The sequence below is a fragment of the Natator depressus genome, chromosome 7 (genome assembly GCF_965152275.1).
Source record: "Natator depressus isolate rNatDep1 chromosome 7, rNatDep2.hap1, whole genome shotgun sequence".
Lineage (NCBI taxonomy): Eukaryota > Metazoa > Chordata > Testudines > Cheloniidae > Natator > Natator depressus.
This window is the reverse complement of record NC_134240.1, coordinates 64,435,017-64,683,754: the sequence shown is the minus strand read 5'-3', so window position 1 is coordinate 64,683,754 and position 248,738 is coordinate 64,435,017. Positions and strand designations below refer to the sequence as shown.

Genomic DNA, 248,738 nt, shown 5'->3' with positions numbered 1-248,738 from the left:
CATGGAAGATTCTTTTAGTACTGTACTGTGTTGCTATGTATAAAGATTTTTTAAAGATGTAATTTTGGTGGGCCTTGTATTGGAGCAAGTGACTGCTTCAATTTTTTGTAAATATACATAATAAAACATTTAACAAAAACTTTTCTCTGTTCTGCTCTGTTCTAAGCATGCTTTAATGGTCTTCACTAAATTAAATCTATTAGTTGCTTATCCTGACAAGAGGAAAAAGGAAGAAAGGAAAAGTAGAAATTTTAGGTCTGCTTGCTGATGCATTGGTTGTTACGTTCAAATGAATTTGGGAGCAAATTACTGATGATGACCTGGTCTCTTTCTCCTTCATTTATTTAAAGTAATTCAGGCATCTTAGCCCTGGTCTACACTACAAGGTTAGGTCAAATTTAGCCGCTTTAGGTCAATTTTATAAGCAGTGCGTCTACACAACCAACCCTGTTCCGTCGACATAAAGGACTCTTAAAATTGACTGCTGTACTCCTCCCCGGCGAGGGGAGTAGTGCCAAAATCGACCTTGCTGGGTCCAATTTGGGGTAGTGCAGACACAGCATTGTACAATTCGACGGAATTGGCCTCCAGGAGCTATCCCAGAGTGCTCCTGCTCTGGACAGCACTTTCTTTGCACTAGCCAGGTACACAGGAAAATCCCCGGGAACTTTTGAATTTCATTTCTTGTTTAGTCATATGGCAAGCTCAGCAGCACAGGTGACCATGCAGTCCCCCCAGAGTCGCAAATGAGCTCCAGCATGGACCGAACGGGAGACGCTGGATCTGATTGCTGTATGGGGAGAAGAATCTGTGCAGGCAGAACTCGGATCAAAAAGAAGAAATGCTAATATATATATTATGCCAAAATAGCACAGGGCATGGTGGAGAGAGGTTACACCAGGGGAACACAGCAGTGCTGTGTGAAAGTTAAGGAGGTCAGGCAAGCATACCAAAAGACAAACGGTCACTCCGGGTCAGAACCCCATACATGCTGCTTCTGTGATCAGCTGCATGGCATTCCAGCGGGGGACCCTACCACTACCCCACCACTGTCCGTGGACATCTGCAAGGGGGAAGTCTCACGCAACACGGAGGAGGATTTTGTGGATGAGGAAGAGGAGGAGCATGAGCAGCAGGCAAGCGGTGAATCCATTCTCCCCGGCAGCCAGGACCTTTTCATCACCCTGGAGCCAAAACCCTCCCAAGGCGGGTTCCCGGACCCTGAAGCCAGAGAAGTCACCTCTGGTGAGTGCACATTTGTAACTACAGTACAGGGGTTAAAAGCAATTGTGTTTAATGTTTGATTTGCCCTGAAGAATTGGGATGCATTTGTGGCCAGCACAGCTACTGGAAAAGTCTGTTAACGTGTCTGGGGATGGAGCGGGAATCCTCCAGGGACATCTCCAAGAAGCGCTCCTGGAGGTACTCTGAAAGCCTTTGCAGAAGGTTTCTGGGGAGGGCTGCCTTATTTTGTGCTCCACGGTAGGACACTTTACCACGCCAAGCCAGTAGCAAGAAGTCTGGAATCATTGCAGCACAAAGCATGGCAGCGAATGGTCCTGGGTTTTGGTCGCATTCATGCAATATTTCTGTGTTAGCCTCAGGAGAGTGATATCATTCATGGTCACCTGGTTGAAATAGGGGAATTTTTGAAAGGGAACAGTAAAAGAGCCCCGTTCATGCTGGGCTGCTTGCACTTGGCTAAAAGGGATCATCCCGGAGAATAGCCACGCAATGGGGTTGGGGGAGATGTGTGCTGCACATCCACCCCAAAACAGCAGCCCCTCCTTTTAAATGGCAAACCCAACCGGCATTGCTTGCTGTGGGAAAAGAGGGTGCTGCAGTTTGAAACCATTCCCACATGTTATGAAGGCATAAGAAGCTAACCCCGCGGACCCTTTGGCTTACCATGGCTGCCAGGAAACTGAATTCTGTTGCCCAGCCGTTTGTGATGTGTCACCATACCAGCAGGCACTCAATATAAAAGGCAAAACGTGACCTTGTACCTAAAGCACATGTGCTGTCTGCTGTGAATTGCTTGATTCACTGTGAAAAAGTGTTTTGTTCTCAGAAATGTATCTTAAATTTAACTCTCCCTTTTTATCCCCCCTGCAGGTGCAAATGTTTCTATGTTCCCTGTATCATCTCCGTCCCTGAGGTTATCGCAGATTAGAAGGCGAAGAAAATGCACTCACGGTGACATGTTTTCCGAGCTCATGCAGTCCTCCCGCACTGATAGGGTACAGCTGAATGCATGGAGGCGTTCAGGGGCAGAGGCCAGGAAAGCATTCAGTGAGCGTGATGAGAATATGCAGGAGGTGATGCTGCGGTTAATGGGGGAGCAAACGGACATGATCAGGCATCTGGTGGAGCTGCAGGAAAGGCAACAAGAGCACAGAGTGCTGCTGCATCCACTGTGTAACCGCCTGCCCTCCTCGCCAAGTTCCATATCCTCCTCACCCCGATGCCCAAGAACGTAAGGGGGGGAGGCTCCAGGCCCGCAGCTAGCCATTCCACTCCAGAGGATGGCCCAAGCAACAGAAGGCTGTCATTAAAACAGCTTTGATTTTAGTGTGGCCACAATAAGCAATGTGGCCTTGTCCTTCCCTCCTCCCCCACCCCACCTGGGCTACCTTGTAAGTGATCTCCCTTTATTTAAAAAAAAAAAAAAATGCATGCATTCAAAACAGGGCAGCTCTCATCTTGGTATTCATGCGCTTCAGGGTGGGGAAAGCAACTCACAAAGTTCCAGGAAAGTGGCCTTACGCATGCAAAAGTTCCGCAGTCACTGGGAATCATCCCATACCCACAACACTATGCAATCCCACCAGTCTCTGTGCTTGTTTGCCAGGCCCAGAATTGGCGTTCCACTGTATCAACCTGCCCTACTGCTGCCAGGATGTCCCAATTGCCACATCTCGTGCGTTCAGGAACGTCAGTCTCCATGTCCTCTTCACAATCATCCTCGTGCTGGCATCTCCTAGCCAGGTTCTGCCGGATAATGCACCAGCTGTTTACAATGCTCACAACAGCAGTGCTGAGCTGGCTTCTGCATGGGTAACCCAGGATAAAAGGCCTGAAATGATTGTCTGCCATTGCTTTCACGGAGGGAGGGAGGGGAGACTGAGGACATGTACCCAAAACCACCCATGGCAATGTTTTTGCCCTATCAGGCATTGGGAGCTTAACCCAGAATTCCAATGGGCAGTGGAGACTGCAGGGACTCTGGGATAGCTACCTACAGTGCACCACTCTGTGAGTCAATGCTAGCCACAGTATTGAGGACGCACTCCACCGATTTAATGCGCTTAGTGGGTACATACACAATTGACTGTATAAAATTGCTTTCTAAAGATCGACTTATCATAGAATCATAGAATATCAGGGTTGGAAGGGACCCCAGAAGGTCATCTAGTCCAACCCCCTGCTCGAAGCAGGACCAATTCCCAGTTAAATCATCCCAGCCAGGGCTTTGTCAAGCCTGACCTTAAAAACCTCTAAGGAAGGAGATTCTACCACCTCCCTAGGTAACGCATTCCAGTGTTTCACCACCCTCTTAGTGAAAAAGTTTTTCCTAATATCCAATCTAAACCTCCCCCATTGCAACTTGAGACCATTACTCCTCGTTCTGTCATCTGCTACCATTGAGAACAGTCTAGAGCCATCCTCTTTGGAACCCCCTTTCAGGTAGTTGAAAGCAGCTATCAAATCCCCCCTCATTCTTCTCTTCTGCAGACTAAACAATCCCAGCTCCCTCAGCCTCTCTTCATAAGTCATGTGCTCTAGACCCCTAATCATTTTTGTTGCCCTTCGCTGGACTCTCTCCAATTTATCCACATCCTTCTTGTAGTGTGGGGCCCAAAACTGGACACAGTACTCCAGATGAGGCCTCACCAGTGTCGAATAGAGGGGAACGATCACGTCCCTCGATCTGCTGGCTATGCCCCTACTTATACATCCCAAAATGCCATTGGCCTTCTTGGCAAGAAGGGCACACTGTTGACTCATATCCACCTTCTCGTCCACTGTCACCCCTAGGTCCTTTTCTGCAGAACTGCTGCCTAGCCATTCGGTCCCTAGTCTGTAGCGGTGCATTGGATTCTTCCATCCTAAGTGCAGGACCCTGCACTTATCCTTATTGAACCTCATCAGATTTCTTTTGGCCCAATCCTCCAATTTGTCTAGGTCCTTCTGTATCCTATCCCTCCCCTCCAGCGTATCTACCACTCCTCCCAGTTTAGTATCATCCGCAAATTTGCTGAGAGTGCAATCCACACCATCCTCCAGATCATTTATGAAGATATTGAACAAAACCGGCCCCAGGACCGACCCCTGGGGCACACCACTTGACACCGGCTGCCAACTAGACATGGAACCATTGATCACTACCCGTTGAGCCCGACAATCTAGCCAGCTTTCTACCCACCTTATAGTGCATTCATCCAGCCCATACTTCCTTAACTTGCTGACAAGAATACTGTGGGAGACCGTGTCAAAAGCTTTGCTAAAGTCAAGAAACAATACATCCACTGCTTTCCCTTCATCCACAGAACCAGTAATCTCATCATAAAAGGCGATTAGATTAGTCAGGCATGACCTTCCCTTGGTGAACCCATGCTGACTGTTCCTGATCACTTTCCTCTCATGTAAGTGCTTCAGGATTGATTCTTTGAGGACCTGCTCCATGATTTTTCCAGGGACTGAGGTGAGGCTGACTGGCCTGTAGTTCCCAGGATCCTCCTCCTTCCCTTTTTTAAAGATTGGCACTACATTAGCCTTTTTCCAGTCATCCGGGACTTCCCCCGTTCGCCACGAGTTTTCAAAGATAATGGCCAAGGGCTCTGCAATCACAGCCGCCAATTCCTTCAGCACTCTCGGATGCAACTCGTCCGGCCCCATGGACTTGTGCACGTCCAGCTTTTCTAAATAGTCCCTAACCACCTCTATCTCCACAGAGGGCTGGCCATCTCTTCCCCATTCTGTGATGCCCAGCGCAGCAATTTGGGAGCTGACCTTGTTAGTGAAAACAGAGGCAAAAAAAGCATTGAGTACATTAGCTTTTTCCACATCCTCTGTCACTAGGTTGCCTCCCTCATTCAGTAAGGGGCCCACACTTTCCTTGGCTTTCTTCTTGTTGCCAACATACCTGAAGAAACCCTTCTTGTTACTCTTGACATCTCTTGCTAGCTGCAGCTCCAGGTGCGATTTGGCCCTCCTGATATCTTTCCTACATGCCCGAGCAATATTTTTATACTCTTCCCTGGTCATATGTCCAACCTTCCACTTCTTGTAAGCTTCTTTTTTATGTTTAAGATCCGCTAGGATTTCACCATTAAGCCAAGCTGGTCGCCTGCCATATTTACTATTCTTTCGACTCATCGGGATGGTTTGTCCCTGTAACCTCAACAGGGATTCCTTGAAATACAGCCAGCTCTCCTGGACTCCTTTCCCCTTCATGTTAGTCCCCCAGGGGATCCTGGCCATCTGTTCCCTGAGGGAGTTGAAGTCTGCTTTCCTGAAGTCCAGGGTCCGTATCCTGCTGCTTACCTTTCTTCCCTGCGTCAGGATCCTGAACTCAACCAAATCATATTCACTGCCTCCCAGATTCCCATCCACTTTTGCTTCCCCCACTAATTCTACCCGGTTTGTGAGCAGCAGGTCAAGAAAAGCGCCCCCCCAGTTGGCTCCCCTAGCACTTGCGCCAGGAAATTGTCCCCTACGCTTTCCAAAAACTTCCTGGATTGTCTATGCACCGCTGTATTGCTCTCCCAGCAGATATCAGGAAAATTAAAGTCACCCATGAGAATCAGGACATGCGATCTAGTAGCTTCTGTGAGTTGCCGGAAGAAAGCCTCATCCACCTCATCCCCCTGGTCCGGTGGTCTATAGCAGACTCCCACCACTACATCACTCTTGTTGCACACACTTCTAAACTTAATCCAGAGACACTCAGGTTTTTCCACAGTTTCGTACCGGAGCTCTGAGCAGTCATACTGCTCCCTTACATACAGTGCTACTCCCCCACCTTTTCTGCCCTGCCTGTCCTTCCTGAACAGTTTATAACCATCCATGACTGTACTCCAGTCATGTGAGTTATCCCACCAAGTCTCTGTTATTCCAATCACGTCATAGTTCCTTGACATCACCAGGACCTCCAGTTCTCCCTGCTTGTTTCCAAGGCTTTGTGCATTTGTATATAAGCACTTGAGATAACCTGTTGATCGCCCCTCATTCCCAGTATGAGGCAGGAGCCCTCCCCTCACAGACATTCCTGCCTGTGCTTCCTCCTGGTATCCCGCTTTCCCACTTACCTCAGGGCTTTGGTCTCCTTCCCCCGGTGAACCTAGTTTAAAGCCCTCCTCACTAGGTTAGCCAGCCTGCTGGCAAAGATGCTCTTCCCTCTCTTCGTAAGATGGAGCCCGTCTCTGCCCAGCACTCCTCCTTCATGGAACACCATCCCATGGTCAAAGAATCCAAAGCCTTCTCTCCGACACCACCTGCGTAGCCATTCGTTGACTTCCACGATTCGACGGTCCCTACCCAGGCCTTTTCCTTCCATGGGGAGGATGGACGAGAAGACCACTTGCGCCTCCAACTCCTTTATCCTTCTTCCCAGAGCCACGTAGTCCGCAGTGATCCGCTCAAGGTCATTCTTGGCAGTATCATTGGTGCCCACGTGGAGAAGCAGGAAGGGCTAGCGATCCGAGGGCTTGATGAGTCTCGGCAGTCTCTCCGTCACATCGTGAATCTTAGCCCCTGGCAAGCAGCAGACTTCTCGGTTTTCCCGGTCAGGGCGGCAGATAGATGACTCAGTCCCCCGGAGGAGAGAGTCCCCGACCACCACCACCCGCCTTCTCCTCTTGGGAGTGGTGGTCGTGGAACCCCCAACCTCAGGACATCGCATCTCATGCCTTCCAGCCAGCGGAGTCTCCTTCTGCTTTCTCCCCCCAGACATATCACCTGGTCCACTCTCCGCAATGGTACCTGTGGAGAGAACATGAAAGCGGTTGGTTACCTGTGTCTGTGTTACTGGAACCCGGACATTCCGCTTACCTCTTCTGGAGGTCACATGTTGCCAAGCTTCTTCACTGGCCTCTTGGCTCCTCTGTGCAACCTGCTCTATATCTTTAGAGCTTTGTGCCCCTAGAAGCCTATCCTGTGTTTTGTCCAGAAAATCCTCAGTTTCTCGTATACAACGCAGGGTCGTTATCTGTTGTTCCAGACCTTCAATCTTCTCTTCCAATATGGAGACCAGCTTGCACTTTGTACAGACAAAGCCGCTTCTGTCCTGTGGAAGAAAGACAAACATGGCACATCCAGTGCAGGTCACAACAGCTGAACCCCCCCCTTCCATATCACCTACCTACTTGTATAAAATTGACCTAATTTTGTAGTGTAGACATATCCTTAGAATTATCTCATATTTTTTTAATCTGTTTCCAATAACTGGAAACGGATCATTTTGAAGACTTAACACAATGTTTCAATACTAGAAAAATACTTGCATCGACAAAAAATTAGTTGATGTTGAATATGTAGTGCTCCATACATTGAACACATGAATGGACTCATTCAACTTACTGTACTATACATACAGTATGATGGGGGCTAATTTAGCTACAACTAATGAGGAAAAAGATCTTGGAGTCATCGTGGAAAGTTCTCTGAAGACGACCACATAGGGTGCAGCGGCAGTCAAAAAAGCAAACAGGATGTTAGGAATCATTAAAAAAGGGATAGAGAATAAGATAGACAATATCTTATTGCCCTTATATAAATCCATGGTATGCCCACATCTTGAATACGGCATACAGATGTGGCCTCCTCATCTCAGAAAAGATATACTGGCATTAGAAAAGGTTCAGAGAAGAGCAACTAAAATGATTAGGGGTTTGGAAGGGTCCCATATGAGGAGAGATTAAAGAGGCTAGGACTTTTCAGCTTGGAAAAGAGGAGACTAAGGGCGTATGTGATAGAGGTCTATAAAATCATGAGTGTTGTGGAGAAAGTGAATAAGGAAAAGTTATTTACTTGTTTCCATCATATAAGAACTAGGGGCCACCAAATGAACTTAATGGGCAGCAGGTTTAAAACAAAACTAAGTTCTTTACACAGTGCACAGTCAACCTGTGGAACTCCTTGCCTGAGGAGGTTGTGAAGGCTAGGACTACAACAGGGTTTAAAAGAGAGCTGGATAAATTCATGGAGGTTACGTCCATTAATGGCTATTAGCCAGGATGGGTAAGGAATGGTGTCCCTAGCCTCTGTTTGTCAGAGGGTGGAGATGGATGGCAGGAGAGAGATCACTTGATCAGTACCTGTTAGGTTCACTCCCTATGGCATTGGCCACTGTCAGCAGACAGGACACTGGGCTGGAGGGACCTTTGGTCTGGCCCAGTGTGGCCGCTCTTCTGTTCTTATGACTCCTTGCAATTGATTCATGGCTGGAAAAAATGTGTTGGCGCTGCAGGCATTTCCGCAGCTCCTCTTCCACGTCCAATCACATCGCATTTTTGCATGGTGCCCCTGAACAAAGCTCTCTCTGTGATACCTTGCAAGCACGCTCCGTGGGAATTCATGTCTGCAATGCAAAACTTGTCAGTTCCTGAATACTAAAGAGAAACTAACCCTGCAAAAGCCGCCTCAAGTAATCTGGCTTTAGACAGTGATCAAAGTGGATCTGTAGTGCAAGATCCAGATGTTTCCTGCTCTGTAAAGCAGATACAAACTGAGTTAAACACAAATTTGTATTGACTGCCCCTCCTAACCAGACTGTGTACTTGACAATCTGTTCAACCAAAAAATATTGAATATTGATATAAATAAAAATAGCAAAGGGAAATCCAAAATATTAAACTTGCTAATCAATCTTATACTAGGTTTCTAGCTTGTCAAGTAAACAAAATAAAGCTAATGGTATTGGCTTTGCTCCTAGGCAGTTATTTTTTAATGGTCAATTCAATAAAACCAAACTAAATTTCAAAATACTTCACGAGATTCTGATTCGACTCAATCCATATTTCTCACTTCATTTTTTTTAAACCAAGTTGATGTTGCAGGATCTTTCTTTTCAACTTACATGAGACCCATCTGGTTGCAGCTAATAAGGAATTGTTTCAAATGCTGACTTAATTGTCCAGTGAAAGTCCCAACAATGGGACCCATCTGATCATTAAGTTAAATGTTCAAAAATTATTTCCTTTTGTGATTATGGTTTTAGAAGTTCCTGGTTAACAAATAATCCAGAACATAACATTTCAGATTGCAAAAGTATCATTGCAATCGATGGTATTTGTGATACCCCAGAATTGGTTATGTGCTGATTAAGTAAGGACACCTGCGAAAACAGTGCTCCAATACTATAGCTTCCACCCCGGAGCCGGGGGGCTCATTAGATATACAGCCTTGCAGAATCTTGTTCACCAGAGATGCATAGGAAGCTTTCCTGTGTGTGTATGACCAATGCATCCAGCTTCTGCAGAGTACAAGCACTTAAGGTCTATGATTACAAAAGAATCTCAAATATGATACAAGTAACCAATGCTGCCATTGAGAGCAACTGCAGCTGTTGTTCTGTCAGGGAACAGGGAACTCTCCTGCCTCTGTATTGCCAACCTCAAGCATTAAAAATCATGAGACTGTCTTTAAAATCCGTTTTTTTTTTTAAATGGGTTTCTTATGTTTGCCTTTAGCCTTTAGGGTTCATGTTTTCAAAAAAAAAAAAAAATTCTCCACAACCATAACTAGAATATTTTCTTGGTGGGTTTTTGAAAGCGGAGTCCCACGTAATGACCGGTCTCCAGGAGTTGGGACATTAAGGAAAACACCAAATATTGCAAGACCTGTAGTAAAACTGTGACACTTTGGACCCATGTGGGCCTCTGCCTTTGCTGTGCAACTAAGTAAATGGAGAAGCAGCTGCAATGGTCCCCTTCTGGCACTTCTGGACTCTTCCCTACTCTGGGCCAGTTTACAGGGGCACTGAAGACTAGCAGTTGCCCTGGGCTGCACATTTTCTGGGTCAGGTTTCTCTCCCATCATTTACCTTTGGCCTAAAACTCAAAATTTTGAAAACTGGGTTTTTTGACGAAAAGTTTCTGCACCAAGTGTCTGTTCTGCAGAAATGTTCTTTATTTTTTTATCGTAAAACATTTTGGTCAAACCAAATTGTTCATTTTGGAAACCCTGCTACACTGCTTCATGGGGACTGTAGCTGAGTTATTTCATGTCCACATTGCCTTGTGGGCTGGGGTCCCCATCCAGACTACATCTTCCATGAAGCCTGTCACTTCCAGTCTTCCCCAAATCCGTGCCCTCTGTGCTGCAAGTGGGAGATGTAATCTGACCAGGCAGCCCGGCCTAAAGAGGAGAATGGGAGCATGAAGCACTGTAATTTCCAAATCAATGTTTCATTGAAAAATTAGACAAAAATAATATTCATTTTAATTTAAAGTTTGGGGAGGCGGGGAGGGAAAACATTTCCCAACCTGCTCTACTGTAGAGGCCTGTCCCGGAGTACCTCTCCTCTGCCGTCCTGCCCCGTTCTCCCACAGCCAGTCCCAGACTGTCCCCACCCGTCTGCCTCCCTAGGGAAAGAAACCTGCTTTCTTTATCACCTACACAGTTGAGGACAAAGACCCCAGCTGCTCCAGGGACTCTTCCTTAGATATGGCTTTAGGTAGAGCAGAATCACTGGGCCCTCTGTGGCTGGAAAAGTGGGCTGCACACAGCAGAGAGATAAGGCAGCTGATGAGAAGATTGGGGTCTGAAGAGATGTGAAGATGCTCAGGCCTCACTTGCAGGGGCTGCAGGGTGACTGAGTGGAGGGGGTGATGGGACAAGTAAAGTGGAGGAGCTGAGCAGAGTGATGTAGGCATGGAGAGTCGAGGGCTTGCTGTGAGGTGTGCTGCTATGACATCTGTGCAAATGGGTTGAAGGAGTGGACTAAGAATATGCAGAGGGATGTGACTAAATCTCCTGTGTGTGTGGTTGTATGGGTGGAGTGTGCAGGGTTGCAGGTGTTTGGTGTTAAGGGTTGGCCTGGTGAGTGTTCCTGACAGTCTTGCAAGCCTGTATTATGTTACTCTCTTTAATAATGTATGTACCCCAGATAGTTCTGACAGATGTGTATATAAACCTGATAAGATTATCACGGTTACAGAAGAGGCTCATAACTTAAACCAGTGGAATAAGACTTCATAATCTTTATTCTTGACAAATACGCTTTAACTGTCTGTTCCCTGAGTTGTGCTTTTAATACAAAAAATATTTAGGGTGAAAATATTGTGCAAAGAAAAAGGAACTTGTGTGCCACAATAAACTACTGAAGAGAGAGCCAAACTTTCCGGGGAAGGTGCTATGTAATAAGTATAATCTTTAAAACATAACACTTTTTTTCTGGAAATTGTTTCACAAATGTATCATTCACATTTTGCAAATGGAAAAACCAAAGCACATAAGAGACTTTTCTGAGATGTCAGTGAGTTGACAAAGCTGGGAATAAACCTAGAGCTAAGTCGTCTTGCCTACATTAAGTTAAAGAAAGCTAATGTAATATGATACGATCTTCCTCATAATTAATACAAAATCAATTTAACAAACAGATACTGTATTATAATGTGCAACTGCAAATTAAAATACAGCAAAGTATTTCCTGATTTTTCCAGGTATTACTTACAATTCCCAAGCACCCATCAACCTTTTAGACTAAGTTAAGGGAGCAAGACCGTATGCTTTTTCCATGAGTTTAAAAGCTGACTGTGAAGCAATGTACTTATGATCAGGGACATCCTCAGAACCTACAGCAGGTGAGCTATAGTTCTGTATAGGATTTGCATGTAAGTTGTAATGAAATGACCTGACATGTACTTGATAAATAATAATTTCCATCTTCAAAGCACTTAGCCTTCATATAAGACTTTAGTCTTATATATTCAACTCCTGGTCAGTGTAGCCAGTAGGTAAAGTTGTAGAGAGAAAACCCAACCTGCTCAATTCCTGCAGTACAATCCGAATCAAAGGACTGGAAGCAGAGATGAGCTGTGCTTGCTGGTGTGGGGTGCGGGAGGGGGTTCAGACTGAGCGCAGCTGGCTTTAGCAATGTCGTTGAATATGCTCATTCTGTGTGAGCATGCTCATTACAAGCGAACAGCAAATTGCGGGGGAGGGGGAACATGACCCCGTATGCCCCTCACCTACCCACACATCGCCTCTGATGGGAAGCGACCTTGAGATGTCTTTAAGGCAGTCCTCTGCACTCAAGGCAGGACTAAGTATTATCTAGACCAAGGGTGGGCAAACTTTTAGGCCTGAGGGCCACATCGGGGTTCTGAAACTGTATGGAGGGCTGGGTAGGGAAGGCTGTGCCTCCCCAAACAGCCTGGGCCCTGCCCCCTATCCGCCCCCTCCCACTTCCTACCCCCGAACTGCACCCTCAGAACTCCTGACCCATCCAACCCCCCCCTTCTCCTTGTCCCCTGACCGCCCCCTCCCAGGACCCCCTGCCCCTAACAGCCGCCCTGGGACCCCACCCCCTATCCTGTCCCCTGACTGCCCCGCCCCCTATCCACACCCCCACCTCCTGATAGGCCCCCCGGAACTCCCACGCCTATCCACCCCCCCCCCCCAACTTCCGCCCCATCATAGAATCATAGACTTTAAGGTCAGAAGGGACCATTATGATTGTCTAGTCCGACCTCCTGCACAACGCAGGCCACAGAATCTCACCCACCCACTCCTGTAACAAACCCCTAACCTATGTCTGAGCTATTGAAGTCCTCAAATCGTGGTTTAAAGACTTCAAGGTGCAGAGAATCCTCCAGCAAGTGACCCGTGCCGCACGCTGCAGAGGAAGGCAAAAAACCACCAGGGCCTCTGCCAATCTGCCCTGGAGGAAAATTCCTTCCTGACCCCAAATATGACAATCAGCTAAAGCCTGAGTATGTGGGCATAACTCACCAGCCAGACACCCAGGAAAGAATTCTCTGTAGTAACTCAGATCCCACCTCATCTAACATCCCATCACAGGCCATTGGGCATATTTACTGCTAATAGTCAAAGATCAATTAATTGCCAAAATTAGGCTATCCCATCATACCATCCCCTCCATAAACTTATTAAGCTTAGTTTTGAAGCCAGATATGTCTTTTGCCCCCACTGCTCCCCTTGGAAGGCTGTTCCAAAACTTCACTCCTCTGTTGGTTAGAAACCTTAATCTAATTTCAAGTCTAAACTTCCTGGTGGCCAGTTTATATCCATTTGTTCTTGTGTCCACATTGGTACTGAGCTTAAATAATTGCTCCCCCTCCCCTGGTATTTATCCCTCTGATACATTTATAGAGAGCAATCCTATCTCCCCTCAACCTTCTTTTCGTTAGGCTATACAAGCCAAGTTCTTTGAGTCTCCTTTCATAAGACAGGTTTTCCATTCCTCGGATCATCCTAAGCCCTTCTCTGTACCTGTTCCAGTTTGAGTTCATCCTTCTTAAACATGGGAGATCAGAACTGCACACAATATTCCAGATGAGGTCTCTCAATCGCCCCCTGTCCCCTGACTGCCCTCCGGGACCCACTCCCCCTCCCCCTCTGCCCCCCCCCCCGCCCCCTTACCATGCTGCTCAGAGCACCAGGACTGGCTGCCGCGCTGCCCGGCAGGAGCTTGCAGTCCCACCGCCCAGAGCGCTGGCAACACGGTGAGCTAAGGCTGCAGGGAAAGGGGGACAGCAGGGGTGGGGCTGGGGCTTAGCCTCCCCGGCCAGGAGCTCAAGGGCCAGCCAGGACGATCCCGCGGGCCGGATGTGGCCCACAGGCCGAAGTTTGCCCACCTCTGATCTAGACCATCCCTGACAGATGTTTGTCTAACCTGCTCTTAAAAATCTTCAATGATGGAGATTCCACAGCTTCCCTAGGCAATTTATTCCAGTGCTTAACCACCCTGACAGGAAGTTTTTCCTAATGTCCAACCTAAACCATCCTTGCTGCAATTTAAGCCCATTGCTTCTTGTCCTATCCTCAGAGGTTAAGGTGAACCATTTTTCTCCCTCCTCCTTTTATGTACTTGAAAACTGTTATCATGTCCCTCTCAGTCTTCTCTTTTCCAGACTAAACAAACCCAATATTTTCAATCATCCCTCATAGGTCATGTTTTCTAGACCTTTAATCATTTTTGTTGCTCTTCTCTGGACTTTCTCCAGATTGTCCACATCTTTCCTGAAATGTGGCACCCAGAACTGGACACAATATTCCAGATGAGGCCTAATCAGCGCGGAGTAGAGCAGAAGAATTATTTCGTGTCTTGCTTACAACACTCCTACTAATTCATCCCAGAATGACGTTTGGTTTTTTTTTATTGCAACAGTTACACTGTTGACTCATATTTAGCTTGTGATCCACGATAACCCCCTCCTCCCCGGCCCAGATCTCTTTCCACAGTACTCCTTCCTAAGCAGTCATTTCCCATTTTGTATGTGTGCATCTGATTGTTCTTTCCTAAGTGGGCTACTTTGCATTTGTACAATGCATGAATAGAATCAATTAGAACCATTAGCCGTCTGAGCAAATATGCAGAAAGCTATTATATAACCTACAAATATGTAGGCGTGTTCTTCAGCTGTGACCACAGCACTGATTTTGCCACTTTAGGGATTAATCTTGAAGAATACACATTTAAAATTAGAGGGGTAAATTGAAAGAATAAGACATTGTCCTTCAGTTTTAAAGAACTGCGGTACTCCATTGTGGGAGTGCTCATGAAAACAAGCAAAGGTCTCCTGCACCTGATTGACCTTGTATGGTAATACAAACTGATCTAAAGAAAGTTTTGCCATATATCCTCATGAACCCAAGAAAAGCATTCCTCCAATGATTGCTCTCCATTTAGTACAACAAGTAGGTTAGATACTCAATTACCACTAGAGGGCAGCATTCAGTTTTTAGAAGAAAGAGATTGAGATAGTTATCATTTGTTATATAGGAGGAATTGTCGTGTGTATGATGCTTTGATTGCATTTGCAATGTCGAAGCAGAAGCACATCCATGAGAAGAAAAATAACAAGGTAAAATTATTCACATTACAAAGAATATTAAGATGATGGGAGCACTTTGGGGAAAACCCAAATCACGAAGTGTCGAGTCTCCAGCTCCAGTGAGTCTTGAAGAAACAATATGCTTGTTCCTTCTGGCCAGAAAATCGGCACTGATTTTATGGCCGACTGGGTGGGAGCAAGGGTGAGCAAAGAGATGGCTCCAAGACTGAAGGGATGTGGTCATTCCCCAGGATCCATAGTGGATTATACTTTGCAAGGGGGAGACCAATTTCCAAGGAAATAAGAGACTGTGTGTAGAGTACCCCTGCTTGCCCCCCAACCCCCAGCTAATCGAAAGTAACAAACTAGCTTATTCTTAGTAGCAAGCACTTAAATAATTGCTCCAAGAGCTTTGCCAAAGCATGAGGTTTTGCCACCCAGCCGAGTAACCATCATGATATTTGAGCTGCTTCCGTAACATAAAGGTAATTTATTAGAAGAGCCATGGATGTTTAAAGACAATGTTGCTGTGACTGACTGTTTGGACTGAAAATAATATGAAGCAGGTAGTCTTCTGTGAGTGCAGACAACTGAAAACACAGAGAAGTAAATAAGAGATTAATTCTGCTTGATTGCCTTAAAGCTAACACAAGTTCAATGAATGCTCGCAAGTCAGTTAATTCCTTTCAAGCACTTATTTCACAGTGCTCTTTTGAAGAAGGACCCATGTTGACTGATCATGGCCAGGGATACTATTGACCTTAACCTCAGAATGATTCAGATCTCGTCTCATGTTAAACACCACAAGCTGTTCAGATGCCTGTGTTATGTCTGACCTCTTTTTGAGAATAGACTTAACAGAGTTAGGCCATTACCTCGTGAACACAACTTGTCAAACTTGTAAATGGAGATTTTGAACAGAGTCTGTATAGTTTGAAGTAGAGAAATGTGATGAGGTGATAGGAAAAGCAGCTCGAGATAAAGGCTTTTCATAAACTGGAACTGTTTAAGATGTTGAAATCCCCATATGTAATGCACTAAATTTACACAATGCTTAACAAACAGGGTGAGAGATGTTTCCCAAAGAGTTTACAGTCTATGGGCCCAAGCCTGCAAGGTGTTGAGCATCCACTATTCCCACTGCACTCAATGGCAGCTGAGGGTGCGCCACATCTCAGGACTGGCCTCCAAACTCAACCAGACAAATACAAGGAGACACTAGATGACAGGCTAGCAGCAGAGAGATGGAGAGATTATTAAGATAAAACTGATCATGAGAAGTGAGATGTGGGGGAGAATAAAGGGGAGGGTTGGCACAAGAATAAGATGTTTTTTCTAGGTGGAGGGGGCAGGGTTGCTGAGGGAACTACATTGTGAGGGTAGAAAAGAAGTAGTAAAGTGAAAAGTAGGGCTGTCAATTAATTGCAGTTAATGCAACACAAATTAACAATTAAAAAGTCAAGATTAATCACAGTTTTAATCACTCTGTTGTTAATAGAATACCAATTTAAATTTATTGTAAATATTTTTTGATGTTTTTCTACATTTTCAAATATATTGATTTCAATTATAACACAGAATACAAAGTGTACAGTGCTCACTTTATATTACAACTGTGCTATGCGAATGCCTGTTCTCACTTTCAGGTGACATTGTAATAAGAAGTGGGCAGCATTGTCTCCCATAAATGTAAACAAACTTGTTTGACGTAGTGATTGGCTGAACAAGAGGTAGGACTGAGTGAACTTGAAGGTTTGAAAGTTTTACATTGATTTGTTGTTGAGCGCAGTTATCTTAAAAAAAAAATGGTAAATTGGATTTTCACGATAGAGATTTGAATGAGGTGAATTGAAAAATAGTATTTCTTTTGTTTATCTTTTCTACAGTGCAAATATTTGTAATAAAAATAATGTAAAGTGAGCACTGTACACTTTGTATTCTGTGTTGTAATTGAAATCAGTAGATTTGAAAATGTAAAAAAAATCCAAAAATATTGATAATACATTTAAATTGGTAGTCTATTATTGTTTAACAGTGAGACTAAAACTGCAATTAATCATGACTATTTTTTTAAATCTCGCAATTAATTGCGATTATTTTTTTTAATCGTTTGACAGCCCTAGTGAAAAGACTGGGAAGACTGTAAGAAGCAAGGGATGGGTGTTGAATTAAAGCAGACTTGAAGTTTGCAATATCTCAAAGCAATGTACAAATATGAATGAACTCAGCCTCATGCCATGCCTGAGAGAGAGGTAAGTAAAAGTATGATAACACATTCTTTCCAGGCAGGTAGCCTTAGGCATGAATATTAGTGATTTCCCCAAGGAGTCTGTGATGGGGTGTACAAACCCCACAATGGGCAACAAGGGGCTAAGGGATTATTTTGGGCTCAGCCAGCTCCCCACCACCACACACACACCTGCAGCAAATGCTCCATGTGCTGGAGGAATTAAAAGACAGGGAATTAGCTCATTTGGGTGGCAGAGCTGGAGGTGAGCAGACCTCTGCAGGGCAGGGCAGGGCAGGGGAGGGGAGGGGAGGGGGAAGCCTAAAGGCTCTGACACAGCTGCCCAAAGGCCCTCGGAGACACACCCCAGAGGCAACCAGAGAGGGAAGTATCCTGTGGACCTTGAACATTGGTAACTTCCTCTTACTTATTGTGGTTTGGATTTTCCCACCGGGGAAGGCCTTGGATTAAGCGTTGGCCCGGGGAGGGCAGCCTTAAGCAGCCTTGGTTGCCAGACTACTGGTAGCCCAAAGGGCCCTGGGTCGGAGCCCAGTAGAGTGAGAGGGCCCGGACTCCCCTCCCCACAACCCCCTTGGCAGTCAGGTGTTGCAGCTGTTCCACTCGGCCATGCTCCCCAACCAAACCCCGAGCGAGGAGCATTACAGAGTCCCAGTGAGGCAGTGGCATAGCTGGGAATGGAACACAGGCATCTGATACCTAGGACCCTGCTCTTATCATTTGACCACTCTCACTGGTACTTAATATTCTGAGACTATGGTCTGATCACTGGTTCTTAAAAACACAAATGCTGTGACAAGGTGGCAATCAATGTCATTTGCTATAGGGCAAGGGGGTCAGCTGTCCATACCCTCCCCCAACCTGGCTTTGCCCCCCCCCCCGACTTGTCATAGGTCAACATGCTCCATTATAGCTTCCACTTTTTGCCCCCAGCCCAGATTTTGGACGCAGTCAATAGGAAAGCAATAATTGCCTAGTTCTTCTCATTGGTGATGCTGTTGGGGTCAGAGAACGTTCTATGTGCTGACACAACTGGGCCTCCCCCAGAATTTTTCTGAAACAATGCCTCTGGTGGCGATGCAACAATATTGGTGAAGAACAGAGTTGAATTGTTTGCGTCGGTCATCAAATAAATGATTTGTCTGTAATCTTTATTCAACCAGCTGTACGAAAACCAAAACAAAAAATGATTTGCTATGTTTGACGGTCTGTAGTGCAGGGCAAAACCTGCTGCTTCTGTTGGATTTTAGCACAGTCCACATTTCCACCTGCTAAATGAGAGGCTGGGGGATAATGTAGACAACTGTGAGGGTGACTCAGAAGCAGCCTGGTAGTGTTGACGCACACAGACAAATGATGAGCAATCTTGGAAAATCCTTACTGCAAGGAACCTTTATCTTAATGTAAATCTTGCTGCTGGGGCAGCATATAGAAATGCCATCATGAATTAGAACAAGGTAAGCTGGAATTTATCTCCCATTAAGTAAAAAGGCCTAACTGGAACATTTCATATTAGGATTAGATCAAGAATCCATTAAAAAAATGAGAAGAAAACTATTCCTTATAGAAGTCAAAAATTAGGTCTAATCTTTTGTTTCTGATATATGTCGGCAAGTCATAACGCCAAGTGCTGTGAACCCGTCAGAGCTTATAAAGTGAGCAGGCCTCAGGAGTTTCAATATTTGCATACCAGATCTCTGGGAGCACACAGGTGCTGCTGGAATTGATTCAATAGGTGCACTCTTCTCTTTTATTTACCCCACATGGTATTAGGTGTCTCTGCTGGATTTGCTATCTTCTGGCTGAGATATTACAATGAGACCCTGACCTCTAATAGTCATGAAAGACCCCTCTAATACTTATCCTAAGGATAGGTTTGTTGAAACCCAAGTCAAATTCTAGTACTTGTGAATACATTATTCCGGCCTAAGACCTCCTCTGTGGTATACATTGAACATAGTCTTCATTTCCTACACTAAACTGTTGATTATTAGTCAGTCAACTTGCAATTTCATCCAGAATCTCATGATATCTGATGATTTTTCTTACAGCCCCGGGCTCTGGAATCATGTGATTACATGAGACTCTCAGCTGCTGCTTTCTTAAAAAGCTTCTAGCCCTCATGGTTGCAGAGAAAAGCTTGAAACATGAACAGAATGCACTGTAAAGACTGAGAAAGAAGAAGGTAAAAAAAAAATACATACATATTACTTACCAAAATGATTTTTAAGCTTCTTGTGATTTGAGGTGCTGATCCATGATTTTTTTAACACAATACTGTTGCTTATTCTCTGAGTGTCCAAAAATGTGCTAGGTACCATGCAGAATAATATAAATGTGTGGTCCCTGCCTTGAGAGAACTTACATTCTAAAGTTTAAACAAAACACAATGCAACAGTGGGGAGCAAACAAAGTGAGGAGAGAGCTAGGCTGTGCAGAAGCTTAGGTAAGTCATGCTCATGCCTTGAAGGTTAAGGGTGCGTATTTCACAATCTTGCAAAAATATTTTTGCATTTTAAAACACACTTTTGACCTGGTTTGTTTCTACACCAATATATTTGGTCAGCAATAAAGAACTGATGAGATTGGAGGAGGGAGTGAAAGTGAGAGCAGAGAGGATGCAGGGAGGTGAGGTTATGGTATGTGGAGAGAGGAGGCAAGGTGGAGGGGGACAGAAATAAAATTGCTTAGGACCAGAAGAACAAAGATGATGACATGGCGAGGTGAGAGGGGGTGTGTGTGTGTGTGTGTGTGTTTAAAAACAGTTGGCATTAGAGACAATTGCAGATTGGTGGCGGTACTCAGTCAGGTCCTGGAATGGAAGCAGTGATGTCAAGATGATGAGGCAAAAAATGTCAAGGGCCCTTGAATGGATGCTGTTGCTGGCTGTGACAACCTCTAGGAGTCTGGTTGGGCAGTGTTGCTTTTTCAGCTAATCTCTTCTACCCCAGCAGTGGCTGTAAAAGTAGGAAACTGTTCAGCAACCTTCAGGTGCTCACCTGATTAGATACAGGTATTTTATTCTCTTTTTACAAAATAAGGATCTTTTGTTAACTGTGCCTTCCGCTTTTTTGTGGAGGTGTTTCTATTAGTTGTTGCATCTTTTATTAGTGATGGCTAGTTTATCCATGTACATGCTTTTAAAAAGTCATATTGATTGTATAGTTTTCACCAAGCTGTAAATAAAGACAAGGAAATGAAATGCTAAAAGCTTTATAAATTCAACTTCAGGATTGCACAGTTAAGCTCACTGAATGCCAGGAAACACAAAAATTAAGCAGAAATGAGTTTAAAAAATATGCTAGTGTCCTGCTTTGATATTCTCATTCTTTTGCTAGCTGCTGTCTGAGAAACGTGGTGTAGCAGCATGAACTGACCTATATCTTTAAACTATTGTTACATCTGTAATAGTAATGTCTTCATTTCTCAAAGTAGTTCATCCTGCAGGCCAGTTGGAAAAGCTGTGCAACCACTGGTAGTTCATGGACTTGGATTAAGAACCTTTTACCTGGGTAAACTTAGCAGCATTTCTATCGTAATAAAATCTTCAGTGTTCTCTGACCTTTTACAGTCGAATGCGTTAGGGCAAGTCTGGTCGTGCAGGCTGATTTTCTCTCTTTGGATCCATAGAACACTACAGTTCAGGTAAGATGGCTTGTCTCTAAAGGGAGTACTAGGTATGGTGCCCTTGTCACGCAAAGGTGCACTGGGGTGGAGAAAAAGGCACCCTACCTTGCATCCCCCCCCCCACTTTCCAGTGCAAATGCTTTTGGCTTGTGTGTTTTTTATCTGGACATCCTTTAGGGTTGTATCGCCCCACAGCCCCCCTCCCCCTCCCCCCCCACCCCCCCGCCGCTTCCATTAGCCATACTTAAAGAGATTTGCTGCTTACACAAATGTTGCTTTTTGTTTGTTTATGGGAAGCCCTTAATGCTTTCATTTTAAGGAGCGGGATATATTTGTTCTACTCCTTCTGTCTGAATCTGCTGCTACTCATCTTGTGTGATTTTTTTTATATTTAGTTTCTTCTCCCTGTCCTCATTCCTCATATAGACATTCCACCCTCCGGGCCTGCAGTGACTGTCACTGGTGGTCACAATGCTTCCCTGTAACAGGCTACGTAAACCATATTGTGCCACTGACTTGCTTTAACTCAGCTGTGCAAGGTTACTCTGAACCCTTCCCCTGAGGGCAACTAAACCACTGAAGGAAAAAACACTTCACTGGCACATCTAGATGTGGAAATTTATTGCCATCAAAATTACAACTCTGGACTTGAGTGACTTCTGGAGAAATAACGATTACACAGAGAAGCGAGTTTGTACTTTGTGCGTCAACTTTTTGTGTTGCTTTTCTCTTCATTGATGATTGTATCTCATTCTTACCAAAATGCACACATTTTCTTCCCTACTTGTCAGTGCTCTTCCCCTTTAACTGATTCTACAGTTCTTTCACATACTGAACTCTGATGTCAATAGGAGCTAAGCACAATAGGAAGGAAGAGTAGTCTGGTGCTTAGGGCACTAGCTTAGGACTTGGGAGACCAAGCTTCAGGTCCCTGCTCTTGCCAGAGACTTCCTGTATGAGCCTGAGAATGTCACTTAGCCTCTTTGTGCCTCAGTTCCCCATCTGTCAAATGGTGATCATAGTACTTCTTCATAGGGTTAGTGTAAAGATTATGGAGTGCTCCCATATTTTGCAATTGGCATCAAGTGAGTACGTAAGATAAATGAGATGTAGGATTGATAAGAGCATATCCTTTTTTATTTAGATTCTTATATCATGTCCATCATCATGGGCTGAGCAGCTTCCAGAAGTGCATAAATGATGCGACTAGCATTTGTCCTGTGCGGTTCTTCTTTTTACCCCTCCCCAAGAAAGAGGCCTAGGGCCTGACCCTGCTCCTGTTGAAGTCATTTGCAAGACTCCATCGATGTCAGGGGGACTAGGTCAGGGCCAAAGCTGGCAGTGGAGCTCTTTGCTATAATCATGTATTAGAGAAAAGGTGTCATGGAGGATGTGACGGGAAAAAATCTCTGCTTGTATGAATGGTTTGTGAGTGTGTGGCTTTGCTACTGAGATGGATTGATTCTTTCATAGACCTATCCCTAGGACTCTTGGAGACTTCATCATTCAGTTGTGTTGTGCATCATTTTTATTACAAAGCTGGGGCTTGATCTAAAGCCCGGTGTCAATGACAGGGCTCTCACTGACTTGCGGGAGGTGAAAGATTGGGGAGAATTGTTAACATCAGTACTAATTTATTTATCTGGCTTTCACCATCATTTGTAAAAATCATACAAAATCAAGATACTATTTTATAAATACAAAGAGCAAAACAAAAGTATGATTTCAGAATCCTGAAACAACTCAATATACAGCAAAGTAATTGCTGCCTTAAAATTCATGAGTTTGCATCCACATTTCATGAAACAAGTGCTTCTGTAAATCTGCATATTTTTCATCCCTAATTTTTCCCCACACCTACGTGTCTTAATACTCAACAGTAAAGATTATATGCTCTATCAAAGCAGCCTCCCTATCTCTCGCTGTATATTTCTTTTAAAACATATGCTCCATCCATTTTTTTAAAATGGTAGAATAAAATTCATAAACTGATAGATAATGTGCTACAGGCCTGGTCCAAAGTCTATCAGAACCACTGACAGGACTGCCATTGACTTCAAGGGGCTTTGGATCTAGCCCAACATCCTTCCACTGTCCCACATGTTCAGTGACTTGGAGTCAGGGGGATAAATTCTGCGGCTACGCGGGAGAGCAGGGGGACTAGTTACAGGGCGTAAAATTGAAAGCACGTGGCTAAGTCTTTGCAGGAGCGATACTTCAAATGTGAAAAGGAATTGAGGAAAAAATAATAAACTATCTCTGTCTTCAGCACTCCTTAGACTTAAATCTAATTTGAATACACATATTGCTATGGCAACCAAAAAAAAGAGCCTTTTCATAAAGTAAAATGAAGCATGGCAGGTCAACAAATATAATTTTTTTTTTTAAGGAATTTTTTTTTTAAATGTCAGGGCATGCTATTTAAAGAGTTCCCTGTAAGAAAAATGTCAATATATATATAAAAAAATTCAAGTAGGCCATGTCCTTAGTCACTAGTTTATAATATAGACTTAATTACCTTGTGTTTTGGCAATAAATATATACTAGGATGTTAACGCAATTAAAAAGTGAAGTTCAAATGCTTTTATTTTTACTTGCTGCCCAACTTTTGAACCTTCTTAAGATCTAGCCTCAAACAAACAGTATGTCCTGTTCTGAATATGACCTGTGGGTGCTCCATACATGTATTGGGTTCTGTTCTTCCCTAGATATATGGATATCTTTCAGCATCTTAATTAATTATGCTGGTATATTCACTTGAGCATATAAATTACTAAGAGGAAAACATGCTGCCAAGGGACTTGGTTTGCACATCAGCTAAATCTTTTTATCGATAGACTGTTAGGCTATTTTCATCTGCCTTGTAGATTTAAATCTTCCATCTGATCTCTAGCATTTAAGCAGAATCTATTAAACATGGGAGACAGAATCTTATTTCAGAACATATGCTGCTGAGCAGGCGCACACAGGAAAAGTAGTGGTTGCGGAGCAAAAAGTCTGCATATCAGCAATTACCTTGAGGACTGATTTTGCTCCCAGTAATTTCAATAGGAGCAAGATTGGGCCTTGAATCATTAGATTCAAATTTCTGCAAAGCTTTATGTATATACTTAACTTTGCAAACTATTATTAGTCTCATTGAAGTCAAGGGACTGCTGGTAGTGCGTCTAGTTAAGCACATACATGACGTACCTAAGACTTTGTAAGATCAGAGCCTGACACTTCTATCCTGCAAACTGACAATTTTTAATATGGTGTTTAATGCGTCATCCCAGAGCATTTTGCAGGACAAGAGCTTAAAAATTACTTTACAATAATGTTGACCATTGACCCCCCCTGAACCTGATCACAGAGCATTTATAATTTTGGGTAAAATATAATTTAATTTATTTGCTAAACATGCATATAGGAATATTAATGAAAGTTACAAAGTTGTAACAGCAAATAGGAGACAGGCTGTTTTATCAGTATGAGGACTTGTGGGAGTGGTCGTGCTAAAAGGTTGAATTTTAGCTAAAACTTGCAGGCCCAAGAAAATAACCGCAGATCATAAATTCTGCACTCTCATTTGGACAGACAAACAACTACAAACAGTACAGTACACCGCAGAATTCTTCAAAAACAAAACAGGGTGTGGTTTTTTGGAGTGGGCTTTAGGAATCTGGTTACTAAGCACTTAAACATCGGAATGATTAAGAAATAACTGATATTAATTATTAGAGGCGTGGCTGTGGACCCCAGAATGTCACTTATGGATGATGGGCAGGTATAATCTGTTATGGTCACGGAAGATGATTAAATATGGTTGTGTAGCTAACTGGTTACATAAAGCTGGGGATGTAAAAGATGAGGTTTGTTGAGTCCCTGAGATGGTTTAAACTGAATCAGGACCTTGCTTCTGATACGCTCCAATTACTTTTCCTTTCATCTTTGTTTCCAGTGGTCTCCAGAAAGTTGTAAGTATGCACAATGCAAGGTTGTGTGTATGCATAATGCAGGAAAACACTTTACTGTACTGATCTTATACTTAGGTATATTATAATTGAAATCCTAGAATAAACATATTTGCCTATATTAACTAAAGATCATAAAGTTTCCGTGTGTGCTTCACCAAACTCCGTCTTCTCAATTTACTTTAAGTAGCAGCCTGTAAAAGAACCTGTCATTTGTGACAAATGCATGTTGTACTCCAATAAATAATCACATAATTAATAATCAGGCTACAATAATCTCTGTGTTAAATCCCCCCCCCCTTGTATTTTCAAAGGCACAAATGGTAATTAGGGGTCTTGCAATAATTTTCAAACTGTAAATTGTGTCTTTGAAAATCTCTCCCAAAGCCCTTCACAATTTCTTTTTAATTGTGATCCCTTAACCCTTTATTTCACATCCAGCGACCACAGTTTGAGGAGCTTCATAAATACCTAGATAGAAACATTAGTGTAACCTTTTATTTTTCTTTCGGAAAAAGGAAAACATGAAAAAAGCCAACCCAAGAAAATCATTGTTCCAGAGCACCACAAATTGCTCCAGGTTGTTAGAGAGACAAGAAAACCACGATTATTATCCCCTTTTTATTAAGGGAGCCTGACACTTCCTATTATAAGATCTTGTTTTCAGATGCTTATGACTGTCAAATTCTAACCATTTGGCTGAAATTTTACATACTGGGTATCTGCATCAGCTCTTTCCTTTTTTGGCCAGGGGGAGGAGGACGGGGGATTTCAGCCAAAATGATCCAGCTGTTTCCAAGAACGAGTATGTTTTGTCCATGTTAAAAGAATTCTGCTGATCTTTTCTTTGAGAAGCTCTAGTGCCCCAATGCTTTGAAGCAGGGACCTGAATTTGGCAGATGTGGAATGGCCTTTCTGTCAGGGACACACCTCTGTTGTCCCTGTGAAAATACAACCACATTGTAGTTTGCACGTGCTCAGTTGGGACTTGCTAGAGCTTTGCAGTTTAATTCCGCAGAGTGTCCATTCACACTGGGCCTGTTCCAGCCTGGGGCTTAGCAGGATTTTCCCTGCATTTATTTAGGTCAGACTGGGCACCAGAACTGAGAGCAATGAGCCTGTCTTTCCTGTGCTCTTAATGATCCCCTGCTGGGTCCAGGCAGCATGGAGGAGGAAGCAGAGGGGACAAGAGCCAAGACAGGGGAGACTGGAACTGGCACGGGGAGAGAAGGATTGGGAGTTGGTGGCAGAAGAGATTGGGACTGGTTGGGCGAGGGGATTGAGTCAGGTATGTGGAGGCGGGCTGGGAGCCCTTCTTCCCCCCTCCCCTCCAATTCCTCACATCCAAATGATGACCTGTAAAACTAATCATGGGATGAACACAAGGAGGCCACTGAAGAAATATCCCTGGAAAGCTTGGATCTCTTTGAGACTGAGCACCCTTATGCTGGCCAGGTAGAAGGCAAGCCCAATTCCTGCCCTGTAGCAACCAGCCCTGCACATGTAAATTTTATTATTTGCTTAATGGTATGCTGTTTGTTTTAATTTGTTGTTCTTATGCTGTACTGCCTTCTGTTCCAGTTGCCCCAATGCTGCAGACACTGTAGATGGATGTGAACTAGACACCTGTTCGAGTCCATGGTCTCTGCCTTCCTCCTTCCATTGATCCATGCTGTCTGTTTGCGTCCCCTCTCTTCCCCGTACACCTTTCCAAAATGGTGGCTGCTCCAGCAGGGCAATCATGGACTAAACTCCTTGCTGCCAACTGTTTTCAGGCACAGGCCCATGTGCCTGCATGCTTCCCTTTCCCCTTCCCTCACCGTTCCTGCCCAGAAACACCACCACCCTGACCCCACTCCAAATCCTGGTTCACCACCTCAGAATGGTGGTTGGCAGCATGGTGTAGCCACGGCCTCTACGCTCCCCTTCCCTCAGTAGATTCGAATAAGGAAAACATTCTTTTGTACAAAAGGTTAGTGAGACAGCGGTTATGGGAAAAGAAGTGTGGTTGGTGTTCTCACTGCACACATGGAGACATGGAAATTGCATGACTGTAAAAGAATACAACTTCCCTGTAAATGCCCTGTAGTATGCACACTTAAAAACTGGTAACAGGGAATGCTCCAGGCCATCATTACAGACCCTTATCTATTTCTCTTTGCACTTTCAACATGGCTGAGGGGGAGATAAAGCAAAATATAAGGTTGAGAAGTAGCTCAGTTTTTGTTTGGAGGTTATGAGGACAAGCTGTGTGGCTTTTGGCACCGGTGTAGCTAGTAACTCCCTTCCACTCCTGCTGAACTTATGTAAGGACTATCTTGAGGGATAATTTGACAGTGTGTCTTGCTGGTCCATGCTTTGCCTTGTTGAATAACGCCATTCTTTGCCTCCTAGTCACCAGCCTCAGTATAACAGAACAGTCTAACAGGGATGCAGAGGGGATTACTATCCACCTTGTCCGCAGATTCACCCCACAAACCCCTCTGACACCTTATGAGCACCTCCAAGGCACAGTAAAACTGCAAAGCCAGACGGGGAACATAATTCCCAGCACCATCCCCCCTGGCTTCCAAGGTATGATGGCAAAGCCACACAACACAGACTGCACAGACAAAAACCCCAGTGTATACACCACTTACCATCTGCGAGAGTCCCCCAAGACTGGGAAGAATCTCAGGAAGGTAAAGGCAGAAATGCATGTACAAAAATGCTGTCACAGCCTTCCTAGAACATAAACAATATCTGCTTGTAATTTTTTTAATACCCCCCTACAGCTACGACATCTGCACTGGCCAGATCCTCAAGGACAGGGCCCTTCAATGGCGGAGTGGCTGGCTATCCTGACGGGTAGAAAATGGAAAACTTGGACGAAATGTTCATGGAAATCATTAAAGTCCAGCCTGCCCCCTCAAAAAAAACCAAAACAAAACAACAACTCAAAATATAGAGAAGTGGAGGCAATATCTGACAGAGGGAATTTGAGAAGGAGCTTTCCATGGAGCTGCTTGCAATGGCAAAGGACAGCATGGCCATTGCCTGGGAAAGCATTGCCATGGCCAAAGACAGTTTGGAAAAAGACAGGGAAATGCAGAGGCAACTCCTGGAGCCAGTACAAAGCCAAAATGCCTTTTTGCAACACATGGTGCTATTAGGGCTATAGGCAATGCGGTACTGCAAACCAGTCCCCAGCAATGTTTCGCAGTCCCTGCGCAATATAGACTACTGCAAACAACAGCAACTCCTCCCTGTGGAAACCCCTGCTCCCAGAAGTCATTCTCCTCCCAGACTCCAGCTCTGGAGCAATCTCCACACTATTAATGTCCCTGGTGTTCCCAGGGGCAAACAGTCCTTTCTCTGCTAATTAAATAGAGCTGAATTCCATGGACCCTTCCAGACCATCCAGCATTTATGTCTGTAAGTCTGCTACAGTGGATGACAAAGCCTTGGAGCGCTGTAGAGAAATACCCCTTTCTGTTTATGAATTCTGAGCCCTGATGCGGGAAGCAAATAAGAGGCACATGGTCTTATCAGTTGCCCCAATACAGTTTGGGAACCCCATGTGTGCAAAGCCATCAGTAATCTCCTGAGCATTATCCAGCTTTTTTACCCAGTGCAACAGTACCTTTTCCATGGTAGCACACATCTGCATGACAATGGTCCCAATAGTCAATTGCCCCATGCCAAGTTGATTTGCTACAGATGGCAGCATTCAGGGGTGGCTAGCTTCCAGATGGCAATTGCAACCCACTTGTCCATGGGTATGGGACACCACATGTTGGTACTCTGCCACTGTGGCTCAGGGTCAGTTAAGCACAATCTCCAAAAAGGTTATCTTTCCCATCCTGAAATTCTCTTGCCACTGCTGGTCATTCCAGGACTGCAGAACAAGCCTTTCCCACCAGTTGGTGCTGGTTTCCCAAGCCCAGAAACAGCTCTGCATGCTGTGACGCTGCTTCAGGACCTGGTCTTCCACTACCAGTTGCTCAGTTTGTTCCTCTTCTTCCTTGCCCATGTCCTAGTTCCACCGAAGACCCTCCTGCTGCTGGAGGAACTGCTGCTGCCGCCATGTCATCTGCTTGGTGGTGCTGCAGGTGAAGTCTCAACCCAAATTCATCTGGCTTCGAGTACAAAAACACAACCCAAGTAGCCTATGGGTATCCGAGGTTGTCAGCACAGTGGTGCAGAGCATTGCTGGGTCCAGGCTGGCCAACAGCAATTTGAAAATGGTGCTACCTTGCCCATACAGGATATACAGCATGGAGATAGATGAATCATGGGATTTTTAAAAAATTTGAACTAGTCTGTCTTCTACTATCCACAGTGCACAGCAAGAAAATCCCAGAATGCACACTGCTCAGCAGTCAAGCAAAGGAGTATGGGATACTGCCAAGAACGCCATGCCCTCAGTTCACAGCAAATTACAGCCGTGTGTACACAGAGATTCACGTTGATGGCCGCACCCCATCCTGTGTGAATGCTCTTATTGCTGCTTTCATAATGAGCGTTATCTGATGCACAGCAAAAAGCTGTGGATTAACCCCCTCCTCCCTTGTTGATAAACCCCGGACTGGGACAAGAGAGAAGGGGTTGCTTCTGGCTCGGGGCAATCAGCTAACAGGGAAGGCGTGGTGTGGGGTAGGATTTAAAGGTGTGAGATAGCCCTGTCTAATTAACACCTGCTAAGCAAGACAAAGCAATTGTACTTCTCAACATGCTAATCTGATCAGGCTAAATCCTGGTCTTCCCCCTGTAACATGCTGCTGGGGACAAACAGATTTCTGAGCCACTGTGTTACCTCTCAGCCTCAGCAAGACTGAGGGCATGGCTACACTTGCAGATGTAGAGCGCTTTGAATTAAACCAGCCTTTGCAGAGGGCAGTAGGGAAAGCCCTGCAGTCTGTTCACACTGACAGCTACAAGCGCACTGGTGTGGCCACATTATCAGCTCTTGCCACGGCCACAGAGAGCAGTGCATTGTGGTAGCTATACCAGCATGCAAGTGGCTGCAACATGCTTTTCAAATGTGGGGATGGGGTGGAGTGTGACAGGGAGTGTGTTGTGTGTGTGGGGGAGAGAGAGTGGGTTTTTGGGGGGGCTGAGAGCATGTCAGCATGCTGTCTTGTAAGTTCAGACAGCAGCAGACTCCCCCCTCGCCCCCGCCTCTCTCTCGCTCACAAAGCATTCCACAGTAATGGTTGCTTTGTCTTGGAGCAGATAAGCATGCCGGCTGTCAGACACGGAGCTTTCAAAGGGCATATCCGCTGTCCTGCAGTGATTCCAAAACAATGAGAAGAGTGGCCACTTGACTTAAGGGGATTATGGGATGTTTCTGGAAGCTGATCAGAGAGCAATAATGCAACACCTCGTTCACACTGATGCCTGGGCGTTTCAGCCACTACGCAACAAGCGTTAATCTTCTTGCCAAGGTGGAATCCAAGCGCTCTATGTGCCTTGACTGTGTGGACGGGTAGTGAGTTAGGGCGCCCGGGGCTGCTTGAATGTGCTCTAACTCGCAAGTGTAGCCAAGCCCTGAGTTTTGCTGGCAATTAGACTGTGTATCCACTCCCTCCACACCAGTCTGTCTTCCTCCCCCAGCAAACGCCTCAAGGCTCCTTCTGCCAAAACCTGGCCTAGCAGGTAGCAATCAGTGAACTCCAGCCCCTGAGCTCCTCAGAGATGTTTCTCTAGAATGCACAGCCTCTATCACTGTACATTCACAGAAGAGATTAAGGCTATGTCTACACAGCACACCTTACAACGGCGCAGCTGTGTATATGCCAGAACCAGTAGCAATTTAACATCCCAAATTCCTACTGACGTCACTCAGGTAACACAAGTGGAATAACTACAGTCTCCAGTTAAATCCTAATTCTAATACTCCATAATTGCATATTTGGTGCCTTTGGTTCGAACTTTCTTGAACCAATGTACCCAAACTGAAAATCCAAAGCACCCATTATCATTTTCTTCTATCCCAGATCCACCCTTTAATCTCTCCCTCCTCCTAGTTATCTCCATCCCTTCCACTGCCAGGCAGATTCTCCCACCCTTTCCGGTAAATGCTTCCCCTGTCTCCAACAGGCCTTTCCATTTTAGCCATTTATCTCTCTCCCTTTCCCCACAGCCCAGGTACAAACTACCTGATTGCCTGGTCCTCTCCTTCTGTCTATAGCCCTGATCTAAACTCCTATGAAGTCAGCGGAAAGACCCACTTGGATCAGACCCTATATCCCCTGTACTCTTGTGCTTTCTGTCCTTTTTTCTCTCTTCCTATTCCAGATCTCACACCCATCCATTTCTTACTCCCCTTGCCACATCACAAAGTTGAAGAATCTGTTGAAATCTTGGCCTCACAGAAGTCAATGGCAAAACTCCCATTGACTTCAATAGCTCCAGGATTTCATCCTAGGTTTAACTGCAGTCCTTATGCCTTTCTGCTGTAGCCAGGAGTAGGTGTGATTTCCGTGCAGTTAGTGGTGACTGGTAATCAATGTAAATGAGCAGCCTGGAGGCTTATCCTATTGGGATCCCCCTGCCCCCCACCCCTCCCCCAGCCTAAGGGGAGGATCCACAGGACCTGGAAACCAAATGATTCCGGGGGGCAACAAATAAAATAACAGGAACAGAAGTGTGGTCAAAGGGTCAAACGAAGGGAACCCATTGGGGACACCGAACAGAGAACCCCAGACAGTGCTCCTCAAAGGCGTCACGGGAGTCAGTGGATGCTGCCCAGAGGAACTCTGCCCGGATGCGTGAACGGATGGAAGATCGGAAATAGGCCTCACAGTCACAGGAGTCTCCATCGGCCAACCTCCTCTCCCTGGTTTTATAGATGGCCATTATGTAAGGCATACACACAAGCACTAATTGAAGAGACGAGTAGATGATCCTTGGAATGACAAGACACCATGGAGTTCACTTAAGTGTGGACAGAATACCAGATTCAATCCAATGGGCTGGGAACCCTCCATCTTCAACAACAGCATCATTATCATGGCAAATCCCAAAGGTATGTAGCCTCCTTGCAGATTAAGTGCCACCCAGATTGGTGGGCCAAGATACTGGCATTCCCCTTCTAAGGTGAAACAATCCTGGCAAATTTGGTCTTCCAGTAACCCTAAGTATGGCAGATTCTATAAATTGCAAAAAGAAAAACATCAGGAAATTAATCACCTACAAATATTGACAGAGTAATGTTAAAGGTCTGATTGACATTCACAAAAAGTTTCAGAGTAACAGCCGTGTTAGTCTGTATTCGCAAAAAGAAAAGGAGTACTTGTGGCACCTTAGAGACTAACCAATTTATTTGAGCATAAGCTTTCGTGAGCTACAGCTCACTTCATCAGATGCATACTGTGGAAAGTACAGAAGATCTTTTTATACACACAAACCATGAAAAAATGGGTGTTTACCACTTCAAAAGGTTTTCTCTCCCCCCACCCCACTCTCCTGCTGGTAATAGCTTATCTAAAGTGATCACTCTCCTTACAATGTGTATGATAATCAAGTTGGGCCATTTCCAGCACAAATCCAGGTTTTCTCCCCACCCCCCCATAAACCCACTCTCCTGTTGGTAATAGCTTATCTAAAGTGATTTAGATAAGATATAAATCTGAGATCATGACCTCCTTTGCATCCGATGAAGTGAAAGCTTATGCTCAAATAAATTTGTTAGTCTCTAAGGTGCTACAAGTACTCCTTTTCTTTTTGCGAATACAGACTAACACAGCTGCTACTCTGAAACCTGACCTCCTTTGGCAATTAGAGATTCTACAGCGTGTTCGTAAGAGCAGACATGTTAGCCATGGTCAAAGTCTAACTTTTATACAAATGGATCAAGTAACTTTTTACTGTATGAATATCACTTAGAGAATTTGAGTAACAAATTTAAGACGAAACCATCACAAGATAATGTCTTAGCTCCGTCTACTGTTCCTAATGAAAGGGAGATAGAAGCATGGGAGTGGTAAAACCTTTTTAAAATGCCATTTGACTACAACTATAGCCTTACAGCCCTTTAAAAGAAATCTGTCATCAAAATGTAACTGAGCTTACAATATGGGTGCCTCACCTTACTAACTTAAATTGTATTATGAATTGTTTTTAGGGTCAGGCCCTAGGTATGCAAGGATTAAGGAAGGATATATTTTGTAGGCTGGCATCATTACAGGGACAGAGTTAAGGTTGTTTTGCTTTTATAGCAGGGGGTAGCCGTGTTAGTCTGTATCTACAAAAACAACAAGGAGTCCAGTGGCATCTTAAAGACTAACAGATTTATTTGGGCGTAAGCTTTCGTGGGTAAAAAACCCACTTCCACTTCCTTGTTGTTTTTGTTTTTATACGGATGGAAATTTGCAGTTTGTGTGTTAATGAATGCAGTTATTAGGTTTGGTGTCAGAATTGCATGTTTAACCTTATTGGGCAACTTCCCATAGCTTTTAATTTTGTTTTCTTTTAAATAATATGTGTAATTGCACATGTTTGGAGTAGCACTTCACAACCTTAATTGTTAGCAAACAAAGATTTTTATTTGGGGATTAACACCATTATCAGGGATGATTCAAGATGTTGAAGTATAAACAAGGAAGTAAACAAAATCAACCATGTGCATTTCCATTTGCTAAGCATAGATATGTTTGCTAAGAATGAAAACTAAACCAGAAAAGGAAAAACATTTAATTTTCAAACTCCTAAATGTAGATTACAAACAATGGCGCAAACATGAATGGAAACTATTTAAAAGCACATGGATGTCCTTTTAAATACTGCAAGATTACATTGTCACTTTTAAGTCAAGACAAATGTCACAATCTCTGATTCCATTTCTATCTGCATTAATTCAAGTATAGCAAAGGGCAATACAAGTTATACCGTTTTTATATAACAAGACAATACTCCCATTTGCTAAACTACATAAAATGTCATGGCATGCTGTCAGGGGCACTACACTGGGGAAGGTGCTGTCTTTCAGATAAAATATAAATCTGAGGTTGTGACCACTTATGGTCATTCGAGATCCCATGACATGTTTTACCAGCTTTTTGCAAAGTATCAGAGAGGTAGCCCTGTTAGTCTGGATCTGTAAAAGCGGCAAAGAGTCCTGTGGCACCTTATAGACTAACAGACTTATTGGAGCATAAGTTTTCCTGGGTGAATACCCACTTCATCAGATGCAGTGGGTATTACCCATAAAAGCTTATGCTCCAATACGTCTGTTAGTCTTTTATGTGCCACAGGACTCTTTGCTGCTTTTGCAAAGTAAGGTACTACTAGTTCAAGTGATGGTATCAGAATCTAGTCCTAAATAACTAATAATATTCTGCCTGACTTCCACTGGAGATGTTATTATTTCTTCACCTTTTGGGCTAAAGTACTGTGTACTATTGCTGTTACACAGCTGCTATGTTTCATCCGACAGCAAGCAGCATTTTATGGAAGACTGAAGTGATCCCTATAGATACATCTACAGTGCAAACCCCTCCCCCAGCAGTGAATCTCAGAGTCCAGGTCAACTGGGCTCATATTACAGGACTTAAAATAGCAGTGTAGGTGTTCCTGCTCGGGCTGTGAGACTCACCTCCCTCTCCAGGTTTCAGAGCCCAAGCAGAAATGTTTACACTTCTATTTTTAGCCCTGTAGCCCGATTCCAAGTCTGTTGACCTGGGCTCTGAGACTTGCTGCCACAGGTTGGTTTTTTTTTTCCCTGCAGTGTGGATGTTACTGATAACAACATTGGGTTGAAAGATAATATGTAAATGTAAGGTATTAATTAGAGCTGGTTGAAAATTTTGTGATGGAAAGCTTTTCCATTTGAAAATGCAGATTCATCTACATCTAAATGCTCCCCAGGAATGTCATAAATGCAATGAAATTTCATTTTGGAAAAAAATATATCGGTGAGGTCAGAACAAGACCTTTAGAGCTTCAGTTTGAAACAACTTTTTGTTTTAATTATTTTACATGATAAGCTATAATATAAAATTAATAAAATAAAATAAAAATAAAATAATTGAACAATGTTATCAAAACAGAATGTTTTGATTGACCAAACATTAACTTTTTATAGAAAATTTTGGTTTGCAGGAAGGTCACAGGAAGCTTGGCCCTTTAAGAGAAGCCAGGCTCAGCTTACCAGCTAGCCCCCCGCTGATGGCGATATGTAGGACCCTACCAAATTCGCGGCCATGAAAAATGCGTCATGGACTGTGAAATCTGGTCCCCCACCATGAAATCTGGTCTCTTGTGTGCTTTTACCCTATACTATACAGATTTCACGGGGGAGATCAGTGTTTCTCAAATTGGGGGTCCTGACCCAAGAGGGAATTGCAGGGGGGAGGGTTGCAAGGTTATTTTAGGGATTTGAGATATTGTCACCCTTACTTCTGCGTTGCCTTCAGAGCTGGGTAGCTGGAGAAAGGCAGCTGGTGGCTGGGCGCCCAGCTCTGAAGGCAGCGCCCTGCCAGCAGCAGCACAGAAGTAAGGGTGGCAATATCATACCATGACAGCCTTACTGCTGCACAGCTCTGAAGGAACAGTACTGCAGCCACCCCTACAATAACTTTGTGACCCCCCCCCCACAACTCCTTTTTGGGTCCGGACCCCTACAATTACAACACTGTGAAATTTCAGATTTAAATAGCTGAAATCATGAAATTTATGATTTTTAAAATCCTGTGACCATGAAATTAACTGAAATGGACCCTGAATTTGGTAGGGCCCTAGTCAGTGGTGAGTTGGAGCTGGTTCGCACCTGTTTGCTGGAACTGGTTGTTAAATTTAGAAGCCCTTTTAGAACCGGTTGTTCTACGAGCACCCATGGAGTCGGCGCCTAAGGCGCCACTTTTGATGTGATCAGTGGGGGGAGCAGCGGCTCCCCCTGCTCCCCCCCAGCTACGCTCCCCCACCCCTAGGAGCCAGAGGGCCCTGCCGGATGCTTCCTGGGAGCTGCCCCAGGTAAGCACAGCCGGGACTCCCCACTTCGCCCCCCCGGCAGGTCCCTTTGGCTCTTAGGAGTGGGGTGGGCCACGAGACCCTCCTGCCCAGTTCTGGGGCAGTCAGGGGACAGGGGAATGGGGTGGATGGGGCAGGGGTCCTGTGGGAGGCGTCAAGGAACGCAGGGGGCTGGATGGGGCAGTGACCCCCTCATGGGGCGAGGGTGGGCAGTGACCCCCTCGTGGGGCGAGGAGGGAACCGGTTGTTAAGATTTTGGCAGCTCATCACTGGCCCTAGTGATATGGCAACTTAATGATGAACAGTAATCCAACCGCTGGGAATCAAGAAGGACTATTTACATAATAAAGTGGAGAATTCAATCTAGAGGAAAAGAAATTGCAGAGAAGGAAGGACTCTTTTGCCGGTTGGAAAACCCACAAAGACCAGGGTCAGAGTCCTGTGGGGAAGGCCTTGAGGTAGGGCCAATAAAAGCACTTTTGTGGAGCCTGAGAGGGGTGGAAGACTACTTAGTTCAGAGATGAAGGGGGAAGCCAGAGGCCTGAGAACCAAAAGGAGGCTGTGTTAAGCACAGGCTGCACGTAAGCAGTACAAGTGAGCTTAGAGATAGGAAGTGGCCGAGGGAAACAGCACCACATCTGAAGAAGCAGACCTAGCTGCTTAATCAGGGACCCTGGGATTGAACTCAGAGCAGCTGGTGGACCTGGGTTCCCCTACCAGCCCCTGAGGAAGGAGAATGCAAGCCCAACTGCAGGAGCAGACAAGGCTCCTGTGGGGAGCCCCTGAGAGATGGCCAGTAAGAACACTGCAGTAGAGCCCGAGGAGGGTGGAAGAGTTAGTTGGAAGTTTCACTGGGACCTTTTCTTACCTGGGAACTTTATATCACTTGGCCAGACGGCCAGGCTACAGAAGACATGGTGGAGGGAGATGGCCTGCAGGAGGTGCCAGAGGCAAGGGCCCCTTGCACCATTGCACGCTGACAGAAGGGGGCGCGATGGGTGATGAGTATGCTATCTTACAAGGAAACATCAACAATCTTTGGTTTTATTCTGACTTGGAGCAACAACAAATCCTGTAATCACAGTATTTCTTTCACAATAGACATTCCAGTTCCTGCACTTCTCAGTATTAATAGTGTCACCAAATAGGCTAATAAATTGGGTCAGTTGTGCCTATGACCAGGTGTGACATAGCCTTTCCAGTAGATGGCAGTGGCATATCCACACAATCTCATACATTGTCCTGTGAGTGCCTGAATCAGCTTTGCTCTGTCATTCATTTTTGAAATGTATTCACTGCAAGATGTAGGACTACACTCCTTTTTCTTTTTCAAATCAAATCCTTTCTTTCATCTTTGGCTCAAGTATATGGACAGTTTATGTCACTGTATCGTTTTACTTTGGTATTGCTCCCCATCTTCTGTCTGCATCCTTTTTTTTTGTAGGGTGTGGGAGGGGGGAAGAGGAGGGAATGAATTGGAAGAATTTTTTCTCCACCCAAATGTAATCTTTCTGATTCCTTTTCGATGAAGGACCAAACAAAAAGCAAGAATTATACTGTAATGAAGGGGTGGGCATGTGCGCACCATGACTCTCTACTATGTAGAGTAAGAACTGGTCAGCTGCTAATGGAGTTTCTTCTTTACTGTAAGGGGGAGCTTAGCCTGTTGGAGCAGTTTGCTCTGTCACTCTCAAGTTCTGAGTGGCCAAGGCATACTGTAATATACCAGCTGGCCATGGGGATCTGTCCAGATGATATTAACTAATACACATTACAAAAAAAATTATTTATATGTTTGTATTTAGCTCCAGCGTGGGGAAAAACAATAAAATATGAGGGCCCTCCCACCCCAATCTCTCAGGCAGGGAGACAGAATTCCCTGCTTCTGAAGAAGTGGGTCTTTTACCCACGAAAGCTTATGCCCAAAGAAATCTGTTAGTCTTTAAGGTGCCACCGGGCTCCTTGTTGTTTTTGTGGATACACGCTAACACGGCTACTTCCTGATACTTCCTGCTTATGTAAGCCATGCCTGCTACCCCATCCCTGGGCAAGGGGATGAAGAGAGAACCCACCCTCCCTTCAGCTGACTGCTTTTCCCCTCTCCCCCCATGAGAGGAGATCCCAGGGGTGCGGGGGGTGCATTGTGGGTCTGTGGAGCAGATCCTCTCTCCCTGGTGATAGATTTCAGAGTAGCAGCTGTGTTAGTCTGTATCCGCAGAAAGAAAAGGAGTACTTGTGGCACTTCAACGACTAACAAATTTATCTGAGCATAAGCATTCATGAGCTACAGCTCACTTCATCGGATGCAATCAGTGGAAAATACTTAGGCTTGATTCAGAGTAACAGCCGTGTTAGTCTGTATTCGCAAAAAGAAAAGGAGTACTTGCGGCACCTTAGAGACTAACCAATTTATTTGAGCATGAGCTTTCGTGGGCTACAGCTCACTTCATCGGATGCATACTGCGGAAACTGCAGAAGACATTATATACACAGAGACCATGAAACAATTCCTCCTCCCATCCCACTCTAGAGAGTGGTCACTTTGGATGGGCTATTACCAGCAGGAGAGTGAGTTTGTGTGTGTGTGGGGGGGGGGGGGAGGAGGGTGAGAAAACCTAGATTTGTGCTGGAAATGGCCCAACTTGATTATCATACACATTGTAAGGAGAGTGATCACTTTAGATAAGCTATTACCAGCAGGAGAGTGGGGTGGGGGGAGGTGTTGTTTCATGGTCTCTGTGTATATAATGTCTTCTCCAGTTTCCACAGTATGCATCCGATGAAGTGAGCTGTAGCTCACAAAAGCTTATGCTCAAATAAATTGGTTAGTCTCTAAGGTGCCACACGTACTCCTTTTCTTTTTATTTAGGCTTGAATCTCCCTGGTGAGGTGGTCTCCCGTCTCTCAGGAGCTGGTCTCCCAGCCAGAGGGGAGGTGTCTAGTTCCCCTTCCTCAGGAACCGATGCCCCAGCCAGAGAGGAGGAAAGGGGGGAAGAGCTCAATGTCTCCCGTCCCCGAGGCTGGTGAACTCTCTCAGCAGGGAGGAGCGAGGCTCCCCAGCATCTGGGCTCCTGGCGGTGGGGAAGGAGAGGAGTCAGGAGCAGGACTCCTCCCTTTCCCCGGCGCTAGGTGCCCCGCCCCGGGGAGAGGCAGAAGCTGCCGCCGGAGCCCCGCCTCCTCTGCCCGTACATGGCCTGGCGGGGAGCCCCTGATTGACAGCCGGGTGGAGGCCGCGGAGCGGAGGCGAGAACAGCCGCTGCCGCCGGGCTATGGCGGAGGAGGCTGCGGGGAGCAGAGGGGGGGAAACTTAGCCGGGGAGCCCAGCATAGGGCTGGGAGGAGCGCAGCAGGGAGCAGCAGCCGCCGCTGAGGAGCGGGTGCTGGCCTGGCCGGCCTCAGTCTCCCTGGCGCTGGGCGGGCCCCGGGGGCGCGTTCTCCTGCGGCGGCGGGGGCGGCGAGGAGCATGAGCTGGGGGGAGCGGGGAGAGGCATGGTTGCAGCCTTGCCGTGGGGCGGCCAGCGGCCCCGCGCAACCAACATGGCTGCGGGTGCGAGGAGGCGCTCGGCGCTGAAGCTGCCTAGCCCCCGGCAGTCCCCTCCTTGCCCCGCGGCCCCCGGCCTGTAGCCAGGGGGAGGGGAAGTGGTTCGAGCCGCGGCTCGGGACTAGGGGGTGGCAACTGCAAGGGGAGCGGCCGCCTTTATCCCCAGCGCCTGCCCCAGGCGGTGTCTGCCCGGCGGGGAGGCGGCCGCGGGTAAGTTGGGCGGCCGGGCGGCGCTGCGGGTGTCAGCTGTAGCGGGGGGAAGAAGAGCCACAGCCTCTGCCTGAGCCCGGATCTGTCCCGGGGGAGAGGAGCCTGCAGCCTCTGTCCGGCGCTCAGCCCCCGGAGCAGTCAGAGGCCGGGGGGACGCGGAGCTGCCCGGGGGGTGTCCGCTGGGGCAGGAAGGGGGAGGCGCCGCCGCAGCATCTCCCCGGGCGCACCGAGCCGCGGGTGGCTTTGCCCGCCTGCGGTGCGGGGGGAGGGCAGCCCGGTGCTCCTCGGGGGGAGGGCAAAGTTTGGCGGCTGGCTGCCCTGCCTCGCCCGCAGCGGCCATGGAGCCCAAGCACAAGGAGCTGCTCGCTCAGTGCCGCCAGAGCCTGGCCCACTCCATGACCGAGGTGGACAAAGTGATCGAGCTGCTGGAGGCTGCTGGCACCTTGAGCCCCCGCGACCTGCTCGAGCTGCAGGAAGCCGCCGGAGGGGGAACGGGGGTCGCCAGCAAGGCCGACCTGCTCATCCAGCTGCTGCTGGCCAAGGATCGGGATCATTTCCAAGACCTGCGGGTGGCCCTGGAGAAAACGCAGCCTCACCTGCTCTCGATCCTCTACCTGAACGGGGTGGCGGGGGCGCCGCCCGGGGAGACTGCCGGTGAGTGTCCCGTGGTGGGGGAGAGGGACCGGCACCGGGGAGCGGTTGCTGCCTCGCTGCACTTCCGCGGGGCGAGGGAGCGGAGCTTCCAGCCTGTGTTGTGTGCCGGACGGTGCCCAGGTGTACTCTTCGGGGCCAGGGGGTAAGGGACTCGCTGCCTGGGTGCCTTTTGGGGTGGGGGTGTTTTCTGGATGCCCTCTTAGGGCTGGGGGGGGGGGGTTGCTACCAAGATGACAATTGTTTTTTTTGGCTGGGGATAGGCGAATGGTTTGGGTGGAAACCAGTCTCTGTCTTTCACCATCCTGACTTTCTTAAGGCAGGAGGAAGAACGTTCAGGATGAGATTTAGGCAGATGCTCAGTATTGGCTTAGTTCTACCACCCCTTTAAGTCAATAAGTAATAATCCTGTGGTGCTCTTCATCCGGAGACCTCGGAGTTCTTATTCCCGTTTTACAGATAGGGAAATAGGGAGGTCAAGTGACTTGCCCAGCAGGTCAGTGGCAGAGCAGGAAATCAAACCCAAGTCTCCTGAAGCCCAGCCCAATTCTTGGCCACAAGGCCACACTGCTAATATTAAGAAATGGGAGAAGAAGAAGGTCTGCAAGGAGCACTTTTGGAGAGACCACTCTTAATTAAATGGTGAAAACACCTAAACCTGCATACTTAAAGGTGGTTAGGATCAATGGGAGCTAAGTGCCTAAATACCTTTGAGTGTCTGGGTCCTAGTCTTTTATTGCTTATATTTTCTTCAGGCTTTAGGTTTGAGGGTTTATTTTGGTCTGTCTTTTTGCTCCCAACCTTTTCCCCCATCTTTAGGAAGATGTGCTGCTGCTTATTCCCAAGTAACAGTAACAGCATTAGCATTTACAGTACCTTGCATTAGCTTCCCAAAGCAGTTATATAATTATTTCATTCATGCTTTCATTATTACTATTCCTGTTTCTGGAAACCTGGGATCAGTGAAGACTAAGCTGTTTCCATAGTGTTGTTTTGTACACTGTCTGTTGTTTGTAAACTCCACTGAAGTTAATGTTGTTAAACAGTTAAAGTTTTGTGACTAGTTGCAGCTGTGAAATTGTTTCTGTTGCAGATTGACTGAACTATGTTGGCCTAATAAAACATGCAGGTTTTTTTGTATTTACCTGTTTGAACAGAATGGCAAATGTTTTAACTAGTGGTCCTCTTTGAATACAGATTAGTTTGGGTCTATGTTATAGTAACTTGTATTTGTTGGGAGAGAGGAGAGAGAAAACTAGTTTTATTGTTCAGCTAGGTGGAGATGAGAATTTTGAGAGTAAACTTCCTAGTTTATCAAAAAGAAAAGGAGTACTTGTGGCACCTTAGAGACTAACCAATTTATTTGAGCATAGGCTTTCATGAGCTACAGCTCACTTCATCGGATGCATACTGTGGAAAGTATAGAAGATCTTTTTATACACACAAACCATGAAAAAATGGGTGTTTACTGCTACAAAAGGTTTTCTCTCCCCCCACCCCACTCTCCTGCTGGTAATAGCTTATCTGAAGTGATCACTCTCCTTACAATGTGTATGATAATCAAGGTGGGCCATTTCCAGCACAAATCCAGGGTTTAACAAGAACGTCGGGGCGGGGGGGACGACAAGGGGAAATAGGTTACCTTGCATAATGACTTAGCCACTCCCAGTCTCTATTCAAGCCTAAGTTAATTGTATCCAATTTGCAAATGAATTCCAATTCAACAGTCTCACTGGAGTCTGGTTTTGAAGTTTTTTTGTTGTAATATCGCAACTTCCTTGTCTGTAATCACGTGACCAGAGAGATTGAAGTGTTCTCCGACTCGTTTATGAATGTTATAATTCTTGATATCTGATTTGTGTCCATTTATTCTTTTACGTAGAGACTGTCCAGTTTGACCAATGTACATGGCAGAGGGGCATTGCTGGCACATGATGGCATATATCACATTGGTGGATGTGCAGGTGAACAAGCCTCTGGTAGTGTGGCTGATGTTATTAGGCCCTGTGATGGTGTCCCCTGAATAGATATGTGTGCACAGTTGGCAACGGGCTTTGTTGCAAGGATAAGTTCCTGGGTTAGTGGTTCTGTTGCGTGGTATGTGGTTGCTGGTGAGTATTTGCTTCAGGTTGGGGGGCTGTTATCAAAGCCACCAACAAAACCCAATTAGGACTATATCAGAGATTATTTAAAAAAAAAAAAAAAAAAAAAGAAAAAAGAAAAGAAAAGGAGAAAAAAAGAGATGAAGTTAGCACTGTTGAGGCCTTATGAATGCAGCTGTTCCTCCAAATTAACAGTACTACAGTTTATCTAAATTTCACGGCTGTATTGTAGATTGGCTTTAAAGAATATGCATTTGTTAGAGTAATGTGCTGGGACAGTTTTATAATGGCTGCTGTTAACATTTGACAATAAGGAAAAAGCTTTTTTTACATCAGAGGTGGATTTTGCCAGGGTGACTTACCTGTTTACAGTGAGGAAACTATCCGTGGGAGGTGCTTCCTGGCTCATGTAAACCGTATAATTTTCTTAGGAAAATTGAAGCAAACTGTCTTCAAATCAGCTTTTTAAACTTGCCTGTTTCACCTGGAAAATATTTATGGATGTGCTTTTATAATATACACAGTCACACTTTATAATATGCACCGCACTTTTATTTTTAATTCCGTCAGCCATAAGAGTTTATGATAAACATAGAAAATGTGATTTCTTTTTTTAACATCACTGTATATTATGTCTCCTCTAATGAATGTATATCATTGTTCACAGGAACAATGGACCTCAGGACTTATAATGTTGTGTGGTCTGACATCAGTGGGAGTTGAGGGCACGCAGTGCTTTGCAGAAAAGGACCCATAATATTTTATATGATTAATACTCAATATGGTCTTGTTTGGAAGCTACATTTACTGAACTGATGGTACTGGACTATTGGAATTCCTTAGACTTAAAAACAGAATTTTAAAATGGAGTGGATATATCCACTCTGTGTGATGATACTCTGTTTAATAAACTGAAAGTAAGATATAGGAAGTGTCAGTACTGAGATCCCAAGGGAGGAGGCATTTGAAATTAATGGGCAAAATTAATTAGTTTCTTTCTACGTGAACTCATGAGGCTAATGTTAGTAAGAATATACCCCTGGTACACCTAGTATGTAAAGTTAGATTTTCAGGTTGACAGACACTTTTCAAAACATTTTAGTTTTTGACAGTGAAGGATTATACCTTTTTTGAATTAAAATTTTCATCTAATTGAAACTGACATTTTTACAAGTTAGTACAGAAGAGATTATTAAAGTGACTTTAACAGAGACAGTTGTAGTGTGTGTTAAAAGATTAAGGTCCTGATCCTGGAGTGTGCTTGACTGCGCATGCCTGAAGAGTTTTATTGGAGTCAGTGGAACTAACTCATGCATAAAGTTAAGCGCTTAGAAACATTTTTGCAGGATCAGGACCTAAATTTTCACTTGCATACTGAATATATTACAGAAAAGGAGTTAATCTTTAATGGCGGCCACCTGGAAGGGGCATGTTTGGTCCCATGTTTAAAATTTTAATATGATCCTTATTTTATATTAAGTTGGAAATGAATCTGCTTCACACTTCGCAATTTACATAGCTGACTTTTTGCACTTCTGCTGCTGTGGACAATGAAAGTAGACTAGTCAGTTTCATTTTCTTGTTCTTATGTAGTTTGAGTTGCTGCACTGTTTGGGTAGCAAATACTGAAGGAGGCATGGTTTATATCTGAACAAAAGTATACAAAATTTAAGAAGTAATTAGTGAAAACAGTTCTATTAATCCATTTTGTAAAATGCTCATATTTAAAAATAAGGTAAAAACTAATTACTGGGCCTAAGCTAAGTGTTCATTTAATTTTAATCTAAGGCATCTTCCTGAATTAGTTTTTGAAGTTACTATTTAGAGTTTGGTTAATGAAGGAATTTAGGACAAGCTCAATTAAATTATAGGCTTGTTTGGCAGAGGCAAGATTTATCTGCAGTATATATCTTGAATGCTTGTTGGAGGTTAAAGTAATATGCAGCAGACTGCTTACTTTTAACAAATTTGGGGGGGTCTGTTCTTTTTCTTTGTGAGGAGAGTGTCTTAAGCAAGTAAGGCAATCAATATTGATAGAAGTTCTAGACATATCTGTCCCACTCAGGGCCGGATTAACCTTTTGTGGGCCCCCATGAAGGCAATGGAGCATGGCATGGGGAGGTCAGTCCCCAGAGTAAGGGGCTAGCCAGGGACAATGGGGCATGGCATGGCAGGGGCGGCTCCGCTCCATCCACCCAGTACAAGGGTACTGTTTACAAACAGAGAGTTGACAGACGCGTTGCGGCCCATCTGGCCCTGTGCTGCCAGCATGCCCCTTCCCCTTGGGGATGGAGGTCCCATGCCACACCACACAGCTGCCCCCCACCCCCACCCTACACTAATGCCCCTCCCCAACACCCTGTGGCCATAGCCCTCTGGACCTGCTATGCCCAGTGCCCCCCGCAAGACCCCCTTCACAAATGCACAGCACCCTGCACTGCACTACCCCTGCCCAGCGTCCCCCTGCCCACAACCCCACCAGAACAGCCCAGCACCTCACACAGAACCCCCACTCCCTGGTGCCCCAACACATACATCTTCCCTGCCCCCTCACAGCCCACTCCCCCATGCCATGCCTCCTTGTCACACTCACCAGCCCTGCTGGGAGGTGACTGTGTCTTTCAGCCTGAGCTAGCAGTGCAGCCAGGGCTGGTCCCGGGGGCGAGACGGGGGGGAATCGCTCCGGCCCCTCCGGAGTGGCGCGATCTGCCAGGCCAGGGTCTGCCCCAGCCAGGCTCCCTCAGGACCCACTTGCCTGGAGGGGCCCAGCTAAGGCCCCCACACTGTCCATCCTCCCAACTGGCCATGACTGTCCAGGCTTCTGCACCAGTCCCAGACGGCTCAGCTCCGGGGAGACAGGTGGGGCCCCACAGGTGGTGGGAAGCAGAGACTGCCCAGAGCGGGAGGTGCACTGGGTCCAGCCAGGGCCAGAGAGGAGCTGGCGGGTGGGGCCAGGGGGTGGAGAAGAGCCCTGGACCTGGCTGTGGGCAGGCCGAGAGGAGCAAGTGGTGGGCTGGGGGGAGCCAGCAGGCTGGTGGGATCTTGGGGCGCAGTGCAAATGGAGCAGGCTGGGGCCACTTCTGAGCATGGGCCCAGTACCATGGCGCCACTGGCACCATTGTAAACCTGGCACTGGTCTCACTTGCCCGGTGTCAGTGAGATTCCCAATCTATTGGTGTATTGCAGTGGCTTTCAACATTTTTTCATTTGTGAAACCCTAAAATATTTCAAATGGAGGTGTGGACACCTTTGGAAATCTTAGGCATGGTCTGTGGACCTCCAGAGGTCCACAGATGGAAAACCACCATTCTATGGTAACGACGGCCTTTTGTGGTCCCCTTAGACATAGGCTGCAGACCAGTAAACAGCTGTTTTGAATGCTTTAGGGAGAGATTGGGAGTTCTAGTAATTGCTAAAGGACTTTTAACATGGATCATGATGTATTTGCTTTACAAGGAGCTTGCTTTTCTTTATAGCATTTTTCCTAGCTCAGCAGCTATTAAGATTTGAATACATGTTGCACATGTACATCTTACATTGTGAATGATGATTGGTCATTCACATTTTTTTAAAAGTCCCCTGTGCATATTATTTTAAATTTAGTATTGTGATATTGTGTTATATTAGGACATGGTTTTAATTTTAGAGCATTGTGCATGACAACGTTAATAAACTAACTGCAAACTGACAAGAAATAATATTCTGACAAAGCAAAATCAACACAAACTCAGTGCTACATGTTTTATTTTGCTTAGTGATAGTACAGGCACCATATAGTTCTTATGGTATCTCCCTTTAGAAATTCATTTAAGATAATAAAGGAAGAAAATTATAGTATTAAGATATGCTAATAAATTATTTCAATTAATACTTCTAAATTATATTATAAATTTTAATGTACCTCCCAAGACTGGAGAGGATAATTAAAAGATCTGGGCAGATGGATCCTTGCTATACAAATTATTTACATTAACTTTTTGAAAATATCCATGTGAAAATCAGGTTTTTTTTTTCATTTTAAAACCAAACTGAACTTTGAGTGCTAATTCTTTCTTTTAAGCTATTTATCAGTTGTTCTGCCTATATTTTTGCACATTTTTATCTGCCTCTATGAACTTATGAGTTTTAATTAACTAGCTGACTTGGCAAGGTACTTTTAATCATTTAGTAGTTGCATATCTTAATAGTATAGATTTCTCCCTTTTAATGGTGTATTAAATGGCTTAATAAGTGGAAGACTACTTGCATGCTTAAGTATCTTAGTGAATTGGGGCAATATTAATGTTGCAATGTTAATGTTGTGAAATCAGATAAACTTCAAACAGTTTATTTAACAATATTCTTGGATATGTTACACATCCATATGTATTTTATGTTAGCAAACAGTATATGAAAGTTTGAGTCTAACAAGCAAAACAGAAATAAAAACACTACAAATAATGTAGCTGCTAAGTTAGCACTGAGGGAGAAAGGATACCTTGTGAAACTTCTTGGCTTTGGAGTGCTTATATATAAATGCCAGTTTTTTGTGCTTCATTTCCATGGTTTTCTAGGTGGGAAAAGGAAACAGTCCGGATCTATTTAGGTTGCTCAGCTTGTAAGTTCTTTGCTGCTGAGTTAATGGGCTTGTAGAGTTAAAAGGTGCCCTAATCTCCATATTCCAGAGCTAAAACAGCTTGCTGAACTTAAAAGCCCCAGTACACCTGGCTTTAAAGCTGTTAAGCTTGCCACGTTCACAGTTTCCTTTTCCTTTAACAGCTGGACTGGTAAATTCTTGTAACCAAACAACTGCTTTAGGTGGTGAAGTGTGTATGCATCTATCTTTATCTTTGCAGCTAATAACATATGGAAGTTTTTAGTACACACTTTCAGTACTGTGTTTCATACTACTGATTGAGGCCTGTACGTAACAAGTCTTGAGACCAGCAAGCGCTGAAAGCCAGTGGGACTAGTTGTGTAAGTAAAGTTACACATGTGCTTAATGACAGGATGTACTTAAGTGTTTTCAGGACTGGGGTGAAATTCAACCATTCACTCATTTGTGAGTTTCTCTAAGGTGATAGGGGATAATTTTGTAAACCTAATTCAAAAAACAACTGAAGAGAGTTGCTCAAAGTTGAATTATTAAATTTTTTTAACCATCTTTGGGCAGAGACCAAGTGTTACCTCCAATTCAACAGGTAAAATTTAGAAATCTATAAGTGTACAAAAAATGGAGGTAAAATGGAAACTTCTTGTTTTAGCTTTAGAGGGACATTGTCAACTTAATGCAGTCAGTTTAAAAAATGAGTAAATAACTTCTCACGTGAGCCACCCAGTGATCTTTTTGTGGATTACTGTAATTTTTTTTAATGTCTTTTCGCTCTCTTGCTGCTTTGTGAATAGAGTTAGTGAGCAGAGGGGCTGGGAGCCACTTCTCCAGAGGGTAGTGGTAAACGGGAGGACAGAGTAGCTCTGAAGTGATTGACTCCTTCCCCAAAGGGATGCTGGAGATAGAGACCCCCAAGTCAGCGTTCTTTATCCAGAAGGAGAGTGGGGAGCAGAGAGCCAGAGGAACCAGTGAATGGGTAAGTAAATATGTGGGTGGAAGATTTGAGAGGGAGTGACTGAGAGAGAGATTTGGGAGGATAGGCAAAGGAAGTGGTGGAGGACATACTGTAGGGGAAGGAGGAGGAAGAGATAAGATGGGTGGACTGAGAGAGAAGGAAAGAAGCATCAGATGATGAAAACATGCACTGTGACAATGAAGAGAGGTAGAGAAGTGAAGAGATAAATTTGAGAAGTATATGTTGCAATTAAATACAGTTGAGTGTAACAATAAACAGTGCATAATGTTTTTATTCCCTGGAAATGGAAGGAGTGGGATATGTGGGGCAGCACAGGTATTTTTCCATCTAGTTAGTAGGTATCAGATAAACTTCGCAAACCCTATTGCAGAATTCTTTAAACTACGTAGCTCAGAAGTCATGCAGTTACTCCTACAGTTGCTTAGGCAGCATTCAGAAAAGACTGCTTTGTGGTGGGCACTGAGAGCCTTTGCTCTTTTGGGTGGTGAGTGAGACTGGTCAGGTATTTCCCAGCCAGCTTGGTAGCAACCTTCTGGTTTCTTGCTGTTCTCAAATTCTGAATGCCTGCTCAGATTACACAGATATTTTGAGAGAAGCAAGAAGTATGTCCAAAAGGGATATCCCCAAAGAAATATAAAGTTGTAGCTGCTTGGAAGTGGTCTCCCAAGCTCAAAGAAGGAAATTTGCTACTTAGTAGTTTACAAATACCTAGGGAACTACTAAGTAAAAATACAGTTAATAAGTTTAATAAGATTGTTGAAAGCTTCTTTTCAGCTGGGCATTTGCTGTGATGCTTATCCAGCAGTGACCATCCTAGAATGCATAGTGAAAATTCACTGTTTCTAAAAGGAATGCTCCAAATCAGTAAGGGAAATGAATCACCCGTGGAACCATTTGTGGTGGTTGTGTTGCAAGTAAGGATTGCCTTCCTCGGTTTTCAGTCAGTAATGTAGATATTAGAACGTCTTCACTCCTCTGGGTTACATTGTGTTTTCATGTGAATTTATTAAAGGCTGCAGTGGCCCCTCCTGCAGACGGACCTAGACTCTGGCAGGCGACTCTCATTCCAGAGGTATCAGACTATAGTTCCAGCCCCTTCCCGGTCTTCTGGACTTAGTGGAGAACAGTATGGGGTCAGAACAAGCCCCTGGGAGTAGTGGCTATACAAGGGATGTCAGCAGACTGGGTTCTGCAGTTTGAAGTCTGAGTATTCTTTTCTCTCCGCTGTCTGCTCTGACCTCTTCCAGCTACTATCCAGCCTAAAGCTCCCTTCCCCTCCAGTTTCTTTCTTCCCTTTACAGCCATTAATCTTCCTACTCCCTTGCTCCTATTTTCATCTTTCCCCTCACTCTATTTTTGCTTCTTGATGTTGTTATGACATACTTAAAAATCCCCAACTTACCCAAAAGCTAACTAGACGTGGCAGTAATCCTGAGCATTTGCTTGTATGTTGTATCCCTCTTTCCCCTTCCTTCTTACACCTGTTATACTGTAAGCGCTTGGGGACATGGATTTTGTCTCTTCCTATATGTCCACACAGTGCCTATCGCATTTTGGCCGCTAAAGTAAAATAGTAATCTGTTGCCAAGCTTTTCTTTAAATGCTCTCTTGATAATTACTGTGCATGCTTTATTATGAATCTTCTCTTTGTACAGATTTTCTGCAGTATTGATGATAAAACCTATGGGGATTACTCATGTTAAAAATAGTTATGAAAGCTTCAATAATAAACTAAGATGGAGCATTATTTTAGGCTGCTCTGGGATTTTCCATGATGACTAATCGTAATCATTTGGAAGCATGAGCTGTGACCCACTTTTCAAAATCAAAATACAGCTGGCAGGTTGGGGGGGGGGGGGTTTGTTTTGGTAAATGCCCTTGATAATAGGCCTGAATCTTTCTGATGCAGGGGAGAAGTAGTCAGCAAGTTTTGTGCTGATTGAGCTTCTCCATCTGAGGTAATACAATGCTCTTCCTCTCCCTCTCTCACTTTTCTTCCTTCCCACCTGCCTCCTCCCAAGCCCTCTCATGTAACTGCAAGTGAGAGTTTGGCTCCTGAAAACCACAGCTTTTTGGAAGCTAGAGCTATTTGTGCAAAGGCCTGGTGTATCTAAACTGTTCCTAAGCCAAATGACAGCTATACACTGATCCCTGGTCCCACCCTAGGGTGGTATTAGTTACTGCTAACCCTTCTCAGCATCAACTTCATGATGGGAATTACCACAAGCTAGGGATGGTTTACAATATTGTGGCCATGGTCATACCCTGTGCTGGGAGAAAAGGAACATTTTCAGAATTGGAAAGAAGTTGGCAATAGGCTGCAGAGCCAGCAGCATCTCTTATTCCTGCAACCCTTCTCCCATACAGAGGTGCTGCTTTTTGCAGAGGGGCCTATCAAGTGGAGGGGCCAATAATTGGGGTGGAAGTTCTTGCAGGCTTTGTCTCTTGTAAAGGAATGTTTAAGATACAGCAGGCAAAGGATGAAGTATTACATTGGAAAGGACCTTTCCATTTCCAGTTGATGAGTGAGGGCAAGAACAGACCCTATACATTTAAATTATATAGTATTTTAAGAAGTTAATGAAATGGACCCAGGCTTGACTTCTGCTGTAACTCACTCATGTGTAGCATAATTGGCTTCCTCTAGATAATTATGATTGTTTTAGAAAATCTTGACTTGTTTTTAAAAAGTCAGCTGATAAGGAGCTGACTTTGAAATGAGACTTTATGGTCTAATTCAGCAGGCTTTCCATGCATGTAACTAGGCCTGTAGCTAGGGAAACAAAGCAGGGGAGAATGTAAAGACAATACAGATTTCTGTTGGCAGGGCAGCAGAGGGAGAGGTTCCGGGGTCCTACTCCGGCAAATTTTGACATACCTGCTGTAAATTCCCACTTGTTAGATTTATAGAAAGAGATTTCTCTTGTAGGTAAGATGACAAAAACAGAAAATCCCCAAATGGGCCTTCTGAAGCCATATTCTAACTGGCTCTTTCATAGTTAGCCAGTTGAGAATGTTCACCATATTTATTAGTCTATTTTTTTAATACAAACTTAATATAAAAACCTTAACTGAACCACCATGAGTTGCTAATCTGAATAACCATATGAATGAGATACTCTAACCCCCCCTGCCTGTCCACTCTCTCCTGTTCGCTAGCCTGGCTTATTGGCTCATCTAAAACTTAACCCCTTATCCTGCAGACACTTATGCATGTACTTAACCTCACTCATGTCAGTAGTTCCAATTTATTCATGTGCACAAGTGTTTTCAGGATCAGGTTGCTGCTTTTAACCATCTTAATTTAAATGAAACTAACACAGACGCAGTTTTCTTAATTTGTCAATTTTTTAAAACTTTCCCTTTATTTTTTTTAGTAGTTTACGTTTAACACCATACTGTACTGTATTTGCTGCTGCTTTTTTTCTTTTTTCTTTTTCTTTTTTTTTGTCTCTGATGCTGCCTGATTGCATACTTCCCATTCCAAATGAGGTGTGTGGTTGGTGGGTCGCTTCATAACTGTGAAGTTCTACTGTAGTTCTCAAAATATGCTAGGCACTTTCTGAACACAGCGGAAGACCCAGGCCCTACCCAAAAGGGTGTACAATCTAAATAGTAGTAAAAATTTAGTTGGCATTCTAGAATCATTGGTAAACTATGTTCTATTAAAATATCAATGCACTAAAATCCCAGAGCCCTGCAATGTCTGTTTTCCACTTACGGTTTTGTTTTTGTCAGTAAAGATGTTGTCACTGCGCATAAATGCTACCATATACAAATGTTTGCTTACTATATATATGATCACCACACTTTAACAATCCAAACTGAAAATTACTATTCCCTTGCTGCTTCTGTTCTCTTAAGTCAACTTTCCTTCCATGTCTGCCTATCACTTACCTGTGTCTGTTTTCCTATGTACAGCTTTCTTTCTCTCATTTTTATTTCACCAAGAGGAAAACTGAAAGATTTAGAGAAAATGGAAGTCCTTAAGAACAAGTAGTTATGAAAAACCTGAATGCACCATCTGCCTTTGCACTCTCTTGGGGTTCTGGTCTTTTGGCCTTATTTTTGTGATTCCACGTCCCCTTTGCCGCTTGCATCTTCTCACAGAAAGAGGGGCATGGTCATATGTCAGTGACTTCTCTAAATGGAGCTTATTGGGATGCTCACAGATTTTCTTTAGTTAGTTTTTTTTTTTTTTTCCTTCTTTCTCCCCTAGTCAGGTAAAAGCCTCTCTTCTATGTTGTTTTTGACCTGTTAACCTTTTTGTTTGAATCGCTTTGTATTTTTCAGTGACTCTTCGAGAAAGACCAGGCCTAACTGTTAATTAGTCTATACTGGGTGGGGGGAATCGATCTAAGTTATGCAACATCAGCGACGTGAATAACGTAGCTGAAGTCGACGTACTTAGATCTACTTACCGCTGTGTTTTCACTGCGGTAGGTGGACTGCTGACACTCCCATGTCGACTCTTCTCAGTCTGGTACTCCACCAGAGTCGACGGGGGAGTGCTCAGCGGTTGATTTATCTAAATCGATCCCAGCTGGATCGATCACTCTGGAGGTAAGTGTAGACACACCCTAAGATCCTACAGAGCGGAATGCTGTGCCTTAGAGGTTAAGGTTCCTTCCCCACTCTGAACTCTAGGGTAGAGATGTGGGGACCTGCATGAAAACCCCCCAAGCTTATTTTTACCAGCTTAGGTTAAAACTTCCCCAAGGTACAAACTATTTTACCTTTTGCCCCTGGACTTTATTGCTGCCACCACCAAGCGTCTAACAAATATATAACAGGGAAAGAGCCCGCTTGGAAACGTCTTTTCCCCCCAAATCTTCCCAAACCCTTCACCCCGTTTCCTGGGGAAGGCTTGATAAAAATCCTCACCAATTTGCATAGGTGAACACAGACCCAAACCCTTGGATCTTAAGAACAATGAAGAAGCAATCAGGTTCTTAAAAGAAGAATTTTAATTGAAGAAAAAGTAAAAGAATCACCTCTGTAAAATCAGGATGGTAAATACCTTACAGGGTAATCAGATTCAAAACATAGAAAATCCCTCTAGGCAAAACCTTAAGTTACAAAAAGACACAAAAACTGGAATACATTCCATCCAGCACAGCTTATTTTATCAGCCATTTAAACAAAACAGAATCTAATGCATATCTAGCTAGATTGCTTATTAGCCCTTTACAGGAATTCTGACCTGCATTCCTGCTCTGGTCCCGGCAAAAGCAACACACAGACAGAGAGAACCCTTTGTTTCTCCCCCCCTCCAGCTTTGAAAGTATCTTGTCTCCTCATTGGTCATTTTGGTAAAGTGCCAGCGAGGTTATCCTAGCTTCTTAACCCTTTACAGGTGAAAGGGTTTTTTCCTCTGGCCAGGAGGGATTTAAAGGTGGTTAGCCTTCCCTTTATATTTATGACAGAGGTGATGTGCAAAGGTCTGTGTGTGGTGGTGTGGAAAATTGGGCTGTATATCCTTTTTTTTTTTTTTTTTTTTTTTCTTTCTTGCTGCTTACTTTGGGAGTTAAAGAAGGGCTGAAGTTTTTATTGTTGTAAAGCCACTTGTTTACCTTAAAATATCAGGAATGTCCAGGCTGGTCTTCCCTCCTGGGCATTTTCAGGGAGGACTATGATGTGGTTTGGGAGCTTGCTCAACTCTTAATTGAAGAAGCAGGGCGTTTCATTTTTAACAAACAGATTAGCTCTTCCAACTGCTTATAGGGCATTTGATTTAGATAGGAGTGGTTAAAATACAAAAACAAACCCAAAGCTTTTTATTGTCTGAATGAAAAAGGAAAAATAATTTCCCTCTCAATTGATCAACTGCTTGATGCTGACTGGGTCACAGTCCAGTTCTCCAATCACCAGAGTAAACAGGGTAGACAAGACAAGAATTTTGTGTGTTTCGTTCATTTTTTTTTGTTTTGATTTGTTTTTTGAATTGCTCTTCTCGTTAGGAGGAGAGAGACACATACAAAGGAAAACACCTTTAGACTTTTTTACCTTTTCTGATTCTTTTTAAGAGCTATGGTCTTTTATTTTTAAAGAAATAGTCGTGATTTTTTGTGTGTGTGTGTGTGTATAAATAAGAAAATACTTTTGGCAATGACTGAAGATAGCATTCCCTACCTGTTTTTGTTCCTTTACTATTGTGCTACAATTTCTTTGTTGCTATGTCTGTGCACAAGCATCCTTGATGTTGGCTGAGACGTACATATTTCTGAGACGAGTGTTTGTGGCAGAGGGGGGATGGATACCCAAAATAAAGTATGTCTGGCCAAAATTATTGCTGGTTTGGGGATTTGGGTATTCACTTTTTTTTTTTTTTTTTGGGCAAAGAAACAGAATTCCAGAAATTAAGGGTCTGGGACTGTTCTTTCAGCCCTTAATTCGGCAAAAATCACAATAATATCCATGAGAAGTTGGCTTGAGTTTGTAATATAGGAGTGAGCCCCAAGTTATGTGTTGTGGTTTATTTTCCAAATTTCTGGTCTTGAAAATATCTAGGCCAGTGTTTTAAAGATGTATGGCATTATCTCACAATCCACGCTTATTCTTCTATTGTTTCACGAACCTCACTTGACTTTTTGGGATCTCTACAGCAGTCTGGAGTACTTTGTTCTGCGGTATAGATTAAAATGACACAGACACAACAGTGTTTTGACTGAGAGGGAGAATGTTGGTTGATAATAGTAGGAAGCAGTGTCACATTTTCAGGTTAAAGATGATTTTCCCCTAAATCCATGTGGCTTAAAATGCTTTGTTCCTTTTGTTTTTTTGTTTTTTGTTCAACTGCGGACCTTCATTGGCCTTTTGTATTCTTTAGAGCATAGCAGGGTATTGAAGATACTGATAGGTACTTAATATGAAACTCAGTAATTACATATTGAGAAACTATCATTAGGCAAACAAGTTTATCAGTAGTTCTTTTGTATTGAGTATTGTTAGGATGAAATTTAAAATATGAATCCATCTTTCTGTGGTGGCTCTTTCCTCCTGTAAATTTAAGTGAGAAAGCTTTGTGCAAATGACTTATGCAATGTTCCACTTGCCAGATGGCTCTCCCCTTCCCTTCTTTTCCCAGGTGTTAAGTGCCAGTTTAGCATAGATCCAGAAGTACACTCCCCAGATATTGTGAAAAGAGCAAGGATGTTGAAAAATAAGATTATAGCATAAAATTGGTTTCAACTCATATAAGGATCCTTATTTACTTCTTTACTAGGATGCCAGTAAGGCAGAGTTGTGAAGACCATTATTTAAATGTTACCTGGCTATATTGAGCGCATTGTATGCTATTTCATAAGGAGATTCGTTATATAGGAATGGGTGTATCATTCAGTGCGTGGGAGAGTTAAATTCTCTTCATTTTCCTGGAAGTCTGTAACACAAGGCTACAGTGTTTACATTTTTTTTTTAAACTGAATATATGTTTGGATTTCTCATGGACATGTGAGCTCACATCTGAGGCTTGAAGTAGCTGATGTAGTGGATCTCTGAATCCACCTCATTAAATGTGTGGTTTTATATATTTAAAAAAAAAAAAAAAGTTTGGCAGTAAGAGACTCAAAGTAATCTGCCCTTACGCTGAAAGTGAGATTTTAATTTACTTATTCCTTCTTTTTTGGGGGGGAATGGATTATTTTTATACACTGTAGAAACAACTTTAATCAAATCATTGAAAAATATCCCATGAAGTTTACTTAAACATGTACACACAAGAGATAGAATTAAAAAAGAAAAGCCAAATGTTGCATGGGAACAAATAGCCAATTCCCCATTCTGCATGGGAGTAGCAGAGCAGTAGAAACCTGAGGATCACTGAAAAAAGAGCTGTCATGTTATCTATGATGTCTAATACCTAGCTAGCCTTCATAATATAGTACAGTGTGATTTAAGATCATATTTGATAACTCATGAAATGAAATGCTGTCATCGCTCAAGATTATTCAGTGTTTTAGTTTGAGTAGAAAAATTAGTATAATTCACAAATCTAGAACAATAAGTGGAGAACCCTCAGATATTGCTGTTTTTATGCTCTCTTTATTGGCCAGTGATATGCATTTACTGCGATTTACATCTCTTTAAAACAGTAGTCAGTTTGGCACAGTGTTTTGAGAGTGCATATGCTTCTCTGGTGTTTGAGCACATAGTAGGGCTAGTCAAAAATTTTCTGACATTTACTTTCATCAGAAAATTGGGCTTTTGACTACTTAACTTGAAAAACATTTATAAGTATTTTTGGAAAAGCAGTAATGTTCTGTGAATCAGAAAACTGGAAAGCCAATTTTTTTTCTGCTGGGGAATTTCAATGAAAATTTATTTGTAATCAGATTTTTGTGGGGAGAGGGGATGTAGACAACAGTCCATTTTCCAGCTAGCTCTAGTAGATGCACATTCTCATCTTGTGCTTATGTAGTGAGAGTTTATGGCCCAAATTTCCAAAAGTGCAAACACCTGACTTGGGCATGAATCTGCTTCATAAGAGCAGTAAGACTAGATCTTCTCATTCAGGAAATGGCATTTTAATCATTCTGTCCTAATTAAGGATGACAATGGAAAAGCAGCAGTCTACATGAGATGAATTAATGTAACATGTAACATCTGATGAAGTGGGTTTTAGCCCATGAAAGTTTATGCTCAGATAAATTTGTTAGTCTCTAAGGTGCCACAAGTACTCGTTCTTTTTGCTGGTACAGACTAACACGGCTACCACTCTGAAACCTGTCATAATGTAACGTGGTTTCATTTGGATGCCATACTACCATATTGTGTTATTTCAGAATCGCTTCCTTACAAAATGTCCCGTTTTTATATCTCCTGTTCGTTAAATTTTATCTTTCATACCAGTCTTAAATATTTGACAATATTTCTGAAAAATCATGAACTGGGATTACTTAGTTTCTCTTTCAGTTCACCAGCCAAAATCTGACTTTTTAAGGTTCAGTGTCCCTTGCTGGTGTGACTAGCACATAAGCTGTGCAGAGAGGATATCTCCATGCAAGCTCTCTAATGCTAGCAGCAATATCTTGTTTTGCAGAAGAAATGACGTTTTGATTTTGGCAAATTTAAAAAAAAATAATCTTGATTGATGTGGCTGCAAGGAGGACCCTGCAGCAAAAGTTTTTGATTCTCCTAGCATTGCTGAGGGTATGCCACATCCTCGGCTAGCAAGCTTCTGGCAAAGTAGCTGCAAAGTCATCATTGAGGTAGCTTTCAGAACTGCATAGAAACATTTGTTTGCTCACAAAAAAGTCTTTTTTCCATCTTTCATGCACATCTCTCTGTGGGCAATGGGTAGCTGAAATTACAGTTTTAAACAGGTTTCAGAGCAGTTGAAAAAAATGTGAAGGTTTTGTTGTGTGGTGGCTTTTGTTTTTGAGGGGTCAGTGGCGAAAACTCCCACAAATGAATAATATGAACTGTGCAAACAGGTATAGTGCGTAAAGGAAGGTTAATTTTGAACCTTAACAGAGTCTGTTTGAGTGAGTGTATCTAGCAAGAGAGCTACATGGGAATGGGATCAACACCAGAAGATGGCCATTTGATGACTGCCATTTGGCATCAATCCCCTGCAAGTTTGTTGATCTCAGAGGAGAATGAGAAAACTGGGTACTTGTTGCAGTGACTAGAGTTCAGTAGCTAGATATGAAAAAGAGCCTAGGAGTTCACAAAGCCCAGCCTCATATAGTTTTGTGTATTAGGGTTTTCTTCACTCAGCTTCTGTATTTACTCAAAACCCAAGGTGATCAAAGAAAGCCAAAGTTGCACTGTTGGCCTCCCTCTAGTCCAGGATGTCATGTTTTGTCGACTTATGCATTTGAATGCTTCCTGCAGCCTGAAAACTGCATGATGGTCTAATGTACTGAACTCAAGTTTTGTATCATACATCTAGATCCAACCTTAAGATTGTCAGCTTGGCCAGTGGAGAGATGGTAAAGAAAGCCAGGGGCAGGGAGGGGTTAGGAGAAAAGTATGTGTATTCCACACTATAGGGGAGTGCTCCCACACTAAAATGTATTATAACATTTTCGCCCTGCTACAAGCATGTAAATAACTTACATGAATAATTCCTTAGTAGTTTACTTTCCTGTATTATTATGAGACTGGGTCACAAATAGAGTCAAGGCAACATTTTTTGGTTGCATTTTTGGCGAATTTACTATTCAGTTTTATGGTGACCAAAACGATTGAATTTGAGTCAAATTCTGCAAATAGCTTTGGCCAAATAAAATATTAGGAATTTTTTTTTCAAAAAAGTCAAAATGGTGGGGTTGAACATTTTCTAAATTAAATCAATAGAAAATGTTTCATTTAAAAATGAAATGTTGATTCAAATTGACACTTAATTTTGAAAATGTTGAATTGACCTGGCTGAATTTTTTTGTTTCATTTTGTTGAGGAAAAAACAAAAAAACTGAGTTTTTGTTTGGCTCTTTTGTTCAGCCACTGAACCAAAAAAATAAATTATTCACTCAGCTGTAGTCACAAATACTTTTTAGAATGGATGCTTCAGCCATTCTGACCTTGGAAGTCAGTGATGAAATCTTGTCAGTTGTTTTAATCCTATCTAATATCAGGCGTTGGGTAATTCCAATATTTCTAACTAGGAATCTTATTTTAATATTAAAGATTTCTGGTATTCCCTTTCCAGGATCCGATTCAGGAAAGCATTTTAATGCATACTTAACTTTAAGTACTGTATGTTTTTAAGTCCGATTTGAACTCAATAGGATTTAATTACGTACTTAAATTAAGCACCCTTTTTCTGAAAGGGTTCTCAATCACTTTGTTCTGCTTTTCTCTCTATTTTCACAATGTCAAGATGACTTTTTCAAGTAGCAGTGAGCTTGTTGTGCAGATGTCATCTTAGCTTCCCTGATTTAAATTTCCATAAAGGTATAATGCTTCAAACTTGCCGAAGAGTTCTTCCTTAGGTGAACTCTCGGGGTCCTTGGTGGCAGGAGACTTCTTTTGTAGCTTCTTGCGTTAATTTAAAAAAAATATGGAATGGAGTTTTGGTTTTGTAACCCAAAAATGTGATTTAAAATTTCTTGTTTGTTCTGGACAAAAACTTTTTTTTATAAAAAAAACTTTTTTAATAAAAAAGCACCCTCTTCCCTTTATCCTCCCAAAACTTAGCATTAAGGACCAAAGCAGAGTCTCCAGGTACCTAAGTCTTATGTTGCTTAGTAGATTAAAGTATTTACTAGGCACTTACTTTATATGGCACCCTTTATATAAGCACCCCAGAGTGCTTTACAATAACAGTAAAATAAGTACAGAGGAAAAACTGAATTAAACATGTAAAAAATGGACTTCAGTTTAAAAACTACAGAACCTGCACTTCTGTACTTGATAAGTAATCTTGCAAAGCGGGGAGCAGAGAAATTTAAAAGGTACATGAGGAAACATTTGTAGGGCAGGTCATTGTTTCACTCTATCTTTACGATATTTAGTTAACAATATGTGTAAAGCTCCTAGTTTAGGTCAACAAACATATTAATAGTACAGGTAAATGCGTAGTAGACGTTTACTTTCAAAAGTCTAATGACGTGTGGGATCGAAGGTATAAACATGATACAAGTGTGAAAGATGTAGCTGTTCTTGCATTATTTTGGATAAATAGGTCTGCATGCATCTGTAACCTTTTTTAAAAGGCATTTATTTGTTTTGAACATTCAGAGATGCCTAAGGAAATAGAGCATGTATTAAGAAACACTAATGCCAAGGTTGTTTACGGGTCATGGGATAGAGTTATTGAGCTGTGGGCTATGTGTAAAATGTCTTTGAACCAGCAATGGATGTAATTTCACTTGCTGATTGTCACACATGTATTGTGAAATTGTAACAAAACATTTTTCTAACTAGGATTATCCAGCCAAGTAATGGTTGAATGCTTAAATATCTTTAGCATCGCTCTTTTGACGAGGGATTTCTGATTGTGGAAAAAGAAATTCTGTTTTTGAGCATGTAAGGAACATGACTGATATAGGCGGATTAACCCTGTCTCCCCCAGCTTTTTTTTATAAGGGATCTCAAATAGCTTGACATAAGTATATAGGGCTAGAATCATGGGAGATACATACTTGTATCTTTTTTGAAGATAAAATTGTCTGAGCTGTTTATTGAAATTACTAACTGTTTAATAGCGGTTTTAGAAATTTTCCCAACTTACTTAAACTCTCATTTTAAAAACAAGATTTATATCTTAAAACTCTGATAACAAAATTTGGGAGAAACCAGCACAAATACTTAGAAACTTGACAACTTGTTTCAGGGGGATTTCGTTAAGTATGGGTGAACTGCTGCTTTGGCCAAAATAATAAAATTGTTCCTAAACGTTTGCTCATGTCAGGAGTGGTGCTTAAAGGATAACATTTTTCATGTTCTGAAATTTTATACAGGTGTGTTCACCTTGTACCAGTACACCTTCCCATTTCTGGCCAGAAATTACACCACAGTGCCAATGTAGTCTATCTGGTGGTTATCCTGAGGTTTTCAACTCATTCGAGCATCCTCAAGCGTTGCATTATAGTTGGAGTGTAAGGTGTGTTGAACTAAATACGTCCTATAAAAATTGGTCAAGGTACAAACATGTATACACACACGCATAATATTATATGTATATATCTATGTATGCAAACCAACTATTGACAATACCCAATATTATCATTTATCACAAGTAACATATCAAGTGTCCTCGTTTAAATGTTATTACTACTTTAACAGTCTTAAGAGGTTGTGACTCTGGCTGAGTCAGAGTTAAATGTGCTGCATTATTTTCATTCAGACATGGGAATGAAAAGGTTTTCTTAAAAATGTATGTGTACATATATCAACGGTGATCATTTCTTTGCACAACCAAAAGCTATCATTAGGTGGAAAAGTTTACTGTCCCACTTTCCAAAGATTGTCAAAATTGTAAGATAACAGCAACTCTTCTAAAATGCATTTATCTAGACTAAAAAGCATGTGCACATGAGATGATGAAGCAAATGTTGTGGATGTGAAACAGGCCAGAATTTACCTTTGTAAAGCATGTATGGGTTAGCATGTTGCATTTCTTTATTCTGATGTATAGTTTTGTGTCATTGTTTTTAAATTCAATAGGTGTTTTTGTTTAAAAAGGGGTCTAATGTGAAAGGATTTTAAAGATACAGAAAATAAGCTAAAATCAGAAAGTTTTGAAGGGCTGTTGCCAAATAATCTGAACCTTCCTAATGAATTTCTCCAAAAACAATCCAGAGCAAATATTAATCACAAAAGTCTTTAGCCACTGCTAGTGGGATACTGCTGTCGGACTTGGTCATAAAAACTTTTGTCAAACTCCTTCTGTATCCTATGCTGCGAGAGAGATGAGTTAAAATTAATTGTATGAAACAGAGGTGGTGCTTATAGCAATATCTTAATTAGAAAGTAAAATCTACTTTACAGAAAAAGTTTTATGTCTGAAAAATCTGGGTCCTAGTTTAGTGATTACAGGGCAAAACAAAACATTTTGATCTTCATTTTTCAGAAGTTAGAAATTAATTTTATAAAAAAAAATGCACTTGACATTGCATCTTATTTCCCTTTTCATCTTGCTAGCAGCTTCTGTCATCTTGCAAACCTATCATTGTCATTCAATTTTCTCCTTTCTGATAATTAAAGTTACATTTCTGTGATTGCAGTTAAATTTCAAAGGTTTGAATGTGGGGGAAGATACTGTGCTGTTGAGTTTTGGTTCTCAATTCTTAACTAGGCAAAACTCTGATGTTGGTGAAACTGCCTGAGTAAAGCCTATAGAATTGGGCTCATAGTGTTTTACTTACTTTTTAAAAGAATATCTGCAGTTTAATAATATTATCTTTCATTTTTACCAAAAAGCTTCACAAGTCCTGAATCTGTATATGCATGTGTTAACCTGGCTGTGATTAAATAGTGTTTTTAGAAGCAGTGGCATGATAACTTGATTATTGATGTATAAAGGGATCATTCCTTCCCTATTTAAGAAATTCAGGATATATAGTGTACTTAGGAATGATTGCCTGCTTATGTATTTTTTAATTTTTTGGAACTTGCACAAATTCCATCTAATGTAAGTGTGGTAGTGGTCGGGTGTGGGAGAAGGACATGGGTACTTCGTATCTTAGTTCATTTATCTTTTTTAAAAATTGCTGTGTTTGCAAAACTGACCAGCATTTTTAGTCCCTTAAGTCAAATGCTTTGGGTGAAATGCAGACATGGTTTTAGTTCTTAGTACAGTGAAGTACTAAGTCAAACTTTGTAGAACACTGATGTGTTTAAATAATATACCCTCACCCCTGAAAAATACCTTCACCTGCAAAGAGAATTCCTTACTATGTAATGAACCCTTTTAAAGCTCCAATTCAGCAAAGTACTTAAGTATGTGCCCAACTTTTAAAGGCATAAGTAGTTCTTTTGACTTCAGTAGGACTACTCATGTGCTTAAAATTGGGCATATGCCTAAGCAACTTGTTAAATCAGTTATTAAAATTGACAACTGAAAAAAAAATTAACTTTACACCATTTTTGCTATGTCTTTTCACTGCAGCTTGCACGTTGAAAATAGACCCTTCGAGTTTTATGGCCTGATGTTTGGATGGTAAGCGCTACAGGCAAATGGTTTTAAATTCAGACGTTTTCATTGCATTAAGAAAATTCTGAAAACATATTTCTCCAATTACAGGTTTTGTGAAAAGTTTAGTTAAACAAAACCCCAACGTTTTGGGCCTCAATCGTTGAACCCTTTCCCCTTTGAAAAGCACTGCTTGAAAGTTAGAAAAGGTGCTTGTTTTCCTTAAATTAGTGCAGATGAGTTTCACTACATTGATTTTTGTTTATAAAATGAACACTTTTCTACGTTTGAGGTAGCAGACCTGTGGAAAATTTGCATGTGAAGACTGAATCATGATGCGCACATACAAGGGAGCCAAATTAAGGTTACCCAGGTATTAGCTACTTGGGAAGAGCAATTGCAGGAGGAGTCCTGCTTAGCCCCTAGAGCTGTGGGATGGAACATGATCAGTCACTGTGTGGACATAGTTCACGCACAGTACAGTTGGCATGGAGGAGCTGTGTAGGGATGGAGCATAGCCAATTCAGATTAAATCTTTGGGGGAAATTAGCTGCCAAACTCAAGTTCCTGACCATTTTCAAAATAAGATTTTTTTTCAGGGGTTTATAAATAGTCCAGATTTTGAGCGAATTCTCAGGGGGTTGATGAAAAACAAATCCCAGACATTAATGTGACTCCTGGGCCAAATTTCAGTTCCCTCTTTCAAAGCAGGGGAGTGCTAGAGTTTCTTGATGAAATGGTTGAAATACATTATTTTGCCCATGTTATAATTTTTTTTTTCCATGACCTCATTCTCCAAAATGGCTGAACCATTTTTGCTGCTACATTCCAAAAATTTCAGCCACAGGCAGACATGGTATGGAAAAATTTCATCCCAAACAGTTAAAGTTTGGCTAAGTTGTTATAACTAACTGAAAACAGGATCTTATTATGAGAAGTGTAGGGCAACCTTAAATTTAGGCAGAACTATTGGCTCCACCTATAATTAAAAAATGTGTGAAATATTTAAAAGCATGTTGTTGTGATCTATTAATAAATTTTTAAAAATGCAGATGCTTGCTCATTAAAATTAGACTATCTGATCAGTGCTTAACTCTTTTTTCTTCTCATCTTGAGTTTAATATGTAAATATTACAGCTGTATAGCAGCAAGATGTTTGTAATACTGGAGTTATAGCTGACAAATGACAGTTTATATTTTAAATTTCTTCTGTATAATCAACTTGGCTATTCTTTTCTCTGCACATTGAGAACTTCAGTTAATGGGCGGGGGGGGGGGGAAGCCCACTTCAACTCTTACACACTAATTAGGGGGAAAATATGTTTCAAATTTATTAAAGCATTTAAAGTTATCACGGACCTGAAAATATTCTTGATTGTAGGTAAACTATAGTTAAATGCTCTCACTGAAAGGAAATGGGTAAAACTATCATTTATTTCAAAATAAATAATATAAACTTAAATGGGTACAAAATCTTATGATAAGGTTGATATTATATAGGCCACCCTCACTTCATTTTAAAAGTTATTGAAAACAAAAAAAAATAGCATTATGTACATGCATAAGCCCGTAATATTTATAACAGTTTTTAAAAAGTCAGAAGTCAGAGGGAATACTGCTGTAATTTATTCTTTAAAAAATCCCTATATAAATGGTGTGGTTGAAAGCTACTTTAAATCTTGATGAGAGGAAAATAGGAAAGAGTAGGGTCATTCTTCACACCTAAGAACTGGAATATATTACATTTTCTAATGTATTAAAATAGCACAATATTTAGATTTTAGAATTTTATGTTGTAAAACATGCAAACATCCTTAACTTCTAACCTTTAACATACGTCTTATTTTTTTAATGCAGTGTAACACATCTGTGGCAATCACTGCCATGTGGAGGCAAGGAGTTATATATATTCCACAAAGATTTAGTATGCATAGAATAACACCCCCCTCCCTCCCCCCCACCATTCTATTAGGCAAAATTAGGGAGCCTTTCTCCAATTCCTCTTCTTGCTTCAGGCTTTAAACTGATTACTAGCTGGGCAAAAACAAATTACTTCCATGTTTCGGTATTACACAACTGGCCACAGGTCACCTGTTCCATGAAGCATTTGGTACTCCGTCCTCCTGTATGGAATCCTACTATCAGATTAGATCAGTGATTTGTTTCATGAAGGCAGATCCTCTGTTCCTAATGTTATCTGTCAGGATGCTGTGACTGGTGTATAGAAGCTCTAATTGATTGGCACTTGGTTTGCCTAGTCGCTATATGGTGAATGATTCTAATAACTCGCTGCAGGGGTACTAGCAGCAAATTGAGAACTAGGGCATCTAAAATGAGCTGTGCACCCTCATCACCTGTGAATCAGGAACTTTCCCCCTCTTGCGATTAAAAGACTGTCACACTTTTGAAAATCTTAGTGTTTGGTTCCGTCCAATTTCTTTGCTTCATGTCTCGTCCTACTATTGAGTATGCTTCCAAAGCTGCCTTAATAAATGATGGTTGAAAGGGGAAACTCAGCTGGTTTAAATAGGCAGTGGTGATGTTGCTGTGTTGGTCTCAGGAGATGAGAGACAAGGTGCATGAGGTAATAACTTTTATTGGACCAACTTCTGTTGGTGAGAGAGACAAGCTTTTGAGCTACACAGAGCTCTACTTCAGGACTAGGAAGGGTACTAAGGCCTTATCTACACTACACAGTTCTGTCGACAAGAGCGAACTCTCGTCGACCGAACATTGGAGATGTACAAACTGAAGTGCTCCTCCTGCTAATGTAACTCCCCTGCTATCCTGACATAATAAAACCACCTCAACAAGCAGTATAGAGCTTTTAGCGACTTGGTTAGAGCAATGCAGCATCAGTCTAGATGCTGTGCTTGGTTATGTTGCCGTAATTGGCCTCCAGGAAGTTTCCCACAATGCCCATCCTGTCTGCTCTGGTCAGCAGTTTGAACTCTGCTCTCCTAAAGGTAAACAGATATGCACTCCTCTGCCATTTAAAGGCCTGGGAATTTTTGAAATTCCTTTTCCTGTTTGCTTGGCATGCATAGTTCACACAACCTCTTCCCAGCTGACTACACCGGCTTTTCGCACCAGACGCTCTCCACGTGGAGCACACGGGAGCTGTTGGATCTTCTGAGTCTATGGGGAGAGGAGGCTGTGTAGTCGCTGCTTGGCTCTAGCGATAGCAACTTTGATATATATGGGCTGATTGCTAGGAGAAAGGGTAGGAGAGGAACACACAGCAGTGCTGCATCAAGATCAAGGAGTTGAGGGAGGCAGGCATACCAGAAGGCAAGAGATGCCAACAGTCGCTTTGATGCGGCGCCGAAGTCATGCTGCTTCTATGAGGACCTGCATGCCATCCTCGGTGGCGACTCCACCTCCGCTGCCAAGAGCCGTAGGGGGGACTGGAAGCAGCGGACTCAAACTTGATGAGGAAGTGGAGCTGGAGGATGATTTGGAGCAAACGGCAGGGTCATCTGGTGATGTGGCGAGTCATGACCTCTTTTCCACTCCGGAGGGGTCTAGCCAATCTCAGCGTTCTGACTCTCTGGCAGCAAGCAGGAGGGGAGCTCCGGTACGTCCTCATTTTGCTTTGATACTGCACAGTGAGAAGAAATTGAGCTCTCATGTGCTTTGTTATATGGTAGAGGAGGGATAAGGGACAGAAGTTAACCATGGAGCCTGTCCATCTATGCAGTGAGTCCATGGCAAATAAGTTTGTTAATGTACATGGGAGGTCCTGAGAATCCTCCATAGCGATCTCTAGGAAACTTTTCTGTAGGTATTCTGCAATCCTCTGCTGAAGGTTCCTTGGCAGAGTGGCTTTGTTTCTCGCTCCTGCTATAGGAAACTTTGCCCAGCAATTATTTCTGCAGGAAGCAAAGTGGCACACGTGAGGAGCATACAGAACTGGTCTGGAAGCCACACAGATGCAGGAGATGTACCCTTCCATCCTGGGTTACCGTTAGGAGTGAGATATTTGGTTCGATTACCCCACCTGTGAAAAAGAGTACCAATATTCAGAAGTCTCCCTAGCCACTTGTAATCCCTTCACAAACTGCCCTTTGTCTCTTCTTGCCCATTCCCCCTTGGCAGCCCTCAAACCCCCCTCCCCCCCCCTTAAGTCACCATATTTGGGACTCGCGCAGACCCTATGTGCTAGCCCAGGGATAGTGAGGAAAAAGGTGTGCGTAACTTTTGTGATTGATGGCTGTGAGTGCACTCACACAATCCTGTCTCTATTCATTGTTCCTTTGGCTTCTGCAGATGTCTCCTGGAGGACCCACACCTTCACACTGGCAGAATGCCTCTGTCAGATAAGGCAGCAAACCAGTAGGAGTAAGGAGGCTTTGTTTCGTGAAGTGCTGCAGTCAACAGGTGCAGCACATAGCGAAACGAGCATGGAGGGAGACAATAAATGAAAGACTGAGGCTGGGTAGCCTGGAAATGGTTCGGGGGAAGGAGTGGATGATAAAGCTCCTGGAGGGCCAGAGATGAAGTCCTTCATTATTCTGCAATCTGAGCACATCCATGCATGGATCCCCCTATAGCCACTACAGAACTCCGGTCCATGCCCTCCCCAAATTCCCCTACTGCAGTCCTTGTGTGTTCCTGGTCCTGCTCAGTATGCTGTGCACTCCATGCCCAGGGACTGGTTTCCCAAAGAAAGCTGGAGTTACACACAGCTGTGAGACTGTTCCTCATTATGTCCCGTTTGACCAAAACTTTGTGTTTTGTCCTGTTGTTAAACTTGAGTCTTTGAAATAAAATGAGTCTTTATTTGTGGTTAGTGCTAACATTGAGAAACAGTGGCTGTAGGTAGGAATGTTTGCTTACTACAATTAACGCTCAAGAAACAAACTCTACGGGGTAATTCAGGGCAGGAAGTAATCATTGCCTGGCCGAATGTATCACATAAAGACACATTACTGGGAATCCTTGTCAAAATGCTCCTTCCAAGCCTTCCTGATTTGAAGAGCCCCCCACTGTGCCCCTATAATTGCCCTTGTATCTGGCTGCTCAAAATCAGTAGCCAGCCAATCAGTGTCAGCGGTCCACCCCGGGGAAACTTTTCCCCCTTCGCTTTGCAAATATTATTCAGAGTACAGCAGGCCGCAGTGATCATTGGAGTACTTTCCTCATTGCCGTCTAACTGGCCAAAAAGACAGCGTCGTCAGCCTTTTAATTGGCCAAAGGCACATTCAGTGGTCATTCAGCATGTGCTGAGCCTATTGTTGAAGTGCTCTTTGCTGCTGTCTTGGTTCCCGGTGTACGGCTTCATGAGCCAAGGGAAAAAGGGGTAGGCGGGGTCTCCAAGGATCACGATGGTCACTTGCACATCTGCCATTGCAATCTTCTGGTCTGGAAAGAAAGTCCCAGTGTGCAGCTTTCTGTACAGTCCAATGTTCCAAAAGATGCATGCATCATGCACGTTCCCTGACTACCCCGCATTGATGTCAGTGAAACGGCCCTGGTGATCCACCAGTGCTTGCAAGACCAGGGAGAAGTAGCCCTTTTGGTTGATGTACGCTGTTGCAAGATGGTCTGGGGCCAAAATTGGGATAGAAGTTCCATCTGTCACCTGCTGCAGTTAGGGAATCCCATTGCCTCAAAGCCATCAGTTATTTCCTGCACATTACCAAAAGTCACAGTCCTTTGTAGCAGGAGGCGATTAATGGCCCTACACATTTGCATCACTGCAGTCTCCACTTTCCAACCCCAAACTGATTCGCAACTTGCTGGTAGCCATGTGGAGTTGCCAGTTTCCTGGCAGTGACTGCCGGTTGCTTTTCCACCGTAAAGGCAGGTTTCATTCTGGTGTCCTTGCACCAAAATGCTGGTGTGAGCTCTGCACACAATTCCATGAAGGTGGATCTTTGCATCCAAAAGTTCTGTGGCCGCTGCTCATCATCCCATACATGCCTCACGATGCGATCCCACCACTCAGTGCTTGTTTCCTTTGTCCAGTACTGATGCTCTACCGTGGCCAGCTGGTCCGTGAATGCCAGCAGCAGTCTTGAATTATTTGTCTGGCAGACAGCAGGGCAGGCATCACTGATTCATGCTCTGTTTCGCAGCTCATAAAATACTGGAGGGCCAACTGAGTTGTGTTCTATGGCTCATCACCAGACTGGTCAGCAGCTCAGGATCCATGCTGTCAGGCATAGATGGCAGGCGCACAGTTAACAAGGGCAGTTGAAAAACCCTATGAATCGAAGTAGGAAGCGCATGGAATGATGGGATGGCACATCCCCATGATGCATTGCGATCCGTTCCCAGTGGCAGAGGGTGACAGCAGGTGGTGAATTATGCAGTGGGATAGCTACCCACAATGCAGTACTCTCTGTCAATGCAAAAGTGACAGCTGTGGACGTGCTTCACCGACACAAGGAGATTGTGTGGACATGCAGAATCGATGTTATTAAAGTGACTTAGATCGTCGACATAACTTAAGTTGACTTAACTCTAGTGTGGAAATGGCCTAAGAGAGTCACAGCTAAATACAAGATGGAACAGATACTTTAGCATAAGTAGTTAGCACATATTCTAAGGGACCATTCAAAGCCAGTGTACCTTACTATGTAATAACTATTCATACTAAAGTATCTGTTTGATCTTATATTTAGCTGTGATACTCTTAGTACTGTTACCAGATCTGAAGAAGAACTCTGTGTAGCCCAAAAGCTTGTATCTGTCAGCAACAGATGTTGGTCCAATAAAATATATTACCTCACCTACCTTCTCTCTATTTAAATATAACATTACTGAGACAGGTTTCGGAGTAGCAGCCGTGTTAGTCTGTATCTGCAAAAAGAAAAGGAGGACTTGTGGCACCTTAGAGACTAACAAATGTATTTGAGCATAAGCTTTCGTGAGCTACAGCTCACTTCATTGGATGTCTTCGGGAGACAGTAATATATCATTTGGGGAGGATCAGTATTGTAGAGTAAAGCGTCTGCTAGATAGCATCATAATGCCTAAAAATCTTCTGTTGGTGCATCTGACGCAGGTGAATCTGTGTGGGAGATCACACAGTAGTTCTGCTTAGGTGAGGTGTGAGTCTTAGGTGTTTTTTGAGGACGTTCTTTTTATTTCAATCCCTCCTCTCTCAGCCCTATGGCTGTTGGGCCTTCCCCTTCCCATGAGTTTACCGTTCTCACCCTTCCTGTCTCCCTGTTTAAAGAGATATTTTATTGCCAGTGGTCCCAGCAGCTTTGACAACTAAGGGTTTATTTTCTTTGCTTCTCTCATCCTGCGCTGTCCCCACTCTTCCTTGCTAATATTGGCTTGGCCAACAAATTTAACCCCAGCTTTAAGGTAGACATTTGTGGGAGATGGGGACATGTTGTTTTTCTTTGTCATTGTACATGCATGCTGTCATGTGCAGAACATTATGTCTCTGTTGTAAACTATGATTACTATATAATGTTAAAAAATCAATCAGACATTCACATGGTATAGGAAGTATAATTTATGCTCATACAAATATAGCATAACTAGTTCCTCAGAATTTTCTTTTCCTGAAAGTTACTTTGTAAAGGAACTAATCATAAGTCTTTAAAACAAACAAACAAAAACAGAACAACTAGTTGCATTGCAGGACTAAAATTCATCTGTGAATGACCTCTTAGAACTTTGAAATTCTACACTAACGTACTAATTGTCTGGTAAGGTCACAGCAAGTCTTTGTTGTAACTTAGACCAGCATACAGTACTGGGCCAACTGGTTCAGCCACTGTGCGGGTGCTAGCTTAGAACAACAGCCTTTTGTTGTATGCTTGCCTGTCCAAAGTGCATTGTCAGCAGGTTGCTGTGTCTGATTGTAGAACCTGTCAGTTGGTGTCCCAGTGACTTAGGCTTCAATAAATCATGCCGTTTGTATTACGCTGCACTAGTAGCACAAAATACAGTAGATATATACAATCCATTGTATTTTAAACAGTGAATAATTGTTCTGTATACTATTTCTCTGTGTGTGTGTGTGTGTGTGTGTGTGTAAAACCAATGTTTGAGTGCCTTTTTGTAAGAATATTTCTTCCAAGAGGTGGTACCAAGCAAGCATTCATTTGTTCAGTCTGTACTGACTTTTTTTTTCTTATTTCAGATAAGACTACTTGTATAAGGACTAGGGCTGTCAATCGCAGTTAATTCATGCGATTAACTCAAATTGTGATTAAAAATATTAATCACAATTTTAATCGTGCTGTTAAACAATAGACTATCAAGTGAAATTAAATAATTTTGGATGTTTTTCTACTTTTTCAAATATATTGATTTAAATTACAACACAGAATACAAAGTGTACAGTGCTCACTTTATATTATTTTTATTACAAATAATAAACTACATCTTATTCAGCCAATCACTAAGACAAACAAGTTTGTTTACATTTACGGGAGATGATGCTGCCCACTTCTTATTTACAATGTCCCCTCAAAGTGAGAACAGGCTTTTGCATAGTACTTTTGTAGCTGGTATTGCAAGGTATTTACATGCCAGATAGGCTAAACATTCATATGCCCCTTCGTGCTTCGACCCCCCCCATTCCAGAGGACACGTTCCATGCTGACGACACTTTTTTATTAAAAAACAAAACATTAATTAAATTTTGACTGAACTCCTTGGGGGAGAATAGTATGTCTCCTGCTGTTTTATGCACGTTCTGCCATGTATTTCATGTTTATAGCAGTCTCAGATGATGGTCCAGCACATGTTCGTTTTAAGAACACTTTCATGCAGATTTGACAAAAGGCAAAGAATGTACCAATGTAAGATTTCTAAGGATAGCTACAGCACTTGACCCAAGGTTTAAGACTCTGAAGTGCCTTCCAAAATCTGAGAGGGCCGAGGTGTGGAGCATGCTTTCAGAAATCTTAAAAGAGCAACACTCAGATGTGGAAACTACAGAACCCAAACCACCAAAAAAGAAAATCAACCTTCTGCTGGTGGCATCTGACTCATGATGATGAAAGTGAACATGCATTAGTCTGCACTGCTTTGGATTGTTATTGAGGAGAACCCGTCAGCATGGATGCATGTCCACTGGAATGGTGGTTGAAGCATGAAGGGACGTATGAATCTTTAGCGCATCTGGCATGTAAATATCTTGCGATGCCGGCTACAACAGTGCCATGCGAACACCTGTTCTCACTTTCAGGTGACGCTATAAATAGGAAGTGGGCAGCAGTATCTCCTGTAAATGTAAACAAACTTGTTTGTCTTAGTGATTGGCTGAACAAGAAATAGGACTGAGTGGACTTGTAGGCTCTAAAGTTTTACATTGTTTTTGAATGCAGTTTTTTTATACAAAATTCTACATGTGTATATTCAACTTTTATGATGGAGATTGCATTACAGTACTTGTATGAGGTGAATCGAAAAATACTATTTCTTTTGTTTTTTACAGCACAAATATTTGTCATAAAAATAAATATAAGGTGAGCACTGTAAATTTTGTATTTGTTGTTACTGAAATCAGTATATTTGAAAATGTAGAAAACATCCAAAAATATTTAAATAAATGGTATTCTATTATTTAACAATGCAATTTTTATTCGTGCGATTAATCACGATTAATTGTTTTAGTTGACAGCCCTAATAAGGACTAATCGCATGAGTAAAACTTAGCTGTTTTAATGTCCAATATTTTTAGGGTTGTAGCCACTTTGCAATAAAACCGTGTATACAGTTTCAGTTAGATATAATTTCAGATGCACAGACAAATGCTGACGTACTGAGAAGATATTTGGTTTTAGAAAGAAAACTGACAATCTCTAGCTCTTCTGTATTTCCAAGACTTATATTTTGATTTTATAGCAATTATTTATTAAACAAAGAAATACAGCATGCTGGTTTTAGATGTTCCTTGAAATGGTGTTTGTATCTAAATGCTGCTGACTTGCATGCAAGGGTTATTTATTAAAGATTTATGTGCCACATAAATACATTTGAACTTGCATTGGTTCAAAGATGCTCTCCTTGAGGTCACTTAGTAATTCTGATTAATGAATTCTTGTAATTTTAATGGATATGCAGTCTGCAGTTGAGGCAAGTATAGTGCTATTTAGTTGCTCAGTGTGCATAATTAATGTAGCTTTAAAATCGTTTTCCAATATTATTACTGTCACAATTTTTAAAATCTGAGAAAAGAGCAAGTAAACTAGAAACACAGAATGTATATTATAAGATCCCCAATGCCCTCTGCAGTTTGGAGAAGTGGTATGGCTACCTTAAAAACCACATCTCTTATTTTTCCCCAGGCTGCTTCTCTGATATTTATTTTCTAACTTAGTAGGCCCATTTGAAGGTCACACTAATCCAGGTTTAAGGTTTGTCCAATGCACCCTGTCAACATTTGCTTTCCTGTCCCAACCACCCAGAAGCCACTACTAGAAGGCGTATGGACCGTGTAGGTTACATAATGAATAGACTTTTCTCTTTGTGGAATGCAACCAATACATTTATCACATGGCAGAAGTTGCTACACAGCTCTTTCCAAGCAAGCACTTTTATTCTTCAAGTAAAAATTGCAAAGAAAACATACAATAAACAGATTTAAATACACGACGAGTCACCCCTCAGTCTTGTGGGGCCCTATTAGGCCAAAGTCTTTCAACCTTTCCCTTTGGCTGCTTGCTGGATTAGAAAGAAGGCCCTGACTCAATCTGACCACAGCCTTTTTATGCCAAGAGCCTTTTCTTTGTTGGTCTCTAGAAAATCCAGTATGTGCAAACCTCCCAAGGGATGGTACTTCTCTGGAGGTGTTTTAAAAACTAATGTTAATCACTCTCCCTCCGTGCTGTTTTTGGCTCCTGGAGGAGCCGTAAAAGCCCTCCCCTCATGGAGTAGACCAGTCATACACACAGTCCTTAGCCCACAGTGATACAGAAACTTAATACAATATGCTTCAGCAAAGATACTGCATGCGGTTGCAATATCTGTCAGAGTTAGGGTTGCCAACTTCCTAACTGCAGAAACCTGAACACCTCTGCCCCGCCACTTTTCCGAGGGCATCCCTCCCGCTCAGTCCAGCCCCTTCCCTCGGTCGCTCACTCTTTCCCATCCTTGCTCATTCGGTCATTTTCACTGGGCTGGGGCAGAGGCTTGGGGTGCGGGAAGGGATGAGGGCTCTTGGTGGGGTGGGGCTGGGGATGAGGATTTGGGATGCAGGAGGAGGCTCTGTGCTGGGGGGATGGGGCTGAGGGGTTCAGAGTGTTGGAGGGGGCTCCCGGCTGGGGTGGGGTTTGGGCGGGCGGGGGGGGGGGAGAGGGTGAGGGCTCTGGCTGGGATTACAGACTCTGGGATGGGGCCTGAAGTGTGGGAGCGGGCTCCGGGCTGAGGCAGGGGGTTGAGCTGTAGGAGAGGGGTATGGGCTCTGCATTGGGGCCAAAATGAGGGGTTCAGAGTGTGGGAGGGAGCTCCAAGCTCTGGTAGGGGGTTACTGTGACGGCTCTGGCTGGGGATGCGGGCTCTGATATGCAGCCGGGGGTGGGGAGTTCGGGGTGCAGGTGTGGGCTCAGGGCTGAGGCCAAGGGGTTCAGAGTGTGGAAGGGGGTGTGGGCTCTGGTGGGGGAGTTTAGGTGCGGGAAGAGGCTTAGAGCTGGGACAGGGGAACAGGGTGCAAGAAGAAGTGCAGGCTCGGGGAGGGAGTTTGGGTGCAGGAGGTAGCTCAGAGCTGGGGCAAGGGGTTGGAGTGTGGGTTCTGGGAGGGAGTTTGGGTGTGGGAGGCAGCTCAGGGCTGGGGCAGGAGGTTGGGATATGGGCTCTGGGCGGTGCTCACCTCAGGTGGCTCCCGGGGAGTGGCCGACATGTCCCTCCTGGCAACTCCTAGGCAGAGGCATGGCCAGGCGTCTCTGCACGCTGCCCCTGACCGCAGGTGCTGCCATTGGCCGCAGTTCCCGGCCAATGGGAGCTGCAGAGCTGGTGCTTGGGGCAGGGACAGCGTGTGGAGCCCCTGGCCGTCCCTGCACGTAGGAGCCATAGGACATGTGGCTGCTTCTGGGAGCCGTGTGGAGCCAGGGTAGTCAGGGAACCTTAGCTCTGCTGTGCTGCCAACTGGACTTTTAGCGGCCCAGTCAGCAGTGCTGACCAGAGATGCCAGGATCCCTTTTCAGCCAGGCATTCTGGTGAAAACCGGTCGCCTGGCAACCCTAGTCACAGTGAGGAATGGGGGCTGGTGGTAAGGCAAACAGTCCATACAGACAGCCAAAGAGCCTTGGGGGTGGGCCCATGAGACAGCAGACAACAACGACATAAGTAAAAAGGGAGGGAAGAGTGACAATGCATTAGTCCTACAGATGGTTTGAAAGGTATTAGAAAGTTGGGTGGGTGATTTGTCAGCTATCCTTTTGTGTGGTTTCTAATTCCTCCCCCAGGTTGGGAAGGGAGAATGGAGAAAACACATGGAAGTTTGGGAGTCCTGTTCCTTTATTTTTTCCCCTTGCTTCTCCCCCTCCCTCCCTCCCTCAAGGGGTTGATGTAGCCCTGCTTTTGATTTTAAACTTTGATCTGTATCTTGGAGAACTGACTCTCAAATACTTCAGTCAGCTATAATACTGATAATTTATCCATAAAAGTACTAAGTGTTTTTTAAAAGTAAAAGCTAAACTGAGTGAGTAGTTAAAACTTGATTAAAGGCGGAAAAACATTTTTATTGGCAAATCATTTAACTCAGAGGTGGGCAAACTACGGCCCGCGGGCCCATCCTGCCTGGCCCTTGAGCTCCCAACCGGGGAGGCTAGCCCCTGTCCCCCCTGCTGTTTCCCCCTCCCCCACAGCCTCAGCTCGCTGTGCCGCCAGCACTCTGGCCCACTGCTCCTGCCGGGTGGTGCGGTGGCGTGGTTGGCTCCAGCATGGTAAGGGGGCGGGGAGCGGGGGGGATTCGATAAGGGGTGGGGGGTCCCGGGGGGTAGTCAGGGAACGGGGCTGGTTGCACGGGGCAGAGGTTCTGGAGGGGGGGCAATCAGGGGACAGGGAATGGGGGGTTGGATCGGTGTGGGAGTTCCGGGGGGGCCTGTCAGGGGATGGGATGTGTGAATAGGGGTTGGGGCAGTCATGGGACAGGGAGCAGGTGGGGTTGGATGCGGGGTGGGCTCCTAGGGGGTGGTTACGGGCGTGGGATTCTGAAGGGGGCAGTCACGGGTGGGGAGTGGGAGGGGGTGGATAGGGGGCGGGGCCCAGGCTGTTTGGCAAGGCACAGTCTTTCGTACCCAGTCCTCCACACAGTTTTGCAACCCTGATGTGGCCCTTGGGTCAAAAAGTTTGCCCACCCCTGACTTAACTGTTTTCAAGCTGACATATTCCAGTTCAGTCGCAAGACTTCTTCATTGTGAGGAAGTGAAAACCTTTTAAGGCTAAAACTAGGCTTTTCTGTGGTTTGATTGTATGTGTGTGCTAACCTACTTCCCTTTGATAGTGCTCTGTGGCACATGAAGTCTTTCAGTGAAAGTCCCAACCGCAAGGACTTCCTGTGGTTGGTTAGAGACTACTTAAGAGCTTTGCAAAGAGAAACAGAGTTGATTTAGTTGGATAGGTGTTTTTGTTTGCGGGAGGAAGTTATTGTATGAGGATAAAGTAAACGACTTTTCCTGTATTCCTTTATGGAGTATCTTGTCTTCAATGGGCCATTTACCAGGCTTAATATATGTGTCTGTCTTCTGTAGTCTGTTATATTGCAGGTGATATTAGATCCTACATTAATCACATGTAATTTACAAATGATTTCCAGTGACAATTTGCTAATAAATTAAAAAAAAGTCTCATTGAGAAGACATGTCATGAATTTTTAACAACCTGCCGGTGATGCTAATCACATATAAATGAGGCCTTCACGGATCTGATGTTGAATTTTTCATGGTATTGATTTTTTGTTTTTTCTTGTGGTGATAGCCTTTGTCTTGCTTTTTCATGCAGAGACTGTAGTCTTTCCCTAGTTGGGACTGAGACTGTGAGTACCTGTTACCAATCTGAATTTTGACCTCCTATGTACTTCACAGTCAGGAATGAGTTTTCTGGTTAGGGAAGTTTGCTAATGGATGAGAACTTTAACAACATGAAGAAAAAAATTTTTCACTTTCATTTTTGAAATACCCATGAACATTTTGTTTTTGTAATATTGTATTCAGCTAACTTCATAGGTGATTGATTGAGGTCTTGAGCTTGCGGCTTTGGAATCATTTGGACCAAACGCAGAGCCAAGTGAAACTTGCTCTGCGTTGGTTTTCCTATCCTCTGTCTGTTTAACCTTCCTGTTCTAAACAGATGCACAGTTGTTTCTGGTCTGCAGGCTCAATACAATGTCCTTGAGATGTGAGCTTTTCCTAGTTCTTCTTAGTGGGATTGTCATAAATATAAAGGGAAGGGTAAAAACCTTTAAAATCCCTCCTGACCAGAGGAAAAACCCTTTCGCCTGTAAAGGGTTAAGAAGCTAGGATAACCTCGCTGGCACCTGACCAAAATGACCAATGAGGAGACAAGATACTTTCAAAGCTGGAGGGGGGAGAAACAACGCTTCTCTCGGTCTGTGTGATACTTTTGCCGGGAACAGAAAAGGCATGGAGTCTTAGAACTTAGTAACTAATCTAGCTAGATATGCGTTAGATTCTGTTTTGTTTAAATGGCTGAGAAAATAAGCTGTGCTGACTGGAATGTATATTCCTGTTTTTGTGTCCTTTGTAATTTAAGGTTTTGCCTAGAGGGATTCTCTCTGTTTTGAATCCGATTACCCTGTAAGGTATTTACCATCCTGATTTTACAGAGGTGATGCTTTTACTTCAATTAAAATTCTTCTTTTAAGAACCTGATTGCTTTTTCATTGTTCTTAAGATCCAAGGGTTTGGGTCTGTGTTCACCTATGCAAACCGGTGAGGATTTTTATCAAGCCTTCCCCAGGAAAGGGGGTGTAGGGTTTGGGAGGATTTTGGGGGGAAAGATGTTTCCAAGCGGGCTCTTTTTTCCTTGTTATATATTTGTTAGACGCATGGTGGTGGCAGCAATCAAGTCCAAGGGCAAAAGGTAAAATAGTTTGTACCTTGGGGAAGTTTTAGCCTAAGCTGGTAAAAATAAGCTTAGGGGGTTTTTCATCCAGGTCCCCACATCTGTACCCTAGAGTTCAAAGTGGGGAAGGAACCTTGACAGGGATATTAACTCTAAAACCTATTTTCACATGTGTATTGGTCTGTAAATTCACATGGTCAGGAGAAACCCTTTTCAACCTTTTAGAATTCTGAGTTGAATGTGTAAGTGGGGCATTCTTGAAATTGTTGTTTTTGGCCCTTGTCTTGCTCATTAATGAAGCCAGAGGTGGAATTAAAAGCTGCAGCTGCCAAAGTTGTATTTTTTTTAAAGCATATGTTGGTGTGCTTAGAATACATGCCGCTCATAATACCATTGCAGAGCTTATCTTGGAAAATATTAAAAAATAAAATAAACAAAATACATAACTTGATACAAAAACAAATTTCAGTGATTTATTTCTCAAATTCCTTGCGTTATGCATCTATATTAGCATCACCAGGCATTTAGGTAGAGAAAAGTTCTTTTAAATCATTTAAATTTTTTTTAAATTTAATTAATAGTTATTAATCAGCAATCCAGTCTGTAGCTGAAATTCACTGTACAAGTGGTGAGAACAGATTCCATAAGTGCCAAATCACAATATTACAGTAAATATTATTCTACATTTAAAAAAAAAAACTTAATCTCACCCTGCATATATCCATTTCTCTGTCCACAAAGGGAAAAATGATTTAGGATGAAATTCACCAGTAGCGTGGAGTGCCAGATTGCAAGATAATCTCTGCTTAAGTATTGCATGAAGAGGGGAGGAAGTTCAATGGGATGAGAAGCAGGCAGACAGTAATGTGTGTGCGTCGCTTGCGTGTCATGAACGGGGTGCCTACGCCAGCCCTGCAGAGGGCATTGAAGAGGACAGTGGAGGGGCAATGATATCAACACTTACGTAGAGCTAGTGGGTTGAAGGGTCTGCAGCCTCTGCTTCAGTCCATAGGTTGGAATAATGTCAGACAGGGGAGCGGGTTGGTGCTGGGGATGGGATGGTGTTCACCACTCACAGTATTTAATTATTCAGGATCTGTGTTTTATGAGTGAAGTAGATTTCATCCTTGATGTGTACCAAATTAATTGCATTTGTGGAGTGCGGTAGCATAGGGGTGTGTGTGCAGGTATATGAATATATGTGTATATATATAATTTTTAAAAATGATTTTTTCCATTACTGCTGAATTATGATTGAAACATCAGTGCAGTTGCCAAGCACATGCTATGTGTGCAGACATTTAGCATAGATATGTTTAGTTGTAGAGCTACAGTTTGCGTTGTTACTAGTCCCATTAGGCAGCACTGGTTTTACTTAATTTTGGAGGAGGTATGAGAATCTCCAGTTTCTTAAAAGCATTCTTTTCTCCCCCAACCCAGTGCTCGTACCTCTTGCCAACAAAGCTCCTGTCTCTTTCATCCCCTCTGTCATTGTCCTATTTTAAAGAAGAAAGCAATGATGGCTGGCTGTCCCAGAGCCATTTCTTTAATTACCAAGAGGGTGCCACATCGAACTAGCTGTCTCCCTAGGTATAGTGTATGCCATGGATATGCAGGTTTGCTCGTTCTAATTTTGTTTTCGCTATTTGCCTTTAAGTAACAATGGGGAAGTCAGGCAGCTTTTCTGACTATTATAGCTACAAGCTGAAGCAGCAGGCCTTTTAAAATTTTGCTTCTGGTGGTTGTTTAGGATTTCTTCTAGTCCAGAGGTTTATTCCTCTTTTAAAATGTTCTCTCTACTCGACAGCTGCAATGTCACTTAAACACATCTGCAAACATTCTCCAAATATGAAGACTTTCATCCCTTCTACTTTGGAGGGGGGTTTTTTATTTTAGAAATTCCCTTCCTTTTTCTAATGGAAATGCCATTAGTCTAATGACTCCCCCCCCACCACACACACACACACACACACACACACACACACACACACACACACACACACACACACACACACACACACACACACACACAGCTAGTCCTGGCTGGGCTGGGGGTGGTGGTGAAGTGTACTTCTCCTGCATGGAGTGGCTGGGCTGGATCAGACCCACCCCCAGAAACCTCCCCCAGCTCTACGCCCCCTCCCCCACTTCCTGCCCCCATTGCTCCTCAGCTGTGGGGGGAGGGGTCACTGTACAGGAAGCTGCTCCCCTGTCTGCCCAATCCCTGTGCATCTGGACCTCCCTGCACCCAAACCCCCAACCTGCTGAGCCCCACCCCCTGCCTCTGGACCCCTGCTGAGCCCCACCCACTTGCACCCAGATTGCCAGCCCTGCACCTGGATCCGCCCCCCCCCCCCCCCGTGAGACCACTCCCTGCTGAGCCTCCAGCACTCAAATCCCCTCCCATGCACCTGGACCCCCACCCCACTGAGCCCCACTCTCACAGCACCTGGACCCTGCCGCCGAGCCCCTCACACCCAAACCCTCTCTGTCGAGCTCCAGCCACCTTCACCTAGAATAGATCCTCCCCTGCAGAGGCCTTTGCCCCTGCACCCAGAACCCTCCAACCAGTCGCTGTACATCCAGATCCCCCCCCATACCCAGACTCCCCCTGAGCTGCCCACATCCAGATTGCCCCACACAGAACCCTCACACCTGGATCACCCCACACTAAGTCCCTCCACACTTAGATCGTGCTGCGCTGAGCCTGCCTGCCTAAACCTGGTGCTCCATGTGCGGAGGGGCAGACCCGGGGGTGTTTCTGGGGCAGATTCAGCCCTTGAGCTGTGTCAGGGTTGGGTGCAGTCTCACTGCTGAGTCCCTGTCCAGAGGGTGTGGGGGGGTAGTCTTCGACCTCCGTGCAGCCAGTGGCCTATGCTCCCCACTGCCATGCTGGAGCCTCCACATCTATTTATTGACTAATGAAATTGGCAGAATTTTAAAATATTGCGCACAGAATGTTAAATTTTTTGGTGTAGAATTCTGAGGAGTACTATTTCTGAGCGGTTCAACTATAGTTAACTTTTGGACCAGATCCTGTGCTCCACCAAGGATTAAAACAAGAATTGCCTTTCCCCTTATGGGTTCCAGGAATAGCTTCTCCAAGTAATCATAGTGTCTAAACTTTTATCTCTGCATTATTCCCTGAGATGACGTTTACCGAGCCAATATGAGGATAGTTAAAATCCCCCATCATTATTGTGCTTTCTGCTTTGTAGCTTCTTTAAACTCCCCTAGCATTTTGCAGTCACTGTCACCATCCTGGTCAGATGGTCAGTAGTATAAACCTACTGCTATACGCCTTTTATTTGAGCATGGAATTTCTATCCATAAAGTTTCTATGGTAGTGTGTTTCATGTAAGATTTTTACATTATTTGAGTTTTATTCTTTCTTTAACATATGACACTCCCGGAACAGCACGACCTATCCTGTCATTCCTATATATTTTGTACCCTGGTATTATGGTGTCCCATTGATTATCCTCATTCCACCAAGTGTCCCCGATGCCTATTACATCAATATCCTCATTTAATGCCAGACACTCTAGATCACCTCTATTAGTGTATTCAGTTGCTTGCCGTCCTGTGTTCTATTTAAATTGGACACTATTTCATTTGACTGGTCGTCACTATCTCCTGGTTGTACTTTACCAACTTCTTTCCTGTCCTCTTTACTAGGTTAGAGTTCCTCCTTTAATAAATTCATCCTTAAAGGATGTCACTTCTCTAACCACATGCTCCTCTGCACCTGTCTGCTCTCCCCTAGCCCTAAGTTTAAAAAAATCTTCTATGACCTTTCAAATTTTACGTGCCAGCAGTCTGGTTCTGTTTGGTTTAGGTGGAGCCCATCCATCCTCTATAGGTCACTCCTTCCCACAAAAGGTTGCCCAGTTCCTAATAAACTTAAATCTCTCTTTCCTACATCATCTCATCCATACATTGAAATCTTGCAGTTCTGCCTTTCTTCCTGGTTCTGCATGTGAAAATGCTACCAAGGAGGTTCTGGTCTTCAATCTCTTATCCTGCAGCCTAAATTTGGCTTCCAGGACCTCTCCTGTCTTTCCCTATGTCATTGGTATGTACATATACTATGATCACTGGCTCCTCCACAGCAGTACCTGTAAGGCTGTCTAAATATCACGTGAGATCTGCTGCCTTTGCACCCAGCAGGCAATTCACCATGCAGTGCTCCCCATCATCACAAGCCGAACTACCTCTATTTCTATCTCCCACTACTATTGCCTATATTATCCAAATAACTGAGGTGCCCGCCTCAGAGGGATATCCTCAGTGTGAGAGGATACCATAACCTCTCCTGGAAGGTGGGTCCCAACTATGGGATCATTGCCCTTTGTGCCATCTTGATGCTCTCCTACCCTGAGGCATTCATTCTCCTCAACAGCACAGAGGCTCTCAGATAGGAGGTGGGACCACACCAATGTGTCCCTGAAAGCCTCCTCTGTATTCCCTTTTCTCCTCCAGTTCAGCCACTCTTGCCTCAAGAGCCTGTATTCACTCTGCGGGGCGTGATTTGCTTGCACCTCCTGCACATGTAAGCTATGCGCCTCATGGACAGGTAATTACATGTTACGCTTGTTTGTTGTTCCCTGTGGTGGAAATGCCAAGTCAAAGCGCTGGGTTTTATGTGAAGATTGAATGGTGGCTAGACCTGTGTTCCAAAGGGTGTTCTAGAGCTCTGAGCTTTCATGACGATGTGTCCTTTTGCTCTTTGTCGGTAGTTTCATAGCGATGAGCATAGCTGTGGTGGTACATCCTGGTTCTGGAGATAAGTGGTCTCTGAGGTAACTGGAGTCAATCCCATTCTAATCCTAGAAGATGAAAATCAAGGCCTTGACACCGATTGGGGAAGCAAGTATGGAGAGCAGAGCACTGGCAGGGGGGATGCATTCATCTCAACTGGTACCGCTTAATAGGTGGTCTTTATGAGCTGGAGTTCCTTCAAGGTCCTTTGTGTTCTCACTAAGTATACTGTGTTGCAGGTAGTTCCTTCCTTGGAGAGTTCTTCAAGCATTTCCCGCTGTTGCCAGGTTCACATCTTTAAGGATAGAGTAAAACCTCTTATGTTACTGCCTGTCGTGACAGAAAACATTCTCGGCCACTCTAGGATTTTCTACGTGCAAAGGGTAGTCTTTGGAAGATTTTGAGACTTAGAATCATCTATAGGGAAATGCCATCCATGTATGGCAGTGGTACCACGTTTGGCATACGCTGCAGAGTGCTTTCTATTTGCTGTTCAGCTGGTATTCTTCCTTCTCCAGAACATTATTTCAGATTGACTACTATATTAAAGGAAAATGCACAGATAACCAAACAGCCTATTTCTACTTAATGCAACTTTCTGATAGTTTACTCTATCCTCTTAAATTCCATTGTTCATTTATGCAAAGGGCAACAGACTTGGTACACACTGAATGGACAGTACTGAGTGCTCACAGAAATCTTCCCATGAGTTGAGAAAAATGAAATAATACTTCCAGCTCCCACCACCTCCAACACTCTCGCACATGTGCTTTATATAATATAGGCTACTGTTTTTACTTAGTGTTGGCTTTGTGTATAGAAGATTGTAGAATGGGGGCAGTGATCATACTTGGCTGTTCTATGGCACAGTGAAAACAAACGCACATGAGCTATTTAGTTTAATCAACAATGACACCGAGGTGTGTTACCTTTGGGACTAAGAAATTAATTCAGCCACCTTTGCAGTTTTGCCACGAGCCTTACTAGAGAAAAATGAAGGTATGTGGAACTAAATAGAATCTTTTAATTCATGACACCGAGTGCACTCTCAGAAGTTTGAATCAAATAAGAATCCTCCTGTCTCTTAATTATGAGTTATTTAAGTACTCACTATCTCTTAAGAATTCCATTATTTCTCTGGAGTTGTATGCCCTTGAGTGATATTATTAAATAAATCAAAAGAGCTAAGCAGAGAGTCAAAGGGCTGTTGCTAGATGGGTTGTTATTTCCCAGAAACTTGATGTGATCAATTTAATATTTTAAGGTGGTTGGCAAGGGTTTCTTGTCTTTATTAGCTGAAACTGGTGTTTCAGTCTGAATGCTGGTTGTAAAGTTCTTCTCAATTAGTGTCTTCCAAGAACAGGTAATATTACTTTTATCCAAAAGTAAAAGGTATTACCCATAACTACAGCATTGGACAATGGAGCATTTCTTTCTTGCATGAAAGATAATTGTTTTCTGCAGATGCACATATTTAACAGATTACCATGCTTTGGTTCAAATATGGGCTTGTCTGGGACTCCTTGCCTCAAAATTTGAGGTGTGTGTTTTCAGAGAACACCAGTTAAAGGGATTTTGTTTTGAAAGACACCCACTCGACAGATTATTACTCTTGGATGCTAACATCTCTTGAGATGTCCTAGAAAGGGAGAGGGAGGGGGAGAAGGAGTGGGGGGGGGGGGGGAAAAAAGCTGTGTGCAGTAGGGAAGGTAAACAGATTCCAAAATAAAATACCTGGAGAGTGGGAGAATCAGGGCAAAGTTGACTTAGGAGTAGACTTGGTTCTGTGCAGTGAGCTGTAACCAGACTCTATGCCTGATGTCAGATGGTGGTGGCATCAAATTTGTCTTGGACAACAGAGGGCTGTTAGGCTCACTGAGCTTTCACTTCTCTCCTGAGCGTGGTTGGTAACTTCGCTCCGAGGAAGGTAAATGAATTTGGCAGTGGCTGATGAGGATGAGAGTCTGGTGCCTTCTCCTCAAAGGTGAGATCCATTTCCCTGTTGGGCCAGGGGTCACTTGTGTGATACCAGTGTGCATTTTCATGGGCAGGCTATAACCGTTTCTTTCTAGCTAGGTAGGTAAGTAGTTGCTCGGAGTGTCTAGTGGGATGTTGCTGAGTTGCGGACCTGCAGGGCTTCCCAAAGCACAAGGGCAAATTCTGGCGGTTCTGTGTGTTCTGTATAGAACATGGTGGCCTGATTGCTTGAACCAGAGAGCCTCTTGTTGAACATCTTTGAACATCCTCAGATTATTCAGGTCTGCATTCATATTCAGCTGCTGTTCTTTCAAGACTATGTTCCTTGGATGTTGTTAATCTGCCTCTGCTCCCTGTTTTAGGTGGGATGTATCTGTAATTGCCATTAAGGCATGGACTTCCCAAGTCCACTCCCTCAAATGGTAGCAAATTGTCCATGGCATGCTAGCAGGCTAGAATTCTTCTGCCACCTAGGTATGTGTCTGAGTCATTAATGAATTAATCCTCGCGATGCCACTCTCAGGTAGGGAAGTATCCTGATATTACAAGTGTGTACCAAGAGAGTAAATGATTTGCTCAAGGTAACATAGGAAGTCTGTCTGACCTGTGACTGTAGCCCAGATCTCCTTAAGTCTAAACACATCCTCCTTCCATGCATGTCCTCGGAGAACTTAATAAAATTGAGTTTACCTATTTGGTGTCCAAAACTGCAGTGTTCCTTTCCAGCATTTGCACTTACGGGGACTAAGGGAAAAGAGTGCTGTCTAAGACTCAGTCTGCAAGATATTGGTGTTGGAAGTAACCAGAAGTAAAATATTTCTCTTTGGTTAACAAGGGTGTGTATGTGTGTCTGCTTTTTGGTAACACTGGTTTGCAGTGTTGCAGGCTTATCGGACCCTAGGCTGCTACCAGCTGTCCAAAGGGGCCCAGTAGCTAAGATTATAGTCGTTTGTTTGACAACCTTCTCTAATGGATGCTTTTTATGCCACCATTTTCCATAAATTTGCCACCTCCAGATTGTGTTATCAGAAAACACTTCAGTTGGGACTGCACTTCAAGAGCACTCACACTTCAGCTAGCACAGAGCATCAGCCTCCACTTACATGGGGGAGTTTCAGGGAGCAGGATGCCTGTTTTCCGGAGACCTCACTGGTTCCACATTCATTCTGAGTGAAGTTTGAGGGTTGGCTTTGAACTCTGAATCCTCCCATGGTTTGTGTCCCGTATGCCATGGTGGCTGCCCCTCTCTGTAGCTTATTGGAGATCAGCTGGAAAAGCTGAGCAGTGAGTCTGTGTTCTGTATGTTTGGAGTTGGTGGCAAACCACCTGTTAATTGTCTTGTAAGGCATTCAAATATCACAGTAATGAGTAAAAAGAACAAGGAGTACTTGTGGCACCTTTAGAGACTAATAAATTTATTTGAGCATAAGCTTTTGTGGGCTCAACCCCACTGCATCGGATGCATGCAGTGGAAAATCCAGTAGGAAGATATATATAATATACATACACACAGAGAACATGAAAAAATGGGGGTTGCCATACACGCTATAATGAGAGTGATCAATTAAGGTGAGCTATTATCAGCAGGAGAAAAAAACCTTTTGTAGTGATAATCAGGATGGCCCATTTCCAACAGTTGACGAGAAGGTGTGAGTAATGAGTAATTACTCGTTAATGAGTGTGCACAGATAATGACAGGACATTTTCAGTTTACTCTCCTCTTTCACCCTTTGGCCTAACAGACCCATCTTCGAAGCAGGCTTCAAAACTCTTCTACTTTATCAGTTTTGCTTTGAGGTGGAGGTTTGAGTAGAGATCTCTGGTTAGGCAGGCTAGATTTTTCGTGCTAATATTTTTAATATACTAATTTAGAGGTGTAAAGTTCCTTTTCATTGATCATATGCCAAGGGAGATGTGGAAAAATGTGCTGAATAATTTTGAAAAATAAATAATTCAGACCCCTGTATCTAATTTACAGTATCCAGACTTGCATCTCTCAGGGTAAATCACTGAAAACATGTAGCTGATTTCTAAATAATAATTGTAAAAGAATCTCAAGTGCCTTAGCTCTCTTCTTATGCAACATTAACATGACCCCCCAACAGAAGGGGGTGGGGGAGAGAGAAACAGTGATAACTGGGTTATCAAACTTTTTTCCCTTGGTCAGAAACTCTGGAAACACAAGTACTCCTGTTCTTTTTGCGGATACAGACTAGCCCAGCTGCTACTCTGAAACCTGAAAGCTTATTAGGAATATTTCTGCTGTTGAAGCGAGGGTTCATCTTTTACTTCCGGTATCTGGGTTTTGCTTCCTTGATTTTTACATTTATTTCCATTCTGTGCTGTAAAGCTACATTGTCTTCCTTTCTGGGACTAGATCAGAGCATGTTAATGAGCTGTTAATGCACGTCAGCAGATTCCATGTAGACAGTTAGTCCACAGCAGACTAGTGTGGGGTGGATTCGCATGCCAGCTTGTTGTGGAATAATCATTGATGTAGAGAAGCCCTTAGTACTGACAGTTTTTACTTCCACAGAATCATATCGAGCACTGATTTAATAAATCTCGATGATGCATGTTTAAAAAGATTTGTTTTGGCATTAACAGGAATCAATACAGTGCTACATTGAGGTAAACGAAGAGTAAAATTGTCATGCAGGAAGGATCAGCACTACATGAGATTGAAATAAATCACGACAGCCAAGGAGTATTTTTGAGTTTTCACTTCTAAACTCTGATCCATCTTAAGCTATGTCATAGTTACACAAGCACACTTTAAAATCCTTTCCTGTATAATTGACTAGATGAACTCAGTCTTCCATTAAAACTCACTTCACACACTTTGTAATTGAAGTACTGTGACTCATTAGTGCTGCAGCCACATCTCTGGGGGAGAAGTACTTCTCTCCATATATTTGAAGATTCATAGCTTTGACATAACTTGATCAGTTCTTAATTCTGTGTTAAAGCATTTTGCACTGTGTTGCCAGCAGTATGAACATGAATGGAACAATGGATGTCTTTATTTTTTTTTAATGCACTGGCATTCTGCTTGTGCTGTTTGCTGCATCTCTCTCTCTCTCTCTCTCTCTGTCCCCCCTCACCCTCATTGTTGCCACTACTAGTGAAAGGGGACGCATACAAGAACAGATCGCTGCTCCCAGTGACATCACCTTCAGTAGGAGAAAAAACAGTATATCTCCAAAACCTATTTAAAACTAAAAATGTAACCAAAATTGAAATCCATTTATTCTTGGAAGTGAAATTTGTACCATTGTTTTCGGGTCGAAAACCGAGACAGATACCATATTATGGTTAAATGCAGTGGCTGCAACTTTATTAAAAACTATCACCTAACTGGGGTAACCCCCAGGAGAATTACTGCCCAAATCTCAATGGGAGCCAGTTGCCCCAGTGTACTGTAAACCTGGAAGTGAAGTCTATGCCCTTTCTGCATCTCATAATGGCTAGATAGCAAATGGTGTCAGCCCCGCTCACGTTCCGCCATCACCAAACAGGAACAAGTTACCCAGTCCCAGTGCCACCCGGTGGCAGAGGGAGGGACAAGCTCCAGAGCCCTACCCGCTTCCCTGTGCTCCCCCCTCCCCTGCCCTGCCAACACCTGTATAGGCCCTGAGAATACAGAAGGAAGGGGAGGGAAGGGAGAAGGGAAGAATCAGCCCCCACATGCTGAAGGCAAGGGGAGGGAGAAGAGACGGGAGCATATGACGCATTGCCTTTGCTGCTCCCAGTTGAAATTCCTTCTACCCTCCCATACCCTAGAAGGAATCTCCTCTGCCCCAGGCCCTGTCAAAGTCACTCCTCAGGGAGCGGAGTGAGCGTTTGTATAGAAAATCATTTTTGTGTTCACGGTAAATGCCCCACTGCTGACAGTGTGTTGGGTTGTTTTGGTACATAGTGATTCATGTTACTTTCTCCGCTGTGGTGGAAGACAATGACTTCACGTGATTCAGTGATTTTGTCAATTTTCTCTTTCAACCTTGAAGACTTTTCCACAAATTCTTGTTGTAGAATTTTCATGAACAGATTGATTTCTGCAGTAAGACCCCTATTCTGTAAAGCACATAGGCACACATTTAACTACTTTTCTAAATCGGGGCTTAGGTATATTCTTTTCAGACCTTTAAACTTGAGATATGACTGCCATGTCTCATCCTCCATTTGACTGTCAAGATTGAAAAAGTCTGGTCCATGATACCAGACATTTCAGTATGTTCCTAGCTGATGACTGTTACTACCTTTACCTCTGAGTTTGGCGATTTTACTTGTTTGGTTAAAAGTGTCATTTTTATGAAAAGTTTTTATCTATTTTTGGAAAGTTTCTTAAAACTTAACATATTTTTTTAAAAAATTGGTTCCAAATTGTCTAATTTTAAAGAAGTGTCTCAGTTGTTTTTATGACAGAGCCTGGTGTTACTTAGGCCTGGTCTACACTACACTGTTACGTCAGTGTCTATATTACAGTCTTGTCCCCGAGATGTAAGTGCCCTACTTTAGTGGCTCTCAACCTTTCCAGACTACTGTACCCCTTTCTGGAATCTGATTTGTCTTGTGTACCCACAAGTTTCACCTCACTTAAAAACGAGTTGCTTACAAAATCAGACCTAAAAATACAACTGTTTAGCACACTGTTACTGAAAAATTGCTTAGTTTCTCATTTTTTACCATATAAAATAAATCAATTGGAATATAAATATTGTAGTTACATTTCAGTGTCTAGTATATAGAGTAGTATGAAGTTACTGTCTATATGAAATTTTAGTTTGTACTGACTTTGCTAGTGCGTTTTATGTAGCCTGTTGTAAAACTAGTTTGTACTTGATGAATTGATGCACTCCCTGGAAGACTTCTGTGTACCCATGGTTGAGAACCACTGCCCTACTACACCAGCATAACTCCACGTAGGGCTTATGCTGGTGTAGTTAGGGCCATGCAGTGTCATGAAACTGACAAGAAAGCGGGTCAGCTGGGCTCTAGCTTCCCGCCCCACCCCCAACTCCTGTGGCCCACCCCTCCTTCCCCCGCAGTTCTAACTAGAAGGGGAGAAATGCGGGGGTAGGGCTAAAGCCCCTGCTCAGCAAAACTCATCCTTGCTGTCATTGCTGAAGTTGTGGGGGAGGGAGGCACTGGGGAAAATGGACTCAAATCCAAACATGCCTCTACTCGCCGCAGGAGCATCTAACCAGAGGCCTCAGTTCCAGTCCCCACTCACAGATTCAACTACTGCTCTTTCCAGCCCTGAAATCCTAGGACAGGCCCTGGGGAGCCTGCAAAAAATCTCAGGTGGTGATGGGAAAAGAAGTAAGAGGGGGAAAATACTAATTCTGTGGTATGGATTATATCAAAATCTTTATAATGCTACTAGTTCAATTTAAATACTACTAGTTCAAAAAAATACTAGTTCAATTAATTTGGATTAGTAGGTGGAAGAGAACATATTCTCTATTTGAATGTGTCTGTAGGTTTCCTCACCACCAGTAGACAAAAATAAAATGTAAAGCCCAACTTTTATATATTTAAATGAAGGTGATCATCCCTGGGAATAGTTCCCTGTTTAAGCATGCAGTGGGCTGAATGTTACTCTATAGGGAATTCTTTTATCAGGTCTTAGTTGATGGCGTCTGCAGGTCATTTTAAGGTTGAAAGAAATTACTTCAGTTTTATGCCAGGAAATGTGAATCACTTTCTTTCAGAAGTGCCGACTTTGATGGAAAGGGTAGGTTTTTAAGAAGAGTACAGTCTGGTCATGTCACTTAAATTTCAAAAGAGGTATCTGGTATGTTAACTCCCACTTAATTTGAACTTGGGTGACTTTATTGGTACCTCTTCTGAAGTGGTCTTTATGAGCAGTGGGACTGAAATTTATTAAGTTGTATAGGAAATGATTAGAAAAGTTGAATGTATAATGCTCCCAGCTCATAAAAAGAGAGCCCTATGAGATCTTTTGATATTTGTAGGATTTCATATTAGTGTGGACTTAATTTAAATCACTAGTCAGGAAGACTCAGTTTAATCATGGATTTCTACATAAAAGTGTGGTGTTGTTGGTTATGACCTTAATACATATTCTTCACAACTCAGAGATAGATGTAGATTTCATTTTTAGAAGGTACACACTATACATTTTAAAAATTATATATTTTGAAAACTTTTCAGATTAATTTTACAGCTGTATCACAAAATGAATGATTGTTCGGTAATTTACCAAAGGTAATTGAAGCAGATAATCATGAAGTCGATGGGAGGTGAACTATCTCCAATTCAACAGGTTAATCATTAATATTTGGAGGATTTTCTTCCCATGCTGTATTAGGAGGAGAACATCACGAGACAGACATTTAAATTGTTTTATTTAACAAGAACAACAATGTTATATATTCTGGATTTTTTTCTTCAACAGCAAACATAGACTATTTTAACAAAAAACCGTATGAATTTTTGAATTTAGATAAACATTCAAGTTTTTTAAAATCAGGTTTGTTTGTTTTTTCAGATTGTGTTTAACTAAAATAGTTAAATGAAATATTTAAAAAAAACAAACAAATTAAATCGACTGTGTCAGCCAGGTGAACATGAGAAACTTAAAATACTGGCTTCTGCAGCTAACTCAGTCGTCTTCGCCTTCGTTTTCCTGTTGGTTCAGGAAATCTGGAAAAGAAAAACAAGCTTTCCTGCTTTTTCAGGTCCCAAACGATTTCTCAATTTGGAATGAATTAGTCCAAAGGAGGAAAATATTCTTTCTACACCGGTAGAAGAAGCTACTGCTGTTAAAAGTGAGATTATCACTTCAACAGTCTCTGAATCCAAATGCTTAAGTGACTTCCACCAGTTCACTGGTGTGATTTTCTTTAAAACCGCATCAGCAAACATATATTTCTTGAATGGTTCACCCTTAGCTCTGAAGTTTATTATAGTTGGCATTATGGAGGGATGATTGCTGGATGTCCATGTCCTAGCCAACTCCTCCTCTTCAGCAGCTAAGATTTGAACCTGATACCGAATATTGAGAATAGTGCTTGTTCCATTTGTTTTTTTAATGCTTGTAATTTAGCTCTGTCATTGCATATTTCTCTTTTTTAAGATCTCACTCAGTTCCTTCCAGATTTCAACAGTGTCAGCAATAAAACAGCTATTTCCCTGCCTTTTGTTCAAGGCTACAGAAATAGGCTTCAGGGTACTCAGCATGTGTTCAACATTTCTCTTAAGCCCAGTGTTGAGAACTTTGGCTGTGACGGCGCCATCTATTTTTTTCATGATTTTGTTCACAACTGTGATCAGTTCTTGATACAGTGCTCAAAACAGTCCACTACTGAGTTCCATCGCACGTCTTGTGGGAGAGTTAGCTTGGTTCCTCCCACTTTTTTCAGAGCAGCTGCTGCAAAGTGGTGGTCATGGAAGAATTTTGCAATTTCAACAACATTAGCCTTTATTTCTGGAACAGTGAAGTCTTTGGCTAGGAGATGCTTCAAATGAGCACTGCAACTGTATGCTATTAGCTTGGGACTCTCTTCTAAATTTCTTCTCATCTTGGATACATTTGCAGCATTGTCTGTGACCAAGCTGCGTACTAGACATTTGAATTTTTTTTCACCGTTTGTGATAGCTTTGCTGCTACTTCTTGTAAGTATTCTGCTGTGTGTGCATTTTCTGATGTATCAATTGTTTCTGTAAGGAAGACATTCCCATCTTCTGTTGTCACACAAGCATGTACAACAGGATCATTGTGGACATTGCTCCACCCATCAAGACTCAGGTTAACAATTTCACCTTCTAGACCAGGGGTCTCAAACATGCGGCATGCGACCCACGGAGTTTCTTCCTGTGGCCTGCCAAGCTCCCCTCACCCGCCGCTCCCCTTGCAACATCTGCTCTGTTGGGTGGACTGTATTCTGGTCTTAATGACTGAACCATGTTAATGAAGTGTGGGTTCTCAATCATACAGAAAGAGTTTGTTGCATAAACAAACCAGGCAATTTTCCCATCAATTACCTCTTTTTGTAATCTGCTGGTTCTTATCACAAACTTATCTATAGTTTCAGAGTAGCAGCTGTGCTTTTCTTTTTGCGGATACAGACAAAGAGTACTTGTGGCACCTTAGAGACTAACAAATTTATTTGAGCATAAGCTTTCGTGAGCTACAGCTCACTTCATTGGATGCTCACGAAAGCTTATGCTCAAATAAATTGGTTAGTCTCTAAACTTATCTAGGGTTGTTTCTGGATGATGGAGTTTTTTTTTTTCTTTTTGCCACAGGTGATATACTGCGGTTATGTGACAGTACATGATGTGACTGAAACACTATCACTGGCAGGTAACTCTGAAACTATAGAAAATGATGGTGATCTTGAAGGTGGATAGTCTTCAGACTCTTGTATATTGGGAATGGATTCTTCTAAACAAAATAAGTCAATGCAGTTATTTTATTATTACCAAACTGTTCATTTAATATTACTCATTGCGTTCACTGACACTCCGTACTACTTTAAAGGTGAAATTGTAAAAGGAAGATCTGCCTATTTCAGCTATTTATTTTTTATCACAACTGCAACTAAAGTGATAGTACCATAGAGTAACAACTATATTTTTTTGCTCAAACATGAGAATTCAAGAATAGTCCAGAAGGAAGACGGGCAGTCCTTAAGAAAGAAGTATGAAATAAAAAAGTTTACCAACCTGAAGATCCTGCATGTTCAGACATGTTCCTTAATCATCATCAACGCAGCTTCCTCCTGAGAAGGAACACCTCTCATGATGTTGTTTCATTTGGGCAACGAGGCCTTGCATTTCTTTGTTGCACTGTTTGTATTTTGCACACATGCCTGTCTTACCCACAGGTAGAGGAACGTCATTAAAATATTGCCAAACTGGGTGTCTCTTACAGCCTGCTGCCATTATAGGTTTTCCCTTCTAGTGAGAGAATGGTATGGTAGATCTCAAATCAATGAAGGCTACACTCAGAAAGACCTCAAGACTTCCGGAATATGCTGCTCAAACAGTTTCACTTTTGTTGCTACTGCCTGTCCTTCCCTTCTCACATTTATCTCCAGACTTCTTTTCCTTGTCCAGATCTATTCTGCCCCCAACAATCTTCTGTTTATTGAACTTTCTGAAACTTTGCACTTTTAGAGAGAGGTAAGGGATTAACTCTGTGTACACAAATTTGCAGAGGGACAATAGGGTTGAGATCTGTTATTTCTCACCTCTGTATATTTATTTATTTATTTTAAAACATTTTTGCTGTTAACAAGCATGTTATCTCTGGAGACACACATCCACAGTTTGAGAATTGCAAAACTAAGCATCTCTGATGGTATCTTCTAGACTGAGCACGGAATCCCATTGCGTAGATAGAAAGATTAATTTAAATAATCTATACAGAAGCCCCTGGAACCCCATAAGATTGGGTCCCTAATCCATGAACTATTGCATCTCATTTACAAAACTTTTCTTAAACATTACATTCTTAAACATGAATATATTGTCTCATACTATAGAACTGGGATTTATAATCCCTATTCCATGATGAGATATCTTTGAGCTATAATGTATCTTTAGATAGGGTTTTCCCTCAAAAAGCATTTTATCAAAAAAATCTGATTTAAATAAAAACGATATTTTTTATTTTTTTTTAAATCATTGATTTTTATCCACCCTGTTTCATATGGAGAACAGCCATGCAAGGGAATTAATCCTATTTTTCAAACGGAAGCTGTTTTTTATTTATTGTGTAATTAAGGTAGTTTTCTCTGTAATTTATTTGTTCAAATGAGTTTTTTATGCTATTAATAGAAGTCTGATAGGTCTATCAAGTTACTGGATCTATGAAAGTCTATCAAAGGCGTGGTCATGGCGATTGACATATGTCTTAACATATATCCAAAATTCCTTGCATGCAGTCATGCTAGGCCATCCTAACAAGGACTTGGACTTCAGGATGTTAACCAATAGTTTCTACTCTACTTCTGATCACTCGGGTCTGATCATTACTGGTATGGCTGAATTGGGCATGTGTGTAATTAGTTTCAGTAAAAAAAAAAAAAAAAAAAAAAAAAAAAAGTTATACCAATACAACAACCCTTAGGGTATGTCTACACTACGGAATAAGGTCGAATTTATAGAAGTCGGTTTTTTAGAAATCGGTTTTATATATTCGAGTGTGTGTGTCCCCACAGAAGTGCATTAAGTGCATTAACTCGGCGGAGTGCTTCCACAGTACCGAGGCTAGAGTCGACTTCCGGAGCGTTGCACTGTGGGTAGCTATCCCACAGTTCCCGCAGTCTCCGCTGCCCATTGGAATTCTGGGTTGAGATCCCAATGCCTGATGGGGCTGAAACATTGTCGCGGGTGGTTCTGGGTACATATCGTCAGTCCCCCCCCTTCCCTCCCTCCCTCCGTGAAAGCAAGGGCAGACAATTGTTTCGCGCCTTTTTTCCTGAGTTACCTGTGCAGACGCCATACCACCGCAAGCATGGAGCCCGCTCAGGTAACCGTCACCGTATGTCTCCTGGGTGCTGGCAGACGCGGTACGGCATTGCTACACAGTAGCAGCAACCCATTGCCTTGTGGCAGCAGACGGTACAATACGACTGGTAGCCGTCCTCGTCATGTCCGAGGTACTCCTGGTCGCCTGTGTGAGGTCGATCAGGAGCGCCTGGGCAGACATGGGCGCAGGGACTAAATTTTTAGTGACTTGACCAGGTCATTCTCTTTAGTCCGGCAGTCAGTCCTATTGAACCGTCTTATGGTGAGCAGGCAGGCAATATGTCCTTCTGCACCGTCTGCTGCCAGCCAAAGATGTAAAAGATAGATGGAGTGGATCAAAACAAGAAATAGACCAGATTTGTTTTGTACTCATTTGCCTCCTCCCCTGTCTAGGGGAATCATTCCTCAAGGTCACACTGCAGTCACTCACAGAGAAGGTGCAGCGAGGTAGATCTAGCCATGTATCAATCAGAGGCCAGGCTAACCTCCTTGATCCAATAAGAACAATAACTTAGGTGCACCATTTCTTATTGGAACCCTCCGTGAAGTCAACCCTGTAAGCCGTGTCCTCAGTCGCCCCTCCCTGCATCAGAGCAACGGCAAACAATCGTGCATCTGAGTTGAGAGTGCTGTCCAGAGCAGCCCAATGGAGCACTCTGATTGGGCTAAAACATTGTCGCGGGTGGTTCTGGGTACATATTGTCCGGCCCCCGTTCCCTCCCTCCCTCCGTGAAAGCAAGGGCAGACAATTGTTTCGCGCCTTTTTTCCTGAGTTACCTGTGCGGACGCCATACCACCGCAAGCATGGAGCCCGCTCAGGTAACCGTCACCGTATGTCTCCTGGGTGCTGGCAGACGCGGTACGGCATTGCTACGCGGTACGGCATTGCTACACAGTAGCAGCAACCCATTGCCTTCTGGCAGCAGACGGTGCAGTATGACTGGTAGCCGTCCTCGTCATGTCCGAGGTGCTCCTGGCCACGTCGGCTGGGAGCGCCTGGGCAGACATGGGCGCAGGGACTAAATTTTTGGTGACTTGACCAGGTCATTCTCTTTAGTCCTGCAGTCAGTCGTATTGAACCGTCTAATGGTGAGCAGGCAGGCAATACGGATTGCTAGCAGTCGTATTGTACCATCTTCTGCCGGGCAGGCAAGAGATGACGATGGCTAGCAATCGTATTGTACCATCTTCTGCCGGGCAGGCAAGAGATGACGATGGCTAGCAATCGTACTGTGCCATCTTCTGCCGAGCAGCCATGAGATGTGGATGGCTTGCAGTCCTTCTGCACCGTCTGCTGCCAGCCAAAGATGTAAAAGATAGATGGAGTGGATCAAAACAAGAAATAGACCAGATTTGTTTTGTACTCATTTGCCTCCTCCCCCGTCTAGGGGACTCATTCCTCTATGTCACACTGCAGTCACTCACAGAGAAGGTGCTGCGAGGTAGATCTAGCCATGTATCAATCAGAGGCCAGGCTAACCTCCTTGTTCCAATAAGAACAATAACTTAGGTGCACCATTTCTTATTGGAACCCTCCGTGAAGTCCTGCCTGAACTACTCCTTGATGTAAAGCCACCCCCTTTGTGGATTTTAGCCTCCTGAAGCCAACCCTGTAAGCCGTGTCGTCAGTCGCCCCTCCCTCCGTCAGAGCAACGGCAGACAATCATTCCGCGCCTTTTTTCTGTGCGGACGCCATACCAAGGCAAGCATGGAGTCCGCTCAGCTCACTTTGGCAATTAGGAGCACATTAAACACCACACGCATTATCCAGCAGTATATGCAGCACCAGAACCTGGCAAAGCGCTACCGGGCGAGGAGGCGACGTCAGCGCGGTCACGTGAGTGATCAGGACATGGACACAGATTTCTCTGAAAGCATGGGCCCTGCCAATGCATGCATAATGGTGCTAATGGGGCAGGTTCATGCTGTGGAACGCCGATTCTGGGCTCGGGAAACAAGCACAGACTGGTGGGACCGCATAGTGTTGCAGGTCTGGGACGATTCCCAGTGGCTGCGAAACTTTCGCATGCATAAGGGCACTTTCATGGAACTTTGTGACTTGCTTTCCCCTGCCCTGAAGCGCATGAATACCAAGATGAGAGCAGCCCTCACAGTTGAGAAGCGAGTGGCGATAGCCCTGTGGAAGCTTGCAACGCCAGACAGCTACCGGTCAGTTGGGAATCAATTTGGAGTGGGCAAATCTACTGTGGGGGCTGCTGTGATGCAAGTAGCCCACGCAATCAAAGATCTGCTGATATCAAGGGTAGTGACCCTGGGAAATGTGCAGGTCATAGTGGATGGCTTTGCTGCAATGGGATTCCCTAACTGTGGTGGGGCCATAGACGGAACCCATATCCCTATCTTGGCACCGGAGCACCAAGCCGGCGAGTACATAAACCGCAAGGGGTACTTTTCAATAGTGCTGCAAGCTCTGGTGGATCACAAGGGACGTTTCACCAACATCAACGTGGGATGGCCGGGAAAGGTACATGACGCTCGCATCTTCAGGAACTCTGGTCTGTTTCAAAAGCTTCAAGAAGGGACTTTATTCCCAGACCAGAAAATAACTGTTGGTGATGTTGAAATGCCTATATGTATCCTTGGGGACCCACCCCTACCCCTTAATGCCATGGCTCATGAAGCCGTACACAGGCAGCCTGGACAGCAGTCAGGAGCTGTTCAACTACAGGCTGAGCAAGTGCAGAATGGTGGTAGAATGTGCATTTGGACGTTTAAAGGCGCGCTGGCACAGTTTACTGACTCGGTTAGACCTCAGCGAAACCAATATTCCCACTGTTATTACTGCTTGCTGTGTGCTCCACAATATCTGTGAGAGTAAGGGGGAGACGTTTATGGCGGGGTGGGAGGTTGAGGCAAATCGCCTGGCTGCTGGTTATGCGCAGCCAGACACCAGGGCGGTTAGAAGAGCACAGGAGGGTGCGGTACGCATCAGAGAGGCTTTGAAAACCAGTTTCATGACTGGCCAGGCTACGGTGTGAAAGTTCTGTTTGTTTCTCCTTGATGAAACCCCCCGCCCCTTGGTTCACTCTACTTCCTTGTAAGCTAACCACCCTCCCCTCCTCCCTTTGATCACCTCTTGCAGAGGCAATAAAGTCATTGTTGCTTCACATTCATGCATTCTTTATTCATTCATCACACAAATAGGGGGATGACTACCAAGGTAGCCCAGGAGGGGTGGTGGAGGAGGGAAGGAAAATGCCACACAGCACTTTAAAAGTTTACAACTTTAAAATTTATTGAATGACAGCCTTCTTTTTTTGGGGCAATCCTCTGTGGTGGAGTGGCTGGTTGGCCGGTGGCCACCCCACCGCGTTCTTGGGCGTCTGGGTGTGGAGGCTATGGAACTTGGGGAGGAGGGCGGTTGGTTACACAGGGGCTGTAGTGGCAGTCTGTGCTCCAGCTGCCTTTGCTGCAGCTCAACCATACACTGGAGCATACTGATTTGGTCGTCCAGCAGCCTCAGCATTGAATCCTGCCTCCTCTCATCACGCTGTCGCCACATTCGAGCTTCAGCCCTCTCTTCAGCCCGCCACTTACTCTCCTGGTCATTTTGTGCTTTCCTGCAGTCTGACATTATTTGCCTCCACGCATTCGTCTGTGCTCTGTCAGTGTGGGAGGACAGCATGAGCTCGGAGAACATTTCATCTCGAGTGCGTTTTTTTTTCTTTCTAATCTTCACTAGCCTCTGGGAAGGAGAAGATCCTGTGATCATTGAAACACATGCAGCTGGTGGAGAAAAGAAAAGGGACAGCGGTATTTAAAAAGACACATTTTATAAAACACTGGCTACACTCTTTCAGGGTAAACCTTGCTGTTAACATTACATACATAGCACATGTGCTTTCGTTACAAGGTCGCATTTTGCCTCCCCCCACCCCGTGGCTACCCCCTCAACCCTCCCCCCTCCCTGTGGCTAACAGCGGGGAACATTTCTGTTCAGCCGCAGGCAAACAGCCCAGCAGGAATGGGCTCCTCTGAGTGTCCCCTGAAGAAAAGCACCCTATTTCAACCAGGTGACCATGGATTATATCTCACTCTCCTGAGGATAACACACGAACGGATGTTGCTTGAACGCCAGCAAACATACACTGCAATGCTTTGTCGTACAATGATTCCCGAGTACGTGTTACTGGCCTGGAGTGGTAAAGTGTCCTACCATTAAGGACGCAATAAGTCTGCCCTCCCCAGAAACCTTTTGCAAAGGCTTTGGGAGTATATCCAGGAGAGCCGCGAATGCCAGGGCAAAGTAATCCTTTCACATGCTTGCTTTTAAACCATGTATAGTATTTTAAAAGGTACACTCACCGGAGGTCCCTTCTCCACCTGCTGGGTCCAGGAGGCAGCCTTGGGTGGGTTCAGGGGGTACTGGCTCCAGGTCCAGGGTGAGAAACAGTTCCTGGCTGTCGGGAAAACCGGTTTCTCCGCTTGCTTGCTGTGAGCTATCTACAACCTCCTCCTCCTCATCATCTTCTTCGTCCCCAAAACCTGCTTCCGTATTGCCTCCATCTCCATTGAAGGAGTCAAACAACACGGCTGGGGTAGTGGTGGCTGAACCCCCTAAAATGGCATGCAGCTCATCATAGAAGCGGCATGTTTGGGGCTCTGACCCGGAGCGGCCGTTCGCCTCTCTGGTTTTCTGGTAGGCTTGCCTCAACTCCTTCAGTTTCACGCGGCACTGCTTTGGGTCCCTGTTATGGCCTCTGTCCTTCATGCCCTGGGAGATCTTGACAAAGGTTTTGGCATTTCGAAAACTGGAATGGAGTTCTGATAGCACGGATTCCTCTCCCCATACAGCGATCAGATCCCGTACCTCCCGTTCGGTCCATGCTGGAGCTCTTTTGCGATTCTGAGACTCCATCATGGTCACCTCTGCTGATGAGCTCTGCATGGTCACCTGCAGCTTGCCACGCTGGCCAAACAGGAAATGAGATTCAAAAGTTCGCGGTTCTTTTCCTGTCTACCTGGCCAGTGCATCTGAGTTGAGAGTGCTGTCCAGAGCGGTCAAAATGGAGCACTCTGGGATAGCTCCCGGAGGCCAATACCGTCGAATTGTGTCCACAGTACCCCAAATTCGACCCGGCAAGGCCGATTTAAGCGCTAATCCACTTGTCAGGGGTGGAGTAAGGAAATCGATTTTAAGAGCCCTTTAAGTCGAAATAAAGGGCTTCATCGTGTGGACGGGTGCAGGTTTACATCGATTTAATGCTGCTAAATTCGACCTAAAGTCCTAGTGTAGACCAGGGCTTAGTGTTGATGCAGTTATACTGGTATAAATGTGCCTTATACCAGTACTGATTATTCCCATTCCTGTATGGGAATAAACTGTACCGATATTAAGCACCTTGAAACTGGTGTATAACTGTCCCTACAAAAGGGGATTGTACTGCTTTAACTGTGCCAATATAGTTAAAGCAGCATAGCTTGTATGTGTAGACGGTGACTAAGAACATGTGGATGTAGAAACTTGCTTGGTTGATACGTACATCTGAGTGAGTGACCTGGCAAGGTTTGAATTGTAACGTTCCTTCCTTCAATAGGGACTTTGATTTGCTAGAAAATATCTGGTTAGATGTGTGATAAATCTCCTGTTGCCAGCAGTTACAGCATGCCCTTTGTGTGTTTTGCAGTGGGAAATGCCCGGTTCCAAGCATTAGTGAGTTAATGAAAGGATTGGATGCCTTAAAAGGCTAATCTGATGGAATTAATGCTCGCTTTCTCTGCTAACGTAGTAGAGTTCTGAGCACCTGAATGTCAGTGTCTGCAGTTTCAATGCCAGGGTCGCCTCTTTCGTTTGTTCATCTATCTAGTTTATACGTTGTAGCATGGCAACCCAACAAACAGGATAAACTGCTAATATGACTTAATTTTAATCTAATTTTTGTATTAAGATTTAAAACTAAATGTTTTTATTTTTATAGTTAGCACGAAGTGAAATTAAGGGCAAACTTGTTATTTGATTTGAAATTCTCATTAACTCAATGTAGTTTCTCAGTGAAGCAACATACTATGAAACACTGTTGGTGTGAACATATATTAAACTAAGTAGGTGAATCTAGATATATTGGTTTATGAATTTTTTACACCTGCATGTTTTCTAAACCTCATGTCAATGGATTGAAAACACATGTATAGGGCCAAAATATTGTTGCTCCTTAATATCACAAGCGGACGTTTAAACTTAAATTATTAGACATTAAATTTAACATCCCAGTAAGATGAATGGGGAGAGTTTACACCTCTTGGAGCCGCTGCTTACAAACTAAGGAAGAAACTACTGCATTGGTTCACATTTGGCAGTTTTTTTGTGTGTGTTGGTACCAGTATGAGGGCTAGAAACTTAATTTTTCTTTTACATGAAAGCTTAGTTTCTGCAGAAGCTGTATGTAATGCATGTTACATAAAGACAGATGCAGCCCAAGTGGTAAGGTTGTGTTGTCTTCTGGTTGGTGGTAGCTTTTAGTGATCAAAAATGTGTCATTGGCAACCAATGGGAACATCCTTGTTTCCTGCATAGTGACTTCTTAGACCCATATCAACTTGACAGAGCACCCTTGCTCATAAATTACTTGCCTGGCAACAGAAATCAAAGGAGTGGTTAGATTCAGGTTCCTTTTGGCGGCTTCTGCTACTGAGTGGGGAGAAAGGAGGAAGATGAGGAGACTTGCTTGGGTCAGGTGCAATGAGGCAACATTAGTACACAAGCATGCTGTCTCGTTGGTGCTGCTTGTCAAATTTTCATTTCCACATTCCTGCTCCAAAAGTAGTGAGCACTGCACTCCTTCATTTATGACCCAGGAGGAAGCTGTGTTCAGAAGCTGCATCTGTGATTCCTTAGGGTCTGCTGCCCAAGTCCTCCCATTCAGGTCTCGAAGAAATTCGATGCTGCCTCTTTGTAATACAATCTGGTGCTGAACCTTGGTGGGTTAGAAGTGCTTACTGTTGGAAATGGAGATCATTCTTGTAATGATAGCAGCCATTTTTCTTGGGCAGTTTTCTTACTAACTTGTCTTTCAAGGATGTTCATCTACATATTCAAGACACCAGAGGCTTCTAAGGTTCACTGTGGGTCCCTTAACTTCCTGTTCCACACTACACTTTGGCCTGGTGACAGAACCCAAGTTCAGGCACTTTGGCCTGATGACACATACCCAAGTCATCAAGGTGACAAGTAGTTGCCTCAAGAAAGGCACTCTTGGTGTGATGTTTGGTTTCATTGACTGACCAAGGCCCAGTCACTCTAAGCAGAAAAGTCTGTGGGCATGCTGTTCGGCATGCTGGTTTGGTCATTTAGTCTCAAAAAGAGCTAATTGAAAACTCTTCCCCCGACTCAGCGTTCAACTGGAAAAAGAGATTTCCCTTTGACAATGGTGTGAGAAGGTTGTAGGCTATAATTCAAGTCCTCAACAGAAAGCATCTCTTGCTTAGGTCCTGTGTGGACCATTTGGCCAGGGTGGTTTTATGTTAAGACCTAGAACACTCGTTTTAATAATTTTATTAAGATAATGTTGAAGTAAAAAGAAAACGGTACAGAGTTTAAGCATAGAAGTTTCTGGTTATCCAGGAGTAAGGTACAGATTATCAAGGGGTGTGAAATCCGGTTTAGGAACTGGTGGTGTAAGGAATACATAATCTGCAATCTCCCCGATTTGGGGGTAAAAGTTTAACGGGTCAAAGTACAGACATTGAGGTATGGGGGTATGTTGTCCATATAATGGCTATGTTCAGGTGTGGAGTATAATGAGTGGATACGATGATGAGGATGGATCTACCCTCATTTGGTGGGATTTAATGTTCAGTGACTTTATGGTTCCAGTTCATATGGTCCAGTGGAAAAAGTCTCTCCGTCCCTTTCCCATAGTTGATGCACGATGTTGTACCGGCTCACACCTCCTGGTACTGTAGGTGGCCGGTGATGTGTTCGATGTAGATGTCCCTGGACCATCGGATGGTGTCCGAGACCATGAGGTGCCGCATGAGCCGTGCATAGCGTCGACCGATCCCACAGGTCCGCAGCACACGCTTGTTGCAGGGGTCCCAAGCGTCCAGGGCTCCGACGATCAGGGCATCCATCTGCACCTTGTAGCCCTTCGCTCTCAGGGTGTTGGCCAGGGGGACGTATTTTTCCAGCTTATGAGCTCGGGCTTCGCGGAAGTCCGGGGTCCTGGTCTCGAAGGAGAACGTGATGTCGACGAGGATGATCTTTTTCTGGGCCTCGTCGGTGACTACCATGTCAGGTCGCAACTGGCTGTCAGTACCGGGGATGGTGCAGTTCACGGCGACCTCCCCCAGGCGCAGTGCGATGGCTTTCACCAGGCGGTTCTGGATGGCGTTGTGGCGCAGCTGCCAGGCTCTGGAGTGGGGCTTGCAGCTGCACAGGACGTGGGGCAGGGTCTCGTTGGAGTAGCCGCACGTCCTGCAATGCTTGTCTCGGTTCCCGTGGCGGACAGCTCCGTTGAGCGGGACGCAGTTGAGCCGGGCGCGGTGGATGAACCGCCAGTCAGCAAAACGGATGAAGCCACCCCCGGCAAGGAAGCGGTTGCTGGCGTCCCACTTGCTGGTCAGTTCAAAGGCTTTACCCTGGTCCGGCTTACGATTCAGGGTTTCCATGTACAGTGAGTGGATGGCTGCCTTCAGGGTCCTCTCCAGCATGCCCCTGGCGCTCGGGGTGACAATGGTGTTGTCATCGGACCTGATCTGCGGCACCAGGACTCCCAGCTCCTGGCGCTCCTCGCACCACTCCCAGCGGCAGCCAATGCGCTTCCCCAGGTGACGCGTGGCATTGCGAGTGTGGGACCACAGTGAAGCGATGTTGCGCCCGTCCCGTCTGAATTTGCCATCCAGGGAACTGCTCAGGAAGCTGGCGGTGTCTTGGTTGGAGGGGGCTCTGCCGATCCACTTCCTTGTTGCATCATGGAGGGCTTTCGCTGCAATGTTCCTTACCATGGCGTCGGGACACGTCAGCAGGCGGAAGGCGTGGGTGATCAATGCAATGTCACACAGGTCACGCATGTGGGGGACATTGGCACCGCCATGCCTGTGGGCAATATAGATCAGCTCGTTGCTGGCTCTCTGGGGAAGGAACAGCCACTTCTTCACCAGCTGCCGGACGATCTTGTCTGCCTTGTTGAGGGGTACCTTCGCCGCGGTGGATCCCCTTAGGACGAACGAGATGCGGGGGATCAGGAAGGTGTTCAGGGCGTTTATCTTCTGCCACGGTGCTAGCAGGGAGGCGTCGATCTTGGCGGCATCCTGCAAGATCTCCTGGATGGTGTCCTCGGGTGTCTGCCGGACACAGAAACCTATCAGCGTGCTGAGGTGCTGGTATGCCTGCCCCTCTGCCAGGGAGATGACGGGCTCGCCCTGGATCTGGATCTCCCTTTTGCTGCTGTCGATGTGGAGAGTTGCGCGCACACTTTGCCGTGAAGCGGAGCCCCATCCAATCGGCAGCTTGACTGGTGGCATCTAGCATACGTTCGAGGTTCTGTGGGTCATCCGTGGTCAGGACCAGGTCGTCCGCGTAAGCCAGGACGCTCACCCTCTCACCGTGGAGGTTGAAGCCATGTGTGCCATTGGAGATCGCTCGCAGCAACTGCTCCATGGCGAGGTTTAAAGATGATGGGGCTGAGGGGACAGCCCTGCTTAACTCCGCTCCGGATCGGGATCTCGGCGGTCTCCCCTTCGACTGAGCAAATGGTGGTGCTGCTGCATCCCTCGTACACATCTCGGATCACACAAAGGAAGTTCTCTGGCATCCCGAACTCCTGGAGCGTGGCAAAGATGTGGTGGTGGGGCATGGACCCATGGACCCAGCCAGGTCGAGCTACAGTCTTGCCCCCTCTAACCTTGAGAGAAAGGGGTGCTCCAGGAGTCTGTTTGGAGGAAGTCCCTTTTTACTTAACAATATTAAGTTAAAGGACATGTGTTAAGTCTCCAGCTCCACCAGTTTGGAACAAACACAACGGGATGTTGAAGGGCTGGCTCTCCATTGCCCCAGGATTTCAGCTGCTTATAATATATTGAGAGGAAGGATCCCCTCCCTCACCCCCCAGGGATTACATTTATTATAACAGTAGTACCTGGGAAGCTTAGTCAAGGATTAGGGCCCCATTGTGCCAAATGCTGCACAAACCAATAACAGACTGGGTCAGACCCAATGTTCCTTCTAATATTTTACATCCATATGTGGAATGATTTTTGTTATGTGCACCAATATGGAGGTCATGTGTGGCGGTGGGGGGCTGAGGGGTTCAAAGTGTGGGAGGGGGCTCAGGGCTAGGGCAGAGGGTTGGAATGCAGGGGGGGTGTGGGCTCTGGGGTTGGATCAGGGATGAAGGGCTCAGAGTGTGGGGGTGGGGGGGGGCTCAGGGCTGGGATGCAAGGGGGTGAGGGCTCTGGCTGGGAGTGCGGGCTCTGGGGTGGGGCCAGGGATGAAGAGTCTGGGGTGCAGGCTGTCCTGGGGCTGCGGTGGGGAGAGAGGACTCCTCTAGCCATCTCTCACCACAGCAGCCTGGGGCTGGGGAAGAGGAGCCTCTCCCCCAGCCGCAGCAGCTCTGGTGGAGCCGGGGCCTGCGCCTGGCGAGAGGAGTCTCTCCCTGCTGCGCACCTGCACTGGCCTTAATAGCCTGCTACGCAGTTTAGAGGGATCTTCGGTCAGACCCTGCCCCACAGAGTTGACAGTGAATGTTATCTCATCCGTGTAGCTAAGAAACAGACTTGCAAATATCTTTTTTTACTTTTCATCTTGTTGAAAGCTTGGGGGGATCACTGTTACTCTGGTCCTTAATGCATGAGAAGTTACTTTAACGCCATTTTATATCCTAGATTTTTATTGCCTAGATTGAGAGGGCATTTTTGGAACAGATCATAGAAGCTCTGAAGCTAAGCTTCATGAAGCTGGTTTAAGAAAAAAAAAAAGTTTTACTTTCTTTACTTTGGCTTACCATGCGTTATCCAGCAAATAAACATAATGGTTCTTTATGGGTTGTATTGTACAAGACCTCATTTCTTAAGCTTTCCAGAAAATGATCGCTACTTGTATGTACCAGGCAAGCAGTGTTTGCTACTCTGGTAAATTGAGTACAATATGATTCATGTTAAGAGCAGTTCTTGCAGCATGCTAGGAGGATTAGTCTTCCCAGCCTCCTGTGGGAGCTAAGGAGGCTTTCCTGTTAAGAATACTGGAAAGCTTTCAAAGAAATCCTCACTTGTTTTTTTTTGTTTTTTTTGGGTCATTGTAATGTTCTGTAAGCTCACATGGTGAAACACATTCTTGCCCTGAATAAACTCTGAGTTGTATTTGAAAATAAAGACAACACTTAAATCAGCATCCCCCCCATATGTCTGAGTGACCTGATACTGATTTAAAATATCATGCTTTGTAATGTACCTCTCTCTGTCTACAGTTTAATGCCAAGAAGTTAGAATATGGTAATCGTTGAGACATTTTAGCATTTATTTAAACACTGATTTAGTCAGATCCTTGCTACTTACAGCAATTTAAAAGTATGAATGAGTTGGGAGTGCATTTGATATGACATTGGACCACCTCCATAATTACCAGTATTGCAAATGTTCTGTTTTTGGTAATATGGTGGCTGACAAACTTAAAATTGATGATCTTAATTAAACATTTTAGGTTGTGGTAATGAACATTGAAAATCAAGGGTGCTGTGATGAAAATTATGATAAGTGTATGTAGGACCGAAATCCTGCGAGACACTTTACAAGCAGGCAGGAGATTGATTTCTCATAATAAGGTGACTAGTAGTATTTAAAACTTAATTTATTCTTCACAATCACTAGGGAATCACCAGGGAGAATGATTTGGATATTTTTCTGATATATTAACTTCCAATGTTGCACTATTTTGCGGCACAGAAGGGCAGTAGTGATTTTCCAAGGACCACACTTCCATATGCATTTCCATAAATTGCATTCTGTGTCAATTTGTAGTCGATGGCATTTGTATATCGTAACACGTTACATCTATACATCTATACATGTAGCTTTCAGTGGAACCCCCTCCCCCCCCCTCCCCCCCCCCCCCCCCCCCCGTTAATCAGTCATTAAGGTGAAAGAATCGACATTCAAAGGCTAGGATATGGTTGAAAATTTTACTTAATTTCTTCCCTTTTGAGTTTATACCTATAAAATATGGTTTCTTAATATAAGAAATTATCGAATTAAGGCAGCACATTCTATAAATCGTACGGGAATTAGTTATATAACCATACATGAGGTAGATTACAGCACAGCATGTACACCAATATTTTCATGTTGGGAACCAGCCTTAAAGGATTTTCAGAAAGGTCAGCTCACTCACACTTGGGAAATCAGACTCCTGATGGAGAGCTGTCTTGTCATAAAGGTAGGATCTCATCTGTTGAAATGTTATGGTAGTGTAAAGTCCTACGGCTTGTCAAGTAGAAAATGAACTGAGTAAAGTAGACAATAAAAGGTCACAAACCAAGAGCAAGTAGGCAAAGGTAAAAGCAGTTGCTTTTCAGTGCTGTACTCCATTCTAAACATGGAATGTTGCAGGATTTTTTCTTGCACAAGTAATAACTACGTAGGTTATTGTTGCTTGAAATACTAACTTCTCCCTTTCCCTTTGTGAAGCCCCATCACGAGGAGCATTGAGTACTGACACAGTCAGGGGACAAGGCTGATCACTGAGTCATTCTATCAATTGTCCAGGGAATGGAAAGAAAAGTGGTGGAGAACCATGGCAACTGTGGACTTCATTGCTGTGTGGAGGCCTTGATGTATGTTTGTCTAGTGATCATAAATGTAAGATACTCCGTCCCCTGGCATGAACAGTGCTTGAAATGAATGCAGGTAAAACGGTGGCATGTCTACAAATTTTATAGTAACTTAAGCTTTTTACAAAAAATTTCCCCACCCACCCGTCTAAGCCAGAGTACAAAGTAACAAGGCTATGGCAGGTTTCAGAGTAACAGCCGTGTTAGTCCGTATTCGCAAAAGGAAAAGGAGTACTTGTGGCACCTTAGAGACTAACCAATTTATTTGAGCATAAGCTTTCGTGAGCTACAGCTCACTTCATCGGACTGCTTGTATGCTCTCAATCTAGGCACTGGCACCAACCTCCTACCCTGTGGACAGGAGGTGCCAGAAACTCGGTAAATTTTAACTTGTGGACCTTTTTACATAATTTCTCCATCTTTTGTATGAAAAGGGGATGGTTTGGCCCAGTGTTCTGAATGCAACAAACAAGGACAAATAATAAGAAAATATGTGGGTAATAGCAAGCATATCCTAACAGAGATCATGTTACACAAAAGGCAAAGGAAGCAATCTTTCCCCCTTATTCCCGCCCTCCCCGCCTCACTTTTTTTTTCTCTCCTATTCTCTCTTCTTGCTTTTTATTGCCTTCTGGTCTTCAGATGATTCTCAAGAATATTCCAGTGACCCAGATCCTCTGAAAAGCTTTTTTGTAAAATCTTTTCAATATAACTCACTACCAGCAACTAATCTTTCAGAAAAGTCTGTAGAACTAGCACAGTTGTTGCTATGGAGAGGTGAGAGGTTCCTGGGTTTTTTTCCTTGTACCTGCCTGATTCAGTCTACAATTGATTGCTTCCCATCTTCCACCCCACTACATCAATGAAAAGTGACTAGGAAATTAACACTTTCCCAGATATAAATGTTCAGTATTTTACCACTTACTATCTCACAATCAGATGCTGTGTCTGTGTACACGATGGGGCGCTAGGAACTCCAGAATCTGAATCCTGGCTCTTGCACTAATCTCTCTGGCCTTATGCAAGTTCCTTAACCCTTCTGTGTCTCAGGTTACATAGGAATTGCGATACTGAATCAGACCAGAAGTCACCAGTAGCAATCTCTACTAACTATTTCTGAGGAAGGTGCAAGAAACCTTGGAGTTACGGAAATTCCTGCCCCCAGGAAAAGTTTACTTTTTAACCTCCAATAATTAAAGCATGTTGTCGGCCCTAAAGCAGCTAGCCTATATTTTTACAGTATTATAACGTAACTTGTAAAAGGGAAATCATGTTCTTAACAACCTCGCAGAAGCACTGAGGGTTAAAGTCTATAAAGCACTTGAAAGGTAATTCTAGTCATTTGGTGCTTTATAAAGTAGTTTAGTGTTCTATTTTGCATTAGAATTTTATACTGTGGGGCACAATATTAAGGAATCTAAAATTATTTTACATACTAAAATTTTGGGTAAAAGTGTTTTTAAAAGTGTGAGGGGTGGGGGAGGACGAAAGTTAGCTTCACTTGCATAATTAAACCTGATTTTTCTTTCCTTCATTGGCAAGTTCTAGCCTTTTTATTAGGAATCCCAGTCAGCCTTAAAGTGAAGTGATTGTGAAACACCTGAAATAAAGATGGCACAGACAGAAGCCAACTTCCTGTTGAACTAGTGCAGTACATTCAGAGCTTTTTATGTAAGCATCACATGACTTACAAGAAGAACTTAGCACTTGAATGACTATGTATTTTACGGCTTCTGACAAACCTTACCACACAGACTTCTAAGAAAAGAATAGGCTCAGAGATAAAGCATGGCAGATCCATGTGATTCTTCAGCTCCTTGGTCAGTTTTTCCTGTGATGTGAAAGGCAAAGGGAACGTGGTAATCTGGGTCATTTCCAGTTTGAGTCAAACTTTTTAACTCCCCCACAGCAAGTGGGAGTCCTGCCAAAGTCAGTTTAATTTTGTGCACTGAGATGTGGATAAACAAATGTTTGTCACACTGCCTTCTCATCCTGCGTATTGGGCCTCCGTCAGAAAGTGTTTGCTGACAAGAAGTTGAATTAGCTGGTGCCTGTGGGGAATTGGGCAGCAGACAAAGTGCAGGGAAAAGTGGAGTTTAATCATGGAAATTCGCAGCAGAGGGTAGGAAGAGAGAGTTGCTTGATGTCACTGTAGTTCAGAGGTGTAGTGAAAGGAGTATATGAAAAGTAGCTGCTCATTTTGGGCTCAGTCCTGTAAAGTGTTAAGCTCTCTGGTTTCAGTTCAGTAAAGCAGTTAATCACATGCTTAACTTTAAACCTGAGACTACGTATGTGCTTAAAGTTAGGTGTGTGCCTAAGGATTGGAGGACTGGGCCCAGAGTGCTCAGTACCTTGCAGGATTGACCCCCTAGAATCTCTGAAGTTAAACTAGAGCTCTGAAGATGTTTGTGCGTATCTGGTTGTTCAAAATTCCTACATCTGAAGCAAACAGATTCATTCAAACAGAACCTCTTCTCATGTTAAAGGAGCATGCCACAGTAAATGTTCATTTCATCAAGCAAAGCTTACTAATTGAGAATGCTTGCCCTCTTAAGTTCTAAATAACTGTCAGATGCTACAGCAGATTTTAGGAAATTGGAGAGGGTGAGAGTTCATAAGTGGTTTTGAATTTAATTTAGAGGTTCTGAATTGAATTACAGATTTAAACCTATTATTTTAATTTGAGTTTTAATGTGCTTTTGTGAACGAATGTTTAAGACTAAAAAAGCATGTGGCAATAAATTCCTTCAACAGGAATGACATTAGCAGCATACGTAGAATTGACAGAGTTTGGGCAGTTTACTTAAGCTGTCTGTATCTTAAGTTACCAGTCTGTATAATGGAGATACCTACTTGTGAGCGTGGCCCAGTTCAATGTGACATTGGTGTGTGTGTGTGAGAAGATGGTAGTTTGAGTTGTTGTTATGACAGGTGGCCGTGTGTGTGTGTGGGGGGGGGGGGGGGGCTAGTAGCCCTGAAATCCTTCTTATTTCAAAATTGTGTAATATGGATAGACTTTTGGTCAACTGGCTACTTGGCAGCAAGTCAGCAGTCAGTTGCAGGGGTACCCTGGTTTGGCTCTGTGCGCTCACTTTCTTGCAGAAGGAGCTAATCATGTCTGTTTGGGCATAGCAAAATGTTGGTTTGTCTTTTTTTTTTTTTTTTTTTTTTAAATTTTATTTTAATGTCTATTCCAAATGCAGCTGATGCACAGTATTGTGTGGTGCTTGATGATTTGTGGTTAGAGAGACAGAAGAAGAGAAATGTTTTCATTTAATTACTGTGGGATCCATCTTTTAATCTCATCCCTGTCCTTCCCCCCACCCCCTTCAACTGCCTCCACTGGTCTCCCATATGGAGTTTTGTGGCATCAGCTGCTTGTACTAAGTACTTGCATGCCAGAACTGCATTGCCTGGTGGCTAGGTCTGTGACTTGGCATTGTTAATGAGGAATTAGCAGCATTTGACAGTTGGCATTCTCTTTGGATGCTTTACTCTTCCCCCCCCCCCCCCCCATTATCTTTCCTAAACTGGGAGAATGAGTCATACTAAACTCAAATGGAAATGAATGGCTCAATGTTGTAGGTCTGTGGAGGGGAAGGAAGGAAATGGGAGTCCACTACCTCTCAGGTTTGCTCTCTGAAGATAATAAATCATGGTATAATCCTGTTCTGCGTTTGCTCAGAGTTCCGGGACCAAATCCAGAGCTGCATTTAAGGTACTTAAGTGGCTGCTTTATTGCCAGGCCAATAAATACAAGAGTTGTTCAAGGAAATCTGATGATCGGAGCAAGTTGTAAATGAACATTTTAAAATTCCTAATAAAATAGGAAGTGCAGTGAATGTTGGTACAGGCTGACATTGCAGGATTAGGACCTAAATCATGACATGAAATAGCAAATAAGAATTGCCCCATATATCAGTCCTGCTGTGCAACAGAGGAAAAAATGGCTGATGTTTTGTCTTCATCTTTGTGTTTTTCTTTATACAGCTACGAAAACTACAAGTGAGAGATTTCAGAGTAGCAGCCATGTTAGTCTGTATCTGCAAAAAGAAAAGGAGTACTTGTGGCACCTTAGAGACAAACAAATTTATTTGAGCATAAGGTTTCGTGAACTACAGCTCACTTCATCGGATGCATGAGAGTGTGTGCATATAAAAGTCACTGTTCGTTTTGAACTGTGACTGTAATGCACTGTGTGTTTATCAAAATCTGATTATTTCATATTGTAATCTCGAAATTTGTTGAAAGGGAAGGTTATTGTTCTGAGTCTGTGGCTTGAAATGAAGTGTAACAAAGTTTTGTACTAAGGGACTGTATCTTGGAATACAAGGAAACAAAATGACCTGTTGAAAGACAAGTAGCAGAGTGTGGAGTACAGTACTTCTTTATTATAGCATAAACTTCTTTAATCACCACTTTATTTCATTAATTTTTTTACATTATATACTTAACTCTTAACACCACAGAGTTGCTTTGGGTAATATTCCACCTTTTTGCCATGTTGATGACTCCAAAAGTGCAAATGTCAATTAAAATTTTGTTTTGAAAAATCGAAGTGCCTATTTGAATTTTGTTAGTATAATGCTTCCCATCTTTATTGAAAAAACAAAACAAATATCCGCATAGGAATCAGAACAGTATTTGCATCCACCTGATCTGTCTGTGTGAAAATGGAACTGCACGAGCCAACCTGTTGAAAAATAGTGATCTTTTTAATTAAATGTTCCCTGTTCCCAGTTGGGTGACTTTTGTGTTCCTCTAATTTAAGATTTTCTGTGAAAATTTGATGAAGTGGCCATTTCCATTTTTTAAAATCTAAAAATTGTAATTTTGAAATTGCTATGGAAAATGAACCACTTTTGTCAAATACTTTACAAAATATCTATTAGAGGTAGTGATAAAATGCCAAAGAATTCAGCGTTTGTGTAGTTTTGCCTTTTGTTATATTTCCCACCCCTTTCCAGTACAACTCTATTCCCAGGCTAATGAAATAGGAACAGGTTAGAACAATAGTTTAAACACTGGATCACTTTGACTAGTCTCAGGCAGTGGTAGCTGACAGGAGTGCAGTATTTCACATAAGACACTATTTTGCCAATATGTAAACACTGGTATAGGGGTAATTCCAACACCATGAAGCACTTATCAACCCAGCAATTATTGATACTGAATATTAAGATGACATAAGTTCCAGACAATGGCCTAATTTCCCCTCCAGTACATTAAAACAAAACAAAACCAAACCCATCGGGTACGCATGCTGCAGGTGAGCAGACACTAAGGCCATGTCTCCACTACAAAGTTAAGTTAACTTCATGTAAGTCAACGTTGAGCCTCCGATTTTAGCCAGTCGATTATGCATGTCCACACTATGCTCCTTGTGTCGGCAGTCCTCACTAGCAGGGCTTGCATCGATGCACAGAGCACTGCACTGTGGGTAGTTATCCCACAGTGCACATAGCCGAGTAGAATTTTGGGTTGGGCTTGCAATGCCTTATGGGACCAAAATATTGGCGCGGGTGGTTATGGGAACATGGAGTTAGCTTCCCATGATGCAGTTACCTCCCTCCCTGAAATCAACAGCAAACAAGCCAAGCTTTTTTGTGTGCCTTTTTTTGTAAGCCTGGGTTACCTGCACGGATGTCATAGCACCATAAGCATGGACCCTGCTCAACTGTACACTGTTGTCGTGAGCATTACAAACACTTTGCGCCTTATCCTGCAGTATTTACACAGCCGATACAGGAGCCACCACGTGGAACAATGTAATGCCATGCAAACAGCCCAGCTGGAAAACATAGAGCGGAGCAGTTAGGAGTTGCTGATGACTGTCATGCATCACCTTGACACAGTTGAGCGTCGTTTCTGGGTCTGGGAACAAGCACTGATGGGTGGGACGGCATTGTTATGTAGCTATGGGATAATGAGCAGTGGATGCAGAGCTTTCAAATGCATAGGGCCACTTCCCAGGAACTGTGTAAAGAGTTTTCCCTACCCTGAAGCGCAGCAACACTAAAATGAAAGCTGCTCTGACCAGTCTGCTACCGGTCAGTGGGGCATCAGTTTGGAGTGGGTAAATCTACCATGGGATCTGTTGTGATCCAAGTTTGCAGGGCCATTAACAGACTTCTGCTAAGAAGAGTAGTGACTCTGCACAATGTGCAGGACACAGTGGATGATTTTGCTACGATGGGGTTCCCTAACTGCGGTGGGGCAATAGATGGAACACATATCCCTACCTTGGCATCATACCAAAAGAGTACATAAACCAAAAGGGGTACTTCTCAATAATGTTGCAAGCGCTGGTGGATCACAGGGGCCGTTTCACCCACATCAACATGGGATTGTTGGGAAAAGTGCATGAAGCATGCATCCTTAGGAACGCAGGTCTGTTCAGAAAGCTGCAAGCAGGGACTTTCTTTCCAGATTGCAAAATAACCATTGGTGATGTTGAAATGCCAATCGTGATCCTGGGAGATCCAGCATATCCCTTGCCGCCATGGCTCATGAAGCCGTACACAGGCAGCCTGGACAGCAGTAAAGACCGGTTCAGCCATAGGCTGAGCAAGTGCAGAATGGTGGTGGAACATGCCTTTGCATGTTTTAAAGGTCGCTGGTGGTGTTTGCTTACTACGTTAGACCTCAGTGAAAGCAATAATCCCGTTGTTGCTGCCTGCTGTGTGCTCCATAATATCTGTGAAACAAAGGGAGAAAAATTTCTGGCAGGGATGAGGAGTTTAGGCAGATTGCCTGGCAGCCAGTTTTGAGCAGCCAGACACCAGGGCAATAAGAGCACATCAAGGAGCTCTGTGTCTCCATGAGGCTTTGAAAACCAGTTTCAGCAATGAGCCAGAGTAATGTGACACTAATCTATGTTGTTCCTTACTAAACTGTCCCCTCCTTTGCATTTTCTCCCCTGTAAACTCCACCCTCATCAACCATTGTGTGGTGAATGAATAAAGAGCCTTTTCTCCTCAATCCGTTAAGTTTTATTATGCACACAAACAGAGACTGCAAGGAAAAGTAAAATAACCTGGGGCAAAAGGGCTGATAACACTCTGGGGGGGCGGGGGGGAGAGAAACTAGGAAAGCTTGCTTACAGATGCACTGCAATAACAATCAAAGGTGTGGGAATGGGTGCCTTCTGGTCCTTGTACCCTCCCCTGGTGTTGAGTGCAAGGGATACTGAACTTTCCCGCCCCACCTTATAGGATGTTTTGGGGAGGCAGAAGTAGAACTGGGCGGTGATGGCAGCAGGTTCAGCATAGGCTGCGGAGGGACTCTGGCATTCAGCTTCCTTTCTTGAACCTCAACCAGACGCCTCAACATATCTGGTTGCTCCTTCATAATCTGCAGCATCTCTTCCTGCGTGGCATGTTCTTGTTCCTTGCATGCTCTCCTGTCCTCCCAGTCCAGGTTCTCGGACAGTGTAATACTCCATGCTCTGATCTCAGTCTTATCACTCTCGGAGGCATGCATCAACTCACTGAACATGTGCTCTCGAGTCTTCTTTTTCCACCTTCTACTCTGTGAAAGTCTCTGTCCCGGTGTAGAGAATGTGCTGATGGACAAGGTTTCAGTTGCAAGGAATGCAAAGCACAAGGGTAGCATTGACAGTGCATACGTTGTTTCTGGTGCAAGGTTAATTTTTTTTATAACCCCCCCTCTCCCCACCCCTCAATACACTTCATTGCAAGCCACAACATAATCACAACCATTGGCTATTGCAAGAGTCACTTTGCTGCTCCAGCCATGGTAAGGCCACGAGGCATGGACGAGAGGTCTTGTGCTGTTGCTGCTTTTGTGAAAGACATACATGGGATTGCAGGTTGGAACTTGAGAAAAGCCTCCTTTTCCCCCAGCAACCTGGGTGGTGCTTGAGGACAGGCACCAGTGTTCAAAGCCCCGCAAACAGTTCTTGTTTTTTACAAAAGCGGCACCAAGTTGTGTGTGTGTGTGTGTGTGTAGACCAACAGGAAGCCGCCACCCCCCCTTTTTTTCAATGCTGCTTGTAATATGCTGTGATCTCTTCCAACCACGGCACTTTTGGGAAAGCATGGTTGTGTGACCCAGAAATTCCCAAATGGGGGGCGGATTACTTGTTGAATTGTTTGCGGTTTAAGGGCTAGCATTCAAAAATTCCCCCCATTTCCCCTAGGTGACCCTGTGCTATATCACTCTCCTGAGGGTAACAGAGGCAGCAAGGCAGCAGATGCTCCAAGCATCTGGGTACAGACCTGGTCCTTATGCTGTGTGCTGCAGTGATGCCAGCAGAGTTAATACTGAAGGGGTGCGGGAAAGTGTCCTACCGTGGTGGACGAAATAAGGCAGTCCTTCCCAGAAACCTTTTGCAAAGGATTGCAGAGTACCTTCATGAAAGCTTCTTACAGATCTCCATGGAGGATTCCAGGGCTATCCCCATGCACATAAACAGTTTTTCTTTCTTGGTGAGCACCCTCTGTGTAGCTGGAGTGGCCACCGATACCCACTACTCCTACTTTTTTGTTCAGATTAAACATAAGAAAATAACAGCATGTAACCCCTACAGTTTGATTGCAAATGTGTACTCACCAGAGGTGCCTTCCCTGGCATCACGCTTCGCTGCCTTTGAAGGGATGGGCTCCAGGGTTAAAAATAGTTCTTGGCTGTCAGGGATAATGGATCCTCTGCTTGCCTGCCTCATATTCTTTTCCTCTTCCTCATCAACAATGTCCTCCTGGTTGTTGCTTGAGGTCGCCGGGGGCTTCTGGCAGGTACCCACAGAGCATTTAGGGATAATGGTGGGGTCACCATTGAGAATTGCATGCAGCTCCTCATAAAAGCGGCATGTCTGTGGGACAGAACCAGAATGACTGTTCGCCCCCCTTGTCTTCTGGTATGCTTGCCGAAGCTCTTTTATTTTCACATGGCGCTGCTGGGTGTCCCTGGAGTAGCTCTTCTCCCCCATGCCCTGCACGATCTTGGGATAGATGCCAGCGTTTCTTCTGCTGGATCGGAGCTCTGCCTGCACAGACTTTTCTCCCCACGCAGCAATCCAATCCACCACGTCCTGTGTACTCCGTGCTGGAGCATGTTTGCGGCTTTGAGTCTCCATGATCAGCTGTGCTGGTGAGCGCTCTGTGCTGATCAAACAGCAAATAAAAATTCAAAAGTTCTCTGGGGCTTTAACAGAGGAGCGGCTATTTCCTGTGTACTTGGCTGATGTGCAGTGGAGTTGAAAGTGTTCTCTAGAGTGGTCACAGCAGAGCACTGTGGGACACCTCCTGGAGGCCAATTCATTCGAATTACACAACACAGTGTCTACATTATCCCCATGTCAACCCGTGGATGTGAAATCAAGCACTATGCCTTTTGCGGAGGTGGAGTACAGAAGTCCACTTCACAGGCCACTTAGGTCGGCGGAAGGGACTCGGTTGTGCACAAACATTATTAGATAGACTTAATGTGACTTATGTAACCTAAGTTTGTAGTGTAGACTAGGCCTAACTTTTCCGTAGGTATTGCCATGAAGAACCGGAAAAGCAAGGGGGGGCGGGGTGTGATGAGAGCTATGAATGGATAGATACTTATCCCTTCCTCTTGGATGTAGGTGTTCAGGTGGCAGTATGCCATCTGTCAGATTTTTGCCCCTATAATTTTCACCAGCAGCTATACTGCACCTTCCCACTATCTCTAGGAATAAGTTACGCTTTTCTTATCTAGACCATCTTGGTGTATTTCACAAAATGAAATTCTAATTCTATTACAGAGAGTTTGCCTCCTTTTTAAATACTGGGCTTGCTTGTTTTGAGCAAATTCAACCCTTTTGAAGATGAATAAAAACAGTGATCTAACAAAATGAGATTTTATCCATTGTTGAAGAATCTACTGTGGATTTTGAGAGACAACCTGTACTGTCTTATTGAAAATGTTTAAAATCAGGTCAACAACAGCAGACCAAATTTTTCACTCTTCTTGGTCACATTCTTCTTACAATATCAGAAGTAAGAGCTTTACTTCTGTGTGTGTTGTACATTCCTATAAAACCTACCGTGACGGGTTGGATCACAGAAACCCCCTGGGGAGCTGCCACCTGATGTGCCAAGACTACTTCTGCTCCTGCTTTCCTGCCCTGCCATCTTAGGACTCCAGCACCCTGCTTGGTTTGAGCCAGACCCGCTAGCCTGCTGTAAACCCAGACCCAGGTCTGAACCATGTCCCCTAACAGCTGTAGGCTCAATTAAAAGTAGCTTACAGAAGTGTTCCTATCCTTGACACTCAGATGCTCAACTCCCAATGGGGTCCAAACCCTGAATAAATACGTTTTACCCTGTATAAAGCTTATACAGGGTAAACTGATAAATTGTTCACCCTCTATAACACTGATAGAGAAATATGCACAGCTGTTTGCTGTCCCCCCCCCCCCAAAGTATTCATACATACTCTGGGTTAATAAGTAAAAAGTGATTTTAATAAATACAGAAAGTAGGATTTAAGTAGTTCCAAGTAGTAACAGACAGAACAAAATGAATTACCAAGCAAAATAAAATAAAACCTGCAAGCCTATGTCTAATAAAACTGAATACAGACAAAACCTCACCAGTTCCACTAATTTTCCTTTTACAGACTAATCTCCTTCTAGTCTGGGTCCAGCAATCACTCTCACCCCCTGTAGTTACTGCCTTTTGTTCCAGTTTCTTACTGGTATCCCTGGGGGTGGAGAGGCCATCTCCTTAGCCAGCTGAAGACAAAATGGAGGGGGTCTCCATAGACTTGCTCTTGTGGGTGGAGACCCGTCCTCTCTCCTATGCAAAGTCCAGCTCCAAGATGGAGTTCTGGAGTCACCTGGGCAAGTCACATGTCCATACACGACTCTCAGTTTCTTACCAGGTAGCAGCCATGGGTCACATGCTACCTTGAACGTCCTCAAGTCGACTTCTTATGTGGATTGGAGCATTCCAAGATGCATTGTACTTTAAGTGCTTCTTGATTTGCACATACCTTTCTCAAGAAGCTGACCAAATGCTTTACAAAGGTTACTTAAAAATCAAGCCAGTACACAGCCAATATTCAGAACTTCGAATACAAAAATGACACATGCATACGAATAGGATTAATAGATTCGGTAGATCATAACCTCTACAGAGATATGTCGCATATGTAGCATAAAACATATTCTAGTTATGTCATCTATACATTCATAAGCATATCTTCATAAAGCCTTATGGGGGGCACCGTCACAGCTACCAAGGGGGACCTCTTTAAAAATGCCCATCTTTTAAAGATTGCACTTCTTTGAGAGAGAGAGAGAGATTGCAGCAGATGGATGGGATGCAGAACAAAATTTCTATTGCTGAAAAAATATTGGTTGGGCCAACTGGGCATGTGGGGAGGGGGAGATGATGATGATCTTGGACCCGCAAGATATGTATCAAACATCACCTTGATAGGATACCAGGGTACAAACATTTTTCCCATTTATGGTTTCTTTTCTTTACTTAAGCCCTGGTACTACATGTGCATAAGCAGAGTCTCATGCTCGTGCAGTACCATGGTGCATTTGCAGGCTTGGGGCCTTACGTTATCAGCTGGTTAAGGAAGGAGCCTGTCTCATCACGTGTCATAAATTCCCTAACATGCTTTTAGCACTATGTAAGTGATGATAAATGCTATACCTATAATCCATTTTTTGACTGCTGCTTGAAGGTATGTTTCCACAGCATATCCATTGTATGCGAATCTGTCAGCCATCCTTAGCTAGGAAAGATGGAGTGTTTGAATCTCAGCCAAAACCTAAAGGGGTCAGCTTTTTTTTTTTTTAAGCTCAAGACAAGTGACGTTCTGGACAATCATGGTGTCTTCGGTGTCTATTACAAATTTCAGGCTGAGTATTAAGTGTGAGTGTTGATAGGATGTCCTGCTGGGGTGACAAGGAGAAAAGTCTGTGCTAATTTTTATTCTATTTTTCAACTTCTCTACAGTGCTAATGATTGTAATATCTGAGTGCCTCATGATCATCTATTAACTTAACCTATTAACTTTCCCGGGGAAATATATTTAAAGATTGGGAAATTGAGCTACAGAAAATAAATGATTGCCATTGTTAGAGGTGGGAACAGAACCCTGATCTTGTGAGTCAAAGTCAGCAGCCTTAATCACAAGAACATCTTTTCTCTCCACTTATCAGTCAGTCCCTTGTGTCACTGTGACACCTTGCAGAGTAGTAAATTTAGCTATCTACAAATCCACAGTGAAACGGTTTCTAGAGAAAAATCTGAATTTTGGGAGTTGGAGCACTCCTGGGTTATAATTTATCAGGAGCTCTTGGAAAGGGCCAGAAGCCATTTTCAATGCCTGTGACAAAAGGTTTTTTTTGTTGTACTCCTAAAAGGAAACGGGTGATGAGGGTAGGTGATTTTGTAAGGTGATTGATTAGCTTTCACATTTAAAGACATGCATTCAGATTCTGCTCAAGTACTATGTTAATTTGATCTCACCCTAGTATACATTGTCGGTTGTAAAAGCTCCCACTTAATTTAATAAGGCGTTGGCCAATTTTTGTTCAAACCCCCTCCCCCCCCCCAGGTCTTAGCTACAAGACACGCTAAGGGTCATTATGGAGGTGTGGAAGAAGTTTATGCCGAGAGACGCTGATTGATTGATTCTAGTGGGTGTTCAGAGTATCTTACTTTTAATGAGCAGTAACAAAGAAAACTCGTTTTACCAAATCAAAAACTTCGGAAGTGTGTGTGTTGGGGGGGAAAGGTAACTAATGTAGTGTCCTCTGAAACCGTTGTATCAAAGTGACATACTTGTCATATGTGTTTTTATAATATACAACTTACATAATCAATTAGAATTATTCAATAAGCAGTGCATTTTGAAACTTTCTTTGCAAAAAGTTGTCAGGTAAAATAACCCAATTCCTTTTGTGTGTATTTTTTTTGTTAGTGAAGCTAGAGAGTCTGCTTCAAAGGATTGATTGTGGCAACACCATACTTTTCTGACATTGCTCTCATCTTTGTAGCATTTGCTTCTGTTTTATCAAATTCAGGGCCAGATCCTCAGCTAGTGTAAATTGGCATAGCTCCATTGAAATCCATGAAGCTACACCAGTTTATTCCAGCTGAAGATCTGGGCCTCCGTTTTTGATACTAATTTTATTTTGTACTGTGAGGTGGGGGTGGGGGTGCAGAGACGTGACAGAGGAAGCTTCTGTTATTTGTATATGTCTTCTCTTTCCTCCTTCAAATAACCAGTTGGTCTTTTTTGGGGAGTGGGGGGTAGGATGAGACATATCTGAAAGGATGGAAAGCAAGAGAGACTTCCATCTTCCTCTTATTTCCTAGTCCTTTTTTTGCTTCCTGTACTGGAAACATAGATTCCAGTGTTTCAGCTGTTAATCCCAAGGAACCTGGAAGAAACAAACCTTAAAGCATGAGAGGAAAGAATTAGGAGAATAAAAGAGAAGAGGCTTTCACAGCCACGTTCAGCCTAAGGGCAGGTTCCTGGAGGATGGACTTCATATCCCAGTGGAAATTCCCTTGTTGTGCCACTTATCTTATAGTTGATAACCCCCTTCCCTCACTCTTTTTTCTGTGGTGGAGTTTTTTTGGGGGGTGAGTGGGGAGGAGATGGAGTTCTGTTTGATAGCCAGCTCTTCAATTAAGACCTGTCTTTCTGTTCTTGTAAATAAATTTTAGCTTACTTTCTTCTTCATAATAATAAAAGATCCCAGCCTTCAGTATCTTCCAATATTAGCAAAATAGTGTTGAGGCTCTCCTCTTGTAAGAGTGGCTACTTGAAAGAAGCAAATGGAAGCAGCCTGGATTTATTGAAGCCCAGGCAGTGAAATTAGTCCTTTAAGCTTGGGAATGGCTTCTTGAGGGTCAGCATATCCTAATTAGGTGCCATGATCAGATAGAAGATCTGGTGTGTCTCAAAAACAGGAAAGCGCCTGTAGTGTAGGCCTCCTTCTGGAAGTCTTGCACTATGCTGGACATTACTGTCTCTTAAGTTCTGGGAGAAGTAATTGTTTGATTAGGGGTAATGCAGCTGAATAAGAATGGTTAATGAAAAAGGAAGCCAGTGACCACAGGTATTCCGATTACTGTGATACCATTCTAGTGATGTGCTGTAGAAGTGCCTCGGTAAATAACAAACTGTCTCCCAGATCTCAGCAGAGATGCCTCTGTTCTGTACCTCTTTGACCTGTTTTGACCTGTTAAGAGACTGGAACAGATGCTTTCTTGAGGGGTTGAAGGGAAGCTGCGGGGTGGGGAGTGAAGCAAGAAAACTAACTTTTTGGGGTTTTTTTATTCCAGGGTCCACTTACAGTGTGCTGTCCATAATGCCATCTGATTCCGAAAGTAGCAGTTCTCTCAGTAGCATTGGTGAGTAAAGTATTATATTGAAGAGTTTAATGTGTACACTTTTCAGTGGGGTATACATTTTAAATAGTCACTATTGGAAGGATGAATGGATCCCTCTGGGTTTTGCATAGTAACAAATGTAAATGTAGGTTGAACTATGAGAGTGAACTGCATATGTCTGCACAATGATAAAGTATATGCTTCGTTTGTATTGCAGGGCTAAACGTTTTTATAGCTAAATGTAATTGCTTAGCAATGAGCAGCCAATAAAATCTGAGCTTAAAGTGAGCTGAGTTACATGACATAACTAAGTTGATATATATTAAATGACCATAATAACAGCAATACTGTTACAATGATACCTGTATATTTTTAACTTGTAGGTCATAATCAGATACAAAAACCCCGAAAAAGAGAATGAAAAATAGTTTTCGTCAAATTTATCCAACTCTTTAAACTTTGTCCAGTTGCTGCAGAACTTCAGGAGTGACTTGTAATATTCCTTTTGTTCTTAATAAGATTGGTTACTTTACTTTCTCGTATGTTTTTAAGAGAATGGGGGTGAAGATGATATTTAGGAAGTTGGAGGGAGTGAGGTGTGGTTAAAAATGAGCTGAAGTAGCAAGCTTGGCTACCAGTTTATTCAACTTTCCACATATACAAATAAAATTTTTGTGAAATCTGCATAAAAGTGATTAATCTTAAATAGAGGTCATGGATTCCTGCGTTTTTAAAGTTCCAGTGTTGCATCTGTAGATTTCTCTGACAGCACAAGACAAGTCAGTTGCCTGTTAAAGGATGTCTTTAGACATCGGGTTGAACTTTAACTCCAACACGCAAGAACAAGATTTCAGTCTTGACTAAAACTATTTGCTGAAATAATGGAAAGATGTGACACTGCAGATTTTTTTCAAGACTAAACTTGTATGGTGGCTGCCAGCATATGGAGGATGCATACATGTTTATATTTAAAAAGAAAAACATATATTCAACCTGTTTCTTGGCAAAAGAGACTTTTTAGTACTGTAGATGAACATACTAAATGGTTGGAATAGAGTTATTTAAATTTTGCAATTTTGATCATTGATAGAGAAGAGATAAGTGGATTAAATGTTGTCTTTTCAACATTTTACATCACTCCTTCTCCAGTAGTGCACCCCTGCAAGCTATAGATAATGTGCCTTCCATTTTCCTACAACCTGTCTGTCAGGTGCGTATTTTCTGAAAATGCAGGGGGGAGACTTGTGTGACTGCAACCACATCTTTTTTTTTTTTTTTTTTTTTTTTTTTTTTTTTCCTTTTTTCATTTCTGTTCTAAATAATTTTGTCATCTTGTGATTTATACTGTCATCCAAACCAGGCTATCATATGAAAGTGTTTTGTGAAATACAGCTATTTTCCTTTGGAATTACTGTTGTTCCAGCCACTAGCTCACTGCCTACAATAAGAATAACAGTAAAGAGATCTTTGTGATCTTGTTGTAACTCAACACGAATTTTATTTGGATTTGACTAATGTCACTTTTAAAATGCATTGCAGAAATTCCAGGCTTTAGTGCAGATTTAGGGAATGTCTGTAGACTTCAGGTCTTTCCAATATTTTTTGCAGAACTCAGGCTTATGTTCAAAAATATTTTTTTTCCTAGCTCTTCTGGATAGAAAGATGTACTTCTGCTGAATATGGACCAATGTAGTCCTGTCATCTAGAGTCTGTAATTAACCACAAACAATAGTCCTGAGTCATGAACTGCCACATTTCAATTGTTGTTAACACTGAAACTTAATAGTGGCATCTCATATGCCAACGTATTAATTATTTCACTGTTGCTTGCTTGCTTTTAACAGAAATAAGCAGCTGTTTTGTTTTACCCAATGTGGTTGGATTCATTTGCAAGACATTTCACAGGAAGTTTCACAAGAATGAGGCTGCAAATGTTAGATACAAATACTCATATTGTCTGTTAAATGTTTTGTGTGTTCACCCTCCCACTGTAGAGGGAGTAGAACTGTAATGAATTAGGTAGGAACTGGTAAATCTTGGGGGGAAAGGGGAGTGAAAGAGGTCATTAGGTGGAAGAATTTTAAAAAAGGATAGGTAAATAAAGCTAATATGTAAAACAGCTCAGCAGTATAAATAATTAAGGACCCAATCCAAAGTCTGTCGAACTCAATGGGAGTTTTTCTGTTGAATTCAATGTACTTTGGAACAGAGCCTTACTTTTAAAAATACAGTGGATTCTTCCTAAATTCTGCAAAATCCAGAGGAAAATTCTTCAGAATGTGACAAGATCCTCCTTACCTATCCAGTGGTCCAAGATATGATCCAGGGTCTTGATGCAGAGTTCTTGCAAACTACTTTCATTATGACACTAACGTCCATTTTGTTCTGTGACAATTTTACTTGTGTATTTAGTTAAAGGATACGAACCTCTTCAGGGGATGCCTCGATCCTGTTAAGAATTGGCAATGATGGAACATCTCTTAACATGGACTGAAGGCGGTCTATTAAGGATGTTGAACGATCAATATTTGTAGTTTTAGGATTGTTCAGAGTTCAGCTCCCTTGAAATAATTTAGTAATAGTGCATATAGCGCCTGCACAGGTAAATGAACTCACTTTTTTGTTTGAAGCTCACGTTTGTTAATTCTGCAACCAGACTGTAGGGCACAACATTCTGTTCATTTATGTAAGTGTAATTTGTATCCAGTCACTTTCCCCACTCTAAGCAGGGAATAATACTTCTAATATTTTCATTGTATTTTTATGGAACCCAGTAACTGGATATTTTTGCCTCTTATTAACCAGCATATAGGGGGGAAAAAGCTCTTTATGTTTGCAAGTCACCTCACAACTACAGCCAGATTCTTTTAACACTGTTTGATTTGTTGAGTGTCAAGCCATCACAACTGAAACTGTTTGCATGCCAGCACCCTGAAGGCTTCATATGGCTTCCTTGAATGGAATCTTAGCAGTTACTAAGTTGCCACAATGTTTCAGAAATTACATGTAAAAATGTATACTGAAATAGATTTTCTCTAAGAGAACATTCTGTGCAATGAAACTGACCATTTTTGCATGTGAAATGCACACAATATGGAAGAAAGGGAAAAGTAATCTGTTAGAAATGTCCTCTGGATGAAATGTAAATATTCAAACAGATCCTCTTTGGCATCCATTTGGGGGTGTGTCTCTCTCTCTGTCTCTTCAATCCACCTGTTTCTCTTTCATGGTGGGAAAGAGAGGTTCACCTAGGATCCATCTTATTTGTTCACCTGTGGATAATCTCAGGTGACACACCGGTTTCTATCAATGTTTTACAAAATTTTAGTTCTTTTTTTACAAGTCATGATGATAGTATAAATATTCTGCTTAAGCACTTTGGGGCAGGGATTGTCTTTTTTTGGTGAGAGTTCATACAGTGCCTAGCATATGGTCCTGGTTGATGGCTGGGGTTTATTGTAATATTAATTATGTGCATTGCAGTAGCACCAATCTGTGTGCAAATGGAACTGAGCTGGTAATTGCTGAGTCCTGCTGTATCTCTCTGCAGACTGCATGAACAGATTGTCCGGAAGTACCTGGTGGGAAGAAGGGAGAGAACCAAAAATAACTTGGTATATAAATGTGTATACTCTGCAATCTTGGTCACCAGTACTGACTGAAAATTTCAACCCTTCCTCCTTTTTGTCAGGAATATGGTAGCAAAGCTCTACAAATCAATTTTATGTCTCCTGAAAGAGCTGCCGCCTCTTTCTTCTGAGTTATTCATCTGCAGTTGCTGCCTGGTGGCTCTCTCCTGCCCATGGCAGATGTCCCTTCACTGAGAACATGTCTTTCCTCTACCACAGATTTCTGTTTTATTTCAGGTTTGTTGCTTAGCTGGGTTTTGTTTATTTTTTTAATTTACTTAAGGGAGGAGAATAGTGTTTATTTCTTCCAGGAGACTTGGGGAAGGACAATGGGCATTCTGGATGGACAATAACTGAGGGGAGGGGGAAGGCATTTGATGCTCTGTGAAGCAGCACTCCATAGGGTTTCAGAACAGGCTATTTCTGCTCTACCTGGTGCCCTAAACGATTTTCCATTCCATAATGATGCATGCAATGTCACTTTGTATCGAGGCCAGGAGCAGCCTGCCAGGCACTGGGAATCCTCAGCAAAGGAGAAGCCTTCAGTGAGATTTTTCAGAGGAACAGCAGAACCTGGAGGAGGAGGAGAATTATCTATATTTATAAGATGCCTGTCACCTTGATATCTAAGTGCAGAACTAAGTTTGAAGGAGAAAAAAATATCCATTCCTCTGGTGTTACAGGGATGCGTGCATTTATATGTACAAGCCTTTTTTTAATTAGTTTTTGTTTATGGGCATTGTTCCTGGGGAAAAGTCTACTGAAAAAGAACTTTGATCTGAACATAGACTTAAACTGATCTCTTTTGAGAAGGAGTCCAAAAGCCTGGGTCCTGCTGCCTCGAATGCTCTGCCTTCAGTTGCTGGTAGACTTACCCAGGGTGGTCTCCTGCTGTGTCGTCTGTGAAGAGAGTAGCTATATTGCAAGGTTATGAAGGATGAGGCAGCTAGATCCCAGTCTGTTAAGGGCTTTGGAGATAGGGACCAGGATTTTTAATTCCACAATTGAATGAATTGGAGGCAGGGGAGTTTAGGATGCACAGGTATCATGTGTTCACATTATGAGACACAATATGACATGCTTTATCAATTTGAGCTGCTTTGGTTGCATTCAGCCCCAAGTAGAGTAAGCTGCAGTAAGCTAACCTGGAGGAGATGAAAGCAGGGATTGCTGTGGCTAGGTCATTGGCACTATGGGGGTCTGCATGTCTAGAAGTAGCAATGAGTCTAGCATGATCCTAAAGCTCCACAACTCTTTGATGATCTGGGGTCTGATGTTCTCAAGCTGTCAAGGTTCCTTCCCCACTCTGAACTCTAGGGTACAGATGTGGGGACCTGCATGAAAAACCCCCTAAGCTTATTTTTACCAGCTTAGGTTAAAACTTCCCCAAGGTACAAACTATTTTACCTTTTGCCCTTGGACTTTATTGCTGCCACCACCAAGCGTCTGACAAATATATAACAAGGAAAGAGCCCGCTTGGAAATGTCTTTCCCCCAAAAATCCTCCCAAGCCCTACACCCCCTTTCCTGGGGAAGGCTTGATAAAAATCCTCACCAATTTGCATAGGTGAACACAGACCCAAACCCTTGGATCTTAAGAACAATGAAAAAGCAATCAGATTCTTAAAAGAAGAATTTTAATTGAAGAAAAAGTAAAAGCATCACCTCTGTAAAATCAGGATGGTAAATACCTTCCAGGGTAATCGGATTCAAAACAGAGAGAATCCCTCCAGGCAAAACCTTAAATTACAAAAGGACACAAAAACAGGAATATACATTCCATTCAGCACAACTTATTTTATCAGCCATTTAAACCAAACAGAATCTAACGCATATCTAGCTAGATTACTTACTAAGTTCTAAGACTCTATTCCTTTTCTGTTCCTGGCAAAAGCCTCACACAGACGGAGATAAGCATTGTTTCTCCCCCCTCCAGCTTTGAAAGTATTTTGTCTCCTCATTGGTCATTGTGGTCAGGTGCCAGCGAGGTTATCCTAGCTTCTTAACCCTTTACAGGTGAAAAGGTTTTTCTTCTGGCCAGGAGGGATTTTAAAGATGTTTGCCCTTCCCTTTATATTTATGACACAAGCATTGGTGAGGAACAGAGCATTAGCAAATGGCCTTATTTCCCCACCCCTCCCTTCCTACTACATAACCTTTTCCTTCCCTGCATTGTGCTTGAGCCAGTTGCTCTTCGCACAACTGTTGGTTTCTTCTAGGCATTGGGAGGTTTTGGTAATGCTGGCCAATGGCATGCCTGTAGGGCACAGAACAGTACAAACAAGGTGCTTCCTGTGAGAAAAAGCCATGCACATCAGTGCTATGGAGCCCAGGACAATTAAACTGACTCTCCTGACCATGAAAAAAATCAGTGAACCATGAAATCAGGCAATGTAGCTGTTACAGTTTGGGAATGGTAGGTCTGGCTTGTAAGTACACATTAGCTTGTTCAGAAAGCTAGGAACCTGAGTACTCCTATTTTGATTTTTTACAAGGTTTGGACTATTTTCTGGAATTTGTCAAAATTGCCTTAATCTTTTCCATGTTAATTCTGTAATCCAGATTAGACAAATGCTTGATAACTGCTACCCTTTGGCAATAGACCTTTGACATCACTGGCCTTCAGGGTAAAATGCAAAAAACATTAGCTTTTATCTGAGCAGCTTGGTCAATGGGTACCAGGGTTTCTGCTTCTCCACTGAAGCACATAAATAGCTGGGGCTTTGGAAAGAGCCAGTTTATGTATAATATTTCTGGGAAATAGTTCAAGAATTGTTTCCCCCCTTGCTTATGTTTATATATTGATATGTGCGTGAGTTAAATTGCAGTTTTACAGTCTGCCTTGAGTGAAGGGCAGCACATCATTCTGCTGTCCCTGGAGCAGAGCATGGACTGAATTGTGACTCATAATAATTCAGGGCCTACCTATCTCTAGCTCCATGATTAGCTGCTTCAGCCCTTTTCCTGGCGCAGATTACCTTTCCTTCCATGCCGGCTTGCCTGTGCTGGTGGTGCCTTAGGAATGGGGCAGGAGCCAAGGCTCCAACTACTTGCTCGGACTCTTGCTAGAACGTGGGATTTGGGATCCATGCGCTGTACCACATTAAAATGAATTGCAATTAAAGTAATTAAATTTGGGATCCATGGCCGCGACCGCGTTATATGCGAATTCGCGCTATATAGACGCGCGTTGTAGCGGTGTACTTCCCCACCTTGCCTGCATGTTCTCCTGCCACGCTGTGCAGAGTGGGAATTAGCAACTGGGCAGCTACTTTTCTCCCATCTGTGCTGCTACCAGCAGTATGGGTAGCAGACTTAGGGGAGGAATGGGTGCTCTTTATTGCCCCTTTCCTTTCCCTGTGTGCAGCAAGGGTCACAGTCTGGCTGTGCGTGTGTGTGAATAAAATATATACAAAATTTACTTGTGTAGTTCTGCTACTGTCACTAATCCCTTAGACGTTTTACCCTATAAGTGCTCATTATAACGCCAAACCTGTGCAGATGATTTTATTTCTTCTTTGTTTCCTTTTTGCTTTTTTGTGATAAAGCTCATGCTGCGTACATGAAAGGTGCTGTTTTGACAGTATCTGTGGCAGAAATCCTCTGTTACCCACAGAATAGGTGTGATACAATCTGCAATAGTTCTTTTCCCTGCACCTCACCACTGTGCTTCAAACCTGTCCCCCCTCCCCCCAAAGAGCAACTCCTCATTAAACTGTCATACTCCTGCTGTATTTCCTTTCTCAGTATTTTCTGCTAATCGCAAAGATATTTGTGTGTGAATAGAAGCTTCGTTCATCCATGCCAGGCAGAGTCAATCAACGGAGCCACAATCCAGCTTCTGTGACATCAGAGTAATTTTTACGGAGATAAGTGCTTATGCACCAAGCACTGAGCAGCACTGTCACTGAAGAACTGGGCAGAAAACAGTGTCAGAACATGTAGGTAACAGTTTCTGGTCACAGTCTCCCATTCGCAGGTAGTAGTGATGGGGGAAGTAAACAGAGTAGGCACAACTAATTTTTAAGGGAGTATTGATTTAAATATTTTTCTGTTTGCTCTAGCATTTCTGTTGGGGGTAGAAGCTATGCATCCTCTGGAATGGTTCTTGGATTGTGCCCTGTAATTGTTTGCTCATATCATTTTGAATATTCAGAGTTTTTACTATAGTAATCATGGAACCACAGGGTTAGAAGGGACTGTAAGGGTGATGTCGTCTAACCCCCTGTCAAGATGCAGGATTTGTTGGGTCTAAACCATCTAGCCTCCTTTTGAAAACCCCTAGGGTGAAGTGAAGGAACCTTTGCAGGGGAGGGGGTGCTGCGCAGCCTGGGCCAGTCCCCACAGGAGGTGGGGCGGGAGCACCACCCAGCCTCATTCTGTCCCAAGCTCTGCTTTGACCTTGGCTCAGCCCCTGTCCCCAGCCATGTTCCCTGTTCTTGGCCACAGCTCTGCTCCTGGCCCCAGCCTCAGCCCCCATTATCATTGCCTGCGCTCCCCCACCCCCTAGGAGCTGTGGCCCACTCCCGGGGGCGGCAGGGGCAGACAGGGGTAACGGGCAGTACAACCATGAAAAGTTTGGGGACCACTGAACTAGGAAGTTATCCATTTTTGGATCAGGTTTTCACTATAACAAGGGTGAATTAGTTGCGAGCGTGAAGATAGTCGGGAAGTTGGGAGGAAGTGATCATGAACTGACATAATTAAAGATCCTAAGGAAAGGAGGACATGAGAACAGCAAAACAAGGACACTGGACTTCAGAAAAGCAGATTTCAACCATCTCAGAGAAATAGTAGGCAAGGTCCCATGGAAAGGTCAATTAGGAAGAACAGGAGTCAAAGGGGGATGGCAGTTCATAAAAGATGTAGTACTAGAGGCTCAGCATCAAATTATTCCAATGCGGAGGAAAGATAAGAGCCACAGGAAGCTACTGTGGCTGCGCAAGGAACTTTTTAGCTATCTAAAAACTAAAAGGGACACACATAGGGAGTGGAAGGAAGGGCATGTTAGAAAGGAAGTGTATATGGGAATAGCCCAAGCATGTAGGGACAAAATCAGGAAAGCCAAGGCAAAGGAGGACAACAAGAAGGGGTTCTTCAAATATGTCAGACAAAAAAGAAATACCAGGGATGGTGGGGTCTGTTGCTCAGTGGAGAAGGTGAGGTGGTAACGGAAGATGATAGGAAGGCAGAGCTCCTCAATGACTACTTGTTTCAGTCTTGTCACAAAAAATAATGTGACTGTACAACTAGCAAAGTTACCATAGACAATGAAGGCGAAGGGATGCAGATCAGGATAAGTAATGAACGCATCCGAGGTCTTCTGACCAATTTGAATGAATTCTGATGCTATTCACCTCAGGGTGCTGAAGAAATCTCAGAGCCTCTGGCAATAATATTTGCAAACTCATGGATGACAGAAGAGATCCCGGAAGACCGGAGAAGGGCTAATGTAGTGCCAATCTTTAAAAAGGGGGGAAAGGGGGAGCTGGGGAACTATAGACCAGTCAGCCTGATCTAGATACTTGGGAAGCTACTAGAGCAATGTACAAAACATTCAGTTTGCGAATACCTGGAGAATGAAGGGTTAATCACTAGCAGCCAGCACAGATTTACTAAGAACAAATAATGCCAAACCAGCTTGATTTCTTTCTTTGACAGGGTAACTGGTTTGGTGGATGGGGTGTGTGGTGGCCATAATGTACTTGGATGTCAGCAAAGGTTTTGACACAGTCCCACGTGGCATTCTGATAAGTAAGCTGGAGAAATGTGGGCTCAATGGAACTACCATTAGGTGGATACCAGAGCAGTGAGCAGAGCAGGCTCTGTGATGCCACTACTGCTGCACTGGTGGGCATGCAGGGGTGAGAAATGGTTGGAGTCTTGGCTCCACACCCATCATCCGTTACGCCAGCTAGCAGAGTTGAGTCTGCACAAAAGGGTGAGTAATCTACTCCTTTTGGAAAGCCGCAGCAGATTTTCACCCTAGAGCAAAGGGAGTGGAGAGAAAACTAATAAGGGAATGTGTGTTTCTGAGGTGGTGCAGCTGTATGCTTCCCCTTACTCGGGGCAGGTTGTAAAATTAAAAGCTAGCCCTAAATTTGTTCTCATTATTGCGTTTTGAACATGTTAGTCTAAATACTTTTTTTTCCCTCTACTGATTCGCAGCAGGAGGTTTTACATACTGTACTATATGGGTACATGGTTTGTAGTAGTGCCTGAAAATAAGTAAATCCAAAAAGCTAATACATGGTTTGGAGAAGGAGTTGTTGATTCTAAGAACAGCAAGTTTACCCAGCAACTTCAGAGGGGATTGTTTAGTGTTCACAGTGAATGCTATTTTCTGCATATTTTTTTTAGGCTCCAGATGAAAGATTTTAGAAACTTATAGGCAGCAGTTTCTCCAGATTATTAAAATAATTTTGTTTAGACAATTTAAATGCTTTGAGCACTTTGTCATGCAAATCAGATTATTTTTCAACTACAGGAGTAGTTTGCAGATGTTTGCACATGAAAACTGCTGGGGTATGTGTGTGTGTGTCTCTCTCTTTCTCTTATACATATGTGTATTGGTTGTTTTTAAAGGAATTGATTCTTTCTGTGCTTGAAGAAAAAGTTCTGTTAACATTTAGCTGACCTAGTGTGGCATAGAAAGCTGAATAAAAGACTGACTAAAGATTAAGCATGTTTTTTTCTTACATGTAATTTTGAAATGTTTTGAATATTTTGCTATATTGGGTGTTGATGCTGATTATGCCAATTAAGAATTATTTATACATTTACATGTGTTAATGAATATTTTAAAATAGCAATATAGCAAATCATATGTGATCCTTAATGAGAAAGCAAGGAAGTCTTCCATGAAGAGTGAAACCCACCAACGTGATACATTAAGTTGTATTGTGAACCCAGAAAAAAGGAAATACCTGTAAACTTTTGGTTCAGATTAGCAGTAAATTGAGAGCTCATAGAAATACTGTATTTTAATGGTAACTTTTCAAGAAGTAATTACAACTCTATATAATTCTGGATAGTTACAATGTGTGTTTAATCTGAGGATCATAGATTCCAAGGCCAAAAGGGATCTTTGTGATCACGTACTCCAGTGGTTCTCAACCAGGGGTACGCTTCTCCCTCGGGGTACGCAGAGGTCTCCCAGGGGCTACATCAACTCACCTAGATATTTGCCTGGTTTTACAACAGGCTACATAAAAAGCACTAGCGAAGTTGGTACAAACTAAAATTTCATACAATGACTTGTTTATGCTGTTTTATATAGTATACTCTGAAATGTAAGTACAATATTTTTATTCCAATTGATTGATTTTTAGGTAATACTGAGAAAGTATGTATTTTTCGGTAATAGTGTTCTGTGACACGTGTATTTTTAGGTCTGATTTTGTAAGCAAGTAGTTTTTAAGTGAGGTGAAACTTGCGGGGACACAAGATGTGTCAGACTCCTGAAAGGGGTACAATAGTCTGGAAAGGTTGAGAGCCACTCATGTAGTCTCATTTCTTGTATAACACAGGCCACAGCTGCCTATAAGTTTCTAAAATCTTTCATCTCGAGCCTAAAAATAATAATAAAAGAATAATTCCTAGAGCATAATTTTTCTGAAAATGTTTTTTATTAATGTCCAGATAATGACCTTTTAAGCCAGGAGTGGAAGAACGTTGTCTGACTTGCAGAAGGAAAGGTTAACAGTGCTTTGCTGATGCAGGGAGGGAGGCAGAGAGGTCAGAAGCTGCTGGAAGAATGGAGGTGTGGGTCTGTGTTGTGACACTGACTCATTGTCTGGGAACAGAAGGGTTGAAAAGGGGCACGCGTGGACATGAGAAGTCCTTTTTCCACCCTCCCTACCTTTGAGGTGGCAAAATGCCAGGTTTGTTCAGGACCTGCGATGAGCTTTGTGGTAGCCACTCCTTTCTAAGGGGGCTGGGAGGGAATTTTTCTCTCACCACCAGATTGGCCTAGGTGGAGTGGTGCTGCTTTTTTTTTTTTTTTTTTTTTTTTTTGCCTTTCCCACAGTGGGTTCAGGGAGGGCTTTAATTGAGATGAGAAGGCAGTTAGGCTAGAGGTTGCAGCTCATTCTGTAAGTGCGGGGCGGATGTCCCGTGCAGGTACGCCAAAGGGAAGGGATACAGTGACCAGAGAAATGACTTGGAAAAGGACTTAAAAATGCTGGTTCAAGGAATGGAATGTGGTGGTGGTGGTGGTGGGGGAGAGAACGTATTTTAAAATACAGATTTTTAAAAGCGGCACAGAGTCCTGTGGCACCTTATAGACTAACGGATGTATTGGAGCATGAACTTTTGTGGGATGCATCCAACGAAGTGGAAGCTCATGCGCTAATATGTCTTAGTCTATAAGGTGCCACAGAACTCTTTGCTGCTTTTACAGATCCAGACTAACACGGCTACCCCTCTGAAGATTTTTAAAAGCTATTTTTAAAGGTCAAGTTTAAAAAAAAAAAGTTACCCTATTGAGAGATCCACTTAAGATTTTTTTACGTTTTAATACTTACTTCAGTAAAGTGAAAGGAAATTCTCTTTAACTTGATCTGAAAGTTTCAAGATTAAGATCATCTTGGAGTGAATCTGTGTAGCCAGGCTAAAATCTAGGGGTGAAATCCTGGACCCATTCAAATCCATGTGACCCCTGGTGTCTGTCCTAAATGTTGAGACCATTAACTAGGTTTGTGAATGGTGCTCCTCTTATGGATGGTAACTCATCCATGGGCCCAATCCTGTAAACATATGTGCGCTTGAGGAACTTTACATAGAATCACAGTTTCACAGAGTTCACTGGGACTACTCCTATGCGTAAAGTTATACACAGTTGTGTTTACAGGATCAGGGTATAAATCAGCATTTGTGTGCTTTCCTCCTTATCCAGAGGATTAAAAATAGTTATTTATGTTGTTTCTCCCCTTCCCCCTTTACCATATGTGGAATGCTCCTTAATGGGGTACTATCTATTCTCCCACGTTTCCTCCCCGCATTGCTAGCCTCCTCTGCTGGACAACTGGAATAAGCTGCTGGGGAAGAACAGGGCAGCACTCTTGCAGATAAATGTTTTTCCTCTGGAGCTAGCTGGGATCATGTGATACTAGTAATTCTCACTCATTAACAAGTGCTGTGGATAAAGCATTTCCTCTCCCAGTCGCTACCATTCTGGATCTGGAAGTAGGAGGAAAGGGGTGCATTCAAAAGAACGTGAAGCAACCACATCTGTGGCCAAAAGGGACTCCCTTCACCCCCCCTAGCCTTGATAACCCACATAATTGTGGGGTTTAACAAAGTTGTTGTGGGTTTTTTTTTTTAAGGTGGAATTCCAGAACCTGTCTTTGTAGTAGCTCCCTGGAATACTATGATATGCGTGTCTCCTTCTCAGATATTATATTGTGCTATCTGCATTGTCAAAATATTACCCTGTTCTAAGATGCATTACTTTTAAACCACCAGTGTTGTATCTTATTTCTCTGTTCTGGAAACAGAAGCACGGTGTCTCTGTTTTCCATTTTTCACTGGCTTCTTGTCTTCTGAGAATCACAGACTCTCTCTCCTCCCACCTTTCCTCTTTTTAGTCTCCACTTTGTTCTCAGTCTTTTTCCAAAATCAGATGTCTTTCTGTCTCTCCAAAATAGAGAGTAGATCTTTTGCCCTCCCCACACCCTCTGAAATAGTCATTCTTAATTAACTCTGACAGTTCACGTTATGTCTCAAGACTTATCTGGTCACTGGCCTATGACTCCTTGCACTCTTCAATAACTTACTTGACCGGCGCTCTTTCCCTCTGCCCAGATTATTATTTCTCCTCTATTCCACCCTGCTATTGCTACAGAACCTGCCTCTAGCTCTGTTATCTTGGCTGTATTTCAGGGTATAGAGAGATTGGTTTCCTCCTCCCCTTAGCATTGTATGGAAACTCCAGTTAACATAAGTCAGCATTTCATGTGCAGAGAGAGGGCAGTGACTGACTCTGAGGATAATCTGCTGGTAAGCATTTTAAGAGATTTCTGAATAAAAATAGACTCTGTTAACATGATGGTATTCAACATATTCTCCCATGCTTTTAACTCCATTTCTTCCTATTTTCAGATTCTTTCTTTACATGTTTCAGAGTAACAGCCGTGTTAGTCTGTATTCGCAAAAAGAAAAGGAGGACTTGTGGCACCTTAGAGACTAACCAATTTATTTGAGCATGAGCTTTCGTGAGTTACAGCTCACTTCATCGGATGCATACTGTGGAAATTGCAGAAGACATTATATACACAGACACCATGAAACAATACCTCCTCCCACCCCACTCTCCTGCTGGTAATAGCTTATCTAAAGTGATCATCAAGTTGGGCCATTTCCAGCACAGATCCAGGTTTTCTCACCCTCCGCCCCCCCACAGACAAACTCTCTTGCTGGTAATAGCCCATCAAAAGTGACCACTGTCTTCACAATGTGTATGATAATCAAGGTGGGCCATTTCCTGCAGAAATCCAGGTTTTCTCACCCCCCTCCAAAAACCACACACACAAACTCACTCTCCTGCTGGTAATAGCCTATCCAAAGTGACCACTCTCCTTACAACCTGCATGAAAATCAAAGTGGGCCATTTCCAGCACAAATCCAGGTTTTCTCACTCCCCCACCCCCATACACACAAACTCACTCTCCTGCTGGCAATAGCTCATCCAAACTGACCACTCCCCCCACACTGTGCATGACAATCAAGGTGGGCCACTTCCAGCATAAATCCAAGTTTAACCAGAACGTCGGGGGGGGGGGAACAAGGGGAGATAGGTTACCTTGCATAATGACTTAGCCACTCCCAGTCTCTATTTAAGCCTAAATTAATAGTATCCAATTTGCAAATGAATTCCAATTCAGCAGTTTCTCGCTGGACTCTGGATTTGAAGTTTTTTTGTTGTAAGATAGCGACCTTCATGTCTCTGATTGCGTGACCAGAGAGATTGAAGTGTTCTCCGACTGGTTTATGAATGTTATAATTCTTGACATCTGATTTGTGTCCATTTATTCTTTTACGTAGAGACTGTCCAGTTTGACCAATGTACATGGCAGAGGGGCATTTCTGGCACATGATGGCATATATCACATTGGTGGATGTGCAGGTGAACGAGCCTCTGATAGTGTGGCTGATGTTATTAGGCCCTGTGATGGTGTCCCCTGAATAGATATGTGGGCACAGTTGGCAACGGGCTTTGTTGCAAGGATAGGTTCCTGGGTTAGTGGTTCTGTTGTGTGGTATGTGGTTGTTGGTGAGTATTCGCTTCAGGTTGGGGGGTTGTCTGTAGGCAAGGACTGGCCTGTCTCCCAAGATTTGTGAGAGTGTTGGGTCATCCTTCAGGATAGGTTGTAGATCCTTAATAATGCGTTGGAGGGGTTTTAGTTGGGGGCTGAAGGTGACGGCTAGTGGCGTTCTGTTATTTTCTTTGTTAGGCCTGTCCTGTAGTAGGTGACTTCTGGGAACTCTTCTGTCTGTGGGGGGGCGGAGGGTGAGAAAACCTGGATTTGTGCTGGAAATGGCCCAACTTGATGATCACTTTAGATAAGCTATTACCAGCAGGAGAGTGGGGTGGGAGGAGGTATTGTTTCATGGTGTCTGTGTATATAATGTCTTCTGCAATTTCCACAGTATGCATCTGACGAAGTGAGCTGTAGCTCACGAAAGCTCATGCTCAAATAAATTGGTTAGTCTCTAAGGTGCCACAAGTCCTCCTTTTCTTTTTTTCTTTACATGATATGCCAACTTTGACCTTGTCACTCTTCCACTGGGTCCCTTGTCGTTCCTTCTTGATGTAGTAGCAGTCAGGAAAGTAACAAATACTTTCCTCATGGATTGTGTTTTCTAAATGGACAACCTACCTAATTCTCAATTACTGATGGACAATCTCCACTCATTGATATATTTTGCTTTCCACATATATTTTGCTCTGTACAACTTTTCATGAGTGATGTACCTGAGTATTCAGATTCTAATATCTAAACTGTATTGTTAAATCTATTGACCTAAATTTGGGTTATTGCTGATTATGTATCATCTGACTTTTAAAAACAAACTCTATATTTGTGGATAATCTAAGCACTATACCCAGATGTACAGACACTCTTTTCTCAACCTATGTATTATATAATTTTTTTAACATTAGCTTTAATAAAATTGTTAAATCTTTGCTTCCTTCCTTTATCTTGAATGCTGACTTGTCTATAGTGTCACAGTTCCTTCATTCCACTTCCTGTTGTGTGGTCATCCTTATCTATCAATTAATTACATCCCATTATATTGCTCACATTCTCTAATTTCTTCACAACTGGCTCCATTTCCCTTAGCCACAGGTGCCTCCCTCCTCACTCTTTATTGTACTGGCTTTTCTCAGCACGATTGTCATTCCAGTCTGTAACAACCATCACCACAACTGGCACTATGATTTTAAGACTTTTCCCTTCTGGTGCCAGGCTTGTCCAAACTACATGACATCGTGAGTGCTACCCTGCCCACCATTTTGTGGACTTAACCAGCCTGCCACAGGATGTGCTTTGAGATAGTCTTTCATTGAGGCTGCTTAATTTTGGGCCCTTAAATCTTAGTTACTCCAAAGCAATAAATACTTTATTTCCAATAAAGATCAGATAATTTATTTTTCACAATCTTAGTCTACATTTATCAGTGTCCAACTTATTTATGTTCTTATATGCATTATTTTTAAACAATGATCTTTTAATCAATTTCATTTCACTTTATTTCCTCAGTGTTTCTATATCTGTGCATAGTAGAGTGACTTGTTTCTATACTGGACCCTCGCTAGAACGCGAGATTTGGGATCCATGCGCAGTACTGCATTAACACGGGGACTGCCTTAAAATGCATTGCAATTAAAGTAATTAAATTTGGGATGCATGGCCGTGACTGCATTACATGTGAATTCGCGGTATATAGACGCACGTTCTAGCGAGGGTCCAGTGTATATCCATTGGAACATTCGGTGTTAACAGATCCATAAACATGCTTTCAGTCAAGGGCAAACGTTCTTTGTTTCTGGCTTTTAGAATAACTATCCTTGTTCTTTCTCCAGGTCAGCCCCTGGGAATCTTTTTCCTTTATGGCAACACAAGCACAAAATGTACATTTGGTAAAGCTATCTCACATTTGTCACTTGCTCCTTTGTCAACATATGTTAAGATTTATATTACTTGTTGAAAGCCCACAGATGAATGGGGAAACCATTTAGTGACTAAGAAAGCTGACAGTATACCACATCAGAATACTTTTTATATAGCCAAATACGATAACATCAGGTTGTTGGCCTTTCACTCTGGTACTTGACTAATTTACTGGAAAAGAGTTTTTTAACTTGTATAGTAACACAGTTTCCCCAGCCTCCTAGGAGTGTTTTGGTCTCTACTGTGTCACAGACCATTGTGACCTCCCTGGGATGAGTTCTCTACTTCTTGGCCTTGTTCCCACTGTGTTCCTTAAAGGCCAGATTCAGCTGCCTTGGCCTGTCACATAAGTAGTACCTTGAGTGCCAATTATCCCCTTATATATTCCCATTAATTTCAGATCTATGTCTGTAGTGTATATCTCAGAACATACTCCAGTCAGTATTGATTTCTTATCACCAGGGATCCTAGAAATTCATTTGCCACGGAAAAATGCAGAATTTAGTTTTTACAGATAATCTTTAATTTTTATATTTTGTGAAAAAATAAAAACCATATTAACTATAACTAAATGTTACTGAAAATACCAATGTCACTTACTCAATGCACGCAACCTTTCCCTCTTGTGACTGATTTTTTTGAATGCGCTTTAAAGTTACATTGCAAAACACGCTTCAATAACCTGCTTCCAGCATATAGAGCAGTGGTGGGCAACCTGCGGCCCGTGGGCTGCATGCGACCCATCAGGGTAATCTGATTGCGGGCTGCGAGACATTTTGCTGATGTTGACCGTCGGCAGGCATGGCCCCCCGCAGCTCCCTGTGGCTGCAGTTCGCCTTCCAGGCCAATGGGAGCTGCGGGAAACAGCGTTTCATTTTACTTACAGAAAAATGTAGATTTTTGTTTTTGTATTCGAGAATTTTGGTTTTTTTATCCTGGAGAACTAGGATCCCTGCTCATTGCTTTCTGGTTCCTCCATTTCCCTTTCTCGTATTTAGTATCTTGGTGTTCTCTGGCAGCTCATCATTGGTGTCCCTGAAAGTCCAATCTGCAGGTCTAGGCAGAACTTCTCTACCTTGGTTTGAATAAAGGCAAGTGAGCCAAGGTCTTTGGGTGTCCATCTTTTTCACTTTTAGTGTTATTTCTGGAAGGCTTCTTTCCCCCAGATTTCTCCGTCAGCTTGACTATTGGCATGCTTAGTGACCGTTCTTGCTGTCAGCTGTTTTCTTGTAGATCAATCTATCTTAATGCCCAGGGCTTTCTTGCTTTATGGCTCCCTGTTCCAAAGACTTTACAAAAGGAATCACTGATTCTCTTTGGTCTTGAATTCCTATGGGATACCTATGTGTGTGCTCTGCTTGTTTCCCATGTGCGGGGCTATAGGGTCAGGAAAATGCCATGCATTGTCTTCCCGTTCGGTCAGATCCCACAGAATCAGAAGCAGCAGTTTCTGCTGCACATATTCCAAAATAGCCTGCCTCTACTCTGTTTGTTATAGCTAGCAAGGTTCGAGGAATTCTTTCTGGACTGACAGACATCTATTTCTTCCTTATTCTGGCCTTTGTGGGCATGAGGTCAGTGAGCTGAGACAGTGTTTATCTTTGCATGGATCTTTCCAAAGCCCTTCCCCTCCCTCCTTTAGGTCTTTCAGAAATGTTAAGTTTAGTTATTTTCAGTTGAGTGTAAAGGAATTTTTTACACATTGGTAATGTTGGTTCATTGCACTGTGCATTACAAGCACGCAGGTGCCACACATTCTTTTGTCTTGTGCATAAACTACGTGATCCTCCTTGCTTTCACAGCTCATTATGGTCTGCCTGTCACAGTAAACGGCCTCTACAGTTCAATATTGTACCTTTCACTTTCACTTTTTTAATGGACTGTTGCTTGCCACTGATAATGTTTTACTTTACCTACATAGTAGTTTTCTATTGGAATATTTCTCACAGCTTGCCTGCTGTCATCTTGTTATACTACTACTAATATATGCATCCAAATGGTCCTTTGTCTTTTGGATATGGTCCGAGTTTCCTTTTGCTCTTGCTGAAGTGAGCTGCTGTTTTGGTGTTAACATTTTCTTAAAACAAATGCTATACAAATAAACGGCTACTAATAACTTCTGACTGTTGTCTTTTGTCTTCATTTGGCAAGAATCTTTGAAATGTTCTGAGTCATAATTCATAGGACCATAAGAATATTTTGATATTCTGAGTTCCCCTGGTGGTTATTCAGGTAGTAGAGGATGCACAGCATGTGTAAAACTTGCTGAATAGGCTTTTTGTTTTGGTATCTGCATGCAACAGCTGGCACTTGTTTATAATAATTTGTGGTAAACCCTGAAGTGTGCATTCTGTTAGATGACCTCAGATTATATTTTAGCTAGATCACACAGTCCCTCGTGATATCACAAATGCGCAATACAGATATGTAACCTCCATCGAGTGAATGACTGGTTTGTCCTATTTTGTAATAAGTTGATGATATATTTGCAGGAACACTTAGATTTACTCTTCCTCACCCATCAATTACATTCAGAATTGCACAGCAAAATGATCCAGTACTATGGTGTTTCTTGGCCAGTTTGTTTTCCAATCCTTCACTCATGCAATTGGCCTCCTTTTGGTTTAAAAACTGTGATCAGAGACTGTCATTTTAGGAAATATCAAAGTATGCAATCTATGGAGCAACTTTGAGCAATAGTTTTGAGGGTCAGCATGCACTACTCTCATTTGATCAATCATTGGGGGTTGTATGTTCTGCATGTAAAAGGAAAGGATTTTTGCAGATTTTTGTAAACTCAAACATTTGACATCTAATTACTTACAGTATGAATACTTCAACTCTTTTTGTAAAAGAATTTATGAAGGATACACTGCAAAATCTGATTTTTGTTTTTCCTGCTCAAATACTCATGTTAAAAGGTGGGTGAGGTAATATCTTTTATTGGACCGACTTCTGTTTGTAAGCTCGAAAGCTTGTCTCATTCACCGAGTTCTTCGGGTGTCACAACTAAATAAAAGGTGGAACAGTTTGTTTAGCATAAGGAGTTCACATGTTAACATGTGAAGTGTGCAGTTGCTATGTTTGCAGTTGTAGGATGAAGTGGGTTATAGACTGGATTTATGGCTCATTACAGCAGTGTCTTTACTGAGTCCATGATTTTTAGTGTCTAACAAGCTTATGCGTGTAAGCTCCCAGGCTCCTCTTTTGAAGGTGTTATGCAGGTTTCCTTTGAGGATGAGGACTGAGAGGTGAGATATGGAGTGATCGTTTTGTGAAAATGTAATGTTGATGGTGTTAGTGTTTAATGTGTCATGTAGATTTTATGTATGTAGTATAACGTAAGCAAAATTAATTTTGCTTACAAACTATTTCCTAGTAGAACAATATGGCTATTTCAGTGGTAAGAATGGAACACGGTTTACCTGGAGATAGGCCAAAAAAGGTGACCAGCATATTCATTGGTTCTTGAGGCCAGATGTGAGGCTTATGTAAGCAGACAAACAAGTTGCACTTGGCAGCAATTGTATAAATATTTTTTGACAAATCTGGTTAGTCTGAAAAAGCAGGTAAGTTACTGAAAGGCAACATTATTTAGATAGGTTTCAGAGTAACAGCCATGTTAGTCTGTATTCGCAAAAAGAAAAGGAGTACTTGTGGCACCTTCGAGACTAACCAATTTATTTGAGCATAAGCTTTCGTGAGCTACAGCTCACTTCATCGGATGCATCCGATGAAGTGAGCTGTAGCTCACGAAAGCTTACGCTCAAATAAATTGGTTAGTCTCTAAGATGCCACAAGTACTCCTTTTCTTATTATTTAGATAATAGAGCTTTAGTCTTTAAACTTGTGCACGTTAAAACTAATTTGATTGGCTAAAGTACAGAAAGGAAACACTGTTGTGTAACGCGTGCAGCCAGGTGGAAAAAGAATACAGACCGGTAAGCACAATTTTAAAACACTAAGATCAAAACTCTTATTCTGAAGGTATTTGTAGAAGTGACCAATTACTAAATTAAAAATAGTAATTGCTTTCCAATTTTGAGGCTGCATATCATGAGAACTTGTCATATAAGGCTAGCCACCATACCGCATTACTTAGATGAAACTTGTGTTCCTTGGCTTAGATTTTTGACTCTGCACAAGGACATTCTTCTAGTCAAAGGAGACTGGCACAGGGACATTGATTGCTGTGTCATAAAGGGGGCAAGAAAAATGAGGTGAAGAAATAGAGAACTCAACATTTCATATACTTAAGTCCCCAGAGCAGTCTTCCTGGGCTTGCTCAGAGATTACACAGTTGATATCCCAAGCAAAAATTGGCTGTGGAAGTAGGAGAGGGGTTAATGTTAACTTAACGATGGACTGTTCTTGACCAACAGGCTTTTCATCAACATCAGGCTCTCAGGTTTTCCCTTTTTTCGCCTCTGGAGTAAGCATTTGTTACAGTTCCCATAGATCTTCTAATATTCCAGTGCAAGTGTGGAGACAGATATGTAGGCTGCTGTAGAAAGAGTGAGTTGCCTAAAAACCATGCAGCAAGTCAGTAGCAGAGCAGGTTTGTTCTAGGTCTGTGCTTATCCATTAAACAGTGCTGCTTCTCAGCATAGGTCCACATAATTACAAAGAAGAAATAGGTCCGGATCTTTTTTTTCCTCCTTTCCTCCTTATCTCTGTTTATCCTATCTAGATCATTTTATGTATCCGCTGCTAGTTAAAGCAAACCACCAACCTGAAATACTGTTCCCCACCATTTCTTTGTATTACAAACCATCAGTGTGCATGTAGTTTACAACTGTTATTTTATATGTGTTTGCAGTATTGTTGTAGCCATGTTGGTCACAGGATATGAGAGAGAAGGTTGGTGAGATAATATCTTTTATTGGACTAACTTTTGCCAGTGGACAGTACAAGCTTTTTAGGTAGAGCTCTGTTTAGCTTGGACGCTTGCACCTTCCACCAACAGAAGTTGGTCCAGTAAAAAAAATATTGTGTATGAGTAGTTATCTTCACCAAAATGATGAACTTTTCATCGGATTGGAAAAACCATCTCAAGGAGATGGGCCTTAATTTTACTTAGTGGTGACATTTGTGAATTTATCGTAGAGGAATTGGGGGAACCTTATGGGTTGAGGGAGGGACGTGAAGCAGGCTCATTTGTAAATCAGGTTGAAGATACCCCTAAACTGAATGCTCATTAGACTGTCTATTTCTGCCCTAGATTGACTTCAGAACAGTTCTCGTGGTTACTAGTTCTTCCATTTTTGTTGTGATAATACTAAATCGTTACCTGAAATATTTAGACTGAAAAACTAGCCGTATATTAATAAACATGCAGTGGCATTAACATCTAGACACTCCAGTAATAACAGGAACCCGATTGAGCAAGGTGCTGTACAAACATAGGCCCTGATCCAGGAAGTTCCTTCTCTATGCATAACTCAAAGCGTAAGTTGTCACACTATAGTAAAGTCACACATGTATTTAGGTACTTTTCTCTATCTGGGCCACAGAATAGAAGGGTGATCTCTGCCTCAGAGAGTTCACAGTCCAATGAAATTAGTTGACTGGTTTATTACAATATTTTAAAAACCTAGTTGGAATGACCCATGTAGCGGGTACTTTCATATTACTTGTGTTGCCACTCCCCATGATGTAGCTGTCTGGTAATCAAAGAACAAGGGATCAGATATTCAATACACAGGCACAACGGGCGAAGTCCTAGCAGTATAGGAATACGGGCCACAATGACGTGCATTCAGTTCAGTCCATTTGCCTCGGGCAGCAGTTCTCAAACTGTGGGCTGGAACCCCAAAGTGGGACACGACCATGTTTTAAAGGTGTTGCCAAGGCTGGGTTAGATTTGTTGGGGCCTGAGGCAGAAGCCCGAGCCCCATTGTCTAGGGCCAAAGCTGAAGCCTGAGGACTTCAGCCCTGGGTAGCGGTGCTCAAGTTACAGACCCCCTGCCTGGGACTGAAGCCATTGGTTTTGGCTTTGGTTCCCCCGCCCAGGGCAGTGGGGTTCGGGCTTTGGCTTTGGCTCTCCCCAACTCAGGGTGGCAGGGCTCAGGCTTCGGTCCCCCCTTTTGGGGTCATGTAGTAATTTTTGTTTTCAGAAGGAGGTCGCAGTGCAATTAAATTTGAGAAGGCCTGGCCTAGAATATGTAGCCTCTATAGCACAGGCAAACCATGGAGAACTTCGGAAAGTTTATAAAGTAAAACTATGGGACAGCAGAGATGCTGCCACAGTTATCTTCGGTATCTAGATTGTTCAATGCCTTGAAATCAATAGGAGTTGAGAGTGTACCTTAGGAAATAATGTGATTCTGAATCTCCAACCTAAAAATATCAGAGAAAGAAGACACAGTGGGTTCATGTCGAGCCAAACACATCTGCCTTTTATTATCTCTAACCTAGCAAAACGGTACAGTGCATTGGATTTCTTATACTTTTTTTTAAATTAATGGTTTATCTTGTGGTAGGTACAGGCTTTCTTACTGAACACCAAAAGGGACTGTTCTTTATGTATAAGCCTGTATTGATTCTGCTCTCAACTGTTTCTTGTGTTGGGTAAGTCACCTAAGCCAGTGGTTTTCAAACTTTTTTTTTCTGGCGCCACAGTTGAAGAAAATTGTTGATGCCTACGACCCAACAGAGCTGGGGATGCGGGGTTTGGGGTGTGGGAGGAGGTCAGGGTCGAGGGTTAGGTTGTGGGGGTGAGGTCTGCGGGGTGGGGGCGGAATGAGGGGTTCAGGGTATGGGAGGGGGCTCTGGGCTGGGGCAGGGGGTTGGGATGCGGGAGGGGGTTAGGGCTCTGGGCAGGAGATGCAGGCTCTGCGGTGGGGCTGGGGATGAGGGGCTTGGGGTGCAGGAGGGGGCTCAGGGTTGGGGCAGGGGGTTGGGGTGCAGGAGGGGGTCAGGACTCGACTGGGGGTGCAGGTTCTGGGGTGGGGCTGGTGATGAGGGGTTTGGAATGGAGGCGGGGGCTCTGGGTTTGGGGGGGGTGCTCAGGGCTGGGGCAGGGGTTTGGGGCGTGGGCTTACCTCAGACAGCTCCCCATCAGCAGTGCAATGGGGGTGCTAAGGCAGGCTTCCTGCCTGTCTTGGCACTGTGGACTGCGCTGCATCCCGGAAGCGGCCAGCAGCAGGTCTGGCTCTTAGGTGGAGGCGCGCAAGCATCTCCGCACACCTCTTGCCCACAGGCACTGCCCTCTGAGCTCCCATTGGCTGGTTCCTGGCCAATGGGAGTGCGGAGCCGGTTCTCTGGGCAGGGGCAGCATGTGGAGCTGCCCTCACCTAGGAGCTGGACCTGCAGCTGGATTAACCTGCCTTAGCCAGGCAGCACCGCCGACGGGACTTTAAATGGCACAGTTGGTGGTGCTGACCAGATCTGCCATGACCCACTGCCTTACTGCTGACTAGATCCACCACAACCCACTGTGAACCACAGTTTGAAAACCACTGCCCTAAACCAACATTTTCAAATTGCCATTGATTTTGGTTACCTCAGTTTTTGTGCGCCTTATCTGAGAGACGTTGGGCATAATTTTAAGAAGTACTGGGAGTCTGTTGATTCATTTGAAATTATGTGTGGTTAGCTCTTCTGAAAATTTGGAAATCTAATGTCTCAAGTAATGCACCCAAAATCAGTAACATTTTTGAAATTTTTGCACCTCAGGTTACCTATCCTTGTGCCTCAGGTTGCCTGTCCTAAAATAGAGATAACTACCTACCTTGGTAGTGTGCTTTGAGGGCCTCAGATGAAAGCAGGTGTGATTATAATAAAATCACATCTTAACAAGGCTTCACTTTAAAATCCTTCATCTTTATGTTGTTTTTTTTTAAAATTATACCTCAGGCAAATTGTCAGGTTTTTTTTTTCTTGTGGAAAACTGCATTAGAAAATTACAGAATTACAAATCTCAGCGTAGATCTAGATTATAACTTCTATTCTGTGACCTGCATCTAAGATTAGAATCTGACAGTTAGCTGGCAGAACTAAAATTACAACTGGATTTAATGCCAGGATGTTTTGAAACAAAATACTTCAAATTAACAAGTCTTGGCTGGAAGTTAACCTCTTCTTACAGTGACCTGATGAATGGATGTTTATAGCTGTCTGAGGGAATGTGCACCATCAGTCACTGCTGAAATTTAAAAAAGAACAACAGTGATTCAGCCACATAAACCTCATGTGTGACAACCCATTCGGGAGACTGTCGTGTAATTCAGCTTGATAAATATGTGATTAACTCATTTTAGAAAATAATATTCAAAATGTAATGCAAGATACTTTTCATATGTACCTTTGATTTTTTTTTTTTAAAGGCATATTTCAAATGTATTGGATTGATCTGTTGTGATGTATCAAGGGGTATTGAATTATTTTGTCACTCAGTACAGGTATTACATTCCAGATTCTTTTTGAATGTCAAAGCTGTTACATGATGTTTAATGTCTTCATGAATTTTTGTACCATCTTGATCCACAATGTTTGGGCATGGATTCTATCCTGGCAGCTGATTTAGTGAAGCTTGAGAGACTGTCTCAAAATGTCTCAGGCTTTCCATGTTTTATTTTGGGCATCATCAGTGGTGGCAAATAGTTAACTAAAGGTCAAGTTATTTTAAAAAGAGAGTCAGTTGTAATACTTTGCAAAACAGTGAATGTATATAGTTAGGGGGTGGGTGTGTGTGTGTGTGTGTGTGTGTGTGCGCGCGCGCTGGGGAAAGCGGGGCGGAATTCTGGAGCAGCTGCATTGTTGTTCCCGGTGTAGACTAGCAAAGCTGCTACGTGCATTGATGGATCTTATTCCAGTTTCATCCATGCAATAAACTCCACCATTGTCAATAACAGCTTTGCCCATAGTAGGGATTTGCAACACTGAAGCCACACTAGCAGCTGGCAACCAGTGTCTGTAATTGGGACAAATATCCAGTGTAGACAAAGGCCTCTCTATCTGCTGCTACTTATTTCCCATAAAATGCCTTCCACTTCTAGCACCTTGACTTGTTGGTGACTCTGTTGACAAGTATGTAAGGGCCTCGATATTGTAAACCAGTCTGCATTGTCAGATCCCTGCACCCTGTCACAGTCTGAGTGAATTCATTGGAGCCTCATGAGGCAGCATGCAGGACTGCAGCTTGGGTGGTTTATTTTTTTTTTAAACAAAATTCTTATGCATGGTTTTTATCCATTTAGCCTGGCTAATTATAACGAACATATATTATTTGTTCAAGTCTTGAGAAGTTATCTGACAATCTAATCCAAATATTTATATTCTTATTAGGTACGACAGGCAAAGCATCATCCCCACCACCTGTCTTAGACACAAGGCAGATGAATGAGAAACTAGAGACTATTTTATTCCAGCTCCGCCAGGTTACACGTGAGAGGGATGAGTTACGCAAGCGCCTTGCACTTTCGTCTCCTGGATCAACCTTTGATGACTGCAGGTAAAAAAATATATATATGAATATATAATAAATATATAATAAAAATATATTATATTTGAATATGTCTTTAAGGGGTGTTGTATGTATTTTGGTTTTCATGAGTTACATGGACTGCCACTCATAGCTAAAGCAGTTCGCAAATAGATTGCAAAATGTGTTTATACCACTCCCAGAATGTATACACCTGGCACTAATATTTGTTGCTGACTCATGTGGATGATGAAAAGATATAGCTTTGTAGTTCCTGGGTGTTACCTCAACAGAAGTCAAATGTCTCTTATAGTAGGGCATTTTTCAAACCCACTTTGCTCTTGGGCTCAAATGAGGGTTGGCAGCACTCCAGTCCATGGAAATTCATTTGTCATTGGGTATGAGTCCATTCTCCACAGACCTGAGTCTCCTCTTACCTTTGGAGTTTTTGGAGGGACTGAGACCTACCACAGGATCCTATGTCTTCTGGGGAACAGTGTTCTCCTAACTTCTTCCTGGGATCCACAGGGGAAACTGGGTAACCACATGTAGGATTAAGAGCCACTTATTACTGCCCATTGCTTCTGAGCTAGTGATTAGCAAGAGAGGGGTGAACAGCTCTTCCACTCCAAGAGTTCTGGTGCGAGAGTATATAAAACACTTGCCCACAGTGAATGGGCATCTTAGGGCTGGAAAGTTACTGCCTCCTTCCTTGGAGAGGAGGGGTGGAGAAGTCATGGCTAGTGTTGTTGAGGAGGGGAGGGGAAAGGAAAGGCAGTGATCAGAATGGATAGAGCTGCTTCTGTTTACAAAGGAGAGGAAGCCAAGGAGCAGAGCAAGCTCCGAACTACTTCTCTTTGGGAGTAAGAGAGGAGGCCAGCAGCTTTCTGTGTGAGAGCAGGGCAAATGGACTAGCAGCAGCAGTAGAGCCCTGCATAGAGAGATGGCCCAGCATAAAATGTCTTGTAGGAAAAGGGGGCTCCCCAGCACTAACTTACTGGGGATACAGCATATACTGATTGTGGGGGCTGCACACTGTTAATGTGCAACTCTCCACTGAGCAATGTTGGGCACCCACAAATTTAAATAATTAGTGCCGCCCCCAATAAACTAAGCCTGGGCAACCCCAATATTCATTGTTTTAATTGGAAGAGGGGGCTGCCTTGCAATGCGTTGTTGTTAGGTGGGAAGCATTAATTCAGAGTGCGGGGGCCTCCAAGGGAGGTGAGTGGAGATGGGGAAAGGGTTGGTTTATTTTGGAGGAGTGAGAATGTGATCCTATAGAAACATGGGTTTGAGGGGCTATGCTAGTACAGGTATTTTCTACTAATGCTAGTAGACTCAGTCGTCGGCATAGAACTTGTCAGGGAAATATGTTGAGCCCTGGAGTAAATTAGTCCCATGGCCACTGGATGCTGAAATGCATTTACAAAACACAGACCTCCTGGGGAGGCCTGAGGCAAATCTTGGTCTGCGCCTCAGTTTCCCCATTTGTCAGTGGTGCCTATTGTTATGGGGTCTCTGCTAACCTGAGTATTAGAAGCAAGACTGTTAACTATGAACTTTCAGACCTTCTGAACATTTTCAGGATTTGAACCCGTGAACTGGAGTTGAAAGGCTGTGTTTGCCATTATCAGTCGCTGAGCCAGCCATTCTACCTACCTCACAGGGGTGCTGTGAGACTTACTTAATGAGCATTAAACCCTTTGAACTTCTGTCACATATTCTATCAAAGGATCTCCAAAGCATTTTTGTGTATCATTTGGCCCAATCCTGAAGCTGTTGTTAAGTTTTCACTTAGGGAGAACTCCCATTTGAAGCAGACGGAGTTTGCCTGACTTAAGGATTTGGCTGCCTAACTACCAGTATTTTATAATAATAATTTCTTGTAACATAAGTCAGGATATTATTATAAGGTTCTGTTTGTGCTTTTAGAGTGCCAAGGTTTTTTTTTTTTTGGTTTTTTTTTTAACGAGATCAATCCACTGCTATAGCTGCAGGAAATGTGTGCAATGGAAAATATATTTATAAGCTTTTTACAGTTTTAAGAACAACTTTTTAAAAATAAATATTGTGGTTGACCAATGTTTAAACAGCCTATATTAAAGAGGGATAGGTACTAGTTTCCAAACAATTAGAGAGATTTCAGAAATAGAAAATGAATAGATTGAGTTGACTTCACTTTCTTTAAAAAATAAATAAATCTCCTTGATAGTACTTTTTTATATTACTTTTAATTTCCATTTTGCAGTCCTTCCCCATTGATCTCCCATTGATCTCTGTAGGACCACTGGGTTGGGCCCAGGTACTGTAAGTAGAGCTGTGTGTATATACATATCTCTCCTCTTACCCCCCGGGCTTCAGTGCCCAAACCAAAAAGAAAAAGTAAAAAATTATAACATTTTGTTTGACCCAGAAAGACATATTTTTGTTTAGTTTTTGTGGTTTTGCCTCTTTTCGATTTTGTTAAAAAAAATTGAAGTATAATTCATATGAACAGTTGTTTCAAATGAAAAAGTTAAAACATTTTGTTTTAAAAATGTTGAAACAAAATATTTTATTTTTCAGATTTTTTTTTTTTAAAGAAACAATTTGTCAAATTCTTTAAATGTTTTGGTCAACCCAAATCTGTGTGTGTTTGATGAAAAAATGTTTTGTCCTTAAACTTTCCCCCAGCTCTAAATGTAAGCTTTTTTTGTTAGCTTTTGTTCTACCTAAAGGCTTGTGCTTTTCCTTCTGTTTGTGGGTGTACACAGGTAGTATTGACAAACTGAGATCCTGGCCTGTCATGATGCGGGGGATTAAAAACACTTCTATCAGAGTGGAGTATGCTGGGAAAGAGGAGTGGTTGTTTCCAAAGTAGGGTACATGCTGCTATGCCAGCGAGTGCTAGCCGAACTTAGTTTGTATTTCCTTGCTAATGTGACCAGATTCCAGTCTTGCCCTGATGTATACCGAAGGCAATCCAGTTGGAATCCAAAGGGAGTTTCAGTGGGAGTTATTTAGTAGAACCTCAAAGTTATGAACACCTCGGGAATGGAGGTTGTTTGTAACTCTAAAATGTTCATAACTCTGAACAAAATGTTATGGCTGTTCTTTCTAAAGTTTACAACGGGACATCGATTTAATACAGCCTTGATACTTGTGCAGAAGAAAAATGCTACTTTTAACCATCTTAATTTAAATGGAACAAGCACAGAAACAGTTTCCTTACCTTGTCAAATCTTTTTTTAAACTTTCACTTTATTTTTTTTAGTATTTTACTTGTAACACTACTGTACTGTACTGTACTTGCTTTCCACCCCCGTCTCTGCAGCTGCCTGATTGTGTACTTCCGGTTCCAAATGAAGTGTGTGGTTGACCGGTCAGTTTGTAACTCTGAGGTTCTACTGTACATGAGTCAAAGCAGTATTTGACCTGTAATTCTTACACTTTGGATTTATAGATTTGTTTATATGCTTTGAAACTGACATTTCTATAAAATATAACACATCTCTTTAATTAAAATAATCTCCTTGCTCTAGGGAACATAGTTCTGCAACTGGGGGCAAAGTAAAATTGCCCAGATCTGAACTGACTGCTGTATAGTTTTAAAAGGATGTGTATTGCTGTAACAGTTTGATCTTTGATTTTTTGATCTATAATATAATTCCATCTGCATTTCCACATTGCCTTCGGTTGGTGGGGCTCAAACCTCTAAAATGGCAATATAGAACATTCTTCTGTTTACATCTGGACCAGCTATCTAGGATACAAGTACCAGCATCATTGCAGTTAGCAGAGTAGCAGCCGTGTTAGTCTGTATCCGCAAAAAGAAAAGGAGGACTTGTGGCACCTTAGAGACTAACAAATTTGCCACAATTCCTCCTTTTCTTATTGCGGTTAGCGCCACCTTTGGGTAGGTAGGTTAGATTGTGTACACCTGCAGTATTTCTGTGTGTTTATTTCCAGCTGAGTCTTTGTAAGGTAAGGATTCTAAATATTAACTTCAGCGGAGTTTGAGACATTGGACATTCTTTCTTCACTTTACAGAAAAAAAAATGTTTGTTTGCCTTTGAGACAAGCTTATCAGTTGCCTTTTTGTTGAATCTCTCACACACTGAAATATTTTGCCGAATGTACATTTCTGATTGCAAGCTTAATATGAGCATGTGTTTATTGGACTCAATAAGCATAGTGTATTCACTGGGATTTAAACTGTGGTTCAATTAACATCATTTTAATTACTCTGTTGGACAGATGGTGTCTGCTTTTAATAATTTCACCCTAAAGCCTCATTTAAGTCATACTTGGGTTCTGAATGCTTCTATCAGGGGGGTGGATAAATGTAGAATGACTTTTTTATTTTTGGTAACTTGGATTAACATTTTGAAAAGGAAATACTCTGTAACCGTTGATAATGCTGATAACTCATACAGCACTATTAATAAAGGGGTATTCTGCTGCTTGGCATTCTTGATGGGAGAAGATGTAAAAATAGTGTTCATGAAAGTCTGGCTTCGTTATTGGAAGTTCATCTGTAATGTGAAGTTCAGTCTTAAATGCTGTTCTGATTTGTCAGGCAAGACGGTTGTTCCCAAGACCAGTTTCATGTTGGGAGAGGGGAGTTAGATGCTGAGACACAATTGCTCACTTTGAGTTCTTCAGTCAAAATATAGCTCTATTCCTTAAGTAAACAAATAAAATAAAAAGGCACATTAGTATTGCTCACATACTCCTTGTTAGTCTGTGAATCTTATGTGATCAGTATTTTATTTTTACTACTCTCACCACTGCAGCTGTGCAAAGACCATTTCCATTCTTCCTCATCAATTGAACTGCCAGCTAGATTTCAGTTCCAGAATCCTTACTGCTGTTTATATCTGAAGCAGAAAGAATCCTGATTACTTTTCAGGCTGAGGTTGCAGTGCTGGCATTTCAGGGGTGGGGAAACGTGATCTAAACTGGCAACTGAACAAATTTGATAGGAGACTAAATGGGTTCAAAAGAATCAGTGAGTTTCACTCAGCTCTCTTCATTGCCTACCGCAGCGTTTCCCAAACTTTTTTGGCCACGGAACACTTATAATATTATTTTGTAGTCATTTGGTTTTCAAATTAAAAATTGTGTTATTTATGCTCAAATATATTTTATTTTATAAAACAAAGCAAAAATACAAATTTAAAATAATTTGAACTAACAATTACGAATACAGACTAACACGGCTGTTACTCTGATAACTGGAAAGCGCGTATAAAGTAGTACAAAAATCAAGTGCAAGAGTAAAAATTAAATTCTAGATTCTTTCACGGAACACCTATTCATATCGTGTGGAACACCAGTGTTCTGCGGAACACAGTTTGGGAAACGCTGGCCTACTGGTTAGTTTCATTTTTAGGGGACCCAGGAGAGACAGGTCATGTGACTATCAAATGTTTCATTGTGAAACCAGAAAACTCAGTCTTGGAAAAACATTGTGGCTATCCAGAGATAGCAAAGAGTTTAATTTAGAGTTTCTACGGAAGTTTAATGGGCCAAAAACACGTTGGTAACAAACCAAACTAGCAGTTTTTTGTCCTAACACTAAAATTAGTAGTTTCACACAACTAGAGGGTTTCCTTGTTGGATCATATTAAAGAAGTTCTGTATTAAAATCACAAATGAGTTTGATTCCCCATAGTTTAAATTCCAGGGTATTACTAATTAAGAGGTCTCTTGGGTTTTGGTACTGTTTCTCTCCCTCTGTATGTGAAACTTGCAAGCTGCTAATTGCGTTAGTACATTCTAAGACAGAGTCTGTTCTCAAAGCAATTCACAGAGAGAGACTCAAAGCAATACTCTAACAACAGACACAGCACCCAGAGACTCCCCGCCCTTTTGTTGTATTAACAACTGTGATTAAAATAGAGATAGAGGATGGATGTGGATGGATGCTTGGTGTGGATAAGAACTGAATGATCAGGGAGGTGCCAGCCTAAGAATCCAGTGTCCATCGGCTGAAGAAGGCGTCAAGTGGAAATAACCAGAGGACCCCGGAGGGCAGACTGGAATCCACCCAACAGCCTCAAGAATGGGAGAACCAAAGAACAAGATAACATCTAGCAGCACGGAGCCGTCAGGAATGTGCTATCTGCTGATTGATTCAGCAACAGCATGATGAAGCAATTCCCATAGACTGGCATAGGAAGAAATTCCTATAAAAATAGACTCTAAAAAAGTGAGAACTTTGGGGTCTGATTCTGCAAACCAACTTCCAGGAGCATCAGATGAGCATCTGACAAGGCCCTGCTCCCTCCTCATGTCCAGGCCACCTGGCCAGTGGCTTGGCATGAGCAACTCTAAGGCTGGTAACTATGATGACAACCTTGCAGAACCTCTGTGTGTGTGTGTGTGTGTTTGTATGAATGAATGAGTGAATAAAGATGAGATTGAATGGAATGTTACAGCTATAACTAACTGCTTACTATAATAACAACCTTGCAGAACCTGTGTGTGTGTGTGTGTGTGTGTGTTTGTATGAATGAATGAGTGAATAAAGATGAGATTGAATGGAATGTTACAGCTATAACTAACTGCTTACTATAATAACAACCTTGCAGAACCTGTGTGTGTGTGTGTGTGTGTGTGTGTGTGTTTGTATGAATGAATGAGTGAATAAAGATGAGATTGAATGGAATGTTACAGCTATAACTAACTGCTTACTATGATAACAACCTTGCAGAACCTGTGTGTGTGTGTGTGTGTGTTTGTATGAATGAATGAGTGAATAAAGATGAGATTGAATGGAATGTTACAGCTGTAACTAACTGCTTACTATGATTCTTTCTGTATTCACAATAAATGTGGTATTTTGCCTTTTTCCCTTTAATAAGATCCTGCTGGTTTTTAATTTATTGGTACAACATTTTGGTGGAGAATTGCGAAAGGGGGAATATTGGTAAAAAACCTCAGTTATTGTAAATATTGGTGTGCACACCGCCAGCTCTAGTGAGCTAGGCATTTCTATTAGGTTAACCAGACCTGCTGGCCTCCGAGAAGGTAGCAGGGGACCTGCTGGCCTCCGAGAAGGTAGCAGGGAAAACAGATTAAACCAGACCTGCTGGCCTCCGAGAAGGTAGCAGGGGACCTGCTGGCCTCCGAGAAGGTAGCAGGGAAGAACAGATTAAACTAGACCTGCTGGCCTCCGAGAAGGTAGCAGGGAAAACAGATTAAACCAGACCTGCTGGCCTCCGAGAAGGTAGCAGGGGACCTGCTGGCCTCCGAGAAGGTAGCAGGGAAGATCAGGTTAACCGGACCTGCTGGCCTCCGAGAAGGTAGCGGGGAGAAATAGGTTAACCAGACCTGCTGGCCTCCGGGAAGGTAGCAGGGGACCTGCTGGCCTCCGGGAAGGTAGCAGGGGAAAAACGCATAGATTAAGCTATGATTTCAGAATCTTGGCTGTGTCACTTGCTAAGTAATACCAGCAGTGACAAAGAGATTGATATATCCATGTTAAGATGTTTAAAAGAAAACAGGGTAAGCCAGTACCAGAGGGAGGAATGGAGTCAGAAGGAACTCCAACCTCACCTTTTGTTAAAGAAATTACACCTTTTAAACAAAACCTTCAAAAATTTGGGCACAGTCCTTGGACTAAACAAGCCCTAGCTGATGTCTGCACTATTTCGGACCTGGAGGATAGATTGGCTCAGTATATCCTCATATACAAACCTTCTAGTGCTGCCAAAAGAGATGCAGCAGCAATTTGGTTGTTGTGTGAGGCATGTAAGGATTCTTCCCTCCGCTTGTCTTCATGTAAAGAGGAAAAGGCACAAACGGAAAAGGGAGCAGACAATTGGAAGGTGCTGGCTACAAATACCCAAAGCCAGCTGAAAATAGTGAAAGAGGCACTCCAGGAATACAAAAAGAGTGAAAAAGTTAACTCTGCAGAGGCTGGAGGGAGGCAGCTAAAGGGGGAGAAGGTCCTATGTATGGCACCCCCAGGCATAATTACAAAGATAAAGAGTTAAAAAAAAAAAAAAAAGTTAACTCTGCAGAGGCTGGAGGGAATTAAGCAGCTAAACTTTGTGAAAATGTTAAAAAGGAAAAGTGTTAGAGAAAGAGCATTCTTGGTTTCTTTGCAGCCATTCTGAAAGAAAAATGGGCCCTTTTCCAAAGGAATGTCTGTAAATTAGCCAGGCAAAAATAAACTATCTGATTAAAATCATTTGACTGGACAATTTAGTCAAATTTGCTAAAAGAACATAAGAGGGTTCTATTGGAACTTAGCTGCCTCAAATGTATAAAGGGAATGTAAGATGTAAAAAAACAGAGCAACGTGGAAGGGATGTTAAAGAAAAGAAAATGTGTATGTATCTATCTGTGTGTGTGTAAATATGTAAAGTTCTAAGGACCAGTTGGTTTTGTTTTTGTTTTAAATAATGCCACTAAAAATCCATTTGACTCTTTAATTCAAAGTTGCAAAACTGACAGACCTTTTTGCTAGACACAGGTAATTAGTGCTGTTTGGCTTTGGGATTTGGCATTCAACCCTTAAAAGGTAACTCAATGCTTTACAAAATTTAAAATGTTTTTAAGTTGTGGCTGCAGCTGGGCAGTCAAAATCAGGAGAATATAAAAAAAAAAATTTTCTCGATTCTTTTTGTTTGTTTGTTTGTTTTTGTAACAAAATAACAGATGAGAGTTGTAGAAAAAAAAATTAAAAAAACAGTGCCTCTCTGAAGCAACAGCAGGGGTGAGGTGCACAAAACAAAAAGAAGCAATGTGAGAAACACTGAGTCTTAAAATGGCTCTGAGTAATCAGACTGTCACTTTGATAAAGGTACATGAAACCTCTGCAAGCAAAAAAAAAAGGAATAGTGACACCTTATGTAAAAATGGATCTGGATAATGTTATAGAAGTTAAACTATGGAAGGAATGTGCATTTGCCCCAGAACATGTGCAGGGTATATTGTAGAAGGGGCAAAAGAAATGCAAACATACCATGCTACTTAATTAAAATGCTATTAGGGCTCCAAAGGGAGCCACAATAGGTTGGGTTTTCTTTTTCAGATTGCTGTGTGTTTTGGAAGCAGAAGTTAAAAGTAATCAAAACTCTGGTGAAAGCTGATTGTGTCCCTTTTAAGATAGAGTCTCTGAGCTGCTGATGGCTTTAAATCCAAAAGCAGGAAGCTTCTGTGAAAATGCAAATTACCTAAATGATAAAGGAAGGAAAGAACTAGCAGCACAAAGGAGCTGCAGATAAAGGACATACCTGGTCAGCAAACAAATTGTCTAAATAAAAGGCATGGGATAACAAGATAATTTTAATAAATTTAATGATAATAAGTATCCCTGTAACAATGTATAGTGTGTATGATTTTTGGAAAAACCCTTTAACGTCGTATGGTAATGATGCTTCTCAGTTATTACCTGTAAATAAAACTTAAAGCTTAACACAGCAGGAAAAACATTATTAACTTGGTCTGCAGTATAAGAAGGAAAACTCAGGGATTTAATGACTAAACAGTGGGATAATTTCCCCATAACCCTTAAAAGATAAAAGCCATTGAAACCTGGCCTGCCTATAGAACAAAAACAGGAAAATGTGGGGGCAATTCCTCTGTTTTGCCTGCAATCAGCAAGGGTATTTGTAAAAGAAATATTTTAAGCAATAATCTGCCACCCCAAAAGGGGTAGAAACATGTTCTTTTTGTCTTTCAGAAAATCAGGAAAAGCTAATGCCAGCTGAAAAGCAACCCAAAACCATGAATCTACTGTCACAATAGAAATTGTGTTTTGTGTTCTATGTTTTGTCTTGTGTTTTGTCTTGTTGCTAGCACTGTTGTGTGTTTAAAAAAAAAAAAATACTGAAGACCTGCAGGAACTTAAAAATAAATTAAGCTTTCTGTCCCAGCTACAGGACAGCCTGATACAAAAACAAGTACATGCCAACGTAGACTTGGTCCAAATTGGTCTGGGTAACCTAAAAGCCCGATGGAATCTTTGGCAATGGCTTAATACTACCACATGGCTTATGCATAAGAAAAAAAAAAATTAGAAATAGGAAACTACACAGCCATAGCTATGGGATGCACTGAAATGCAGAAACTTGCACTAGCTACTTTGGAACACAAAATGTTCTGGGTCATATTGGGAAATATTAAGGTTTGATGCATTTGTTAAAAAAGAAAGAGATCATTGTTTGACACTTATCAATATGAATGGATTCAATATGTTTCCAGTATTGTAAAACCAGACTTGTTAATGGGAGAAATTGTTGTCAAAATTGCACACCAACAGTCCCTGGAGGCAAAGGTATTGAAGGTTAGCCCACTCCCCATATTACACATGGGATCCTTCTGGCTACCCTGGACCTTGAGCCAGTGGGCTGGGGAGGGAGGGAAGCTATTGGACACTAGAGGTTGTACCGAATGGACTCCTCAAAAGTGGGTGTGCCTCACCTTGCCTGTTGCCCCAGAACCTTGTAGTAAAGATACATCACTAGGATCGTGTATGTGGCATGAATTGGAATCACAAACTCAAATTGCCTCACAGTACCTTCTCTTGAATAGGCTACATAGAAAGTGACACTGACGATTATAAATCTTAGTGTCAAAAGGGGGATTATGTTGGATCATATTAAAGAAGTTCTGTATTAAAATCACAAATGAGTTTGATTCCCCATAGTTTAAATTCCAGGGTATTACTAATTAAGAGGTCTCTTGGGTTTTGGTACTGTTTCTCTCCCTCTGTATGTGAAACTTGCAAGCTGCTAATTGCGTTAGTACATTCTAAGACAGAGTCTGTTCTCAAAGCAATTCACAGAGAGAGACTCAAAGCAATACTCTAACAACAGACACAGCACCCAGAGACTCCCCGCCCTTTTGTTGTATTAACAACTGTGATTAAAATAGAGATAGAGGATGGATGTGGATGGATGCTTGGTGTGGATAAGAACTGAATGATCAGGGAGGTGCCAGCCTAAGAATCCAGTGTCCATCGGCTGAAGAAGGCGTCAAGTGGAAATAACCAGAGGACCCCGGAGGGCAGACTGGAATCCACCCAACAGCCTCAAGAATGGGAGAACCAAAGAACAAGATAACATCTAGCAGCACGGAGCCGTCAGGAATGTGCTATCTGCTGATTGATTCAGCAACAGCATGATGAAGCAATTCCCATAGACTGGCATAGGAAGAAATTCCTATAAAAATAGACTCTAAAAAAGTGAGAACTTTGGGGTCTGATTCTGCAAACCAACTTCCAGGAGCATCAGATGAGCATCTGACAAGGCCCTGCTCCCTCCTCATGTCCAGGCCACCTGGCCAGTGGCTTGGCATGAGCAACTCTAAGGCTGGTAACTATGATGACAACCTTGCAGAACCTCTGTGTGTGTGTGTGTGTGTTTGTATGAATGAATGAGTGAATAAAGATGAGATTGAATGGAATGTTACAGCTATAACTAACTGCTTACTATAATAACAACCTTGCAGAACCTGTGTGTGTGTGTGTGTGTGTGTGTGTGTTTGTATGAATGAATGAGTGAATAAAGATGAGATTGAATGGAATGTTACAGCTATAACTAACTGCTTACTATAATAACAACCTTGCAGAACCTGTGTGTGTGTGTGTGTGTGTGTGTTTGTATGAATGAATGAGTGAATAAAGATGAGATTGAATGGAATGTTACAGCTATAACTAACTGCTTACTATGATAACAACCTTGCAGAACCTGTGTGTGTGTGTGTGTGTGTTTGTATGAATGAATGAGTGAATAAAGATGAGATTGAATGGAATGTTACAGCTGTAACTAACTGCTTACTATGATTCTTTCTGTATTCACAATAAATGTGGTATTTTGCCTTTTTCCCTTTAATAAGATCCTGCTGGTTTTTAATTTATTGGTATAACATCCTAACAAAAACTTCCCATCACCCCTTAGCTCAGTAAATGAGTTGTGTGAGAGTTCATGATAAATTAGTCCAACAGCCAGCCAAGGTAGATGTTTTTAGTTGTTTTCATCTAGTCATTCTGATATCATTTTAAATTCCAGTCTCTGAAGTAATCCTTGATTTAGAGTGGCTTGTAATTTGCACATCTCATTAAAGGCTATTAGGGGTGTGTTGTTCTTCGAGTGATTACCCATGTGTATTCCACATTAGGTGTGTGTGCTTGCCACGTGCACTGGTGCCGGAAGTTTTTCCCCTAGCAGTACCTGTAGGGGGAGCACCCCAGCGACCCCTGGAGTGGCGCGGTATAAGGGGAGCTGCGTGCTCCCCCCACCCTCAGTTCCTTCTTGCTGCTGAGTGAAGGTGCATCGGAACTGTGCTGCTCCAGCTTTGCTGTAGCTCATCCCCAGAACTTTTTAGTTTGTTCAGTGCTAGTACCTACAGTTAGTTAGCTGTTACAGTTCATTTAGTTAGAGTACCCAGGCTGGGGCATGCCACGTGCCCAGGGTTTTAAGGCATGCGACAATTGTAGGCGATCTATGCCAAGGAGTGATCCACACGCGGACTGTCTACACTGTTTGGATGAGACCCATATCAGTGATTGCTGGAAAATTTGAAAGTCGTTTAAACCTCGGACTAAGAGAGAGAGACATTAGGCTCCGGGCCATTCTCATGGAGTCGGTGCTGATCCCGGCTCCGGTGTGCTGCTCCGAGTCGGCACCAAGCACCGCAGCATTGGTACGTGGCGACCTTCCAGTGCCTTCGACTAGTCGGCACCACTCCCCGTCTATGGGGCATAAGAAGGCTAAGAAAGTGCCTTCTTCGCAGCGGCACTGAGGTAACCGGGGGCAGAGACTAGACCCATGTTGGGCAGTCCTCGATCCCCTTTGGCCTCTAGATCTCCAACTCACGTTGAGCGGAGTAGCCCAGCCACGTAGGACCAGGCCTCCCCGGATGTCTGGATGCCATCCATGCTGGAGGCCCTGCAGGTGGCCAAAGACGTCATGACCGTGCCAGTACCAGGAGCGCCGCCGGTGTCGGTCCCCCGCTCCAGAGGAAAGCCACCACTGGGTTCTCAACAGTCGCCCCCGGCGCAGCACCTGTCTCGGTCATGGGAATGTTCCCGACTCGTTCTCCACCCAGCGACCGTTTGGGATGCAGTCCACGTGGCTCGTCCTTGACTCCCACCAGACTGTCTGGTTGGGTACCATCTGACCGGGACTCCTGGCACCGCTCCACGCCACGGAGTGATTACCGTCGGGACCGAGGCAGACATCGCCAGAGGCCCTCATCTCACAGGGGTCACTGCAACCGGTCGCGGCATGGATGTCTTCGCCGTTCCTGCTTGGAATCCCACTCCAAGTCTCTGCCAAGGCATGGTGCCGCAGCCCAGGGCGTAGATCGCCAGCACCGCGCTGTCATGGGTCTGCCCGTTGGAGCAGATCGCAGAGCAGCAGCTACAGGCAGTACTGGTCCTCCACATCGAGATCGCGGTCCTGTGGGCGACGCCCCTTCCGGCACCGCTGTTCCTCCCGGTCCCGTGACAGCGGTAGGTCGTTCATCAGCCCGGGCTCCGCTCGTAGTTGCCCTTCCATGAGCCAGGCCAGCCAGGCCGAGCAGCTGGGGCCGTCGGTGCCACAGCACGTGCAGAGGCACTGGGCCCAATGGTCGGCACAGGCCAGTGAGGGCCTGCTTGGTAGCCAGAGCCTCAGAGGCGCCGTTGGTCTCTCTCTCCAGGCCCCCGAGGAGAGGGTTGGTGGGAAGTATGTCCTCGGCACCGTGCCCGGAGACCGACCAAGTGGTGGACCCTCCATTGCCGGTGGATATCCAGAGCACCATGCTGGCTTCCTTGCCCTCCCCGGATGAGGCGATAGCGGCCCCGTCCCGCAGGAGGACTTCAAGAACTTTTAAAATGGGTGGCATCAAGCCTTCACCTCCAGGCAGAGGAGCTGGAGGAGTCCTTGGACTCCCTGTTCAATGTACTGTCATCTTCAGCACCAGGCAGAGTGGCTTTGCCCCTCCATGAGCGGGTGGCAAGTATTTCAAATGCCCTGTGGCAAACGGTGGCTTCCCTGGCCCCCATCTCAAAGAAGGCAGAACGCAAGTACTTTGTACCCACCAAGGGGCACGAGTATCTCTACACCCACCCAACACCCCACTCCCTGGTGGTCAAGTCTGTCAACCACAACGCCAACCAGCCCCCACTCTGAAAAATAAAGACTCAAGGAGGCTGGACTCTTTTGGCGGAAAGGTTTATTCATCCTGGAGTTTCCAGTTGCAGGTGGCAAACCACCAGGCTCTCCTGGGCAGATACGAATTCAACTTGTGGGGTTCGCTGCCCAAATTCGAGGACTCCCTCCAGGAGCGCAATAAGAAAGAGTTCAAGGCGCTGGTGGAGGAGGGTGCAGCTGCTGCCAGGGCGTCCCTGCAGTCGGCGTCAGATGCAGCAGACACGGCAGTTCGATCCATGGCCTCGGCGGTGGCTTCTGCTGTCCGGGCTGTCCAATGAGGCGCAGTCGGCCATGCAGCAGCTCCAGTTAGACGGCAAGGCTCTGGTTGCCGAACAAATGGATACACAGCCACATGGCATGAAGGACTCCCGCATGAGTCTGCAGACCCTGGATCTTTATGTTCCGGCTCCGGCCGAAACTAAGTTTAAGCCACAGCAGGCCCCTGCTCCAGCTGCCCTGCCTAAGTACGAGGCTGTCTACAAAAAGTCGAGAGACTATAAGGGTATGTCTACACTTTGAAATTATGTCGAATTTTTGAAGTTGATTTTTTTAGAAAGCGATTTTATACGGTTGATTGTGTGTGTCCCCACTTAAGACCATTAAGTCGGTGGAGTGCGTCCACAGTACCGAGGCTAGCGTCAACTTCCGGAGCGTTGCACTGTGGGTAGCTATCCCGCAATCTCCGCCGCCCATTAGAATTCTGAGTTGAGATCCCAATACCTGATGGGGCAAAAAACATTGTCGCGGGTAGTTCTGGGTACATGTCAGGCCTCCGTGAAAGCAACGGCAGACAATTGTTTCGTGCCTTTTTTCCTGGGTTACCCATGCAGACGCCATACCACGGCAAGCATGGAGCCCACTCAGCTCACCGTATGTCTCCTGGGTGTTGACAGATGCGGGACGGCATACAGCAGCAACTTATTGCCTTGTGGCAGCAGATGGTGCATTACGACTGGTAGCCGTCCTCGTCTCCTGGGTGCTCTTGGCCGGCCTCGGTGAAGTCGGTCGGGGCGCCTGGGCAGACATGGGCACTCCTGGCAAATCTTGGTGAGGTCTGTCGGGGCACCTGGACATAAATGGGAGTGACTCAGGTCATTCTCTTCTTTAAGTTTTGTCTAATGGAGATTCAGTCCTGCCTGGAATATTGGCAGAGGCATATTGAGCATTGTCCTGCTAAACCCAGGGTTGTGAGTTCAATCCTTGAGAGGGCCATTCTGCCTCAGGCTGATCTCCCAGCCAGCAGCACCACGAGGACCCAGGAGACAATGACAGCTAGCAGTCGTACTGCACTGTCTGCTGGCGAGCACCCAGGAGATGACGATGGCTAGCAGTCGTACTGCACTGTCTGCTGCCAGCCTACCCCTTGCTCCCCCCTCCCTCCCTCCGTGAAAGCAACGGCCAACAATCGTTTCACGCCTTTTTCCATGCCGGCGCCATATTGCTGTCAGCATAGTCATCCACCCGCTGCTTCCGCTGGCACTCTGCTCTCCTGCTCACGCCATACCATGGCAAGCCTGGAGCCCACTCAGATCACTGCAGCAGTTGTGACTGCTCTAAACACCACGCGCATTATCCATCAGTATATGCAGAACCAGAACCCGCAAAAGTGGGCGAGTAGGCGACGGCAGCGCGGTGAGGTGAGTGATGAGGACATGGACACAGACTTCTCTCAAAGTATGGGCCCCAGCAGTTTGGCCATCCTGGTGGCAATGGGCAGGCTCATACCGTGGAACGCCGATTCTGGGCCTGGGAAACAAACACAGACTGGTGGGACCACATAGTGTTGCAGGTCTGGGATGATTCCCAATGGCTGCAAAACTTTCACATACATAAGGGCACTTTCATGGAACTTTGTGACTTGCTTCCCCTGCCCTGAAGCGCAAGAATACCAAGATGAACGGAGCCCTCACAGTTCACAAGCAAGTGGCGATAGCCCTCTGGAAGCTTGCAACGCCAGACAGCTACCAGTCAGTCAGGAATCAATTTGGAGTGGGCAAATCTACTGTGGGGGCTGCTGTGATCCAAGTAGCCAACGTGATCACTGACCTGCTGCTATCAAGGTAGTGACTCTGGGAATTGTGCAGGTCGTAGTGGATGGCTTTGATGCAATGGGATTCCCTAACTGTGGTGGGGCGATAGGGATATGTGTTCCGTCTAACTTGGGACCAGACCACCAAGGCAGCCAGTACATAAACCGAAAGGGGTACTTTTCAAGGGTGCTGCAAGCACTGGTGGATCACAAGGGACATTTCACCAACATCAACATGGGATGGCCGGGAAAGGTACATGACCCTCGCATCTTTAGGAACTCTGGTCTGTGGGAAGGGACTTACTTTCCAGACCAGAAAATAACCGTTGGGGATGTTGAAATGCCTATAGTTATCCTTGGGGACCCAGCCTACCCCTTAATGCCATGGCTCATGAAGCCATACACAGGCCCCCTGGACAGTAGTCAGGAGCTGGCAGTGGCTCCACCGCAGCCTTTGCTGCTCCGCCTGGACCTGTTCTCCCAGGACCAGGGCTGCCGCCTCCATCCCAACCTAGCAGCTCTCCGCCTCACGGTGTGGCTGCTCAATGGCTAGGCGGGGAGGAGTGGACGTGTTTGGAGGGGGTCCAGCGCGTCCTTCTGGAAAGTAGGCGGTCCTTCACATGCCGCGCCTACTTGGCAAAGTGGTCCCAGGTCTCCAGGTGGGCCACCGAGCAGGTTTCCCCAGTGGCCGCCCTGATCCAGCTTATCCTGGACTTCCTCCTTCACTTTAGAGCCCAGGGCCTGGCGCCCTCGTCGGTCAGGGTGCACCTGGCGGCCATATTAGCCTTCCATCCGCCGGTGCAGGGACACACGGTGTTCTCCCATGGTATGACTGGACGATTCCTTAAGGGATTGGACCGTCTTTTTCCATATGCTAGGCCTCTGTCCCACCGTGGGACCTGAACTTGGTATTACGGGGGTGTCTCACGGGGGGTCTCACGGAGCCCTCGTTTGAAACTCTGGCCACGTGCTCCTGGTCTCACCTCTCGTGGAAGGTGGCCTTCCTGGTTGCTATCACGTCGGCCAGGCGGGTCTCGGAACTCAGGGCCCTGATCTCCGAACCCCCGTACACAGGTTTTCATAAGGATAAGGTTCAGCTCCGCCCACACCCCGCGTTCCTCCCTAAGGTGGTCTCTGCCTGTCACTTGGGCCAGGACGTTTTCCTGCCTGTCCTCTGCACCAAGCCACATGTGTCCAGTGAGGAACGCCGCCTCCCCACGCTTGATGTGCGTAGGGCACTGGCCTTCTATCTGGAACGGACTGAGCTGTTCAGGGAGTCCTCTCAACTGTTTGTTGCCTCAGCTGAGTGCATGCGGGGTCGGTCGATTTCCACCCAGCGCCTCTCCCACTGAATCACCTTGTACGTTCGCACCGGTTATGATCTGGCGGGTGTTCCCCCGCTACCAACTGTAAAGGCACACTCGACTCGAGGCCAGGCTTCGTCGGCTGCCTTTGTGGCCCACGTCCCTATCCAGGATATTTGTAGGGCCGCCACTTGGTCTTTGATTCACACGTTTACCTCACACTATGCGATTGTCTCCCAAACCAGGGATGACGCCGGGTTCAGCAGAGCCATACTTCGTCCCGGGGATCTGTGAACTCATCCCACCTCCAACAGATATAGCTTGGAATCGCGTATTGTGGAATACCCATGAGCAATCACTCGAAGAAGAAAAGACAGTTACCTTTTCCATAACTGGTGTTCTTCGAGATGTTACTCATGTCTATTCCATATCCCGTCCTCCTTCCCCTCTGTCGGAGTTGTCTGGCAAGAAGGAACTGAGGGTGGGGGGAGCACACAGCTCCCCTTATACCGCGCCATGGAGGCGCCATTCCAGGGATCGCTAGGGTGCTCCCCCTACGGGTACTGCTAGGGGAAAAATTTCCGGCACTGGTGCACGTGGTGAGCACGCACACCTATTGTGGAATAGACATGAGCATCTCGTAGAACACCAGTTACGGAGAAGGTAACTGTCTTTTTCTTAAAAATGATCGTGGATATTTTATGTGAATAAAATAAAACTCCTGGAGTATTTAGTAGAAGCATGTCTGATGTACACACTTTGACATCTTTATATCCTTCATTTGTAATATCATAAAATATGATCATAACACTTCGACAGATGTTGAATTTAGCAGCATGAAGTGGATAAATTATGCTTTCACAGATGCATGCACTTGTTACCCATTTGAAATTCACTGAGATCAGGGCTGGCAGGCTAACCCAGGAAAGCAGAGTCAACTGTGACTGACTGAATTATGTAGCAGGAAAGTTTTTTTTTTATTGTGTAAAATAATGCTGTTGTCTCTGGGAGAGGTATCTGGGTTGTTAATATAACTTTTGAGTTCTTGTTAAAGAAAATAATCTGTTTATAATAGTTACATCTCTTTACTCTATGTGTGTGTGTGTGTGTGTGTGTGCGCGCGCGCATGCGCGCACACTCACACTGTTTTATAGAGAGGAAAGATTGTGTAGTGGTTAGGGTGCCAGTCTGAGAGTCTACAGAGCCAAGTTCAGGTCCCTGTTCTGCCACAGAGCCTGAGAGACTTTGGGCAATCACTTGGCCCTGGTCTACACTATGAACTTACGTTCGTATAACTACGTCGCTATGGGGTGTGGAAAATGCACGCCCCGAGCAATGCAATTATACCGACCCAACTCCCAGTGTAGATATCGCTACAGTGTTGATAGAAGGGCTTCTCCCGTCGTCATAGCTACCACCTCTTAGGGAGCTGCAGCCCTGTAAGTGTACATAAGCCCTTGGTGTATCTGTTTCCATTTCCTATCTGTAAAACCGAGATAAGTATTTCTACCTCGCAGGGGTATTGAGGATAAATAAATTCAAGACTGAGAGGTGTTTAAATATTATAGTAAAAGTGGCATTATAAGTACTTAAGAGCCTCCTTTCTTCTAGGGTGTAGATCTTGCTGCGGTTCTTCATAGGACCTTAAAACCATAAACCCTCCCAAAAATACAGCTTGTGCCAAATGTGATAGTTGGCTTTTTAAGTGGGATATTCCATAACAAGCTCACTAAACCTGTCCTCTGTGATCCATACTGACTACCACTTGCTTTCTGGGCAAAATTTTAACCATGTTAACATTGTAGCTTAGAAAGTCTAAATTGTTTTAATTCTTTCCTACGTTCTTGAGGCTGCCTCTTTCCTCAAGTTTCCACAGTATTTGAGATATTTGAACTCTGGTTTACATGGGGCTGCTAGAGGGTGTTTTAACTGAGGTGCGCTCCAGTCCCAAATGTACACCTCACCCTCTAGTGCACCAAACCCTAGAGTTGATGGCTTTCAGGGTAAGTTGCTATCCTATTTTTTTTCCAGGGCAGGGGCTTGGCTGGGTGGGGTTTTAGAGGTGACTGCTGCAAGAAGCATGGAATGAATTTGTAATTGTGTTCAATTAAAAAAAAGAAAAAAACTTTATGCATGTCCGAAGGGACTTCTGATAGCACACTTTCAAAATCTAAACATGTAATGGTATTCTGTATGCAGAAATTAATGGTGCAGAAGGAGAATTGCCTTTTTTTTCAGTTGCAGCATATTGACCCAGGGTCAGTCTTGAATAATTGATTTGTCACTGTAATAGATTCTAAATAGTGTAACTTCTTAAAGCAATATCTCAAGGTTTGGAGTGATTGCTTGCTAATAGTAACTGGACGGTCACTTCACAATATTTCCGCTGATGTAATAATTGAAGTCTGGTTTTATTTTTCCCTTCCATGGCAGGCCTAGTCCAAAACCAAGTCATGATTATGAACGATTGAAGATCCAGTGTATGAAAGCCATGTCGGACCTACAGTCTCTACAGAATCAACATACCAAGACACTAAAAAGATGTGAAGAAGCAGCCAAAGAGGCAGATTTTTATCAGTAAGTAACGCACAAAAAGGTAGGGGAGAAAACTTTTTCTTTCTCTTCACTGGTTCAGGAGCAGTGCTTAGACAAGTTTACTAGTGCTGTAAGTATTAGTGCTGGTCTGCCAAAAGTGTTTCATTCTGGTTGATCATGAGATATTTGATCTTTTAAAATATGGCAGTTTTAAATTACATCATTCTTGTTACCATCTTGCTTTTCTTACTGTTTTAATGGCAACATTTTGTGAACTTCTACAGTCAAAGGTTTTTATTATTTTATTTCACCTACGTTGAAAGGTTAAGTTCCCGTGATTTCAGAAGGGGAAAAGCATTGGTTTTGATCTTTAGGGATCTTTTAGTAGCAATTTCTAAAGCCATGATGGAATTGTGGTTTAGTGGTGTGGAGCAAGGCAAACTAGTTACTAAAGTGTGATTGAGATGGGATATTTCATGACCCGGCCAGTCTAGAAATAAAAGGTGGGATTTTAAAATGGGTTCTGCATTGGCCTGACTCCGCTTCCATTGACGTCAGTGGGAGTTTTAACACTTGGAGAGCAGAGTTAGGCCATCAATGAGTACTTGTGAAAATGTGGTGAAGTTGTGGGGAGAAGTTGCCAGCATTTGCTTCTAGCTCTGATGATGATCAAGATATTGGACTTGAAACCGGGTACTGGTGCAACAATGAACGTGACATGTACGTGGTCTTAGACCAGTCTAATTTTTATTAATTGGAAAGGTATTCAGCATAGCGGAAAAAAATGAGGCAAATATAATATTGGAAGTAGCCGTAAGGCTACTGTTCTCTAATGGCACACAATGCACAATTGATAAGTGTGTAACAATCTGGGAATGACGTTTGATTTGGCTGGCTTAATACTGTCGCTCTTACACCATCAGCAGGCAAAATTTGAAAAAATGTTAGTAAGAAAATTCACCATGTGCAAACTAAGTGAGCTGCATGGCTATTTGCTGGGGAGATTTGTTGATCCTGTCTGTCCACTTGATTTTGCTATGGAGGAACAATAGAAGATCCTTGCAACACGCTATTTACCCCTTTATACCTTTGTCGTTATCTAAGGATCCTTCAGAGGTGGTTTGTTTCTTATTTATTAGATGTCAGTTCCACGAAATCACAAGCCTGAGACGCTCTGTCCTTAGTGCTCTTTCCAAGTTGTTCTGCCTGCTAATAAATTCTAGGCGAAGCTACAGATGTCTTTATTTTTAGTCAGATTCCTGTAGCTGCTTTTTCTGTGCATGTGAAAGGCTAATGTAAAATGTTTGCACTCCTTGAAGTGATAGTAGGGTTTTATTTCCCTTATTTGCAAACCACAGTTCTATAATCTGTGTGATTATAATGTTGGGTTGTTTTTGTTTTATATCTGTATGAAGGGATTTTAAGGATTTAAATTTTACTTGTTGGGGGCAAAAGGCTGTTGAGTGATTATTCTGTTGTAATTGCACTCACATACACAAGTAACTAAAAATATTATTTTCTCTGAGGAACAGCAATTTTGGTTTTTACATAAGACAAATACAAGGCAATAGCAAACTTTTATGCTTGCACTAAGTACTCTATAAGACTAGCTACTCTGTGAGACTATCTGGCCAGCAAAAAAATAGCATTTCTTATCGTCTCAGAGGTAACTTTTTCCCCAAAAACTGTTCCCCACTTTTCCCCAAAATGAACTTTTATTAACATTTGGATAAGTAGACTCCTTACCTGCCACTTCAGATAGACCTGTGAGTTTCCCCTCACTCCCCCCATAGAAGCTCAAATTAAAATCACATCCCTGGGCATGTTTTCTGCAATCTCATCTCTTCTTTTCCTCCCGCTCCCTTCAGCGTCTTTGCACGTCTCCTTCCTTTGAAGATATTAATACTGGAATAAGAATTGTGGGATCCACCAAATCCTGCGGTCTTTTTGCGTCCTGGTTTCTTTGCATTTAAAAATCTCACACTTCAGGATAGAGTATACTTAGCAGTGTTTCCCAAGTGGGGAATGTGAGACATCTTGGGTGCAATGGCAGCTAACGCCCAGCAGGAATCTTGTCTGCCATGTCTGTTAAGCACTTTTTGACTGGTTCCTCTAAGTTGAATGAAGACTATGGGGAGTTAGAGGCCTGTTATTAGGGTGTTAGGGATAGGTGTTTCAGGGAACGACGGCTTGCCAAGGAATTTACTAAGTTTCAAACCAAGCCTTACTCAAGTATAGATACACCTGCTCTATGAATTTATCTTAGTATGTGTCCTGCAAACTCTGAGTTTAGCAAGTTCTGGATGCTGAACCAAAACCTTGAAAGTTTGGCACTACCCTGGTTTCAACAAAACATTTATCCAAGTTGGCTTGTTTTCAAGTGACTAGTAATTTTGGATGTCTAATCCGAGACACATAATTTTAAGGCCGATTCGTAAAATCATGTTTGTCCTATGAATTATTCTTGAAGCTATTTTGGAAGAGAGTAGGTGGAGCTCTCTAGTCGGGGTTGATTTTAACATTGTATTAATTGTGGTAGCCTCTCAGAGCCGCAGTCATGGTTCAGGACCCCATTGTGCTAGGTGGAGTACAAATACAGAACAAAAAACAAGCCTGCCCCCAAAGAACTTGCAATCCAAGTAAAATCTGAATAGCAGATGCTGAGATCAGTCAGTCCCAGGTGTAAGGATTGCATATATTTAGTCTTGTAAAAATAATTTACCAAAGGCTTAATTTTTTGCCCAAGTTATTTCCACATTTTTTAATGTGATGATTTCTGTAAGCTCTCCATTGGGTTATTTTGTACAGGAAATGTAGCTCACTTCTTATGAAAGGAGTGGGAGTACAAGGTGCACTTATAATATAGAAAAATGTACATATTTTTTTTTGAATTGTAAATTTGATTCCAATCATTTTTTTTTTTTTTAAAAGAGAAACGACAGACAGCAGCAGTTTTATTACAGGGACTTTGAACAGCTTCCTGGTAGGTGGGAGAGTTAGGTCTGAATCACTTTGTTTCAACAATAAAACCTGGCCACATCCTATTGTCCTTCTTTTCTCTAAACTGCAGCTTAATACCATTTAATTATATCTCTTGGTCTGCTCCAACAGCAATCTGCTCTAAAGTTGGGCTGTTGCACTGAATTAGAGTTTGAATTATATCCTCAATAATGTGACTTAGTTGTGATTTTAAGTGTGAATATACACTTGTCAACTATTACAAGCAATATACCCAATTTGGTATAACAACTGGTAGCTTTACAACAAAAAACAAAAGCAAACAAGCAGAAAGTTTTTTCTACTCTATTGATGTTTTGTTCTATCATATTGTATTGTGTTGTTCAAGCGTTGTTCAAATATGCTACTAATTTATTTTGCCTAGAAGATCTTGTATGCCCAGTGACACAATTTCTGTGCCTCTTGAGCAGTTTGCTTGTTGAAATGGTCTACAGGAGGCGGGGGCTGCTTGTTCTGCATAAATCTATAATATATCTGTTTTAATGCTACACAGGGCTTTCAAATCACTTAACTCCAGAAAGTCTCTGGTTGTGCTGCCTGTCTTTCTTCAGTAGGATTTAGCTGGCACATGGCATTTGGAATATTCAGATCTGAAGAAATGAGTCAGTTAATTTCATCTGCCTTTTTTAATTTGAAACTTTGATTTGGTTTGATATGGATTAGTGCATCGGCATGAAGAGGGCTTCCTGGAAAGTTTGCATCTAAGTGCTCTTTCTTTGTGGCATTCTAGTACCTTGCATAGTCGACTGCTGAGTGACCAATCACAGCTGAAGGAGGACATGGATACCTTGAAGAGGAAGAATACACAGTTGGTGCGAGAGCATAACCATCTCCAACAATCATGTGAGGAAATGAAGAGACTTCATGATGAGGATCAGAAAGAGATAACAGACCTACGCAGTCAGCAACAGCAGGTAGGCTGCAGCTCTTGGCACGAATACTGAGAGCAACTGTTTAATGTTTTCATGGAATGTAAAGCATTGCATGGCTGGCCTACCACTTACCTTTCTTTTTACCTTTGCACCAAGTGGAGTAATGTTCCCTATACACCATATATCTGACAGTGCAAGTCACAAAACTGCCATTTAAAACACAATGGTAGCGTGTGCATGTAATTGTCGTTGTTCTCTGATAAGTGACTCTCTAAAATTGACCTTGTGTGGGGTTCCTTCTTCCTTGTGTTTTAGTGACTCTGGATCTCGTGTCTTTTAGTTGGAAAAATCTTTTTACTTTTAAAACCTGCTAGCCCTGCAAACTTGGATCTGCAATATGAAATGTCTTTCAGCATCTAGTAGGATGAGGAGTTGTACTACTTACCTTTCCCAAAAAAACAAAAAGGAGACTACTTATTCTCTGGTAGTTTAGCAGTGTCAGCTGGGATTGACTGTGTGGGGGGGAATTTTGGCAGGGGGACATGCAAGGAGGAGAAAGGGTATGGATCGGTATGGATTGAGGTTATATATGAGTGGATTTGGGGGGAAGGAGAGAACAGTGTGTGTGAGAGGGGGAATAAGGACTGGAAGAGATGAATAGGCTCATAGACTTCAAAGTCAGAAGGGACCATCGTGATCATATAGCCTGACCACCTGCACATTGCAGGCCACAGAACCTCACCCACTCATTTCTGAACTAGACCCCTAACCTCTGGTGGAACTACTGAAGTCCTCAAATCATGATTTAAAGACTTACACCAGTTTTTAAACCTGTAAGTGATCCGTGCTCCATGCTGCAGAGGTAAAAAAAAACAAAAAAAACCCCCCAAAACCGCAGGATCTCTGCCAATCTGACCACAGGGGAAATTTCTTCCCGACCCCAAATTTGGCGATCAGTTAGATCCTGAGAATGACCCACCAGCCGACACCTGGGAAAGAATTCTCTGTAGTAACTCCGAGCCTCCCCATCTAGTGTTCCATTACGGGCCATTGAAGATATTTGCTGTTAGCAGTTGCAGACTGGTACATGCCATTGTAGGCAGTCTCCTCATACCATCTCCTCCATAAGCTTATCAAGCTCAGTCTTGAAGCCAGTTAGGTTTTTTGCCCCTAGTGCTCCCCTTTGGAGGCTGTTCCAGAACTTCACTCTGATGGTTAGAAACCTTAATCTTATTTCCAGCCTAAACTCGTTGATGGCCAATTTATATCCATTTGTTTCTGTGTCCACACTGGTGCTTAACTTAAACAATTCCTCTCCCTCCCTGGTATTTATTCTGTAATGGAGAGACTGTGAGGATAGGAAGGAGAAAACACTGTGCAAAGGGAGAAATAGGGAGAGTAGGAAAGCAAGGGAATCCATTATTAGACATTACAGACAAGTTAGACTGAGGGACAACTTAAGGAACATATGAAAAGACTTGCCAAGACATTCTTTTCATTTAATAGATATTTTCTCTCATATGCACAGATGATCTAGACATAGAATATATGAATTATTATCAGTTTAAAAAAGTCCACATTCTTTTAAACTCCCCTCAGTCAGCCAGAGGCAGATATTAAATATACCTTTGAGACATTACTCAAAGTGCCTGTGTTTGTCTGCACCTACCAGCCCAGCCTTGCTCTTACAGATTGGTTGCCCCTCACAAGTACCTTTCTTTGTTTAGCCTTAGAATCCAGTGTAAAATCTGTTTACCAGTGAGTTGTGGATTACCTTGTTTATAATTGCTCTCTATGCTCACCTTGTTTGCCAGTAAAATAAAAGGGAGTTGTCCCTTAGGATCTTGGTAAAAAACCACTGCCTGTTAATTTATCTGTACTAGTAGGAAATTTTTTTGAAGCATCAATTAATCGTAAAGCGGAATTGGGATTACACAAACTGTTAAATAAGAAGGAAGTTTGACATCAACAGACCCAAATGTCTGAGTTTAACACTGATTTATACATTGAAGGGACATGGTCATTTTAAAACTTCTATATTTTAAAAATGGGTGCCTAAAGTTAGGCTCCTAAATTCATATTTAAGCCCCTAAATAAGAGGCCCAATTCTGAGAATTGCTGAGCGCTCAGCTCTGTGCATCTGTTCCAAAGCCCTTTGAGTCAGTGGAAATACTGATTGCAGCCTATCCTGAAAAGACAATGGATATGACTACTTTTGGCTTCATGAGTACTTCGGGTGGAGGTGTTTTGGTTTGATCTGGTTTTTTTTTTTGGAATAGGAATTTATATATAAATGTTACCATAACCTCATTTCAACCCTTAGGCAAAATTTCAGCCTTAAGAGACTTATTTTTGAATTACATGCCTCTTACTTTAAGGGTTTACAATGAAAATGTAACACAAGTTTTTGCCAGAATAACAATGAATCAAAGCATATCTGCACTGACTTGATTATTTTGGGCACATTGTTAAGAGTTAACTGTTGATTGTTTGTTTGTTCATCGTTCTTGAACATCACATCATACTCATAGTAACAAAGTTGAGCGCTTTTTTAAATAAAACTGTTAAGAGTTGACCCTTTCCTAATATGAAGAAAGAACTCTGGATAATTATAATTTTTAGTCGTGCTAAATCTAATTTAAAGGCTTATGATAATGAAAAAATAATGGCTTTTGTCCCTTGATCTTTAGGTATTTCTTGGGACAGGAATAGCTGTGGGCATGCAAAAGTCCAGCCTGTGTTTATATTTGGAAAGTATCACAAAAAATGAGTGGCAGTTTTTTTTCCTCCCAGTAACACCTTTAAAGGTTAGGGGAATGATTGAACAAAGTTTGGTTATTTAGGTTCACAGACACTATTCAGTTAGAACAATGCTACAGGTTGATTAATGCTTTTAAACTTCAAACTTAAAAAAAAAAGAGCTTTTCAAGGATGAAAGAATGGATGTTTCTAACAATTAAGCAGTCTCAACACCAAGGTGCTTGGTGTTTTAATCGTAGTAAAGTTCACATGCTAGGGATAAAAATAGGCAAGAGGGCTGGCAGAAAAAAACAACCTGGAAGTGGCAGTGAGTCCACCGTTCATTTACAGAAAAGGGATCATTCAGTTGGAACAGTTACAGTAACATGTGGAATGGCCAAATAGATGGCTTTGCCTAACTCTGTGGGCTGATTCACGAGACAAACTTTAAAGTTAAATGGTTAAGCTTCAGAAGCAAAGTCGATACAAACAAAAATAATTACTTGCCAGGCTTGAAGGGTAAAAGTCAAAATAAGCTATAGAGACTGAGGTGTTAACAGTGTTTTTAGTTTTTGTTTTGTTTCTTTGTGGGGTTTTTTGTTTGTTTGTTTTATTAGCTTTGTATTTTGTCTTGCTCGTTTCCTCTGATATCAGGTTAACTTGAAGGGGTGCTCCTATACATCTGTATATGTGAAACAACTAGGACTGCAGAAGTTTGGATTTTTATTCCCTGCTCTGCTACACTACAGATTCGCTATGCGAGTTTGGTCAAGTCACTTACCCTTTCTGTGCCTTAGTTTCTCACTCTGCAAAATGGTAATGTGAAACCTAAGGTGCCACAAGTACTCCTTTTCTTTCTACCACAGAGTGCTATTCAGCTTTAATGTTTGTCCAGCAATTGGAGATTCTTTGATGGGAAGCACAGCATAAAGTCAGTGTTATTACTATTATCTGTTTTTTCAAAATAATTTAATATTGTGCGAACTTCATCATTACCCTTTTCAAGGAAATTTTGTTAAATTCAGAAAATGAGAAACATGCGTGGCTCCTTTTCTTGGTATGTCAGTGTGAATCGTGTTGTCCTGAAGGAATGCCAGCAGTCTTCTCTTATCTTTGTCATTTTGAATCTGGATTAATCTAAATCTATTTTTGATGGTCTCTCTGACGTGTCATGCCATCACCAGACTGTAGCAAAACACAGTAGCCCAACTGCTTGAGAAACAAAACTGTTAATCAAATGACTCCTACTGTGTGGGATTGTCCTTGATTTCCTGTACAGCAGCTGACTGGCCTTTAAGTTTCTATTGCTCACGTATGAGGTTTTCGTTGCCATGGCTGTACCCTTGGGTCCAGCTTGGACTATTTTCTCTTCCTCATATTGGGGCTTTGGATGGGAGATTTTCCTTATTACTATGCTTCCTGTTTGTGGCATTTTCTCTTTTCTTCCCTTCCTCCCTCCAAACCCCATTTGCATTTTAGAGCCTCTATTTTAAACTTAGTCAAACTCCTGCTATCTTTGGACTAGTCTTTTCTCTTTCTGTCTTAATCTGATAGTTGTTTAAGATATTGTCAATGAGAAGGGGCCCCATACATTTTAGGCTGTGAGAAGATGTTTGCTTCTGTCTGAGAGTTTCAGATATTCAGATCCTAAGTTCGGTTTCAGTACCATTTCTTTTTCTTTTTCAGTAAACTTTGTTTTTCTTAGACAGTTCAGTGATGGTCAAGGCCCCATCCCTAGCCAGTAACGGCGCTTAAGCACATGCTTAATTTTAAACACACGCTGAAGTCTGCTATTTAAAAAGTGTGCTCCCCTAAATATGGGTGGACAAAAGAACGTGCTGATGTTATTTCCTGAATCACATCCTAAGGCCTCAGTTCAGCAGGGCACTGAATCATGTGCCTACTTCAAGCATATGAGTAGTGCCCCAGAAGTGAATGGGACAACACACAAGCTTGAAGTTTGGCACCTGATTAAGTCATTGCTAAATTGGGGCTCTGTTATGTCCAAATTGTCAAGTTGACTTGGAACCAAACAGCTCAGAGTTCTTGTCAGTTGGGTTTTTGTACCTCTAGGTTTGTTAAAGGGGACAGTGTCAGGATAAAAATCATACTGTTAGGAACCTCACTTTCTGACCTATGTGGTTGTGATGAATAAGATCAGCTTTATCAAGCTGCAGTCTGTGGGTTACTGGTGATCTATAGAGAACTGGCAGTCATATAAAGTTGGTAGCTGCTACTTATTTCCAGCTCCTTCTCCAAGCGTCTAGGCTTTTCAGTGTAAAGAAGAGCCTGAGTGTGTGTAGAAGCAGCAGGAATTAAGGAGCCAGCAATGACTATAATTAGGGCTCCGTGTCTGTCACAGAGGTCACGGATTCCATGACTTTCCGCAGCCTTCGTGTCTTCTGCAGCGGCCAGTGTGGCTGACCCCAGGGCCTCCCAAGCAGCTGGCTCCAGGGACAGCCACACCGGCTGCTGCTGGAGCAGCTCTGCAGCCACTTGCTCGGGCTTGCCCATAGCCAACTGCTCCGGTCGCTGCTTGTGTGGCTCTGGGGACCGCTTAAGCAGCGGTCCCGGGGGAAGCTGGAATAGCCACTGCTCGTCAGCCCCGGCAGCTGGTGCCACTGCCCACCCCTGGGCAGTGACACCCCCCTCCCCAAGATTTAGTCATGGGTATTTTTAGTAAAAGTAAAGGACAGGTCAAGGGCTGTGAATTTTTGGGTATTATCTACAACCTGTCCATGACTTTTACTAAAAATACCCATGACTAAATCATAGCCTTACCTATAATTGCCAAGGGAGTGTTGGGCAATTGCAAATGGTATACTAGTAGTCTGTGTGATCATGAAAGGGAGGGGAAGTGATCCACAAGGTTTCTCTCTGTATTTGTGGTCCTTGCAATGAAACTGTCAGCAATCTCTCCTTACAGCAGTGGTGGGCAACCTGCGGCCCACGGGTCGCACACAGCCCGTCAGGGTAATCCGCTGGCAGGCCGCCAGACAGTTTGTTTACATTTACACGGCTGCCCGCAGCTCCTAGTGGCCACGGTTCGCTGTTCCCAGCCAATGGGAGCTGCGGGAAGTATTTTATGAAAGTATTCCTTTTAAGTTTTTCTCTAGTACCCTCCTCAAATGCATCTAAACTTTAGGCTAGATTTGACCCTTTTAAACATAAAACTCACAATATTTTTGGGAGCAAAATAATCTAGCTATGGGTAGCTTTCTGAACAAATGCGTCTTTACTAGATGTTTTTAAGATGAAATAACTATGTATATTGAAATGCATGACTGCATGTAAATCTTACCCAGACTAGCCTTTCATCTTTTGAAATTTAAGTTATTTGAGTTTGAATTGTCGTTGTGAGTGAGACTGGTAAAATGAAGTATTAATCACTATTATCACAGCTTCCAAAGTTATGTTTTGGGGTAGTGCTTTATAATTTGGCAGCTGAAATGTGGAAAAGTTATCACTATTTGTTCAACTAGTAATAGTAAACTAAGTTAGATATCTCCTTGTCTAATGTTGTGGTTTTTTATTTTTATTTTTTTAAGACCCATGTGTTAAGACTAACTGTTGGTACCTTTTTTGCCCTTTTATTTAGATTGCTTGTCTATAGCAAAACAATTTTTATAGGACTATTGGTACAGTCATGTTTTTCCATCTAAATGTATTGAATGTGAGTATTACCAGCCTGAAGCTAAGAATCTTGTATGTAGAGATTTCCTTTTCAAAATGGCCTAATTCAACTTAAATGTTTTTTCATGGACATTGAGTTTGAGGAGGAAAGTAGCTAAGTAGTAAGCAAAAAACGTTAAGTAGTTTTCATATGTTAACAGGTCTCCTAAGATATTCATACTATTTAAAAACAAGTGAAAAGTCTCTTTTATGTGTACCTCTTACTGAAATTATCCTTTTGTTTGTTTGTTAGGTTATGAAACAGAATGGATCCTCAGAGATACTAAATAAACTCTATGATACAGCAATGGACAAGCTAGAAGGTGTGAAAAAGGATTATGATGCGTTAAGGAAACGGTACAATGAGAAGATAGCAAGCCACAATACAGACCTTAGCCGGCTAGAACAGACTGAGGAGGAGAACAGGCGTCTTCAGAAGCAGATTGACATGTTAATGAAACAGAGGGACACAGCAATACATGTCCAGCAGCAGTATTCCTCCTCTCTTAGAAGGTATAGGCAGCTTTTGGTGACTTACATGTACATTGTGTAGGCGATACCAATTCTGCTGCTGAGTGGCATTTTAAAGAGATGGTAACATAAACCAGTATTTTTCTAAACATTTGTGTATCTACAGTGGAAGGCACCTTAGTCAGTATGTAAAAAAAACAAAAAGAACTCCACACACACACCCCCACACAACTTCAGGGACTAAAAATCATTGAGAGGAAATTATTGTCCTGCCCAGCCTTTCCCAGGATTATGTTTTTATCTATGTAAAATCCTGTAAAAACTGTCCTTCAGTTCATCTAAGAAAACTTGTGGTTCACAGGGGTTTATTCTTTCTTCTCAGCTGTACTTGACTCCTGTCTAAGGGGAGTCAAATGTCCATTAAAGGGTACATTAGTTGTTGTCAAACCTGAAAGGTTTGGGGCTTTGTTTGCCAGGTTTAATGAACTCAACTCAATAGATGATGAATCCATTGTAGCATAAACATAGGCTGCCAGGTAGAGTTCTTGTTCTGGGAGTGGAGTTTTAGCTAATGAAGAGGGCCCCATGCCTGGTGAAAACCTTCATGGTGCTGTAATGGTATCTCAGACTGTATGCTGCAGCCTGACGGCATCATGGGTTAGAGTCTGCTGAACAGAAGCCAGTGAGGGTGTATCTTCACTAGGAAACTTCTGACCTGTTCTTTAGCAGGGCTACCAGCTGGGTAAATGCTGGCACAGAGTGGGCACAGGCATTTTTAGCATCATGTCATCTAACTCTACCCTGTGCATGGCTTACGCTAGATCTTGAATGGCTTACACCACTGCTTAAAAGGGGGTAAGAAATGTACAAGTGTAGAGAAGACCTGAAAAGGATGTGTGTGGGTGAGTTGGGGGTTCCCAGAGTGGATTTACAGTGAAACACAGGGTGCCCTGGCACGGGGCCCGACTCTGTGGGGGCAGAAGCTTGGTCCTGCCAGCTCCTGGGGCTCCTGCTGCAGGCTCCACCCCCACCGGCAGCCACTGAGCGTGCCATGTTCCCGCCCCTCCCAACGCTTCCCCTGCTGCCAAACAGCTGTTTGCTAGCGCTCAGGTCACTCCTGGAGGGAAGGGGAGGAGCGGGGCTGCAAAGCGCTCAGGGGAGGAGGCAGAGAAGGGGCGGGGCTCCTGCACTTCCACGGCACACATTTCTCCCCCCTTTACAATAGTTAGCTAATAGTACAAACAATATTTGGAAAGATCATTAAGTGGTTCGCCGAGACCCTGAGCGATTTTCAAGTGGTCTGTGGGAAAAATGTTTTTGTAGCCTAACTTAATCAAGGTACCTCACTTTATTTTCATTTACTTCCTATTACTTATAGGAGGAGGATGAAGAAAAAAAGAATGGAAAACGGGGGTGGGAGGAAGATAAGAGAGACTGTTCTTTTTCGTGGTTGGGTCCCAAGGAGAGGGACCCCAAAAATGAAGCTGAGCACAGGGCCACACTAACTCTAAATCTGCCACTGGGGGTGCCATGGGTTTTTCCTGCCATAAGTTAGGGATAACCTTATGAGGGTCAGAGCTGAAAGTCTAAAATTCTCTCTCACGGTTTTCCAATTTCCTCCCATCATCTCGTGAACACAGAACTCTCTGTTAGCTGGGATGAGGGCTGCGGCGTGGACACATTTGCATTGCCATTTATGTATCTGTGATGCATCAGAAGTTTAAACTGGCAACGTTTTGTACCTGCTTTGTTGACTTCTGGAAGTGTGCAAAAGCTTAATGTGCTGTCGTGAGCAGTGCGGGAACTCTGGTTATATTGACAAAGCCTTGGTGACCGATGTTATAGTCCTGTTCTATAGGATTCCTCTTTAGAGAGGAAGTAAATTTTATACGCAGACTTCTATTTAAATTCTGGAATCTACTTGCTTGGGGATTTGCATAATATACTGGCTCTTAACGAGGTATATGGAATACTCCGCTCAAGGTTAGTACTGTATAGTCACTGAAAGAGTCCTGATGAAGAAATGAAGTCTGTTAGTAAATCTATTGTGTTGTGTGGTATTATAGTGTAGCACTGGAATGTGAAGTCTGGGGAATTTGAGGAACTGCAGTAGCATATGAGAAAGCGAGTTAATTGAACTGAGGAACTTATTTCATTGTGTTTTTATTCATTTTGTATGGGTGTTTTTTTTGTTTTTTTTGTGAGTGCATAGTTATGGGGTTTTAACCTGTTAGCTCTTCGCTTGTGACTTCTTTTTCCCTCTTCATAACCATTCAATCAAAAATATATTTAACTGAATGGTAAATTTATAATTAAAAACAGCTTGAAAATAATCCTTGTGCATGGTCAGTATATTGTTTTTAAGCATGAAATATTGCTCTTTTCAAAATTCATTTTTCAGAGTATCAAATGTACCAAATCTGCAGTTTAGCTTAAGGACTAACTCGCGACAAAACTTGCAAACTTCAGCACTTTTTAACTGCAATTTGGTTTAAAAACATGTTTAAGCAGAGTCTAAATTGCTTTTGTTTTTGTTTAACAAAACATGGCTTGGTAGTACTGACCCTGTGGATAGAATAGGAAGCCTCTGAGCTGTGAAAGTGTGATGCCAGCTGTCTCTTGCTCTTTCCTCCTTGGAGGCAGAGAGCAGTCGGCTCAAGGTCAGTTCTGAAGCCAGGTTTTCCACATGAAACTTCATTGTATATCTACTTAGCTATCCTTATTATGATAGTTTAACAGATAGAAGAATCCTCTACAGAGGATATGATTTTCCTCCCCCATTTAGATACTTCCTGATGGCTCAAGTGTTTTTTCTTCTGCTTAAAAAAAACAATCTTTATATCATGTAGCCTCTTTATAGCTGATGCCCCGTTTCCATTCGGCAGATACTGATTTAAATTTTTTCCCCCCATTCCCTTCTCTGTGACCATAATGGTGCTTGGAATGCACACGGCCACAAGGTTATATATCACGTATGTGTCTCTCACAGGCTTTTAATGTGTTATCTATGCCCGGTAAGGTGCAGTCTCATCCTCAGGTTTGCCCACAACTCCAAAAGAAAAATAAAATAAAATAAAGTACTTAACAGTAGATTTTTCTGTTGTCTACAGACTGGTGATCTGTAAGGAGATTCTTTAATCTGCACTAATGGCAGGGGAGACACTTGCAAATTACTGACAGATGTCTAATGGCATGGAGATGCTTTAAATTTCCAGGTGCCCTCAACTAAATATCTTAGGTAGCATTCCCTGCTTACCTGATAGGCCCAGAGCCTGGCACAGCCTGACAATCAGGCTTAGAGTTCTGGTTTCCAGGGTCAAAGCATGGTATACTGGCTTGCACAAGAACCATGTCTAGATCATACTAAGTGTTTGTGTGAGAACACAAAATATGCTAGAGGCATATAGGAATTGCCATGCTGAATCAGACTAGATCTATTAAGGCAGGTACCCTGTTTCTGCCATTGGTAATAACCAGATGCTTCAGGAAAAAAGGTGCAAAGAAATCCCTTTGTGTAAAATTATGGAAGAATATGCTCCTAGGAGAAGTTTCTTCCGAACTCCCATCAGTTAGTGGTTGGCTTATGCTCTGAAGCATGAGGATTTATATCCTTCATTATTTTTTAAATTCTATCAACATAACTGTGGATGCTCTTATTATTCATATGGACATCTAAGTCTTTTCTGAATCTCACTAAGCTCTTGGCCTCTTATACCTTGTGGCAATAAACTTCACATATTAACTACATGTTGTGTTAAAAAGAAATACTTTTTAAAATCAAATTTAAATTTGTTGCCCTTAAGTTAGCTGATGACCCTTTGTTCTCTTATCAGAATAAGGCAAATGGGAGCATCCAATTTACTGTCCTTATCCCCCACATTTTCCACACCTCTAATTTATCTCCTTTCTAAACAATGGCACTGGTAATTTCCGATGCCCATTTCTCCCCCCACCTCCGCCTTTGCTATATCCTTTCCAGGATGGAGTGCCCAGAACAGAACACATTATTTCAGGCAAAAACAGATCATCAATTTCTGTAATGGTGTATTTTCAGAATTATTATTGATCACATTTTATATACATTATAAAAAAATTATTTGCTTTATTTTTACTGCTTCTGTGCATCAAGTGCATGTTTTTCCTGTTTTAATTACAAATCTTCAGTTGCAAACACCCAGCCTTCTCATATCTCTAAATGGGTTCTGGCCAGGTGGGGCAGGAGTTCTGGAGATGGGGGTGGGGGGTCTTCTGGGACAGAAATGGTTGAAAAGGACTGCACTCGTACACTAAGGGCTTGTCTGCACGTACAGCACTGCTATAGCACTTTAGTGAAGATGCTACTATGCTGACGGGAGAGCTTCTCTCGTTGGCGCAGTTAATCTATCTCTGTGAGAGGCAGTGGCTAGGCTGATGGGAGAAGCTCTCCCTTCAATGTTCGCAGTTTACGCCAGGGTGAGGTTGATATAACTCTGTCACTCATGGGTGTGGATTTCTCACACCCTGAGTGATGTAGTTATACCGCTGTACGTTTGTAGTGTGGATGGATGCCCTTTAAAAAAAGGTGTTCTGCAAAGTTTTGCTGTTTACTGCACTGTTTAATGGATACTCTTGAACATGTAAGAAGCATTTAGTTGTATAGATGCGCACTACAATAAGATTATCTGGAGGATAGAAGCAAAAATGATAAAAGGTTTAGAAAACCTGACATATGAAGAAAGGTTTAAAAAAAAAAAGGGGGGGGGGCATGTTTAGTCCTGAGAGAGAGAAGCTGGTAAGTCTTCACATAAGTTAAGGGCTGTTACAAAGCGGATAATAATCAATTGTTCCCCTTGTCTGCTAAAAGTGGGACAAGAAGTAATAGGTTTAATCTGCAGCAAGAGAGATGTAAGCAAGACATTAGAAAAAACTTTTTAATGATAAGGTAGTTAAACTCTGGAATAACCTTTCGAGGGAGATTGTGGAGTCCCCATCATTGGAAGTTTTTAAGAACAGGTTGAACAAACACCTGTCAAGGATGATCTAGGTTTACTTGGCCCTGCCTCAGTGCCAGGAGCTGGACTTGTTAACTTCTTGAGTCCCTTCCAGCCCTACATTTCACCAGCTCTATAAAAGGAAAATGCAGAATGATGGAAGCGTCTTTGTTTCTTTTTTTTGTTTAGGTTTGAGTCAATTCAGCAAGAGCTAAGCAAAGCAACTGCGCAGAACAAGGAGTTGCAGAGAGAGATGGAGCGGTTACAGTCAGAAGTGACGCGGTTCAAAACAATGCAGCTGAAGGCAGTGAAGGATGCAGAGAAGTACAAGGAAGAGAGAGACTCTGTTTTCAATGAGTATCGCCTCATAATGAGTGAGAGAGACCAAGTGATCAAAGAGGTGGATAAGCTTCAAACTGAGCTAGAGCTTGCAGAGTCCAAACTGAAAAACACTTCCTCAGAGAAAAGAGTGGCTAGTGAAGAGATGGAAGCTTTAAGACAGGTACCAAGGGACCATTTTGTTGTGGGTGGGAGGATAAAGCGGTTTTACCAGTGCCTTCTTGCAGCTGTGCAAAAAAAAATGTGTGCCCGATAGATGGGAAACATGGCTTCATTGTGAAAAGGAAAGTCCTGGCTGACGTTCTCCTGGCGGCACTCTTTATTGAATACCATCGAGTACCTGTCAGCTGCAATCTGCTATGCACTTGATTTGTTCTGTTCAGTTCACTTCAAATTCCTCATTTTAACAAGCCAACCTTTTGTATCCAGCAAGTGATGCACTGTATAACAATAGATAGAACTCAGATATATAATTTTTTTCTTTCATTTTTAACTTGTAGCTAAGAGAGACACATCTGGGTATTATCTATTAAGAAAAAAGCCCTAGCATTATAAAATAGACTCTCAGCCTCATTTTAACATCTACTCAAAGACTACAATTATGCCCCCTGTTCTTTGCCCTTTAGCCTCTCAAAATTAGAGGATATTTGGCACTGTGATTTACAAAAATGCAGGCACTGCTTTATAAGTCATATTAATCCCAAAGCAGTATTACTTCAGCAATATATGCTTAATGTTTAAAACACGAATGCTGTTTGTAGGATTTACAAATGCAGCGTGCTGCTAAATAGTAAAATAGTATTCAGTTGGTCATTCAGTTTTCAAATATTTTGCTTAGGTGATTCACATATGACCAAATATTTTTCTAGTGCCCATAAATCCTTTTTTTTTGGCTTTTCTTTCACACGCTTGTCATTGATCACACATAATCCTTTACAAAAAATTATCCAACTGCAGCACTTCTGAAAACCAGATCTCTCTTATTTAGGTACATAAATATGGGTTAGGCTATGTAGCCAACACTCAAACAACCAAGTTAAAAAAACTTTGGCCTAACAGTTGAACTTGGTAGGTGCTAGCTATCTGGAACCTAAATCAATAAGGCCTAGTCTACACTTAAAAACAAATAAAAAAAAAAAATTGACCTAGCTATGTCACTCAGCTGTGAAAATGTTTGCACCCTGAACACCATAGTTAGGTCAACCTAACCCCAGTGTGGATATGGCGAGGTAAATAGAAGGATTCTTCTGTTGACCTAGGTACCGCCACTCAGAGAGGTGGATTAACTACATTGATAGAAAAACCCCTTCCATTGATATGGGAAGGGTCCGTATTATGGCTCTACAGAGGCACAGCTGCAGCACCATAGACATAGCTAAAAGGTGGGGTTTTCAGAAGCTCTCAGTGTTGGCCTAACTCCGATCCCATTGAAGACAATCGTAGTTTTACCATTAACTTCAGTGATAGCAGGGTAAGGGTAACTTCTGTAAATCTCACCCAAAGTTGACTGAACACTCATAATTTGTTTTAACAATCCACACAGTTCCTACAGCAATTTGCATGGGTGCTTATTAAGCATAGGATTAAAAAATAAAACAAACAAGCATTCCTGGAGAGTTAGCTCACGATCTTGAGGGCACTTGGATGAGTAGTTGAATAGGGACAGGAAGAAGGACATAATCCTGATGAACAAGATGCTAGTTGCTGACATATTTTTTTAAAATAAAATGTTATGAATTTTTTTTTAAGGTCAGATAGAATTCCTGTGTCTGTATAGTGAGGCTGCTGCCGTAGCTTTTGCTTGAACAACTCTTTTAATTATATAAATCAGGGGTTCTCAAACTGGGGGTCTGGACCCCTCAGGGTCACGAGGGTATTACATGGGAGGCCGTGAGCTGTCAACCTCCACCCCAAACGCCGCTTTGTCTCCAGCATTTATAATAGTGTTAAATTAAAAACTATTTTTTATATATTTATGGGGGGGGGGGTCGCACTCAGAGTCTTGCTATGTGAAAGGAGTCACCAGTAAAAAAAAAAAAAATTTCAGAACCACTAATATAAATTAACATTACTGTGCTGGCACTTCAGTTTTTCTTTATAATTATGGGGATATTCTGCCTCTGAGCAGGGTGTTCCTTTGTTATGTAATGCTGACCATCTGAACTTGCATTTATCTAGTTCTGACTGGATCTAGTACCTGGGCAGGAATTTGAGAGGGATATAGAGGTGGTTTATTGATCAAGTGACACTTCCGCTTGGAGTACCATGCATGAGAATCCCACGTAAACGGGATTATCCTTTCAACGAGTTTGACTATATATCATACTGCAATTGCTTCCTATTGTGTGTAGCTCCACCTAGTGATATGTTGCAGTTATGACGGTCATGTATTATGGTCATAGCTATTTGTCTAAAACAGCACTGCATCAATTTAAACTGTTTTAAATGTTCATCCTAGTACATCTGTGTATAGTGATGCAGTTTTTGTGCTATTCTAAAATGTAAAAGCTATCAAAGCTAGGGTTTTTTTAAAATAATTTTAGCTTTTAAAGATTAATGAGCCATGAACTCTCAGACCTAGTGCTACTCCCTAGTTTCTAAATCTTCATGGGGTCCTGCTTGCTCAAACACAAATGGATTAAACCATATCCAGACACTTCTGAAATCTATGGTGCACACAGGTGATAGAACAAATCAAAAGTAGGAAAATGGAATTAAGCTTTCTTACTGTGGACAATTTCAGGCAAGAGTCCAATGATTTAAGCCATACACAGAGCTTACGATAAGGGATTTTTGTTTGTTTTTGCAGGCTCAGGTAGCCTGCCATACCATTTTACTTTTAGGATGGGGGTGCACAAGCAACTACCTGGGTATATAATATTTTATCTCAGCAATTCGGTTGGCTTTTTCCTTTGGCGAACAAGTTGTATTCACTCTTGTATCTTACAGGGTTCTTCATCACAAATGTATTCACATTTGAAAACTTCCTACAAGAGTAAGAATTTTTATAACAGATGCAAAGAGCAGTTCACTTTCTGCCTGGGAACTATCTACATTCTCCATCTGATTATATAACAATGAAACAGTGTAATTTGAGTTTTACATACCTGTAGGCAGAAGCAAATTGAGCAAGAAAGAGCAATACTTGCCCAATCATTATTAGCACTGTCCCACACTAAAAGTTGTAGCAGTACCTTTTGTAAATAATAGCTGCAATATGGCAGTTCTTGTTTACCAAGAGAATAGTATAAACTCTTCAGCTGGGATTTGGGACTGAAGTCCCACAGTTTGTTTTTTTTTTTGTTTGTTTGTTTTTTATATTTACAGCATCCATTTCTGTTTGCTAAAGAGAAGAGAATTCTCTGGTGATCCATGTTAGCAAACTTCCCTGCCACACTGGTAGTCTCTGTTTTCACCAACTTACATCCAGAAGTCTTGCTTTCCCAGCATTGTGTGGAATTTAACACTTCCACCCTATTCAGCCATCGTGCTGGTGCCATGCAGAATGATTCTTCAGGGCCAGAGTGCTGCATTTTCTATCGGGAATTGTTTTGATGGGCATCAGATGATATTTGGTCTTGTACTGTCAGGTTGCTGTTCCGTCTAAACCACATAAAACAAATAAAGCGGAAAGAAGGCCGTACTATTGGTTAGTGAGAGGAGATGTCTGTTCTAAATCAGCCAGTTGCTTTATTTTATGTCTGCTTGAGCACCTCTGAGAAAACTATGGCAATGCCTAATTTTTCCAAAGTTTTTTAAAGTATGATTTTCTAATATTTAAAAGCCTTGTCAGGAATTATTCCTCTGCCCCAGTGCTTTGTTGGCCTTTTGGCTCTGCTGAACACTGATGAAGCTTTATTACTTCTATATCACCTTTATCCAAGGATCTCAAAACACTTTCTGCAGAGGAATTATTCAAGCCAGGCGACAAACTGATGTGGTGGGCCTGATTTTTTTCCCCGAGGTTCTAAACAACCCCAGCTCCCACTGAAGTCAGCTCCTCAGAAAATCAGGACAAGTGGTTTGTTCGGGGTCTCACAGACTGTATGAGTGGTGGGAATAGAACCGAGGAGCCCTGGTGCAAGTCTCCTGCTCCAACTACAAGACAGAAATCTCTGGTGGTATATAACAGCAGAATTGTTTTTAAGATCTTAACAGTTCTATTTAAAGTCTCCTAAGAATAACTCTTTGTCTTCATGGTGTTGCACAGGCCCATGAAGTAGTATGTTCACACCTCGCAGGTGACTCGTATGCTACACTCGACATAATGTATTGTTCACAGTATTTTATGGCACGTCATGTTCTTATCTTATAATTGTAACATTTCACATGTACACACAATTGGTGTCTTACGCTGTAACATTCTCAAGTCCCTTTAAAACGTCTGTGAAGCTTCAGGGCACTCATTCACTTAGGTTGGAAAATATTATCTCAGCCATGCAATAATGAAGGAAATTGCTTTGAAATAACACGAAAGGGAAAGGTTTGTGCTCACGTTCTGCAAAGGAGAGCTGTATAGCACTATGTAATTACAACATTGAATAAAAATACGTTTAAAATATGTAATATGATTGTTTTGTGTTAAATCTGAGTGGCTGTCCAGGACTCCTGAGGACTTGCAACAAATGTACTCTCTCCAGGTTTCTCAGAGCCCTGAGTGTTCCTAGATTATGTGCTTCATTATTCAGACAGCAGGGTGTTTAAAGGTGGTGGCATGGCAGTTTTAACACTTTGCTGAATGTTGTTAGCTATTCTTTCTCTGTATTTAATAGGGGGACAGAGCTATACAATTCCCCATTTTGCAGAATGTTCGTTAAGATGTCAATGTGTATTCAACTGGAAAGAAGAAATATTGCTCTGTACCTAACACCCTGCAAACAATGGGTCTCGTTGTAGGAGCTAAACTCAGCTCTAGTGGAAAGAGATCGAGCAATTTGTGAGAGGAATGAGTTGCTGGAAAAGTACTGTCATGAAGTGAAGGACAAGGCTGAGGCCCAGAAGGAACTTGATCAAGCTTGCAAGGATATAGAGACAGTGAAGGAAGAAAGAGATGTTGCCAGGAAAGAGAGAACAGAAGCTATCATCCAGAGAGACCATCTGCTAAGGGAATATTACCAAGCTCGTCAGGTACTGGCTGTGTTTGTAGATGGCTTTTTCTTTTTAGGTCAAAGAGTGTAAATGCCATTCGGCATGCTTGTAAAAGACTTGGTACAAAGCTTTTTTTTTTTTTTTTTTAATTTCAATGAAGAATGCTTCATATGCATGCGTGCATGCACTCCTTAAGAGGGGGAGTGACTAGGCTACTTGTTTAAAATAAATCAATCAGTCACAGTTTTTAAGTTTTCATTTATAAAGGGTTAATAGATGGTTTTAATATATGGTAAACAGGTTGTTATAGCCCAATAGTTCAGCAGGTTACAGTAATAGTGTGGCTGGAACATCACCCCCTTGTGGATGTTCCAGGACACCATTTGAGGCAGGCTCCATGAGCTAGTTTTCCGATCAGTCTTATTCCAGTTCTGGGTAGGGTTGAGGGGCTCAAACCCCAAAATGTTCAATAACCAAAAAAAAAAAAAAAGTGTCCCCAAACACTAGGCTGTCCCACAATCTTCTGGTGGGAAGAGGGGTAGAGAGGCGCATCCCTGCCCTTTCCTTTGGGCTTGGTTCCTCCACTAGTGTCTTATTTGAGTGTTGTTCGCTCCTTGGGGTCTGGCTGTTTGCCTGTCAGCCCTGAACTGAGCCAGGTGGTCGTCTTTTATTCTCCCTCTTGTCTTGGCATTGGCTGCAGGTTTAGCAGGGTGGGGCTAGGTGGATCCAAAGGCACTCCTTAACCCCTTCTTTGCTGATATGGGTCCCCTGTGCCCCATCTCAGTCACTTAAAACAATCTGTAATACCTTCTGCTGGCGTGCTCGTGTATATCTGTTATATAGCTACTTATGTCTGTAACATGCTTATTATGTGTGCCAACAATTTAAACCTTTATAAAGCAATTTATAAATGAAACACTATGAAGTGTGACGAAAAAGATTTTCTGTTCTGCATAAATTCTTTACATTCAATCACACTAAGATATACAGATCATTAAAGGGGATAGATGGAGCACATCAAGCTGTGGCTGTTAGTAATGATTATACAGAAGAGCTAAAATATTCTTGCAGTGTTGCATGTTTGTAGATCTATTCTATGTAATATATTACATACATAATTATACTGTAATGTAGTAATATGTAAAATCCTACATTATCCCTGCTTCTCTTTCTTGAGAAAGAACTATAGGATTTACAGTAATATTTATATTAGTTAAGATCCTTCAGAAGGGTTTTTTTGTGTGTGAGAGGCATATTTTCATTTATCTAATTTCATTATAGTATCAATCCTTGATCATAATAGACTTTTTTTTCCACCACAAAAACTGCCCCATCCTCAGCTTTCTATGCCATGTATATTTGTCAATCTTGAAGCAGCATCCGAGTGAGCAATAAAACTCGGAATTCAACTGGACTGTGCAGAACCATTTTATTTTCATTTGGCTATCATGCCTCCAACTCTGTCTGGTTGTGCAGAAAGCTTTCCTCCATCTCACCACATCAAAAGCCACTGACATGGGGAGACCTTGGCTTGACTTGCAGCCTTCTTCAAAGGATCAGCATGAGTTTGGAAATACCTCATGTAGGCAGGACCGGCAGTACCTGTCACTCAGCACTGTGCCCCCACCTCCCAGATAGGTAGAGAGATGCATTTGATGGACTCCAAAGGAGGAGCCCTACAAAATCCTCTGCTGAATGAGAGATGGCTGTGACAACGGATTTTAAGGATCTGTACAGCAGGGGAGATTTAGGGTATGTCTTCACTATCCGCCAGATCAGTGGGCAGTGATCGCATCTAGTCTAGACGCAATAAATCGACCCCTGAGTGCTCTCCCGTCAACTCCTGTACTCCAGCGCCGTGAGAGGCGCAGGCAGAGTCGATGGGGGAGCAGCAGCAGTTGACTCACCACAGTGAAGACACCACGGTAAGTCGATCTAAGTACGTTGACTTTAGCTATGGTATTCACATAGCTGAACTCAACGTAGATCGATTCCCCTCCTCCACCCTCCAAGTGTATACCAGGGCACAGAGAAGGAACTGTAGGGCTCCAACACAAGATCCTCAAGAGTAGTGAAATGTGACTTCTTAGGGTCTACCTTTGTTTTACGAAGGGGAGTGGAGGATCCTGAACAAGCAGAGTGGAGATCTCTGTGATATAATCACTGATGGATACATGGTACATAGGGTCAAATCTCACTTGTTGTGGGTTGATTTGGGGGTTTTGAGGGATGAGGTGGGGGGTGGGGTAGAAGAGCGGGAAAGGACAGCACAATGACAATGTGTGGGACAGCACAATGAAAGGAAAGATGTGAATTTTTGTGGCTTCTGTTAGTTGTCATGAATTAGTATTACACTTTTTGGAGTGGTGGGTTGGAATTGTGGCTGGGGGTTTTAAGCATGAATGGCTACAATTAAAACCATTTGGGGAGGCATACAACCCTAAAAGTATGGTGTCCTGGGTATATTGACTCTCCTAGCACTGGTAGGACCCCTCTACATGTATTTAGACCCTGTTCCTGCAGACACACAGTTCCTTAACTTTACTCAAGAGAGTGGTCCCTTTGAGTTCATCGGGACTACTCACATATGTCAAGTTAAGCTCACTTGTAACTATCTGCAAGATTAGGGCTTGAAATGTGGTTGTGTTAAAATAAGCTTGTTTCTCTTGTGTGCACACATGGAAGTGTTCTCTCTAAGTCAGCATTGTCATTGTCGTTATTTCCTTCGGTGTTCGAAATCTGCAATAGTAGAGAGGTGCGGATTTATTTTTTAAAGGAGAAATAAAATCTTTTCTAAAACACTGAATCCAAACAAAAACTGCTTGGAGATCCATTATCCTCCTTTGGAGATTGGGGATTGTGAATCACAAGGGTAGGTGTACTGTAAATCAGTACTACTGATGTTTTTACTGCCTGTCACAGGATCAGTCGTAGACACTAAAACAGCCAGTCTGTGCCATGATTGTTCACTGTGTTTATCTTGTTTCTAGCTGTCCTTAGATATCTTCCGTCTGTGTGCTAAAACAGATCAATGAATCAGCAAGGTGTCACTGAAATATGAAGTGTATATTGATTTTGCTCTAAGATGAAGAATCTTCTACCATAGATCACAGTCCTATGAGTTTTTGACTGGTCTCTGTTCCTATTGACTAAAATACTTGGAGCCAACCCTGAACCCTTTACACAGGCAAAGTTCCCACAAATTTTGGGATTCCCACTGAATGCTAGTTTAGTTTGTGGAAGGATTTCAGGACCAAGCCCTTCATATAACAAACCTGCAGTTAGGGTTACAAAACCTAGTGGGCATACTTATTCTATGAATTGTACATAAAATAAATATTTCTATATATTTGAACTCATAGATACAAGATTCTGCTACATTGGACATAGAAAGAGCTAACAAAGAAATTGAAATGCTTCGGAAGCAATATGAGGCCATGTCACAGGAGCTAAAGGAATCCGTCCAGGAAGCAGAAGTAGCCAAATGTCGGAGAGATTGGGCCTTTCAAGAACGGGACAAGATAGTTGCGGAAAGAGAGAGCATACGGTAAATATGTTAGATGACATGCTAGTGCTCTTCATAATCTCAATGGCTAAATGGCAATGGTGTTCTTGTAGTGCAGCTGACTCTTTCAGAGTTTAACGGTTTTTAATAGCACATCTTAACTTTTTTGAGGCAATGCATGATTTTATCACAGTGTACTTAAGTAATAGGAGGGATACCCCGTTTTAACTTGGTAGGGTCTTCCAAGACATCCTTCTTAACAACCTACCCCTTCATCGCCATACTAACTTCTCTCTGGTAAACATCCCTCCAGAGCCCATCAGCACAGCAGTTGGAGTGGTAACAAGGTACCTCTTTCTCCACACATAGTAGCCAACTCTGTAGTACCCATGGTCTAAAAAAGCAAGGGACCTGAAGCCTGATTTCAGAGGATCTAGTCATCGTCTTACTGTCTTCAAAACACCTAATACCTCTTTTGTTGTAGATAAACACGAAGTACAAAAGTGGAATTTCTAACGGAAGGATTTTGTAGTGGCTAAAGAACAAGACTGGGTATAAGGATTCAGGGTTCTTTAAGTTAGTAAATGTAAATTGCAGCTTTAAAGCTTTACCTGAACGTCTGTTATTTTCAAAGGACTTTGTGTGACAACTTGAGGAGAGAGCGAGACAGAGCTGTGAGTGACTTGGCAGAGGCTCTTCGCAATCTCGATGACATGAGAAAGCAAAAAAATGATGCTGTGCGTGAACTGAAGGAACTAAAGTATGTTATAAAATGATTTCATTGCATAGAATGCTTTTTATACTAGAAACCTTTAATTAACAGACTCTTCAGGCCTGTCTACTTAAGCGAAGTCTGCATCCGTGTTACTAAGATAACACTAGTACACAAACCCCTTAGTGTAGATGCACTGCCCCAACACAAAACAGGGCTCGTTCTGGTTCAGCTAACTTCGGTAACTTACTCAGCTTAAACCGTAATCAAAAGCTCTATTGCAGTCTGAGGTTTAAGAGACTATATTAGTTCTAATGCTTTTTAAAAAGCTGTTCAGTTAGAAAAAGAGAAAATTTCAAGTGAACATCTACTGGTGAGAGAGATTTCAAAATAATTACTATGTGCCCCGGCTTATCATAATCTTTTGCCTGCAATATACCCATCATTTCCGTTAAGATTAAAATGGATCTTAAACCCCTATTGTACACAACAGGATTCATGTGTAGATGAATTTATAGATTGACAAAGGGCAAAAGGAGCTGGTTGGTTCGTCATGTTACCCTCCAGGAAATAAGAAAATAGAAAATCTCCATTCTGATTACTGTTCAGTCAGAAGTGTAATATGTTCTGAGCATGTCTACATACTAAATGTGTCTGTTGAAATGCACTGAAGCGACTCTTTTACTGCAGTCAGGCTTTCACAGAAGCTTCGTTCATTGCATTCAGATTTGCACTGAATTATAAATAAGAGGAGAAAACATGCATCACATTTTTCAGAGTGGTATAGGAGATCTTATTTTCAGTATGAAATCACATCCACTTCTCCCCTGGTATTAGGAGCAGCTTATCTGGGGGGAGAAATCTACTGCTATATTTCTTGAGAGGCTTTTTCTATATGTTCATATATGGAACCTGTTTGTAAGTTTCCTTCAGTTAATGTAAGAGAACATTATTACAATATGAAGGAAATGAAGTTTTTAAAAGTGAGTTCAGGTTTCCACTTACTGAGTAGAGATTGTATTGCTAAATTAGAGAAGGAACTGTGAAGTACATAATCTCATTCATTCATTTCTTTACAAGAGAGCTGCCGAATCACCTATAAACACACGTCTTTCATTCCATAGAGAGAAGATGGAGAACCAGTTGGAAAAGGAAGCCAGGTTTCGGCAGTTGATAGCCCACAGTTCTCATGATTCAGCCATAGACACGGATTCTCTGGAATGGGAAACAGAAGTGGTGGAGTTTGAGAAAGACAGAGTAAGCCCAAGATAGATTGAATACTTTAGTGTTTTATATGAATGAATTGGTTCATGTTTCGTCATTACATCCCTTGTACAATGGGTTATAAAAATAATGCTGTTTGTTGAATATGTATTTTTAAACCTTATTAATTTTAATTGTGGTTACATACCATAAATGCAGTATCTACAACAAATATCGTACCAGTCAGATATGAAAAGCTAACACATTAAGGCACGATAGACATTATCAAAATAGACCATTGTTCCAGGAAATCTATCCCTTTTGTGGAGTGCAAAACATAGATAACTTTGCCATTTTATCTTGTAAACCACACAACTGTTACCTTTATATAAAAATGGGGGGTGTGGGTGTGTGTTTGTTTGTAAATATCTAAATAAATAAACAAAAAATATATATAATATTTTTTAAAACAAGGAGATTAATTCCTAACACTAATGGTAATAATAAGACCGTGAACAAGGTTGTATTAATAAATTTAATACCTGGGGGAGGAACTGAAATCTGTGTATATTAATTTATACATCTGAGATATTGTTAAAGCACCAAAGATATAAAATAAGGGCATAGTAAAAGCACTCAGTTTACAATTTCTATGTACGTACAAATGCAAATTAGTTTGAATTCCAGTTGAATCACTTGTATCATTAACAATGTTTATTAGGAGGATATGGACTTGAAGGCACTTGGTTTTGATGTGGCAGAAGGTGTGAATGAACCATACCTCCCTGGAGACTGTGGGATTTTTGTCACCAAAGTAGACAAAGGAAGTATTGCAGATGGTCGATTAAGGTACAGTGTTAACTGGTAAATCATTTGCATGCCATGTGGAAACACTTTTATTTTAATTTGCTTTGGTTGTAAAAGGGAAAAAAAATCAAAATATTATGGATGGTTGGTCACCTCTTCATACTTTAAGTGGGTTCTGTTTTAGCTCCCTAATAACTTAGGCTTGGAAAATTGGTTGGATCTAAAAATTGCAATAAGGTGTCTGCAAAGCATTATGGAAATCTAGCTATTCTTGATTTACAGGTCATTTAAAAAAAAAAAAATCCCAATTTGCAATGTTGACATTTGTCTGCTGCTGCTTTGTCTGCCTCCAACACTTAACCTGTTTCTGTCTCTTCAAACTTTCCATATACTTAGATCTTCTTGAGAATTTGTGGGTAAGCTATAGTTGGGGAGGGGGGGAAAGATTATGGATAGTTTGTGACCCAGTCCTGATGCCAGTGTGTCAATTCAAGTTTTTTGCCTCTTACTTAAGTGGAAGTAGAATCATGGATTATGCAAGCATCTGGCTCTCTCTTGGTTGGTTAAGCTCACGGAAAATTGTGTTGTCTGTACCACAAAGCTAGAAGAGACCTTCCTTTTGCATAAGTGGTAGAGGCTTGTGTTTTGAAGCAGTAGAACCAGAGCTATTGTCCAGGCTCTGTAGATGTGTGTAGGGTTTATTATGGAAAGAAGCCTCTCCATAGTTAAAGTTGCAGCCACAGTCCTATTATAAGGCTGGTTTCACCTGCCTTGTAACTCATGTTTTCAGATTTTTATAGTTGAGGTCTCAATAAAAGGAACATACTGTGACGTTTTTGTTTAACTTAAGGGAATACTCTCTGATATTAAAGGGCTCCCATTTGAAATTTTTTGCAAGTGTCTAATGAAATGCTATGTCTGCCCAACAAAATTACATCAGAATACTTGAAACATAGGTAGATTTTGAGATTGGCTCATGCACGAGACAGTTTTCAAGAACAATGAAATATTTGCGGTAACAGAGGAACGGCAAATTTAAGTGGCTTGCCAAAATCTGTGGTAGAGCCCTGACTATTGAGATAATAACCATGAGTTACTCACTTTACAAGAGTACCTACCTCTTATGAATATTGCTTGAAATATCTGTGTTTAGTTAGGCCAGCTCTAACATGGAGCTAATAATGCTTAATGTACCTGCGCAGCAGTTCCACTCAGCACATTTTTAGATACGAGGTGTCCAAGGATCAGTAACTTGACTAGGAGACGCTGAGGGCTAGTGGAGTAAGCAATGGCGGTGGAACAGGAAGACCTGGGTCTTACTCAATGTCAGTAAGAGATGCTGGGAAACATCATCCTTTTTCAGAAATTGGGACTGTTAGACAATTGAGGGTGACATATCAAGGTTGTGCTAGTGGTATTATGGTCCTTTTAATTAATTATTGCATATTTGCAATGTGCAGCAAAGTATTGTTATAACATGGACTTCCTTGCCTTTGTTTTAACTGCCAGAGTGAATGATTGGTTGCTGAAAATAAATGATGTGGATCTTGCTAATAAGGATAAGAAGCAAGTTATAAAAGCTGTACTTAATGGAGGAGGAGTTATTAATATGGTGGTTCGAAGAAGGAAGTCCTTAGGCGGGAAAGTGATAACACCTCTGCACATCAATCTTGCTGGGCATAAAGGTAATTATTTACATTTGAATGCTCAGGGCAAGCTATTAGTCCACTGGCTTGAATTGTTATGACTTCCTAGATAAGGGTTCTCATTAGCTGTTTTTTAACTGAACAAGTAGTAGTGACTTAAGGATAGATTTCTTGCATGAATACTGCTTATGTATCATTTCTCACCTCTAGTTTGTCCTCTATAAGGAAGTTTATAGGAGTTCAGCTGAATAAGCTTGCAAATCCCTACAATCTTTTTCTCCACTAGAAAGTGCTTGTAAGGCTATATTAAATTTTGGGTTATCTGTAACCCTTTTCCCATTGTTTTTGTGTGTGTGTTTTTTTTTAAATGTTATTAGAAGTTAAGCTAATTTATTTCCAACTGCATTTTTATTACATGTGCTTCCTTTTTCATGCAGGTAAGTCAGATACGTGCTAAATTATTTGAACTGCAGGAATGAACTTGTTTTATCTTTATGGATTTCAGATAGTGGAATTAGTTTAGAGAATGGAGTATTTGCTGCTGCTGTTGTGCCCGGTAGCCCTGCTGCCAAAGATGGGTCCCTTGCTGTGGGAGATAGAATAATTGCCGTAAGTCTAAAGAACAAATGTAATTTCAATACCACAGATAGTATGAAAAAATAAATTTCCTTTTCTTTAAAACCTTTTTATTTGACTCATTTTACCATGTTTTTCTCTGTTTTAAATTTCATGATCTAATGAATAAACATGTTGGTCTTTGTAGGTTGGGTGAGTAATAGAAAATACGGGCCATGTTTAGTAGTTTCATTGGTGAAGTTTTGAAAGTATGGTTGCAGTAACTCATCCTTCAGTTATAGTAATTCTCCTATTGTGGACAATCTCACTTCCTTCCCTTTTCACAGTAAACGATAGGTAAGACGACTTAATACAAGGACTGCAGTTCAAGGAATCTTCTTTAGACCTCCATTAGAGTTTAGAAATAGAAATGATCCGGGATGACCTTATGCCTATTCTTCCTTTAAAAGTGGACCTATGTCTCCATTCCATTTCTGGATGTGTTGATTAAACTACAAGTGCTCCTGCAATTTGCAAAATCCCATGAAGGCCTGTCTTTACCTTCAGACTTCCTCTGAACTTAAGAAGACTCTCCCTCTGATATACCTGCTCTTCCAGAACCAAGTTAAAGAAACTGGTTAGATTCTTGTCTCCTCGAGGATGCTACTTATCTCTTCTGGGAACTGCTGGCGGTCTGTGATCTGCTGAATAATATCTTTAAAAGTAGTTACCTATTTTATTCAGAGGAACGGATCTCAGGGAGGGTAGATTCATGCAAATATATAAAGATAAATAGAGGTGTATGCAGTGGAAAAATCATACATTAAATGCCAGCTCTAGTGAATTAGGAAGTCTGTAATTATAGTTCTGGTTAGAGCAAATCTCTCGTGTCTGAAAAAGACACATTCCCCTGATATGCAAAAAATAATCCAATTTACCAGGGTACTGACATTTTTCCTTTCTGCTTCAGTTTTTTTGTTTTTTTTGTTGGTGTAACCACCATTCGCCTGTCTCATAGAAGGTAAACTAAGACAATTGGATGCTGCTAGGTTTGTTTTGCTAATTTCCCCTTGTTTTTATGCAGATTAATGGCATTGCACTAGATAATAAATCACTGACTGAATGTGAAGCTTTGCTACGAAACTGTAGGGATTCCCTTACCCTCTCATTGATGAAGGTGAGTGTGGGGACAGGAAAGGAGGAAGTGAAGAAAAAGCTGCGAGTTTTTTTTCAGTTGATACATATTTTTGTAATTGTAAAGGGCAGAAGAGCACATTCATAAAATGAATACTGTAATGTGGAAACTCAGCTAAATGAAATGGCTTTGCCCTAGGTAGTAGTGGTTGGTCCCTGTGGGTAGTTACCACCTTTGGATGGCTGTTAGGTATTCTGCAGTACGTGAAATTCAGTGGTTGCTCTCAGTTCAGTTCCCAGCAGATTGCTGTTCGCATAAAAAAATAAACCTATGAACCGAACTGGTAATATAGCCCCCTCATTAGCATCAGCTGCAGGAAGTTTGCATGCACATGGAAACTGAACTGTCCTCTTGCCCCCAGAAAGGGTCCCCTCTGGGTCAGGACTGAGGGTCACTGGTGGGAAAGCAGACTCTGCCCATGATAATGAATAAACAGAAGTCTTCATTCTGAAGGGCTGTCAGTAGAGAAACATTTATATTTCATACTGCGGTTATTCCTAGAAACCCCAACTGAGGTTAGGGGCCGATTATGCTAGGTGTGCCACATACACAGTGTAAGAGTCCCTGCCCCAGAGAGCTGACAGGCTAAATAGATAGGACAGACAAAAGGTGGGAGGGGAAAACAGAGACAATAAAGGTGACTTGCCTGGTGTCATTCAGCATGGTGGTAGATCCAGAATCCAGACCTCTGGACTTCTGGTCTAGGGCCTTATCCACTACACCATGCTGCCTCTGTGAAAGTATTTTTAAAAGAATGAGAAGGTTTGTTTTATCGATCCTCATTCAATCTGATTTTCTGTACCAGCAATATGTGAAATTTTGTTAAACTGCCCCATAGTCTCCCCACCCACCCACACGCTGTCCATCGTTTTCCCCAGAATATAGGCTTATTCCTTTATGTTCATCTTCATGTTACAGTCTCTCTGTAAATTGGGAGCTTGGGCGGGAGGAGAGGGAGGTGAGGCTGTCACGTGCAAAACCCAAGTCTGCCACAGTCTTGAGTTGATTAAATATTTTTCTCCTCCTAGGTTTTTCCTCAGAGCTCATCATGGAGTGGTCAGAACATATTTGAAAACCTGAAGGATTCAGAGAAAATATCGAACTGCAGGGTTCATACATCAGAGATACAAGTTCAGAATAAAAGAAACTTGAAACACAACAGTTCAACACAGACAGACATTTTCAATCCAGACATCCTGGATGGCAAGAAGGACCAGAGCGACCAGGGGAGTGGTTCGTTCTGTGATCACAAGCCCCTTTCCAGCCGTGCTTTACGGGCAGACTCTCGCAGGAATGCTGTGCACAGCTACCACAGTAATTCAGAACACAGTCTTAGCTCCTTCAGTCCAGACACATACGGGGAACGAGGCTATGGACTGCTTGACTTGGACCGCAGGAGGCTGCCGTTTGAGCCCACGGTAGCCGACTGCATCATGGTTGAGACCACGCTAGACAAAGGGCATGGAGCTAAGCATAGTGGTGGTACGTGGCCTAAAGTGATGGTCAATATTTCAACAGCAGAAACTGAAAAGTTCTCTGTGTACAAAAAGCCAAAACAAAGGAAGTCCATCTTCGACCCTGACACTTTCAAAAGACCACAGACTTCTCCCAAAATGGACTATCTCTCCCCTAATCAGGTGTCAGCGCATTCACCTCAGCCCTCAAAAGCTGAAGTGGCTTCAACTCCTCCAACCCCTCCCAAGAGAAGTGACTCTATTAAATTTAAACATAAACAGCAGACGAGTTCTGCATCAGACTCTACTGTAATGACTGGATCCCCGCCTACCAGCCCAGCTACTGCCCAGCCCCCAGTGTCCTTAGCACTTAAGCAGGACTCAGACACTCACAAGGGGCGCAGCAGGAACGCTGGGCATTATTACAGGGAGGAGGGGGTCGACTGCACTCATCTATCTTCAAGAAAATCTTGTGAAGATGACATTGGCTTTCAAAGAGTTGAAGAGCCAGAGATAAAAAGACCAAGACCAAAATCAGCACCTGCTTTGAGACATAAACTGACCCCTGTGCCCATTCCTAATCCTTCACTTCAGGTAGAAATTAAACATACGGAAGCACCAAAGCAGGGATGCTGGCCATTATTTTCAAAAGTGACTCAAGTTTGGGTGCCCAACTTGACTAACTTCAAAGGGGCATGATTTTCAGAGGATGGATACTCAGCACGTTCTGAAAATCAGGACCCTTCAGGGTGTCTCAGAATGGGTGCCCAAAATTGATAGTAATGAAAATATCGGCCCCTGACACCTTCATTAAAATTCTTTTGTGTCTTGAATTACAAAAGTAATTCTCAGAGTTACAGTATCAAAAAGGCACTGATGGTTACAAAGAGGGATAACGGTGTCTCGCTTGATGAACGTTGCTTGGTGTTTACGCTCTTTAGTGCCAGATGTTCTCTGTAATAATTCTAGGTTCTCTAGTATATGTTGACTGAAAAATTGAATTATGATGGTCAAGTTTACAAAGGTATTTAGGTGACCAAAGATGCAGATAGGCGACTAGTGGGATTCACAAAAGCAATTGAAAGTCAATGTGAGTTGGACTCTTGAATTACATTGGTGTTTTGTAAATCTCACTAGGTGCCTATCTACATCTTTAGGTGCCTAAATACCTTTGTAAACATGGTCTGAAGTTGATAGTGGTTAAAGTGCAGTTGTACTCTGTAAATGTTGACAGTATTTATTAGGAGGATATGGACCTGAAAACACTTGGCTTTGCTGTGGCAGAAGGCATGAATGAAAAATCCCTCCATGGAGATACTGGGAAATTTGTTACCAAAGTAGACAAAAGAAGGATTGCAGGTGGTTGATTAAGGTCGATAGGATGTTAACTGGGAGATAAGGTAAAAATGGCCGCAGAGTTAGTGTTCCCAAGGCCTACATATCAGTGGGTCACATTTTCCCTCCGTTACATATGAACAGCCCCACTGTCTTTAGTGGGTTGGCAAAGATGTAACTGAGAGCAGGCAATGGAGTAGAAGGTATAAGTGAGAACAGGATTTGGGGCCTGATTCTGCAAGGTGCTCGGTATGAGAGCTGGTGGGAAAACTTTCATTAAAATTTTTCTCAATGAAAATTTAGCAATTTCTGCCAGTTTTGCTTCCTTCTGCTCCTGCTTTGACTTCAGTGGGAGTTCGGTATTGGGCCTTTAATTAAACATTCTATCTGAACCAGAATAGAATCCAGCTAACTCTGCAGTGCTGACAGCATTAAAAAAGTAATAACAGCTTACTGTTGTAACTGAAGTCAGCAGATCATTACTGAATAAGCACAGGAAGCAGATGTGGCCTGTAAGAATGTGCCATTTTCAAAACAGAATTGCACTGTAAGAGACTAATATATAGGCTCCTGCTGCCTTTTGACACATACCCAACAAAATATAAGCAAACCATTCCACATTTGAGTGCAAGGAATTTGCTTTAAATAGAATGTCAAGTTGATCCATGTGCACTGTTACTCGTATGCTTATTCTTTGAACGGTAGTCATCAGTCACCGTAAGCGCAGCACATTTATATTGTCCTTAATGTCTAGACAAATGTTGCCTGTCATCTTTATGCTAATACAAGAAATTTGAAGGGCTCTCATTTGTGACATGGGCATTTTCTGGATAGGAAGCCAATATCTTTGTTACCAATCAAGATAGGAACAGGTGAACCTTATCAGGATATGTCAGGGTTGGTCATTAATACTTTCCAATGGGTCTTGGAGTTACAGTATAGATATAGAGCTATAGTTTCTGCACCCCCAACAAATATTTTTCAGATAATGAAAACACAGCATAATTTTGCAACTTACTCATTTGCAACCTTAAAGAACATGTTGAATGAGTAATGCCCATGTCAGAGAGTTTCAGGCTTGGAGATGCAAGAGTGCACACATTTCTCTCTGGAATGTTTTGTAAATTGAGCTGTGAGGTTCAGAGCAGGGTTTAAAATAGGGTTTGTGTAGTGTCTTTTAAAAAGAATGGCATTCACAACAGTGCCTTTTATGCACTATCATAGCTAAAATAATTGCAGGGGCTGTACTTAAGCTAAAATTGGGCTGTTTGAGAAGGGTTAGTGGTGGAAAATGAAGATATTTAAAATACAAAAAATTACATTAAAGTTACAAATTTATACACTTAACATCAGAAATGAAAATGTTCTGGTTTTCATAGTAATGCTAATAATGGTGGTATTGTAGAGGATGTTTTTCTGTTCGGATGGCTAGATTGGAAATTGAACTAGGTAGCTGTGCAGATGCTGTGTGCCTGCCACCTCCCCACAAGTGGGCAGAGCCTTGGAACCCATCAGCTGGTAAACGCCAAGGAGCAAGGGAGGCATTGTGAGCAAAGGAGTGTCACCAAGAGCAGTCTTCTGGAGCTACTCTTAGGTTGAGGCTGGTGTAGGCTATGAACTACCCCTTACTCAGGTTGAAAGACAGAGTCTTGCCCTACATGTAAATGTGAATCTATTAATGTTAAATTTATGTAAAAAATATACAGGGTGTGCAATGTGGCACAGTTTATGGGTATATTTATTTGTCGTACTTTTTATTGTGGAATGTGCCCAGGTATCAAAGTGATTGAGTGTAACAGAGAATTTAATAAGACTGAGAAGAAAAAAAAAAAAAAAAGAGAGAGAGATAAACAAATGGCTTTTCTCATGGTTGGGTAACAATCATGTCTGCTGCTGATGCAGCAAGGAGGGCATGGCAGTAGGAATGTGTGCCTGTGTGTGTTGTTACATCTCTCTCACTATGTAACACAACTTTCCTGTCACATGAAGAAATATGAGTAGCCTTTAGTGATTCACATTCTGTATCTTATGTTTTTAATATCATGGCTTTTATGCTGTACTGTTTTTTATCTTGAAAATAGTATTGTGAGGGCTATGCATGTTTTTAAAAACTGTGCTTGCAGCTGTCTAAAGTTACTGGCATTCTTGGCTAATGAAATCTCAGTGCACATCCGATTTCCTCACTCACCCATGCCTGTTCACTCTTTGTTAAAGCAGACAATGTAGAAATGTGTATCCACAGCCCAAACCGGCTCTTTCAGCTGACCTGTTAAAGCAGCCAGAAAAGAGGTTGCTCCACCTGCACCGGAAAGCGGAGACTGAGTGCTACACCTTCAGGCCCAGCAGCCAGTCTTGCTTTAGGCAGCCATGTGCTCTAATGGCCGGGGGAAAAAAACAAGTGTAGAATTTGTTTTTAAACATCTGTTTTTGGAGGGGTTTATTGTTGAAACCGTGTGGGACCAACGGATTTTAAGAGAGAATTTGAATAGGGGGGCAGATGTTTTGCACGCATGAAGAGGGAGTGAGTTCCAACGTAGACCTCCATTAAGCAAGATAATTTGCCAGGTGCATAACTTTTAAGCGTCTGAGCAAGCCTCTTGAAGTCACTGGGCCTGTTGACATGCTCGGAGTTACACACATGCCGAAGTACCTTGCTAAGTCAGGGCCGTAAAGGGGGAAGAAGGCATGAGGAGAACAGAGAGTCCACAAGAGGAACTGGAGGGCCATAGGTAACGGATTGGGAGAGTCCTATGGGAGAGAATGAGAGCTGAGATGTAGGCAGAGGAGAGCTTGAAGATGAAGACAACATGAAAGAACAGTGAAGAATAATGAAGGAGGGGAGTGATATCAGCGAAGTGGTGGGATCAAAGCATAATAATCAACATCAAGTGATTGCCAGCAAGTTATTTTTGTACTAGTTTATACAAAGCTTTCTGGATTAGTTGCAGATTGAATTCTGCACTTTGCTTACAGGTACAGAAATACACTCCAGCCAGTGAAGAGCATCTCTCTCCGGAGCTCCAGGAGTGGGCGCCATATTCACCAAAACGTTCCACTAGGCACAGCGATGGTTTTGTGTCTTCCTCCTTGTACGCTGGAGCCATGTCAGCAGGTTAGTGATGATGACCTGGATGGTAATGTCGGTAATGTCATGGCGATAATTTTTCCTCATTTTTAATGTTCTGACAGCAAGCTAGACTTACTTGTTTTGTGTTCAAAGCAGAATTCCGTTTGTAGATGTGAAGGCCAAAAGTGACCATTATGATTGTCACGCTGTCTGGAGTGGTTCATGACTGTGAGTGCCAACCTCAGGGCAGACTGTCAAAAAGCAGGTTAAAGCGGCAAAGAGTCCTGTGGCACCTTATAGACTAACAGACATATTGGAGCATAAACTTTCGTGGGTGAATACCCACTTCGTCGGATGCATGCAGTGGAAGTTTCCAGAGGCAGGTATAAATATGGAAGCAAGAATCAGGCTAGGGATAACGAGGTTAGCTCAATCAGGGAGGGCCTAAAAAGCAGGTTAGACGCTTTGGTGTCTAAATTAGTGGTATGTTCTTTAATTAGATTTCACCAGTCCAGTAACAAATGTGAACTCCTAAAGCACTATAACAGTCTTACCGTGGAGTCACAGACAGTCCCTTGGGCATTCCTGTCTGTCTTGCCATTCCATTAAGCTGCACTTCATTGTGGTGGGTGCTATATACCAAAGATCACAAACGATTCAAGTTGCACTTTTCAGACCTAACCAGAGACCTGGGGGTTTATTTTAAGAGAACTCATGAATTTAGAGACTCAGAAAGGTTATTCATGCTTCACAAGGATCTCGGAAAAGGTCTTCATGCTAAGTGGAGAGGCAGCGTAGTCTCATGGATATGGCGCTGGAGTGGGCATTTAATAGATCTGGATTCTAACTGCCACTAACTTGCTGTATAGCCTTGAGCAAGTCACTTTCTGTGCCCCTTTCACCTCCCACCCTTTGTTCTGACAAATTACACTGTAAGGTCTTCAAGGCTCTTATTTGCCTAGCCCATGGGGGCCTCTGGGTGCAATTTTAATATAAATACTGTCTGCCTTCTCCAATCAGATTGAAACTGCTCATCCGAGAGGTTTACTTTAATTACGAAAAAAGCAGTGTGAGATGACTGTGTGAAATCAATAGCAAAAATGAGCGTTTTCTTGCAGGAAATGTTAGAAAGCAGCTATTTGAGTTTCATTGCGTACCTTTTTAAAAAACAACAATAACAAAAACCAGACTGTAGAATTGATGTAGAGGTACTGGCTGATGTGGTGACCAGCAGGAGCATCTCCCTGGCCATTGGTAGTTAGAAATATCTCCCCAGTGTCTTTCAAAATACTGGTTTAGTATGGTTTGCATTTGAACTGGCATAGAGGATCTCGGAGAAAAAAAATGTATCAATATGTATTTGCCTGAGTTTAATGAGCCAGGGTCTGAGGTATGTCCATTCAGCAATTCTCAAAGCCAAGGTCCAGCTCAAATAGGTGTGAAGTTTAATTTGAATATTGTTCACAGTTCTTGTTAGTGCCTCTTTTGGTTATCATCCTGATGGTCACTGAATTACTGGCTGACAGCAGAAAACTCATTCAACCTCTGTGCCTCAAGTTACCCACCTGTAAATGAGGATATTATTTAATCAATATTAGTAAAACAGAGAGTTCTTTATCCCTGTAGCATCTCTCATCCAAAGTATTATAAAATGTAATAATAAAACTATTATTAATTAATAACTGTGACTTTATTGGAAAGTATTTTCACTAAAAAAGCCCTTTCCTCATTTTTATATAATAGTGCCCTTAATTTTAGAACAAAGCTCATCAAAGTATATTTGATGGTAAATATTCATTCTTTGTCTTGCAAAATGTTTCTGCAACTGTGAAATACGATACCAAAACTTCTGTTGAACAACATTTTGTCTGATAGTAAAGTATGAGTTTACTTTCAATAAAAATCCTAAATATTGAGATTCACATATAAATATCAGTTTCACAGAGTTGTGAATTGTTATCGTCTAAGGTCATAGGACACTATAGAAGTTGGAAGTGCACAAGCCCACCGAAGAGGAAAAAGAACAATTGTAGCTGCGATCAATTTTTTGTGCGCCACACTAAAATTGGACCTCTAGCTAATTATTATTCAGCTAAAAGTATGGAACTATTTCAGTTACATGTTTGACACTATCATGACTTTGAGAAGGGAGAGGACATCTTTTTGGTGGCAAGTAGATTTTGTTCAATAAAACAGTCTGAATAATGGTTTGAGCCTTGGAGCTAGGTATTCAGCTTCCCACTTTACTAGGGATTTGCATAAATGTTACAGGCAAATGACTTTATTCCAGCATCTTGAGTATGCCTAGAATATTTGTGTGAATTTAACTAGGAAAAACTCATACCATATATTTTGTCCACTTTAAAATAGGTACTGTACCAAGAAGTTTAGCGCCATGTCCTGCAGTAACTGCTGTCCTGAGAAATCCAGTTTATACTGCTTGGAGCCACAGAGTTCACACCAACAATTGCCCATCTGTTGCCAGCCAAATCTGCCATCAGCACCTGCATCCCAGGTATATATTCAGAACTTCACAACCTTAGATCTTTATTTTATTTATAAATAAAATCAATCAGAGAAAGCTGCTTCCTGCTGTGCACTTTGGTCCCCACAGAGGAGAACACTATACTAGTGCAGCATAATGTAAAATAATAGTTCTGTTGCACCTTTTATCTGAAAATCTCAAAGCACTTTACAAACATTATGTAAAGGCAGTGACTTCTTCCTATGTAATGTTACTATGGGCTTCCCTGAGAGAGCCCTGCAACTTTGGCTTGGACATTTTTGCCTGAAAATGATTTACTTTGAAAGTAAAGGAGGAAATGACTGCGAAGTCCACAGAAAATTCAGCTGGCTCTTCAAGTTAAAGGTAATTAAAAACTTACCCTGATCAGAAACGTTTACTGATGTTTTGTTGTCTCCCACTGGCTCAACTCTTTGATCCATTTGGAATTTCCATAGTTAAATGGCTTTGAAAATTTGAACCCTACCTATGTTTGAAGACGACAAATTATAATTGAGCAAAGTTATTAACCGTTATTGTGGATTTTTTGGGCCCAACTCTGCTCTCGTTGGCAAAGTCGGAGATCAAACCCAATTCCTGTTTCTCTACTTTAATTATTAAACCAACACCTTATTCATGGTTAGGTTAAATTAGTATATATTTTGCAAATATTTAAAATTGTACCCATAAGCTTACTAGAAAGAGTGAATTTATCATGAAGTACATATTCTGTAGAAAGCATAGGGAGCTGAATTAAAGCCCACAGAAATTACTTCTGTTGAACTGAGAGTCAGTGCACCGTCTGTATAAGAATCTGATATATGAGCACTGAACTCTGACTTCCAACTTAGTAATAATCTATTAGCATATTTCATGAAGAGGAGATATGTTTCTCATAATATACATAACTCAGTCTCAAGAACAATTTTTGGAGATTGCAGTCTATGTGGTGTACAGTAATATGCTAGGTAGCTGATATTCACATTGGCAAACATTTATTCAGTGTTATGTCAGGAAGTCCTAGGTATGTATTGTCTGGGACTGGCTTGTACAAATGTCTTTCAAAACAAAATGTTTTATCTGGGACTGAATAATAAAGTATCTTTATTGTGCTTCAATATGCTTCTTATGGAATACTTTGTAGAGTACAGCTGTCTATGACTCAGCGATTTTAAGGGTGTATTGCAGTGAAGTTAATGGATTAAATTGCTGTCCAAATAAGTATGAGAGAATTAAAGCAAAGTAGCAATGGCACTGAGCTACAATGTATGGCTGTAGATACACTTTTCAGGTAGTCTTTCACTGCTTGGCAGGGTTGGGTTTCTTCCTGTTCCTCTGGTTGGCTGGGGTAATGTTAGTTTTGAAGGGAGTGTTTTTTGAAGACATTATAACCTACTTTGTTTTTGATGCAGTGCTCAGCACCAAGGTCGCCTGAGTTTGGACCTAAGTCACAAACACTCCAGTGATTATTCTGAAAACTCACGGACGAGAGCATCACATGGTTCAAATTCATTACCATCCAGTGCAAGACTTGGTAATTAGCATTTCAAATTTGTTCATGCAAAGTACTCTGTTTACATCTAAGACAAAGCAGAGAAAATTCCACCCCACTCAAAGCATCCGTCATAGCTGTCAGAACCTTAAGGGTCCATTGTTTTTCCTTGTTTCAAGTTTCTGGCTCTTACAATTTAAGCTTCCATTCTCATCACTGAGAAGACTTCAGTGAAACTCCTTTTACAACCTGTCTGCCTCTCCTCAGTATGTCACAGCTGAGTGGTGCAAGACACTTCTTTCAGCTGTTGCTGTATGGAAGGCAATTGTGTGGTGACTGTTGTCAGCAGCTAGAAGGATTTCGCAAATATAATTTTGAGATTCGGAGGTGAGATGGGAAGAGAGAAAGGAGGTAGCTCCAGAAGGAAGGCATAGATATTACCACTGATCAAATACTTGTGTAGGGCTTCCCTAACAAAGTATTACATTGTGGAAAGATAGCAGAGTGTATTAAATTGTTTTATGTCCACCTTAGACAGTTCTGATATTTACATTTGGGTCTGTATCTATTCCAGCAAAAATAAAATATATGCATACTTCATGGCAATAGTCTTTAACATTACATAGACCTTTTAATTCTGAAATATTTTAAACTGTATAAACAAGAATCTCATGATCCATCACTGAAATACAACTACGTCTCTGGCAGAACATGGCAGCTGTTTAGCAGTACAACAAAAAACTACATGTCCGTTTAGGACAGGAAGTGAAATATCTTATCCATTGAAACTAGTGGAGGTAATTGGAATACAACTGAATTCTTTCAAAATGTGCCAGTGGAAGTTCAATGACCACAGATGATCAGGACCTGTCTTACATCTCAGTCATGTAAATTGGCCAAAAAATATTTTAAAGAGTTCTTTGGTGCCCAAATAAGTATTAGATAGGTCAGTCATTTTGTAGTACCCAGTAATGGTGCATTTTAAGCAATGCCGTAGCTGTACTAGCTGTTTGAACTAGGAAGTTTGCCAGCCATGAAAATGGTATTATAAAGGGATTTTTTTTTTTTTGGTAATGCCTTGATTCTGCTAGGAGAACTGGACTCTTGCCCCACATAGAGACCATTTAGCTTGTCTTTGAAGAATCAGAGCCTAAATGTGTTTTATCCGTTTGCATTTACATATGTCATAAATTGTGACATTTTCTTGTTATAAAATAGGTTCTTCCAGCAACTTGCAGTACAGGACGGAAAGAATTAAGATCCCTTTAACCCCAAGGTATCCGAGATCCATCCTGGGCTCTGACAGGGGTAAAGTCTTCTATTCTTAACTTTTTATTTGTTGCCAACCCTGAGCATCAAAAATTCATGAGACAGGTCCCCAAAAGATAGATTTTAAAAATTATCGGATTTTAAAATTATTTTTTCAAGGATTTTCTCATAACTACAAGGAGTAGAAAGTTCCTTTTAACTTTTCCAAATGAAAGCACTTGATTCTAGGAGCTGAAGCTTCTTGGAAAACATCAATTATCACAAGTCTCCTGATAAAATAGTGTGTGTCAACACAGCACTCTGTAAGAGTTCTAGTCCCATATGAAGTCATTTCCTAATTTTATAATAGCGGTGAAATGACTCCATAAAAGGTGTATGCATAATTTTGTTCGCTCTAAAACACTGTATTCTTTGGCAAATTGAAGTCTTTCTAAACGAGACATGAATTTACAATTTAAAGGATTTTACATATTAATATTTTGCTTACATAAAGCATTCTTCATCAGAGGACTTAAACATTTTACAAATTTATTGAATTATTAGAAATATATAGAACTGTTCAAATTATTTTCAGGAAACAATTTATTCTTTTCATTTAGCCCTTTTTTTCTGTTAATGAACTGTACAGCAGAACAGATTTTAATTCTTCAGAGAATATTTTACACAAGTAGAATTTAGCCTGTAAATTGCTTGAAAGTTCTTGACTGCCATTATTGCTTTGAGTATTTTGTATCCATAATTAAATATTAAAGATGCTTTAATTGGACATATATAGGTCATGTGTTATGTTACTGTACCCTGACTGAAGGAACATAGCTCTTATAAACAAGTTTCTTTCTTTTGTGATTACTAACTTCAAATTTACTTTCCGCAACATTCCCTGGTGCAGCAAACGATTGATTTGAACTTTCCTGCTGGTCAGCTTGTTCAGTCAAATATTCCTGGGGAGAAAAAATAGTCAAAGCAAATTTTATTTAAAACTGTAGATGTTCACAAATAATTTTTTTCACTATTTGACCTGTAGGTTATGTGCATGGACTTGTGCTGCTTACGCTCTGTTGTTGTTTTGAAACATTTCATAAGGCATTCTGTAGCCAGAACCCAGGAGAGTGGATAAAGATCCTTTGAGACTATCCCTAACATTCAGATCTTTATTTCATTTTTACCTCGATTTTCTTTATTTCATTGTGATGTCAGGACTTTCCATTACTCAAGTGCATTTATATATTCAGTTGAAGGAGCTTGCCTGTGACCGGTTCTCACTATTATAGTTTCAAGCCAGTGCTCTCAATTTCTAGAGCAGGAAAATCAACTCACATTTGAAAGGATATTGCATGTGAAAATATCTTATGTTTATGTAAACTATGTATCACATTTGTATTGTGGGTGTGTGTCTTTTAATGTCTCTTCAGATTCCTCCATTGCAAGACATTTACGCTACATACAAAAAGTGAATCCCTTTCTTGTATTATTACAGGTTCACTGTCACATTCTGAATGTAGCAGTCCTAGCCTGATAACCCCTCCACAGTCACCACTGAACCTGGAAACATCATCTTTTGCCAGCAGCCAGTCACAGAACTCCCTTTCTACATTACCTAGGATTTCTATTAGCCCAGTATCAACTGGAGAGCGTAGAAAAGATAGGTAAGGTGATAGTTGTCAGCATCTTTCATACAAATATACCTGAGATCATCTTGTTTGATAGAGTGAAGAAATGTAAACAATTGGCTGTGCAAAATCAGGAGTATATTATACGTGTTGAGGTGTACTTTAAGTACTGTTACTTTTTTTTATTATTATGTATGTATGTATTGTGAAAAGCTTGTGTAACATACTCTTCCTTCAGAAGTTTTAGGGTAGCGTTACAGCTTCCAGAAACAAAATGAAGATCCTAAAAGTAGTTTGTGGTTAATGCTAAACTTTTTAATGTGACTGGCCGCCAGGCCTAACCATCATTTGTATTTGCTGTGATTTGGCAGGATTCAATCCAAGCAGATCTCTTCAACAAGGTTAAAATTCAGGACGCTGGCCGTGATCCTGCAAACATGTTTGTACACACTTAACTTTACTACCCTGAGTAGTTCCAGTGATTTTAATGGGATTATTCACAGTAGTAAGGTTAAGTGCTGCTGAGTGTTTGCAGGTTTGGAGCCTAAGTATGATGTTGGGTTTTTAATATAATATAGGTTTTCTTTGATGTCACATCCCTGTATCTTATAATGCACATTCAGCTTGTGTTAATTAAATTTGGACTTCTGGTTTTACTTTTATTGTAGAAGTGCTACCTCTGCATTTGTCAGAGTTTACATAAACTCAAAATATCAAACAAAAAACCATTGACTCTAAGGGCCAGATTTTTATTTATACTAAGGCCTCTTCACACCATTTTGGCAGAATAAAGAAACCTTGATGTGGGAGTAAATTACATTTATATGCACTTTAAGACCCCTGATTGTATAAATAGCAACCTGGCGCTCAAAATATAAATAATCCAATAACAGGGGCATTCTATATAAAATACTAAAATAATGCTTAAATCTTGCACAAAATTTTATCAGGTTTCATCACGGGGTAACTGAAGATATTTCAGCTATTTTTATTCCACTATGTATATATTGTACTGTACATTGCTGTTTTGAAAGTGACTGTACAAAGCACATTGTGGAGCTTTATTTATTAATTCACCCTGATTAGCGCAACTGTATTCAGTTTTCAAGTAAAAAGATGCTTTCTGCTAATGGTCAGATTCAGTGGTAAGCCTGTAGGGCTGAAGATCAAGCTGGGTTTTTCCCCTTCTTGCACATAACTAATGGAGAGAGTGGTTTGGCAGCACAAATGATGTGTTCAGTGACACCTGTGTGATCTCATATTCCTGTTAATGGGGCTAGACAGGTATAAGTGCTTGGAATTTAAAGAATTCTGTTGATGTACTAGCAAGAGTAAAATCCTGCTCGCTTTTAGCCATTTTGACTTTGCTGGGCTTGTGTGGAAAAAGCAGACACATAGGGTAAGGATCTGCTGAGTAAGAAGGTGCAGTTTTTACTTTTCGCATTATGATCCCAGTTCATGAAAGCATCCCTACTGAGGACAGCTGATGTCCTGAATAAATGGGACTTTTCTAAAGCACATAAAACTTTTAGAAGACTTAGTCATCCCCCCAATCTCCCAAAAATTTTAACTCGCTGTAACTTTTTCAAGGTGAGATAATACGAATCAAAAATATCAACATTATTTATGATGATGATAACGAAAAACAATTTAACTTTTAAAAGCAGACCAAAAAGAAGGGATCAGTTTAAAACATTCTTGTAACCTCATAAAGTGAATGTTACAGCAGAAATAAGTGTTACATTTGATAACATTACTAATCAAGTTAGATACCTTTTAAACATTATAATTTTTCCATTATTATAGATGCTCTGCTAGCTGTGCATTACTAATTAATTTCTATCTGCTTTTAGTAGAATCCCAAGATAATGCTAGTTCTATCTGTTTGAAAATTGTGTACAGGAATAGAGGTGTTCAGATTTGATTTCCAAGAAAATGCACTCCACATATATTTTAAAACATGGAATTTGGGCAAAACCATATGTTTTCAGCAACACTCCTTCCCCCACACAATGGAGAAATTCAAATATACATGCAGTAACAGGTTAGAGAACCGGTTAAGGGGGTAGTAAATAAAGGTGCCAAAGATATGACTGGAGCTTTAGGGGGAGAATCCAATTTACTAAATTTTGCATTGCCGTATTATATGTGATTGCATCCTATTCCTAAGAATGTGATATGAGATAAGCTGCATCTGTCTACAGAATGGATTAAGTGTCCTAAAAAAGTGGACATTTAAATGCTGTCTTTGAACAATTTTCAGGTTTCTGGCACTTAGCACATCTCAATTAATATAACAGCATATAAAAGAACATTTAGTTTTTGGTTTAAAGTAGATTAAGTGTGCTTGTAGTAATGCATGTTGAAAGAGAGAATACAACCATAAATGTTGTTTTTACAATAATAAAGGGGAAAGAGGTCCACCTTGTTCTCCCACCTCCCCCTTTCCAAAGCTATCTGTCAGTCACTTGGGTGCTTTTGGAAATTTTACCCAGGGAGCCGGCAGCACCATTTTATAAGCACCCTCTAGAACAGTGGTTCTCAACCTATTTACCATTGTGGACCACAAATGCAGCTGTCGGTGTTATGGGGGCCGCATCCACACACTGCTGATTGGGCCGTAAGCAGGCCGCAGGTTGAGAACCGCTGCTCTAGAAGGTTAATGTTTCTGTTTGCATGTACCATGAAAGCCCCCAGTGGTACAGGAGAGTGTGTCTTGATCTGCCATTTTGAAGGGGTTAGAATTGGGCACCACATTAAAAATTATAGGTCCCAGGCAGTTGTGATTTGTTCTGCCTTTTGGACCAAGGAGTAGAAATTGCACCTTCTGCTAGGAAACTCACAGAAAGACTTATTTACCTTACCTAACATTTTGTAACACTGCTATTCAACAAGAAACAGACATATAAATCAGATAACAGTACTGTAAATGGAGGAAATGATGGGGAGAAAACTGCACCAGGCTTTCCTTCTAAAATAATGTATATAGACTATTCTCTCATTATATGTATTAGTGTCTGTTACTATTGTGTGTCTAAGTGTTCTTTTCTTCTCAAATCTTCTGCATCTTTCAGATATCTGTTCCGTAATAGGTCTTTTCTGAGAATCCCTCTGGCTCCTAGGCCTAGGTTCTCATCACTAAGGAGTTTGAGGTTGGCCTGATATAAGGTTGTCCTTCTCAAGCAGCATTGCGCACCTTGTGCTATTTTACATGTTTGGATAATTTCCCTCAAGGAGAATTTGCATGGTAATTGTAATGCTACCATGCAAACTGCTGTCTTCAAGCTTGAGTTTGCAACTGCTTAATTTTCATTACTAATTTGCGTTTCCCTGTGTACAAGTATAAAACTGATATTGTGTATTGGCTTCTCTTGGTTCACCACCTTATTATTTACAATGTTTATTTTCACTGGATATTAAGATTTCTAGCATTTATAAACTGTAAGGCACCTTTCTGGAATATGGTTTGTAAATTGCATATTATATATAGTGGTTTACTTTTATATAATATGAATGTGCAGGTTTATTTCCTATCTGTTTCACCATCTTAGTATTTATAATTCACATTTTCCATAACTTTTTTTTGTGCAGTCATGTATCTAGAATTGTGTGTCTGATATACATTTAGTTCCACCACTATACGTTGCATGGTGTTTAAGGAATGCATAGGCCGTTTACAGTATTTTTAGTAGCTTTTTAAACCAGTCTTAATATTCCACTTCAGATACATAGTGCATGTTGCTTTTCAATATTATGCACAAATTGTGCCATTTTGTCCAAATCAATTTTTAACAATTTTCCTCTTAAAGGCCGTACATGGAAGAACCACGCCATGTTAAAGTGCAAAAGGGTTCTGAGCCACTAGGGATTTCCATTGTGAGCGGAGAAAACGGTGGGATATTTGTGTCTAAAGTAACTGGTGGGAGCATTGCCCATCAAGCTGGCCTTGAATATGGTGATCAGTTACTTGAGGTAATTTTGTTTGCTTAACATTTCTACTACTTAGTAAACAAATGCAGTTGTGTGAATATAAAAATAATACAAAATATCTTGTGAATGAGAATCTGTCTCTCAAAATATAAATGATACAATAACAGGGATATTCCAGATCATAATTATAATTTTTTAATTCTATGTGAAGTTTCATCACAAATTATTCATCCGTTTTTACTTTACTAAGTGTGTTTTGTATAAAGGATAATGCTGCTTTGAAGGTGGCTGTGTAGAAGGGACAAGTCTTCTGCTGCAGTGTTTGTGGAAGATAGATGTATCTGAAGCAAAACCATGGAGCCAAACAACCATAAACCTGGTGTTTGAAATTCGTAGCTGGATCCAAAGTTTGTGTCTTGAACCCATCTGTACTTAAAATCATTTCTCATTAGGGTTGCTAATTTTGGTTGGATATATTCCTGGAGATTTCATCACATGACACAATCTTTTTAATTAAATATTAATCTTTAATTCCTGGAGACTCCAGGCCAATCCTGGTGGGTTGGCAACCCTATTTATCATGGTGTAATGTGAACTAGCAAATATTCAAACAAAAAACAACTTTAGGTGCTATTTCGCAATCTTTGCAGTACTTCAGTAGAGTGCTATCTGTCATCCAAAAAGAAAAGCATTTCAGGATTGTCATCAAGTTGTCAAATTTTAAAGTTGTATTGATTCCTCCAAAGGAGTAATTAAATAATAAAAGAAAAATCAATAATTCTATAGCCGTTCTTTCTTCCCCTTCTTCAGACAACCATCTCGCAGCAATCCCACAGATTGAGACTCGTGTTTCAAAAAACAGCATCAACAAATCAGGATGCTGCAAGTCCTATAACGATTTTGCTGGTTTTCCTTTGAAAATTGGATGTCTGATGTCTTATTTATTCATTCTAGTTTAATGGAATAAATCTGAGAAATGCTACAGAGCAGCAGGCTCGACTGATCATTGGACAGCAATGTGACACCATAACTATTCTGGCTCAGTACAACCCACATATGTATCAACTTGGCAATCACTCACGATCGAGGTAAAAGTAGCTAGACCTTGAAAATGCTATTGTCTGGTCTGTGTCATTTATCAAGATATTAAAAACATTCTAAACTAACACTATTAAAGATGTTTTGATTAAACAATATGAGTGCTTAGAAAAAACAAAACAAGGTGAATAGCATCCATTTTAAAACCAAGGCATTTGTTTTATTTTGTTTAAGACTAAACAAGGAAAAATTTACTTTTCAGAAACATGAAACTAAAAACAAAAAATGTGTTCTTTTCTACCACAGTAATCACACATTGGTTTGCTTTAGGAGCGCTAGTAGCATTGACACTTTGTCAAAAGAGTACTGAAGTTGGTTTGTGGGTTTTGTTGTGTTTTTTTGCCAAGTCTGTGCAATTATATATAGGCTTTTTTAGGAATTTTCTCAGAGTTGGGGGGGAAGAGCCTACTGGCCTTTGAAGAGGGGACTTTTATCTAAAATATACCTGACTACATATCAAAAAATAAGGGACTGTTTCTGTAAGAATCCACTTGGATCTTTAGAAACAGGCTGGTTCAAGCAAAAAAATCTACCCTCTGGAGAGACTACCTGGATGTTCACAAAGGTGAACTGTAGTGTTCTTAAGAGGGAAAAAAGCAAGTTAATGACACCATCAATATTTAAGCAGCCACATTCCTTGGTCAGCTTTAGTTGTTACTGATGTCCTCTGCTTGTAGTAGGCGCATACTGTGATAAGCTCAGGCCTTGTCTACGCTACAGGGAAAAGTCGATCTAAGCCATGCAATTTGTGTTACATGAATAGCGTAACTCAAATCGATGTAGCTTAGATCTACTTACTGTGGGGTCCACACTACACTCTTCACTAGACCCGCTAAATTGACCGACCACCAGTGCATCGATTGCCACATGTCGATTCCCTGGTAAGTGTAGACAAACCCTCAGTATAAATGCTAGCTAGGTAACTCCATGCCTGCAGACACTGCAGGTAAATAAAACATCCCAACCCGCCAGCAGCTTACCCTGACAGGCCGGGAGCCAAAGTTTTCCAACCCCTGAAATATAGGGTCAGCTTATGAAAGGGTCATACAGTTTTTACCTATTCATCTTGGGGGGCCGGCTTATAAACAAACGGGCTAATGAACAAGTATATACGGTATTTATTCAGAAATAACAATAAAAAGCAAAAATATACTAGTGAGGCGTATAGTTCCCTACAGAAACCAAGGACCTAACTGGGAGATCTGCACAGAGAAGGCTTGCAGAACAGAACCCAAAGACATTAGCTATAACGGTAATGCGAAGTTGCCTAGAAGGAAATTTAGAAGGCTTATACTGTTGCACTATTTTGAGATTTCTCATCTGATTTCAACTTGATTTTAGCCCAGATTGAGATTCCAGGGAAAACCAGTATCTGAATTATGAATGTTCCTTGATATCTGAAGTTAGTTTGGTATTTGTTGGACTGTTAACATTTATCAGTATATTTTACACCCTCTCTCGCTCTCTGTTTAGTTCTCGCTTAGAACCAGTGAGCAATCATTCCACTCCTCAAGGCAGTGGAGCTGCAACCCCCGACAATCATTCCATAATTGATACTGTGAGTGAACAGGATGAAGGAACAATGACACCTCCATCCAAACAAACCACACCGACAACTAGTCCCCGGAATTCCATGAGGTAAGTAGTCTGACCATGTCATTTTCTGTTTTCCAAAATTGGGGGGGAGGACAAGACATGAAATGAAACGTGCTTCCTGAAGTGCACTGACATTTTTCAATAGACAGGAGCACATGGCTTGAGATAAAACAATTTCCTTGTTTCTTGCAGACCTATTTGAGAAGCACTTCAAATACAAATGTAGCAACAAGATTAGTTTAATTAAGAACCATATAGGAAGCATGAAGTTGAAGTTAAAAATGGGATGCTTATGCTCTAGAGATGTAATAAGGAGGGAAATAGACTGCTTTTCTTCTTGTTGCACTTGAATTGTAAATGAGAGCAGCTAATACACTTTTTTCAAATTGCTGTCAAAAGGGTCCCTGTGGACACAAACAAGAGGACCCCTGAACCAAGAAATGTTGTCATTAAAAAATCCCAAGTGGAGCTTGGAATCCAGATATGTGGTGGAAACCTGCATGGAATATTTGTGTCTGATATAGAAGATGACAGCCCAGCAAAAGGACCTGATGGACTAGTAACAGGAGACATAATACTTGAGGTAAACTGTGAAGATACAAAATATAGAAGACATATTCCCTTCTAACCTTTCAAATTTTTAAAAAAAGCATGTAGCTTGAGAGCATGCCTGATGATAGTCCAACAAATTGGTTGTTGCTACTAGATTCCTTACAGCAGGGCACTTTCTGGCAGGTTTGACAGCTACATGCAGTTGCCCGTAGGAACTACGTTGTTCGCTTTTATGTTTCTGTCCTGAAGCATTCTTTTCTCTGCTTCATGTTAGGCCTTGCTTACACTAGGGGCACTCGGCAAAAGTCCTCCCCCTCTAAGACCAGTTCATTTTCACCAGTGTTAGTAACCCTGGAAAACCTAGTGCAGACTGATGGCCCTTCCAAGTGTGAAAAATGTCTAAGTGATGGTATGAGAACTCTGAGTCTGTCTGAAACAAGAGCTCTGAGATCTGTGAACTGTCCCCATCATTTCAATGGTGTGTTACGTTGCAAGTCTCTTAAGTGTTTAAATGCCAACAGGAACTATTTCACAGGTGATCATTTTAGCAGAAATGTGCTTATTTTTCATTGTTGGCTGGAGTGGCAACTGGGACAGGGTGTCGTGGGGCAACTAGTTGCTGGGAAATGTGAAATTACCATTATCAGAAACTAATCTCTTTTTCAGCCATATGTATAATTCCTAGTGTAGACGTGGTAAACTGCTATGAGTCACAGTTAGCACAGTTTCATCTGTCTGCAGTAGGGGTTTGCAGTGGTTCAGCCACACAGATGGCTGTAATTAGGACAAACTCTCAGTGCAGAGAAGACCTTAGACTGCTCTGAGGAGAGTCATCCACTTCCCAGAACGAAAACTGTCCCATGACCTACTCTGCACTTACTCCTTGTCAGTACAAAAATCTGCAGCACACTGCAAGAGTAACAACTGCAGCAGCATACAAAAAATTGGATTAGTATGAAAACCCTAAATTGCACAAAGAACTCTGTGCTGATTGGAACAGACTGAGGAAGGGAGGGAGTACCCCATGATTCTGGAGTCCCTGCCCCATAGCTTGGGCCTAATATACCACTGAGGACTCAGTGCCTTGGTTTTAACTCTCACAGTTAAATAGTTGGCAATCACTGGCACTACACGGAGGCTTATCTTTGCTAAAGACAGGGAGTTTAGACTACAAACCACACACAAGCCTGAAGCACCACTGTTGGTGTACATGTACTAGGAGTTGAGAATTAGTGCTCTAGAGGGTAGTAGGCTCTAGATGGGAAACCTTGAGCCCAGACTCTGTCGATAGGATACAATAGCCCCTATGGACCGCAAGCCCTCTCCCCGTGTGGTGGAAGCAAGAAGAAGGGAGGTTCCATGTTACAGAGAAGTTTGGTCTTGTATCACAGATTTCCCTGGTGACCTTGGGCAACCCCTTAATCTTTCTGTGCCTTGTTTTTCCATCTGTGAAATGGGGATATTTCCCTACTTGACAGGGGTATTGGGAAGATAAATACATTGTTTGTGAGATGCCTAGGTACTAATGTGATGGAGTGCAGGTGAGTACTTTGGTAGGTGTTCCCATTGTACCTGCTTACTCCTTGATACTGGTCCACATGTAGGAGGTGTGCAGGGTTTGTTTTTAAGTTTACGCCTTGATTCAGACCACTTGATCTGCCTAGGAATCCTAAAATAAAGATCATGGACTGAACAGAGACACTGGATTTGTGGTTTATTACAACAATCTGTACCCCATTAACCCCCTCTTTTTGTCCTCTGACTGCAGAGGTGTTAACGGGCCACTCAACCTTGAATAGTACCTTACAATATGTGCTAACTACTTATGCTAAAAGAAATGCATGCATCCGATGCAGTGAGCTTATGCGAAAACTTATGCTCAAATAAATTTGTTAGTCTCTAAGGTGCCACAAGTCCTCCTTTTCTTTTTGCGGATACAGACTAACACGGCTGCCACTCTGAAACCGCTACTTATGCTAACAATCTGTTCCACCCTGCATTTTTGCTGTGACTCTGGGAGTACCTTTCCCAGACCTGAAGAAGAGCTCTGTGTGGTTCGAAAGCTTCTCTCTCTCACCAACCGAAGTTGGTGCAATAAAAGAGATTACTGCCTTGTCTACAAGATTATGTCAGCCTGTACACATACAGCCAGCGCATTGTGGGATGGCTCCTGAAAGCGATAACAGTCGACATAAGCAACACACTGTCTACACTGACACTGCGTCGACCTAATTACATCAACCATGACTCTATGCTGTTCGCGGAGGTGGTGTTACAATCAGCGTAGAGATGCGCTGGCGTCAGCGGGAGCCAAATTTAAGCAAAGATGTTTCCATAGCTAGGTTAATGTAAGGTGCACCTAACCCCTCACCCACTTTTTCTCTCTAGGAATCCTAAATAAGATCTCCTTGGAATCTTGTGATTTTCTGCTTTTGTGTCCAGAACAGCTAAGGGAATATGGTGGCTTTTTCTCTTCTTGTGTATATCCACTGCATTTTCTTCAGGGATTTTTTTTAAATCCTTCTCTCTCTCTCTCTCAGTACTGGACATTTTAACTGGTGCCTACACTAATGTTGTATCATGCTGTGGTGGGTTTTCCTTTTACACACGTACCTGCCATTGGGAGAACCAAACTCCCACTTCACATGCTTCCTCAGGCTCCACTCTAATCCTACAATCTATTAAGACACAGCGTCAGCTCTGAGACCTCATAAGTTTTGGGATTTTCTGTATTTTACAGTATGGATCTGTTGATATGCGAAATAAAACAGCTGAGGAAGCCTACCTTGAAATGCTGAAGCCAGGAGAAAATATCAGAGTGAAGACTCAGTACAGAATAGAAGAATTCAACAAGATTAAAGAGTTACCTGGAGATGGATTCTATATCAGGTATTCACATGTCCATTAGCTTAGATTTTTCCAGCAAGAATCACATGTAGTTGCAAATAGTTTCAAGGTAAAGGACCATACAAAGCTGCTAGAATAGTATGCTGACCATTGTATGCAAGGGACCAGAGAGGCAGCAAATCAGTCTTTTGGCGTATTTTGGAAATTCAGAGCACAATGCCATATCTCAGTTAGCCCTTGATTCTTTGCAATTGCTGAAAGTGTGCAACCTGTATCCCAAGTGTAACTGCATACTTTACTGTGAGTACATGGGCATTTGGAATGTTAGAGACCAACTCCAGTGGAGAGTCATTTATTTTCCTAAATATCTACACCACTTGCTTCACTTGAGATGGTGGAGCTTCAGTTATAGAGTCTATTTATGTCTCTCTTTGCAGAGCACTTTATGATCGGCTGGCAGAGGTGGAGCAGGATTTAAACTTTAAGAAGGATGACATTTTGTATGTTGATGATACTCTACCACAGGGGAACTTTGGTTGCTGGATGGCTTGGCAGCTGGATGAGAATGCTCAAAAGCTAGAGAGAGGACAGATTCCCAGCAAATATATGTAAGTGACCTCAGTGAAAAATTGTTTCTTAAAGTTCCTGAATGATGAGCTATAAACAAAAAAGAATCGGGTTTCAGTCTTCAAAGCTGTGTGATTCCCGTGAGGTATTAGTTTCCTAGAAGTGTTTTAGGGGTGGCATGTTTTAATAACATCTAATTAAATAAGATGTTCTGTCAAGTCATTTTTAGTGCTGCTAATAGTAACCTCCTAAAAGTGGAAAGGACACACAGTGCTGTGCTGTGAAAGAAGATTCAGACAGTAACCTAAGTGACTTTACGCAGAAATATCATTTAAATTGGGGGTGTAAGACCCATTTTTAGACAGCCATTCCCTTTTGAATTATGATATGTGTAAATTGAGGACTGTGTACCCAAAACAATCCACTATTACCAAAGGGAAATATTCACCAAGATCAAGGGCAGAATATAATCTTTATTCAGCCATTACATTTTTAGCTGTTTAGTGAAGTCACATTCAGTATCACTCAGTAGGCAAATAGTCTCACCTTTTTAAGACCACTGCTATTTCTGCACTTCCTTTCTCTCCTTTCCTCATAAGAACTTGTAAGCAATTCTTGACAATAGAAGCTATGCTAATACGTAGGCTAGCTGTTACATAACATTTTGAAAACACAGTATAGACATAATTATCCTCACACTGTTCCTGTGAGATAAGTAAGAAGGAACTGACCCCATTTTGCAGACATAAAGATACCTGCTACGTATACAGTAAGTTTGCTTCCATTTTTAATACAACTGCATGAGAGTAATTTTGTGTTAGAATGTTAAACAAAACTAATCACTTAGTTTGCAGAAACAATAATGGCAATACAATGTGCAGCATCTTATAACCAAAAGTGTGGTTATATGTCTATGTAGGGGGAGATTGACTTTCACTGGGAATTAGGGGCCTACCTAATTACCTTTAAAAATCTTCCCCAAAATTCTCAGCCAGAACTTGTCAAGCTCTTTCCAGTGCTATTATGTTTACCCACATTCTAGTGTCCCTGAAGAAAGGCCCAGAAAGTCAGACTTAAGATATATAATACATGGGATATCTTCTTCCAATGTTGATCAATAGTAGTTTCAGGTATCTTTTCAGGTTATGGATATTTTGTTGCTGCTGCTTGAGATCATTTGGCAATTGTCCTATACAAGTTTTCCTTAGTGGTGATAGATTTTTTTTCTTTTCTTTTGTGAAGAATGGATCTTAAAATCCCTATGTGTTGGTACTAACCTGAATACAATTATTCAATCCATTTCACTCTAGGATGGACCAGGAGTTCTATAGGAGACACAGTATGTCTGAGACTAAAGATGAAAACAGCTCCACTAAGACTTTGTCAGCAGCAGCTCGAAGATCGTTCTTTAGAAGAAAGCATAAACACAAGCGTAGTGGTTCCAAAGATGGAAAAGATTTACTGGCTCTCGATACAATCAGTACAGACTCCATTCCTTTCTTGGATGGCAAGTGCCTTTGTTAAATTTAGTTTTCTTAAGGCTATGGAAAAACACCTGAGAGAAGTGTGGTTTTCTGGTTGGTCTGCATATAAACACTGGAGAATCATCTGTGTACTATGACACTCATTGTCCTCAGGCACCAACATAGGCATTAAATAACAAACCAGATCATCATCTCAAATTAGTGCTTGTAATTTATTAACTTAAAAAGAAAAAGTCCATTCCCCGATGTAAGAATATTAAAATTTAACCTTTTGAGCAGGGTTGCCTCCCCCCCCGAAGTGCCTTTTGACATTTATGCCTCCAGCATGGTTTAAATCCTTTAACTCCAGCTTCTCATAACGGGACTACAGGCCCTTTGTCCATTGCCAAAGATTTATGTTCAAACCTTTTGTAATTAGTTGTGTGTCCTTTAATTATCTGAACGATGCTGCAAAAACATTTTAAATTGTGCATAAGTGACTTTTTTGTTTCTCTTTTTAGATTCTGTGAGTCTGGCTTATCAGCGTGTACAGAAGGTGGATTGTACCTCTCCCAGGCCCGTACTCATTCTAGGACCATTACCTGATGCTGTGAAGGACATGCTAGTCAAAGAATCTCCTGGAAAATTTTGTAGATGTCCCCTTGGTAAGTGTACAAGGATTGAGAGCAACTTTGTGTGTTTTGCCATGTCACGTTTATTTGTACTTGTAGAAATAACACAATCATCTGACCTAACAACTGGATTAAAGGGTAGCACAAAGATACTAGGAGGGGTAGGAAAAAGCAGGACAGTGAAAGTCTATATAATATCCTGTAAATCTTGTTCTGTGGTTAAGAAATATAAATGAACGAAGTATCAATTTTTGTTCTTTGAAACAGAAGTGATGAAAGCTTCCCAACAAGCCATCGAACGGGGAGTGAAAGACTGTTTGTTTATAGATTACAAACGGAGGAGTGGACATTTTGATGTGACAACAGTAGCTTCAATAAAGGAGATAACAGAGAAGGTGATTGTCTCTCTATGGTATCTTCTCCAGCTCTCCAGTTCATTGTAAAATTTACAGATAATTATTATATACTGTGTTTCCTGAAAAAAATTGTACTAGTACTGATATTGTTCTGTTTCAAAAGATTACCAAAGAATTGTTCCCAGGGCATTTTCTTATTGAGAAAAACAAGGTAATTTAATATAAATGCTGTTACCTTGTTTTATCATGTCACTATTTAAAGACTCTCTTATAATCCTAGATGTAGAGAAATTGGTTGTGTTAGTGGTTCTTTTTTAAGTCATCTTAATATTAGTTAAAAATAGAAATTCTGTGCATTGCAGAGTTTGAATTAAAAATATTTTGAAAAATAAAAAGTTAAGTACTTTGTTTCTTGACATTGCTCAGAGCATGAAATTTGCCAGTGCAATAAACACTGCAAGAAAGAAACCTCTAAACTGATGTTAACAGAATTAAAATATGTTCTGTCAAACCGGATATATACTCTTACCGCTAAAGGAGTAGAGCTGCATATTTGGTCTCATTAGGAGATATGAAAGACTATTAATCTGTTCTTAAAGATAAAAATAAATGAATACCTAAATTCTTTATTGCAATAGGTTTGAGATTAGTTGATTCCATCTGTTTTAAGCTAAATTTTCAATTTAGTATCAATATCCTCAAATAAGTGCCTTTTTTATTAATAGATTTTTTTGTACTCTAAATGGGGTTTACTGTTTCAGGTATTTTTGTCATCCTGAGGATTGATAAATCCTTTACATACAGTGCACGTTGTAGTTACTGCCACAACATATTTTATGTGTAAAAGGTGTTGAAAATATGCTTAATGGCCTGTTATATAAATGTAAAACAGAAATTCTCTTGAGTTACTGGGGTTTCACTGGGGGATTAATAGGGGCTTTGTAACTTTGCTTATGCTTTCTACCCCAATGTTTGTTTTTAGGATTGTCATTGTCTGTTGGACATTGCTCCTCATGCCATTGAACGGCTTCACAGTGTTCATATCTACCCTATTGTCATCTTCATTCGGTACAAAAATGCTAAGCAAATCAAGTAAGTGAGAAATATAGCTTACAGCCACTTGTTTTGTTATACAATAATAGTTTGTATAGCCAGTTTCATTGTAGTATCTCAGAAAACCTTTTTAAATGTGAATCAATTAAGCCTTGCAACTCTCTTGTGAGGTAGGGAGACTTATCACCATGCAACAGAGGGATAAAATGAAGGGACGTCTGTAACTTACCATGTTTTGATAGAAAGTATATTAAGTAGTGCTGTTTATTAATCGCAGTTAACTCATGTGATTAACTCAAAAATTAATTGCAATTTTGAAAATTAATTGTGATTAATCGCAGTTTTAATCACACTGTTAAAAACAGAATACCAATTTCCATTTATTAAAATATTTTTGGATGGTTTTTCTACGTTTTCAAATATATTGATTTCAATTACAACACAGAATACGAAGTGTACTGTGCTCACTTCATATTATTATTTTTATTACAAATATTTGCACTGTAAAATGATAAAAGAAATAGTATTTTTCTATTCACCACATACAAGTACTGTAGTGCGATCTCTTTAGCGCAAAATTGTAACTTACAAATGTAGATTTCTTTTTTGTTACAACTGCATTAAAAAACAAAGCAATGTAAAACTTTAGAGCCTACAAGTCTACTCAGTCCGACTTCTTGTTCTGCCAATCGCTAAGAGAAATAAAAGTGGCAAAGAGTCCTGTGGCACCTTATAGACTAACAGACGTATTGGAGCATAAGCTTTCGTGGGTCAGTACCCACTTTGTCGGATGCATGTAGTAGAAATTTCCAGAGGCAGGTATAAATATACAAGCAAGAATCAGGCTAGGGATAACGAGGTTAGTTCCATCAGGGAGGATGAGGCCCTCTTCTTCTGGCAGTTGAGATGTGATCACCAAGGGAGGAGAAACTGTTTTTGTAGTTGGCTAGCCATTCACAGTCTTTGTTTAATCCTGAGCTGATGGTGTCAAATTTGCAAATGAACTGAAGCTCAGCAATTTCTCTTTGAAGTCTGGTCCTGAAGTTTTTTTGCTCCAATACGTCTGTTAGTCTATAAGGTGCCATAGGACACTTTTACAGATCCAGACTAACACGGCTACCCCTCTGATATAAGAAAAATAAGTTTGTTTACATTTACGGGAGATAATGCTGCCCACTTCTTATTTACATCACCTAAGGCCTGGTCTACACTACAAGTTTCTCTGATTTAGCAGCGTTAAATCCGAATTAACCCTGCACCCGTCCATACAACGAAGCCATTTTTTCGACATAAAGGACTCTTAAAACTGATTTCTGTACTCCTCCCCAACAAGGGGATTAGCGCTGAAATAGACATCGCCGTTTCGAATTAGGGTTAGTGTGGACGCAATTCGAAGGTATTGGCTCCGGGAGCTATCCCACAGTGCACCATCGTGACCGCTCTGGACAGCATCTGAACTCGGATGCACTGGCCAGGTGTACAGGAAAAGCCCCGGGAACTTTTGAATCTCATTTCCTGTTTGGACAGGCAAGCTTATCAGCACAGGAGACCATGCAGTCCCAGAATCGAAAAAGAGCCCCAGCATGGACCGAACGGGAGGTACTGGATCTGATCGCTGTATGGGGAGAGGAATCCGTGCTATCAGAACTACGTTCCAAAAGACAAAATGCCAAAATATTTCAAAAAAATCTCTGAGGCCATGCAGGACAGAGGCTACAGCAGGGACTCAACACAGTGCCGCGTGAAACTTAAGGAGCTCAGACAAGCGTACCAGAAAACCAAAGAATCAAACGGACGCTACGGGACAGAGCCCCAGACATGCCGCTTCTACGCTGAGCTGCATGCAATTCTGGGGGGGGGGGGACTGCCACCACTACCCCACCCCTGTCCGTGGACTCTGATGATGGGGTACTCTCCGCCATGGCTGAGGATTTTGCAGATGGGGAAGATGAGGAGGAGGAGGAGGAGGACGAGCTTAGGGAGAGCACACAGCACACCGTTCTCCCCGACAGCCAGGATCTTTATCACTTTGCCTGAAATACCCTCCCAACCCAACAAAGCTAGAAAAGGGACCTCTGGTGAGTGTACCTTTTTAAATATAATACATGTTATAAAAGGAAGCTTTTTTTAATGATTAAGTAGCCCTGAGGACTTGGGATGCATTTGTGGCCAGTACAGCTACCGGAAAAGTCTGTTAACGTGTCTGGGGATGGAGCGGAAATCCTCCAGGGACATCTCCATGACGCTCTCCTGGAGGTACTCTAAAAGCCTTTGCAGAAGGTTTCTGGGGAGAGCAGCCTTATTCCGTCCTCCCTGGTAGGACACTTTACTACACCATGCTAGTAGCAAGTAATCTGGTATCATTGCATGACAAAGCCTGCCGGCGTATGGTCCCGGTGTTCGCTGGCATTCAAGCAACATCTGTTCTTTATCTCTCTGTGTTATCCTCAGGAGAGTAATATCGTTCATGGTAACCTGGTTGAAATAGGGGAATTTAATTAAGGGGACATTCAGAGGTGACCATTCCCGCTGGGCTGTTTGCCTGCGGCTGAAAAGAAATCCTCCCCACAGTTAGCCACGCGGTGTGTGGGGGGGGGGGGGGGGGGAGGCATTGAGCTGAGCTGTTCGCATTAGGCTAGCAGGGATCTTCCCTGATACCAGCCAGGTGGTTGGGGGAGAGGAAAAGCGATCATCACAGACAACTGGATGGGGCGAGGGGGTTAGTTTGGTTTCTGCTGCTGCACGTTAACAGGAAAACAGCAGCACTAAATGGCCAACTAACGGGCTTTGCTTGGTATGGGAAAGGAGGGGGCTGCTGTTATGAAGGTTGCAGAAGCCAAAAGACTGTGGCTTACCATGGCTGCCTGCAAGCCCAATTCTGTTGCCCGGCCCTGCGTGTATGATCTCTAACACCAAAGACGCAGGCACTCAATATAAGATGCAAAATGCGACCTTGTATCAAAATCACATGTGCTGTGCTATGTAATGTGAATAGTGTTGTTCATCGTGAAAGAGTATAGCCATTGTTCTGTAAAATGTATCTTTTTTTAATACTTCACTCACTTTTTTTCCTCCAGCAGCTGCAAAGGTTTCAAGCCTCCCTCCTCTGTCCCAAAGGCTATCTCAGATAAGGCGGCGAAAAAAACGCATGCGCGATGAAATGTTCTCGGAGCTCATGCAGTCGTCTGGCACTGACAGGGCTGTGCAGAGGGACACAATAGCAGAGTACAGGATGGTGGCCGATGAATGTGAGGAGAGGTGGCGTCAGGAAGATCAGAGGAGGCATGAGGAAACACTGGGCCTACTGCGGGAGCAAACGGACTTGCTCCGGCGTCTGGTGGAGGTCCATGAACGGCAGAAGGATCACAGACTGCCACTGCAGCCCCTGCTTAACCGCCCTCCGTCCCCCCAAGTTCCATAGCCTCCTCACCCAGACGCCCAAGAACGCGAAGGGGGAGGCTCCGGGCACCCAACCACTCCACCCCAGTGGACAGCCCAAGCAACGGAAGGCTGGCATTCAACAAGTTTTAAAGTGGCCTTTTCCTTCCCTCCTACCGTCCTCCCACATCGCACCCAGGCTACCTTGTGAGTTATCTCCCTATTTTTCAGAGTAGCAGCCGTGTTCGTCTGTATCCGCAAAAAAGAAAAGGAGTACTTGGGGCACCTTAGAGACTAACAAATTTATTTGAGCATAAGCTGTAGCTCACGAAAGCTGATGCTCAAATAAATTTGTTAGTTTCTAAGGTGCCACAAGTACTCCTTTTTTCTCCCTATTTTTATAATCAATTAATAAAGAACACATGTTTTTTAAATGACAGTGACTTTATTTCCTTTGCAAGCAAGCTGTGATCGAAGGCGGGAGGGCGGGTGGCTTACAGGGAATTAGAGTCAACCAAGGGAGCAGGTTTTCATCAAGGAGAACAAACAGAAGTGTCACACAATACCCTGGCCAGTCATGAAACTGGTTTTCAAAGCTTCTCTGATGCGCACCGCTTCCTTCTGTGCTCTTCTAACTGCCATGGTGTCTGGCTGCGCATATTCAGCGGCCAGGTGATTTGCATCAACCTCCCACCGCACCATAAAAATCTCCCCCTTACTCTCTGAGATTGTGGAGCACACAGCAAGCAGCAATAACAATGGGAATATTGGTTTCGCTGAGGTCTGAGCGAGTCAGTAAACTGCGCCAGTGACCCTTTAAACGTCCAAATGCACATTCTACCACCATTCTGCACTTGCTCAGCCAATAGTTGAACAGCTCCTGACTACTGTCCAGGGTGCCGGTGTACGGCTTCATGAGCCATGGCATTAAGGGGTAGGCTGGGTCTCCAAGGATAACTATAGGCATTTCAACATCCCCAACGATTATTTTCTGGTCTGGAAAGTAAGTCCCTTGCTGCAGCTGTTGAAACAGACCAGAGTTCCTGAAGGTGCGAGCGTCATGTACCTTTCCCGGCCATCCCACGTTGATGTTGATGAAACGTCCCTTGTGATCCACCAGTGCTTGCAGCACCATTGAAAAGTACCCCTTGCGGTTTATGTACTGGCTGCCCTGGTGGTCCGGTCCCAAGATAGGGATATGGGTTCCGTCTATAGCCCCACCATAGTTAGGGAATCCCATTGCAGCAAAGCCATCTAGTATGACTTGCACATTTCCCAGAGTCACTACCTTTGATAGCAGCAGCTCAGTTATTGCGCTGGCTATTTGCATCACAGCAGATTTGCCCACTCCAAATTGATTACCGACTGACCGGTAGCTGTCTGGCGTTGCAAGCTTCCACAGGGCTATTGCCACTCGCTTGTGAACTGTGAGGGCTGCTCTAATCTTGGTATTCTTGCGCTTCAGGGCAGGGGAAAGCAAGTCACAAAGTTCCATGAAAGTGCCCTTACACATGCAAAAGTTTCGGAGCCACTGGGAATCATCCCAGACCTGCAACACTATGCGGTCCCACCACGCTGTGCTTGTTTCCCGGGCCCAGAATCGGCGTTCCATGGCATGAGCCTGCCCCATTAACACCATGATCTCCAAATTGCAGGGGAACGCAGTTTTAGAGAAATCTGTGTTCATGTCTTCCTCACCTGGTTTTTCAGGTGCTGGTTCTGCATACACTGCACGATAATGCGCGAGGTGTTTACAATGGTCATAACTGCTGTGGTGAGCTAAACGGGCTCCATGCTTGCTGTGCTATGGCATCTGCTCCTGCTCAGGCGATCCAGGGAAAAGGGCGTGAAACGATTGTTTGCCGTTGCTCTGGCGGAGGGAGGGGCGACTGACAACATGGCTTACAGGGTTGGCCTACAGGGAATTAAAATCAACAAAGGGGGTGGCTTTGCGAGAAACAGAATGGCCCCCTCAAGGATAGAACTGAAAACTGGGTTTAGCAGGCCGTTGATTTCACGGAGGGAGGGAGGAGAAAATGAATACAAAACAAATCTGGTCTATTTCTTGTTTTGATCCACTTCATCTATCTTCATACATCTTGCTGGCAGCAGACTGTGCAGTACGACCGCTAGCCATCGTCATCTCCTGGGTGGTTGGCAGAAGACGGTGCAGTATGACTTCTGGCCATCGTCTTCTGCTGGCTGCAGATTAAAAGACAGTGCACTGCCGGAAGGACTGAATCGCCATGAGACGAAACGTAAAAGGGAAATGACCTGGCTGAGTCACTCCCTTGTTTGCCCAGGCGCCCCTGACCTCATCGAGGTCGGTTAAAAGAGCACCTTGGACTACATTGACGACGGCTACCAGTCATACTGCACTGTCTGCTGCCAAAAGGCAATAAACTGCTGCTGTGTAGCAATGCAATACCACGTCTGCCAGCACTCAGGATACATACGGTGACAGTTAGCTGAGTGGGCTCCATGCTTGCCGTGGTATGGCATCTGCACAGGTAACTCAAGAAAAAAGGCGCAAAACAATAGTCTGCCCTTGCTTTCATGGAGGGAGGGAGGGAAGGGGGAGCCTGATGATACATACCCAGAACCACCCGCGACAATGTTTTAGCCCCGTCAGGCACTTGGATTTCTACCCAGAATTCCAGTGGGTGGCAGAGACTGCGGGAACTGTGGGATAGCTACCCACAGTGCAACGCTCCGGAAGTCGACGGTTGCCTCAGTACTGTGGACACACTCCGCTGACTACATGCACTTAGAGCATTTGTGTGGGGACACACACAATCGACTGTATAAAAACGCTTTCTACAAAACCGACTTCTATAAATTCGACCTAATTTTGTATCGTAGACAAGGCCTGAAAGTGAGAACAGGCTTTTGCACGGCACTTTTGTCGCTGGCATTGCAAGGCATTTACATGCCAGATATGCTAACTGTTTGTATGCCCCTTCATGCTTCGGCCACCAGTCCAGAGGACATGCTTTTACGCTGATGACTCTCGTTAAAAAAATAATGCATTAATTAAATTTATGGCTAAACTCCTTGGGGGAGAATTGTATATTTCTTGGCGTTTTACCTGCTTTCTGCCATATATTTCATGTTATCGCAGTCTCCGATGATGACTCAGCATATGTTCATTTTTAAGAACACTTTCACTGCAGATTTGACAAAATGCGAAGAAGGTACTAATATGAAATTTCTAAAGATAGCTACAGCACTCGACCCACGGTCTAAGAATCTGAAGTGCTTTCCAAAATCTGTGGAGCATGCATTTCAAAAGTCTTAAAAGCACAACACTCTGATGCAGAAATTACAGAACCCAAACCACCAAAAAGGAAAATCAGCCTTCTGCTGGTGGCATCTGACTCAGATGATGAAAATGAACATGTGTCAGGACATACGAATCTTTAGCGTATTTAGCACATAAATATCTTGCAACGCCGGCTATAACAATGCCATACGAATGCCTGTTCTCACTTTCAGATGACTTTGTAAACAAGAAGCGGGCAGCATTATCTCCTGCAAATGTAAACAAACTTGTTTGTCTGAGCAATTGGCTTTACAAGAAGTAGGACTGAGCGGACTTTCTAGGCTCTAAAGTTTTACATTGTTTTATTTTTGAATGCAGTTATTTTTTTTACATAATTCTACATTTCTAAGTTCAACTTTCATGATAACTTTCAGTACTTGTATGAGATGAATTGAAAAACTATTTTTCATTTTTTACAATGCAGATATTTGTAATTAAAAATAAATAAAGTGAGCACTGTATGCTTCATATTCTCTGTAAAGCTGTACTAGCTATTGGCTAGATTTTCAAAATATAAAGCAACTGCTGCTGTTGAGCACTCTTACAGCTACTGTTTTTGAAAACCAACTTAAATATAATATTGTGAAAGATAGAACTGTTGACACAAGTCCTGATTTCTCAGTGCTCATCAAAATTAGGAGGAGTACTTGTGGCACCTTAGAGACTAACAAATTTATTTGGGCATAAGCTTTTGTGGGCTAAAACTCACTTCATCAGATGCATGCAGTGGAAAATACAGTAGGAAGATATATAGATATACAGAGAACATGGAAAAAATGGGTGTTGCCATACCAACTCTAATGAGACTAATCAATTAAGGTGGGCTATTATCAGCAGGAGAAAAAAAACTTTTGTAGTGATAATCAGGATGGCCCATTTCAAAGTTTAATTGTCAGTACAAAAATTTTTCTCCTGCTGATAATAGCCCACCTTAATTGATTAGTCTAGTTAGAGTTGGTACGGCAACACCCATTTTTTCATGTTCTCTGTATGTATGTGTCTGTCTGTCTATCTTCCTACTGTATTTTCCACTGCATGCATCCGCTGAAGTGGGTTTTAGCCTACGAAAGTTTATGCCCAAATAAATTTGTTAGTCTCTAAGGTGCAACAAGTACTCCTTGTTCTTTTTGCTGATACAGACTTACACAGCTACCACTCTGAAACCTGTCATCAGAATTAGGTGTATTAGCACATTAGCATTGGGAATACCTGTCCTGGGCATCAAAAGTTTAATAGTAGGATTTTCAAAAGCACCTAAGGTAATTTAGCACAGGTCTCATTAATTTTCAGAGGGATCTGTGCTCCTAGGTCAATTAGATGCTTTTGAAAACCACCCTAATACTAGGACAGTGTCTACAATAACACCAACACTGGCCCAGCTTGATGTATTAGCCTGCCTTTGCAATGCTGAGCTATCTGCTTTTCACCATTTCAAACAGAAACTTGCCTTTACTCACTAACCCGTAGGAGAGCCTCTGTTTACGTTAGGGCTCTGTACCTACCTCTCCCAATTGCTACAGTATCCAAAGTGTGATAGCTAAACATCGGATCTGGGTTTTATACTTATGAGAGTATTTTGTAGAGATGGGCTTGAACCAAATCCATGGATCTAAATGCTCCTGAGTGCTGGAGAAATGTTGATCTGCAGGAGGACTTTACAGCCTGTCCCTAGCTTCCCCCCCAATTTGTATCATAAGATTCTCTGTTTATTTGTAAAGTTTAATAAATGCATTTACATTTTAAGTCCTTTGATAGAGCAGTTTCTTTCGTGTTGTTTTGATAAAGAAGTGTTTTTTTCAAAGTGTAGGATGATCTGAGACTTCTGAAGATATCCTTTAAAACTGGAGAAGTTGGAGGTTTTTTCTTTGCTTTCACCGAGTGAATTTCTGCTAATGTTCTGTTGTGTTTCCTATTACAGCAATTCATATGCCTTGGCTATCACTTAAACCTCATATTACTGGTAATATTACACTGAATCGCCAGATGGCGCGCTCTGTATGCCTGAAAATTAATCAGAGGCTTGGACATTACCATAATTGTATGTAATTCATCTACAGTCTATTGAAAGAATAACTGTTAAGCAGACATTTTATTTCTTTTCTTACAGAGAGCAAAAAGACCCAGTCTTTCTGAGGGACAAAGTTACACAAAAACATTCCAAAGAACAATTTGAGGCAGCTCAAAAAATAGAACAGGAATATAGCAAGTACTTCACAGGTTAGTATTTAATAATCATTTCAGTAAGAACACAGTGTCAGGTTGTTCCACCTAAACTATGTTTCAAAAGAGCCTTTCGTACATAGCAGGGTTTTTTGTGTTTTTTCTCTCCTTTGGTTCTGGTCACGTTTGTGCTCTGATTCTTTTTAAAGAGAATATAATCTTTTTTAAAAAAAAAGTCACAACCGCTTAGTCTATAACATAGAGTTTTAGTTTTAGTATTTAGAGTATCTTCTATATATAGTATAATGACACCTCTCAAAATGGCTTGGCAGAAATGACCCAGTATTGGGAGCATTATGGTGAAACTATATAAAGTGTAAGTGTTTTGATGTGACTGTTGTCATAACATTACAACATTCATTGATTTTTTTATTATTATTATTCCTCTAGAGTGTGGTGTATTTCGGAGTTCTAATGTAAGAAAGCTATACTGGGATTTAATGGCTTTGGAATAATACATATTGATATGACATGTTACAGGGGGGTTTAAGAAGGCGAGTACACAGTCATTGGAATGGAACCATTATACATAATCATATCAGAGGTCTGTTTTAATGGCATAGTTCATAACATGAGCCACTGAACATTTGAGGAATGTTTTCGAACATATTTTACCCGAGACAGTGCTGCAGTACTTAAAGGATACTTCAGTTCATTTCAGCACCAACTCTTCTGCATAAGCTCATAACATTCAGGCTGAAATCTCTGTACTATAGAAGCAAATGGCCCCAACATTACACAAACGGTACCTAGGAACACAGCATGAAGTCCTTATAACAATATTAATAATTCCTAGCCCTTATATAGAGCTATAGTCCCTAATGTTTCTCTTAATTTAGAAGAAATTCTGCTGTGATTTTTACAGAAGTGGTTTTACACACACACACACACACACACACACACACACACACACACACACACACACACACACACACACACACACACACATAAAATACAGTATCTTTAGGGACAGGTCTGTCTCTCCATAAGAAGGTATTACTATTACATGTTGAGAAAAGTCACAAATCATTAACAATGGCAGTTTTCCAGCTTAAATAAGAGAAGTACTCCATTTTCAAAGAAGTGACCATGAACCTTGTAAATGTGCACATAGCTAGTTTTTATATAACCACATGCTATCTTCTGCTCCTTGTGTGTGGGTGTTGCACCCCTTTGTTGCATGTTGTCTTAATTGAGGCCCAATCCTGCAACAAACCATGTGTGACCAGAGACTCATCTCATGATGAGGGGCCTTAAAGTGTAAGTTCTTTGAGGCATGGACTGTCTGTACGGTGCCTAGCAGTTTGCAGGCCCCAATTTGATGCTCCTGGATGCTACTGAGACCGACAGAACCAAAACAGCTGTATTGAAACTGAATTATACTTTTGACATACTAAAATTTCCAAGCTAAGATTCAGTGCTTAACTGACATAGCAGGATTCTGAGAAAAGTGTGTAGTTTAAGCATAGAGTGATATGTAATCTTGCACGCAATAGCTTTTTCTCCCTGGTGTGCAGCAGACCTACAGATCTGAACCCTGGGGCTGCTTCAGTAACCAATCTTTTTTGGCTAATAGCCCATTTAAGCCATCTTCAGTTCAGAGACTGCACACTTGGTTTGATCTGTATTGCCTTTTAAATGCCCCTTTTTGTCCTTTTTTGAGTCCGTGCATTCTACTTCCAAATTCTGATGGTGTTGGTGCGGCACAGTGTGCTGTGTCCATTAGAATACCTTTCTGTTGAAGTGGTATTCAAGTCTCTCGGTTCAGACGAGGAAAAGTCTGCCTCTTGCTATTTTTTCCTATTACTCGAGAGAATTGTTAGCTGTGGTCACTGGCTCTTTCAAGCACAGCTGTTAAGATATGCAAGGCACTCTAACGTTTTAAAGCTCCTATGGTCTGCTCTCCCTCGTCTACACGGATTTTTTTTCCTACATGTTGCTGAACAACTGCTAGAGCAAGGAATAGCAGGCAGACATTAAGAAGTGTCAGTACAGGCAAGGCCCAAGCTTTGGGGATGATTATTATTATTTTGGTTAAGTCCCATTTCCTGTTCCTAACTGCCTGCACTAGTTATTTTGAATGGCTTGAGGGTCCTGGGCAAAGTTTATTTTAGTGGGTAACACCGTGATGCAAAACTTTCGCTGTTAATTCTTCAAACTGAGCACTCCAAGACAGATATATCAGGGATTTCTCAACAAGAAGGCCCTTGCCTTTTGAACTTGTTCTGCTTGGCATTCCACCGTCGTCTGAGTTTGGCATGCCTACGAACACAATGCAAGGTGTATTTATGGCTATTTGCTTCTCTTCCCCCCTCACCCCTCCCCAACATAGTTGTCTCAATAAATTTGTGGTAACAGCAACGGTGGTTTTATTTAGCTCATCCCTATACAATTAGTTTTAAATATTTGTAAACAGCACCTAGTTGCTACAGCTATAGTCTCTGTGTGTATTACTATATAAATATTAAACCTTGAACACCCCTTGCTCAACAGTGTGGGTTTATTATGATATTATGGGGTTCTGGCCATCTTTAGGGGTAATGAACAAATTCTGCCACGTGCTTCTGAAAATAACAAGCAAAGGACTCAGTAACAAAACAGTTGTCTTAGCTGATTATAACCAGGGCTCTGACTGCCTTGCTTTGTCATTTTAAGGGTTCGCAGGAGAGTCTGATATTAAATACTTAACCTCTCTGCTCTATTTATCCTTGTTATTGTTTTACTCACATTCTTGTATCTACCATATCCAAGTGGTTAATTTATTCATGGTCTGTTGATAAATACTATGTAGGAAAATACCTGGCTATGAATTGCTTTTTCTGGTGCCTGATGTGTGTGACTGTGGTGTTTGTTTTTATTTTTGTAGGTATTGTCCAGGGAGGAGCCCTTTCAAGCATTTGCACTCAGATTATGACAACTGTTGATCAAGAACAAAATAAAGTCCTGTGGATTCCAGCTGGCCCGCTATAGACACTTGCTGTGAAACTCTTCTACGGCTGTAACTAAACAGTTGGCTTTTCTTTTTGTCCAATGGACACTGTCCATTATATCTCTATAGAGATATAAAGATTGATTTTCATGAAGGGGATGGATACACTGAATAAAAAAACATCCACAAGGTGTGCTGGAAGAGAGAGATCACTTTATCAGAAAAACTTGTATTTTACGGTGTGCTTTTATACAAAACAGGATGGGATATAACGTAGGTGTACTTTTTCATAAGAGATTAATTTAGTGATGCTGCGAAACAAAAACCCTTTAGAATGACAAGTTTACAAAATCCTTTTCCAAGTATTTGGTTCTTGTTTACTTGAATGTCTTTTTTTTTTTTTTTTTAAGTTTTTCCTTTCCCCAAATGAGGCATATCTCCAAAATGGAGTGATGTTTTTACATATGAATGAATGGTTGTGGGCAGTGTGATTCTACCTTGCAATTCTAACCATTTCCGAGCACGCTGTTGACATGACTACCGGGTAATCACATGGGTATTGTGAACGGTACATTTTGGGAGTGAGCTCAGAAGGAAGTGCACTCCTCTACAGGGCAGACCACTGTTGATAAAATACAAATGCTTGTCTGTCAAAGATACTGTTTTTCGTTTTTATGCATGGAGCGAGTATTTAAACATCATAATATATCTGATCAATCTGAACTTAGTGTGTGTTGAGAAATAATTTTTGGTTGTTGGGCCTGGATTAAGTAGAGATGGGGAGAGTCAATAGCTAGGCCTAGCATGCTGTGTTTGTCACTTTTAGAGACTGTAAATATTGAAAGCTTATGTTGGTGCAATTTTGCAGGGTAATTCTTAAGCATTGTACTTCAGTGTGTAGCATTCACATAGATTTTTATTTAATATAAGAACAGTCACAGTTTTAGGGCTTTGATTAAAAGCCTGTAGGGAGGTACTATAATTGCTAGTGTTGTCACTGTCAACAAATAAGCAATCATTTAGTTTTGGTTACAAGACTTATGTACCCATTGTACCAAACTCCATTACATCAGTTCCTTTTTTGTTTTTGCACTTCTGAGTCTGTGTTCCTAACACAAAGTTTGTTTTTGTCTCTCTAACTGTATGTCATGTTTGTAGATACTGTACTTCAGTTGTTCTTTTGAAGAAGAACTGTTTCTCGGTGACTGTTCCTAACATTTCATTATGTAGCAAGAAATATTTTTTAGTTTTACCCAACAGTGTGTAGTTTTGCTTTTATTTGCAGTTTTTTTAATTAAAAAAGGGATTCTTCTTGGACAGCTCTTCAAAGAAAAATTTGGTCCTAAATTTTAACTTCTGTTTTCCAGATACTGTTTTATCGTTCAAAATACTTTAAAAAATATAGGAAATGTATTGATGAATTACTGGTAAAAATACTTTACATGTTGAGGGACAGCAATTATATTTTTTTTAAGTTGAGGTCAGAGTTGGACTCCAATGGTACAATTGAGACACAGGTACAGTTCTGACTTGGATTTTCTGTACTAAAAATAAAAATGTCAATTTGTATAAAAAAAAAGTTAAAGAAACTGATTACTGTGTTAAATAAGTCAATTTCTAGAACTTGACTTGTGCATAAGAACTATTTATGTATTGTATATTCTCACTTTTTACTTGACATATGGAGCCAATTTTAGTTCTTGTACTCATAACATTTGCCCATATAAAATCTTCATTCTGTAGATTGAAATTGACATGTGGGCTCTGTACACACAAGCTTTCTCCACAAAATAGATTCTGCGGGCATAATTTGTACACTTACCTCCAATTCTTTTTCTTCACCTAAGATCTATGGGTTTTCAGGGTGTTGGCAGAATTCAGACTTGTCAATAGATGTTTCAAGGACACATCCCTTTCTGAAGCGCCTGCCAATTGAGATAACTGATGAAAAACTGTCCCTTACCTATATTTTTATAAGGGCTTGGCTACACTTGCAGATGTAGAGCGCTGGAAGTTAAACCAGCCTTCGGAGACCGCAGCAGGGAAAATGCTGCTATGTCTTTACACTGTCAGCTGCAAGCACAGTGGCGTGGCCACGTTAGCAGCTCTTGCAACTCCACAGAGAGCAGTGCATTGTGGTAGCTATCCCAGTGTGCAAATGGCTGCAGCATGCTTTTCAAAGGGCGGGGGACAACAGTGACGGGGAGTGTGTTGTGTGTATGGGGGGGGGAGAGACAGTGTGTTTTGGGGGGCAGAGTGTGTGTCAGCATGCTGTCTTGTAAGTTCAGGCAGCAGCAGACGCCTGCCCCCTGCCTCTCTCTCACACACTCTTGCACAAACGCCTGCCTTGGCAGCAGCAGCAACATTATTCCACAGTAATGGTTTGCTTTGTCCCGGAGCAGATAAGCAGCCGGCTGTCAGACATGGAGCTTTGAAAGGGGATAGCCACATGCCTGCCGCCGAGCTCAAAACAATGAGGAGAGTGGCCACTTGACTTCAGGGGATTATGGGATATTTCCACAGGCCAGTCACAGAGCAGCAATGCAACACGTTGTCCACACTGACACCCGGGTGTTTCAGCCAGGGCGCAGCAAGCTTTATGCTTCTCGTGGAGGTGGATTACCAGGAGCGCTCCAGCTGCAGAGTCCAGGCGCTCTAAGTGCCTTGCCAATGTGGACACCTCAGGAGTTAAGGCGCCTGGGGCTGATTTAATGCACTCTAACTTGCAAGTGTAGCCCAGCCCTGACTAAAACATCATCAATGAATCTAACCAAGTTTTCATGTTCCGCAGTAGGCCGTCACATGTCTACCAAATTAGTGATCCTTACCCAAGCTTGCACAGGATCTGTGTCCCTTCCTACTTGAAGAAAGGAAATTTTGGGGTGGCACATAAACATTCTTCAGCATAGTGAGTGTCCCAGTTCATACATGGGTAATTTTTCAGACATGTATAGCAAGGACAGCAAAACCATTTGGACTAATGTAAGCAAAAAGAACAACTATGAACAACATGCATCAGTCATCTGGGAACCAGCCTAACACCATCCTCCTAGCAACACCTCATGCAAGACTTGGAATTCAGCTACTAGGTATGTTAAGAAATCCATGGAGAACAGGAATTAAGTAGTGTGGCCTGAGTGCAGAAGAAAATCTTCTTGCCTTGTGCATCCAACACACACAACTTTGTACCTTCAAAGCCAAGTGAAAGGACACAAAGTGAACTTGATCAGCTGAATGAATGCCTTGGTTTTGTCTAGGTCTATTTTTAGCATTGTGCAGGCATCCATTGGGTGCAATGGCTTGGGACAGATTTATAGTGCAATTTTGTGAGACTTCTAGGTAATGCAGTTGACTTGAGGAATGAATTCTGGGTTTGTCTAAAGAAGCACTTTATCAGCATGAAAAATTCAGTACTGGTTCTGTATGGACAGAACTTTTAATTGCACTACAGATCAAGCTAACATTACTGCTATCGTGGCTACTTGCCAGAGAGGGAAATGTGAAAGGATGGCGCATGAGAATGTTCAACATCAGGTTGAGCCCCATCATGCAACTCTGTACCCCAGCTTTTACATTATAGCCAGACACAATCTACTCTGTTCACTGATTTGTCTGGAAGCTAAAAGGGTAGAGATTATCATATCTGAATATTCTTGCATCAGTAGTCACTTAATTTCTAAATGCCAGGCAGCCAACTTCAGCCTCCCACGCTCAGACTGCATGATGGGTAAGGCAATTCCTATCTGCATCCCGATACTTTGAATACCTAATTATGACCCCTAGTCAGAATACAGGAATTTACATGATATTGTACAGTTCCTGAGGGGGGGAAAAAAGTCCTATTATCAAGCAGGGAATTGTGTACGTGAGAAATAAATGAACTGTTGTGGGTCAGTAGAGCACACTATTCCTGTGCTCTGACTGTCAGAAAACCAAAATGGAAATCTTTGTCAGCTTTTTGGCTTAATTTGAGAGAGTCTTAGTGCCATACACAAAACTCCAAGGCTAGATTTGCCAGTAATTCCAGAAGAAATAATTTTGGCCCAGTGTTTACATAACACACAGGCCTGTTCTAAAAACTGCAGTAGTTAGAAAGTGAGTTCTGAAAATCTTATGCCTGAGTGCACAGCTATAGGCCTGCAGTCAGTCATACTGCACAGTTTACTTAGTGACCTTTTCAAAATATTACCATATTTCAGACTGTTTTTTTAGCTGTTAGTAGGATGTCCTTCTCAGATGGAGTGTACAAACCATTCCTTTTTGCCTTATCTGGTCATTTTTACTATTGCTTCATCAAGTTCTGGAAATAACCCTCTGATGCATGAAATGAACATGAATATTTTTGTATGATTTTTTTTTTTTAAAGTAAGATATGCAGCCTCTCTGCCCTCGAGTAGTTTGTAAAAATGGGGTTTTGAGTTATAGGCATTGTGCTCTTCATACATAACACTAAGAAAAGCAATTTTTATTTTTAAGAGAAGTGATTATTGTACCTTCACCAGTTTATCGTTTTGAACTTGACAGTCTACACTAGAATTGAGAGAGAATTGTACTAAAGTGAATATTCCAAAAGAGTGTTTAAACTTTCACCCAGATTCCAAACTGCAAGTTGGTTTGGCATTGTTCACAACCCTTTGTTACTATGCCATTTGTGAACAAGTTTTTGACTGAGCTAATGTTTTGGGTAAGAACTTTTTCTTCATACAAGTGACCCTATTCACCTGGAGTCAGGAGATTGTTGCATGTGTGAGCAAAAGTATTTACTATTCATTCTGTGTTCTAAAAATTCCACCCTACCAGAGCACAGAAGTAATCCCAAGTGATATAGTGGATAACCAATCACATTCCATCAACACAGTGACTAGTCAAGTCAAATTGTTCAGCCCATCTGGCAAATAGTTACAGATAACACGTTCACAGAAACTGGGATCAGTTTGTCATGATTCATACATCAAAAACAGGGGTCTAAATTCCCCACCAACACTTCAACTAGCCCTTATTATAATTCACAATATAGTCAAGCATGATCTTTCTGATGCAGCTGCATATGGGAAAGAAAATTATGTATGGTCTAATTCTCCTTAAACAACATCAAGTTTTTCCTAGAAAGGTTATGGATAATTAATTTGCACCATTACAAGTACCATATGCAAGTCTGGGTTGTGTGGACATGAAATTTCTAGGATGCAAATATGCTCTGCCTATACCAGAGTCCGACCTCTATATCTACCATTTGCCATTGGGTGCAGTTCCTGCAGATGCCAGTGTTACTAGGTAAATGTTTGCAGAACACAGTTTTCTTGTATTAACTGTATACCCAAGTAATTTTACAGTGTATGGTATTTTCTTCTCTTGTTGATGTGATGCATATAGATCCAGCTGTCATAGGTTGTATCTTCTTCTGAGTAAAGACACTTGGACAAGACTTTACCACTAAACATCTGTTCTGCTGCAGTTCCCCCTAGAAAAGTGATGCCAAACAAGCGTCAAGAGGCAGAAGGTCCCGACAGAAAGACATTAATTACCTTGCACCCTGGACAGTTTATATTTCTGTACGTGAGGCTCCCAGCTCCTTGCATGAGTAGTATAGCCAGCTTGGTTGCTGTACAGCTATTGGCCATTGGTCCTGTAGAGCTCCTAGGCAAAGTTAATAGTGCTACAAACCAGATTATAAAAAGAAAAGGAGGACTTGTGGCACCTTAGAGACTAACCAATTTATTTGAGCATAAGCTTTCGTGAGCTACAGCTCACTTCATCGGATGCATACTGTGGAAACTGCAGAAGATCTTTTTATATACACACAGGAGAGTGGGGTGGGAGGAGGTATTTTTTCATGCTTTGTGTGTATATAAAAAGATCTTCTACACTTTCCACAGTATGCATCCGATGAAGTGAGCTGTAGCTCACGAAAGCTTATGCTCAAATAAATTGGTTAGTCTCTAAGGTGCCACAAGTACTCCTTTTCATTTTGCGAATACAGACTAACACGGCTGTTACTCTGAAACCAGATTGTTTCCACACCCATTTCTGCTGACATTTCCTCTATTTTGGAAGAGGATTTTGATCAGACCCCTTCTAGTTGCTCCCTAACCAGTTTCCACTGGAAAGTTGCAAAGTCACATGGAGTCAGTAGCAGAGCTAGGAAAAGAACCAGAATCCTGTGCTTCAATCATCATTCTGTACACACAGATTGGTTTCGGATGTACTGTATTTCATGCTCTTCCTTTCATAATCTTTATTCTCTGGGAATGACCAGTGCATGTTTTACCCTTGATAGGTCTGGGTTTCTTTTGTGGCTTAAAATATTTTCTTTACTTTTGTACTGGGGATGGCAACAAGCGGTGCACACCATTTTTCAAAGCTACTTACAGAAAACAAGCTTGCATTTTTCTTAAAGGGAAATCTATTTTGTTTGAAACATTTTCTAACTTAAAAGCAGCACCTACAATAACTATACCAAAAGTTTGGAGATGAGAAGTATTCTGGTTTTTCCCGTTTGTTTTCATGGTGAAGTTGGCAGCTGTTGGAGTTGAGTCAGTTTCTCAGTTCCCCCTTTCACACACAAAACGGGTGAGAAGGAAAACTTTTAAATGTGATTGTAAAACCACAGAATTTGGTGGGAATCTGGGACAGGAGCAGCACCTGTGAAACTACGTTAAAGACATTGCCCCAAATTGACTAGATTTTAAACTGTCCCTTTCCTAATCCACTATCAATCCATTCACAAAACACTTGCTCCCTTGCACACTGTCCACAATGGCCTCAATTATGTGGCAAGTTCTCAGTGGAATCAAAATTTACTGTCAAGAGTGTCTGCCAGCACTGCCACCTCAGACGAAGACCTCTTTTTGGTGTCTGGTGAGTGTGGCAGGTATTGTGGTATCATTAAAAGCAACTAAATATCAAGGCCCAAAAATTGAGACACCCCTCAGAATGCAACAGATATATTTCTAATGGGTTTTTTTTGTAATGATTCACAAACAAAACTGGACTTTGAATGAAAAAGGTCTTTTGTAAACCCATGTTTAAATATGATAAATCTTGACACAAAAGGGTCATCCATGTTTCCATAACTCCCCCCTCAAATAGGTTAAGGAGGTATGATCTATACATACTGAATGACATTGAAATATAAAAATGGAAAATTGTTAAATGGTAAGGGTAAAAACTTTGATAGCTATGTTTTATATATATTTATATACCCACGTTATAGATAGTGAATGAGTTTAAATGAGGTAAGTTGTTAGGTCCAGGCCTTGCTGGCATAAGTGCGATTTGCCAATTCTTTTACATAGAATTATGATTAGTTTAAAATGTTATTGCTGACAGAACAAAGATAACATGTTGTGCTAGAAGTTAAAGTAAAAACACAACAGCAAGAAGCCCTTTACTGGGAAAAGCCAGGGCCAGAGTGGCACAAAATGACATGACATAGAAACATCAAACAAAAAATGCAGAAGCTGGGTAAAGTGAATCTTGCACATGTGTAATATACGGCTTACATAAAAAATAAATGGGTAATGTGCTAAAAGCTGAGTGGGCAAAGTTTAAGTAATACAAAATGTGGAAATGTATAAAAATTCAAGTGAACAGGGCCCTGGAGAAATGCTGAATAGAAACTGCAGGATGGGGCTGAAGGACCAGACCAGACCAGACCAGATGAGGCAACAATGATCATGGAAGGTGGAAGAACTTTCTGGAATGTGGTAATTTGGGCCCCCTATCAATTCCGTCTTGTCTTGCTATTGTCTGGCATGCTTATGGGTTCCAACACTATGTCAATTCTGACTGAATGCAAAAATTGATTAAGGCTAAATTGCATGGACTTCACTCAATTTCTCACTTTTAACCCCCAACAGCATGCACTTTGATGTCTATCTCCACAATCCCTCTCAGTAGATGTAACCAGCTATGCCAACAATTGCCCAAACCAGTCTTGGAGCAAACTTTGCTCCGAGCAGAAGTGAAGTCCCAAACTCCTGTGTATCTAGTCTCTCATGGTGCAAGTACAAGCTTGTAACCTTCCCATAAGAATTACATTTGAGGCTCCATGACAAGTTGTAAAATCTATAAACACTATTCAAATCTCAAGGATCATCAACTGACACCTGGCCCGAACATGTAGTGGAGATGCCCATGATTGGAAGGTGGGAGTACAATCATACAATGTCATACAATTAAGTAATGTCATACAATTAAGGAGGCTGCTGTCAAAATGTAGGTACTTAGCAAGACAGACTTGTTTGTGACAGCTAGTAAAGATCCTCCATCCATAGGCAGAAGTTTAGCAGTGAAGGGAGAGTCGCTGGTATCTTTCTGCAAATTTCTTCTAGTTTGCGTTAAGAGGTTTGAGGGCTTTTTTGAATAGCCCACATTTTATTTATGTTCTAAAGGGAATCCCAACCTTCATTCTACATTAAAATTATTTTGTTTAGAAAATGTTTGGGGATCCTTTAGGTGCTATATCAAGATACTGGTGTTGACAGCCAAGTTTTTAATCCTTTAAATGGAGCTGTTTTTCCTGCTGTATTCAAGGAAATTGTGATTAATTATTTCGCCAGGCAACTAAATGACTGAATCTATAGACTATACTCATGTGGATATAAAATAGTTTCTGCTAATACAAGCTAGACACAGAATTATGTGAATCCAGAAAGCTAAGTGGATGGGGGGAATTTTACCGCTTTACTTGAATGAAGTTTGGAGTAACCAAAACAGGTGACTCCCTACGTAACTGAATGAGAATCATTGTCCATTGTGTAATCAGTTAATCACTGGGTCTGATCGTACAAACCCTCATGCAAGTAGGTAGCCCTTACGCAGGTGAAGACCCCACTATTCCATACTATTTAATTTACAAAAGAAATCACCTGCCATTGCCAATTCTGCCCTGAGGCTTCTCAGCTCTAGCAGCTGCTTGTGGGAACTAATCTAGTTTGTGCAGTGCTGAAAACTGCTGGCACGAGCACCCAGCCACATGATAGATCCCAGAATCATTATCATCATCAATGGCAGGACAAAAGGTATTTATTTTACTGGGCCTGCTTTCATGGGTACAGATTTGTCAGTAGTATTTCTATAACTAGACCATTCACTTAACATAACTGTACATGAAAAATGTACAATGATCTGGGTGAAACATTCACACCATTTTCAGTATTGAAAACCTTTACCGTGAAAATTGGTTGCATTTCAAAAATAAGATGCGCTAGTGTCTTCCAATTTTTTGGTCTGGAAATTAGGATGAGTGAAAACCTTGATTTTTTTTTTCAGTGAAAAAAATGGACCATTTAAGTTTAAACTAAATTTTCCAAATTTAAAAATGCAAAATTTCAGATAAATCAATTGACACAAAACCCATGATATTTTACCAGTTTTTTGCCGAAATATAATGAAGGATGTCTCTGGGATGTGAAATAGCATGGAGAACAGTGGCAATTCTTTAGAAATTTTGCACAGTATTATCATCAATCACTTTATATAGTATTTTGTGCCTTAATCTAATGCTGATAAAAATGTAATGAGAAGTGAAATTAACCCATAAATGTTCATGTTCAGAGGGATGCTGTCAATCTGCACCATCTTGAAAAATCTCACTCCTGAGCATTAAAAGGAGCCTACAAAGGATTTTGTAAATTGATTGAACTTGTGCTCCTTTTTGCTTAGACACAAACTAGAAATGCGTTAGAGCTGGGGGCACTTTTTCTGCTGGAAAAGAAATATGAAGTATGGCCTTCCCTGTTTCTCCACCCTACTGCCCCAAAAGAGCTTCTGGATGTTCAGAATGTGTATTGTGAGCTCTTGCACTTTATTGAAGGGACAGGAATGATGATTCTTCTTTGAGTAAAAAGAAAAGGAGTACTTGTGGCACCTTAGAGACTAACAAATTTATTTGAGCATAAGCTTTCGTGAGCTACAGCTCACTTCATCCGATGCACTTTGAGTAGTGTCCCTATGGGTGCTGCACTGTAGGTGTTCGGTTGAGCCCACGCATGTGCCCTCCCTCCCTCTTGGTCTGCCTCGAGGCTATTTAGCACTGCAGGGGCAAACCCCCCTCACTGCCTTCTCTACTGCCTTTGGCCTCAGACAGAACCAGCAGTTGTTCTTTCCTTATCTGTCATTAGCATAAGTCGTGTTTATTTTGTTACCTTTGTTCTCCTTAAAGTACTCTCTGTAGTAAAAGACTCCACTCCGAAATCCCAGCCTCCAGTGGTGGGTACTGCTTGAGAGTCACCTACGGTGGAGCACCCACAGGGACACTACTCAAAGAAGAGGAAGTTACTCACCTTGTGCAGTAAAGATGGTTCTTAGAGATGTGTCCCCCTATGGGTGCTCCACAACCCACCCACCTCCCTTCCACTGCAGAGTTGTCTGTAGGGCTCTGTGGTAAAGGAGGAAGTGGGGGGGGGGTTTGCTGGTGCAGTGATAAATAGCCTCGAGGCAGACCACAAGGGAGGGATGGCACATGCACGGGCTCAACAGGACACTGCTACCAAAAATCTCTGCTTAGAGGCGCAGGGGCACACATACACCTACAGTGCAGCACCCATAGGGACACACATCTCAAAGAACCATAGTTACTGCATGTCATAAATATAAAGGGAAGGGTAACCACCTTTCTGTATATAGAACTATAAAATCCCTCCTGGCCGGAGGCAAAACCCTTTCACCTGTAAAGGGTTAAGAAGCTAGGATAACCTCACTGGCACCTGACCAAAATGACCAATGAGGAGACCAGTTACTTTCAAAGCTGGGGCGGGGGGGAAACAAAGGGTCTGTCTGTGTGATGCCTTTGCCTGGACCAGGTCAGGAATGTTCTTCAGAACTTCTGTTAAGTTAGTAAGTAATCTAGCTAGAAATGCATTAGATTTCCTTTTGTTTAAATGGCTGGTAAATAAGCTGTGCTGAATGGAATGTATATTCCTGTTTGTGTCTTTTTGTAACTTAAGGTTTTACCTAGAGGGATTCTCTATGTTTTGAATCTGATTACCCTGTAAGGTATTTACCATCCTGATTTTATAGAGGTGATTCTTTTACATTTTCTTTAATTAGAATTCTTTTTAAGATCCTGATTGCTTTTTCATTGTTCTTAAGATCCAAGGGTTTGGGTCTGTGTTCACCTATGCAAGCTGGTGAGGATTTTTATCAAGCCTTCCCCAGGAAAGGGGGTGTAGGGCAAGGGGGGGGATATTTTTGGGGGGAAAGATGTCTCCAAGTGG

At 42.3% G+C, this 248,738-nt stretch overlaps 1 protein-coding gene across 3 annotated transcripts; it reads left to right on the top strand.

Moving 5' to 3' along the window:
• Positions 1-39,343: 39,343 nt before the first annotated feature.
• DLG5 (discs large MAGUK scaffold protein 5) lies at positions 39,344-239,316 on the top strand. Of its 3 annotated transcripts, none has more exons than XR_012640280.1 (34): positions 39,344-40,202; positions 121,776-121,844; positions 147,916-148,081; positions 167,953-168,096; positions 171,803-171,986; positions 178,609-178,868; positions 183,986-184,298; positions 189,032-189,262; positions 192,586-192,770; positions 193,363-193,488; positions 194,565-194,697; positions 195,365-195,492; positions 196,960-197,135; positions 197,602-197,705; positions 198,736-198,828; positions 199,875-200,894; positions 204,609-204,747; positions 207,073-207,217; positions 208,618-208,739; positions 209,916-210,005; positions 211,444-211,612; positions 214,651-214,728; positions 215,386-215,548; positions 216,461-216,594; positions 218,078-218,242; positions 218,600-218,783; positions 221,493-221,641; positions 222,037-222,207; positions 223,477-223,673; positions 224,151-224,294; positions 224,529-224,656; positions 225,600-225,709; positions 227,198-227,748; positions 228,748-229,251. XR_012640280.1 is itself a non-coding variant. In XM_074958658.1 (34 exons), the coding sequence occupies exons 1-34, from the start codon at positions 39,887-39,889 to the stop codon at positions 237,558-237,560; spliced, it is 6,150 nt and encodes a 2,049-aa protein (XP_074814759.1). In that variant the 5' UTR covers positions 39,344-39,886; the 3' UTR covers positions 237,561-239,316. The 3 variants fall into 3 exon arrangements, 2 of the variants coding, with proteins under 2 accessions (XP_074814759.1, XP_074814761.1); XM_074958658.1 differs by lacking the exons at positions 227,198-227,748; positions 228,748-229,251 and adding exons at positions 234,478-234,587; positions 237,457-239,316; XM_074958660.1 differs by lacking the exons at positions 214,651-214,728; positions 227,198-227,748; positions 228,748-229,251 and adding exons at positions 234,478-234,587; positions 237,457-239,316 and having other exon boundaries at positions 39,345-40,202.
• Positions 239,317-248,738: the final 9,422 nt, after the last annotated feature.

Bases quoted from the DNA above. Each gene is read 5' to 3' on its own strand.
- DLG5 (XM_074958658.1), top strand. From the start codon at position 39,887: ATGGAGCCCAAGCACAAGGAGCTGCTCGCTCAGTGCCGCCAGAGCCTG. The intron at 121,845-147,915 runs GTGAGTAAAGTA...TATTCTTATTAG, and splicing joins CAGTTCTCTCAGTAGCATTG to GTACGACAGGCAAAGCATCA. The intron at 198,829-199,874 runs GTGAGTGTGGGG...TTCTCCTCCTAG, and splicing joins TTACCCTCTCATTGATGAAG to GTTTTTCCTCAGAGCTCATC.